Source organism: Streptopelia decaocto, assembly GCF_964273445.1.
Source record: "Streptopelia decaocto genome assembly, chromosome: 5".
NCBI lineage: Eukaryota > Metazoa > Chordata > Aves > Columbiformes > Columbidae > Streptopelia > Streptopelia decaocto.
In genome coordinates, this window is record NC_138659.1 from 23,778,570 (window position 1) to 23,985,059 (window position 206,490).

Here is a 206,490-nt window from a genome sequence, read left to right on the forward strand (position 1 = left end):
GTTGCCTTCCCCTCTGCTCATCACTCCTGAAACCAAGTCAGCGTGGTGGGCTTTGGAGGCAGAGCAGCGCAGCAGACACAAGCTGCTGATCTCACACTGCTTTTATTTCTTCTTTAAAGGAACGGCTGCTCTCCCAGCTGGAGGCACTGGGAAAGAACGCAGGTGGCGTGTTTGGTAAAAGCCTGACACAGGCTACTGCTAGGTCATGCATGTCTTAGATGCTGAATCTTTAAAAAGTTTTTTTTTTCTTTGATTTAAAACTTACAGTGCAAATCAGAAATTTACATTTTTATCTAACATTGGCTACTTTAAGATAGTAGGGCAGGGAAAAGCAATAAAATTATTTTAATAAACATTTTCTATAACAGACTGTGATACCCCCCTCAACCTTGTATAGATCAGAGCAGATCGTGTTCATATTGTCCCTGTAGTACATTCACTATTAGTCTGGACACAGCAGAGCCTTCTCTTCCAGTCAAGCAAGGAACATGAACAACCATGGTGTACATAAGAGCTTTGGTCACTGGGGAATGTATCACAGACTTACCAGCTCTAGGAATAGATTGTACAACCCTTAATCTACATTTTCAGACTGACCTCAGGAAATTAGTTCGTGAAAGTAATTATGAGCTGGTTGTTGAATGTAGCATTTAAGACAACCATTCCCTAGGACATTAGCTTTTAATTATCATTTCATAAAAAAGAGCCTTCCATTCACTAGTAATGCTATGTGAATGAAGGACAGGTTACATATGATGAGCACACAAAGGTCATTTAACTGAAGCTTATTTAATTGTCAGTGGAGTAATGCACTGGGAGGGTTGTGTCTGTATTACGGGACAGAAAAACACAGTTCAGAAATTCTACAACAGAAGAGGCGAGCTTTCGAAGACATGTCCATCTAAAGCAAACAGAGTTGTGTTCTTGTACTAGATCTGACAGTGACGGGAGGTGAGGAACTGCTGCTGCTGGTGCTGGTGAGGCACAAGCAGGCGCATGTGGGGTATTGGGAGCAGCTCCCTGGCTCTCGGTCATACTCAGATATTCCTGCTCTTCTGCTGGCCCATGGTGAGACCAGGTAACCAATAAACCCCTGGGTGTCCCAGGAGGAGGGTGAGGACCTAGAGAAGCAAGCGTCAAGTCCTTCTGGTTGCTGGCAGCACACTTTGAAACTAGATCTTTCTGAAACTTGGATTTAACTTGGTTTTAATCCACTGTACTTCCCTGTAACATAATGACGGTCTCATGATCAGCACTGTTGGAATCAATAGGAAGTACTTTGAGGCAAAGGTCACCTTGCAGAAAGCAGCTTCATAACAAACAGGATTTTACATGAGAATGTAGGCAAACCAGTAGCTTTCACTGTAAGAGCTCTGGACAGCGTTTTTCATCTGCTGTTTCATGCTGCCGTGGTAATGGAGAAAGAGCAGAAAGTAACGCATGATACAAGATCAGTCTGTGTTGACATACTTGTTGAAAATCAGGTGACTGTTCTGTACCGTGTAAAATTTCTCCTTTAGTATTTCTTGCATCTTTTTTACCTCCTTGCCCCCCAAAAATGTAACATTTCTTATAATCCAGTTAATGGGTCAGACAGAAATATGCATGCAACAGAAATAAGCTATTTCACATTTAGCTGTGCCAGCGATAGTCTTTAACCATGCATGTATCTATAAAAAGATGTATTTGCTGACTGATAACATCAGGTTTACACATACTTTGTGTTATCTTTGCTCATACCTGAGGAACAAAGCTAAACAAGATATTTGACGTGTTTGTTATTCTCTGACCAGAGGGAGAGTAGGGGCGATAGCAGTAGTTAACAGACAAAGATGGGGAAAGTGAGAGGGTCTCTGCAAGGAATGTTTCATGTTTCAAACAAGTTATAACACTTTATCAGTTAAGATGTTGTGCATAGTAAACAGGTCTATTGTGAATCAATGCTTCATTAATGGTAGCACAGACACTAGTCCAGTATTACCAGATTGTTGTCACTGTTCCACACAGAATGTTTCATGCAGAGTTTGGAGGGCTTTTTTCAGGTATTCGTGACTTTGCAATGAGATGACCTTCCGGACAGTACTGGGTTTAGACAGGCGCTCAAAGAGATTCTGTATGAATTTCAGAAAGAGAGAGAAAGAATATTCATAGATGAAGTCCTTGCACTATGCAGCAGATAATTTTTAAAAGGGTCCATATTACAAACTTACAGTATTTTTTTTTTTTACTATTGAGATTTAAGAAGTATTTTAAACCAAGCAGTAAAGCTGCACAAAATGCTGCCTCTTCTATGCATTGGTGCACAGTAAGTTCTTAAAATCAAAACCCTGCTATTTGGTTTAAGAAAGAGTGGATATTTGTACTGTTATATCAACAGTCAGATCTGCTCCGTTAGCATTACTGTAAATTCTACTTTCGGCTGCCAGTAGCTTGGCAATTAGTGTTTCCTGCTTTATTGTTATACAGTGCAATTGAACTCTGCTGCTTTTCATTTATGATCCAGCTTGGGATGTCAGCTGACAGTGAAATGAATGTCCTAACCTCCAATTCAGTGGCTTAAAGGATATCTCCCCAACATTCACTGCCAAGATGAAGCCCAGAAATTATTATTCAGCAGCAGTAAGCAGGACCTGTTTTTGCAGGCAACCATTTGTAAAAAAGCAAGCATGACAGCTGGGAATCGCAGTTAATGTTCTTTTTATATCTACACTGAAAAGCAGAATATTAAAAGTAATGCTGCAGAATTTGTAAAGAAGCACTTAAGTGATATCTTAACAGCTCTACATTAATATTTGTAATAATTCCTTAAAAATAATATGGCTGCCAAAGGGTACACTAAGTCAGATTTTGCAGTGTAGTTAGATACAAAATAGACACACTCAAAAATTATTGCTATAGGGATCTCTGCTCTTCTGTCACATACAGACAGAAGTTGGCCACTGACAAGCAAAGGTAGTATTCTCGGAGCACAGTCACAATTCTAAGCATATTTTTAACCTAACTCCAGACTAGAGATAAATACTGAAAATCCTCTTCTAACTTTCTCATTGAATAACAAGAATGAGGATAGAATAGGAAGGCTGAGGAAATACAGAGAGACCTACTTCCGTGTAAAGTACTGCTTTAGGAAAGATTGAACAGGTAGTTCTGAGAAGAAAGAATTGCTGCTGCTTTGTCCCCTTCCCCCTCAGTTCTTTCACGTTTATGGAAGATTAAGAATATATGAGACAATGCAGTTAAGGGTTTATACTGTGAAGACTGAATTTACTACTGGTCTGTAATGCTAAACTGTGCTGACTGCAATGTAATTAATATTTCCAGAATATCATTCGCATTTGCCAAGCTTCTCCTCTGAAGAAAGTTTATTATACAATGCAGATACAAAATAAAGTTCTCTGTTTACTTGCAGTTTTTAACTTCCATAACTAGAGTCTTCCTTCGTGTTTACACGCAAATATTACCAGGAGATTCTACCTGCACGCAGCCCTTGCTCCACCACACACAGTCCCCTTTGGAGATCAGTCAACAGACAAAATACATGTGAGAACTGCAGGTACAGAACAGTACTGTCCTCAGTACTGCATTTACTACTGAGTAAGCACACCCAGCACACACAAAATACATCATTTTAATATCACTGTGTTTTAAACAATAGGTAATACTTGCATTAAGACTAAGCAAATAACTACTTTAGATGTTAAATCTTTGTTTCAGTTTTGGAGAAAAAAAAGGGGGGGGAGGGAACCTTCTCTACAGCACACACACACACACACACACACACAAAAAAAAAAGAGCAAAAAAACCCACCAAAAACCAAACCCCACACTCAACATCTTTTGGAAATTCTGAAGTTTTGTGGGATGCAATACAAGCATAAAATGGACAAGATTAATGATCTGGGATAAAGTGGCTATAAACCTCAGGATTCTATATTCTGGTGCAGTCTCAGTTATCTGAGCGTCAGCTATTCCTGAGTCCCTTCTCTCCCCCTGAGTCTGAATCACATCCTCTGACATGGGCTGAAGTGCATTAACAGTGACACGGATTATTTGAAACCTCTCTTATCCAAACAGATTGGGGATCCTCACTGCTGTGCTAACGGAGTCTCCAGCCGCGGCCGCCCGCCTCTGGCTAAACGCCACCGTGGCTCAGCCACTCACTCATCATGTGCCGCGCTCGGCAGCCTTTTCTCCTCTGCACCGTTTCAGTCCCAAATAGCCTGTAAAGCACTCGGAATGTCACTTGCTGTGTATTGTTTTGCTCTTGAAATTATGAATACCTTAACTTCTAAGTAAAGCTTTACCCTGGAGGTTCAAAGAAGGATAATGAACTAAAGTTAACAAAAAGGCAGAAAACAACGCATTTTCTCAAGCTTGTAAGAGGAATTAGTCTCCTGTAGCAAATACTGCCTAGATAATCAAAATTGGAAGAAGTCACAGAATTAGGCAGCAAGGAGGTTTTTGTTCCTTTTTTTTCTATATTCAGATTTTGACTATTAAAAAAAGAGTATTACTGGATAATTAAACAGCCTTTTAAAACATCACCATCACTCAAGCATAGTCTTGTTTCAGTAAACGTGTGGAGATTTTAACGACCAGAAAACTCACCTACGCATAGGCCAATACATTTTAAATATTTTGCATAGGGTACCCGAATATATAAGTTAGAATAATGCAACATGAACTTCCATAAAAAGTTACCACATAGTATTTCAAATCAATTATCTTCTGAAGTTGTTATTGGGGAACACAATGGAGGATGAAGAGAAAAATGAGTTGAACACACCATTCCTTGAAAGATGTGAATTTGTCCAGACCCTGTTAAGAGTTGCGCTCAAGCAGAAGTATGAGGAACATGCTCAAGTGGCATAAAAATCAAGTTTGGGGATTTGTGGAGGGAGAGAAAGTGTTCAAACCAATCTCAGATCATGCTGAGGAGGCATCAGCCAAATGGTAAAAGTAATTGCCTCTGTCCACATCCTGGAGAGCCAGAAATTGCCTCTCCAAAATATATATGTGAAAAGTTGTATTTATATGTAAATATAGAAAGTTAAAATGGTAACTAAAATCCAAGAATTATGGAAGTGCAAAATATCTCTAATTCCCCAGTAGGGCCATCCTCTCCAAAATAGAGTGGAAAACTGACTCACGAAGCTTAACAGAAAAATAAGGAAAGTTTCAGGCTTCAAAGTCATTCTGCCTTGGAATTAACTGGTTACATCATTCATTTTTGCATCTGCTCAGAGTTTAAGAAGAGTGGGACGCTTACTTAACATCAATTAGCTAATCAAACATCAAACAGCCAATTAGGGTGTTAGGCCAGCAGCCCCTTCTCACGGTGCTCTGAGCACTGCCGCAGCACCCGCAGCAGCACCAGCCCAGGCTGACACCATCACCACCGCATAGTGCCAGGGACACTTGGTATTTGTCACTGCATTATTACGGCTAAATACAGCTTGTCTGTCAGCAGTAGGTGTGTGTACAGGTGTCCTCCGCTCCCTGCCGCTGGCAGGACAAATTCAGGTGTACGCTGGTCCAGGCCTCGGCCCTCTGACGTCCAGGCCTGCCAAGGAACCGGCCCCGTGAGCTTCAGGACCAACAGTGCAACTGATGGGAAGTTTTAAGAAGAGACATCAGAAACAAAATAATTAAGAAGGAAAAAGCCACCATTTTTAAGGGGTATAGTGTTCTCCTTAACAGGAGCATGAAGATACAGCACCGAGTTATTTGCCAACCAAAGTCTGCCTTAAGTAGAGATATGAAAACTGAGTTATGACTGATGAAGCAGAGCACACAAGTCTCATCTCTGTCACAAGGAACAGTTCTGGTAACACACACTGTCCCTGCAGGCGTGTATTTTGCTTGGTGTGTTTTGCTATATTGTTCTTGTAGGTAAACATCACTGTGAAATAAAACTGATGGCTGTTAATATTTAGCTTGTTGACAAATGTAATCAAACACTTGAATACATGTATGCTGGTGACACAGACTGTCTGCAAATGGTTTAGATCCTACTGAGGGAGCAGTGAAGCCTACCAAACAGGGAGGAAAAGTGACTCCCTGACATACCTGCTGCAAGCCAACAAACTTGCTGTTACGATGCTTGAGGAAGAAAATTGTGAAATATGTCAGGCATTTTGATTGCACAGCAAGCAATCTGAAGTCCTTTGTTGCTTTCTGCTTGTGTACTGGTTTTAGCAAGATAAAAAACAACATTAGCAGCAAGCTCGTCAGGGGGACAGGGAGCAGATGGAGGCGGGGAACACGATGACACCAAACCCCTGACGCTAGTCAGATTGCTTAAAAGTTATGTTTTTAGTCTTTTATATTAGCTCTATCCAGGAACATACTTTGGCACTATCCTCTAGCTATGGCCACACTGATAAGAATGCAAATATCACATTTTAAGGGAAGGTCAAGAATCTCAAATAAAAAATAAAAAAAAGCACAAAAGTCTGCCTTAAGTTTGTTTATCAAAGGCTATCACCGCCAGATAACAAAACCCCCCTCTGTTTTCATAAGAGGATAGAAGACAGAAGAACACATGCTAGAATCAATTAAAAAGTGGTGGATTAAGAAGCAAGCATTGAGGTATTTTAATATTCTGAAAATAGTTTTGTTTTAAATAAAGATTAATCTCTACAAATACAAACATGTAGATAAGTCTTCCACTTCAGCAATTTATTGTATCATGAATGTGAGCAACACTTATGTCCTTAAAAATTAGACACAAACGGGAGTCTTTCCCAAAAATAAGACTAGGACTCCCAGTCTTACAACTTCCAGAACTGATGCTTAAAACCCCTTCCTAAACCAGGGATTTCCACCACCACCCCCTTTCAAGAAAAGTCTGGGTTTATATTTCTTTTTTTTTTTTTCTACTGCAGTATTTTAGGTCTGGACCTATGTAATTCTCTGAGCATTTTGGCATCATGTGCATCTCTGAAGACATCTCCATATAAGGGAATTTACTCAAGCGATGTAGGGAAAACACAGATATCACATAATAATTCCATGAAGGCTGAATTTGGCCCCATGGTTCAAGTTTGTGGTATTTGTAAGATGTCTGTGTGCTTAGTTTTTCCAGATGTTGACTTTAAGACACTTGTAAGCCAGCCTTTTAGGTAGAATTAATGACTGCCAAGAAAACGTTGTCTTCTGTAGTCTGGTAGAGAGGAAAGAAGAGTGGGCTCCAAACACCTCATAGCTCCTGTAATTGTTCTACAAGGCAAGAGGATCTCATATGGGATGAGAATAGACTCTGTTAAAGTAGGCAAGAAGCAATACAGGACACATACAGCATGATGTGTTTAATTGAAGCACCAAGGGCAGTGCTGCATACCCTCAGAGTCTTCCAAAATAATTAGAGGTATGAGCAAAGCAGTGTTTTAAGTAGTTGAAGTAAAACATGAACAGATGTTATACAAGCTTACCTAGGACACTGATTATTTTCAAACGGAATCCTAAGAAATGAAAGATCAAGGACAGTTTTGGGTACTGCTAAGGCTCACCACTCGCTCTTCTGTAGAGCCTTATTTTGTGATTTCTTCAATGTTGCTGCATGGTGTACTAATGATTGTTCTTAAGAGGCATCAATCAGCAGGAAGATGCAAGTCTTACTAGAGTCATCCTACAGCTGCTTTAATAACTTCAGTCACGTAAGTTAGTTACGCTAAAACAGTTCTGTGTGTTAGTGTCAGTAGCAGCCTGGGACAGGCCATTTCACACCACCAGGACTAGTTAACACACTGACACAGGGTGGCCTGGGACAGACTCCCCCAAGTTCAAGGGAATTGCAGAAGGGCTTAGTTAGCTTCTTGCCTCTTAGCTGAAGCTCATCAAAGGGGAAGCCAGTGGGACAGTTTTCTCCTTTCCTCACCGGGTCAGTACTCACTCACTAGTATTTTTTCCCCTTGATCCTTAGAACTGTAACTCAGAAAGCTTGGAACATCCTTCCCTTCCTTAAAGCACCAGGCTATTGGAAAGCACTTTCTTTAGCCAGTCCCCCACGTGTTACCTGCAGGCCAGTGAGCTCCATCGATGGCAGCACCACACAGGACCCACTTGTCACCACAGTGACCTCCTGCCCACACCAAGCTACACAACTCCCTGCTCCATGTCCCTCCTGTGCTCCTGTATTTGGAGCACTGGAGCTCCCACCCAGAAACCTACTCCTCTGCTCTGGGCAAAATCACACCCACACCTGCAACCACAAACACACACCCAGTAGTGTGTTCTCTTCATCTCCTGCCCAGCCCCAGGGCTGGTACCACCACCCTCCCCAGTTTGGAGCCCTGTTCCCTCCCTCAGAGCAGCCACACCACTCAGCAAAACCTTCCTCCTCTCCTTGTGTATCACCCTTGGAGCTACTCCTGGCAAATTACCTTCCTATACACAGTTTAGCTCTTACAAACTATCCCTCTCTATCCTTCAGGGAAATCATCCTGCTCCTCCTCAGCTGAGGCAGTTGATTAAATCAAGGCCCTTTATCAGGATCAGATGGGTGGGAAGGAGACGTGGCTAAGCCCAACTCCACGTGTAGGACTCGCCAGTCACCCCCTTACACGTCTTCAATCATCGCTGCTCAGTATGGCCCTGACACACAGCGGAACACAGAAATCACAATGCGTATTTGATAGTTTTCCATTGAGCCACATTAATTCTATAGATTACAGTGGAATTACACAAGGGATAATTTAGGCTCAGGGAGTTTAATAGGACTACACATATGCTTACAATAATTCATGAGCAAGAATGTTTGTAAGATTATGGTCCATGTTTCCAAGAAAACAGACTTTGTCTCTTCAGAGCTCTTTTTCCTGAGTTTCCAACTGAAGTCATCAGTGCATGTTTATGATATTACATGTGGTTGCTGAAGAAGTTATTATAATGTCACAAAGAGGATTATGATTTCAGGTGGGGAATAATTCTCATACAAATCCTCTTTCCATACAAACAGCCTTAGTAATAAGGAATGTAGAAAAATAGGGCAAAGATAAGAGTTTTACACATAATGAGCCAGATTGCCCAGTATGCTCCAGCTGCTTTGTACTGCATTGATGGGCTTAAATTTGCTTTGTGTTTTCAAAATGGTGCAAAACATAATGTGTTTTTAACTATTCTTACACAACATTTTCCCGTGGGATGTGAACATATCACAGAATAAATAGCAGCAGTTACCCCAAAAGATTGGTAGCTTTCTTATCAGATGTTCAGTATTAGCATAAGGACACTGAATGGTATGTGTGCCCTGCTTAGATACGGTAAAAAATAAAAATGCTAAATGATTTATTAGCGGATAATTTAAACCTGATTGTTCAGCAAGAAAATACTATGCCATATTTTAGTCTGCTACTAATCAGGACCATTTTATTTAAAAATTGATGCAATATATAATTTATGGAGCTGAAAAATGTGTACCAATTGTAAATGTCTCAAACTTCCCAAGCCACTGTGTATTGCAGCAAAAATGATTGAGAGCATTAACAAATAACATCCTGATCCAACTTTACTTAAGTCAATGGAAACATTTCCAAGGATTTCAGAGGATATTGAATCTAGCCCTAAATCATGTGTTCTCTGAGGTCATGAAAGATGAGTTTATCCCAACATGAATGTCTGAAAACTAATGAACTTTCATTATGTTTATGTGAGCCGCCATGTCCCTCACCCCATTCTTCAGTTTCCTGCTTCTCTTGCACAGTTTCCTTTTCCCAATGGGTAGTTCAGGCAGTTCTGCTTCCTTTAATTAGGAACAGCCCCGGCTGTTTTTGTTAGAGGCTGTGCAGCAGTGGAGCACTTTAAGCTGAGCTGATCCACAGCATCACAGTATAAAACCACCTCCTGGCTGCCCTGAGATTCCCTCAGGACTGTTACAGCCTGACAGGGCTCACACCGCACGTCTTTTGAAAGAGCCCCACTAGTTTCAACTGGAGATAGACCAGCCACTTAGCCCTGAACTTTTGCTGCGAAATGGGAGCACAGACCAGTTACTTCTGGGGGATACCACGTAGGCGGCTGGGCGGGCCACAGCTCCAGCAGCCAGTCTTACAGGCTGCTGCTCACTTCTTACGCAGCTGGTCCTATTGGTGGATTGTCTTCTGATTATTTTTCTTTCAAATTTGTTGAAGTTTAACTGTATTTAAAAGGTTACTTTGTATGCCCAGGGTTACAGTAACACTGAAGAAAACGCAGTCCTGGTTTTCCAAGGAAGCACTTCTCTCAATGAGCCAAATGTTGAATCTGTGCTCTCTTTCAAGAGTGGCTTCATTGCTGAGGACAGTGGTGACCCACAGCCCGCTGCCGGTCACGGACGCTCCCTGAGCTGGACCAGTGTGATCCCACTGGTATGCCCAGCACGCAAACCTCACGGATGCCCTGTGTTTTCCAAGGTGGGACAGGGCTCCGGGTGCAGAGTGGCCTGGCTGCCTGTCCCAGTGGTGGCCAGCGCAGCCCTGCCTTGGTTCATCAGCGTGGTGGGAAAGGAGCAACCCTCACCCAAAACCGGAGGTGTCGCTCTCGCAGGGATTCATGCCCACAACATGGTCCAGAAGAACGATGAGCTCCAGATGAGCCCATTGTCCTGCTCCACCTTCATCTCACTGCAATGACTTGTGCGCTTTTTTTCTGCCCCCTTTTCCCTGTCTCCCGGCGTTTTTCGAAGTTTCCTGTGATTTTGTAACCTTTTAAAGGAATTTCAAAAGTAGTTCAAGACATCACGCACTGCAAGAAGGCTGTTTGTGTGAGCGGCCGAGGCCTTTTCCAGCAGCCAGCCCCTCCCGGGACCGGTCACTGCTCAGGCCGGGGGCTCCGAGCACTCCCCTCCGCCTGCGGGCGGGAGCCCCCAGTCTCGCACCGTGCGGGACCGGCCTGGGAGAGCCATTGCCGTCCTCCCCGACTGCCCCGCCAGCACTGTCACCCGGCCCGGCGGGGGCACTTCGCTAGCTGGGGCGGGGAGGCGGGGAGCGGCGGTGTAGCGCCGCGCCGGGGCCGCCGGTCCCTCACCAAGACCCCCTCCTCCCGTCCCCCCGCGGAGGCGCCGCATGCGGTAGGAATCCGCGGCGGCGGCGCATTCCGCGGCAGCTCCCGGCGGCGCTTCCCCGCGGCGGCCCTGGGTGGCAGCGGATTCTTTCCCGCTGACGTTCCCCCGCTCCGCTCCCGCCCCGGCCGGACCCGCGGGCGGTTCCCTGCGGCGGGAGGGGCGGGGCCAGGCGGGGCGGGCGCCCCTCCCCCGCGGCCGCGCGCCCCCTCCCCACGCGGGCCGGGAGGGGCCGTCGCAGCCCCGCGCCCCGATTGGCGCGCGGGCGGCCCCAACGGCCGCGGGGCCGGGCCGGGAGGGAGGGACTAGAACTTTCCGCGGCCGCGGGCGGACTCTCGCCTCAGCCCGGAGCCGCCAGCGCCTGCGATCAGCGCCCCCAGGCAGCGGGGACACCGCCGACATGACCCACTTCAACAAGGGGCCCTCCTATGGGCTGTCCGCCGAGGTCAAGAACAAGGTACGGGCGGCGGCGCGGGGGTCGACCGGGCTTTGTCTGCGCCGGACCGACGGGGGCGGGACGGGACGCGGGGCTTCGCTGCCTCCAGGTTCCGGCGGGCGGGGCGAGAAGGATGCTCTCGCCGCCGGCCCCGGGACAGCGCCGTCCTGCGCGGCGCCACTCGCGAAACTTGCTGCCGCGGCGGGACCGCAGAGCTGTCAGCACCGGGCGGGCCCGTGCGCGGCGCCGCGTCCCGCGCTGCACCTGCTCGCGCCGGCAGCCCCGGCACGGGGCGTCCCGCTCTTCCCCGCGGGCGCTGTCCCCGCTCCTCTGGCCGGGACCCCGCGGGGCGGGGCGCTGTGGCCCGCGGCCGTCCCGAGCCCGTGTGGCGGCCGGCGGAGCGGGGGCGGTGCGGGGGCAGTGCCGGGGCAGGGCGCAGCCGGCCCGAGCGGAGCAGATGAACCGCGCGGCGCGTCCCGGCCCCCCGCGCGGCGCATTCCAGCCGCATGACATCATGGGCACGGGCGGCGCGCGGCCAATCGGCGCGGGCCCCGCACAGGCCGCGCATTGTCTGCCCCGCGCGGCCCCGCCCCGCCCCGCCCGGCGCGGGCACACAAAGGCGCGCGGGGGCGCCGGGACGCGCGCTGCCGGGGGAGGGGGCCGCGGGGGTCCCAGGACCGCTCATCGGTGCCCGGGGCGCTGCGGCAGGGACAGCCGGCCGGCCTGCGCTGTGACAGGGGCTTGTCACCGCGCACGGTGCTTCGGGTGGAACAGCACAAGAGTCGCCGCTGACAGTCGGTGGGCCCGCGGTGCGCCCCGTGTGCGCTGCTTTGCTGGGCTGCTCTGACCTCTTCTGGGTTTTTCCTCACGATCTGTGGAACAAAAATGTGCTCATGCCAGTGTCCTGTTACACAGTTAGTTAATTTGCAGTGAACCTGGCAAGAGGAGGAACCTTTGCAAAAAAAAAAAAAAATTACACCGGTGAATAACTAGGGATAAGTTGGTGCTCTGTGTCTTTATTCACAGGCTTAAATTCTGAATGTGGTATTTAATAACTGGTTATTTCACACACGTCTGGTTTCAGACTTCAGCACATCCCCAAATCCTGTTTTACTTGTGGTTGAGTAGAAAGGGGAGGAGGGAGGAAAGTATTTTGCCTTAAACATTGTAATTTATGTAGAAAGTCTAAGTTAATATGTTGGAAACAGTACAAAAGATACTTTTCTGTTTTTTTTCTTTATTTGCTTTCTCAGGATGATTGTGGGGTTCTGCTCCAAAATTTGATGACATCATGTAACCAAATGTCTTCCAGAGTGATTGCTCCCAACATCTAAACTCAGTGGTTTATCTATTACAGTGGCTTATCTATTACAGTCTGAAAAAAGACAATAAAACATATGCTGTGTATTATTGCATGGGAATTAGGAAGAAAGTAAATGCCCTTCTACTATAAAAAAATATTGACAGAATCGTATAGGCTTAACAGTGATCCCTTATGGGAACAAGATGGGAAGAAGTTCTTTGTTCTTTCTTTCAGTTTCTTATTGTCATCAGCTTCCTTAGGGCCTCCTGACAGGAACTCTTCCAAGCCTGTGTATTAACAGAGCTTGGAACGGGTGTATTTTATGCCTTTATGCAAAGAGCCTTCTACTTTATCTTCCTGTGTCTGTTATTTCACTCATGTTCTCTGCTTTCTTCAATGCGAATATATTGCAGAGGGATGGATATTCTGTGCCAGCTTCAGTTTGTGTGCAGGCTTCTGCTGTAGCCCTCGGAAATGTCAGTACAGCAGTGTCATAAAAAAATTATTAAAATGCAAAGACAAATGAACTCACCTTCCTTAAAAAATAGGCAAACATAAAAAACAGCTAACAACAAAAACTCCGGCAAAAGATATAGCTTTGAACTTTGAGAATGCTGCTTATACTGTACGAGGTCAAATTTCAAAGCAATGATGTTATAAACACTTATGTTGTTTACCTCCTGTAGAGTTGTTTTACATGAGTCTGTGCATTAGGTATATGTCTGTTTCTCTGTATAATTCTAGAGGATCAGAGAATAATGTTTCTGTAAAGACTGGCAATTCCTTTTTCCAGATCCTTCTGTCTCATAAAGATTTGAAGAACAACATTTAGTTTCTAGCTCTTGGTGGACAACTTTTTGATACTGATCTCAATCACACATTCCAAATCATGGACCTTTGTGCAAACTATTGTGTTATGTTAGGTTTTTTTTTTTTTAATGTGTTGGTTTGATGCTTGTAAGTAGCTGTGGTACCTCCCTGCCTGAATGATGGTCAAAGTTAGATGCTCGTTTGACTTTTTCAGTGCTAAGCCTCAAGCAGTGTTTTCCTGCAGAAAACATGTGTGTTGATAGCTATGCTGCCTGAGGGCCCAGCTGTGCTGGATAAAAAGTCTCTTGGTTTTGGTTTTTGTTCTTTATTTTCTCATTTAGCATGGAATTAGTGTTCAGAGAAACCTTTTGTTTGCTATGGTATTTGCATAGATGAATATAACATCCTGATGCTTTATCAGAATTTTGTTTAATTGATGTTCAAGATTCCATCTCTAAGCTTAACTTTGTTTAGTTTGGTTTTTAGGAATATTTTTTTTTTTGTCCTTTAGAGGCTCCACCTTTCTCTTGTTTTGCTCTTTACCCTAGGTTACACCAGTAAGGTGTTTGGTCTCTGTTATGGATCTCTTTTCCTCATTCCTACAAAGAGGATGGAGTTTGTGTACTGGTTCCCAGCTGTAAGGAAATTTGTCTGCATGAGAAATGTGCAGGTAGTCAAACCAGTGTAATCCCTTTGAAGCTGATTCCCTGTTTACTTGAGATCACAGAAGATACTGATCCAAAACAAATATTCAGTGAGGAGCCCTTTAAGCTGATTGAAATGGGAGTTTCTTCTGCAGGCAATAAATAATTTTCTTAAGCAATGGGAGAGATTCTGCGGTATGAGGTTAGCATAGCTTGAGATGATGGTGCAGTTAGATAAAGCTACAAACCAATGTTATATTTGTCTCTAATTTACAGCTGAGGTAGGTAAGAAATTAGCAGCAGCTTTTGCTCCATTGTGTCGCTGCATAAGGTGTGCAGCAAACAGGAACGCTGGGCAGGAGAGGTTCCAGTTCACTCGGCTGCTTCCTAGTGACGCTGCCCCGCCCATGGAAATGATATTTGTATCAGCCAGGCATTTATCTTTTCCACCTCTTATGTTTGATAGACTGCCAGTTTCATCTCCATGTGAAAGGAAGGATGGGCAGAAATACATCTTTATGAGGATTTAAACTTTGCATAGCGTTTGGTTATCCCGTGTCTTGACTCTGCTATCATCTTCCTTCCAATCCATCCTTCCATCACAAGCTGGCACTGGCCAGGACCATTTTCCAAAGTTTTTGAAGACAGCAAAATAACTGAAGTGAGTTAGTCTGTCCCTGCAGCTGCCACCCTGAGATGCCAAGTGCTAGAGATACGGAAAAGGGGGGGAAACAAACTTTATAAACTACAGGCTGGTAGACAAATGAAGCCTGTAAACAAAATATCTCCTATTTTGCAAGTGTGCAGGAGGACAGTTGTGCTTCCTGCTTTCCTTCTTCAGGGCAAATATGGATTAATGAAAAAGCAATGAAGTCTGTGGTAAATAATGCTAACCAGTCCCAGGTATGATTATTATGTTCCTTCTGAACGTGCTGAGGAGAAGACTTCTGTAGTATGTTTCACTTGCTCAGGGCAAATAAATTTATTTGTCCAAAAATTACCTTTTTGTGAACATTTTTAACTGGAAACCAGACTCTTATCATTATCTTTCAGATTTTTTTTTTTTTTAGCTAGTGATTTAATAAGCTACATAAAGTTTTAGCTGCCTGTAGTTGGACTGTTATGCCCTCCCCTTCCTCTTTCTCACCCCTTTTTTCATAACTGTAATAATACCCTTTTCCTTCTTAAAGTGTAACTGTTCCTACTATATACTTGTTTTACCCTTCCACATTTCCATAGACTATTTTCCTTTAGCAAACCTTTGCTCGCTCAGTTTTATGTAGGAGTGTTTACTGGTGATAAAGTATTTCTATTGATGTTTTCTAAAAGGATGTAATAAAAATGAAGACTGCATTGGAATAAGGCAATGAGAACTTAGGCTTTGAGTGCACAGGTGGGTGTCTTCTGTGCTGATAACTGACAGTGTAGGATTTCTGCATTACCAGTTGTCTTAAACATAGAAGTCTGTGTAGCTTTTGAGGTAGTAATATCTTCAATTTACAAGTTTGGAATTAAATTCAGGTATTTAGTTTAAAATAAAATCAGCTTGTGTGACCTTTCCATAATAAAAATCTTAAGTTTGTTGCAGGGAGAATAAATTAAAAATCCAGTATTTTGATTATGTCAGAAATATTATAATAGAAATATATACATTGAGATTTTAGAAAGGAAATTTCAGAGGAAGCAGCAGAAGGGTTTTACAGGATCAAGCACTGAACTTCAGTTTGCTACAATTAATTAATGGTTTCTAATAGTTTATCACATCACATTTACTAGCTAAAAAATCAGCTTCATCGTGCGTAGCACTGAAACTTCTCTCTTTGTGTCCAATTTCTGTATTTTTTCCAAAGAACTGTGAAATTTTTCCAGTTGGATCCAGGCTTTAGTAACAAATCTGCAGTTCAAATGAACAAGTTCATAACTTCGTCTTTTATATTTGTCTTCCAGAAATCTCTCAGTGTGTTAACCTTCAAGCATCCTATTTTTTTAATAGCAGCTCCCAAACCCCCTTTATAATTTTAATACAGAGATGAACAAAGTGCTGAATGAAAATTTCCTCTATAGATTTAGTTAATAAAACTGTCAACTAAAAGCACAGAATGCATTCAACATAATAGTACTTAATGGTACAATTTTGATGACTCAGTCAACAGCAAAACTGTCCACAAAACATGAATATGACAATGGAATAATTCCAAAGCTAAACTTAGTGTTTGGCACAGTAACTACATGTATCACTTAAAACACATTAGTGATTTAAACAATGACAACTTGTATTTTGTCAGTCCTAAGATGCTCTCTTTTTAATGCATTAGCAAACAGATGATGAATATTTTCCAACTGATTTCCATTATCACTGCTGGTTACTTCTTTCTGATGCTTACTTTTATCTTGACTGACAATACTGAATTTCAGTAACTTAGGTTCAACAACACTTCCTATCAAATGGTCCTGCTGGATGCTTCATTTGCAAATCACATGGTGTTCTTTTTCTGAGCAGAAGCATCTTATTCTTCTGAGAACATGTTTGCCACTTCAATTGCTGAACCGTGAGTTTAGCCTTTTGCTGGAAATTTTGCAGAGGATTTTTTTTAAAGAAGCCCAGTAAAATGTCAGAATTATTAAGCAGTAGTAACTTATTAATTTGTATTCTAGTGTAAGATCTCGTGTGTGAAGGGTTCTCATATTGATTGAGAAGAAGTATTAATGTAGCAGCCCTAATCAATAGCTACATATTTTGGTTAGATTATTTTTTTTAAAGGAGGAAGGTATCCCAGCAGTGGAGAATCTTAACTACAGTGTCTCCATTCATCTTCATCCTTCACTGTCTACCTCAGAGTGTCTGCCCTGCCTGTCCAGTTTTCCTCTCTCACTGTTACTGTCTCAGGACAGGTCTGGTCTCTTGAGTACATATCAGGTATAGGTTTCTAATTCTGTGTCTACTCCAATAGAATTATCAATACTACAGCAGTAATAAGTAGACCTACTAGCTGGTACAAACTAATAGTGATACAACCTATGTAGCACTGAGTTGACATTCATATCTACGATACATCTCTTTCTGTGATAAGCAGAAGCAAGTAATTTGCCGTGCAAACGCTTCCCTTGCCAGCACTTTGGACATTAGCACCCCTGCCATATGGTCAAAGCCTCCTGTGTTTGTCAGCCAAGCATTGCCTGTTCTGCACATTTGCCCAAGCCCACAAACAAGTGGACTTGCCCTGGGGAGCCCCTGCACAGCCCCACTGGGCAGGCATACCCCATCTCCAGTGTCACTGTTCGGTGGCCTGCAAGTAGGTGAGATGAAACAAACCTGTGAAAGCAGCCACCTGAGTGACATCTGGCAGTTGTTGCCGTAAACAGCTGACAGGGGAGTTAATTTCTTTTTCTCAATGGTTTAAATCCCTAGTAAGCCTTGACCTGTCATTGCCACAGTGACAGTTGTCTTTTGGAATCCTCCTGTGTCTCAAAACTGCCACTTGGAAGAGTGCACAGCCGTTCTTGAACTGTGAGATATGTATTGCTGCCCTGTGGTAAGCCCTGTGTGATGGATGTAATTTCCAGTTCTGTCTCTTGGCTCACACCATTTTTTCTAGGAGGAAGGCAATAAATGGTATCCATAGCCAGGATTAGCTCCCGCTACCTCCTGAACATCAAAGCAGAGGTAGAGCAGGCACAGGACGGCACAGACAAAACTGCCAGTGCTGCCGCCCGCAAAGCGCGGTGCCAGGGGAAATCAGGAGTGAGGATGTTTGCTGTGAAGTTTGTCTGTGTTTAACCTCAGGAACAACACTGTCTGCACTTAAAATTCAAAGCACTTTCTGTGAATTTATAAAATGTATTATAGTGACCTTGTTTCTGGTGGAATAATAAACTTTTACTAAGCTTTTACTGGCCATAGAAAGACATAAAACTTGCTGATATTAACATTAAAGAGTGTGGGATAAGTATCAAGTCTTGCATCCTTTACGTGTAACCTGACAGTGTAAGTCCTATGGCCAGAACACCTCCGAAGAAAATAAATTGAGTTTGACAGTCATGATGATTAAATGGGATTAGTAGTCTCAGAAAATAAGACATCTAATTTGCATTACAGTATTGTTTAAAATGTACAGATGACAGCTTTTTGTGTGGTTTCAGAGTCAGACTTAGTTTAAAATTTAGAGAAAAATACCTATTATATTCCTGTTGCTGAGTCAGTGCCCTTAAAAGATGGATGGATGCACACATTGTTTTGAGATAATGCCACATCAGTTGGGTTTTGTGTTGTTTGTTTTTTGGTTTGGGGTTTTTTTTTTTTCCCTTATCTCAGCTTATTTTGTAAGAAAATTAATTTGGAGGCTTTTTCTTGCCTCCAACTGATTTACAATTTGCCTTGAAGACTAAAGGATAGAACCTTCACTGTACTCAGAATTGTTAGCTTCTGTAGCTACGTAACACCATATACACTCTGCATCTGACACATCCTTTTAAGGCAAACTTTGTAGAGATTCCCATCCCCTATGGAACTGTACAGGAAAGGCCTTCAGTAAAAATGGGCTTGAGGCCAGGACACGTAGGGCAATTTGAAACAGATTTTTTCTAAGTGAGATCATGTGAAAATCCTTCTTTTTTTAAGAGGGACTCTTTTGCTTAAAAATGCTGTTTCTATGTATCTGATTCTGAAGTACTGTTAACTTGTATAGCTATATTCAGCAGCAAATGCTGTCTTTTGAGTATTTTTGATTTTGCAGTAATACCTCAGAGTAACTTACGTTGTTTCTCTTTAGTGGGATTGAACTACAGTGTTTTTCTCAAAAACAGTTTAGACTTTCTGCAAGTGGTTCTATGTTTGGGGCCTTTTTTCTTTAAAAATAAACAAACCCCTCAAACTTCCCTCTCCCTTATTTCCTCCTTTTTTTTTTCCTTCCTCCTCCTCAAACAAGTGCAGAGTGTAGTAGATATTAGGAGCAGAGACATAACTAAAGTTCTTTTTCCTTATATATGCCATCTCCTAGGTGAAGCAGCTATGATTCTGAATGTGTAAGTTACAGAGCTGGGAAGGCGTTAGCGAGAGCGGAGGATCTGGCAGTCAGAGCCGACCCTGGCAGTGCGGTGCCACGCAGTGCTGCTCTCACAGGGCCATGGCAGCGAGGCACCACTGAATATTTAACTATTTCTGCACTGTGTTGCCTTAGTTTCCTTGCTGTTCTGAAATGCTTCCATGAAAATAGGATCTGATCTACTGTATCAGATCCTAGCTGGTTGACTTATAGATGGATTCTAAACAGATCTTCCTACCTTGCTTTGCATGTTTGGACCATGGCTGTTCACTGAGTAAAAATCGATATTACTACTATAAAAAAACCCTTTCTTTTCTTTCCTGCCAAGAGAGCTGTCCTGTTATATTGCTGTCCTGTTGACTTTTCCACTGCTAAAGTCTCTTATTTATAAATAGAGAATATCATCTTAGTATTTCTGGTTTTGCTTGAATAACAGTAATTTAATTGAAAAGTGTTTTTCTGTTGTCCCTAATGAACTGACAAAGTGCCAGAAGCCTTGCCAGCAGAAGATCAGGGATAGCAGACACCTGCACTTGGGAAGGGATTTGGTTATATGCAAATGTTTGTGGTGAAAGGCAGCTCTGACCTCGCTGCTAACAGGGCCCCTGCAGAACAGGTCCCTTCTGAGCTGAGCATGGACGGAGCAGAACGCGGAGCTCAGGCCAGCATGCACCAGGCTGAAGGATGTGCTGGAGCAGGACCTGTTCTGTGGCTCCTGTTGAGATTCCCACCACATGACCAGCTTGAGCTGCCACTGCTTTGATTAACTTTATAACTGTGTGGGATCAGTTTGAAGTTACATTATATATGATATGTGAACGTCACTACAGTGTTAATTAAGCATATGTAGTGCAGACACATCTGGTGTTCTAAAACTCAATGTTCTTTGCTTATTTTTGTAAGAAGATGTCCCCTTACCTTGCTGACATCATTGTATTAGTCATGCACCGATAAAAGTTAAAAGTACAGCAACTTTCTAAGAAAATGAAGACTATTGTCTTTTTACTATGGTCTGTCTTGATAGTATCCTTTATCATTGATAAATATTGGTGTGAAAACGTTCGTGATCTGGAAAGGTACTTCTATTTGAAAAAAAATCTAGCAGCTTTTAATAAAGAGTTAACAAAAAAGCTGTGAGATTAAACAGGGCTAAATAATTGGTCTTTGAATGGATGGAAAAGAATGGGAACAAAACATAACTAACAAAGTTAGAGTTCAGTCAGAGCACCCAAGCATTCTGTTCTACGGAAGAATAATGGAACCTTAAATGATTGAGGATTGAGACCTGTCTCACACTCCATTTGCAGTACAGTGTTGCCCACAGGTACTGCTGCTGGTGCATGTCAAACCTGCAGTGAATTCAGGTGCACAGCGTAGCGAGACTACAGCTGACCTTGTGGTACCCAGAATTCTGGATGCAGTGTGTATGTGCATCCCCCGCCCGCCCCAGCAGCGCTGCCTGTTCTTCCTGCGCCTGCTCAATTGCTGGATGTTGGTTTAAAAGTTACTACAGGGTGTTTAACCAGAACCTCTTACTTAGCAGTTTGACTGTCTTTCGTGCTTTAACAATAGCACTTTCTTTTGTACTAGTTATAAACTTCAGTATAGTGAGCTTATAGCTTCATTTTTCCGTACCTTAAACTACATTTTCATTAAATAAGAAGTTGAGCTAGAAGTCCTTCTAATAATAAACTTAAAAAAAAATACTTGTCCAGCTGTCTGCTATACAGAGTTTATGATTTATATACAACTGCCAACAGGAGCTATGTAAATTTCAAGTTAATTTCATCTTTCTTTTCTTAGACTTCCTTCAGTAATCTTCTAAATGTCAATTGTAGACCTTTAAAGATGGATATTATTAGATGGATATTATTACAAAATTAAGTAAACATTTTCTAATGTGTTTATGGTCATAGCTTTTTTTTTTTTAATATCACATTAATTGTAGATTATATTCTTCTTATAACTCTTTTCATATGTTTAAAGCACAACTTGCCTGGGTGGCCATACCCAAAGTATTTTTGGTGTTTAACATTGGTTAACATTGTATATCACCTACTGAACTTTAATTGATCAGAGATACACCCAGGAAGGGGGTGGGGGTTGGAGGGCAGGGGCAGCAGAAGCTGATTTTTATGTTTTATTCTTTATGCTGAATTTATTATTACCTTTTTTACCTGTTCAGCTAATGGGAGTTTCATGGATTTAAATCAGAGGCGGCTGACAGGTGACCAAATATGATCAGGGCACTGGGTGGGAAACACTGAGCACTAGCTGGGAAATGCCTCTTGCCGTGGGACCTGCCACATCATCGGGTCCATTTCTCAGTCAAGCCCAAGCCTGGGATCTCGAGTGGCAGCAAACAGTCAAGTGTCTGAGCTTGCTGGGCAGGGGCAAAGGAGGTGCCAAAGCAGCAGTCTTGAGGTTTACTTTTGAAAGGGTGCTGAGAAAATGCAGCACAGGCTGTGCCTTTACTGAAGAGGCAATATGCATTTTGAGTAACATTTAGCAAAGCTTGCATCAACAGACTTCACTTTCCTTTAACTAACTTTTTTGAGAGGTGTGTTTGAGTTTCTAATTAGCTGCATGCTGCTGTAAAACACAATCCTGCTGTTGTTGGTAAGTGAAGGGGGTTTGAAGAGACAAAAAAAGGTCTGGAGAGATACTCAGACTAAAATAATCAGATTTTGTGGTCCTATTTGGAAGGTGAAGTGGGAAGGCTTATCAACACAGTTGGGCCTTGGAAAAGGGCTACAGAGTCACAATATTTTGCTTGTAATGTGACATATTTTAAAAGCTGTTGTATTGGGGGAGAAAAATAAGTAAACTTGAAAGAATATATGATTGCTGTAGTAGCAATAGATCAGAAAAGTACTCTCAGAAAGACATAATGATCATTGATCTTACTTTTTCTGTTGCAGGCTCCTTCTAGCTTTTGAGAGCTTATGAACCAGAGGAACTTCCTGGTTTACTGCTAGGAAAACTAGGTTATTTTCAGATTTTCTTTTTTTTTTTTTTTTTTTTTTTGTCCTGCTTATGCACCAGATTGTTTTGTTAGATTATTTCCTGCCCACCCCCAAAACAAGAGCAACTAGCTATCACTGCAGTCTGTCCGGACAGCAGGTTACCAGTATTTCCAGTGCCATGCTCAGTACTTTGTTTCAGAAGACCTCCCAGCTAGTGGTGTTGGATCCTGCCCAGGTTTGCTGTGTTGTATCACAGCTCAAGCCAGTTGTACTGGATGTGGGTTTCAAAGCCAAGAGAATCTGTTCTCCTCAGGGAATAACAGGCTTTTGTGATGCAGGCTGGATCAACACACTCTTAGCTGAGAAGAAACTTCATATCCCAGTGCTTTTTAACATGAAAATAGCAACAATTCCAAAGAATAGGTAGTGAAGATTACTAAAACTATATACTGCAAAGAAATATAAACTGTTCAGCAATATACAGACTAAAGATACAGTGCAATATCAAGAAGTATGATGTATGGTGGCAGGACCAGAAGGTGCTACAATTGGAAGTGGAAACTGATGACTAAGGAGAATTACAGTTGTAAGCCAGAAAACTGTGACTCTGACAAGCAGCGATAAGAACAAGAACTGTGAGAAAAAGTGTGAGAAAGTTTAGAATGGGGGAGGAGCGCTGTAGTAGTACAGCTGCAGAGAGTGAGAGAGAACCACAGTTTGGGCCAAGGCAAGCACACACCTGAGCTGTTAGCACACTTGAAGGGGAGGGATGGTGGGGGTTGCTCCATGAGTAGTTTGCAAGCTGCCAAAACCCCACATTGGACAGCCAGGGAGTAGAACACCTAGTTCTTCCAGCCTGCTGATCTGGCAACAAACGCCATGCATGACTGTGGGTATCCTACTTGTAGGATGACTTGGAAACTTTGAGGCATGACTTGTTCTTACTCCACAGAGTTTAAACTGGTGCCTATGGGAAGAGTGCCAGGAATTTTGAATTAATATTTATCCGCATTTAAAGATTGTAGCCTAAATTTTGATTTACAGAGAAAAGAGTGAGGTGTTGGCAAGTTACCAATTATGCTACAAATAACAAAAAAGTACTGTTGAATATTAAGCAAAATGGATGCAGCTGTAAATTTTGTGTGCTAGGTAGCGTAGTGGGATATAGTGAGATCTTTCAGTATTAGCATTAACACAGTACAACAGTCCATAATGACAGAAAAAAATACATGTTCAAATACCAGGGCATATTTAATGGTGGCTTTCTGTTTTTTAAGTATTTCTCCCTTTGGTTTTCATCTGGATTTTTACATTCCCTTTACTTTTGGGTTTCTCAGGCACAAATATGCCTCTTCTGGCATTTGCTGTTGATGCTGTCCTGGTCAACATACATGAAATTAGCAGGGAATTTGAATTTGTCCTTATGAAGAAAGGCCATTAGGTTGGTAACTCAGATAGCAAGAAGTTCCACTTGACAATAACCTTGGTATCCTGTCACTCCCTCTTCTAACCCACTTTCAGTAAAAATCAAAACCTTGCATTTTCCCATTGTCTTAGGTTCTCCATCTCAACTTAAAAGGTATGCCATTTATTTACTCCAGAAAACTAAAACTGTAGAGCAGAAAAATACTGTTTATGTCCTTCTCACTCTCACTCACCATTAAAGCTGCAAATTAGGTATGTACAGTAATCTATTGACACCATAGAATTTTAATGCAGAAGTTTTAACTCAGTTGTATAATTAAAAAAAAAAAAATGCTGGAAAACCATTCTTCCTGGTTATAAGAGTAACACTTACTTTTCTGTGCCATTTTCTTAGTAATATGCATAGTCAGCAAGCTGCTAACACTTTTTTGTCCCGGATGTTTTGCTGTGTAAATTTTAGACATGAGATTCAGAACTGTGTCGTGTAACAGCAGGTGATGAACAGAATGGGGCAGCTCAGGTGCCGGTAGCTTCAATTCCAGGGGATAATTTGGGACTGGCTGTATAACCTGCCTCACTCCCACTTCTGAGGAGTAAGGGCTTCTAAGAGCTTCTGCCTTGATAAGAGGAGATAATTATGCTTTCATCTTCCCCCTTACCATCATAAAGCCTTAAAAAGGGAAGGAGAAAGATCTAATTGGAAACTAGTGCCAAGCAAACAATAAAGAAGTATCATTGTGGGTATCTTTGGCCTCTGCAAGACAAATCACTCCTGAGCGTAGTACTTATTTCAATGCAAAGAATGTTTTTAGGCACCACTGAAAGCATTAAAAAAAAAGTCAGTTTACTTAGTTACAAATTAATAAAACTTGAAAAGTTGGTATAGGAACAAACTGCTGCTTAAAACGTAAAATTTAGGTCTTAAAAGCTGGAGTTTTCCCGTAGTTATCTTTATTTGCTTTCAGTAGTTTATGACTTAAATGTGTAAAAGTAAAATTAATATTAAAGCCTAAACCTGGATTAAATTCAGTATGAGATGAATATGCTTCCATACTTTTAAGAAATCTGGTAAGCTTTCTCTACTCAGTCTTTTTTTGACTAAAAAACTATTAATTTTGTGTCACTTCAAGCAAGGATATGGACCACACCAAATTTCACCCTATGAAGAATATTAACACCTAAAACTGAGGGCTTTATTTATTTTTCTATTCATTTTTGTGAAAAAGTATGTGTGTAACCTCTTCATATACTATCTTGGAGTTTTCTCTTGCTGTATGTGGCCCTGTACTTTATTTACCTTGGAAAACAGCAACATACAACCTATTCTGCTGCACTTTTATATGTATATAAATTTTAGGGTTTGCTGGCAAACACCATTCCTGTGATAGAGATGTTCACTCACTTTGACAAGCAGGTGCTTTTGTTGTTAAAACTTTAGATCAAAGAGCAGATTCTTCAAACGCTTACTAGTACTTCGAATTTAACGTGCTGCACGTTAAACATTTGATCCCTGTTGTGGGGGCATAAAGCCTGAAGCTTTAGTCAAAAATTTCATCAGAACTAAGAAGTGCAACTGTTATCACATGACGTGTAACTTTGAAAGTTTTATCTTTCATAACCTGCTTTTTAAGTCTCAGTGACTTTTAAAAAACTACGCAGCGTGCTTAAACTCTTTTTCGAGATAATGTTACAGTTTTTTTCCAGAGTAATAGCAATATAGACAGCTGAACTCTTAAACTGGAGATTTGGCATATACACAGCCCTTAGTGTACAGTGTGTACTGTGTGATTTGGAAAAGATTAGTATAAAAGGACAATTGAAAGTCCATATGATATCACTTATGGTGTGAAATACTGGTTAACATCATCACTCAAACTGCACATGCTGCAGGCACATTGAGTAACTTTAATGATCTCTCTGTGTCCCTTGAAGTTGGCCAACATAACTTCATTTGTTTCCAGGACTCCATACACTTGATAAAAACAGTGGTGATTGCCATTCTTGTGCTACAGATGGAGGGAGGGGTTTCACACTGTGAGAGGTCCCAAACAGGAAAGTCCTACCTGAACAGAACAAGAGGCAAGAATTGGGTGTGAAGTTGCCAGAGGAATACAGTTTAACCCAAGGATTCTAGCCTTAGGCATACATGGGCATAGATGTGTGTATATCACATCACCTGCTAGTTATTAGCTGCATCTGACATTCAAAGACGAATCTTGGCATGTAAAACAGGAATGACCTAATAAGAGGAAGAAGTGACTTCTTGGATCCCCAAGTTCTAGTCCTTCTACTCAACAACAACTGCAGCCGTATAATTGAAGTGCATCAGTTTTTGGTAACAGAGAAGAAGTGTTTAATTTATCTGTAATAGAAGATTACTATACAAAAAAAAAAAAAGAAGATGATTTTTAGCTGAAATACTGGTATTAGTATAAGTGGGGTTTGCTGCTTCTGCATCATTAACAAGACAGTCTTTAATGCTGGCTCTACATGACAGTCACTGTTTAGCAAGATAAGCATGTGAGACATTTTAGTTCCTGATAAACTTAAATTTGTGTCCATTGGTATTATGTTAAAATCGCATGAATGTGTGTGAAGCTCAGGAAAAAGCCAAATCTAATGTGATCTTAACTGGTATTGAAGAACCTCACACTCAAAATGTTCTCTTACTGCATGGAGAAGTCTTCTAGATTTCTGCCTCCTTCCTCACAAATTCTGATACAACATGGAGTGTTTTGCAGAGTTGTAACTAACTAAAGTTGGGATTTTATACAGCTATAGTTGAAAATGAGTAAGTGAATTATTTTTTTTAAATCAAATTAGAAAGTTCAAAAGGACAGCAATACATGAACCCAATTTTTCTGCAACTGCTTTTTACTTGTGGCTTTCAGTAGCAAGGTGATATGTACTGTCAGTCTTCTAAAGACTACTTGTAGTAGAACTATTAAATTGCTACTTATTATGCAAAAGATTACCTTTCAATTAATCATCAAATTTTGTGTAGCTTTTTCTAAACTGAATACAAAGACAACTCCTCCATATTATGAACTTTATTAGCAGTCAAGAACTGGTAATAAGCAAGTAACACCTACAGTTTTCCTCCCACCAGCTTAGATCACCCATCATTTTCACCACTTGTATTAACTTTTTTCCTTTCAAAAGTATTTCTAACTATAAATCTGAAGCATCAAAAAAAAGAATAACATTTACAACTGTATATGTCTTTGAAGATTTGTCATAACAAAATAAACAATTGGCTTCCTGCTATCTGATTTTAAACTTCTGTAAAATCTTTATATCCATTCCTACAATTGAAGCTTTTCTACATTGTTCTGAAACTAGCTTTTTTCATGGCACTGATGACAAATACTTTGAATGAAGCTGCTTTAGTAGACGATATTTTCTTTTGCTATGGACTTGTAAGATTTAAGTATCTTCCATGGAAGTTCAGTACTTTAAATGGATCAAATTTTGGCATGTTGATTAGTAGTAATGGAAAAACCCATCATTTTTTTTCAATTTATATCAATGCTTCCAACTTCCCCTCATAGATAGCAATCAGAGGAAAACTGGAGCGACGCTGATAGGCATGTGGAAAATATGAAGTATTCACTGACTTAGTGTTACATAACCCCGGGTTTTGCCATCGGATTGAGGACGCTAAGGATTCAGAGCAAAGCATAACCTGGCTCCTGGTAGTGCCTGACCTGTCACTCTCCCTGCTTAACCCCTTCCTGTCATATGTTTAAAACCAGACTCCTAAGTTTCCATGTCTTTAGCTTTTCAGATAGATTAATCTTTGAAGAAACCATCAACACGCTTCACTCTTCATAACATAGTTTCCCACCCTTTCAAAATCAAAACACAAGCTTTGCCCAAATTTAAGTAAAACTGTACAGTAGCAAAGAAAATTCAGAAAATTAGCAGATTTAATAGCAATGCTTTTAGTGGCAGTAAGACAAGTTCTCTCACGTGTATAAGCATTTTTTATTTCCTATCTCTAGATAAGCACTGTAATGATACCGCATGACACTTTAAAACCTCTTGAAACACTCAAGATTTGAACCCATGTGAAAGTACTCCAACATAAAGTAAACGTTTTCCAGGAGAAGTGATAAAATTCCATCCGATTACTTCTAAGTTCCCCAAAAAATGGGGCAGCAATTTAATGTTCAGCTCAGTTGTAATCTCAGATATGGAATGCACTTAGTATTACGTGATGAAAATTTTTGCTGTTTTTTTTCTTTTATATGCTTGCCAAGAAAGATTCAAATAGCCACACTTGCAGAAGTCTTCAGGGTTCTCACTCTTATTGGTTTCCATATTTACTTTTTCTTTTTTATTATGAGGACAGAGGAGATAGAGTCAGATCTTTAAAACGTGTCTCTTGATGGCATGATCACAGACTTAATTTCCTCTTAAAAAAAAAAAAGCTATTCCTAGTGTTTAAAAATAAATGAAGTTGTAGAAAGACAATTCCAGTTGTATACCAGACTATTCCAGCTGCAGGATGGCTAAACTATGACTTCTAGCATTTCCTTTAAGCTGCACTGAAACAGAAACTGCCTGAATTTTCAGAAAGCAAAATATCTGTTACATTTCTAACTAAAGAATTGTGGAAGAGACTAGCTTAAGCCCTTCTCTGTACCCATGTGAATGTTAGAACGGTGAATTTCACATAGCATGAACTGTCAACATACAAATGAACAGCTCAAATTGTCCGCTCTCTTCTAACTGGCATATCAGAACATACCAGGTTCTGGTCTTTCTACAAATCCTGTTTTTTCTTTTGAACTGCTGCACAGAAATGTAATATCTGCTGTATGTCTCATCTCTACATGTAGCTTAGGATTTTGTGGGTGAGATCACTTTTGTAAGATCTTTTTATGTTCTACTGTGTGGTAAGGGTAGGATGGTATGTTTCACTCTTCTGGGGATGTTTTGGGATCAGTCTCCTTTGCACAAATATTTATTTTCACACAAAATAACTGACCTCATGTCCAAGACTGCTGCTCTTCTGCAAGTTTGAACAAGCTAGTTTGAGTTCTACCAAATGTTCTGGGGGAGACAAACTAAGATGACATAAGCCTTGTTTCCATGGGAAATAAAAATAGCCATGAAAAGTAGTTTGTAAGGTATTCAGCAGGTTAGGAAGGAGAAAAATGATAACAGCTTCCTCATATACTGTTTTCAAATGTTAACCATTCTGGTAGCCCCTCAGAAAAGGGGCTGCCCACCCCCTGCTATTACCCCATCGCTATAAACAATGTGGTTGTGCTGCTTCACAGCAGCTCCCCCTATGCAGCTGTGAACTCCAGCTCGCTTTTCTAGTCCATTTCTCATCTTAGCTGCCTAATATCCAAAAGATGTGAATAAAAATTAAAATGAAAAAAAATCATGACACTTTCCTCACACTATTACCTCAGCTTTCTTCCTTTTTTTCTTCAATGAGAAAAAGAACGTCTTGATTATTTTAGATCAGCTTTGGTCTAAGCACTGAAGTACTTGTTATCTTGTACAGAATATTGCACAAAATTTTACATCTCAATCAAGATCTGAATGAGACAATGGGCTAGTCCATTATCCTGATCTGTAACTAAGGCACCATAGCACCACTACTACAAATAGTCTAAGGAAAATAAGTATTACTCAGAGAAGTTTTTGAAGTAAAGCCAGAGATACAGGAATTTTCCATTCCCCTTAGAAGAAAAATAGAGAACAGAACACTGTAATTTTTAGTTTGGTCAGTTTGGAGTTTGGGATTACTAACGCTAGCCAAAATGTAGAAATCGCCTCTATCCAAGTAATTCAGATTGGTTGGAACTATAATCTCCTGCAGTATAAATAGCTGCTAATATCTGGCCTTTCTCAGCTGAAGTCTAAGACTATATGTAAAAAGTCTAAACTTTACAGTTTGATCTGAATGTGAAAAGCTTTACATGAGTTTCTTGTTAGGAATTTGTAAGTAGCTGGTAGTAGCTGAGCTCATTTTCCATCAGTCAGAAATAACACGAGTACATTCTGTGCCGGCCTGTCAGGTTTCTCGCAGTGGCTCCCTCATTCCCCGTCTTGCTCAGTGACCCATATGGGACAACATCTAACGAACGTTCAAGTGTGTTGCCAACCTCTGCACTAGTGGAGTTTATTTATGCCTTAAAATCTTGTAATAGATAAATTGTTTTGTTTGCAGGAAAAGTAGGAATGCTTCCAGTGACAGAATCCCTTTTCTCCAACTCACCAATATTGAAAAGTATTGCAAAAGTAAGAGGTTTAGGCTGAAGGAAGGTTGAGCTGCTTTTAGTCTCTTCAGGGGAGAGGAACGAAGGGCAGAGTGTGGTGTGTGGGCCTGTTAGCTGTTTGCATCACTGAAGTTTCAGGTTTTCTCTTTGTAAAGTAATGGTGCATTAACTATGCAATTAAGACGTGAGATCAAAGTCTTCCAGCAAGGCCAAAGAAAAGAGAAATAGCAGGCACACTAAAGCTTAAATTTAAAAGAGCCACACACACAACCCCCAAAATCTCCAGAAAGATAACTCGATGTTGTAGCACAAGGGCAAAACTTACTGGTTTATCTCTGTTAATCATAACCTCGAGAAAAAGAGCAAACCCACCCTAATAATCTTTGGCAGAATAACTTATAAGGTATTAAATAAGAGTTCCCATGTAGAAATCTGCACTTGAGCAGTACTACTGATGACACGGTAATTCAGAATTCTTGTGTTCATAACACACTATTTCACTTTTGTAGTTCCTGCTAAAGCCGAACTTGGGTAGAATATTCTTTTTGAAAAAGTCATCATTCCTCTAAAGCTGTCAAAAGCCTATTCACGAGCTCCAGCAATTCTTACAGTAGGAAGAACTGTTAAGTGTTTCAAAGCGCTATTTTCAAATAAAGATTTAATAAAGCCACAAACATTATCGTAAAAGAGATAAAGACTTACATGTGTACCCTGATATGTAAAATACAGTACTGGCCAAACACTGTGGCATACTCTTTGAAACAGATTTGGGGAGAAACAGTTGCAGTTTTCTCTCATGAAGTAACTTTGTAACTACTTGTGTTACAGATTGCCCTGAAATATGACCCTCAGATAGAAGAAGATCTGCGTAACTGGATAGAAGAGGTTACAGGGCTGAGCATTGGTGCAAACTTCCAACTGGGATTAAAAGATGGCATAATCTTATGCGAGTAAGCATTTATTTATTAAGTAACCTTATTTTTAGCAGTTTTCCACTTTTGAGGAAATAAGGAGGGACTTTCTGAAGACTCCCCCTTTAAACACATCAACAGTAACAGTCAAAGTTAGCTGACCGTAGGGTGGGAGACAGCTTCATTGAAATTGTGGAGAAGAATGAAAACTTAAATCTCCTTTATATTTCAGCAAAGATTTCTAAATTTAATGGTGAAGCTCTTTTCTATAATAATCAAATGGCACGCAAAAATTCTTACGGTTTGTTAGACTTGTTGGACATGAGATCTGAGCTAGGCACTCTGTATAAACCAAAACATTAACCATTTTGATGAAACTAATGCAACTAATAAAGCGTGAATGAAAATATATAATGCCTGCACAGATGGTATAAGGTTGAGATTTATTGTTTAAGCATTTCCCTTTTTTTCACCTCCCCAGGCTTATAAATAAGCTGCAGCCAGGATCAGTGAAGAAAATTAATCAATCAAAACTAAATTGGCACCAGGTAAAACAAAAAAAACCCCAAAACTCCACCTCTAACCCCTCCAACTCTCAGACAGTTCTTTTGTTCTGTATTAACAAATTTGCTGTGGATATGGTACACCTTAAATCTGAATAGCACCAAGTTTTGTTTATGATACATACACAACAATTGAGGATACTGCATACATGAACAGCACTTGACGGAAAGCAACTATATCTGAGCTTGGGCATAAATGGTAGCTGAGTATACATATTTAATAGCAATGCTTTAACTGTTAGATGAAATTTCAGATGGAAGAAAAACATAGGGACATATAGTAAGGCCTTTTTCCAAGTTAAAAAAAAGCTGTTAACTCTCTATTAAATCACAACTAGAGCTTTCCATCCAGGCAGTGCTGCAGGGTCAACAGTTTGCCTGTACTTGCACATTCGAGGTCACTTTATGAAGTGTGCTCCTGAGAAAGCAGCTGGAGAGGATGGGGAGGGAAAGGACTTCAACAGTCTCAGAATAAATGGTTGTGTAACAGAATTCAGAAAACAATATGGTGCAAACCAGATTTGATTTCCTGTGAGTGTTCTAGGGAGCACTTTCCCCACAAGGGGCTATCAAAGGCAACATGCATTTAGAACAAGCATTGGCAGGGTTGCTGGTTAGAGTTGACTGCCTTTACTGTTGCTGGGTCTAGCTTAGTGCCACTATATCGGCCTCTTGTTTTTATAGGCATTGCATACTTTAAATATGGTGGAGATTTTTTATTTAAAAAAAAATTGAATACCTCTAAAGACTTCAGAAGGAAAAATGAAATTCAGTCCTTACTCCTTATATTCCATATTGCTTTCCAATTTCTACAGTGCACAGTGCTAAAAAGTGCTAACAAACCCCAAAAGCTTAGTTTAATTTGTCCCAGGAGTTGTGCAAGATAATACCTTCAAACCAAGTTAAATGTTATTACTATCCACATAGTTTGTATTTTACTCAAAATTATCAATGGCTGAAGTCAAACAGCATGGACACTATGGTGAATTTTCCAATTTGAAGCAAATTTTAGATCAGGATTTCTTTTAGAAGGGCACAGTTGAGGCAGTTTTGTCAAAGACCCCTCTAACAAAGTATATGAGTCTCATTGATGGAGAGATGCTGGGCTAGATAAAACCTTAGGTTGATTTCTAAGTCAATATTAAAACTAATGAAAAATAATATCAAACTTCCTACCAGTCACTCTTAACCACATCAACCGTTTTATCCAGTTTGCACAAGGCAATGAACTTACATTAAACAAGCAAAACTAAACAAACCAACCAACACCAGAAAGCCTTAAAATTACTTAGTTTCTAAATTGAAACACTGAGTAGAAAACTGGCTTTTTTGTTTCTGTTTAGCTGGAGAACATTGGGAATTTTATCAAAGCCATCCAAGTCTACGGCATGAAGCCACATGATATTTTTGAAGCAAATGATCTTTTTGAAAATGGAAATATGACTCAAGTACAGACTACCTTAGTGGCCCTAGCAGGTCTGGTAAGTATTTGTATCCCTGGAACTGGCACAAATCTACACGGCCGTCCAAATGCACCCTTTCCACTCATAGATACAGAAAACAGCATACAGGCTGTTGGGGGGATAGACGGATAGTGTTGCGAGTCCGAGATCCTGCAGAGGTGGCACTTGAGGGCTGTGTCCTACCGCATCCTTCCAGGGAAGGCTGGGAGTTCAGAACCATGATTCCTGACTGCACATGGCCTTGCTCGGGAGCTGTGTCTCCATACACAGAACCGGGGAGGCTCACAGAACGCTAATCCCTGCAGAATATCCTGCTGACAAGATACTTGGGTCACTTTGGGCTGTCACCTGCAAATGGCCTGGGGAACCGTTACCTCCTCTCACCCCCAGCACAGAGTTCCTCATAAGAGATGAACCTGTTTGTGGTATTACTTGAGAGCCCAGGGTCAGGAAAACCAGTGTTCCAGTAGCAGAAAACATACTTCATACACTAAATACTATATTTTCCCTCCCCCTAAATAGGCAAAAACCAAAGGTTTTCACACTACAATTGATATTGGTGTCAAATATGCAGAGAAACAAGCACGAAGTTTTGATGCAGGAAAACTAAAAGCTGGTCAAAGTGTAATTGGCCTGCAGGTAAGTGTGAAATTCAAGTTTGCAGTTAATCTGTTATAATTGAGAAGGACTTTCCTGTTTTGATTAACTGACATTGTTTATGCAAAAACAATTGCAGAATTATAAAATATTCTTATCACAGAAGGAGGTATGAGATTTTACTTCTTGTAAGCAGTTAATTTCCTTTATAAACTCAAGTGAGTGACTGGAAAATTCTTCTGTTTGTTTTAAATCTGCAATAAGAGTGATAAGGAGGGAAAGAACAGCTAATCTTAGCAGTATCACCTCTGTCCCATACAGTGGTTTTAAAGTAGGTGTCTTTGGATGGCTAAGGCTCCTTATATGGTAGTAACCTTTTTTCTCTCCACTTTCCTTAATAGTCATAAAAAACCCACAGTAACTGATACAAAAATCTTAAAATTCCTGTGATAGAGAAGTTGTGGTGATGCAATTAAATCATTACTGTCCAGAATAAAAGTGAATTATTACATTCTGATGCATACAGCCATTCTAATTGTACATGCGGTTGGGCAAATGCCAGTCACTGAAATCCCTTAAGTTGACGGTTGTGTTTATTTTTCCTTTTGAACCTCAGTACGGAGAAAGGGTAATTTACAGGTAGTGGTCAAGGAAAGCCTGCACCATAATTACTTTTGCCGCCAGCCATCAGAATTACCAATCATATTTGTTTCCTTAGACCATGCTTGCTGTACAAATAAAACCCACTTTTTCTGTCCACCTCTTCTTTCCCCTGATAAAGATGGGCACCAACAAGTGTGCCAGTCAGGCAGGCATGACTGCTTATGGAACGAGAAGACACCTCTATGATCCAAAAATGCAAACTGACAAGCCGTTTGACCAGACCACAATTAGCCTACAGATGGGCACTAACAAAGGAGCCAGTCAGGTAAGCAGGACTGCGTGTGACCCCGGTACCATGGAGACTCGGTGGGGTAGGAGAGTCCCTGAGTGGCGTGCAGTAGCAAAGTCTAACTGGCAGCAGCAAGAGGGTAAAGCTCAGCTGTACTTTTACGTGGTAAAACGAAAGAACTGAAGTTTCTTATCACTAACCAGCATGTTCTGTGCTGAATATATTAAGGCATAAAAATGAGCTGCTGCCTCTAGAATTCCCAGTTGGTTCTGTGTTATACTAGAAGAAAACCGTAACTTCATTTCCAGTATTAACCAGACAGAGGCAAAAAATAAATTGTTTCCTGGGCACTACCTCAGTCTGAACACTTGGTACATTCTCTCCAAAGAGGGAAATAAACTGGACATTTCTGCAAGGACTTTATTCTGCGACTTACCTACAAGCTGTAGTTAAACACAGCTGCTGCGCTGTGTTTTGCTCTACTTTAATTGCTACTTTCTAGCACTTCCAGTAAGGTGTACTCATTGTAATCATAAATGTAGTAATCACAGGTCTTGACCTGCTTACTGAACCTCTACAATCCTGTTTTATTAGGCAGGTATGCTGGCACCAGGTACCAGGAGAGACATCTACGATCAAAAGCACATATTGCAACCTGTGGATAACTCAACTATTTCATTACAAATGGGTACCAACAAAGTAGCTTCACAGAAGGGAATGAGTGTGTATGGGCTTGGACGACAAGTGTATGACCCCAAGTACTGTGCTGCACCAACAGAACCTGTCATTCATAACGGCAGCCAAGGGACAGGAACTAACGGGTCAGAAATCAGCGATAGCGATTATCAGGCAGAATACCCTGATGACTATCATGGAGAGTACCAAGATGACTATCAAAGAGATTACCATGGTCAGTACAGTGACCAGGGCATTGATTATTAGCTTTGCCTCAAGAGTTCAGTATTAGTCCATTATTTTATTCAGTAAGAACGAAACTAGCCTTGTGGAATTGTTACCTGTCTTTCCCACACTACGCTTAACGTACCTAAAGAAATATTGCCTTACATACATTCCTTTTCCTTTCTCTGCCCCTTCCCTGTCTAGTTGCCTTTAGTGCTGTAACAATTGTAGTGTACAGCATAAACAATAACTGCATATGAAGTAAAAGGAATACTGTGAAAGGGGGAGTGCTCTTGTACAGCCAGGTTGTCTAATAAGGAGCTATGCATTTTCACAATCTCTACTTAAGTAGGTATTTACATACCACATTAAGCCTTCATTTTACATATTTACAGCTTTTCTGTTTTCCAGATGAGGTAAAAGAATTTCATGCTTAAAGTTAATTGTGGTCTACACCAATTAAATCTAAGACATCATGTTAGTGATTTAAATATCATTCCTATGTTTCTAAGGTAATGTTTGCTAATGGTAAGTCTTGCATTAGACGTAAGTGTGCATATGTGATTGTGTATTCATTCCATTATCAACACTGACCAAACTTAGAAATAGTTATCTTACTAAAAAGGGAGCTTGTACAAAGTCTTGAGCCAACAGAAGTCCCATGATTGATGGTGCATTTACCTTTTATTGTGCCATAATATATCCATGTAGAAATGCTTTTTCTTCCTTGAACTGTATTTATTGCCACACTTCTCAAACTGATCCCAGTGTATTTTTATAAATAAATATTTTTTCTTAAAGGTACGTAGAAGGTCCTGTCTCATTTGTTGTGCCACTGTTCTTAAAGATTAGATGCCACAAAAATTATTCCCAAACCAGCATTGCCTTTGCCTGTGTTAAGGGTAATGTAGAACTGCTTGCTGTCTGTTGCAGTTTGGGTTCTTTCTTTTCCATGGGATTTAAACTAATAACCTTGTAAAAGTCTCTTGGGAGTGAGTGACAGTGACTTCACAGGAAAGGAATGTAGCTCCTTCACAGCAGAGTTCACTTCCCCGCTACATGACTGTAAGGCTGTGACCAGAAATACTGTTCACTAAATCCCTGCCCTTTCTCAAGGCAAATGAGGAACTGCACATTTAACACTGTGTCTGCTTCAGCCTGTAGCCTTCGCACCATCACTCTGAGAACTCACAATGCCCTTGCTTTAGAGCAGGTAAAGAGACATCCCAATCTTTGCGCCTGCTGGCCTGCAATCTGAGTCCTTTAGTTACTGATAGCAGAGCTTTACTCCTAAGTAGAAAATGCTTCCTTCTCACCATGGAGTGTGGCTCTATTAATTTACCAGGACTGGTTTTAACAGAGGAAAAAAAAGAGTATGCTATCAATGGGGGCTACCATTGCTGATCCTAACCCTTGTAAAAAAAATTAAAGGTATTTTAAACATATGTACTGCAGATTAAACTTACTTGCAAGTTCTGTACTTGTGAAGGATTCTTCCCTTGAGACTAAAATTGTTTGTGCTTTGCTCCATTAGTTTCTATTCTCTTTGGGTCTGATGTGGTGATCTTTCAGTTAATCTATTTATTAAGTCTTAAGCTTACGTATTTCACAAAACTTAAATTTGAAAGGACCGCTGGAGGTCACTGATCAAGGCCCTGCATCTGAGGCAAAAGAATTACAACCAAGATGTCTGTTAAGACCTGCTCTTCTTGAACTCTACCCTTTTCCCCCCTTCAAAATACTAGTATTTAACAACTTAGAACTATTGTATTGAATGCTGAAAGGCAGCGCTATGATCAGCAACAAAATGTGTTGTTTTCACAGTTTGGGTGAAAGCAGGGTCTCTTTTTGAAAGCCTGAACCACACCCTCCTGCTCTTTCTGAATCCAGTTTAAACTGCTGGCACACATTTATTATGTATGTACTTGAACAGAGGAAACAACAAACTGCTCTCAGTATGGCTCTGCTCTTTCATCCACAGAGGTATTCAGTGGAATCATAACTGAATTAAGTGAGAGTTTGACGTAGACACCAAGCAAGACCAAAAGCTAAACACTTAGTCATTTCTTGGTATACAGACACCAGTAGTCCCCATCTCCTATTTTTAAGGATATAGTTATAAAAGTACCTTTCATTCCTCTGAATCCAATCTTCACAGCGGCAGGAAAGGAGTCCACACAGTACTGGGCTGCTTTGTGGGGCAGATGGTGAAATACCACAAGTGACTTGGACATGCATCAGTACCTGAACTGGTACCAATACCCAAGCCCACCACCTCTTTCCAGCCCGCTCTGTAGGAGCCTGCGAGCAGCACCCTGCAGGGGAAGGCAGCACTGAGAAACGAGCACTAAGCAGCATCAGCTTCTCTAGGGGTGCTTTATCCTTCTGCCTCAGGTGAGGACTCTGCTACAGAGGAATGCTACAGTTGGAGGTTGTTGACACAATTGCTGGTGCAATGTCTCTAAGATTGGGAGGTCCTGTGTTGCACCTGAAAGCTATAAAGTTTATAAAGCTATGTTTTGTGAACAAAATTTAATTAAAACGTATACATTCAGAACTCTTCTGTAAAACTATTAATATAAGTGACTCTCAAAACATGTTATCACAGTTGTAATTTTTGATTGGGGCAGTACAGCATTGCTTAAATCAAACACACTCAAATACAGCTTAACTGGGATTTTTCAGTACCTTCCTCTTTATAAAGCAAACCAAACATTGTAGTAAGTGTCTAAAAGTACCTCTCCACCCAGGAACTACAGGAAAGGCCATAACACTGCATCACAATTGCAATGAAGAGAATTGCTGAGATTGGAAGGGACCTCTGGACGTCATCTAGGGATTGTCTGAAAATAAGGACATTCTTATATAAAAACTTCCCTCCCTTTCTTCCACCAGGAAGTTCCTGAGTCAAAGGCCAAAACATGTAGTGTGAATATCAAATACAAATGGCAAAATATAGCGTAATAAGAACAGTTTGGTTTTTTTGTTGTTGCTGGGTTTTGTTTGGTTGGTTGGTTTTTTTGTTTTTACTTCCAAGTAAACCTACTGTGGCTTGTAAATTGGTAAACGTAATTTTTACATTGTGGAGACACTACTACTTGGCAGTAATCTTACCAGGAGCTGTGGCAGAGGAAATGTTTTGCCCCTCTGTAAGTACCATATCAACACACTTTCTCCTGGTGACAGAGCTATTGCTTGTTCTGCGTCATTTTCAGTTCCCACAGCATCCACAAGCCGGGCACCAGAAGTGCCCAAGCGTACAGTTTTAAATAATGAGAGGTAGTGAGTCACAGCGAGTCACAGGTAGTGAGATCATCAGCTTCACCTGCCAGGCAGAAAGCAATTAATCTGTTCTTTCTCCTTTTCATCATCTATCCAATATTCCTCAACTTCTTGAAGCAGCTCATATTTAACGAAAGTTAGTTAAATGAAGAATAAAAAGCAAGTGTATAATAGCATTCCCTAGCAGAGAATTAGTCTCCTTTCAACAGCAAGAGATCAGATACGGTATTTAGCTGAAACATTTGTCACTTGGGCCATCAATAAGCTTTTCTGTCTGTCACTTACATGCTGTGACTAATCAAAGATTTATCAATCTTCATTACGGCAGCTTATGAGTCACTTACCTGCAGTAATGTCTCACTTCCTATACTGATATGTACTTTACTGAAATCATCTTCCCATTCTTCCCATACTGAAGTCATCTTCCCATTCAAACCTCTCCTCAAACGAAATGTGAGAGAAGCTTTTGAACAAAGAAAATAAAATCACATGCCATCAAGTAAAATCTAAAACCACCCCACACTCAGAATGAGGTAGAGCCCACGAACATGCATCATAACAAGGGTCCAGATACAAAGTTCAGTCAAACCGCAGAACTGCACACAAGAAAATGCTGACAGACTTACCAAGGTTTGTTCTTTTTTTAGTGTCTACACTTATCATGTTCCTCTTCTGACTAAAGCCCTGACAGTCTCTTCACTACATTCCTCCATGATACTTTATGTTTCACATCCATGTTACAGCTAACATTTCTATAAAGTATTATTTATAACATCCTTTTATTTTTGTCCAGCCACTGCTCAGCTGCTACTTTTTTGTCAAGCTTTAAATCCAGATACAAAATTTTTCTGCTTGCTTTGTCTTTTCAGTTGCAAAGGGAAAGCAGTTGTTTGTTTATGAAAAAGGGACTATTCCTCTTCTGCCCTTTGGAGAGGAGCCAGTGCATAGTTAATGATACTAACTTATAAAAACACTCCCCAAAGAGTATGATTAAAAGAAAGACACCTACGTCATAAACATTAATTATCATGACTAGAGAGAATTTCTACCAAGGGTAATTTCCATCAGTGAGCTCAGCACTGTTCCTTAATTTGTTGCACTGGCTGTTTAGATATACAGAATAAATCAGGAAACAGTTATCTCAGAGTGCCTCCTCTACAGATGTTTCTGTGTTTACTGATCCAGAGGTGACTGGGCCAGTGTTCCCAGAGAAGCATGGAAAAACCCCGTTAGCTGACACAGAAAAAATTAAAAAGACAGCTCCATGACCTTGTCAACTTCGTATTTTTAGTCAGACAACATAGAAATTCACAAGAAGTTTGTTTATTAACAACTTTCAGACCATGATAACAAGCATATTAATAAAAATCAGATGTGCTGACACACAAAATACATTATTCATACAAACATTGTGTGTCATTTTACCAGAGCAGAAGGTACATCAGAGCCTTAGAGAACGAATACTTTGTCCTGGGGTATTGGTAGCCTTTACTTTTTTTTTTCTGTGACTTTTTGCTATTGCTGGTCTGACTTCATCCTTCCTGGTGCACTTCACATTCAAGTCTACAAAGAGAGAAAAAAGAAGTCAAATAATGCACAGCACTAGTCCTGTTACTGCATTTAAATGCCAAAAGAGTAAACTGGGAAAATAATTAAGGTTCTTTTGTGTCTCAAATCCACAGTCCTCTCGCAGGGAATACCCCACCCCGGTTTCTGTGCTTGGCAAAAACATTACTGAAGAATGCAATAACAGACCCAAACAACGAAAAAATGAAATACAACTATCCCTCCCTGTAGCAATAAACTGAAGCAGTGCTCTGTAGCCCAAATGCCTATAGCAGAATGCCCACAAAATTGTGTGCGAGTTTGCTAGAGCCTGGTACCTCTTGAAAGGAGATAAAAAAAACCCACCAAGATCTGTCACAGTTGTGTCAGAAGAAGCCAGCAGGGCACAAGACAGAAGTAGTAGCGTCCAGCAGGTACAGGTGCTGGAGCGCTTGGTAGGTACTGGTGCTTGGCCCCCCTGTGCTGGGGAAAATCAGTCCAGATTTTGAACTTGCTGGGCCAGCCTCTCAGGTTGGGCAATTGCAATATTTTTTCAGATGTCAGTTAGTGAGCGTTGACTCTCAGAACTTTCCCAAGCCTGGGTGTGGGGGAACAATCCCTTCTGGCACTTCAGCTTTTTTACCCCAGCATAAAAGAGAGTAAGTAAATATATATACGGATGGAAAAGAAAGAAAGAAGCAGGGTGGGGATGGAGAGGGAAGACTCTCTTCTTACAGCTCTGGAGCTTCAGCAGTTCCAACGTGAAATGCAGCAGCCCACCACTCTTCTGACTTCGCTACAGCAGATATGTGAAGGACTATCTAAACAGGATTTCTCTCCCACCCCCTTGCCATTGTCTGATCTTTCTCTGCTGGGCACACTGGGGAATGGGAAGAAGGATGAGAACAAATATTTGATCCATCCATTTTGCACAGAGAGTTTCCTGAGGAGGGAAAGCAATAGAAGGAAAAACAGGATACTGCATGTTGCTTGCTGTGAGACATCATGAGATACATGAGAGTCTACATCCATTCTTCTAGGGACATAAAGCCAAACACATTAGCTGGCAGATAAATACATATCCCACACTCCTGTCTCACCATAGGTTGGAGCTCTGTCCCATCTTCATTGTCCTGGAAAGGTCTTGTGCTTCTGTGTCTTTGCCCTTCTGTTAACTTGTTACTCTGACTCACAAAAGTCTACAAGCAAAAACCAGGGTGAGATCATTTGGGAATGTAAACCATTATGTAAATAAAAAATACCTGGTAAAGGAAGATAATTAGCCCAAGGCTAAGAAACTGTAGCTGGTTCCTAACTGGAAGACACTGCGTGACACCAGGAGGGACTCAGGAGAGACAGCAAGGGTGAGGAATGCAACTGGGAAGGAGGAATCAAGAATGTCTGTTGCATCTGCTGCCACAGGAATGAGGACACTGGGTGTCTGAAATCCCTCACCCAGCCCTCCACCCACTGCCACAAATTGTCCTGAGGGCCACAGAGCCTCCCTTCCACCCCCAGATGTTTGTAACCCAACTGTAACACAGACGCCTCAAGTCAAATGCCTTTATGTCTTGGGAAACTCCAAGTTCTCGGCTACGTAACCTTACTCTTGATCATGCAATGGGGAGGAGTTTGGACGTGCTGCCCCCAGTTTTCCCATACAAGGTTATACAGCCTGTCCTGCTTGGAAGACTCCTTACCCCTGTGGGTAAGTCCTCTCTTCACCCAAGGCCCTAGGGCATAGCTAATTACAAGGAATTAAGACCAGACTTAAAGAGAAACTACCACAAAGTTTGGAAATGGAGAAGGAAAAGCTTCTGTTTCATGAAGTAGAATTGGCTTAAGAACTATTTTAACATTTGGCAAAACACAGGGAGAAGAACAGAGGTCAAGGTTTTAGAGTTTTCCATTCGGTAACATATTCCTATTCAGGACACGTGCTTAAGTACTGTTCTGAATCAAGGCCAAATAATATCTATCTGCTTTCTTCTGTACAAGGGGTTAAGCCTATCTTTAGCCTACCTTTTTGTTGGTTTTTGTTTTCAACAAAATTCTATGAAAATTACAGGGAATCTAACAGCAGCATTAAAAACAAAACAAAACAAAACTCAGTTCTTCTGACACTGTCCTGAAGAAATCCATCCAGAAGATTCATATCATATGAGCTATTCTGGCTGCTGAGTTTGTTTTTCATGAATTACTAAGATTTTCTTTGTCGCATGGTTTATGAAGGAAAAGACAGAACTGGCAAAAACAGCATGAAAGGAAAAAAACATCTGCATCTTCAAATATTCTCTTAACATGAAAGCGATAGTATATATGCATTCAAATGCTTCAGATACAGCTATTAATTAAAGCTCTCTATCACTATTAGCAATGCAATGATTCTCCACGGAAATGCTTGTAATACAATACAGCAATTATGAGGGTAAAGACACAGAACAAACAGTCCAGAGGCAGAAGAATTTAATCAAGAGACAAGACAGTATTTTGCCAAAAGAATCTGTATAGGGATGAAGCAGAGCAACTTGAGTTTGCACTAAGCTTTTTCAGAACTACAGCATACATAGGATGTGGATGGCTACCTGATCTGCTGCTGGCAGCAAGAAGCTCCTTGTTGTTTACTTTTGCTTGTCACTGTACAGTAAGTCACAACAAATATAAACATCTAACCTTACAGCACCCTATGGGTCTCTGCAGCTAGCTTATCTATTTACTTATATTTGTCATTACCAAAAATATATTAAACATACATCTAGTAAGGACTACAAAGTCAGTCGTTACTTAGAATCACCAAAACATTCTGATTGTAAGAGACCCTCAGGATCGTCAAGTCCAACCATAACCTAATTCTAGCACCAAACCATGTCCCTGAGAACCTCATCTAACTGCCTTTTAAACACCTCCAGAGATGGTGACTCCACCGCTGCCCTGGGCAGCCTGTTCCACTGCTTCACAACCCTTTCTGTGAAGAAATTTTTCCTAATATCCAATCTAAATTTTTTCCTAAATCGAATCTGCTCATAGGGTATGATCTAAAAGAAGGCAGCAGATCACAGCTAGCACATAGGAGCCAGAGGGTGCCATCTCCTTCAGTTTATAAATTCATATATTATTTGTGTCCTTGAGCCCATCTTGTTCTAAGGTGTTGGAAAGGTAACAGCATGGCTTGTGAGTTCAAAATACTACATCTTGGGGAAAGAAAAAGCCCCAAAAGCTCAGAATGGCTCACAAATCTTTGCTGTTATCACTGAGGTTTACCAGCAGTTCCTGATCCACAAAGTATGGCTTCTCTGCAGATCCATCATTTGTTTCCATATCAATAGCAAAGCAAAGGAACATGGCATCTGCTGTCACTTCAAACACAGAGAGAAAGCTGTGGGACATCAGGTAGGCAAAAAATCCAATCAGCAACAAAGGAACTACCCAAGCTTGCAACTCGCGATGGTAGTTGAATGCCATCAATCCTCCAAAAACAGTAAAACACACAACAAACACCTGTAAAGGGTAGCAAGAGAGAAATGCAGCCTCATTAATCACGGAGAAATGTTTCTTAAAAAAACCCTCCACCAACCCCTAAGGCAAACACATTACAACCAATATTTTAACAGCACATCTCATCTAGGAGAAAGGTATGCAGTTTCTGGCATCACATAATTGTCACACTTTGTGTCCTACTCAGTGTGTAAATTCTGTAGGGCAGAGGCAATCTTTTACTACATATTTATCAAAGATTCATTGCAATGGGAACTGTAAAAGGGACGCCAAGGACACTGCTGAAAAGCAACCAAATAACTCTGTAAAGACTATGAGAAGGATTAAATTCCTCAAACATCTCTTATGAACTCATTTTACAGCATTAACGACACTGGGTTTAACAAAGATAAACCTTATTTACTTTGGGTGCGAGAAAAGAGAATCAAACCCTGATTTTTCACTTCATTCTTACAGAACAGTATTCTTACCTTTCCTAAAAATAGCATAAAATCTCCAAAACAGCTAATGGATGCAAGTTTAGCAGAACTCTTCGCGAAAATAGAGACAGCATCCTTTGCTGACATACAAAAACTTGTCCCATTTATGGCTGTAGTTGTGTATGCATGCTGAAATAAGAGAAGATAATAATGCAGTAAAAAAGGACTCTTACAATCTAGATTTTACTTCGGCAAAATACAAAGCCTTAAACTCTATTTGAAAATACTGATTTTATGAATATAAAGAGTTATTTTGCATAATATGGCCATTTTATTTCAGTGACTATAATAACTATGCTTCTATTTTCAAATCGTTTTTCTACATAATTTCCACCATTAGCAATTGCTAGAATAGTGACTAAATAAATTTCTGAACACGCCCCTATCCAATTTATTTCAGAACACTGAAGTTCTCTACCCTAATTTTTGTTAATGAATATGACACAACTACTACAAAGCACTTACTTACCTGGAGTCACACTATCCAAAATTACTTGCCTATCTTCTATGAATCTATCGCCAATACTGCTGGTAAACTACGTAAGTGGAACAAATCAATTTATGTAGTTACCAAGTCATTTAAAAGTTGATGATAAAAAAGCTTTTATACACGGCCCTTTCAAACTATTCATACACTACTGAAATTCAAGCTCATAGCTATTAGCCATAAAATAAACCTTTCCATGCAAGATGAAACCAACTGTGAAAATGACTGGAAAGGAACAGCTAAAGGATCCTGGACTAGACCAGTGGGTGTTATGTCACAAAAAAACCCCAGAATTTCAACAGGCTGTAGGGTCACCCACAGTTTTTTTAGGTCTTGAGAATTTTACAAAATTTCTCTTTGTGGAGACTTGCCAAGACAGATGGGGAGGACAGAATATTTACCTTCATGAAGTGGATTATTTTAGCACTGGTTGTACATATCTTGACACATATGTCCCATTTATGGAACTCAACAAAGATTTGAAACTGTGTCCAAAATATCAGCTTAGAAAAACAGCACTCAAGATACCTGAAAAATATATGCTGAACTTTACCAGCAAGTCTTATGAGTAGTTTCCCTTTAGTCAAAATATTAGAAGGTTGATTGTGCCACAAAATACTAGTTACATCTGGTACAGTCAGTAAGAATCACAGTGTGCAAGGGATTACTGTTCTGAAAGAATTTATACACCCCAACATGTACTTGGTGCTTAAATTACTTTCTGTTTCACCTGGAAGCGAAAAAAATAACTGGTTTGCTGAAAGTAAATTATACTGGCCTACTGCAAAACAGTTCCTGTTCAAAAATCTGGTGTTTTCTTACAAATCAAAATATAATATAGCTTCAGATATCTGAAGGCAGAGAACATTTATTTCTGCAGAGTCCAGTTTTACCCTATAGCAATTTTTGTAATGTACTGTAGTGTAGCAAAACTATATTGACATTATCTTAAAACATTACAAAGAAAGAAATTATATGCAAAGATCTTTTGTCCCTTTATTGTGGATATTATTTATTTTATATAGGACAAGTGATTTTTTTTCCTCTGACTGTAAGCAAAAAAGAGTAGAAGGAAACAGTGACATCCTGTAAATACTGTACATGCATAGTAGCAAATACATCCATAAATGGAAAAAGTACAAATAAAGACCATGGATTTATTGCCCACTCTAAGAAAAATCAAAGACTCCACTGAACTCTACAGAAACACGCAGAGTATCTGCATAAAAATCTGTTTAAACAAGCAAGCTCACTTCATTCCAAAATAGGAAACAATGCTTTCTGTGCTAACTTTCGTTTATGCTGACACTGTTCCTGTCGCCTGGGAGGGCTGTAACAGCACCGGCAGACAGGTGTGCGCGTTGGCTCCACCAGGCACTGGTGGTGTCCACCGGGCAGTGGCTGCACCACCACTGCCTTCCCGGTTGCCTGTCCCTCTGAAAGGGCAGCAGCCCTGTCCCCTGCCTCGCTCAGCCGCAGCTCTGTCCGCAGCCCCCGCCGCCCCCACGGAACCCACTGCCCGCCAGCCCGCCCGCAGCAGCCTGGGCCCAGGACACGCAGCGGAGAGCAGGTGGTTCGGCAGGGCCCGCGCCAGCCTCGCTGGGTGCCCCTTCTTTGGGACAGGCACAGGGCAGATGAGCTCCAGTCAGGCTCCCTCTGCCTTCCGTCTGTAGCTGTCACTGAGTATTTCAAACACGGGTAGACTTATCTTTATAACATGCTGTGAGCTAAGTCTGTTCCATCGTTCCCATTAATAGACAGAAAACTGAGACACAACGTGGAAAAGGGTTTTCTAAGTTTATTTCTGTCCCTTAAGAACTAAATCCACAGACCAGATCCTGATCTGGTGAGGTCAGTATAAATTTTGCCAATAAATTAATCAGAGATTCTGTATTCTTTATAAATAGCAAAAAAATGTCCTGTTTTAAAAATTAAAAAGAATGCTGAAAATCCATGTGCACTTGTACAAACACTGTTTCCAAACTTAAAATAAATAACCATTTGTTTGCACACTAGAATTACCCACATTGGTATCTGAGGAATGTGCAATGAAAAGAATTTCTGATATTTATTAACTAGAACAGGTATCTTGGAAAGACTGAAAATACTGCTGGAGACTGACTACCTGCATAGGGATTTGTCATGTTACAAACCAGTTGATAAAAAATGGCATTTATGACAATCACAACTTCAACAAATCAAGTAAGTATCAACTAGTCATAACATTTAAGCAAGAAAGGCAGTCAGGTAATAACCCAAACTTGCAGACGGAATATGATAATGACAGAAATGAGAGAACTGCTGAAGGCTACAAAACTAGTAATTGTCACACATGAAGCAAGAATGTTACTAGTACAAGCTGAAGGCCTTTTGGCAAAAATACATTTCTGGGAAAAAAAAAAAAAATTGGAGGGTTTCTTGTTCAGCCTAGACTGTGGATCCACACACTTTCCTCACAATTCCTAAGTTTCCCATAAAAACCCCATACCCTCATCCCATCCAGCCACATAGAAATCTACACATATTCACTAACAATATTTGCCTAACATTTAAGCAAATGTATGTTTCCATGAAACTCAGAGTTGCACAGAAATAAGCTCAAATGACTTCTCATCCTTACCCACCAAAGAACACCTAACACATGCAAGCTATTACCAATATTTGCAAATCATTTTGTAGTTTGGACTAAGATGCTTAGATATCCCATTAATTTTCCAGTTGCAGAATATGTGCAACAACCCAACCCCTTTTAAATAACAGACAGCTGCGAAGGCTAAGATGGTAGAGGACCATCAGTTAAGAACCTGCTATCGTTTAGAAGCAGGTTATTTAAATGTTTGGGGTTTGGTTCTTTGTTAAGGAACATCTTATCTTTTCCCATGCACAAAAGCTCTAGTGGACTTGGAAATGTTTGAGGGAAGGGCAGAAGGAATGATCCAAAAGGTATGGAATGTATTCTGTCTGGGGAACAACTGAGTACACCAGGCTCTTCTGTCTGGAAAAGAGATGACTGAAGGAGGATGTGGTAAAAGGGCTAAAAAATCAGGAGAAATGCAGAGAGGGCAGGTAGGGTTAGATGGCTCATTGTTTCTTCCAGAACAAAGACTAGGCAGAAGAAGCACCATATGAAGCAGTAGGGGCCAACTTTGAAAACAGATGGTATTTCTCTTCACTGTAAGTCTGTAAGCTGTGAACTGCTGGACAAAGGATGCTCTAGCTGCTAAAAGTTCACATGAGCTCAAGCAAGACTGGGAAAATTCAGGGAAAAGTAATCCACTGAGAGTTATTAAACACACAGAAAACAAACCCAGCTCAAGAAGTCTCTAGGCTGAAAATGGATTCAGAAACAGCCACTGGGGACGGGGAAATACACACTCACTCTACCTTAGCATTCACTCACAGCCGCTCTTGGAGATGGGATACTGAGCTAGACAGAGATTCAGTCTGGCCCAACACAGGGCCAATATTATGGGTTATATCTTTGCTTAATGAACTCATGTTTTACAATGGTAGTCTCTGCTTTGGTGACAAGCACGTAATAGTGGCATTGACAGCATGCCACTGACCAGAAAGCGTGGGAGACAGTGGGTCAGGAAAAGTCTTTTTCCTTGTACCAGCAAGTTGGTACCATATCACCACCTTTGTGAAGAACACAAGCCTCCTCTGGCTTGGAGCCTGAGAACTAGACACTAGTTTCTCAGTGTTAGGATGAATAAATAAGGAATGTGAATGTTTACATATTTCCAAATACCACAGTACGGAAAAAAAAAAAAAAAGCATTTAAAGAATACATCCTTCTGTGCTTCGCAACACAGAATGTCAAGGGTCTTGGAAAAATTGACCTGCTAGTTTCATGAGAAAGGCGCTGTGGCTCAGATCCAGGCCATAAGTTCCCCAATTGTTGTGAATAATTGCTACTTTGTGTAACAGCTGAATTCAGTCCACCATTCTAGGACTTGCTTTAATAAAATGAGCTTGGGGAAGAGGATTGCCATAGCAACAGAATCTTCTTAAAAAAGGAGCAGGAGACATGCTGGTCTCACATCCTACTTTGGCTTTTTCTGCTCTGCTGGTATTTTCAGCCTGAGCTGATCTTGCTGCTGCCAACTCTCTTGGGGGCCGCCCTGGCTGGCTACACCCACTGCACTGCTGTGCAGCTCAGGCAGGACTTTTAAATGTCCAAGCTTGCAAGTGTCACAGTGGAATCCCCTCAGAAAACAAAATCCAGTAGCAAGAGGCAATGACATTTCTGTGGCTGCTGTACAGCAGTTAGTGACCTAGCGAGACAGATGCATCGCATCTCACAGATAGCGGTGGGAAATTAGAGCAACATGGGCCTGTGAGGCCCACAAAGTGCTGAGGAAATGCAAGACTGGAAGGGACTTTCAGCCACTCCGGTCCCTGGCTATTTCAGATTAGCACATTATATGATTTCTTTCCTTAAGTGGAGAGCTCCCTCTTTAAACTACTCAGGGCTTTTTTCTCTCTCAACTCTTACATTTGGAGCTATTCCAGACCACTGTCCCTCTGGTCCTTAGGAACCTTCTTCCAACTTCCAGACAACATTTACTCACGAACAGCTTACATCTACTCACTCTTCTGCTCATCTTGCCTTGGCTCTTATACCCTCTCTACTGTTTCTCTTCTTGATATACTCATAGATGGCTAATGGCCTTGCTCTTACCATTCGCTTGTCACAGTAGACACACACCAGGCTATTCCAGTTCCCCCCTGTGCGAGAAGCCAGATCACCTAACCAGCAACTGGTACAATGACATTTATCCCCCTCTGTCTGGTACAAGTATTTAATCTCATACCTTCCAGACTGAACCTGCCCTTTCTGCAGCCTTGTTAAGTAAAGGCTATAGTCATGTGGCTTACAAACACACAGAGAATATTCTTCTCCCCCACTTCTAACAAATAATCAGACACCTAATATACAAACAGTTATTTTTTACTCTTAGGCTAATTTTCATCTATAAGAAACCCTGCAATAGACTCCCCAGTTTTCGCAAGCAGTCTGAGAAGCACAACCTTCTTTTATTTCTATTACAACTTATATTTGCAGGCTGGACCTACTGGAGAAGATCTTGTCTTTCAACTTTCCTACTTCTTTGTGTCATCTACTCCCTCCATGGGTCTCATCCAGTGGGCAGGACCAACACAACTGTCTCCTGGGGGGGCAGCTGGCTGTCCTCTCCTGCAGCATCTCACTGCTACACCTGGGATTTCAAGCACAGGGGGTCAACCACAAGGATCCTGCTTTAAGTGCCCATTGTATCATGATTACATCATTACTGGAGTTGCTTACAGTGGCTTCTGCTGTTAGTGCGACAGTGTTCTCATTTGGGATTTCTGAAATACCAGCAAACTGAACATTTCCAGAGAGTTGTTCATAAATTGCTTAAAAGCACTGAATCATTGGTCAGTCACTTCATCGCCTTTTATTTTCTTTCCCTCTCTCTCTCTTTTTTTTTTTAATGGGACAGTGGAGAGGAGAAAGGTTATCAAAGCAAGAATTAGTCTTGTTCATCCCTATTCCCTACATGATTCACCCTACAGAGAAAGTAAAGACCTAAGGAATTTTATATCCTGTTTATTGCATACATAAAGGTTCTAGAGGCAAAATAACGTATTTAAAATACAAGTTAACTGAAGAGGAACATTTTAGCCAACCATATTTTCAAGATAATCAAAAATTTAGCTTAACATCTAGAAGTAATTTTGCCAGTAACATTAAACTGCAATATTGTTTTTGGGAGGAAAAAGAAGTATTTGATGGGATGAGGCACAATGTGTTTGGCAGTGCAGAGAAGAACTATACTTACATTAGCATGCATGAATTTTGGTTTTATCTAGGTCACTTCTCCACAAGGCATTTAACCACAGCCTCCTGATAGGCTTCCATCCAAAGTTTAAGAGACAATGAACTGCCATGGCTATATGACCACAAGACAGACTTGCTTCTGTTTTTTCACAGTAGACAGTTGCTGGCTTTCAGGATCAGTGAAGGGTCTCGAGACCAGCAACTGCAGGCTCACAGCCCACCGACCTCAGCAATGGCCACCACAGGGCCCCGAACGCCACACTGCAAGGAACTGTGCTGACCAAAACAGGGAAACCACATACTGCTCAGCTGCTCCTTCAGAAATCTACGTGCTGCACTTTGCAGCGGTTGCTTGCCAAATGGCTGCAGATGAACCCAAAGCAGGAACAGAAAACCAAAACTATACTGAAATAGATATATTGTTTAAAAAAAAAAAAAAAGTCACTGCAACAAGGCTGTAAAGAAAAAAAAAAAAAAGGCGAGCGCTTTGATGTATCAAAAGTTAAGACTGCCACTACAATTTAAGAAAGCAGGAGACAGACAGACCTTGTAGCTCCCAAACCACATTAAAAAAACAGTATATTCTTTTTACGGAAGAGAAATTTCAGTCTCCCAGATTTTACTTGCGATGATTGGATATGTTTATCTGGAACATACTGAAACCATCAGAGCCAGAAGATGAAAAATCTGTGGTAATTCTGACAAGTGTTGGCAAACAGAACTGTCAAGTAAGGATAATGACTTTATATTCACAAAGCACTTTTCATCCAGATAGAACCCAGAGTGCTTTACAATTGTTACTAATGGATTATACACACACATGAATCACTTTGCCCATGACTGAAATGGAACAGCTTAAGGAGTGAACTGTTTAACAGCACATAGCAACACTACACCACAGTTTAGCACAGGATCCAGTTGCAAATTCAAGAGAAATTTAGGAAGGCAGAATGTAATTATCCACATTGCAATCTGCACAGGATGCTGGGTTTACATTACCCCTCCTCCAACAACCGCCACTGGAAATATGGCAACCATCAGCATCTAGCACAGCACTCTGCCATGATGGGAAGATGACAGGGTACCTTTGTTGGCCACATTTCCGTTAAGCTCCAGGAGATCTGAAGAAAACTTAGCTGAGCCTGCAGAGAACAAGTCACTTCAGGGATGCATTCAACTATCAAATTCAGTGTTAAATCCCACCTGAAAGATGGCACCTCAGCCCAAAAAGTACTCTTTATAATAGAACACTTGGTCTGTACTGCATGGAAGGAAAGAAGCTCGCAGTCTATCCACCAGCGTTACTTCCTCCAGCACCTGCTTCTCATCTGCAGGTTTCCCAGAGGGAAAACAAGAGGCTATGTTTAATCTCAATAAAACTTCTGAACGAAGGAGCAGAAATAATCTAAATCATTTAAACAATATAACAACAGGTTGAAGAAAATAACGCAGAAGTGATTTTTTTTTAGAGTTTCAAGTAATTATATGCTTATTAATATAGTGGAAGTAATACTAGAATAAAAGGCAAAAAATATAGTAAGGAATGTTAACACACACAATGAGCTTTGGACCAACTGTTATAACAGCTGTTCCACATTTCAGTAATTTCAACTCACACAAAAATGAAAACCTGAACTAAAAAATACTTTAAAAATGTTAGAAACATAGGTACAACCAATTTTTAACCCCTCCCAAGTCCTACTCTCAAACCCATGTGAAATTTTAAGGCTGTACCCAGCAGCTTTCATGGATGTCAGTAAAAGCCCCTAAGAGTTCAGTACCTCTCTTAATCAAACCATATGATAAGATGTTTAAACCAGCAGAGTTCTCTCTTTTTCAGCCCTGTTTTTTTGGGGGGTTTTTTGGTGGTTGTTGTGGGTTTTTTTGTTGTTTTTGTTTTGGTATGTTGTTGTTGTTTACATTTGAATGCAAATTTTGCAAAACTGAAGATAAAGGTTTTCAATCTGAGTCAAAATATATTTTTTAAAGAAATAGGCTTTATAGGGAAAATATTCTTTATAGGGAAAAAAAAAATAGACACATGAATTACTCTACAAAATGCAATGACCTGAGACCAATGTTGCCCCTTCATACGGATAAAATTTCAACTAAAATCTTCCAGCGTGTTCTTGCTTTTCTTCTCTAATCCTTGCCCAAATTGCCCTGGATTTGGAGCACGTGGAACACCATCATCTTTGCCAAAAAGATATTCAAACAAACAATTCTCTAAGAGCAAACACAGTATTATGATCATTAGGTTGAAAACCACAACTCATATAAAAACAGAAATCTGCCTACAATAGATTAGGAAACAGGAAATCTTTTAAGGGAACAAGAGCTACAATACAGCCTTCTGAAACAAAAGGAAGAACATCACAGTAATTAATTCTTCTTCTAACAAACACATAGCATAAAACGGTTGGAGAAAGTAAACACTAGGATGCTGGATATCTCTTTGAAAGGCAGGAAGCCAAGGGGAAAGGGTCCTACAAATAGAAAGCCTGGAGTCAAAACGAACTGAGATTCCTCACCAAGGCTGCGGCCATAAGATCTGCTTAAAAAACTAAGTCTGGAAAACTCATTGTCTACAACAAGATTTCACTGCACAAATATTTAATCTAGGCTGAACTAAGTGAACAACTTTTTCTTCGTAGTTGTCCAAGATTAAGCTTAATTTATGCACCTAATTTAGAGGAGAAATCAGACCCTTTATCGGAATTGCCTTGTTTACTTCACTACTGCCCACAGCAATGAGAACAAAGAATGCAACAGTCAGAGAGTTAGGAATCAGCGTGAACATCTGATTCCATTTCACATTAAGAATACCACAGTCACCAGTGATAACAAAACGGGACTGACAAAGAGAAAAATTAACTATTTACAATGATGTATATAGAGCTGGAAAACATTTGGAGAAAAGGATCAGGAAGTAAAAACTAGGAGTTCAAGTATATGAAAAACTGCTGTATGTCAGAAATCATACATTTCCAATAAAAATAAATTTGAAACAAAACTTCTAACAGAATAAGGATGTCTTTCAAAGAAAGATACTATTTTATCATCTGGCTTTTTTATCATGGATCATATTCCCAGATATATTGATAATGGAAATCAGCCAGGAGTTCAACTCTCTTTACTCAGGATTTTCAGGTGGAAAATACTGTATCCAATTTAATGACAAGCTCCAGGTGGGTTTCTTACTTCTTCATTGCTTCTTTGCACCTGGGCCCTCTGCATTTCAGTAGTCTGTCTGGCACAACTCAAGAAGATGGTAAGTCTTCTTACATTCAGGAATCATGAGTGGCCCCCTAAAAAGGCCACCTCAAGCTCTAGTAAGTTTTCTAAAATCTCGCACCTTGCACGTTTGTCAATTCTCTGTTTCTTTGCAATAATTCCCACCTACACTTGAAGGCTTTTTTGTTTGTTTAGTTTAGTTGGCCAGCAGGTGACTTTGCCGTGCATGCACTGGGTGTTACTTTAATCGTACGAAGCAGAGCTAGCATGCACACATGGTTCCTAGCCTACGTATGCAGACGGTTCAGTGACAGAGAGATGACAGAGCGTACCTGGTTAAAGTATCTTAAGCAACTTTCCTGGCTCCAAAACCAGCAGAAACAACACTTGAACAGGCACTTTGCACATGCACTCTCCTGCAATAAAATGAAATGTTTGGTGACTGGACACAGCATTAGACTCAAACAAACCCGCCATTTTAGAAGAAACTTGCTTTACAGGTGACTGACTCTTCCAATAAAGCATTCACTTAGGCAGCAGATCATTCCTTTTGGATTACAGGAACTGTTTTTAATTCAGACTCTTTCCTTCAGTATTAATGACTGATGAGCTATTTTTTTTGTCTTCCTGTGGATGGAAGACTCTTCTCTGGGAAAAGAAAATAAGTGCTGCAAGCAGCTTTGTGAGCTAACAGCTGCTGGGAGAACAAAACAGACAGGCAAGTCAGTAACCCTTACAGCACTTAGCAGTAGTCAGGGAGTACACCAACAGACTTCGAAACCTTCACAGTTTTGAAATGACTGGTATCTTAATGAACAAAAACAAAAGAATGAGCAGAAGGGCATATATCCACGTGCATTTATTTATTTAGAACATACATTCATTTTCCAGGACAAGAGGAAAAAGCATGCACTAGAACAGACCCTTCATAGACCACTGATTTGTATTAATTTCATATCATAAACAGAGCAGAAAACTCAATGTTTGTTCCACCCCTCCAACCCCCATCACATCACAAGCTCAGAACTGTTCGTCATATAAAGATTTTACCAAGCAAGTGAGGAAAAAGACATCTTGGTAGCCATGGTAGCCTTCTAAATTTAACTGATTGTTTTTCAAGGAAATTCAGTTCAGTGATACTTGAGCCTTTTTTAACCTTCTTTTTCCATAGGTCAGACTGATTTTGTTTTGTTTTGGAAAGCAGAGGTGTCCCAGTCAGTATATGAAAACCTCAGGTCCCCACAACTACCATTGTTCATGCAGAAACCACAAATCTCCCAACTTTCTTCCAAAGAAGTTCTTGAAATTATTCCAGTAATAATTACTTTAACATGGTGACTGTACATGCAAACTCCTGACAGCAGAGAAATACTTTAATCCCGCCCTGCATTGCTGGAGAGATGATCTTAGTAAAACTGTATTAATCTCAGTAAGTACTATTTACTAAAACCTAGAGCAAGGGATTTCAACTGCAGTCTCCTCTCTGATTCTGCTTGAAGACTGCTGCATAGAAATCATCTGCAAATTTACCTGCAAGCTTGCAGACCCCTGACTTTTCCTCCTTTTCACAGAAAACAGCAGCATTTTTTAAAAGAATGGCAAAGACTGGGTGAGCTCTACAGGAATGCAGCATCACTTCCCCATCCTTTAGTATCACTACTCCAGCTCCCTATGGAAAGATCTTTGAAGGAAAGGGGCCATAGCCTGTCCTTTCTCTCATGGGAAGAAGCAGGATTACGTTGTGGAGGGATCCTTCTGTGGACTGGGGACACAAGCTGGCCTTTAAACAGCACTTCTAGGCTCTTTAGGAGCAGTTACAGCTATGGGTCATGTCACATCCTCAGCTGGATGCTTGGCAACTGGACCAAAAGGAGCTTGTAGCGCACTGCTATAGATGGAAATAATCTTTCTTTGCTACTTAAATCTTCTACAGCTATTCAGATTACAAAACTGTATACGAAACAAGTCCACTTAGTTATTCTGCTTCCTCTACAAGCAGAAACTATCTTCTTTCTAGCACAACTCTTCCCACTTATTATCTTTAAATAACATTCTCAGTTGAGCCAGCTCACCAGGTTCTATAACCAAGGCTTTCATATGAAAGTCACATAAACCCAGACACACATTTTTCAAGTGTCTTATTACAAGGGACTTTTATTTAAGCGTTCACACACCATACTCCGCACACATGCCTCATAGGTACCAGGGGTGGTCAATGTAAATACTCTGTCATAACTACCCATAACATGCTTCAAGGCCAAGGTAAACTCTAGAGGAAAAGACCTACATTTAAAAACTTTGCCTAAATCCTTCTCTGAAGTCAGAGCTTTGTAGTCACGACACTCCTCTCTCCTTGCCAAAGAGCCAGAACTAACTGCAATGGTATGTTTCTAGCAGAAGAGATGTACAGACGCATGAAAGATAGAAGGCAAGCAACAATCAAAACAGCCCAGCTATATTTTTTATATATCTTAAAAGATATGGTTTGGATCCTACACAAATCTCTGGAATAGTTCTTATTTCATACATTCTTTCTATAAACTCATGTTATGAGGCAGATGAAATATTTTCTAAGAGATATTTTATATGCCATAATTATGTTCTTCCTTACCTTTGCTTTTTAAAAATGTATTATGCAAAGATTTTAGAGAGCATTCTGCCAAATTTTCCCTTTATCCTTCAAAAAAACCTTGATATATAAACCCTAAATAAAGGTGTGTTTTGATGTTGTTTTCTGCTCTTAAAAATATCTGAGTTGAGAGAAAAAAAAAAAAGGAAACACATGGAAAAAGCTTTCTTCCTGAAAAAAATAGGATAAAATATAAAATCCACTTTATATTAGCCATTTTTAAGCAAGAATATTTTTTCATGAATCCTACCTTTTAGCTATCATTTTTACAGTGTTCCAGAAGTAAATACATACCTTTTGTTCTAGGATATTATAAAGGTACAAGAGAACAATCCTTGGTATTCTCAGTATCGTGATTAAAAGTGAGCCTTTTACAGCAGTTCCTAGATGATGGCAAAAAAGAACTGATATGGAAGACAGGACCGGGTGAGGTGGTGGGATATTTTTATTTCTAGAAAGAAAAACAAACAATTTATAAATGTTTCAGGAAGTTATTTAAGAAGATATACATTGTGCCTTTTCAGTATTTGGAAATTTAAATAATTAAGCTGCATCTCTTTTCCTACTTGAACAACCCCAGTTTTTCTACCAGCTTTATCTGAATGTTCACCCTAGTCCAAAGGAAAGCTGCCAAGTTTATAACTTTTATTGGATTAGTTTAATTCTTAAGCAATGACTGTTTTGATATATTCAGTAATGGAAAAATATCTAGAAAAAAACTACAATGGAAAACACCAGAAGTGAACAACAGCTAAAAACATTTCCTTGAACACCTCTCTCCAGTTTCTGTCACTTCTCTTTTTCTCCACAATCTTTTATTTGACTGTTGTTTCTGTAAGGTTTTAGTCTGAAGGAGTGAATCTGGTATTTCTATTTTAGTGATAAAATTCAAACTAGAAAAATCACAAGCTCTCACATGTAAAATTGAGGTCTATCTACTTCCATTGTTGCAATTTGCTTGAATTTTGTTTTACATTTGTTCAGATAATTAATGCCTTTTTCCCTCCACTGAATTAGATTTACTTTAAAACGGAATACACAAAAGAGGAATAGCATACTACATGTTAAGCATTATAATTTGGCCTAAAAAGTTTGTAATTCTACTGCACTCTAATCTGTATTGTTTTGTAGAAATAGTGCTTCCCAAAATTAAAAAGCAAAGACAAAAATTGGCCTAAATACAAGTTTTATTTTCTTGGTTCCCTTATAAAGGTCAGTTTAATGTCAATCATTTACAGAGAGTAGTATGACACAGCTCTCAAGAATTTATATGAAAACCAGAAAATGAACTTGAAGCCACTCCCCACCCCTCTTCAAATGCTGAAAAAGCCAAAATCCACAGGATACACACTATAAATACCTTAGGAAATGTTTCAGAATATTTAAAAAGATTAAAACAAACAAACTGATCAATAGTCATAAATAGCCCTTCTATAAAGCAATTCTTAAGCAACTGACCCAACCCTGAAAAACTTACTTCAGCAACAGAACCAGAAGCAGTTTGACTAAGTAACTAAAGATCAGACCTCATATCACAAATAAGATGTCCCATTTTCATAAGTGATTCCTTCAAAATCTCTGTTATCTTGAAAAATTAATAGTTTGCACAAGAAACTAAAAAATAAAAAGACAGTGATAAGACAATGACTGGTTGGGGCTATAAAGCTCTATAAATATATTTTTATTAAATCCTCACTTCAGCAAGGATTTAAATCATACACACTACATCAAGATAGGCATCACAGTTCTGCAAGAATCCTGAAGGTATCATTGCAGTCAATTCAAAACACTAAATACTTTGCAGCTGAGAAGCTGTATTTAAATATGTGAATATACCACATTATTTTAAATAGGAAATTCCAGCACAGCCATTGCTGCATTTATTATTTTTGGTCTTACAACCAGGGGATCAGCTTGGGGGATAGCAGAATTTAATACTGAATAAGGCAGGGTTTTTTTTAAGTCATCGGGTTTCTGTGTTAGAAACATACATATCGCAATATACATGCTTTATTCTATCCATACAGTACCATTGTTTGTTTTTCCCCTCATGCACTACCTTACATGTGACAGTCTCAGTTAGATCTTGGAATATAAAAGATTAAGTTTCTGCAAGTTATATGTTTACCAAGGGTGAGAAATGCAGAAAGGACAAAGTTTAGTCTTGTGTTAATAATTGACTTGCTACTGAAGAGAGAATTGAAGAAGGGTTTTGATATTTTTAACAGGTTGGTTAATGAGCAGGAATGTCAAAATCTAAAGTTTAGTTTAGATAAATTTCTACACATTTGGATGCTTTTCCACACTTTCATTTCCTAGCAAAGGAACTCTCACAAGAACAGGGTCTGACAAGGTTTCTTGCTTTGCTTCCAAACAGATTAGAAAAAAAGAACAAAGATCTTCCTTGTAATTCTGGCTCAGAGTAGAAAACATCGAAAAACAGTTAGCTAAACATAAGAGATGATGCTTGTGACTCTAAGGAAGGTCCAGATTGGCTCCACCATCCACCTACTTCCACTTACCTTTAAGGATGACGCTTCACCCAGCTCTATATATTATATGACTGCAATCCTGAAATGACTTCTGCACAAGCATACGGTCAGCCACATAGATAAGGTTTTGTAGGCAGTTCACACTGTGCACTGAACTCTGTGCATGTAGACTCTACTGCATGCACACAAGGTATCAGGGAAAAACAGGAATCTGCCTGACAGAACTGGTTACAACACTGAGTAGGGCCACAGCTTGCTTTTCCTCTTTCGTATTCCTATTTTATATTACCACGGGACTGTTTGATTTACACAGAACACTTCTGTTCCAAAATTCTGTGAAGCTGTACTCAATACCACATAATCTTCTAATAGTTTTCTTTCTTCAGTGCTGCCAACTGTATTTTCTTGTGAGCCTGTGACACTCAATATCTTTCTTAACAGTGCCTTGAATCAAATGATCACACATGCATCTCAGCTTTCATTTAGAAATAACTTTTTTGTGTGAAGAAAAAATGAAATCTTGACACACTCAAAAGACATACACGTTTGAAAGGAAAAAAAAAAGAAAAATAGGATTTCTTTAAAAGTCTGTCCTTCCGTTTGGAACTGTGCTTATAGTTTTCTTCAATCCTGCCTCATCCATTTCAAAGACTGTCTAAAAAGACACTTCTTGTAAAATACTTTCGAAATGCTAAGGAATGTACCATATATTCCTCAGGGAAATACGAACCCCAGTTTTTAAGCAAATACAATAAATGACAGGACTTGTAATAGAAGAGACATTATCAGACTAACGGAGAACCCATAGAGTGTACTTCCAATTGCCCTTTTACCTGCTCTCAAAACCCCCAGGGACGGGTCTAACTACATACATGCTCATGGCTCTTTTACGTGGGTTAGGTCAAGTATGTAAGTAGGGCAAAGGATGCTCATAATATTGCAGATGTATTTGATAAGGGAGGAGCAATCCTTTAAAAATTTGGTCCTAGTTCATCTCTCAATTACTTTAGTGCAAATGTATAAACCTGGATTTTTGACTTACTGGGAGATGTATGTATTTTACCTCTCACTGAACCTATCAGAATTTGTGGTGCTGAACACCTTAGAGTCGAGTGGAAAACCCCAATCCTGCAAATGCTTATATACTTCCTTAATTTCAACCCTGTGCAGTGACATACATGCTGTTGCTGAACGAGCTCAAACATGGACAGGACAGTGATGCCTGTGACCTGGGTCAAGTTACTATACCACCTTCCTTTAATTCCAGAGAGGGGAAAAGCCTCACCTTGCTGAAAAGGTCAATATACACATAACGCCTAAGCACACTAAGATGAAAATAAACTCTAATGTAAAACAGCAATAGTAACAAAGAAGCCTTTTTGAAAGACTGAGCCCTTTTCAGAAGTCATAAAAAGTAACCATTAAGCAAAAAAGTTCTACTTATTAAATTAATAAAATCTTCCATGTATTCATGTTTCAGCTGAAATAAAAGGAGGCAAAATCCATTTTCAGTGGTGGTACTACAGGTCAAATATATGCCACCTGTAAAGCTAATCCAGCTAAATTGAGCCCCTGCCCTCCCCATTTGAAACTCCAGTGTGGTTGTTGGCTGCGCAGCACATTTCTGCGTGTGCTGTGGAAGGAGATTTCCGCAGGGAAAGGCCGTGCCATTTCCTCAGAGCACTTACAAGCCAAGAAGAAAGCCTCTCTGTGAGGTATCATAAACAAACTCCTGTGACATGCCTTTATGATGCTGCCCCAGGGAATACATTAAAAACACACAGCAGACAAACTCAGAATTGCTGGAACAGCTTGAGATAACCCTTGCCCCCGATGGTGCGACTGCTCTTGCAGCAGCCCCTCCTCCCCCCGTTCCTGCAGCGCTCTGCAGCTTCACAGATCTATGCTGACAGCCTAAATGCCAGGAAGAGGCATCACCATCACAGAAAAATTGCATTTCCTTTTCCAAGCGCAACTATCTCAACACAGTACATGTCACCTGGCATGCAAGAGGAGTGCTTAAAAGTAGAGGTACAAAATGATTTCAATACAATTGGGTGCAGGAACCTTCTGTGCTCTGCAGCTAGTTCCTGCAACAGCAAAAAATAGCTGGAAAGCGGAAGACCCTAACAGAGCAGTAAATGTCATCACAGCAGGTGCTTCCCTGCTCTGTGTGAAGAAGATATGGACAGTGTCTTTGCCCGGGGGATTTAGATCATGTTTTGTATCAAAATGCACTGCAGCACACAACCTAGTAAGTCAGTAAAACTGTTGTTCTTTCCTGTGTTTTCTCAAGCAAGCCTATTTAAATGGAAACTTACTGCCTCAGCATTCAGCTGCTAAAGCTGAACCAATAGCTAAACCTTGAGGAACACAATTTTGCTTTGAAGAGCAGCACATTACCCACAGAACCACAGCCACGGTATTTACTTGTGATCACAGCTTTCATAGGAAAAAAGGAGAGTACATAAGAAATGAGAGTTGCTTTCTTTACAGATCCTATCATGGCATGTAAAATAGTAGTTTGAGATGGTGTCACTCTACAGATCTCAACCTTTGAAAAATCAGCATTTGAGGTTTTGTCTGCTCTTTTACTAACACCAGTTCAGCGGCATGGCTGTTTGCCATGTAGAAAATCCTAGCAGAGACAGGCTCCCGGAACATGTTAAACACTGCCCTGCCTTGGCTTTTTGGATGGGATGACAAAACATCTCTTAAAACAACGGTGGGCACTGGCTGTTAGCAGGTCTTGCAGTTGTGCAGCTCTGTCTGGGGCAGAGCCGCTGCCGGCTGCAAGCAGGGACTGCGCTGTTGTCTCTGCTGGGCGGTGGGGGGAGCTGACCGTTTGGAAACCTTTCAGCAGGAGGTCTTCCTATCAGCAACTGAGACATCCGGGGATAGATTCTAGAGACCATTAACAGAAACCTGCTACCTAGGTTCTGGGGAAGCCCAAAGCTTCCTTCCTGAGCTGCCTGAGCCCCATGGTTGCAGGCAGCTGAGCCCAGTGCTCCAGGGTCCCCAGGACCTCTCCTGCCAGGCTGCCCGACTCCCTCCCAGGTCACCTTCCTCAAGGGCTACTTTTCCAACAAACTGAGATTATCACCATATTCCTCCAATACAAAATGAAGAAATGCCTTAAAATGCCAGAGTTTTTCACAGATGGTAAATCTAATAATTGGGTATGCAGGAACAGAGCAATGAGGGTGAGAGAGCTTATGAAATACTTGAAAGAAAAAAGTTTTCAGGCTAATACTTATTTCACTGTCAAAAAATTCAACAATGTATTGTGAGATTTAGACCTTCTCCCACAATGACAGAATAGCACCGCTCCGGTGCATAAAACCAACTTAATTTCATTTTACAATGTTGCAAGTCTAGAAAACAGTATAGATCATGACAAGTGGGGATTTTTCTTAATTTCCTCCACATTTACATTTCAGGACAATATAAAATTCAAGAAAATTCGTTTACACAGACTAGGTATTTATGCGGTCAGGACAAATGGAACCTCAAAGCAGCGATGAACACTTAGGAGGAGGTCAAACTGCTTACAAATACATGAAATTACTAAGGAGCTATATATTGCATCTCCATTTGGAGGTAATGCACCCTCCTGGAAAACGGTCAAATGCAGCCTGTGCCTTATGAATGGTAATTTCAGCAGAGTCAGCTGAGCTCTATGGGCTTGTATCAAGGCTCAGTTTGGCCCAGTAACTCCAGCAGTACGGGTGAGTCACATCGATATCATACACAGTGTAAAATCTTAGTCAAGGTCTTGCAACAAACAACATTATTTTATATTAATTAGTATTCCAAGATACTGACATCAATTGCAGTCTATTTGAGACTATTTTGCCTAGGAAGATTGAAAATAAATGGTTGAAAATCCCCCCAACTATACGGGGGCTATTCCGCACTCACCTGTTGAAGTAACAAGTAACCACTGCCCCAGCAATCGTCATTTGCTGACAGGCAAGAATGAATTCACTAGTCCAGATCAGGCCAACGAAATGGTACCATGCCATGTAGGAAATTCCAGACAGAGCTCTGTATTCTACCTGTCCTCCTGGAGTTGTCTGTGCAGTACCTAGAGTTGGGATTACACCACTGGATTATCATAATGCACCAGACAAGGAAAAAGAAAGTACATATAAGTATTTCTTTTTCTTAACTTTTCTTCAGTAAAGTTAGCGATAAATAAATTCAAGTGCTAGTTAATTCTACTTATTCTAACAGAGAGCCAAAATTTTGTAATTCAAGTGGAATTTTGAAAAATAAAATCTTACAAAAAGCAAAAGCTTGGGTTTAAATTGGGATTGAGACACAGCTGCCAATAAGGTCAAGAGGAGAGCCACAAATTAGTAGAGACTTCTGAGAAAATACTACTCAAGGTCTGAGTAATCAAATGCTTCAGATGTAAATGAAATCTTCATTTTCTTCATTCAAATTTCAAATAAATTCATATGAAATGCTTTAGATTTTTTTTTTTATAAGAAGCAAAAGAGAAAGACTGCAAAAAATATTAAGGACGCACAACTTACCACTGCAACAAAACCAAATTATTATTTTTATTACTATTTAGAACATGGCAACTAGTTTTCTACTCTCCATGCTTTGCAATCTTTGTGTAAAATGCAGGCACATAAAGGCAACCTCTCAGAACAAGAAAATAAAAAAGCAGACATCTATATGTTAGTATATGCTCCAGTGTTACTATTGTATTCAGGAACATTGAGAAATTCACTTATTCAACCTAAAAAAATTGTCTCCACTTCTGTTAATAGCAAATAATTTATTCCATATTCAAGAGATGGTTTTTCACAAAAGGTCGAGGTAACTTAGAAAACTTAGCAACCAGACCTTTGTTTATGCAATCCTATTTATGCCACTTGACTCAGAAGCCTAGCCAGGGGATAATGGCACCAGGATATTTCTCCTAGTGAAAGGTCTCTAGGTCCATAACCTGCCATTTTTTTAATCTTACCAAGCCTTAAGTCTATTAACCTTAAAGATAAACACATCCACAGAACAGAATGATTTCTGGTGGTGAACAGTTTCTAACTCTAACTCCATGATAGAAATAACAAAGGGAGACACAGAATTGTCTATTACTGCTAGAACAGCATTATAACTTAAGCTTTAATACTTCATGTTCTCCCACCAGGCAGCATACCACCTTCAAGTTCAACACTACCACAGATACAAAGCTAACTATGAAATGGTTCACTTATTTCTGACCTATTTTTCTATAGCCACAGACTTAATACTCAAGAATAGGTACAAGTAGAAACAATGAAGATTTGTTTTCAGCAATACCATCAGGTTTAGACTAGCTTTATAACTTTTCAGAACCACGGTCTGTTTGTCTGTAAATTATGAAAATTATTCATCTACTCCATAGTAGCACTGCAAAATTAGATGCTCAGAGAAGAGCTATTGGTTATTCAAAGGCAAGAAGGAAAGAGTCAGTCTATGAATAAATTTATAGCCTACAAACTAAGCATTCATCTCGGAGCTGAGTCAGTCTTATTCTCAGCACTCATCATCAAGCCTTGCATCCATCAGCACAGTACAGCTGGCCTCAGGGAGGAGTTTGTAGGTCCTATGTCAGGCTTGTTCATGAAGGCAGCCTTTGCTGAGGTGCAGACACAGATGCGTGTCCTAGCTATTTTATTTTCTGAAAGGTTATCAATTTTAGCTAAACAAGCAAGCTCTTTCGAGTGCTGCATAGTTGATTGTTCACAGAAATATTGTTGCTTCCGTTATATTCAAGTGTATTTTAAGCAAGATACTTGATGGTGTGAAAAAGCTACTACTCATATCTCAGATCTCATCTCACAAACTGTCAGCCATTCCTCCCCATCCCCTGCCTCCCTGGTTTTAAGTTTGGATGCAAAAGATGTTGTTCCTATTTTTTTTTCTTTTTTTTTTTAAAGGGAATGTTTGAGGATAGATTCATTTACCTCGGTACATTAAAACAGGCTATGTGCTATACCATTCCTTCTCGTTCTGATGCAAATGATAGGTCAATGAAATGCAAGGTGGTCTCCTACTTCCCCATTTTTATGCAAAGACGTTATGCCATTTGGTAGCAGAATCAAGCACATTTTCCACCATACAATCCACCTGAGCATTTCTTTTCCAAAGAAAAGCGCATTTCAGGTTTTGCTTCTGTAGTTCTGCCATGAAGACTGACAAGTGTATGCATGATAAACTAATTCCACTTTTTTTTTTTTTTTTTACCAGTCTACTGAAATAATCACCTGCTGTAACAACAGTTACAGCTTTGTCTTTCCTGGCCAGCTTTACACATATGCATGTGCACAGCACGGTGCTCTGCTGCATAGGAATCAGGCACATCCACCTGTGAGTTTACCATTGATCGCTTTGCTGTCTAGATATGGTAAACTGGTTTTGTTATTTCACAGGAATCTGTTTACCAACATAAACATCTGTGTCTGACTGATACCCTGTCTTCTGGGTCTGCCATGCATGCATAATTTTGTCAACAGAATTGCATGCAATGCTATTTTTCATACGGCAATCTTAGCAACACAGATAAACTCTACAGTTATTCTAGATACCCTGCTGAGAAAAGTATATGCCATTTTCCTCATCACCCCACTGCGATCTACCCATGCATACAAGCCAAACTTTCTCAACAAAGCCTGGAAACATGGTTTCATTTGTCAACTACATAATCATGAATCTTTCTGATGTATTATACTATACACTCTTAGTGGTAACATTAAGAAGTCAGTAAAGAATTCAAGTCGCTACAGCTGAATCACCAAATCTGAAAACCTCTGATCAGCACAAATGTTGATCTACTGCAAACAACTCAACGCAAACAGACACAAGTGTTTGTAGCAGAATTCAGAGGAGTTTCTCCATCTGACCCTGCAGCCCAGTGCTGTGCCACTATGGCAGTCAGCACAGCAAGGCAATGACACAAAAGTCTGTGTGCACACGCAGTATCATTAGCTACATTTTGGCACTTCCAGACTTATGTCAGATGCTCCTATTTGGCAACTGCTGCTGCAAGGTTTTGCTGATGCCTGAAGCAACAGGCTGTTGTAATGGATGAAAATTCCTGGAAAGTCTAGTTCAGCAACGTGCTTATCAGAAACAAAGAATCACTGACCAGAAAATGCTAAAAGCTCCTGTTAACATGAAAATATGATGAGCCCTTCTCATTGCTAAGTAAGGAAAGGCTCTGGCATCATACACTGAATTTTCATGCTTCCTGCAACAGAATTTATTGTTATTTTATTTAGCTTTTTCCCATGTAGTGGTATTTAGAGCTAAGCTAGCTGACTGTAATTGGAATGTCAAGGGCCCTGCAGGAAATACATTTTTATTGCTGGGTTTGCTACTGCACAGCCCTATGTGGCAGTTTTATTGCTTACTTGCCTGTAGGATGCACCTTCATTAGACAACAATTTAACACCGTGTTCTCATCCTACATTACATGCTCAGTATTTATGCCATGTGGACTTCACAGTTTCCACATGCTGGGAAGTTGAAAGACATGCTTTGCTGTGCCACAAGCCACTTCAGTTCTGCAGTGAAATGCCACATAAATTAGCAAACAATAAGACTCAATGACCCTAAGACATATCAGCTTTTCCAAAGCACAGCTGAATTCCATTCCTAGCCAGCTAATGGTTCTAACTGGTGCCACTGTTTGTGCTGTCTCAAGTCTCATGGAGTCTGGCATTTCTCCTGGTTTTCTAGGTCTGGAATTCACTCAGTCTTTGCTGCTGTTACAGATTTTGAATTACCAAGGTACTTAAGCAGGTGCCTGTCTTAAAATGCATAAGTAGTCCCACTGATTTTAATACGATTATCCATGTGTTTCACGTTAGTCATATGCATAAGTACCTTTCCAAGTGTGGGCTATAGTTCCCTATAGCTCCCAAGAAGACAGTCTTTCCTCAGAGTAACACTAACTTCTGGAGAGGAGGTAAATACGTTGCCTGTGTGGTCGCATAACGATCAGGTGCACCATAGCTGAAGTGAGTATCAAGTGCTCCAGAGCTTTAAGATCCAGAGATGCTATAAATATGATATAACTAGAGAAGATTCAGGGAAAATGTTAAGAACAGGTGCACCATAGCAGCAAGCCAATTTCACTTGCCCATCTCTTTGTATTAGACTAAAGACTAGTGTCTTTGTAAACATTTCCATTTTTTCAGCTTTCTTGGTATATTTACATTTAAAATATAGTTTGCATAGCCCTAGAAAATGTATTTGTGAGAGAAAAAAAGTCAAACTGTCAAAAACAAGAAAACCACCACCTGTATTTTACAAACTGAATTCTGGATAGGCAACTATTTGTCAGTGGAGAAAATAGGTACTCAAAGAGAGCATATCTTGGGAGATCTTCAGAGAAGTACTCTCAGCTGTTACAAAAAGTCCCCAAAACTGAAAACCAAATGAAATGTCTTCCATTTACAAGGCAATTGTAGAAAACTAGTAGAAAATACAAAGGTGTTCTGCCAATGCATTGTTATCCATAAAGTACTATATTTATTTATTTTTACGGGATGTGTAGGTACTAGTCATCCTAGAACATTAAAACCACTCGCAACAAGCTATCTTCCTGTGAGCTGCTTTAACAGGCAGCGTTTCAGAGGACGCATATTTGGGTTGAAAATTTGAAACAGAATCTAAAGGAATATTCTCAATATCAAATCTATTCCACTGCTCATTTTCCAAGTTCTGAAGTACAAACCAAATCTGAGGTATAGTATGAGACTGGAAATCCAAACAACTGTCATACTTTTAGCCAATACCAACCTCCTGCATCACCTCAACCTGAAAGCTGGATAAAACATTCCTTCACTACCCCCCCAGATCGTTAAAAGGATAAAATTGCCTCTGTTGTCTTCCAGCTCCTCTCAGGAGGAGTTACTCGGTAACCAGAGCAGCTGTATACAAGCAAGCAGATTCAGAAGCGACTTCCCCACACTCCTCGATCGGCGCCTAGCGGGCACTGCGGCTGCTGCAGGTCAGTTACATGCTATTTACATCAACACCTCAACCCCTACACCTTGCTAGCAACTCCCTTTACACGCGCTGAGTAACAACAGCCACCATTTAACATGGACACCTTAACAAAAAGAGTAATTACAAAAACAAACAATAAAATTAATAGAATTTAATTTTAACCAGAAAAATGATCAAATACATAGAGTGGCATTTTTCCATCTGCACTCATGCTTAGGCTGTAACTTAGAATTGGCTTATTTATCAAATGCACATTTTCTTCTAAATATTAACACATTTGCTGTTAACAGAAGAATCTTACAAGGATTGACATCTACACTAAAAATATCCTGGCAGAAGATCGCAGTCAAAAAGCATATTTTACTAAATTCCTCATATAAGCAATATATGGACAGTTAAATGCCTGGAAATGGCCTTCTCTTCTTATGCTAAATCTTCAAAAAGTCAATTCTTTCAAAAGTGAGAGCATCCTAGAAACTTTAACATTACTGTGCAGCAAGATTATGCTGCCCTCTGTACTGTACTGTTTGTATCATTCGCTGGAAACATCAGCATTCCTATTATGCTAGGGAGAAGACAAAAGATAAAATACCTTTGAGCCAAGAGATGTGTGCTGCACTATGAATATAACAGCAGGTCACAAAGTGTTTGAATCCTACTCTCCAAGGAGGCAGGGGAATAAAAACGAAAAGTAGAATGGAGGTGTCTTGCAGGAAACAGAGAATATAACCAATGAAGCAAAATGGCACAACGTGGAAAATGCATAAAAGTCCTCTCCAGGGCCGTTGTCACTGAGTTTTATTTCCTTGTGAATACATGTGGAATTTGCTTTGGGGTATAATGTGCAACTAACTACTTTCCTGCAAAGTCTGTAAAAGCATCCAGGAAATACCTGACTAGTTCCCCATCCTGCACTTACCATCAAGCTGTTTCTGTCATACGATGTAAAATACTTCTACTCTTCTATTGATTGTGGTGCTTTTGGATACAACAGACTCAGCTGGCATCTTCAAAATTCAGATTTAACAAGGGCAAGCTTCACACCCTTATGTGTGCATTTTAAGAGAACCAGTGAGTGGTAATGAGCCAGCCCAGCTTAATATCAAGGATGTAATTATTTATTCTAATAATTATTGTTAATTATATATTTAGCAAATCTGTGTGTTACCATTCATTTTCTTTACCTGCTACTACATTACTATGGTTAATGTTTATTTTAAATTGCATCTGATCCAAGCAGGTGCATGAAATGAACAGGTGGCTGGTGGCTCAGGAGATGCTCCTTTCTATGAAGGACTGGTCTGAACCAGTGATAAAGTACCCCACAAGGCCAGTTTGAAAACTACTGCTGCCTGCCTGATATGTGCATAAATGGGATGAAGATTTTGCAGACAAGCTAACAACCACACAAAGTTGTGTCTCATATGTAATGCTGCCTCGGTAAATGGAACATTCAACTCAGAGGAGCATGAAAAAGGAATATCCATGACACCTAAAGCAAAGTGAATCTGCTTGACTATTTAGTCCACCAGGAGCAACTCACAAAGAGACTGCAGGCTGGACATTTGGCCTTGCTTGGTCTGACCCTTTTGCAGCAGAAGTAGATTATCAGCCAGACAAGTATTTCAAGCAGCCATTTCTGACAGACATGAACTACTGAGGGAAAGGCAGCAGAAACAGAGACACCCTCGCAAACCTGCGTGACTCTCCAAAGAAAGCTGGAGGAAAACGGCTCCTAGTCTAGCTTAAGCAATAGGTGAGGGATGTGCGATGCCAGGATGGACTCAGACGGACGGACTCTCATGTTACAAGTGAAGTGGGTCTTGTACAGAGCCAGAATTAACAGCTTGAGATGGAAGCAGTTGTGATGGAAGAGGAGTGAAGTACTGGACCCATGGAGATGGGAAATACTGCCAGTTTTGCCAAATGGGCTCAGCTACAGAGAGCTTAGAGTCTTTTCTGGACTAACAGGGATCTGTAAGCCTGCACAGAGGAGTTACTGCAGTCACTGTCTCAAGGGATGGTAGAAACATGAGATAAAATGCTAACACATAAGCATTTGAAGAGCTAGGCTATGTTTGGTTTTCCACACAGAAACCACTGCCAGAATTCAGAAAACAGAAAACCCATGAATAAACACAGGAATGACAAACTGTCTCTATCTGCATCAATTCTGCATCAGCTGCAGCCCAAAGGACAACAACTGACTCCTAGCAGTGGCCCTAGAAATTTAAAAATAAAACAAACAAAAAAAAAACCCCAAACCTCAAATCATAATGCTTCCTATGTACAAAGGCTGATGTCTGCATTAGGAGTTACCCCAGAGCTATGCAGAGTTTAGCTTCCCTTCTTTAGGTGATGCTGTATGGAAGAACAACCTCCCTCTCCCTGGGATAGTGCGATGCTGGGCCAAGGAACAGCATCCAAATTACCCTGGTTCAAACAGTGACAGATGTCATAGTGGTATGTCCCCCAGTAATACCACCTTCATACTCAAAATCTGTTATTGCAGATCTTTCATAGAGATTGACTATTTCTACAGAGTACCTCCCCTACAACTGCAAGAATCTCTGGATTAATCTGAATACAGTTGTACCAGTCTAAATAATGATAGCAGTTGTCACTGAACCACTGCTCAGAAAACAACGTTCTGCCTCCATGACAATTGTTTATAGTCAGAGGACATGAACATACTCATTTCATAATAACCCCACTAAAAGCTGTCTCCTCCCCCGTTACTTTATTTAAATATATCAAACATATACTGTACCTACCACAATCTAATAATAAATTAAATAATTGAGAAAGAACAAAACATATAGGAGCAAAAATCTAGGTTTAACCTAGGAAACAGATAATATTCATCCAAAAATATGAAAAAGCATATACTTACCTGCAGTTCCTAAGCTAAGTAGCACAGCAACCCAAAATACCCAGAACACAATGAGTATCAGAAAGGTCCAGAGTGGTTGGAACAAGAGGAAAGGAATTCTGCCAATGATTTTACCAACAATTCGAAAGAGCTGTACAGTGAACTGAAGCCTCTTTCTTAGTACAAATATAAGGGAAATCAGAATAACCTGTTACAGGAAATAAAAAGACAAATTGTTTGGTGTTTTTTTTTTTTCCTCCTTAAGAAAACTAGCAGTGTTGTCAAATGTGGGATCAGGGGGTACAGATTTCACAAAAACATGACAGCAGGGCAATTTACACAAACTTACTGTGCACTGGAAAAGCTTTCTGAGACATCAAAGGTCTCATGAAATACAAATTGTCTGTGCACTCATATTGAGCAATGACTTCTTTAACATTGCAACATCAAGTGAAAAAAATCACTTTAAAGTTGCAAGCCACAGTCAGATTTTCATTTGGAAAACAAGTTCAATGAGGAAAAAGCAGAATTTAACCCAATAACTTAAGGCCTAGACACTGCTCCCTGTGCTTCACTACCCTGCTCATTGTCTGCAAGAGCTACCACTCCTTTCTCCTACTGACATGGTAGGCTGAATCCACAGATCTCACATTCATACCGAGCCAGTGCCCGTATGTTCACTCAACATGATTCTCCAGTTAGCTGATGCAGAGAAGAGTAGGGATGGAACACAATTCTTGCATTTCTACACCATCAATGCTAACAGTGTTTGGACAGGGTTGAAGTGTGGCAGAGCCCTGTGCTAACAAACAAATTTCACAATGAAGATATAAAACTATTTAAATGAGTGTAAGCAGATCTTATAATTGATTCTCATTTTCAAACCTGAAAGGAATGAGGAATTACTTTTACCGTTGCAGAACCACAGTAGTTCAAGTTTCAATTTACAGCCTCTGCCATTGCCTAGGGTAAAATGCTACTTACAGTAACTATTGTTGAGAAGATAGCATATCCAAGTAGAAATTTTACATTTTCCTTTTCTGTTTCCAATTCAGTGCTGGGATCATTCTTGTAGTCATAATAGAGCCACCAGAGAACACCTGAGACAACTGAGCAAACAAGAGCAGGATGAAGGCGGGCAGCACGCCCCAGGCTGCGGCACACTGCTCTTGGCAGGCTGCTGTCTGCCCAGTCTCCCTCGAGAATCCCTCGCCCTTCTGCCTAAGCCAAGCTCAGCTCAGGAAGACTGTCACGTAGCAGAGAGGCACAGTGTCAATGACCACAGAGAAAATTCACATAATGTTCTGTTAGTCTGAGGTAAAGCCACAGCAGAATGTTTGGTTTTCTTGCGGTTATTCTAAAGCTCAGGCACATAATTCCATTGAGGAGATACAAAGCTAACTTTTATGGAATGACAAGCTTTAGGTGGAGACATTCCTATAGCTCTCCCTTTCTAAAGCAGGCAATGTAGAACTTCACTGAACTTTCTTTGAAATAGCAGCATTTTAATAACTGCAGTGATCTGCCAAAAGAAATGTTGTTTCCAGGCATCTACAAAAAAAATAAAACTCATCATCATCCCACACTCAACAGCTGGAACAGCACAGCCAGATCTTGGCACCCAAAGGCAGGCAGGGCTCAGCTTGGAAGTGGATGCGGTAAGCTTAAGGTCACTGAGGATGGCCATAGAGAAAAAGGAAGGATAGCTGTTTGTTCAGCTGCCTCTCCTTCAGTTCAGTGAGATGATCCATTTAACTAAGCATATGCTAAAAGATAAATATACTTACATAACAGCCCAAATACAACCAGTGCAATCAAAGTATGGACCAGAAGTGTCCGAATGAATCTGAAGGCTAAAACCAGTATAAAAGAGAAGGCTGAAAAATATACAAAATCAGTTTATTATGAATGTCACAACACATTTAACTTAACTCTTTATGCTTTAAAAACAAATGTAAGGTTCTTGCAGAATTTGGGCTTTCATTTATAAACAGTAGTCTCAAAAGCAACACCATTTAGCAAAGCTAGCAAACTTTTTAACATTTAAAACACACAGTTACCTATAACTTACTAATAATGAACTTATAACAGAAATATTTCATCTTGGGAATTATTAGCTCTTCAATAATATTTTGTATAAAATTTAAGTTAAAATGGCTGATGCCATTTTTTTCATAAACAATTTCTTACAGTCCCCTGAAATGAGGTATATTATCATATCAAGGAACACAGAATCTGATATTTCATAGACTTGTATTTCATCAGCCTACTAAATGCTTCCTTATAAAACACAATCACTCTTTCTTAAAAACAACTCTGCCCAGAAAATATGGAAAAGATCACTGCTACACTAAAAACATAAAGTTAATAAAAACATTTGAAACTTCATATTTTAATTTAATATCATTATTTATATCTAATTCGTAACCTTACCTAGTGCAAGGACACTCAGTCCTATCACAGTATCTCTTCCTGCCAATATTCCACTTAGAATTCGATGAAAAACATCCATTTCATTAACCATACGTATTAAGACAGATGCATATTTGGAATAGCATTCAGGATTTTGTGGAACACATCGATTAAATAATGGAAAAGATTTGCTGGAAGGTTAAAACCAAAGATGGTTAAAAAAAATTAATTACTGGACAGTTTCAAATCCAGGGAGATCCATTCCACCGTGCTCTTTCAAGCCCCCTGCAGCTGCCCACCGGCATCCTCAACAGTTTTGCAGCCACAGTCAGCCAGTCTGATCTGTAACGGGGCAGGCAACCTCCCCGCCCAGGAGACCCTCCTCATGGAGCCTGACACAACAGGGCACTGCGCATGGGAGTGGGCTGTTACAAATGGTACTTTTATGTTTCATCTGCAAAATATCAACTCCTAGCAGCATCATGCCTGTGTCACTGTTCCAGGACATCCATTCAAGATCAACCAACTACTATGTCAATCACCATCAGTGTGTAGCTCCTATTCCCGTTCCAGTCTGGCTTCAACTGCTTTGCTCCTATGTGTTTATGTAAAAGCTAAACTCACGCTAACATAGATGTAAGCTACGTTGTAGACAATTCTAGGCCACAAACATTTTGTACTGTTTTTATGATATTTAAGCATTCTGAAAGCCACAACAAAACAATGTTTGTAAGGTACAATTAACACCACCAAATATTTACATATGAAATTATTTGTCACTCCCAATCAAGATTCTTGAATATATTTAATGTCCCACTTCAGCAACGCTGTACTACAACAGTCAAAGGCATATTCATACTTAAAAAGGAGAGGTTTGCTCATCAACAGTTAAAAATTCTGACCAGCTTTGCTTCTACTATGAAATATTACTGTGCAAGATGAATAACTTTCCAAAGTTCCTTGCCAAAAAGAAAAGACCCTAAGAAGTCAAAGTAAAATATCACATATTTTTTCATCAATTTACATGCTCTCCTTTGATCCACTGCATGTAATGTCTTTATGTGTCTTCTCTTCTGTTTGCTTTTTTCCTCTATTTAATTTTGTTCAGAGCATATGACGGCTCTGCCAATATGCGGACTCCAATTCTTTGCTGTATTTTCATGACGCAGTGGAATTTAAAATCACGGGTTTAAGGATTTTGACTCACAAATGCCAAATGCTGAAGAGAGTGCCATCCACAGACCTGTGCTTCAAGCCAGCTGGCTATGAAATAATGGATAGAAATTTCTGGGTTCAGGATAGTAAGCAAGGCCCAAGACCACAGCTCCTCTTCCTTGGCATTGAGGGAGAGAGCGAAAGTCTGTGCAGGAGATAAGCTGTTCCTCATATGGAGAGTTTTTCCCCTGATTTGGAGAGAAAAAATCTCTAAACAGTAGAGGAATGAAGGGAATGTAGTCCTTGTTCATTCTGTGGGAGAGGAGACTCACGTGTTCACAGGCATACATGAGAACTCATAAGGACATGTACAGAAAAAATAAACAAAGCAAAACCATTCTGACTGTGAAGCATCAAGTCAAATACAAAACACGAGGACGTTAACAATCCTTAAGAAGCTGTTCGGACTCAAGGGTGTTGTAAAGTACACAGTTATTCTTACCTTGGTGGAACTGGCAGTGCGGGACACAGTTCAGCTGCCTTTGGATTTAGTGTGTAACTGGAAATGTTCAGGTTGTAAATGCAAAGACAAGAACCTATAAAAAAAAATAGAAAAGGTAACTTAATATTTGTTAAAGTTTCAGAGAAAAACACATTATCAATTAAGTTTTGTTTACACTTCTGCCCTGATCACTTAGCAAGCCATATTAATCGCTGATATTCCAGTGGGTATGTAAATAACAAATTAGTTAATTGGGTAAACATAAAGGAATCTCTGTGGAATCTTTTTCCTTCTAGACTTAACCTTGATTACCATTTACTGATCTTCCTGGAGGGCAAACACACTATTTCTTCCACAGTGCAGTACTTTAAGCTCCTACTCATTAACATAACAGAAAAACCTAAACTGACAAAAACTACAATAGAACTAGACCCCTCATGATTTAGAACAGAATATATATCTATCCAGAAACTTAACATTTTCTGGACTTAGGCTAAATACTACCAGGTACTCTGCTCATAATGCTCTGTTCCATTTTATAATGCTTCTGGGAAAGAAAAGCTGGATACATTTAAGCCATTCAAAATGCAGTGCAGCCCTCTCCCTTAAGATAAACATGCAAGCAGTTTTAGCATGTAGATGGAATTTCATGCAATTATATTAAGTTACACTGAATGTACTTATATCACAGGTGTTTACAGCTTTCTGTACATACCAAATGATGTTACTATACCCCCAAATGAAATTAAAACAGATGCTGTCAATTAAAATAGCAATCCTTCCCAATCAAAACAACAAACAAAAAAGAATGGAATTCCGACCTCCAATAAAAATAGCCATTAATATTCATACGGTCTGCAGTTTATGCATACCCTATGGAATAAGGGTTAGGCTACAGGTTATTGTATTTACATGTTGGACATGAACGAACTGGAACCGCCTCTTGTACAACAGCTACTTCCAATGTCATATTCATCTTGAATACCAGAATAAAATTTTAAAAAATTACAAGTGGAAGAGAAAACTTTGGGATCTGATGTCTAAAGAGACAACATGTGTGTACCTCTGGAATTAATAATTCTGCCATAGTTTTAATTAAATTGAAAATAAACAGTTGGACTAGTTTCTCAAACAGCACATGAGCTCTGTCCACCTACTGGCAGCCCCACCAAACTGCATTAGTTCATTCTCAGCAGCCAAATTTCTGGGGATAATCTCAGCAAGTGCAGGAATTAATCAACATCTTTTGAATTTGCAAAAGAGAGCTGTAGCACTTCTAAAAACTATGGCTTTGAAATAAAGCAAAGCCATTTTATTTTCTGTTGCCATGGACTGCCCAGGAAATTAACGGTAAGAAATTACTCCCTAGTGTACCAAATATTAAGAATAACAAAGTGGAAGCTGCTCAACTGTTCTACAGATACATCAAGATATTCATATTCCCTGTTGCACACCATTGTTCCTTGCAAAACTCTGGAGGTCTTCCAAAGAGTTGAGTTGCTCTTGTGGACAACTAGACACGCACAAGGAAACTGAACTGATTTTGAGGTTTGGCATTTCCAGGCTGCATGAATTCAGAAAGAACACATACCTAGAAAGAAAAAAACATCCTCTTTTGAACAAACAAGATTTCTGCTTTTTATAGATTTAAATTCTGAGCCTTCTTTCCACCTTTTTGAAGCTCTACAAAGCAAATGAAACTTTTTTTCCACATATAATGGAAAAAATAGAGTTTGAAGTCAGAATTTAAGAAGCAATTTGAAAATATATTATAGTTGTACAGTTGATTTTATGATGCTAAATGGGATGAGAAGCTGCCAAGGTGGGTGCCATTCTACAAGGACAAGTTCATGAGAGTCAACAGAATGAGTGGAAACTTCAACATGCAACTTTGTCAAGTACAAAGATTTGCCACAAAGAATGACTGCTGGTTTGGCCAAAGTCCTATTTAAGATTCTATTTAAGAAGAAGCCAGCATAAAGCATAACAATGTAGCACATTTCAAACTCTGTCTTAACTTTCTAGTTTCACCATTTTGTACCATTCTCAACACCTTTTTTGACTTTCAATATAAACATGTATATATACATGTATATAACTGACATCTAGAAGATGTATATCTTATTAAGTTCTCAAACATTTGATTTATTTAGACATTCTCTGATGTACTTACTTTTTATTAGTCATGTCTTGTCCAGAGAGGGGTGCCCCTTTTACAGGAGTGTTCTTCCTACCACATATGTTTCCGAAGCTGTCATATCCAAGCACAAGTCTTTCTGCTGCACCAGCCATCACAGCATAGCCAGTTATAAACATCTGTTAAAATATATTTAACGTGAAATCATGCTACAATATCTTTTCATTCCCATTCAATAAACACTCTTCTAAGCCCATGCATTTTTGTCTTGCAGATGCAAACAATTAAATCTAAAATTCACTCCTCTGCCCAAGGCCGGAGCAAGTAATATGGACAAGTTTAGCCCTATTGCCTCCTTAAAGCTTTCCCTCATCTATTGCTGAAAGTATATAAATCAAGCAGAGTATCACAGGAGAAGAAAGATGGGGTTCTTGATTAAAATAATATGAAAGTAGTAGTAAGGTACAAAAACTGCCTCTACTGAAGTTTGTGTCACTAAGCAAGGTCACTCAAATGGTCATTTTTCATATGTGCTCACTGCTTCTAATTTTCTAGGGTGCCCTTCAAGACACACCTGGGCAATATATGTTGAGCCCTTGCAGCTGTTAGTGAATTTATTTATCATTAAAATGCAAGTTACCTGAAATTTCAGAAAGATGCGTTCTTTGACACACGTGAAAAACCTGGAGAGCCACACTGTGGAGTTAGGTGACACTGCACTGATCTTTCAGACGCCCTGCTGTTAGACCACAGCCCCAGCAGATCAGTTCCCTGTTACCCAGCAGCAGCTAAGCACCTCCGTTGGCCAAGTAGCAGCGACTCTTAGTCAATATAAGACACTCTGCCTAGGAATAGAGCTTAAACCCTGCCCATGTACCCCATGAGGGCAAAAACACCCCTTGAAAAGATCCTTTCTGACTGCCAAGAAGTAGTAATTCTTCTTCTGGGAAGCTGGTGAAACCCTGGGCATGACTTTACCCAGAGGGTTATTTACAGCACTCCAACTATTAAAGAACTCAGCGATACAATCATCTCCTCTGTCCCATGGGTTATAAACCACATTTCACACACACCAAGGACAATATACTAAGCTCTATGGCTACATGCCAACTGCTGGCAGCAGCAGCTCTTCTCAGTCCCACATTAACCACAAAGACTTTGCTGAATATCAGCTATGCTGGAGACAGATTGCACATATCAGATCCAGCACAACTAATTTCTTGGAGGGTTTAAAGCCTTTATTTGTTTGGGGTTTGTTTTGGTTTTTTATCTTCTTTTGTTTGGTTGGTTCTGTTTTTTTATTTTTAACAGTTGTGACTAAAGATGGGATCTGGGCAAAAACTGAGTCTCATACTCAAACACATAAGTATGTGCTTCCTTAGTCCAAACTGTAGTCTCATTTTTGCTTATATGTTAGCAGTCTAACTACTTAAGTAATATTTTTATATTGAGTGCATGTTAATGCCATCTTAATATGGAGATCTTTGTAGAGACTCCATAATTAAAGCTGACATACTACTTGTATATATGATACTGGTTACAATAACAAAATATTTTCAAATCCAGTTTATTTACATCACACATATTTGTTTTTAATTGTTCTCGGAAGAAGAAAAGAGCTGGCATTGTAACTCAAACTGAAATATGCTTTCAGAAAAATTCTGGCATTCCTTCTGAAGATGGACATTACAGGTCTATTGCCACCACTATAGGGAATACTGTGTGTACGCGACTTTTTTTCTTTCAGTGCAGAATGCTGGATACAAGCCACAAATACTGTTAAGTAATGTGTGACTGTATGACTGCTGGAGGGGTGTGTCTATACGTGCCAGTGACAGGCATTTCCACAGAATTAACAACATGGTTTCAATTTTTTTCACTATGTGAACAAATCTGTGATGGTAATTTCAGTTTAGATTTAGTGCAGAACACCATTAACTTTGGACCTGATTTTTCTTTCAGAAAATAAAGCACGCTCACCAAACCAGCCCAGAAAAGAAAAAAAAGGAGCAACCAGAGGGTGTCTGTGCACTTTCTGTAAATGACTGGTCTCCATTCCCTTAGTTCAGAAACACTATCTCCAGAATCCTAGAAAAAAAAAGAAAGACAAACTTCCTGTGAAATTAAAATGAAGTTTCAAACACCCGAGATTTCTGAAAAAGCATAACCTTGCACTTAAAATGGCAAACAACTGGTAGTCCTCTACCTGCAACAGCTGCGCAGCTCGTCTATAGCGAGGGGCACTGCCACCCCCTTCCCACCGCCCGCAGCCCCGCACGGTCCGGGGCAGGTCCGGCCCCGCCGCCGGCCCAACGTTTTCTCTCCACCATCCCCGCCATCTTCCCACCCCCGCTGCCCCGGGCACCGTTCCGGCCGGGCGCTCACCTGCTGCCGGCCCCCGCGCCGCTCCATGCTCCCGCCTGCCGGGCCGGGCCGGACCGCGCCGCCGGGCTGCGAGGAGGCGGCCGGCGGGCCTGGGGCGCAGCGGGATCGGCGACCGTGGCGGGGCGGCGCTCGCTGGGGACAGCACTAGCGACCGCCGTGCGCGCCGCGGGGCCGTGCGGCTCCGGGAGAAGCTGCGGCCGGGCGGTGGCACCGCCGGCAGCTCCTCCTGCCGCTGTGGCCGGGCACTGCCAGCCCCGTCCCGGCCGCTCCTCCCGGAGCCGCATGGCGGGCGGGCCGCTGTCCCGCTGGGCAGCTGCGTTTCCAGGAGTAAACGGCATTTCTCTCGCCGCCGGGCCAGGGGACGGCGGCCGCTCTGCGGGTGCGCGGCGGAGCTCGCTTGCCCTACACCGGTACAATTAATCTCCCCGGAGAGCCGGGCGGGTGGCTTCGGCTGGGACACGCAGCGCTCGGGCACAGCTGCCCCCAGCAGCGCGGCTGGCGGCCCTGGGGCACGGGGGACGCCGCGGGGCTGCTCAGCGGGCGGGGCCCTTCCTTTCCGGGGGGGCTCAGCAGAGAGAGGGAGTAGGTAACCCTGCCCCTCGTCCACAGCCCCAACTTCACAAATGTGCGCCAGCCACGGTGGGAGGTTTCTTTTTTCACCGTTAATTAGTTTAGTTATGGCAACATCTGTAGATTTGTTATTGCGAATACAAAAAGTGGGCTGTTGCATTGTGTGAAGCCAACTGATGCTGATACCTGTTTATCTATTCTGGCTGCATGATCAATATACATTCAGTCATAGCTCCTTTTAGGCTTTTGTTTGTTTGTTGTTTGCATGGTTACTTTACACTGATGTGATGTTAAACCATAATTACCTCTCATCAATATCTGTATGAATTTTGCATGTACAGGAATAACTGTACTGAATTGGATCAGTGTATATCTTGACTGACCAATCAATTCAGAAATTATTAGCCATTTTAATAACCTGTTTTCTCACTGTTGTCCCTGTTGTCTTTTTATATGTTCACCAGGTTCAGCTCAATAACCTAGAGAAAATTAATATTACAAACTGAAAAGATATTAAAAGTATGTCTTTGTTCCCTTCCTGACAGTCAATGGGAAAAATGCCCTTGTTAAGAAGTGATACACCACCTGCAACTGACATAAAATTGAATTTAATTGAAGCTGTTTCGGAAAGCTGTTTAAGAGTTGGTCCATCTTGTACAGAAGACAGAGCATTAGGCTGGTTTTCCTTGGAAAAAAATAACTTATTCCAGCTTTGAAGTGAAAATGCAGAATGAAACTCTGGTGACAAACTAACATAGATGGAAGTAAATTGCTAACATCAAAAACTGAGGTTACAACAACAACAACAACAAAATCTCTGCTCCAGAGCTCAAGCTGGGAGGAGTGGCTGACACGCCGGAGGGCTGTGCTGCCATCCAGCGGGACCTGGACAGGCTGGAGAGTTGGGCGGGGAATAATCTAATGAAATTTAACAAGGGCAAGTGTAGAGTCCTGCATCTGGGCAGGAACAACCCCAGGTTCCAGTATAGGTTGGGAGATTACATATTAGAGAGCAGTGTAGGGGAAAGGGACCTGGGGGTCCTGGTGGACAACAGGATGACCATGAGCCAGCACTGTGCCCTTGTGGCCAGGAAGGCCAATGGCATCCTGGGGTGTATTAGAAGGGGGGTGGTTAGTAGATCGAGAGAGGTCCTCCTTCCCCTCTACTCCACCCTGGTGAGACCACACCTGGAATATTGTGTCCAGTTCTGGGCCCCTCAGTTCAAGAAGGACAGGGAACTGCTGGAGAGGGTCCAGCATAGGGCAACAAAGATGATTAAGGGAGTGGAGCACCTCCCTTATGAAGAAAGGCTGAGGGAGCTGGGTCTCTTTAGTTTGGAGAAGAGGAGACTAAGGGGGGACCTTATTAATGTTTATAAATATATAAAGGGTGAGTGCCATGGGGATGGAGCCAGGCTCTTCTCGGTGGCAAACAATGATAGGACAAGGGGTAATGGGATCAAGCTGGAACACAAGAGGTTCCACTTAAATTTGAGAAGAAACTTCTTCTCAGTGAGGGTGACAGAGCACTGGAACAGGCTGCCCAGGGAAGTTGTGGAGTCTCCTTCTCTGGAGACATTCAAAACCCACCTGGACATGTTCCTGTGCGACCTCACCTAGGTGTTCCTGCTCCAGCAGGGGGATTGGACTAGATGATCTTTTGAGGTCCCTTCCAATCCCAAACATACTGTGATACTGTGATACTGTGAGCATTTCAGAGTGCTTCTAAACTAACTGGAAATAAATATATTTTTCAAAAAAGTTAACTAGTGCTATGTTTCTGAAATTGACCTTTAAACTGATTTAACAGGGATTGATACATTTCTGATTTAAATTTACACCACCACCACCACCACCCCCCTCCAAGAAGTGGTTCTGAGAAACCATTTAGTTTCCAGCCAACTCACAGTTCCTGTGTTTATCAGCATTGTGCCCTTTAATGCTCATTATTCATCCATTTGTAGAGAGTTTTCATCATTTGTGTGCAAATCAGAATAAAATTCTAAAATTTAATACATGCTGCAAAAGTAATTTTCTGTCTATAGAACCTAAATAGAAAAAATAACTCTTCCTTCACTTTGCACTATTGCACTTTAAAAATATGTGAAAAAGTCACTTTTCCCTTTAAATATGAATGTGAAATTTCATGTTAAACATTTTTATAAGAGAAGTTCTTCAGTATTTTGATTATATCAAGAAAAATAATCAAAATTATTAATAACTTTGAACCTAGACACAAAAAAGAACCTCATTTTCTTACCAAGAAAAATCATTCTAAAATAACAATGTCATTGATGAAGGCTATTAGAATTTGTTGTCTTGCTGTCATCACGTCTAATATTAGCTTTCCTCGCTGATCTGGCCCTTTTTACATTATTCGCCTTTGTGTTACGTTCTTACTGTGACTATAGGAAAACATCAAGAAGAATAAATATTTTTAATTAAATTCGGATTCCAAGCAATTGAAGGTTATGGAAAAACACTGGAATCGGCAGAAAGGCCTGCTTTTACTCAGCAATATCAATCATAATTCACATAGCCTAAGAAAAGCTTCCTTATACTTGATAGCAAATAACTCAGGATTAAAATGGTATTTTTTTAAATGTAAATAAAATATTTTAATTGTAAGTTTTTTTCCTGAATTTCAGACATGACCAAATAAAACATTTATTTAGTGACAGATTAGTAATTTTATCGTTCGTCACTAGGTGGTGCTCTGCTCCTTGTTTAGAGTTACACCACCATTGCTGGTTGGTGAGAAGAGGCTTATAGGTTACCCAGTATTCACGCATGAGGACTTCCACGTTACAGCTGAAGAAAACACCAGCAACCAAGCCTCGGATCAGATACGAGATTTAAACATCCACATCCAAAATGTAACGTGCAAACTCTTGCTTGTTATTTGTCCAGTTCTGCAAGTGCCCAAATTGCCAAGATTGATTTTAAACTTTATCTTAGCACCTTCCTGGGAAGGAGCCTGGTTCTGCAGCTGAGTAGTTCAAGCACTCAGTGAGAAGCTGGGAGTTTTAGAATACGATACTTTGTAGGGTTGATCCAGCTTAACCTAAAATAGGAATGAGATTAAAAAAATAGTTCCAGAAAAAGAGTACTGGATCACAGAACTGTTTGTTTTTTTGAGAGCTCTAATGACTTAGCCAGAGACATATACACTGGCTTCTGCCCTGTCTCTCTGGTGAGGAGCCTTTGGTTGCAATCCCCTGATCTACATGCTGACTTTCTAATATGCTTCATCTAAGTCTTCTATCCAACTACAGCCACTATTCTGTGAGATTAGTTTCATGAGGGTCCATATTTCCTTTTGAGTCTTCACTGCTCTCTCAAGTATGTAATATTTCTTATAAAGGCCAAAAAATATTTAAAACCCTGGAGTACCCAGGAACTCACAGTGACTTAATTGTGAATTAAGACAGTAAACATTCAACCTGCTTGGTGTGTTGTGGTGGGGAAACCACAGGAAGGAAGATTAACACTGACATTTTCAAGACTACTTGTAGTATTTAAGAGCTTTTTTCACATGTTGCCCGTCTTCAGACATGTTTATCAACATCAGTAACAGAAATACTGCAACAGTGAAAACTCATGGACATTTTTCTCTGGTTTCTTTGTTTTTCACAATGTGACCCAGAATATACAGAAGAAAATCAGATGTAAACTCAAGCTTCCTGACTCCAAGCCTCTGCTTTAATCACAGGGTTCTTCTTGTTTCTTATATGTTGTTTATTCAGAGAGTGAATCCTGGTGCTGCCATGGTCGACTTTCTCACCTGGTTAAAACTGGGCCAGGAATGTGGGTTGGGAGCCGAAAGTCTTAAATGAAAGCGTGAGAGTTCCTTGCTAGACTGGTTAAGCAAGATGACTATCCCTATCTGTATCCCCTTCTGATTCAGAAAAGGAACAGAGACCAATTACTTTAATAGCAGGACACAGCAACTGAGAAAGTCAACCTAAAAGCAAGCAGTTTCTGTCTAATTCTGTCTAATTACTCTTAAATGATCTTGCTGGCGTACAGTAGCTTAGCAAGTATGTGCTATTCTCCATATGTAGCTATGTTACTTGGAATATCCTGAAACACCCAGAGACGGAACATGATGCCACTTATTATGTTCAAGCTGCTAGTCAGGTTCTTTGACAATTTCTACTGTAAAACCTGGTGTTTATGACCTTGCCTTGGTTGAAGCATTCAGTCTGAAATTTCTCATGACAGCATTGAAGATTTTTGGACATCTTCAGCACAAGTTATTCAGTCATTTCGAAGAATGAAATTAGAGAAGCAGACATTACGGTATCCTTTTTGGGGTAGTAGTAAAGAAATTCTTATACATTATTTGGATCAGAGATTTTTAATGGACAAGGAGAAAGAAGTGATTTCTGCCTTTTGTCGTATCTGAGAAACTTCATCCACATTTGCCAACATCACTTTGATAGATCACAGTGTATGCTCAATCAACTTGATGAGCTTCATAGCTAAGGAATCTGAAGACTGTGTCAGAATGGTGTACTCCTGAGCTGCCTGGACTACCCTGAAACATGCTTCTGGCCTGCCACAGACTTTCACTGTTTTGCCTGTGCCTCAGGGATTGTCCTGATGGTGGCCAGGGACAATGGACAAAGAAGGAACCTGAAAGCTAAGGGAGGTTAAGATTGGTATAGGGAGGTATGTAACTGGCCAGGGAAGAAGAAAGTAGATCAGGGAAGCATGAAAGCTATGTGCAGATTAAACAAACAATAGTGCAAGTCCTGCAGGTACAAAAAGATTAAGACTATGGGGAATGAGCAAAGGAATCTGGGTCTGCTACCACTCCCTTTCACAGGTCGAGTATCACCTTTCCCCTGCTGTCAGCAAACATCCACAATGCTGACTTGAAAGTGCCGTGTCACACTCAGGCCTGACTAAGAATTGAAATCACCTTACCGAGTTTCTGATCAACCTGCCAATACTGTTAGTTACTCTACTGGATCAGCTGGCAGAGGTCTGTCCTATGTACCTAGGGAATCCAGTCCTTCTGATGACTTGAGTTAGTGTCTTTATAACACTCCATCTTAGCTTTTCTGTTCACTCTTCTAGAAAATCCCACCTGATAATACATCTACAGCTAGAAAGTTATCTACTCTGTTAGCCACATAAGAGTGAAAATGCACAAAAGATAAAATAAACAATATTTTTCCTAGTAATCTGATGATTTTTGAGATGTTCCACATCTCAGTGTTAAAAGTCACTTGAATTTAACAAGTTAACAAACAATTAATAAGCCACTTTTCCTGCTTTCAATGAACATTGGTCCCACCATTTTCTAGGTATCACCAATGCATTGAGGAGCTCTGCTTTTATTTCAAAATATTGATTATTGAGTAGATTATCCAGGGATCTAGAAGAACAGAGTATATACATCTTATAGCCCAGCTATGTAGCTTTAGATTACTACTGCTAGTGACCACCCCTCCTGTGAGTTACCAACTATATGAATAATTCAAGGAGTATAATGCCACAAAGTTAATTTCCTCTACTTTTCACACAAACAAGCAGAGATCTGCACAAAGAGCCCTTTCATCCCTGTCGATATGCAAGCTAGAGTACAATCTGACCCTAGAAAATTTGTTTTCAGTGTGTTTGCCAAGCTGAATCTGATAATAAACTTTAGAGCTGACTCATTTCAAGGTTTTAGAACAGAGCAAGAGGATCAGTGTTTCAGGATTATGTGGTATTTCATATACCAACCCAGACAAGAAATAGCACTAGAGCTGCAGCTTTGTGGAATCTCAGAATGACAATGTACTTAACTCAGTGTTCTGACTGGTAAATGGTATGAGTAGCAAGACTAAGGAGCTTGAATTGGAACTACTTGTGTTGTTCAGACCTGTCAATGTCCCTCTCCAGTCCCAAGAGTAGACATGCCAATACATCTGAATGCATCAATGCAGAGAACAAAGAAGGAATTGTATTGCTCTTCAAAACAAACAAAGAAACACAAAAAACCCAAAACCAAACCAACAAACAAACACCAAAAACACCCCACCAAAAAAAAAAAACAAAAACCCAAACAAAACCACACCAGGGAAGGGAATTGCTTGAGTTTCAGAGAAACTGAAAAGTGAAGGAAATGGATTTGTAAGGTTGGAGAAGGGTGTCTTGTTCTGTAAATTATGTGAATGGAAAGAAGGATGGAAGGCATTCTTGATGGCAGCAAAGGAAACTGAATAACCTAGGATAGGCCCAAATCATACAGGCAGCTAGCACACTGTGTCAGACTGAACCACATGGAGTCTATAGAAATCTGTGACCTATGCAGTCAGGTCTAGTTCTGAATGAAAAGGATGAGAGGTTTCATTAACTGAGTGGAGACTAGGGCAGTGTGGTTTTTACCAACACTGAGATAAGCAGCAAATTCATTACAAGGGGTAGAGGGAAGTCATCTGTGCCAGCACAAGATCTTTCATTGATAGTTTAGTTCTTGTAAGTACAATTTGTATTAATGGATTCAGGTACTGAATGTTTACCAACAAAAACTCATCATGTCGAGTCCAGACAGACAGCTTGGACTGCAGGCTTGATGTGAGGCCCTTCTAGAAGTGCCGCGTCTGCACCCGGAGCTGCCGCTGCCGCAGATTCCCCACACGATGTCACTCTCAGGCAGTTTTGTCAGTCCTGATGTTTGCCGAGAGCAGAAGGGTTAGGAGCTCCATATAGCAAGCCCATAGATAGAGCATCACTTTGTTTACAGTATCTTCTCAGGGGCTGAACTGCTTTTCAGTGATTCCTCTAGCAAATACTTGAGACTAATTTCATAGATCTATTGTGTCTAGATTTTTATTGTACAGAGGTTTAAAAGCATGTACAATTCTATCTGTATTTTATAGCTGTCTTTTTAAAACAAAACCTGTTACCGTACAGTGAGGCTTAGATGGCAGCATATATCTTCCTTTTTTCTTTTTTTTTCTTCTTACAAATAACACAGTTTTTATATAGAGAAGGCATTACACCACCTCGTCTATTCAAACCTAATGCTCCCAACCACACCACAAGTTGTCAGCAAAGACTCTATGCAAGCTGTTAGGTTAGTTGTAAACTTTGTTGTATTCACTGCACAATGACGCCTATTACCGCTATTCCTGTAAATAAGAATAATCATTACTTTAGTCTGGAGTTCCAGGATAAGGTTTTTCATGCACAATAAAGCTCCACTGCAGTGCACATTAAAAAGACTAAAAGACATGGCATCTTCATTGCTTGAAAAGAGAATATTGGGCATCCTGCTTTTGTCAGCCTGTTAATGGTGGGAGGAAAGGTGACTATCTATTTCCTTACTGCCAATAGGCTCCCCTGCCAAAGAATCAAGAATCTGCTCTATCAACACTGATGTTTGAACAGCAAGTTTAAAAAATCTGTATGTGGTTAGTCATGTTGAGTCAGATAATGGCCTTCAAGATGTCTGTTATTCATCCGGCCTATTCTTTATACTACCTTTGGTTTACCTTCATGTTTTCACAGAGACTTCTCATAAATTACCTGCTCAATTAAAGCTTCACCTTAATTACTCACGAGAAGAAAATAAACAGTGAATAGAATGCAGCAGTCAGTGGCAGCATTACAGAATATGTGATGGTATGAGTTATGTATACAGCTTATTCATCTTCATTAAAGTTATACTGATTCAGCACCAAGGCCACATATGAGAAACTCTCTCAGATGAGTAGCTTTAACTCATAGGACTTCTGTAGTCATCCTTATAGGCACAGCTATTTACAGGACAAGGGTCAACAGCTGAAATATTTGCTAAGAACACTGGTCCAGTTCTGCAAACCCTAATTAAGTGTTGAATAGCTAGAGAAATAATTCCAACTCTATTAAGAATTCCTGGGATTCAACATGATATACTACCATTTCAGAGAGAGGAGTCCTGAAATCTGAAGTCTATTCCCCGACATTTTAATTTTCCCTGTTATCCAAAGTGATCTAGAATATTGTTACACGTTATATATCAAACTCTCTCATAAGAACTTATCCTGCACATAGGCATGAAATTCAGCTAGTCAGAGCAGCTGGATTCTAAAACCAGAAGCCTCACAGCTCCATGTCATAGGCCAGCACTACTCTGTTTCGGGGCTCCATCAATTTGCCTCCCAGTACTTCAGGTATCAATATATAGTTTCATAAATTTTTTAATTGCTTCACTTTAATGTTTCCATTGATAATTTAAAGAAGAAACAGTTTTCCTACAACAGCAGTAAGATCAACATTCACTGACTTTGTAGTACTGTCACTAAAGGTAATTTTGTTCCTTTTCTAAGATTAAACAACTGCATTCTTCTGAGATTTCTTTTCAAGAAATAACAGTGCTTCTTTAATAACAACTCATCATTCTGCTCGTAACACTTATTGCAGAATTCTAATGCAGCTTATAAGCAATGTTACTTTGTAAATGTTTTTGTGGTAGTGGTAAAATTAGATATCATACTACTTTTGCAGTAGACATTGAGATCTATGTAAAGAAAAATGTACATCAATGCCTAGATAGTGTTGCAGTGTTGGTTTATTTTAATCATTGCACATAAACCAAGGAGTGTTACTCATCTGTTGTGATTAAAAACCAAAACAACTATTCCTAGTCTGTCACTTTATCAGTAACATTATGGGATATCTACTGTACTTTGATAATATTCATGCAATAATAAAGAATTATGATTCTACCAGATGTTTCTACAAAAGCTACATTTTTCCCAGTGGAGTAAACTATTAGGTAATGTATGATTCAAAAACACTTGATGGAAGGTAAAAATATCTTATTTGAGCAGCTATTTGGGGAAACAACATTTTGCAGCAATCATTGCATGTTTAACAATGGAAAGATACTTTGAAAAGAGGATGTTAACCCTCTTTCTAGTGACTAAAATTTGAACTAGCCTGACCAATGGCAATATAATAGTTTCCTGTTCACGTAACGTGTTTGCACAACATGATGTTGCTGATAACACTAACTAGTAGAGTGTATAACACTCAAAGGTTGTACATATGTCTGGGAATTCCCATGGTCCTTCCTGTCTACCAGTAAAGTGTATTCATAGGAATAAGACAAAACTAACATTTATGGGCTAATTGTGCAAACTCTTATTCATACGGTTTACTACGCTTCACCCTGTTGACCTGTGAACTTTACTCTACAAATTTCTGTATTTAAATAGTCAATTATGTAGCTAGTAGTAATCCAGCTTTCTGTCAACACTTGGCTCAGAAAATAAACAACATGCTGTAACAAAAAGATTTTAAATTTGATTCTGTTTTGTGTATGTAACTGCTATAGGAGAGTCAGAGGCAAGAGGTGACTCTACCCTGTTTCTGGCTTTTCTTTGAACCCACAGAAACCCGTAGGTCAGGTAGTGGTCTAGGTGCTATTGCTGCAAGCAGAGTGTTTTGAAGCACACCAGGACGTACCAGCAACTTGCACTGATAATGTTCCCCCATACAATTGTTTGTAGTAATCTGCTTGCTCATTCTTATAGGGAAAATTTGCATATGATTTGGGTTATGTGTAGGGATCTGTCCTTTAGAAGCCTTTTCCCTTCTTCTGTGTCTCACTCGCTGTTAAGGAAGTATTTTCACCTCTTCATTACTCAGACCTGCCTCTTCCTTGGTACACTGGGAGCAGCTGTGTTCATCTGCTGTCATAAAGCACCCTCAGATCTATTTATAAAAAGCTGACTATCTTTGCCATGAACAGCATTCTTCATTACATTAATCTGATTATGGTCTGCTATAGAGCGTACTTGATGTAAGGAGAAAAATATGTATATTGCATATAAGTTATAACTTCGATACTATTCACATAAAAAGATTGCTGAAGTTCTAAAAACAGTGGGCAGTATACATCAGTTTTCCTATTTCCAGCTGATTTGTTAAAAAAAAATTCAAATATGCAATTTTGTACTAGAAAAATAGGTATCAAATCCAAATATATTTATTTTAGATAATGTAATCTAAATAAAAACATTAAACTGCAATATGTTTCCCCTGGGAATCAGCTATCTGCAAGAAGCTTCAACATTCATATCACTAGCAGTCACAGCTGGAGCCTAATTTCCTTGGATTTTTTTGAAAATCCTTAATAAAACCAATAGTTTTGTATGCCATCTCTCCACAGAACAAGACAATTTCTGCTCTCACTAAGACACAGTCCCAGAGAAGTATATATTGTATGTGTATCTTATGCTTTGAACCAGAGAATTTTAGTATGTGTGATCTGCGTTACTTACCACTTTTCTTCTAAGAGGTTTATGAAACAAATGCTGGGATCCAAAGTAAACAGAATTTCAGCTATTATTTAACAATGCATGTCATGGATCTATCCTGTTAGATGGCACCTTAGCAGAGCTGTGGCAAGTAGCTGTGAGGTTATTTATGCATCTTAACAAGCTATGCTTCATGTTTCAGTTCCTGTTACTGTGGAATGTCCTAAAGTCTCTGTTTAAAATTAAAAGCATGAAGACAGTTATTTTCCAAATATGGTAAACTGCCAGTGTGGACAAGGCAGTGTGTTTCTTTGTGCCTTATTTTTAAGGGTCTTCTGTTAATATTTTTTAAATCAAGCCACTAGTCATGTCTTAATGTTGTAGCTTGCCTTGCAGGCTTTTCCATAAGAAAACAATGCCAGTACTTTAGTACTTTAGATCACTTCCGATTTCTGGAAGTATCTGTAATTTTGATAACTGGAAGGAAGCTCCTTATTGCTCATACTCATGTTTGTTGCAAGTTTTTACAGTTTAGAAATCTTCGTGTGCAAATCTCACTTCCTTCCCTCTAGTAATTGGTGAAGTAGCTTTTTAATACTGACTGAAGTTTTATTTTTCATGCAGTTGTCTATTCTTCTTTAGATTCAATTAATATATTGCATGTGGCAAACAATGCCAGGTGTAATACAGAAAATTTGGTGGGATATAGAAAACAAAACTGATGTCTCAAAAGCTCCAAGGTCAGAAGCAAAAGTTTCTGCAACAGAAAAGTTAAGGAGAGGGAGAGAGAGAGGAGTGATGTGCCTTAGGACAAGGATACTAAGCACTTGGGTCATCAGGGAGGAAATAGGCATTCTGAGCATAGACAGCAACCTTTCTTAGACAATCTTTTGCTATTTTGTCTTTGTTCTTATAATACAAACAGAACAAATTCCAAAATCTCGTGAGTCTCACTTCTAGTCATTATTTCAATGGCAAAATACAGAAATAGACCAAATCCTGTCTGTCTACTCAGAAACATTCTGAAAGATTGTAAATATTAAACAAAAGAACAGTAAGGTTTGGGGACAAAACCAAAAGCAGGCATTCAATATGATTGTCATCTGTTATTGCTCCCCTTTAGGAGGAAAGTAGGATGTGGAAGAAGATACACTGGTTACCAGTCTTTGCTGTCCTTCCCGATGTCTCAGTGAATTTATGCTGTAGTTGTCAAATCTCATGCCTGAACCTCTTCAGGTATGGAAACACCTTTGTCAGACTGTCCCAGTATTCTGGGGTTTGTGCATATTGATTCAGGGACTTTGTGTTAGGTATACTATTGTTTACCAATGTTGTCCAGTCTTTGGTGCTCTCAGAGTACAGGCCATATAATAATAGCTTCTGAGATACTATCTGTAGCAGTAGTTACTGTATAGAAATTCTCCTGCTGAAATGAAGCTGATTGAACAATTATTTGACTGATTAAGCCTTTTCTTAAGCCAGTGACAATTTTTTTTTATGTTGTTTTATTCAATCATTTTTTTTTTCCTTTTTTTACTTTGTTACGATCAGTTCTAAACATGTTGTCTGTTTGACTGTGGCTGGCTGAACAAAAGTGTGTGTTACTGTTTGTTTCTGATGATAAGAGTCTGAAAACTTTTACGGAATAAATACTGAACAGGCAGTTTCATAATACACGTTCCACACTGGTAAATTTAAACGTTCAAGTGTTCTTGCATGTAAAACACACGGAACCATGAACAAGGTAAATTGATTAATTTATATAGTCAACTTGCTGATAATAAAAAGCATAGATATTATTTGCCCCATGCTTTTAAAAAATATGATTGATATATGGGTAGCAACACCGATTAGTGTATAATTGTCAATATATTGCATATTGTTAGTAAAACTGAGGAGGTAATTGTCTGAATTATCTGTGTTGAAACAGTGATGACAGAGTAATATCAGAGCCTGAAAAATAAAACTGTACTAATAGTTAAAAACTATAGTTAAATAACTGATAGCTAAAACTATATTAAAACTAATCATTGATACGTAACCTGTTTTGACTCAGGCCTACCCGCTTGCTGGCGTCTTTTCCAGAGGTATATATGCCTGTTTACAAGCATGCTGTGACCATACATTTAACCTGAAAGTAATGATAGTGTGAGGATACAGGTGGCCAGATACTTATAGTTTCAGGGCATTCCTGAATCCCAATGTAGCGAACCAGTTGGTAACCAGAGGTACACACTACATGGCCATGTTCACCTTGCATTGTATTCCAAACTGAAAAGTAAATTGTTAGGTCACAATCTTGTATACCTTCAGTATGAATATGAACAGCCGAAACATATATTGATATATAAGCCGACAGTGAGCAGACAATGCAAAACTACCTGTCTGTGCATTGATTCATAGAAACTAGTGGGTCAGGCACAATGAGAGATGGGCAAATTCACTACTTTGATTCATTCTTCTGAAAGGGAGCCATATAAGGAAGACAGAAGACAGAATATGTACTGGTTTGTCTGTTGCTAATATACTCCTTTTGTGTTTTACTTCGTATTTTTTAGCCTGTTACACCTAGTTTGGGAGAGAGAAAACAAATGAAAAGTGGATAAAGGAAAAACGAGTGATAGAGACTGACTCATCCATAATCACAGCCCCATCAGACATTGCTTGCACGATGCAGGTGGTCTAAATTGGGGTAGCCCTGTTGTTACAGCCTGTTGGAAAGACAGAAAATGTCTCTAGAACTGTCCAGCTGGAATTTTTACAAGAGTTACAACTGACTGAAAACAGCTGTAATAAGAGATGACGCGGACACATACACTCAGTAAAGTCTAATAAAAATAAACCTTGTGTGTATGCCTATACTTCAGGTCAAACTCTCGGCTGGCAGTAATCATCCTGTTACTCAGGAACACTGCAGGTCAGCAGGACATCAGAAGGTAGTATGCAAAATAACTGCAAAAATATTATTTCTCCATCCACTGCACATACGCACAGCAGTGCACACAGCTAGCAGAGTTGTATCAGTGTTTCCTAGCAAACATAGTCTGCCCACAACTCACACAGGCCCAAAAGTCACATTATGTCTATACCCTCTGTATTTTTCATTAGTATGTGTAGGACAGTTGCTGCAAAGCAATAACATTGTGCTTTCCCAAACAATAAGTACTTTACTTTTAAATCTTGCCTTGAAATACCAAATAATGGTGGATTATGTAATGGCTTTTCCTCAATGAAGTCAAGCAGCCACCATACCAGAAAAGGCTGCAAACAACAATTTAGACTAAATTCTACACTCATCCATGCAATGATGAGGCACAGTACAAAGATGAATATTTTCCCTGCTGCAAGGGTCCTTCAGAGACAGAGAAGGGAGCCAAGAATATATTCCAGGGCTTGACTTTGCCCCTCTGGAAGGGAGCAGATAACTATTCCTCATGTTCCATCTCTCCCAAGCCATAGTGCTTTGAAAACGTAGGGTCTAGTCTGAAGTCTGGTAATCTTAGATACTCTAACTGAAGATACATTGCATGAACTGTGTAAAGCAAATTTGCCATGCTGCTTTTTCTGCTCTAAGGCTTTAAGAGGATGCCAAAATGAACAGGTAGGAGCAAACCCTGTATTGTGAAGACAGACATATATAGGGTCCACATCTGGTATCAGTGATGTCATAGAAATCACAGAAGCAAAAATTTTAATTGTTGAAATAGTCCCTTCCTTCTTCACCAGAAAGCCAGCACTTTCTCTAAAGTTGAGCCTGGACCTGTTTTGACTGAAGTGATCTGATCAGGCACTTTCCCAGGGTATCTCTTCAATAGTCAAAATATCATTCTGTCATTAACCTGCAGATTATTTCTGGTCCCCAGAATTACCCTAGTAATCTTTTTCTTTCCCATTTTACTACTCATTGATATGATGTTATTCCATTCCCAGAATTGTCAGTAATCATCTTACTCCCTCTGCCAGTTAGTTGTTGGCTGATTTCCGAAACAGTATAAAAATGTCTAAAGTGAATTGGGCTGAAAGACTGTAAAAAATGCAGTAAGGAGCTATACAGTATCCTCAAAGTGTTTAAACACAACAACAATATTTACCTAACAATCATCTCTGAAGTATATTCTTTAGGAAACAGCTGCTCCAAACAGTTTTCCCAGTCCATGACTAGAAATTAAAACAAAACTAAGTAAAACCATAAAACTGGAAACCAGAGATGTCATTAACTCTCCTTCGTTTACACTATACAGGGTGCAGCCTTGTTCAGTTTAATGGAAGTGTTTATTCCTCTGGAAAAATCATAACTTGATGGATGATGATTAGCAGTAAATACAAAATGTTTATATTAGGTTATGCATGTAGTCCTTAAGAAGTCATAATAAAATTGAGTCATTGCCTAGATTAACTTAATGAGACACAGAAGATGTCTCAGATGGGAAGTGAAGCTTGAGGAATCTTATGTAAGTAATGCTGGCCTCTGAAAAGTTGTATTTCTCCAGCAAGGGCAAAAACATCTTTCCAAACTAACAAGACATTTTTGTAAGTCAGTCCTGATGTTACTTGGTTCACTGCAGATGCTGCAGAAGACACAATGCCAAATTCAGCCCTGGTGGCAGAGCCAGGGCTACTGCCTGCAGGCTGCAACTGGTCAACCTTGCAAATTATGATCCTCTTTGACATACTTGTGTGATGCATTTTTAAGAAATACATTTTTACTAGGTAATGCAAAGAAAGGGGATGTGAAACTCCTTGAACTCCATCACCCTGAAGACACTGAAGGGAACACTGTTTCAGTCTGAATCAACTTGAAATGTAAGCAAATGGATATTAAATGTTTTGATTCATGAATATTTCAACGTGCTTTTTACTGACTGAAGATATATAAATAATACAGTATTTTGGCATTCTGGCACTTATTTTTTTCAGAACTCTGAAGAATGTCAAGATTTCACTTGTGACGGAAACATAATATGTGTTTTAATGATGGCATTCCCCATTCTGATTGTTGCATTACTGGGCGAGTTGACATGTCTGTGCTTTCTTTTAATACAACTGCAGAGAATGTATGTTAGGAGTTAAACATTCATAAAATGCTTCTGTTAATATAAAAATCTTGTCAATGCATTAATGAAATACTGTAAGTAAAATCGAAGTTTTCACTTTGGACATATTTCCGTAAAATAAAAATGCTGTTTACTCTCTCTCAAAGTGTGTGCAGTCCGAAACTTAACTGAAATTCCTCTATACCAAATGAGTCTCAGAGATTGAAGAAACTGTGGATTTTCATTTAAGACTTTAACTGTTTATTAGGAAGGATCCAGACACTACTGGAACTGCATTTCAGACCGTAATAATTGATTTGTCAGCCTTCAATAGTGATTTAAAGTAACACAGAGACATGTCACAACAAGATGAAAAGATATTGTGTTTGGGTTTATGGTGTATGTCAAGGACAGGGACTCTATTGCCAAAAATAAAGACATTTTTGTTTTCTTCTGAAATAGAAATGATCCAAAAATGTATGTGCTTAGATACTATTCAAGAACTCTCTTGGTTATGATGTCAAATCTGAAACTATAAAGGACTTCACACTTCCATTTACTTAAGCAGACAGAAAAAAAAAAAAAGATAGAAAACAAGGTTGAAATATGTGAAATTTACTTAATGCCATAGTGACAAGAAAAAATCCAGAGAGACAATTTTCTTGTAGCTTAAGAGTACTTGTGGTTTAGGAGTAATGATAACCACAGCTATCAGTGGACTCAGTCGAGCCATAAAGAGTACAATATAGAAAATACTTAATCATGTGAAATCAGCCACAGAATGTAAACAGTGAGTCACAACAGGTCAGTGCAGAGAGCTACCCTACTGGGAGCCATCTGCGAGTCGTGTTACTTGAAATCTTGTCCTGTAGTCACTTCATGTCTATCTGGCAGATCAACATTTAGATTACTTCACCTAGTAAAGCATAAGCACAGTGTTCATCTGAAAAGACTAAACCACAAATTAGTGAGGTGTGGGCAGTGTCTGCTTTCAATTTGATATATGCCACCAAGCAGTCATGACAAAGGACAGCGAGAATGAGCTCAAAGTTTGTGGAAAGGGAAAAGACAGGAGACGTAGAGTCTGGAGTGCTGGGACGAGGTGTGGTGCCAGCCAGGATGAAGCACAGAGCTTCAGGGCCCTGAGCTGAGAGAGGTGGTAGGACAGGCAGGGCAGCACTGAGGAACTGTTGCCCCAGTGCTGTTTTGGAGACAGAGCAGACATGGTGGATTACAGCTTAGAGGCTGGGAGGATGATGAGAACCAGGTGTGGTGAGAAGGCAGATAGCAGGGCAGGGTTCCAGAGGCAAGGCAGGCACGAAGGAGTGAGACCTAGGGCAAGGGAGGACCATGAGAATGAACTCTGAGCATAATGAGGAGGTGCAGCTCATGGCATCTCTTCAGATGTGGGGCAGGCACATAGCTATGGGGCTTGGGGCTGAAGAGGGCCACTAGGATGGGCCAGAAATATAGCAAATCCCTGGCAGGGCTTCAGAGAAGATAGACCCTGGCAGGGCTTCTGGAGCATGGGCAAATGCTGGTGCTCAGGGTATCAGGGGAGGGCTGCCATGCCCAGCAGATGCTGATGAGCTCGGTCAGAACAGGCACAGGTTTGGGGACCAGGCTGCAGTGAGAACAAAGAGCAGCACAGCCGAGAGGATATGAAATGTTAAAATGGCTTGGTGCCCAGACAGTGATAAAGAGGAAGGAGAAAGAAAGAAATGACATAGAGCAAGTGGCAACATGCTCTGTCCCATGATAACACCTAGAAACGCTTGGCAGAAAATGGGTGGATGTCTTAAATCACAGAATCGATTTATATCAAAAAGCAACAACATTTCTGAGAGGCCAAAAACTGTCTTGAGTGCACCACTGTACAAGGCAAGAGACTATAGCCTGATACTGTATTTTTCTCTGTGGCAAAGCTGATTGAACAGTTTGCCATTCTTTCCTTTTCCCCTTCTCCAGCAGAAGGGCTACCTTTAATATCTGCTCTGCCATGGAACAAATCACATTTCTAAATTATTTTAAACTTAAGAAGTGCAATAGTTCATAGTATCATTATTGTTGCTGTTATTGTTATTTTGCCTTTTTTTTTTCCAAAATCTGTCCTTTTCCCAGTTTAAAAAAGCAACATGAAGATACACTCCCTGTAGACAGCTAAAACTGCACATCTAAAATCCCCAAAGAACTCCTATGTATGAAACTTGCTGAGTAATGCTACCTCTTAAAAAAATCTGCTCTAACTCTTGCAATCGTTTTGCTATTCCTTCAGACCACATCCTTTAGAAACAGAAGATCTTACTACTCCATGTTACATAATGTCTGTGGCAGTCGTGCTTTTTATCATCTTTATTAGCACTTAAGTATACAAATATTTTCCAGTCATTTTGCTTGTTATGTCTCTGTATGGTTATACTAAACGCTGTGTCAGAAATTGTTATGAATAGGACACTGTTACATTCCTTAGCACTGAGCAGTACTCTTGCTTTAGAAAGAGGAAGTATAATTTGAAACTGAGCTTTTTTTTCCTGTGTGGTGCTAACTATGCATGTACATATGTATTTACACACATGCATATGTATGTTGCATGCCTATGTATACGTATGTATATAGCAATACATATACATACTGCTGTATACCTGACAAAATACTGTATTTCTGAATGCTATTGTTCACATGTCCTATAATCAAAACATAATATCTTAAGCATAAAAAATTGTACAACCAACCTGCACTACAGATACATTTTAGAGTTTAATGCCTACTGGTAACAAGTCAGAAATAAGCACCAGAATAATTAATTTTGTGTCATAGAAAAGAAAACCCAACACGGAAAAATAACAGTGAAAGCAAAAGGAAGGAACTGTTTTCTATCTACCTTACTAAAAGCTTACCGTGTCTTAATTCTGCATTCTTTGTGAGCCCTAAATTCCTATCAAAGTTGATAGAGCACAGTGAAGTGAAAGCTGGGGTTTTAAACACCTATTTACACAGGTTTGTTGTTGACATGACTACAACAGTTATCTTTAGGACACTAGAACAGAGAGATGAGAGTTTGTTTACCTCAGAAACAGATCTTAGTGTAACAATAAGAATCTATACACCCAGGTTATCATCCAGGTCTTATTTCTTTTGCTGGTTAAACATTTCCATGATTGAAGATGTCAGGAAAGATGAGATGTGGAACCTATGATAGCATGTTATTGAGTACTTAGCCTCTAAACACCTTAGAGGTGGGCATATAAAAATATGAAATTAATTCTCTAACATTTATCAGAAACTGCAGTGAAATCTGTTACAATAAGAGAATACACTTTTCTATTTTAATTGAGTATCTTTTGAAGTCATATAACCTTTAGCAACTGTCTCTTACACACATGGAATATATTTGAGAGAAACTTCATCTAATCTCTACATCAGCTTATATTTGTTGATTTCAATCCCATTGCCGAAGGCTTTTCTCCATTGACCTAGAAACTTCGCTTATTATGTACATTACTTTATGCCTCTTCCTTTGATGTGTCACTACAGTCAAATATTATTATTATTTCATGGGACATTCATTGTACAAACTGTGAGAAAATACCATGGCCCTCACAACTACATTTGAGCAGAGCAAATATTGAAAAAAATATGTCCTATCCTCGCAGCAAATATAAAGATATATATCTTTCTAAATATAAATAAATGCTCCATAGCTGTCAGCAGAACTGACAGGTAGAGTTTGCGGGTGGCTTTGGCCAAGGCAGTTAAATCTCCGTGACCGAGTTTCCTCATCAGAGAATGAAAAACAGTATCAACTAGACCTCCACCTTCCACTTATAGTGCTTCTTAGATTAAAAAAAAACCAAACCACACAACAAAACCAAACACAAAGAAAAACACAAAAAACCCAAACAAACACACACCCCCCCCCCCCGCCCGTGTATACATATATATATACACACACACATATATATATATACACACACATATATCTGTTAGTATCCTTTACTTTGGTTTGCTTTCTCCAAATTACCTTGAAATATAAGAACAAACAAACAGATGTTCCTTGTTAGTGAGTCTGGTAGAATGGAAAGAATACTAAATACTGTTATGTCTCATAGTTGCCCACTATACACTACCACAACAAATTAGTACTTTATAGAATAAGATCAGTAATCATAACAGTTCTGAACTACTTGAAGATAATTAGTTTGGGCTCAGAGCTCAAAAATGAAAACTTGGGTTTAGTTTTAAAGGCACAGTAGGCATTTAACTGCATCTTTGAACTCTTTGAACCTACCAAGATTACCCTCCCCAAAGCATTTCTGACTATCATATTTGCTTTTATTTGTGATGGAAATAACATCAGCACAGTATTTCTTAAGGAATTTCAATGCTTTTGACGTTGATGCTGGTCAGAAGTCATAAGTCTCTCGTTTAGAAGACTGTTTAATCCCATCTTGTAGCATATGCAAATTTGGTATGAGATCATACAACTAAAACCATATTGTGATGAACAAGCTTTTCGTCTTTGGGAACTTGATCAAAATCTGGTTTGGATCACTCACACAAGTGATTTTAAGCTTAACACGGGAAGAATATTTGTGATTAGCAAATAATATAATGCATAACTATTCAGTGCTCAGAATATGCAAAGAATAAGACACAAAACGCTAAATGAGAGAGCAGCTACCATGCATTCAGTTTGGCCAATAACACTAGAAATACAGACAGACATTTTGCACAGTCATGACCTCTTAATATTGAGATTGCAATTTTACCATGCACTTTTTTCTAAGTTACTAAATAATGTTTAAGATATGTGGTTTAGTCATGATAGCATAAGATGTTTGTCTGTTTGCCTGATGATGCAAACCATAAAGAATACCTGACATTTATTGTTTTTGTTCATTTCTGAGCATTATTTAAGGTACTGTTTGAGGCTGTCTATATGCTAGACATTCTGGAGCCTGACTGCTTACAGGATGTCTGTCTTTATGCAGTACTGTGACATGCAGAATCAGACAGCACTTTTTTGCTAATGCAAATGTTATAGATTCAGAGAACCCTCAACTGGGAAATTCATTCTGAGGAATCTTAATCCTGTTGACTTTGAAGGCATGAATCTGTTTTCATCAGCATTTTGTATAGGCTTTATTGGTAGGAATTATATTGACTTCTCCTAAAGTGACATCTGGTAGGTATGAACATTTATGCACATGTTCAGCCTACACTTTGATAGCTCTGCTTATACAGTGTTTTAAACATAAGTGTCTGTTTATAATAAAACTGTGTATGCAGATGCTCTGAAAACAAGTCTGTGCTCACATATGGGTTCTGGGTGATTTTGCTGGTGTTGGAAATAGACCACTTGTGTGCCTTCTACACTGTTAGACAGCCCTATTAGTAGCGTGGGTAAGCTAGACATGGACATAGTTATGCATGCTCAGCCCAAGTCTGCCACAGTACATCCCATAATACTTTGCAGCAATATCCGATGACAACCAGGCTGCTATACTGTTCCATTAATTTATGTTTCACATAGAATGGCCTTACCAGAAATACAGGTTACAAAACCTGTCCTAAACAATGCAGGTATCTGGAAGAACAGAGACTCTTAGTTTGCTTGGTCTTGGGACTCATATTTCATTTAGCAGCATAAAGGTAGACTACATACAAAAAGAGTATCAAAGGTTGCTTCATACATGTTTCCAAATTAATACATAGAAAGAGGAGATCTTTCTTTATAAAAACTTTGCAACATTTTCAATAGATTTTGTTTCCAAATTTATTATTTCCAAATAATCTGGAAGAACCAGAAATTCAATATTTAATGTCTTCCTGTAAAGTCTTGGAACACTGCTGGAGTGGGAGGCCTCTGGCAGAGTTCTGGGTATACAGGAACAGACATTAAGAGCAAAGTTCCTTTGAGTCTGGAAAGATTTCAGCCATGCATTTGACTTGAGAAACCATCTGTCTCTGTTCATTTCCAGCTGAGACAGATGATTGTCATTAGCCTGTTGGTGGGGTTTGGCTTCCTGAGGCAGTGTCATGCTCTCCACTGCTAGCTATTGCTTTTTCAGTTTCTCGATGAAGAACTTTAAGAGTTCCTCCACTACCATACAAATGGTGTTTCTTACTTTACTTCTGCACATGATCATAAAACATCACTGCTCTGCAGCCATGAAATTGCAGTCTTGATTAATTTTCATTCATTTAACGTACATGTGTAAATCCTTTGGTATTATTCAAAAAGTGCTGAAATAAATTTCAAAGTAGTAACAAATCAAGTGACAAAAAAAAAAAAAAATCAAGAAATATCAAGACTCAGTAGCTTATAAACACAGGAAAGACTCTACATCCAGTATACATAGCTGCCTGTCTTCTCATATTCTTATTACAGTACAGTGTTTCCAAAACACTCTGAGAAACCAATTTTTGTTTGTTTGTTTTTCTCAGCAGTAACCACTGTGGTAGGTCAGAAGTAGACAGGACAAGAGAAAGAAGTTGTGCTGATGCAAAACTCAGATGCTAAGAAAAAGCTTATTGTAGACTACATGGATGGAAAAATATTGGTAAAAGTTAATGAAGGCTCATCAGAACAGACACAAGCATAACAGGTCAGAAGTCAGCCCATTTTTTTTTTTATCAGTCCACCTACTTATTTCCAAGTCTGTATTTGGATGACATACTTTAAGTTGAAAAAAAACCCACTATAATTGGATGCCAAAACCCTCATTTTTCAAAATAGTTTCTACTAGTGCACTATCTCCTCATTACTTATCTGGTTTCTGTTTGCAATAAAGCTGCAATCAATCAGCACATTCCTGGTATTGACTGGGTCTACCTACTCACAATTGTGGTTAACAATGGTTAAGAAAACTCAGTGAAGCTGGGTTTCTAAGAAAATAAGCTGAAGTGCTGGCCCTAGAGCTAGTAGAAGGAAGAATCAAATGGCTTTGCTCAGCTTTCTTTTAACCAGACACTTACTGCACATATTAGTGGAAACACATTCTACTATAATAATTTGTCTGTCATTAAGTTTTTCCTTTTACCAGTGTGGGAAAAGAAACACATTCAGCTGGCTTCACTGCTGGCCCCTCGCGTCTGTCTGTTTGATGCGAGGCAATCATTAGAGTTACTTTTTTGTGGCTTTTTAGACTGGAATTTTGTGTGTTAGGGAATAGAAAAATTAATTAAATGTCTCATCTGTGGCTTAAAAATCTATGCCAAGAAGATGACTGGAAAGTTTCTTAAATTAAAAGTAATCTTTTACAGAAAGAAAATCCCTTGGTATAAAAAAAAAAATACCTGGTGTTTGCTTTTTGGTAGTTGCAAACTTTCAATTCACAGAATAGCCAGTTTGTTTTCAAAGATTAAAATAGTATTAGTTTTTAAATTCAGTATCTTTCACCCCATCACTTGGCTCTCAAGTGCTTTATATTTCTCAGCTCCATGAATCTGGAAAAGATTTATATCAAAGTGGGAGGCTGTGGAAAAGGAAGAACATCTGACTCATGCAATTAGAAATCTTGGCCAAACCACTCTGCAAGGAGGAGGTAGAATGTCCTGGGAAAGCTGAAAACTAGATATTGGAAACAAGAAATGCCAACTGTGTTCAATAGGTCTGTGTGAATCTGTGCGTTTGGTATGTTACTCTAAATATGTATTCAGCTACACACATTGAAAATTAATGTGACAAAAATTCACACAAGTAACAACTGAATTAACAAAACCAATTAAAATAACTGCAACCTTACTAGGGCCTCCCTGTGTTTGAAAGAATAGTTTGGATATTTTATATTAAAATTATGTTGACATCTGTAAATAGGAAGTAAACCAGAAGTTTGCTTTTGTCTAAAAATCTATTTTTATGCTCAAAAGTGATGCAATCCATTGTTTAATTAAGAGTTTGTACTCAAAGACAACTCAGTTTTAGAAAAGAATAAACCCCTTTTTATTTCTGGAACTGTTACAGTGGGCTGCTGTTATCCATGTGACTTTAGTCAGCTATCATCTTTTTCTGATTACTAGATAGCTAGGGTTTATTGCTTATTTGCCTTTATTGTATGTATGGGAGCTCTGTTTTTAACAAGCAGAAGGTTGTACGGTGATGACCTCTATGAAATCTATCAACAACCGAGATTTCAAAATATTTCCTCTGCACATGAAAAATTAAGTAATAGGGGCGCCATAACTGTGCGGGGATTGCAGCAGGGTATATGGGACCTCTCCAAATGCAATCAAATGGAGAGGCCTGATGGGACAGGAGCAGCACACAGACACCACCAAGCACTGACTCAGGTCCCAGCCCTCCGTGATGGCCACCTTCACCTGTAGTGGGAGCAGTGTAAGAGGAGCTGGATATAGGGGCAGGAACTGGGACTTGCTCCCTCCTTCTTAGACCTCAGACTGACCAAAGGGCATAGATGCTTAAGATTTTTTTTTTCCATGCAGTGGGCTGAATCACTCCAATCTTTTTGATTTGACTAGCAATAAGACAGAAACATTCTCTGCTGGAGCCATGACAAATATTAATTGGGCTGGGTTACCTGTCTGTAATGGCAAACATGAACAATATAGCCATGGGAAAACGTAGATCGAGAAGATGTGGTAAAGGGGAAGGAGCAGCGAAAACAACTCTATTAGCATATACTGGTGAAGCAACAACTGCAAGCCTTAATAACAATCCTGTGAATAATTAAACCCCACTAATAACTAGCAGTGAATCCAACAGAAACTACAGGAAAACCAGCCCTGTTAGCAATAATAGCAATGCCTTGCATAGCATTGCAGTTGTAACAGCAGCAATTCGAGGGAGAGAACTAACAGTAATCTCTGCTCATCTGTGAAACCACAAGTCCCTGCTGTGGCACTGGGAGATGCTACAGAAAATACGGAAGTTCTCTTAAAAATGGAGTATAGTTAACTGAGAAGCCACTGCAAAAAACTTTTGAGATCAACTTTACTTACAAAGGATGAAAGAGCCACACAGATAGATTACTGTCTCACTGGGAAATGCCACACAGTGAGCATGAGGAACAGGGCAGTGAAACACTACAGATTTCTCTATGCAGCCAGTCTAGATAACATTGGCCCAAGTAAGAAAACTTAGTGGTGGTGAGTTTGGCAGAAAATGCCCCAGAAATCCAGCCTTGAGCAGTAGCCTGAGAGTTCAGAGGTTTGTATGTATGTGGAGACTGAAAACAGAGGCATATTGCAAAGGTGATATAGAGCAAGGCAAATTAAAACAACTGCTGTACCTTTGAGACAGGCATTGGTCCAACTAGTGGTTTGTATTTCAGCTACAAGAGGCAATATGCCTGATGAAAAATTACTTGCAAATGGAAGTGGGGTGCCAGCTGAGAGAGGGATGAATCTTGAAAGTGGCAAACCCAAGCATTGAGACTTTGTTGGCACTGTTGGGCTCAGGTTATCCTGTATGTTGTCAAGTAATATGAAGATTTAGCAGTTGCAAGAGGCATACGGATGAAGAAAACAAGGTCTTTTTTCATCTTGTGATCAGGAGATGACAAGAACAGAGGTTGCCCCTTTGTGTAGCATCTCATTCTGTGTTTCAGATACTAGAGAAGATCAACCAGACAATGTTTTTTGTCATGTCTGTGTATGCATGTGGGCTGCCTCTGTGACAATGTACGTTTCTAGACTATGCACAGGAAGACAGGTAAGATATTAATGGTGGCACTGAGTAATATAGACCTAAGACTGAGATGCATGGGCCTGTCTCCTGAAAACAGTCTTGGAACATTTAACGGGAAAATATTGTCCTCCTCCTGACCCTCACTGTTGATCATTAGCCAGTATTCTGCTGAAAACAGTGCTGAAACAGCAGGGAGATGCCTGTAGCCCAAAGGAACTTGAGAAAAACCCTTTGGAGTGCATTGTAGTACAGAAGCTCTGGGGAAATATCTTAGGAAGCAGACTGCTCCCACAAGCCCTCTGCAACTGGCTAGCATTCTCTGGTATCAAGACAGACTTTGTCCAAGGTCAGAGAACCTTCTGTTTTGTACATGCTGTTCAGCAGATGGTTGATCAGTTTCCTTTATGCTGAGATTTCCTGGGGATGATAATCCCCAACACAGTGGCAGTACAGGGGACTGAAACCATCTGAAAAGAGACAATATGTTCTTTGGGCTTTTCACCATTTGAATGACCCGTATGGATGCACTTGGGAGGCAGCCCAGCAAAAAACAGAGTTTTTCCGGGAATATGATCAGAGGGTGTATTCTGTCTCCTGTCCTTGGTAGTAAGTGAAGCATCCAAATCTAATATTTATTCATTTTATTGGATTAAAGAAACGTTAGAAGGCCCCAGGAAAGCATATTATGCAACCACAGCTGATACAACACAGGCACACAGTATGGGTCCCAGGCTTCAGAGCACCTCACTGCATGTTCTGGGCCCTGACAGGTTCAGAGTCTCCTGTTTATGCTACACAGAATCCCAACGATGTTTTAGAAACTGCTCTGATTTCCAGATAGGTGATACACATTGGTGATCTCTGCTAACCACTTCATGGGCAGAACTCTTGCCGAATGTGCAAACTGCCCAGGAGTCTCTGCATCGACTTGGCTAAATGTCAAGTCAGGCATGAATAGACAAAGCATTTGAGGTATTAAAACATGAATAGACAAAGCCTGAGGAATTAAACCCTCTTTCATCAAGACTTAAGACAAGCCCTCTTTAGGTAAGGTAAGATTTCCACTGGAATCTCCTGCTCTATTAAGCATCAAAAGACATTTTTGGGATCGTTTCAATGATCACAAAACCATTAGCTGATTTGCTAGGAACAGGAAAGGAGAGCGTACGCTACTGTGTTAGAAAAGACCCGTACGGATGCACTTGGCAAGATACAAAACCAAATACATAGCATTCTAGATTTTATTCTGTAGATGGATGCTTCTGAATGGTGTTATTACTCCTGTGGGATTTTGGTTGCTACTCAGTGGCTGACATAATTAATTACTACTTTACTATGTGTGTAATATAAGTTCACTGAAAAAAACCCTTATACATAGCTCTTTCAAGATATGCATGTAATTTCTTTGCTGCAGGTAAAAGTTACTTAATTTCTTCTATTTTTCTTATTATTCTATTTTTTTTTTTTCAATTTATTAAAGTTGTTGAACAGGCTGCAGAGTTCAGTGCTACACTGTGAACTTATTCCTTGTTCCAATGAATACATAGCAGAATTGGGTTCTCTGTATTTTGCTTGAAATAGCACTCTCAGGCCAGAAACAACATTGATATGAAGCCTTGGCATACTTCAGCTAAGGGCTGTGCACTTTTGTTCAGTATATTGCTTGCAAACTGCTGGATGATGATGATGATGAGAGTCATAACTTCTCCACCATTTCATGTGATAATATCTGTGTTATATAAGTCCACATACAGGTGATTTTTCACTTCATTTAACAGCGTTGTCTATCTAATAGAACTGCTTAAAGACTCCACAGGGCTCAGGGCAAAAAATTGTGGACTTTCCATTGCAAAATGGATTACATAAAGTGGAAGCCCTTTTCAACCCTTCAAAGGAAGAAACAGAAAAACTGTCTCATTTCTGCCTCCTCCTTTAAAACACATAATTACACCCAAGCTAAAATACAAACTCCATCCTGTGGTTCTGATCTGTTTCACTACGAAAAATACAGGAATTTTACTATAATACCTGCTTACATCTCATTATTTAACATCTGATTAGTGGCTATTTTAGTAAGATACCATGTAAATGAACTTCAATTATTAATAGAGAGAGATAGCTACAGGAGTATTGAAAAAGTATGGGAAAGATGTTTGCTTTTTAATGAAGTCTGCCTAGCAGCATGGCTAGTCTTAAACAATGATTCAGTTCTGAACTGAGAATTTAGTTTTGCAGATAATGAACTGAATGTGTTAATAAATTATTTGCTATATGCTGATAGTGTGTAGATAACTCCAGATTGCCCAACTATTTCCAAAGCAGCTGAAGCTGTTCTGCATCTTCTGCTTCTTTCCTGTAGTTACACAAGGAATTTTGCATAAACTCTGAGTGTGGCTCATCTGTTTTGATGTGTGGCAATTTCTGGAATTTCCATATGTGCTCAGAGCCGCTCATCATATAATGCATGATGGTATGGGAAAAAAAAGCAGAGCTTGGAAAAAGATATTTTGAAATCAAGTATAGTCACCATGCTTGTGGCTATAGATTCATATCAACAGCAGCTCTATCACGAGGCACAAGAATCCTTCATTATCTCTTCTTTCCCTTTATTATTATTATGTTTTGAATGAAGAGCTAAAAATTTAAAACAGAAACTCACTACTAAATATCTTATGTCCAATAGTCATTGGAGGCACTTTTTTTTCTGAAGTAGACTGAATTTGTGTAAGATACAAGCTTTGAAGAAAACACATCCTATATTTTTAATAGGACTAGAGTTTTAGTATGACATTGATATATCTGTGAATTTCTCTCACTATAGTTCTAAAAACCTGAACAGAGAAGGCACACTCCAAATTAATTTGTAGCTGCTTGGATAAGCAGAGTCATATCTGGCATGACATGTTAACCAGAGTAAATAAAGAAAAGCATTGAAAACAGGGAAATGCAGTCTGAGTAAAAATAAACACAATTTCAAGTAACTAAGACAATTGATAGAAAAAAAATGTATTAAAAACTAGGAAAACAAAGAAAGTAGCACTACAGTAAGCTGATTAGAGCACAAAGGTTTTTTAAAAAATAAAACACCAGAAAAATGTAATTTCTATTTAAACTGACTTTGATCCATTTTGAGCTACCGCATATAACCCCAAGGAATTTAACATTTATTTAATCAAATGAAAGCATAGAACTTCACTTAACAGTGATTTTTCACTCAATAGTGACATTTTGATTACTAGTAGTGATTTTGTGTGTTTTTCACATACCAAATATATAGAACAAAAGGTATGGAATGTTATATGCCCTCTTAAGAATTATTCTGAGGGATTAAGAACTCTAATCTCCAACTAATTTAGAGTCAAGATGTGGGAAAACTGCCCAGATATGACCAATGTGTACATATACAAATATACATATTTATGCTCCACAGACTGTCTGTTTAAATGGAACTATTTAAAATGAGTAGAATAAAAGCACATTTTTTGCCCACAAGTATTACTTATGAGATACATTTTCGTCTAGCTATAAGTAGGATTTGAACTCCATCTACACTGTCTAGAATTACAGAATTAGGAAAAAAAAAGGAAGTGGAAAGATAAGTATCTTTCCTTCCTAATTTTGAGAGGGCTAAGCACTGCCAGTTGATGGCCATTTCTATTGCATAACTAAAAGAACCAGAGAAAAACAGAATACCCGGAAGATGTACCACAGGGTGCATGCTGCTTTTGCAATGGAGTAAGCTAGAGTGCAGGGTTAGTTGTGGTCTTTCACTCCTATGTAAGTGTGACAAACTGAGAAGTTTTGAGTACCAGAGACCAGGACATCCTCAGAAACACATCTGGAGGAGGAAGTTCATGCTTAGGAACTAAAACCATTAAGATGTTTCTTGGCAGATTAGCAGCCTTCAACCCTGAAACAGGTTATGTTGCAGTTGTTTCCCTGAAAGCCAGGGCTCCAGAACAGCAAATTAAATGAGCTGGAAAGGAAGCGGACAAGTCTCCATAACAAGGTACTGCATGGTGTCAGAAGACCTTTAAAATATATATATTCTCTGCCAATTATTCATCTAAACAAATCACAGTTTTCTAGTGAAAACCAGTTTAACAGAAAATTGGTGACCATTCCTACTTATCAACTTTTTATAAGACCCCCATTCACAAATGAGAGAAACAGTCTATTTCTTACATAATTTGTTCCACTGAGCTATTCAAAATAAGATCTGCAGATCCAACTAAAATTGAAAAGCTAAACCAATAAAAACCTAGTCAGCGGAAGGGAAAGGGATCTCACATTCTGTGTCCTCCTCCAATGTTATGAAACCAAAATAATCAATTTTTTAGACTCTATTAATCTTTAATAGCTCATCTTTAACAGACAGACATTAAGAGCTGCAACTTCTATTGACTTTAAAGAAATTATGCAAGGAATAAAACTCTAACATCGTTTTGTGCTCTGTTTTATAAACATAGGAAATTCTCTCAGTTCTAAACCTTTTTTCAACATACTAAGTCCTATATTTAAACTCTGTGCTACCAGATCGACAAAACATCCTACATGGATAGCATTCTAATAACATAACTTTGGTGTCAGAAAACAAGCAGTATGCAATTATTGTAAAAGCAGCTTTTTCTGGAAATGATATGCCTGATCTGATAGCCTCCAGATGTGCACTGAAAACTGCCTCTGGTCTCCTTCTTAGAGTACCAGATGGTCTCACATCATGAGATTCCTCTTATGTTTGAGTACTGCAGTTTATATGCTTAGTCACTAGAGCTACAAATAGTACAATTCCTACTAAACTTATTTACCAACAGCATTCATCAGCCTCTTTCACAGGAAATTCTCTCTTAATGGAATAGTAACAGCTTGAACACATGGCTCATTGAAATTGTATTTGTTAACATTTACAAAAATGTAAGTATATTAGGTAGTTTCCTAACAAAACAAAAAAATTGGTGCCCTGAGCTCCCACAATTAAGTTTGGCTTTTAGTGGTTGGAGTGGGAAGAGGTGGTAGGAAGGAGCTGGTAACAATTACTAGTTGAAGTTTCAGCCCTTTGTGTAGTCTGTCTTCTGAGACTTGCCACATGAATACTTTATTTCAAAAATCTGTTAGCAATGATTACTCAGTTCTGCAGAAAGCACTCTGGCAGAAATGTCAGCTTCCCAAAGTTTCTGGTGGGAATGGTTCTTAAATCAGCAGAAATTAGCCTCTTTTAACCCTGTGCTTACTTCATTCTTCTCAGCATGTCATCAATGAAATAATGCTTCTGTTACATTGTGCTTTTACCAGAAAACCATAAAGCAACTCAAAAGACTATAAACCGGTCTGGTATAAAACTCATTGAAAAAATAATTGGAAAAAGACTAGTTAACATCAAAGGATTTCAATTTCAAAAGACTCTTTTCATCCTGAACTTCATGACTCTTTTTTCTCTTTCCTGAAGAATAGTGAATTTGAAAGGAACCCAAACTTAAATTCCAGTCCCAAATTCTCTACATATTTTGAGGAAGTACTCACTGAGCTCTCATTTGTGTAGCTGACCCCACACTAATGGCTGAATCAAGCTCTCAGTTACAGGCACCTTAAGGGCATAAATGGTTTGTAACTTTTTAAAAAATTAACGTATTTGTTCCCATGTATGTAATGGCCTTCCGCGCCCCCCCCACCCCCAACCCACATGCAGCATGGCAGGGGATGAAGAGGTGGGGTGGGGGGACAGGGGACGGGAGTTCACCCATAAACTATGAAGTTTAACCAATGGTTTGCCTGCAATTAAAAGCAGAAAATCCAAGTCAGTCATATTGCAGTTTTGGTTATCTAAACCAAAAGTTTTCATTACAGAGCTAAGCATTATTGAGTTTCAGTTCGTTTAAGTGAAATATTCTGTTTTAGGCAAATTAATACATCTCTTTTTTTTTTTTGCTTTTTTAAATAAGAAAAAAAATTCCTGAGCAGGTAGTATAATAAAATATCTGAATACATTTCGGTAATGCTAAACATTCATTTGTATTTTCTGTGTTTTGATATTTTTGGCTACAAATAAAATAATATGAGATACCAGTTAAACAATTTTTACAGTGACAGATAAATAATTCAGTTTTGAGAAGACAGTTTCTCTCAAATCCATTTTAATTTCATATGGATTTCAAGAAGTAACTTCTCTCCCCAGGCATCGCAGACTTGACTCACATACTATGATGATCAGTGGAAAGCACTCTGTGTACTCACAGATGTTTTCTGTGACACATGTTGAAACTAGTATGAAATGCCTTATAAGGTATTGCCCTGGTTTGGCCTTCAGCATATTACTCTGAGATTTTTTTTGCATGATTTGTAAGAAATAAAAAGTAATCCAAAACCTGCAGATGTACAGTGAGGAAAAGCCTTGCATGTATTAAGTGATGTGGGGTTTAAAAGAGATATACTCACAATAATAGCTAGCAGTAGTCTCTGGTGGCATGGCTTAGTCTGCTTCACTATGAGAGATTTCTGAGTCTTTACCTTTTCAATTAATTAAAATAAAGATTTGAGAGAATAAACAGAGTGAGGACTCAGTCACAGGTTCCTAAGAAGGATAAAGCTTCCTTCCACTTCCCACTTTATGTTCTAATAAAGGGTAAAACTGCATGATGTGAGTAAAGAGGGACTTCAAACTGAGGGAACAACCCCTGTTCAAAGCAGCACAGATGCATCACTTATAGATCTTATCTGTGTGTGCTAGTAACTAGGGATACAATACAGAAATTAAAATAACTATTTCACAGAGCCTGTATCTGCTAACGTATTCCATACCAACCATGTTGCTTCAGGATACTTTCGTTACACCCCTATATATGTTTCAGTCATTCTAATGTGCTGCTTCATCCAGGTCTAAGGTGTGAAATATATAGTAATATTTCATTGGAAATATTTCAATGATAACTGGTGGATAGCTAAAAATGTCTTCGTACTATCTACAATCATAAATTCATCTGTTCCTATACTATCCCTCTATATATAAATTCTACATTATTATTTGCTTTATCATAGTGTCTAGATACCCCTGTGAACACTAGGACCTCAGCGTGGTGCCTTCATACTAGTAGTAAGACACCTCGATTGCAAAAAGGTGAATAGATGAGAATGTGGAGAAAGGAGATAAGGAGATACTGTTCCCCCAGCAGTATATAGGAAATGAGATGCAAGAAGATGGCGGCCTTGACTTTTGGACTTGAGTAGAGCTTGTATGGAACACAGAAGCATGCCACAGTCCACAAATTCCCTGCAATAATTAATCACTTCTCACAGTTTGCACTCTGAATACTCTTGCCAGTCTGCGGATTAGGGCTGTTATGTTGAATTCCCATTTGTCTTCTCTCCTCTAGTCTTTGTGTCTTAGAATCATTCCCTCTGCTCTCCAATCTCTCTTCTCCATTCCACCCAGTGTTTCTTCTTCTCCCTTACTCTCTCACCTTTTGGGTAGATTCCCCTTCTAGTGGAATTTCATCCCTGCTCCTAAGCATTCATGAGCTGCCTTGCTGTTACCACTCCTGTATGCTTTATTTGTATCCTCTGTCCAAGCTCTCTCTAGCTTGCCTGCTCAGACAGTAAGTTGTTCTTATTCTCTCAGCCTGTCTTCATAGGAGAGGTGCTCCAGCCCTCTGACCATCTTTGCAGCCCTCCTCTGGACTCACTTCAACAGGTCCATGTCCCTCTTACGTTAGGGGCCACAGAGGTGCACATAAGACTCCAGGTGGGCCCTTGACCTGCTGGCTGTGCTTCTTTTGATGCAACCCAGGATGCAGATGGCTTTCTGGGCTGCAAGCACACATTGCCAGGATGGCTTGTGAGGTCCCCTTCTCAGTGGTTTCTGCAACATATTTACTTAATTTACTTGTTCTTGACCAAAGAGTTGATAATCAAGAGTGCTACAGATCAAATTAGATAACCAGCTACTTCTGTTAATTCTGTTATTTAGGTTATACTGACACAGATGTTAGCAACTGGAACTAGTAAAGCACGTTTCTGGTAAGGCACAAGACAACAGTATCCACATCCTGCTTTTAGACATTTGTGGGGGAAACGAAGCAACAACAACCACCACTCCCCACAACATCAAAACAACAACAAAAACTAAACACACAGCAACCAGTAAAATGTACTTCTGACAGAGAGCAGAAAAATCAAAAAGTCATGCCTATAAAAGAACCCAACCAACAAAAACAAGAAAAAAGGAAATGAAGGAAACATGCCTAGTTTCTACTTAATAAAAAGAACCAAATATTTAATATTAATTAATATTAAAAATACTTTCTTTAACAAAACCTTGTAACACAGACTTGACAAATGCATAATGAGTTGTCTTAAAATTCTGAAAATTTAAACAACATGTATTTTATTTTTCTGACCCTTCTATCATAATATTACACTGCAGATGTGCAGCTTCATTGCCAGACTCCTGCGTTTAATGCTTACTTTGTGCTGCTATTTAATAATCTCAACAGATACGGAAAAAGCTTGCTGATAATATACTGATAGGTTTGGCTTTGGGGGTTGGTTTGTTTGGGGTTTCTTACTTTTTTTATTGTACCGTAGGTACAATAAATTAATTAGAGCTGTTTCTGCTTACTCTAACAAAGCTCACTTCATCTTAACAGAGATATACCAGCACGAATAACAGTTAAAGCCAGAACAAATATTTTGGCAGAGATTAGGCCATTGAAATAGTTCATTGTGAACAGGGAATGTTTCAAAAGTGAAGTTACACAAAGAATTAATTTAAATGAAACTTGACCATGCCAAGAAGAATGGCATTTACTATGTCAATATATACATCAGTCATCAGTATAGGAACCTGATAGAGCAAACAACTTCAAATGCCACTGGACTGTATAATTCCCTGAAAAATAAACTGGTATGAGCTCACCTGTATGGGTAAACTAAACCCATTAGAGGTCAAGGAGTGTTTCAAAAGAAGCAGTTATGCAAAAGGAACAAACTGTACCCACCTATGAGCAGGCATGGAAGCACAGCCTGTCTGGGACATTTTCCAAAGCGCAGAGGAAATGTGAGTAGGGGGAAGGTAGCAAAGCATAACTAGGCCTTAACATCTCTCTCTGGGTTGGGTGAATGAAAAGATTTCTGATAACTTGTCCTTCCTTTTTGGTTAGTGGGCTGCAGGCTGTCCGAGACTGAACAAATCACTGCCATTTAGAAAAGGGTGACAGTAAACTATGAGGAAAAAGGTATTAATAAAGCCTAGGCCAACACCATGTTTTCCACAGTAGACAACTGGAATGCTGTAAAACTCTAGTTCACTAACCTGTTGAGCTTTATTACCTCAGGACTAAGATTTTTGTGCTTAGTACTGCTGAGTAAAATAGACTACTAAATTAATATTTCCAGATTTTCAGTATTTATCATGGAGCTTTCTACAACAAGTTGTTTTACAATCTGCTCTTCTACAACATTGACTGATTTGTGCATAAATTGTGAAGCCTCATTCATATATAGCATCTTTGCCCAAATGACACAGGTTTTTTTAGATGCATTAATAGGATGCAAAGATGCATTGCCAAGAATTTTTTCTTTCCTCTGAGATAAATTTAAGAGGTGCTACCAAATTTCAGTTAAGTAGTAGGTCAGAATTCCACCCATTTTACTCATTATTGTTCTGCAGGGGAAACAGCCCAAACCAGTGCTAGAGGTTTTAAACTTGCAGCTTTAAGAAGTATCTGAGCAATAGTGTCTACCTCATAAAGACATTTTGTCTTTGTGGATAATCTCAAGCATCATAAAACCTATCATAACATTTACATATAATGTTCTGCATTGCAGTGACTGTTGAAAATTTGCATCTTATTACTGATAGCTTCAATTTCTAAGCACTGGCTGGCATTAAGAGTATCTCTGTGGACTTAAGAGAATCACCTCTTCTGCAGACAGTTTCTTTTAGGACAGCAGGAGTTGCTTGTTGGTCTTTAATTCAACAAGTTTACTAGCTGAAGCAATTTATTTTTCAACTAAGGAAGACATGTTTTTCTACTCTAAAAGTATTCTGTTATTACACTAAAAATGAACAGTTAAACTCTCCATTTGTTGGATATTGTTTCTCAAAGCAACACTGGATAGTGAATAAAAACAAATGGGATAGTTGAGTAATTAGAGAAACTGAAACAACTGGAAAACGTTATCATTTTTCTGAGCCTGTGAGTCAAATCAGTTGATTGTCTAGCCAGAAAAGAAACTGAAGGTATTACAAAATATATTGCTTTATTCTTTTTCCTTTCACTTTCCAGTTGTAAGGAAGGACTACAATTATTTATCTTGTAATCATTAGCATCAGTTGTGCCTCTAGTGCTGTACCCAACAGTTTAAATGTAAGCTGGTGCTACCATGGTCTGTTCTGTGCTGAGTCAACTCTGGGAGCTAAGCTAATAGAAAACTATTATTTAATACAATCAATTTTCTGGCCATTTAGCTGTCAAAACTGTTCCCTCAAAGGGTTCAATAAATGTCTGTGCCAAAACATTGACGAAATGTGATTGTGGCAGAACTAAATTACATTGGCTGAAGTTGTTCTGGAGCTACACCTTCACTATAGGATTAGCATTGATCTGGTTCTCACACCTGCAAATAAAAGCATCTCTTATGAATCTATTTACTCTGTGCAACAAGAATGCCCTTGCAGTGGACAGTAATTTATGTTCAAATTTCTAGGTTTTTTTTCCAGCAAGACATAAAGCCAGCAACCAGCTGGAGATGCGTGAGCTAACTCTAACCTAGCTTCTTGGTGTACTCAGATCAGTGATGTGATAGAAACTAAAATGACTTTTATGGCCTCAAGGATGAAAGGCAACATTCAACTTAGCTATGGCAGCAAAGAAGATTCCAAGAATGAATCAGTGAGGGACCAAGTAAAGTTCGAACAGTCTTGGTGCAGTAAATGTGGTTTTTGGGGCATGCTGGGAGTTGTCAGGGGAGTGATATAGGTAGTTTCACAAGGTTGGAGGTAGACATACTGTCCTAGACTCAAAATGAACTATGTAACTGTGATGGAGAGGCTTGTGGTCTTTGACTAAATAGGAGCTCTCTGATTCCCATGTCTACCTTGCTGCCTCCCAATATCATCTTCTTCCCTCGCTTCAGCCTGCAGTACAAGACTCTTACCAGCCCAGCCCTTTACACCTTTTCTCACCACACCTCATCCCCCTGCCTGTAGCACTCCAGCTGTTGGTAGAGCACATCTGGCCCAGCTCTGCTGCCTGTTTCCTCCTCTGGCTCTTGCCACCACTAACAATGTGTGAGACACAAGGGGAAGCAAGGATCTCTTCCTGAAGCTCTAAAGCTTGCACTTATATTTAAAATGACTGTTTAACACTTGGTCAGGCAGTTCTATGCAAGGTATAGTACAGCCTATTCAGAGAGGGGTAATGCAGCATTAATGGGAGAAGAGGAGATAGAGCACAGGTCTCTGGGGTCCCACTTGAGCATGCTTCCCCAAAGCCCCTCGGGAGGCTTTCCCACATGCTTTCAAAGGCCTGTGCAACATGTCAACAGCTGCTTAGCCTTGTGAAAGACCCAGGGACAGAACACAGAACAGTGACAATTGGTTTTGGTGCTGTTGCATTTAAATAATTCTGTTCTAGTTTGTAAAAGTTGTGGGTGCCTGAGCCAGGGGAATTCTTATAGCCCAAAACAGCCCTTCCAAGCTTTACATAGAAATGGGTAAAACAAAACGAGACTTTGCTACCATCGGCTTTTTACTGACCCGGTTTGGGTTTCTGCCCAAACTACTTGCTAAAGAAAACACCGTAGAAAGTTTCTGTGCAGCATTTGTGTATCATGTCAGTCTGGGCTTCAATCCAAACTATCCACTAAACAAAATACATCCTGCACAGCATTTGTACAATCCTATGTGCCTTACTCAGAAATGTTTATGGAACAGATCTTCTGTGTAGTGGAAGGCTAAAAGTCCTTAACACAATTAGCTTTCAACCCTCCATTTAATATCTATCTGCTCACTCACACATAAATAGACTTTCTTATTTTACTGAAATGCTTAGTGCTTTTGGATTTAAGCATTTATCAGTATTTTCCTTATATTCTTACCTTCTCTATTAGCACCACTGATTACAAGTGTTTGAAATAGCTGAGTCTGGAAAGGGCTAAGAGAAAGAATGGCCAAAAAGTGAACGGTTTAATAACGAGAACTTCAATGGCCTACACAGCTACCGAGCAATTTTAAAATTTTAGAGCCATTTTAAATTTAACGTATTGTATTACATTTTCAGCTCATGTAAAGTTGTGTAACTGCTGAAGATAATGGAATTTACAATCATTTGTTCATCTGAGGATCAACATGACAGTTTTACAGGAAAATAACCATCCATGGCTTTAGATTGTATGCTGTTTTTTTAATCTCATGATGTTCTGAAACTGAGATTTTTCACGTTTCAATATGTTTTTTATGTATTGCTTTAATATGACATAACACTGCCACTAGAAGAATGATATTTAAATGAAACCATACTTGCACATTTCTGAGGAAATTTCTGAGGAAATTGTGCAAATTTCCCCATTTAGAAAGCTGTGCGTCAGATTGACAGTTCCATTCAGAGATGTGACTCCACTGACCCGGCCATCCCTGTGATACCATTTTCTGGAATGACCATTCCAGGAAAGTAAATTGCTCTTCTCAGTGTGCTCTTGGAAAGCTAACCACAGAGCAAGATTCCTCAGCGCTCACAGGCAATATTGTTATTGCCTTGGTATTTATGTATGCAGTTGCACCATGTAGACTACGTGCAAGATTTTATTTTCCAGTTCCAAAGAAAAGAATCTGAGGACTAGCTTATCACTTCAGCAATATTACTATTTTCATTTAGAAAATAATGAAGTTTCTGTATGTATCCACTTACATATCCTTAAAAACAATTCAGAAAACAACTTCTAAGACTTCAGATTTTTTCAATAGAGGAAAAATTCATGAGCATTACAGGCATACTAACCTCAGTAGAGAGTTTTAAAAAAATCTTTGTATTAGCAGTTTAAATATTTGAACAGTTCTCTTTCTTTATCACATTTGGTCACTAAAATAACATTGTCCATTGTGAGATGCAGGGTCACATTTCAGCAGCTGAGTAGTCTTTTGTGTAATTGCTAAGTCCTCCAGTTTTGTCTCCTTTACCCTGTGCCCACTGTGCTCATTAAAGAGTGGCTGCACATGACCTACACACTATTAGAAACACCACACACATAGTCACGTCCAAAGCCTCATTTCTACTTCACTTTTTACAACTGTCTCCCCTTTCTTACTATATTCCAAGACTAAGGTGTCAGTGAAATTTTGTGTCTTCTCTGCATCTTACCATTAGGCAACAAAGCATACCAGTTACAGTATAGTCTTTCATGTGTGACAAGTGTCCTTGTAGCAGACTGCTTCTTGCAGCGAATAGTCCACCTACACCACTTGCAAAATAATTTCAATTAGTACTTCCACAGTGCTTTTCATAGTAGTAACTAAAGCCAGTTGACAGTATTAGTAAAGAAATCATCTTCAGCATGTATTCCTCACCATGCAAATTGAAAAGACTTCAGAGTTAAACAAATTCCTCTGCAAAAACAGCAAGCTCCAGTGTCACCTCATCATAAACAGGGCAAGAGATGTTCTGCCTGCATTCTGCAAGCTTCCCAAAACCTCTTGCAGTTGTCTTCTCTCCCTCATTTCTGAAGTGATGCAATTTTCATACTGATGGAAGGTTGAAGCTGCAAATAAGACTGAAGAACCAATCCATTTTAGTTTCAAATGTTTTCAAGTCATGTTCTGTTTGCTCACCAGGTAATTCCTATGGACTTCCTAGGAGAAGATAAGGATGGAACTTCTCTAACACATGTGTAACTCTAAGAAAGTATCAGGAAGTAATGAAGACTGGTCTCGTAGTGATAGCATCTTTTTGTCTTCTGTGAAAAAGCCTCTTGGCTGTAGATGTGATTCAGCTATTTCATAAAGGACGCATGTATTTGAATTTTGACACTGAAAGCTTCAGACCAAACTTTTGAGTTCTTAGTATATTCTTTTTTACATGCCTCACAGGTCTAGCTGAGTTTGTGGAACTGCACAAAAAGAATAGAAATCATATCTCACTCTGTTTTGCCTTGAATTACATTATAACTAAAGTTAATATCATACTACAAACAAGTGGATTGAACGAATGTGTGTTTATTTAGATTAATCAGCATTCAGCTTTAGCCAGAACTGGTGATTTGAGTTTAGGTAGTGTGTGGCAATCAACTTTAAAAAAAAATTGTATGACAAAGTGATCTAATATATCACACTTTTTTTTTTTTTAAATAGTGCTAGCAAATCTACTGAGTCAATAGTCTCACTATATCTACATAAAATGGTGAATTCAAACTGGCCGTTAAGTCCTACCTTAATATTTTGTAAGGTTTTAGAGTAGACAGAAGGAAAAAACATAAACCCCAGAGGTTTAATTAACCATGCACCACCAAACCCCACAAAACTTCCAAAAGACTGTCAGAATCCCCACAGCTCTATGTTCCAACTTTTTTGGTATACATCCCAGTATAACAGCATATTCATTGCTAGCTTAGAGTCATAGCAAGTATACTTACTGTTGCCTTTTTGTCAAAGCTTTTAGGGAAAGTATACATGGTATTAAAATTAAATTCAAGATCAAGGGAAAAAGTAATATAATAACAAAATCTTATTTGTTAGACTTCTTCAATATGTGTATTTAAAGTATTGCTATCAGTAAACTTTGGCACCTATGATCACAGACTACATTGAATAGTCTTGTGACAGGAAGATAATTGAACACAAAAGGTAATTCACTAGGTACAGCAGACAAAGTCAACAGCATACATTAAGAATTGAATCAACAGCAGGATTACATTAAATCCTTTTTTTGTTACAATTAGTCTGGTTAAGTTTAGGATTGCTGCTGCAGAAGTCTATTTCAGGACAAGTTCTGATTACCCCTTTTGACCATCCTTTTTTTGTAATTCCAATGATTCAGCAGTCAACTGATTCACTGGTTTTCTCTTCCACAGCAACAGGCTCCCTCAGGTACTTTAGGGAGAGGTGAGACACTCAGATACTCCATTTTCTACTTGCTGCATGACTAATGTGAAAGTTATACTACACAAAAAAAACCCAACTTATTAAATCTCCCATTACTATAAAAGGCTGAGGACCATGTGAGTATTTGGTATATAAGCAGGTATGAAAGCTTATATTTACATACCACTATCAAAATAGCTAAACAGTTATCTTCTCTAGTTAATCTGAATTACCAATACAGCAGAAGATGTATAAGAAAACTAAACAGAAGATAGGCTTTTAGAGTCATATATGCCCTTATCTTCCTCCCATGAAAAAAAACCAAACAAACCAAAACAACATTCTGAGGAAGGTCACACATGACCAGCTATAACAATTGCAAAACTTAAGAGAAAAAAGTAACAACACAGAGTAAATCAGACCACTAACTACAGAGATCACTGCCAAAGCAAAGTACAAAACACACAGTTCTGAAGAAAGAGAAAAAGAAATGGAGGGAGAACTGCCAACCATCAGGAAATAAAACTTAAAGTGAATCTAAGTCAGCAAACTGCAGCCAGACATTTTGGGCTAGACTGTACAATTGACATAGAGGTCTGTGTTGAAGGTGTGACTCAGCTGCATTTATTTTATCAAGCAATTGTCACTACACCATCGATTATAGTTGCATAGTCTTTTTGCTGCTGTGAAGCTAGTCCTTATTTCTCACCCTGCTCCCCAAGATTAAGAGAGCTGGGGTACATGGATTTGCCAAGCCCTAGTCCAGGGGTGTCAAACTCATTTTCACTGGGGGTCACATCAACCTTGCGGTTGCCTTCAAAGGGTGAAATGTAATTCTAGGACTCTATAAATGTAGGTGTGGCTCTAGAATACATTACTATCAGCTCACTGGAAGAAAAAGAAGGTGTTCTTAAGTTCCTGCATGACGCTTTGCGACATGTCCTTGTGTGAGTCATTAAACAAGACTGGAAAGAAACTCCGTGTGCACCCACCCTTACTTATCTCTAAAATGATCTGTTGCAATATGCACTGAAGGGGAAGGTAGTATCCATGAGCAGATGCAGCACACATAAACAAGTGTCATTAAGTAATAAATCCTATCTGGACTATTTTCTTTATTAATGTCAAGAGCTTTTCATCTCTTGAGTGGAATGTGTGTATTTATTATAACAGTACACACCCAGAAGTGTCTCACTGAGGTTATGAATCCCAATCAGCATTACATTAAGTAAATAAAACTTATCTTACTAAGGTGGAACATTTCCTATTGGTCTATTTGTCTTGTGACAGCAGTGAGGTTTCAGCTCATTCTTTTGTTTTACTGCCTTAGTATTCCAGGTGATCAGCAATTCCATGGGTCAACTGGCTGCAGTTTACTGACTACAAATACATATTTTTTTGTCATAGTGATAAAAATTCTGGTTTTCAATTTTATCAGCATGCCAAGATCAGAATTGCAAATGTCACTCAGGCTGCAAGTTAGCCTAGATAACATTTAGATTTACCAGAGGTTATCAAAAGCTCTATAAATGCAGGATTGGGTGAAGTTATTTCCTATTATGGTTTAAAGTATGAAGTTATCATTTAAATTAAGTTTGTGGCATTTTACTCGGCAAAGCAAGAAAACTTGTACTGACACCACCGAGCCCTAACCTTTACAATGTAAACTGAAGGTGTGGAGACCACTAGTGGGCATCCAAAGGAAGGATATAGGGTAGGTGTTGCATATTAAGAAAAAAGTGAAAAGCTGTGCAGATTTGGAGCTCAGAAATGTTACCACTGACATGCAGCACTGCAGTATGCCACAGCAGTAGGAACGGTCAGCTGGCAGTGTGTACTACCTAGGAACAATATGGTTAGGTTCCTTACTCTGCAGCTTAGTCACAAATGCCCCCAGAACACTGCATTTGTCAAATAAAAGGCTTTCAGGAACTACAAGAGATGCCCTTGAGGAGAAGTACAACTGACATCAGAGTTGAAATTTAGCACTATGTGATGACTAGAGAAAAACAAAGTAATAGAGACACTTAGAAAATAATAAATCCCTAAAATGGCAATGGGATTACTCAGAAAACACTAAGGAAGTACTAGCAGAAATGAAGGAGAGAAATTTAAGAAAATGATTACTGGGTAAACACCATATTTTCATTTAAAGTAGAAGCCTAAGGAAATCCTACAGCCAGAAGCAATTATGTTTTTACAGACATATAGACAACAATATCTGAAATACACAAAAGCTAGAGAAAAACCTATTACTTCCTACAGCTATTGTAGAACAAGCACAGGAGAAATTATTCTGGCCTACTAACAGGCTAGACTGTTGCCTATTGGTGGGGAGAACTGAGAAAGGATTTTGTAGATAGCTGAAAATAAAACATTAAAGTAACAAAACAGCATCTTTTCCTTTCTGTTTCACATGGTTCTGATACAAAGGTTGTTTATGACTGAAATCTTTAGATATTACTGTTATTCTGTTATAGCAGACCTGTACTGAGAAGAATGGTTCTTTAAAATCATTGTTTTGCAAAAGCAAAATGGTAAGCACAAATTAAAGGTTACTATACAAGTGCAGTAATTCTGGTCTGTGTCAAAACCAGTATTTTTCTGTTACATTACATCTCTAGGACAGATGTCATGCTTTAACCCGAGCCAGCAACTAGGACCATGCAGCCACTCACTCATCCCCCACCCACACGGGATGGGGGAGAAAATCAGGAAGGGAAAACCGAAGCAAAACAAAACTCGCATGTTGCGATAAAACAGTTTAGTAGGACAGCAAAGAGAAAATAATAATAATAAAATATACAGGACAAGTGGTGCACAATGCCTTTGCTCACTGTTCACATCATCAATAGCCTGTTCATTCCTGAGCAGTGGTATTTGCACACTAGTTAACTCCAGTTTACACAGTGAGCCTGACATCATGTGGTGAGGAACACCCCTTTGGCCAGCTTGGGTCAGCTGTTCTGCCTTCGCTCCCTCCCGGCTTCTTGTGCACCTGGTAGAGCAGGGGAAGCCAAAAAAAGTCCTTGACTACCCAGAAACAAACAAAACACTGTGTTATCAACTTTCTTCTCAGACTAAATCCAAACCACAGCTACCAGAAAGAAAATGAACTCTATTCCAGCCAAAACCAGTACAACAGATTAAAATGGTTTGTTATTTAGACATCTAGAATTTTGCTATATCTCATACTTCAGCACATCCAGTGCTTCTATAAATTAGCCATAGGATATAATTCCTATTATTTCTTAAGCAAAATACATTTCAGATCCTACAGAGATCAGAATCCCTCCTGTCCCTTTCCATAGTAAGCCAAAATAAGTACAAAACAACAGTACAACTGATCATAGAGTCCCCCTAACTGGCCTGGTTTGCCATTAATTATAAAGTCTAAACAGTTAAGGTCCATTTTAAGTAACACTACTTCCTTCTGAGTATTCTCAGCCAAGCTCTTACAAAACATGGAATAATTCTTAAGACTGACAAGAACAGCTTCTGTCTGCTTTTCTACCAAATAAGCCCAAACAAACCCAAATTTTCCTACTCACCCCTTAGAATGCTTTATGTGGCTCACAGGACAGCCATTTTCACTGCTGATACATCAAGGATACTACCTCTACTGACACTTCTATTTATCTTCTGTTGCAACAGCTGAATTTATCAAGCTTCTCCTCTAAGAAGCATTAGTAGAAACAGCTGGTCTTGACAACTCTTGGGGCAGCACCTGACATGAAAGGTTCTTTTCCTACAACGCTATCTTTCCTCCAGCTTGAAAGAACTTCCTCCTATGTTTGGCCAGGGTGCGGTTTGCTGTTCCATGCCAGTGCCTGTAGATTGATTGGCTCAAAACTGTGTAAATCTGAGCAACAAGATTTTACAAATAACCTGGTCTCCATTGCCTCATGAGACCCAACTTTTACCAGTAATATCCTTTGTGTATTGACGACTAACAATATTGCTTGAGAACTTTGTCTGTCTGGTAACATTGCAGTCTCTGCTAAAGATGGATTACCTATTTAAGAAGTATTAAGTTTGACAAATATTTAATTAATATATCTAGTATACAGCAAATAATTCTTTAACAAATATTGGGACTAACTGTAACCTAGTGCACATTGATGCACAACTTCTAAGCTATTTAAAAGAAACAAGCAACAACAAAACCCCACAACACTCTGAAATACTCATTATATATCTGTCTAGAGTTCCTGCTTTAGGTAAATAAAATAATTATTTTTCAATGGTCATATTAGGCATGTACCTCACTCTACAACAGAAAACCGAGATAAGAGGGGGAATTCTATGATATAAGCTTATGTTCTATAATTGCAAACATACAATGTATCTTCAACTGCCATACTGGTCATCTGCTTTCAGTTAGTCAATAACAGAAAATTCCTTAAAAAGCTGATCCTTTAAAACAGCAACAGTAAGCCTTACTGTAAAAGCTGGTGCTGGAGGAAACTTTATTTCTTCAGAAAGAACAGCCTTTGCATGAAAGCATCTCTTGTTCCAGTTCCCCAGGAAGCCTCATTAACTGTTTTTTATGTTAAGACTTCTTAAAATCCTTTCCTATTCTGGATAGTTTTCTTGGCAGAAGACCAAATCATACTGGTCTAACTATTGTTCTGCTAATCTGAACATATTTACAGTATGGCAAGGATTTGGCTTAAATGTCCTGAGGATTTTTAGGATGCAGTCAAGAATGCTGTATGATCACTATGCACATTCTGCAATGACAGAAAACTATATGGGAGTTATGGGCTATGCCTTTATTTTCATATTGTAGGTAATCTTGGCAATATAGATTTTTTTTATGGTACAGATAAAGTGTGAACAGTTTTGTAAATGCAATTAAAATATTTTTGTAGATCTGGAGGAAATAAATCTCAAGCTTCGACTGCACTAAAAATTACTTGATGGATGACAGTGGTTTAGTAAAATTAATCTCATGTCTTGTCTGCAGGGAGTATGCTCACTTCTAGTTTATATTCTAAATAAATGTAAGACACTAGATAAGGACTTCAGGAAAACACAGTCCCGAAAATGAACAACAGGTGGGTCAGATTCACCATTCTATTTGCAAACATGATGCTCCCTTAACTGCTTGTTCAGTTTGAATGTCATTCCTTAAAAAAATTCCTAGAAAATCTATGGAGGCAAATGCTCAACAGCAAGGGAAAACATTATGTTCATTTTAACAGGAGTCTTGCTTCTTACCAAGGCTTGCTATAACAGAAAAACAGTGTCCTTGCTGTAGTCACATAATGTTATTAAAATCAGTTAATATTAAAAACTTGTAAAGAATTATTCAAGCTGGTTATATTCTTAAATTACTTGAATGTTTCTCAGCTTAATGTTTTATTTTTACAAGGAGAGGGGTGAATTCCCTAGTGGAAATGCCACGTGATAGTATTAGCTGTTTTCTCTTTTGTGTATTAAGTCAGTTTGTTCTTCAAAACTGTATGCTATAATAACGGGAGAATTAATTGGCTGAGTTTTGCACATTGCATTACATAAAGATTTTCAAACCCTTAAAAACCAGTAGACTTGGCCTAGTGATTTAAAAACAAAATATGTCTCAAAAATAAGAATTCGTAGCAAAAAAACTTCTGAATTACACCCGTTTTCCCTGTGTCGCTTGTATTTTATGTACAGAACTACTCAGTCATGAGGTCAGTGTCCAAGTTTTGAAGGTACTTTACCAATGACGCTCTTGATAGAGAATAAGTCTGAAGAAAAGTGAAGGACTAAAAGCAGTGAGATAAATACACTGACATAAACCACATCTCTAAAACCATTCTTTTGGGGTTTTTTTTATAAAATCAGAAGCCAAGCAATTGGGGGAAGCTCTTAATTTAATACACAGTGCTGCAAAAAGGAGAATGAGTAGTTAATTCTTTATAGTTTTCAGCTAAAAAATATTGATTTCACATGTGGATTATGTCACTGCTGGAGATATTCCTGTGAAAGCATGCCTTCAAATTCAGTTTATTTTTGTATCTGGAAATACTCATATAAATCATTATGTAATTCATGGTGGGGTTGTCCTTTTTTTGGTTTTACAAACTGCCTTTTTAAGAAAAGAGATCAAGGATGTGCCTAGTAGTTGTAAACAGAAGTAAAAATAAGGAAGGAATAAAATCATGCAAACAAACAACTGCAAAAATTACAATAAATATAATAAAATTCCAATGATTTCATGGCCTGCTTCAGTTCCTCCTCACACAAGAGCAAAAAATAAAATAATCTAAACTGAATTAACCCGATTAACTTTTTAACTAATTTACACATGATGCACTAATAAAACCAGGTCCATTCCTTCTGTGCTTCACATCTTGTATAGCCATCTGCACAATACAAGGTGGATCTATGACACTATAGAATTTTGTATTCAAAACTTAGTAACAGAGAGTTTGCATAATGACTAGTGTGAGAGCATGCTGATTAGAAAAGGGAATAGTAACAGGCATTAACATGGATCAGGTAAAATTAGGATCCAGTATTGCATTAGGATATGATAAAGAGTGGCCTAATGTGCTGAAAAGCTCCAGTCTCCAAACTTCCATCTTTCTGATGTCATGTTCTCTGCTTCCTCAGAAATCCTTTATCTGTCTTTCCCATAGACATTTCACCTGTTGCTGCACATAAAAGAACATATCAAGTAACATTTCTACTCCAAATGAAACAAAAAATGTAAAAGTTCAGTTGGTCTCAAATAAAGAGACCAGATAGAAGTAAAAACATCAGTTTTGAAAAAAAACCACCAATCTAGCACACAATTCTGGTGCTGATTACTAGTGTTGGCTAGAGTCTGAGAACAACAAAGCGAGACCATTTGATTTTTCAAGTACATTAAAATATGTGCTGTAGAATTTCAGAGTGTCAGTATCAGAACTTTTGAAATGCATGTTTTGCACAAAGCTCATCTGTCAAGCTGAATAATGGCATTTGGGAGTATCTCACTGCTATCTTTGATAATATAGGCACCCACCTGTGAAATGGAAAAAAACAGGTTCTACCACAGAGTAAATGCAGACTCATAACTAAGCCCATATTAAATGACACCTAAACAGTCCTCACTTTTACTATTATAGTAGCAGTGCATCATTACTGCTGGTGCCAAAAATGAAAATGCACAGGTAGATAAATGCATTTTTATCACATCGTAGAGATCCTAGGTAACACAGGGCTTTGAAAGTCTGCAACACAGAGTCTGTGCTGTATGGTTGTACTTCATCACCTCAAAATGATTAACAGTTGGCAATTATCACGCTCTAAGAATTTAACTGTGGATATAAGTAAGAAATTTTGTTTGCAGTTTTAAATCTGAATTGCTGTGGTATCCTCTGTGCTGGCTGGCAGAAGATATCTTTAGCGGATGATTCCTTTGCAGACAGGTACTGGTCTTAAGGAGAAAAAAAAAATCCATGTACGTATCTATTAAGCCTGCTAATGAGGCAGATATTATTGCTGACAGATGCTGGTCTCACACACGTGTCTAAATCTCGTATACCTTGAACCTGATTTTCTTCTCCTTCCCATCATCAAATTAATTCCATAAATCTAAAGCTGTCATATAGCCAGTGTAAACAAGATTAGAATATGCGACCTTTTAACAGAGTTGCACAACTACCTAAAGGTGTAAATAAGTGCAATTTAATTCAAAGCAGGTGATTTAAAACTCAATTCCAAGTTCCTCAGGTTCAAACTTGTTATGAACCACATACCTTCAAATTATAGATCTGGGTTGTAATCGAAAAATCGTACAACAACCTCTCTCAGATCTAGAGAGAATTTATGTTTCTTTAGGAATGGAAAGTAACTTTCAATGTGTCTCAGGAGTACACACTTGAGCATTCAGACAGCAGTGTAGAAGAAAATCTCTGAACCTGAAGTAGGACAGAAGTATTTGACTTTCATTTGCTTTCTTTCTTCTGAAAGCACTGATGAAGGGAAATTAGTAAAGGATTGGGGTCACTCATCTTCAATTCAAAGACACTTGAAAGAAGCAGAAAAAATTTTAAAAGCCATTGTACTTTTGGTAATAATTCCAAGACCAATGACAAAAATACTTATAAAGCTGGAGTTGAGTCTCTGGGTATATCTAACTCAACTGTGGCTTTGCAATTAAAAATTGTTATAAAGAGAAAATGACATCTCAGGACAGATAAATATTTTTACTGTGAAGCTCGATTTATGCCAAAAATTTTTGCTAATATAGTTAGACCTGTGTAACTTGCCTGGCCAAAGGCTTTCTGTATAGCTGCCTGCACATTCCAGCCTTGCTGTTATAGGTCAGTTCACTTATGTGGCACAAGTAAACTACACAGGAGGAAAAAAAAACCAACAAAACAACACAAAAACTAAAACCAAATGTAATTAATATATATTTGGCATATTTTTACTTACATTAATTACCCCTGTGCAAATTATTATAGAAAGTATCACCTGGAACTACTGTTCTGAATGATAAATAAAGTTAAGGATACAAAAATAATCTAATGTTAATTCTGTCTCCATTGTACTTAACAGTGTCTGTTACTTTCCACTTCTATACTAACAGAGGGAGAATGGGAGAGCTGGTGGAACTGACCTGAAAGGAGCTGGGGAACCCAGCTGGGTGAAAGCAATTAAAACCACAACTAATAGGGCAATTAGTTGCTGAGCAACATCTATGGAAATATGTGGAACACAAGCCATATTTGCCAACTGATCAAGGCAAAATGCAGAGCTATTATGAACACTAACTAGAGTATCAGTTGAATTTAATGGCATTTTCATCTGCAACATTCCTTTTTAAAGAAAAGACTTTTCTTTCAGAGTTAAATTAGAGGAAATTATGAATGTAAGTTACAGATGTCAGAGAAAGGAAAGATAGCAAAAGAGACTAATAAAAGCTGGTCCCCTGCCTCCCTTTCTCATCTGGAAGTCTACACGGTTGATCACTGGCAAAATAACCAAAGCGGCAGGACAAAATTTGCCTGTTTCTTTCCCGGCAGCAAGAAAATGTGTCTGCCTGTGTACTTCTGTTAGTTTCTTTCAACTTCTAATTCCTTTTATGCCACCAGGTCTTAGACCAAGAAAGTGTCCGACTACATAGTTTCTTTCAAGTAGCACATAAAAGCTTTTGTGAGCCTAGTATTTTTTCTTTGTCTGATTCCCGGTTCAAATGAATCAGTGAGCAATGCATTAGTCAATCCATGGGCAAAACAGCCCATATTTATATTCAGAAAGCGTTTGTGTTCTAGTTCCTAGTGCTACCTCCTTTCTTCCCTAGAAAATGGAAGTATCATGATCTTTATCATATGAAGGTTTAGGAATTAGCACAAGCAATGAAAGAGGAAATTCTCAGTAAATGCTTAATCTAAAAACCTCATTTTGCACACTACTACATGTGTCTTCCCAACTAATTCAGTCAGTCTTTTCAACAAAGTAACAAAGAACAAGCACTCTCTGAACTTTGAATGAGTTTCAGTTTTGGACAAGAATCTACAAAGTATTCAGAAATACTTAAGAGAGAAGAAGAGTTGGAGACAATCTTTCAGATTCTGGAGACATAGTTTTGGACTTGACACAAGATAGTACACCTGGATGTAAGCAGAGTTGTGCAGTAAGATTTCAAAGACTATATCAAAAGAGTTTGGGAGCTGAAATCCAGCCAGTTCCGGCCTCTCTTACTGGAAATCCACCTCCCCCATTGCATGACTGTCTCTGCCTGGCAGTGCTATGTGTTTGAAAAGCTAACACCTCAGGTTCAAATACCTCCTGAGATTTTAAAATTCCAAGGCGATACAATCTGAGCTCAAGCCTCTGCTGTATGTCAAGAGGTACCTATGCCAAACATGCTTCTCAGAACAAGAGGAGAGAGGGAGGAAAGGATCCTGTGAAGCATTTGAAAAATGCAGTTCAAGATTTTGTTTGCCTAGGCAGATTTTATGTTTTAATTTCAAGACTTCAAAGGCCTTAAAACTCCAACCAAGTTAATAACAAAAAAAGAGTAATATTTAAAATTGGAGGAGTCAGATGATCTAAAACTATATGCTTCTTTTTTTCTTTTCAGGAAAATTTATTGGGGCTGATCATGAGGAAAAAAAAAACAAACCAAAACACTATCAAGGTCTGCAACAGCAGGTCCACAGTCTACTTTACTCTTCAAGGGACTGCTAATTGACCAGCACACTGTCATCTACTTTCAGTGTCTTGCAATATTGCACAATGTTGTATTGGATAAAGGAGAAAATCAGCATAGATGCTACAGATTATTCACAAGGAAAGGCAAAGCTACACATATCTAGCTAAATCTTTCAAATTCTTTCCATATCTGTCAAAAACTAATGTGCTGCTAGTGCAGGAAGTTGTTTTTGAGTCAATACTCAATGTACACCCTGACTTTTACCGGCACAAATGTGTCCATGCAGAAACTATGCAAGTTGTAGAGTCTGGGTTTTTTTCCCTGAATATAGGACTTGCACTAGAAAATGGGACCTCCAACAAGTTTAACTGCTGAGCATACATGTATGTGACCCAGTGTGACATTGTACCGTGCTATCTATCTATCTATCTATCTATCTATCTATCTATCTACCTACCTACCTACCTACCTGCATGGATGTAAGTACGCTTATGCATCATTATCAGATACATCCTTTTTCTATTTGCTTCCCTCTTCTTTTGCCCTCTCCCCAAAAGCCAAAGTGAAAAACAAGTAACAATTGCACTGAATAGCAGGCGAAGACGATACTTGCTTCAGATACACTTTGAACATTAGGCTTATTGCGTACATGAGAAGTTGGAAGAGGAGACTTACAAGCAGCCCTGTTTCCAACCCTCTTCTCAAACAGTGCACCCTGTATCTGCTGAAGCGCTGCTGTTTCTTTAATGAACTGGGCTTCATTACATAAGTATGAAATCCCATTTTATTTTCATGAACACCACTCAAGGACTTATGAATTCATAAACTAATTTCTGAAGTCAATAAGCATCACATTTCTGAAATTCTTATGTCTCTGTCATGCGTTTGAACTCAACTGCAACTTTGTTACATGAAAAGCACGTTAAATGCCATTCAAGTCAAATGTGATAATAGAAAACGCTGAGCTTATTTTTATTTTTTTTTAACAAGATCTAGCAAATAACTTGCTCTACATAGTGATTTGGAAGCTATTTTGGAAACGAAGAAGTACTGCATAGTAACATCAATTGAAACTTAGAGGCCTTAGGAGAATACTACAGTTTGTTCTACTCACTCTAACATCTGGGTTGTGGTGATGATTAGACCTTTCTTTTGAAGGGATGTCTACTGTGCATCATGTTCAGGAGAATTTGGTTATCAATGAACACTTTGTTCAATTGTGTACCTATAGGTAATACTCTAATTCTTCTAGAACGTTGAATCCTAGATGTAGAAACTGGCTAAGGGCTGTTTATTCATAGGGAGAACCTGGAAAATCTGTGCTTTTCCCCTCCTGCATGCTCTTGTTCTACACCACGGTATTAATTATCAAAGTATGTAAGCTGACTGATGCAGGTGTACTTTGAATGTGAAGTAAGAGTGGTTCTGTGGAAAGCTAGACCTCTGACCAGCACTACCTACACCTACCTACATCTCAGCTAATTTCACTGGTGTTTTCTATCATTCACCAGTGTCCAAGATGGACAACTGCTTACAAGGATTCTATAGATAACATTCCCCTGAGGTTATCACATTCTGCAGAATAAAAGTAACTTTACTTCACAACTTTGTCCCTAACATCTTAATGGGAATTTTAGGTGTATTGGTGCCAATAATAGAATAAGTCCTAAGACCTTGCTTTATAAGCTTGGAAAAGTCTGAAAGCCTGTTGCGAAGTCTTTGGGAATTATTAGGTGACAATTCACATCATTTGATTGTGATAGTTACCTGGTTAAGAACTGATAAGACTTTGGTTCAAATGGTCCACAGGGAAAGCTAAGCAAATGTATATAAACTAATGATTAACCACAACATTCAGGGCTTGTAGCATGTGAGATAATTTTAGAATTCTTACAAGGGAATCTTTATTGCAGAGTTGCAATCTGTTTTAATGGTGCAATAGATGCTATCTTGTTCATAGTTTATGTTATGTTCTGCTAAAAAAAAAAAGGGAGAGAGAGAGAGAAAGGAGTCAGAGGCACAGCAAGGAGGAACCTGCAGAGAACGGCAGACTACTGAGATCAGGGAACAAACATACAGTCTACTCTCCAAACTGAGTTTAAAAAAAACCCTTTTTCTAGGGACCTAAAGGGACTCTGTCAAATCTATTGCAACCCAGGAAAGATTGTGGGGAAAAGTGCAAACCCAGAGAACAGGACTGTGTTTTACAGGAAAGAATGAGTGGGTAACTTGAATTTAACGTGCACTTTCATTTGTCTTCTGTCTTATTCTACATTATCCTACTTAAAGAGTGCATAGTTCTGATTTTCTTCTAAATGCAAGTTAGTTTTGAGTTTAAAGAGCAAAAGTATCCAGCATTTGCAAAAGACCTAGGCGATGGTAATTCCAAGTTTCCACTAACATGAAGACCTGCCACCAGCAGACATAGTTCTTACTACTAGTTCAGCAAAGCACTGAGGAGCATAAGTTTGTAACTGGAAGCTTACAAGGAGATGGTTTTCACCATCCACATGTCTTCGCCAAGGAGTATTTTCTCTTTATAGGAAAGGTACTTTTTCTCATATACTAACAATTGTTGTATCAATCAGATACAAACCACACTGTTTAAAAAAAAAAAAAAAGAACCAAACTAGGAGGTAGGGGAAGAAATACATGATCCAAGATGTTCCTGCTTGTATCAGCAGGAGTCAATATGGCCCAGTGTGGTTTAGATGATGGAGATTGATAGCAGGAAACAAAAACTGTTCTGATGTTATTTTGACATTAAATATAATGGGGAAAGAACCACCATGACTAGACTCAAAACAGTATTTTCCAAACTTAAAAATGTGGACTATTTCTAGCTAGTAATAGGATAATCTGAAAATACAAATCCTTAATGAGCAAAAGCATTTGAAATTCAGACTGATACACATGATTCATTTTTAGTTTTTCATTGTTCTAAGGAAAATATTCAACCTGAGAACATATTTCCTCTGTGTACTTCAAATACACTCACAAAGTTCCAACTACAGCTAATCAAACAGCTACATGTCAAAGTTAACAGTTTGGAATGCCAGCATTTAGGATTTACAAGAGAAGCTAACTTGACTCCTACTGCAAAATATAATTACACACTTGTTTTATAATCCTCGAGAGTTTCAGGTTTCAACATTCAACACTTTGCTACAAACCACACATCTTTTCTAGCTAAAAACTGGTTATTGGAAGTTGCCCTTCAGACCTGCTTTACTAACTCCTAAATCAATTCACACAGTAGAAGTGCACTCTGTTACCCCCCTGATATGGTGAAAGAATGCATTTGGGCGCTGGCTGCCACAGGAGGATTGCTCCACACACAGGAATGTAAAGACTTAGTTCGTACCAGTTTATGCTGCAATCATCTTGTCCTTAAACTGGCTGAGTTAAAATTGTTTATGGTGTTCAAATATAGAGAATAAGTATGTCTGTAAAGACCAGTGTACAAAGATATTCAAGAAAATAACCTCAGACCTTCTCTTTAGATCAGATGTAAGATGCTTCTATACTGCACAGCTAAGAAGCTGATTAGCAACAGCAATGTTCCTCTCTTTGCATAGCTTTTTTTGACAGGGCTAAAATTTTAAGATTTTACACTGACCTCTATGATTTGAGCTGACAAATAATGTGAAGCAGCAGAGAACATCTTAGAAATTATATGGTCTCTGCCAGTATTTTGTTAATACTAACTGACATCAGAGAACAGCAAGACTCAAATCCTTCTTTCACTTGCAGCATCTGGAGAGTAAAATTCACTCTCTTTCTTGTCATGGTGATGAACTCTGAGCTTGAGCAAATAGTGCTGCATTGGCCATTTAAACCTTTTAATTGGCCATTTAAGCCTCCGTTCCTTTAAAATAAATTTTCAATTCTGACACTAGGGGCACAAATGCACTTAATTCAGTAAATATTTTGTCTGATTTACATTAGTGTATTTTTTAATAACGTCACTTTTCAGTGATATTTAATTATTCAGTAAATTGTGCACAACTATGTCAAGCTAAATAGAGAGTACATGTAGCATTTGGATACTGTTCTTTCCATTATGATTTTATTAAAGAATAAGATACGACTTTAGTTGTATTTGCTGAACAATATACTATTGTTTATTTTCAAAATCTCTAACAAAAACTTTTTTTAATCACATAGAGTAACTAATATTTTATGAAGTACAATTCTAGCTACCATCAGCATGTTTCATTTTCTGATGAAAACAGAAACACAAGGAAATTAAGTTTCAGTTATTAGGATTGTGTATGTGTTCACTAAATCAATTTTAATACAAACTTTAAAAGTTCAAAACAAAGACTGAACTGTAACTGATACACGATAAGTCAGCTGTACAGAAAACTTTCAGAATTTGGAAGGCTGCCTCCAATCAAGGATGTCTCAGTGCTGAGTCTTGTAGTAAGCTATAGTAACATACAAACTGTAGCGTGCAACACTACTTAACGTTTTTCAGGAAGGAGAAACACACAGTTCTGCAATGGAATAGAAAGATGACTGAAAGAACACAGCAATCTACTGTCTGAAGCTGGAGAAGTAAAGTCACTATTGGTGCACAGACTGTAATTCAAAGTACATGATGATGAAAATTTCTTTACATACTCCAGTACTAAATGGGAAATTGTGATATATTTTTAAAAATCAAACCTATGTTTGATAAGCTCATTGACTCTCTTGGGGTGTGATGCACATAAACAGATTTGGGAAGTAGAGAAATTATTTCAGAATGAAGTCTCCTGGGCTGTACAACAGATGAGCTACACTGGCATTGCAGGTTAATTCTGTTTGATTACCAAATCCAGAATTGTTCTCCTACAGCTAAACTGATCCATTTGCCAATTTTCTTTAACCTACTCCCCCTCAAGTCAGCAATAAAGGCAGCATCAGCAAAGCAATGTAATGCCAAAGAACAGAGATGCAGGATATTAAAGAAACACTCCATTTTGTTGGTTAGCTTTAGTACAGAATGGTTTTTTGGTGTATCAAATGACTCTAAAATAGAAAGCTGTATTACAAGAGGACTAAACATTATAATAGAGAGTGGTTTACCTTTCCTCTCTCACAGTTCCTAAGAATGGGTCTAATGAAGCTCTGTTTATTTTACTGATTTAATCTCCTAACTTTCAAGACATGCTCACATCAAGTGTTTTTAAAGAAATTACTACCTCTACCACTTAACACCAAAACAATATCGACAAGGCTCAAAGTCTCCCTCCCTGAGATGCCTCCCAAATGGGCATCATTTCCACACATTCCACAACTTTTTTTCTTTTCTAGTATCTGTTCTTTGAAGTATCTGTATGATAAGAGAAGGAATGTGCATATGACCAATGTGGTAATAAAACAAATTTTGAAAGCAGAGTATCAGAAAATCATGCAAAAATCTGCTTCAGCATTTCTAGTATAAATGAGAAATTAATATTGTACATGTGATTCCCCTGTAAGAAATACCTTTTTCTAATTTCAATTTTTATATCAATTTTACCTTATTTTTTTTAACAAGTGACAGAAGTCCCATTAATGTCAGACTTGGATTTAAATTTTAAACTAGTTTTATTCCAGTGCAACTTTGTTGTTTTCAGTTAAGCTACATGTGATTTTATAAAATCACGAGGTAGTTTTAGAATCATAGAACAATTTACAGTAGTTTAGGTAATAAGAAAATCAGAGATGCACATTATCCCTTGTCCATCATTGGTTGTCACCCAGAAGAGCCTGGCTCTATCCTCATGACACTCATCCTTTATACGTTTGTAAACATGAATGAGGTCACCTTTCAGTCTCCTCTTCTCCAAGCTAAAGAGCCCCAGCTCCCTCAGCCTTTCCTCACACGGGAGATGCTCCACTCCTTTATAATCATCTTCGTTGCCCTGCGCTGGACTCTCTCCAGCAGTTCCCTGTCCTTCTGGAACTGAGGGGCCCAGAACTGGACACAATATTCCAGGTGTGGTCTCACCAGGGCAGAGTAGAGGGGAAGGAGGACCTCTCTCGACCTACTAGCCACCCCCCTTCTAATCTCTTTACTGTTTCTGACTTGATGCTTATGACTTGATGTAATCATCACCTACAATTCACACTACAGCTAGGGAAGATAGAGCTGTTTAGCAGCTATAAAAATAGGCCAGAAATAACCAGAGTGCCCTGCAGAATTGCTCAGTGACCAGAGTAACTTTTGACCAGTGCGTGCATCTAATGAATTCTCACACTAGTTCTCATATACATCTGCTATACTTTGGTGCAGAAAATTACTACAAATGAGTTACTCAGCTTTTAAAGATTTATGAAGTATCTACATAATTAATTTAAGTTTCTGTATTTTTCCCTTATCATCACTAGGGGCTTACCATATTCAGACATTCTTCTTTGCTCTTAAAAAAAAAAACAAAAAACAAACATAATCCTATGATTATGACAGAAGAACAGAAATTAGTATAAAATCAAGACATTCTACATTCCTGACTTCACCATAGACTTTCACCGTATCTATAGAAGAGGTGGTTGAATAGAGTTTCCTCTCTATGTACAAAATATGTGCAATACAACCCACAGGATGTGTATAATCTAAATTCATTTACTATTTTAAGGCATTTATATGCAGAGGTAGAAAGTGTTGATGTAAACTTGCTCTAATTTCAAGACTTTTCTTCATTTTCCACATTCTTCCTTTTCCTCATTTCAAGGACCCTTTCCTTTTAGAAAATTGTTTGGAACTGAAAAAGATTGGAAGAACAAAGACCTATGCCAGGTACATACAGTGTATGTTATTTAATTTCACACCCTATTTACTAGCACTACATACAGATATATTATACATACAAGACTGTTTCACTTACCAAATGTATTATAGAGCTGCTAAAGCAATGTTTAAAAGGCAGTGGTATTTGTGAGTCTGTGTATGCATTTATAACACAGTATTTGATACAGCAGCTCTGCAAGATAAATGCTAATGTATTTATAGAAGCAGGTACCAAGACGGAGGTTGCTCCCTAAACTTCTGTTCTATCTAATTAGATATAATTAATTGTATAAGTAAATTAATTATCCAGTCATATGGGACACTGCAATGAATTCAACAAAGATCTGAAAAAACAGGTGAAAGGAGAAATATCAGGACCAATTTCATTTTGGAAAAAGCTCCCAGGGATTTCAAATCTTCAACGAGTAAATTTACATTATTTGGTTTGAAAATATTTCTGACTTCCATGTTGTCATGGGACCATGAATATTTTTAAAACACTACAAAATTTCAAAACGTCAATAATTATTACAAAAGTTTACTTACAATCTTGCAAAACTATCTGCTTAAGGAAGCTGATCTGTTACTAAGGTCACCTGAGGCACTCCACTTCGATGTCAACAATTATATATGATAGTACATAAAACACAATGTTGAAATTGCTCTGCTAAGCAATAAATGATTTTGTAGCTCTCTCTCAGCTAACCAGTTTAGAGATCTAGCAGATCATATAATAAAAATAAATACATGCATCTCTTTCAAAAAACCTGAAGTTTCACAAATTTAGTTTCTCTTTTCTCCTCACTTTACCCATCATTAGTGTGTGGATTGGCATCATGGTACACAGAATAGAAATCTCAATAATCTTCTTGTCATCTGGGAAACCTTCCCAATAGTGAATAACCTGGATTCCACTAAGTTCACCAGAGCAAAGAAGTCACAGAGCTGAAGAGGTCATCTCCTAACCCAAAGCATACAGCCAGACTTGTGCCCCTGCATGACTTCCACATATTCTAAAAAATCACAGTAAGATCCTGGGCTCCATCAACAGAAATGGCTCATCTATTTCAGTATTTAAATAGATTAATCTGTCTTGTTTTAGATACCTATACTAGGAAAATGTGGATTTCACCTTAGGAATGAAATTTTTCTCTGCTGACTGTAAAATGAGCAGAAGATGACTACATTGGTTAGAGACATGTACAGAGCTGATGCTTACATTTTGACATTCCATGGTGGGAGCCAAATTCTAAACTTCTAGACAAATTACCAGAGCTCTAAGTCAGCATAATGCTTGCCTGCACATAGCAATATATATTTGAAATAAGGGGGAAATTTCCTGTCTTAAATGAGCTGTTGAAATACCACTGCACTGGGCAGGACATGTGACCAGAATGTCACAGTTAAGTCACTAGCTGCTGAGCAGACTCAGAGACATCAGCCCGTGCCAGGCAGCACAGGGTTCCTCTCCTCTCCCACACTCATTAGTGCCTGGAGTCAGGCCGGGCTGAGCAATTCTCATTCCTCAGTCAAATCTGCACCAAGACTTGGTGAAAGAGGAGAAAGAAGAGCAGAAGCAGCAGCAGCAGCAGTAGTTCTTCACATCGCTGCTTCTCTCTGTCCATCGTGCCCTTCTCCTGCCAACGCGACTGAGCTACAGTGTCCCCTGAACACGGTCTCTTTCCCCCCAGCTTTCAAATTTTCCCTTTAACTTCCTTCCATCAGAATGGCTAGCTTAGTAAAGTTACCCTATTTCCTCTAACCGCACAATGTTTGATCGATTGATCCGTGCACTTCCTCTTGCTCCAGCTCTGCTTCCCAACACTCTGGTAAACTGATGGTCGCTTTCCCCCCAGGATGGAGTGGGGCATCTAAAAGCCTAGCCCCAGTGAACTCTGGAATACCTTGCTGGAAATTGGAATGAGGTAACACTGGTCAAGGCGGTTAGTCTGGACAGGATCTGGAGGGTTCCCCACCTATCTCAAGTATGGGAAGTCATGACAGAAGTAGTGGGAGTGAAAAGGATGGGCAGGAACAGGGGATCCTGAGATCGTCTCCATAAAAACATAAAAACCATTGACCCACTTTCCATCTTTCATGACTGCATTACAAGGAAATTAACTGGATTTAGAGCCTAAATGTGAGTTAAAGTTTTACATAAGCACTTCTTTTCTTTAAACAAGTAAGTATTGTTTCTCTTTGTAAAGTCCTCTGGAAAGCAACTGTGACCTTACAAGGTCACAATCTTGAAAATCAAGTCACACAAGATCTGTATTCTACACAAAGTTAAAAGCATACAAGCTTTTTGGCTGATGTAATACTGACATACACTGCATAGAGACAGCATTGAAGTTTGATCAAAAACAAGGCAGGAAAATTAGAAAGGTTGTAGCTGGATTTTAATGAAGGTTTGCTGATAATTTGGAAATCCAGGGTTTGGGTGCATCTCGGAACATACTATATGAATTCTGATGGAGACTCTGGTTGAAACAGATATTGTAGTTTGGTCTGTATGCATTTATTCTGCATTATGAGACAGAACTGATTGCTTGCATCAAAGTATGTGTCAATTATGAAAATTAAAGGCAATTAAATATTAAAATTCCCTGTTAGGCGTCTCATGGTATTTTCCAGGAATTAAACATTGTACAATACACCATCAAAACGAAGAGCCAGCTTAACACTGTAAAACGCATCTATCCCCTTCATTGCATAATAGGTTATATTTACGCAATATAGTCTGTTTCTCACTTTTCTCGCAGAAGATTCAGGAGCTAGGTGCGAACACAGCTCCCTCTAGAGCTTGAGTATTAGGCGAAAACACAGCACACCACTCCTGGCTTTGAAAGCTTGGTTTAAGTGCTTAGAAAAGCAGCACCATGAGACAGAGCAATACATACACCAGAGAGGCCAGGGAGCCTGTCACAAAGACTCCAGGCTGAGATTCAAAAAACCTTCTGACAGAGACAGATTCCCTGTTACCTGTGCAAATGGTATACCTTTCCAAAGTAATCTTGTAGGAAAAGAGTTAACATGTCCCTGGTTTATGGGAGAGGTGAGGCACAAACCCCTGAACACTCAAAACTTATTTGCTGTCTAGTAAGACAGGTAAGCTTTTTCAGGGTTCACATATGTATGTGCATGGAGTGAGGGAATAGAAGATGTAAGCTAGCTGAACAGTTGTGTGAAACATTTTGTGTGGTGAGGCAAGAACTGACATATTTAGCTCTTCAGAATTTCCAGGATCTACGTTAATTAACCCAACATCACTTCCATGGGATCAGCTGCCCTCCAGAGACGTCACTTCTGAGTCAGGGTGGTGCTAGCACCCCTTGCCCTTGACAGCCAGCAGTGGATGAAGCTGTTTGTCAAGTGTTGGTCAGTTTCACCAATATTCCATCCGATGCCCAACAGACGGGAAGGGAAGGGTGGTACAAGTGTATGGGGACACGGAGAAGGCAGGGAGACACAGACTGCGGGCATGTCCGGGTGTGCAGGCATGTCCGGGTGTGCAGGCATGTCCAGGTGTGCAGGCACATCCAGGTGTGCTTGCACATCCAGGTGGGCCTGCAACTGGGGACACGGTGCCACGGCTGGAGTGGCTCGGAGGACATGCCACCACTTCTCACAGTGCCCCTCTCCTTACAGTAATGCCCGTTTCCTTGAAGATCCCCTGCTCTGCTTGCTCAACCCCGGGAAGCCTGAGCGCTTCCGCCAGCCCCGCTCCCGTTCCCCACGACCTCGTGGGGGCCGGTCATCCAGTCTCCGCCGCTCCCACTTCCCGCCTTTCCCACGGATATAAGCCAGCGCCTCCCGCCCCGTCGGCAGCTCACCGCGTTCAGCCCCGTCGGCACCCCGTCGGCCTGCTCCCCCGAGGATGCTGCGCGCCGTGGCCGGAGGACGTGCCGTGCTGCTGAGCGCCCTGCTGTGCCGCCTGGCCGCCGCCGGTGGGTAACGGCGGGGGGCGGGCCGGGGGCCGCCGGCCGGGACGGACGGGACAGACAGCGGGGTCTGTCCCTCTGACAGGAGAGCCGCCCCGCGGCAGCGGCTGTGGCGGGGGCAGCGGCTGTCGCGCGCGGGGCCGCTGGGGAGGGGGCAGCGCTGTGGCGCGGGCTGCGGCGGCCCCGGCTCCCGCCCGACTCCGCTCCAGCACTGGCCGCGGGGCGCGCGGGGCGCCGGGGGCCGCTTTCTTCCCTTGGGAATCCTTAATGTCCACGGCCCCGTCGGTGCTGGGGTGCAGGGGGACCTCAGGGGTCGGTGGTTGCACGCAGCTGCTGAGCTACAGTAACAAGGAGCGATCTGCTGGATGTCTTTCCCTTTTCCTCTGTTGCGAGCTTGTCGGAAAGGCAGAGAAGGTGGTATTCAGAAAATAATGAGGATGTCGCCCAGTGCAACTCTGGATTGCCAGAGGTTACAGGGGTTGTGCGGGGTTTCCCGCTCCAGCTTCCTCCCGGGCAGTTCCCCGAAGCAGCTGCGGAGCCAGCTGGGCAGTGGGCTGCAGGTCACCGGGGTGGTGGTCACTGGGCTGCTGGTCACTGGGCTGGTGGTCACTGCGGCCTCTCTCCCCTCCTGCTGCTGCGCCGGCCTCGAGTTCATCCTGGGGTAGCCCCTCTCACATGCTCGCATGTGGGGCAACCACTAATTTTTAAATATTTTATGTTCCCAAGATAAATAAAAGGGGAAAATAGGAGCTAATGCCTTCTGCAGCAGATACAGCTAGGAATGATTTTGAACTACACCGCATTTATTTGGTGCTTGGACATTCTCATGAGTATCTTTAAGCTTTTGTAGCTGCTTCGGAGGCCTTGGAGTTCTCTTCCAACCGAAATGATTCTATGATTCTATGAAAAAAAAGAGCAATCAGACAGAACTCCAAATAAGTTACCTCAGCAACCTCAGAGTTATAAATGGGAAAATAATTTTCTCCTTGTATTTCTCACTTCTGCCAGGTCGCATTCCTTTAGTAAGACAAGCATAAGCCCAGAGGGCAGGACTGAGAGAGCATTCTCCCCCACAAGACCTTTTCCAAGTAGCAATGGAGCAACCGCTCCATTTAATTAAACTGACTGCAGGGAACCAGGAATTACACATAATATGGCTGATGGCACTCTTCTCTTTTCTATATTTAAAGGCAATCCAGAACTACCAACAGCAGTTAATATAACCTGGTCTTCAATCAATTTTAAAACCATACTACAATGGCAACCAAAACCATCGGGTTACTTCTATACAGTAGAAATACTCGGGTAAGTAGATAACACGAAGGTGTACTCATTAATGGCAATTGAAAGAGGTGCAAATACAGCATATTCAAATATTTCTGAGACTGAATGTAACAGGCAAAGAGAGATGCTTTCTCATCTATGTACATTTACAGAATATGTCTGTTTGATCACAAAGATCAAATCTCTGTCCCTTTTCAAGACGTCTCCATAAGAAATCTGGTGAAGTGAGAAGGGAATTCAGGCAACTTGTAAATAAAACTTGACCTACTTGGAGGAAAACTCGTTTGTCAAATTCCAAACGGTCAGCACTCTTGCTCTTTCAGCTGAGATCACACAGGTTTTTTTCCTTAGTTCGCCAGCAAAAACAGCGAAAAGAATTGAAGCAATAATATCTAATCTTCTTTTTCCTTACTAGGAAGTAAAATGAGGAATTAACATTTTTTCCCCAGGTTTCGTTATTGCTCAAGTAAATGGACCTGCTTTCCAGCATTTAAAAATCAAGAGAAATGCATGGGTCATGGGTTTTGCCAATATTTTTTAATTGTAATTCTACAATGAAAATTGCTACTACTGGCTGGATCTTAGTGTCATTTGCACTTGCACAAGTGCAAAAAAAAGTTGTATATATGAGGAGACATTGTTGTCACATTAAACGATTAATATTGGTGTCAACAGAGCTTGCTAGGACAGGTGATATTTCTTAAGGCAAGAGTTTTCAGATGCATCAGGGATAACACTTTCAAAGTGATTCACGCATCTTACTTTTTTAAACAAGTCTACTACAGAAAAATCCAAAATCAGAACTACTTGTTGTTTATATTCAGTTCATATAAAAGACTGAATTTTTAATTCATATATGTATCCAGTAACATATTTCTGTGTAATATGGGTCATATTTGATTTACTTGATTCTACTCTGAATTGTGAAATACAGTTGTACAGGATAGTGGTCTTTAAAAGTTTTTTCTCTCCTTTTCAGCATAGTAGACTTGCAAAATTGTTCCACTGGATGAGGGAAACCTATACAGTTTGAGGGGGAAAAGTGTTTTTGACATATCTAAATATGTAAAAGTCTGGTTGGAAAGTGTTGACGCTTCTTTCTTGTTCTTTTCAGAAAGACATCTGACACCAAAAAAAAATGCATACGGACAGAAGAAACAGAGTGTGATGTTACTGATGTGCTCAAGAATGTAAAAGAGACCTATACAGCACACATACTCTCTGTAACGTCCTCAAGGATGGACAACTTTGAAGAACCACCTTATGCAGTCTCTGAAGAATTCACACCTTATAATCAGAGTAAGTAAGATTGCCAATTAAATCTTACAATAAACTTAATTTCAAGACTCTTTCCATTCACTTAAATAAGGTTTAGATTGGGCCTAAGATTTTTCCAATAGATTCTTATCATACTGATATCTGAGAAGATGACATTCAGGCATAAACCTTTTCTGTTGTAGGGGAGTGTGTAAGATTTTAGCTACTGTTTGTTTCTCAATGCAATGAGCAGATTATTTTATTAACATTGAGTACTGGATGAAGATATTTGTTAATAGTCCAGGATTTCATTGTATTACTTTGGTTCTCTAATCATGTAATAGATTTGAGGAGGGGAGTGAAGGGAGGAAGAAAAAAGAACATGTTGTGTAGAAAAGATGATGTCAGCTTTTTAATTCTAAAAATGCTTGTTTAGCTGTCCTCGGAAAACCAGAGATACAGAATTACACACAAAAAGGTTCGAAACTGAATGTGGTGTTCCAAGATCCACTTACACCGTATACATTTCCTAACGGAAGCTTTCAAAGTATTCGAGATATTTTCCAACATGACCTGGAATACAAACTCTATTACTGGAAAGATCAAAGTTCTGGAAAGGTAAGGTCTAACTCAACTTTTTACATATTCTGTAGCTGTATTATAACTACACAATTTCTATTAAGAGCTGAACTTCTGCAGAGAACACTTTCTTGAAATATTTTTTTTTCCTTTACAGAAAGATGCAACAACAAAAAGCCATACATTTGAACTAAGCGTTGACAGCTCAAAGAACTATTGCTTCTATATACAGGGAATCATTCCCTCCCGCAGAGAAAACCGTAATGGTCAAGAAAGCGCGGTGCTTTGTACCAGCGTAGGAAGAAATATCTCAGATGGTAGGTATCTGGCGAAGTTTGTCATGTAGTCTTTAGCATTCAAACAAAAAAGACACTTCAGGTCTGATTGTATTTTTATACCTCTTTAAATTGTGATGCCTGTTACAGAATAAACTATTTACTGTGTAAGTGAGAGGACAGTCTGAACATGGAAACTCATGGGAAGAACTCACATTAAGTGAGAGTCCACCATCTCTAGCTAGTTGGAATTGGTTTTAGGATTTTGCTAAATGTTTTTGATTAGTTTTAAATTCTCTGAGTTGATGACTGGTCACTGAGAATTCAGATCTCATCGCTAGCCTTCACCTTCATTTTTTTTGTTTTCTAATTGTTTTCCTCAGATCCTTTGAGCAACAGGTCCTACAGTAAGTTCTTGAAGGACTAGGTCTAAAACACAGGAGTGCTGGAAACCTACAGATCCATTGACATGTAGTTTGAACTGAAGTTTAGTTATTATCTCAAAAACAGATTATGAGACTAAGCCTCTCTTCACTGTTACATTACAAGGTCAGAGGCTGGCAGATTGACTTCTTTATTGGTAAATAAGTTAGTGAGCAGTCAGTGAATCAACCCATCGAATTCCAGACAAACAACCTGGATAACATTTTCTTCAATATAAAGTCATCAATATTTATTAAACAATATCACATTGCTGTACCGTCTTTTTCTTCTCCACCAGATAAGAATATTTGCACTCTAGAAAAGTTCTTCTAAAATTAGCAGATTAACTCTCTCAAATTAGCTTTCTTATCCAGATATATATTTTTATTTATCACAATAGTAGAATTCTAGTAAATTACAACTTGAATACAAATATCTTCTCTTGGTGTTTTCAGCTTCTAACATAGAATACATTTCCACTTTGTTTTACAAAGTGGAATACAGTGGTAGGGGAGAGGTTTGACTTATTCTTGTACCATGGTATTTTAGTCCACTAACTAAACTAAATTAAAACCTAGTGTGAAGCAAGTGAAATAAAGCTTTACTTCAGCTCAACAAAATCGCATTAAAATTAATTCAGTTCACACTGGGGTGGTCACTCCAGTTCTGTGATACTGTAAAATACAGAAAGCATTTAGTTCAGTGGAGTGAGTTCTAGGAGTTCGTAGCACTGTGACATTATGGCTTCAGATAACTGAATCTTGGATTTTTTTCTTTTTCCTCCCCTACAGAATATGGAGCAGAAGTCTTTATCATCATAGCAGTGATAGCAATTGTGGTCATCACTCTTGCCATTGTCCTGCCAGTGATCCTGTGTAAACGCAAGAAAGCAAAAGCTGCAAGAGAAAAGGAACCACTGAATGGTGTCTAAGGAAAAAATATTGTGGACACTATGAAAAAAGAAAAAGACAAAAATCAGAAATTGGATGATTGGGTGGAGCCTTTTAGCCTCTCCGATACAGGAGTTTTGAAGCCCAAACGTTACATGGCTTCAACAATCTGTTAGTTACAGATGAAAAACCCAGATATCAAGAAGTCCCTGTGTCACTAGTGGCCAGAAGCTGGAAGAGCATTCTGGTGATCTGTTTACAGTAGCCTAACCCTGCTCATATACTCTTCCCAAGCTCCTTCTTTATCCTGTCTGAAACAGGATTCTGAACTAGATGGACCTTTGACTTGACCCGGTACAGCCACTCTGAACATACGGCCTTACTGAGCCAGACTTATGGTACTTGTGAGGGGAAAAAACACTACTTTTGAAAAACATGTGTCCTTTACCTAACTAAAAGGTACACCTGTCTGTTTCTATGAAACAAAACCTGTATTTATCTGAGTTTTAACATTATTAACTGGTGAAATGATCTGTTAGTTCAGATGTGAGGAAGACACTACTATTATTTCTGCACTTCTTGGATAAAATTAGCTTGGTCCATTTATCTTTGGATATAGGTGAACAAACTGAAACTACTGTACTGGCGACTTTTAAGGAAATCTCTTGAAGTAGGTAGCTGCTATCCATTTGGAAAGCATATCCAGAATACACTACACCTAGAGTTATACAGACAGAGTAGCCTGATGGTTCCAAGTAAGTGTTAGAAAAAATACTTTGCAGTTTTTGAGTCAATAGTAACTCACTTCATGCAAGCACTGAGTAGGTAGCAGTATTCACTGCATTTTGAACATTAATTTTAATTAAACAGTTGGTGAATGAGTATTTTATGTGGTATAGATTCAAATTGTCTTGGTGATGGGACTTGGAGGTACTTGTTGCTTTGGCTATTTTAATATTTATTTTATAAATGAGAATCTAATTTTTATACTGGTGATATCTGTATTTATAATGGTAATTTATACTTTTCTAGTGAAATAAAGGTGACTGGGAAAATAAGACTTTCTTTTCCTTTTTTTTTTTTTTTTTAAATGAAGTACAGTATTCATTCCAGAACTAAATTAAAAATACATGTAGGAAATTTATCTTGCAACAGCAATGTGGGCAAACTGCCAGAAGTCTGACCAGCACTCTGCAAAATAGACTATCAGGACACCTATGCCTGTAAGGATAAAGATATGATACGCCACAGTTCATCAATGGATGAAAGGTTTTGGAGAGTCCCAAGTCACTTTTCAGCTGTCCGCATATGTGAGCGATTATTCAGTGTTTGCCTTCACAGCGTCTCATTCTAATGGAAAGTATTACTGGTGTCTCTTGGATGTGTCACGCAGGGATCCCCACAGTGGTGCCCGTACCGCTTGTGGTACTAATGTTCATTCAAGGCGTTATGGGGCCTGGCCCAGAGATGGGAACTGCTGCAACTAAAGTTGGTATCTACTGCTGCTGCTAACAATGGTGGTAGGCACAAAAAACCAAAAAACAACCCATTGAGAGAACAGAAAAAAAAGCATCTTGCATTTGGCACTAATTGGTTGCATCTCTAAACTTTATACAGGTCTTAAGATACTCATCGCATTTATAGGAAAGAATAACATTATATAAAATCAATATCCAAATCTACCAATTTTTACACAACTGTATTTTATGTTTTTCATTCCTACTGTGTTATAGATACCTTCCTTGTATGGATTAAGGTTCCTGTGAACATGTGAATCCGGTTTATGGGGGCTTTCTTTGTTCTTTAACTCTCCTTTTTACAGAGGGAAGAAAACAAACACCATCACCCTCTCAAAAAGACCCCTGTTTACTTAATATTGTGCAATAAATGCTTAATGCATTTTCTGCTGATGCATAAGCCTTATATGGAAGAGAAATCTTAAAACAGCAATCAAAAATACAAGAGCTTGTGGGAGTAAACTTTAAAACATTCCAAGGTTGTCATCATCACTTCTCTTCCCTGTGGTGTTCTGCTTCCTCAGCTTCATTCAGTGCCAAGCTGAGAAAAGGGAAGAGCTCACAGGAGAAGAAAAGCCTGTAGGTTACAGCAAAGCTTTTATTAAACTAGACCATACAGCTGATTGTCATGAGCTACACAGAATGATATTATAAATCATGCTTCATTACTTAAGAGATTTTTGGTTTGTGCTGAATATGAATGTTGTTTTTATTAAAATAAATAAATAAAGAATGCCCATAGAAATGCAAACAAGTGTCTTAAACAACATAAGAATGATCCTCTACTGCACAAGTTCTGGAAACCTGAAGTGCTTCTGTTCCCTAGCTGCAGGATGTTACTGTCCAACAATGCTGAGTAACTGGAGTCACGGGGCTTGCAGATCCTATTTCAAAGAGGTTTTTTTGCTGTTTGTGGAGACAGTTGAGAGACAGGCTTTTTATTGCAAACTTCCGGAAGCATTATCCTTTGAGCCAGTGTACTGAGCCCACGCAAAATATTTTATGCAGGGATTTAGTTTTCTCAGAGTATCAGGGTGGGCAAAAGGAGTTTTTGAATAAAGGGTATTGTCCCTAGGAAGAAAGACTAGATCCTATCTACAACATGTGGCCACTTCAGTACTGTACTGATTCAAGACAGAGCCAGCCACCCAGGGAATCGATGTGAGAGAGGGAAGGCTTTTCCTACGCACCTAAGCTCCCCAGCTTACCTTCTAAGCAGGTTTCTGTAAGCAAGCGTGTTCCTACTGATGCTCCCGATTCCATGTTCTACTTTGCTTCTTGTCATCTCTTGCAGAAGAAGGTATCCGGCTATTTCATGTGGATAAAACCACTTGTGCAGTTCCCTGATGCAGTACTTGTGTTCTCTCCTTATACAAATGAATAGGTAACACTGCCTACTGTAATAAGGCACTTTTGTTTTATAGTACTGCTTTAAAACCGCATTCTTCTTCATGTGAGTGAATAAAGGCTGGTATTGTTCTGTTACTATTCTGCCAGCCCTAAAAGCATTACAGACAGGAAAATTACTACCATTACTCAAAAAGAACAACTGTACAGGACTTCACAAGTGCATATATGATAGATACGGCAGCAAGCAGCTTAGCTAATTTATTTCTAGCAGACTCAGCTTTCCACTGTGAGAATGCTGCTGCTGAGAGGCATGTAATGATAAGAATGTGATTATAAGCTTAACTTGGATCACTGGTTATGTGGCAACTCAGGACAAAGAGTTTCTGCATTAAGTAAGTGAAAATAACAGCTGTGACAGATCACCTTCTTGGTTCAGTTTTGTAATGCTGATGATTTTGCAGGTTAGTAGTGATTGCTACACAGTTTCAGAACCTTGTAACACACAGGAGTGGGCTTTTGACAGCACCAGACCCAAGAGTCAACAGAGTAGTCTTCTAATTACACAGTATTGATCCACGTGGGAATAGCCAAACGTCCCATAGCCTGTGTGTCACTGGGGAACAGAGAACACTTGGTGTTAATGTTTGAGGAAGACAAAAAAAACAAAAAAGAACACCTGCTAGACAGGCCAGAAGCAGGAACCAGCCAGCTGAAAATCTTTCCACAAACATTAGGTGTGGCATTATCCACCACGACCAGTGCTCTCTCACACAGTCCGCCCATTCCCTTGACAAAGAGAAGCTGTCACAGAAAGCCGCCCTTTCCTTGTTTGCTGGTGTGTCTCCTCCAGCGCTCTATAGCAGGACATTTACAAAAGTTCTGGCCTAATTACCAGGACAGATGTGCTGTGAAACTCCTCTTCCTTCCGCCTTACAATGAGAAGTCTTCCCGCTAGTGAGATCCTTCTGCTGCTTCTGGCGGCATTCGGCCCATACAGCCCACTTCTGTACCTCCCACAAGGTCCCTGCAGGAACCTCTTTTCTTGTAATTCGTCAGTTTCTAACTGTAGCTCAGTTAGGCAAGTTCATACAAAGATGTGCCTTGGGGACTATTTCTTGCAGTAAAACCTGCCAGCACCTGGGAATAATGACACAGCCGTGTTCACTGTCTCCAGGGCTCTCACAGCCAGTTCCTGTCTCACATATCCAATTCCAGGAATTGTGCCTGTTTCTCATCTTGTCAAAGTTTGTGCCGTGTTAGGGACATGCTTCAGTGATTTGCTCCTGCAAGAAGCTCACAACGTTCTGCTCCTTCCTTTTTTTACTGTCTACAGCTTCCCTAGGTCACTGTAACTGGATCAATAACTCCCAGAGCATTTGCTAGCACGGCTCTGAGTGCCTTTCTCTGTGCACTTAATTACCTTTAAATATTAATGTTTTAGTGGCTTCTTTAATTAGCCATGAAGTTACTAATCTGAACTCAAAGAATATTCACAGTTCCAGATCTCAGCTATCCTCACTGATGTGTTTTCTTCTATTTTTATTTTCAAATTTTCTACCTTATTAGTTCAAGAAATATTTAAATAGCAAAGTACTCAGACATGGATATATTCACAAAACTATTTCATTAAAAGAGGTTAAATTAAAAACCTCCTTCCTCTGAATAGATATTTTCCCAATGAGATCACATGATAGTTTTTTAATTAGTTCTTCAGTAATCACATAACTCAATTAAAAATCTAGCGTAGTGAAGGAGCTGGAATGACAAGTTAGATTTTAAAAATACTCATTATTCCAGGGGAAAAAATGGTGTTTGTGTGGGTGTGGGGTTTTTTTGGTTTATTTTTTAAAGAGTACATCCCAGGTTTTCCCTCTGCTGCCTTCATACTTTACCAACTGTTTACACCAAATACATACATCTCCACAGAGATGACAACCGCATTTCCCATCTTTCCACTTCATTCATAACATGATGATGTGCTTCCAGAAAGCACAAAGGGTGCAAACATACCATGGCCTGTCGCTGCTGCAGCTATTGTTGGAGTAGTGGAACCATGACCAGACCTGTTCCTCCTTTGCTGTTGGCGCTGCCATTCAGAGCGGGAGCGCTGCAGACACAACCTGCACTCGGTGAGCCGCCTCTCCATCAATTCTGCAGCTGCGCACCTGGCGTTAGGTCTCTTGCGGCTACAAAAGGTGACCCCAAGCGGCAAAGCAAGGCATAAGCAGTATGTTAACAATTCAAATTTTCCTAAATGGCTAGTACACAGATATGCAGTTTGAATCCTCATTTCACTACAATTTGAAAGAAAAGTGCATGTGAAATTTGTTAGGTCTTCTCTTTCCTAATAATGAAGAGAAACAGCCAGTTTGAACAGCTCATCAAGATCAGACAGGAAGGGGCAGGGGCAGCTCTCCCCCCTGAACACACTCCCTGTCTTCCACTCAGTCTGTTTCCCTCTGCCAGGCTCTCTGGGGACCTTGGGTTATAACAAACCTTGTCTTGTCCTGTTTTAAAGCACCACTGGAAACAAGGCACAGTTAACAATCCAGCTGGCAGCAACAAGTACTTCTTTACCTATTGTTTGCATTATGGTATTAAAGCCCACACAAAACCATATTTCCTTCTCCTGACAAAGTTCTCTTTTAGTCTCAGAAAACTCAGGAGTAGCTCAGAATTAGGAGATTTTCACATTGAATGTTAAGCTTCTTAGCAGATTTTCTTTCCTCGGTATGCTTCAAACAGAAAACAGATTCTTCTTGCTGCCCTTTTAACTCTTAGAAAACAGCCTGAGAACCTCAGAGAAGGGACTGAAGCCTTCTAGGAGCACTAGAAAATGTGTTACTACTGCACACAGCATAAACTGAGCTGTAAAAAGCCACGTTATGTTGAAGTACAAGCTATGTTTGGAACTGTGATAACTTGCTGTCAGCAGCAGGGAAAAGAAAGGCACGGGTAGGAATAGCTGGAATGCAGCTGTGTTTGTAACGGGTTATTTTGGGCTTTACGTGCTTTGAGTTCTGAGCCTGTCTCAAAAAAGCAACCCAAAAAAAAGGCATTTGAGGGAATGACCTTCCACTCTAGAGGCACAGACACAGGAATTTGAAACAGGTCGCAGGTGAGGGTCCCATGACTCTCAGGCAGGTCACTATACTACACAACAACATCAGGGACAATAAAACACATGAGATATGCAGGAACTACTACCATCTGTCAGCCCCGCCTATTCGAGTCCCTTCTATCCCACTGGCACAATGCACCCCAGTGCCTCAGGGGAAGTTTATCAAGGTAACACACGAAGAATGATTTTCCTCAATATTGAAGCACTAATCTCATGCAGCCTTTTCAAAATTCTCTACTTAGTACTACTATAGTACTAAGTAAATTAGAATATATAGTACTAACCATAATATAGTATTAACTAAATTAGAATAGTACATCTATTCTAATTTAAAACAACAACAAGAAAAAAACTACTTTAAATTGTTTGTTATCTAGTTATTATTTGTGGGTTAACAAAAGACAACAATGTCAATGTGTAGATGTAGATTTGACCTTGCCCTTAGTTCCTTACTAAGTTCCAAAAAAATTTGCTAATGGTTCCTGGCTTTCCAGACAAGTTCTGTTGCAATACCTCAGATTGCACCCGAGTTTTAAGAAGCCTCCAGCACACACTTTCTTTTTAACCATTATTTTCCCAAATACATTAGCTTGTCAGGCCTTCTATAGTACTTCCATTATATCTCAGCCTTCTACTAAGTCTGTCACATCAGCAGCTTCTGACACAGCTGTTTGTAGCTGTTGCTTTTGTGTCAATACATTTCCACGCTAGAATACCACAATAAAGTAAATAAAGGCTACTTTATTTTAGTGAGCATCTTCACACTACCTACCTTGCTATGATTCACAACAATTAAAATCAGTCGAATGGGTTTTAGTACCTGCTTGCACCAAACCATTCAGCCTAAGGAAATGAAGGGTATATTTGGCTACACAGAAGAATGTCTCTTCAATTATATACGTGGAGTATATTTTCCAGAGCAGTATTCTCCATATTTTCTATAATCAAGTTTAAGAAATTAGCTGTGATATGTGCTGAACTCTGAGGTTATTTTAATGCAAAAAATTTGCTCAGTCATGTAGGTGGAGTTCCCTATTTCTGCCCAAGTAAACCAATCTGAGCACTCTTAGTTTTGTCCAGACAGCATTGACCCCATTTTTCCAGTTGTGTTCTATTTTGGTGCAGCATCATCTGTGGATGCCACTTGTTTCCCAGAATGAGAGATGGGTGGGGAATAAGGATGGTGGTTTGTGGACAAGCAAAGCGGTGAACAGGGCTGGGCACTATAGCACAAGCGCTCCCTTTGCCAGTAAAAGCCATTGTATTGAATCTTTATGGTTTAGACTTCCCAAAAGTCACCAAGAGTGAGGTTTCTAAACAGTGTGAGAGAGATTGTGATTGTTAAGCCTGGTTTGTGGAAGATAACACTCCACAGAAGTGGAGTGTCCAAGTTCCTTTCTCTATTTTAAAATGCCAGTTGGATGATTATTCTTGCACTGTTGCATTCCCCGCAGGATCACTGGCAAAATGTCTCGAGTTTCCAAAGTCAATCCCCACAGAATTTCACCAGATGTTCAGGCATATTATTTCTATTTAAACCCTGTATGTCATATTTTTCAAATTATTCCCTTAAGACAGCTTCTGTCTGTGAAGTTCCAGCCTGCCTGTCATCTGGCTCCGCTTTTGCATATAAGGAAATAGAACGATGCAGCAGTTCAAAGGTGGCTGAGCAACTTCGAAGATAACATGTTTCAAAAGTTTTTATGTTAAAAGACAAATTGCTTTCTGGCTAATCAAGCTTAGCTATATTCTGTTTCAAGATTAAACCAGTTTCATGTTACGTTTGAATGCGCATGGCAGGATAAGTTTCATCAGAACATACAAACAAACATATTACAGGAATCTGTAATGTGTCCTGCAATTCTAAACTTCAGGTCAAGTTTAAGGCATTGTTAATAAAAATCAGACTGTATCCAGCACAATAGCAAGAGCCTGGAACCACAACATGTGGAGGGGAAAAAACACCCAACCTCCTCCCAAAACAGTTGCACATCACTGATTCATAAAACCAAGAAATCTCATTCTATGCTCATGAAAAGGACAGCAGCTTTATAAGCAGAAATTGGCACTTGCACACTGTTGATCTTCTTCTTGACAGGCAAAAGTTGTGGTTTATTTTTTTCTATAAAACCAAGGTAACTTTGTCTCCCTACTATTTTTCACAGTTGGATTTCAGGAAATCATTATCACGGACATTTCTACATCATCTCAAAGTATGTATGACAATTTTATAGACATTTTAATAATGGATTTTTAAATCCTATGTTGATGGTAGGACATCTTGATGGTTTTTCACATTTCTAGACCACTTCAGAAGATTAGGTGACGCACTGGTACATGCTGAGTCTGCAAAGAGCTGAATCCTGCGGAAGGATCACTGAATTAGTTCTTTCTCTCCAGTCCTAATCCATGGGATACTTCTTCTTTATAGATTTAAGAAACATGAAGACTGAATTCCCTATTTTGCAGAAGCGCAATAAGTCATTTATGTTGTCAATACTAGATGTGATTTACTTTAAAAGCCTGTCAAATAAGTGTCATGGTAGCACTGTATGCTGCTTTGTTTCTCACTAGTCATCTTCTCCAGTACACAGCACAGAGCTAACAAAGTGGCAGTACATCCAGAATTTTCTTACAGCACAAGTCACTTTCAAATGGTGCTAAAGTAATCTTCTATTTGGGCTGTCCAGCTGCTCATGTCTACTGTGGATAGATTGGAGTAGTGGCTCCACTTCGTTCGGGCAAGATCCCCCCGCAACACATGTACTGCCCAGGATGTAGCTTAAGATGCCAATTTTTCCCAGAAGAATTACAAGGCTTAGAGGCAGGTTGGATTTTTGTAAGCGTCTCCTGCTGTGTTTTTTTGATAAGAACAATACAGCCACTATGCAGTGAAGCATGTTTTGCACTGGGGATGGAAGGTGACAAGGTTCAGAGTGATGTTCTGTTCCCCTTGCACCTTATCCCAGACCCATGCCAGTGCTGTAGAAAGCACCATCACCTCCCCCCAAAAAATAGTCATCATATCAAGATGATTTAATTTTTTCTGAGAGGGGGCAGCTGTCTGGAGCTTCATTAAACGTTCAGAAATACTAGGCCAAGGCTACCGGACATCCTCAGAAGATGATGGATTGATCCTTGAAAAGGAGTTTGAATCTGCTGCTCCATGGTTTTAGTTCTGCTCTTTCAGGAACTTATGTTTTTTCCTCTACATAAGCAAGGACTGAAGTGTTGAGGCACACAAACCAAGCACTTGGAATGAAATGGGCAGCTGAGAGCCCAGAGCTGAACAAGTAACAGACTTCACACCACTCTAAATATTAAACATCACATCCACACAGAACTTCATTTCTTTTTCTCTCTAGCTCACCAGCTAAGAAGAATGACAACTATATTTTTAGCCTGCATCCATGGTTGAGGAACTTCCTTTCAAAGGGAGCTCTACCCTTTAAGAATGCTACACAACACACATGTTGCACAACTCATCTGAGATAAGAGAAGGAAAAATTAGTACTAATTAGCACTAGAAAACCCTGATCACAAGAGAAGACCCTTGAAATCAGTTCATTTAAGCATAACCTAACCACATTAAAAACAGAAATACAATAAAGGTGGAGAGTGATTATCCCATTTTCCTCAAGGCACAAAGATTAAGGAGCACTCAAAATAATTTCCACATTTAGTACTGATATTGTGCTAACCTTATTCAGGTCCGCACCCTTCTAAAATCAATAACCTTGAAGGTAAAAGAGGTGGCCAGCGGACAAAGGAGAGAGAGGAGAGGTCGGAATCAGCACAGGCTTAGAACAGATTAATGCACGTACAATCCAATTGCTCTAAGTACATACCTTCAAGCATTCAGCCCATGTTTTCTGTTAAGCCTACAACTGGATGGCATCATCTGGCTGATTCCAGGGTGAATTTCAGACAGTATTAAGGGCTATATAAGCTGAACACAAGCCAATTGGCTCATTAAGTAACTTGAGATTTGTTGAGTACATTCACTGTGTTGTTACAAAATTCCTAGTCACATCATCAAGAAACATAAAAAGCCTACATACATTTTATCTTTAGATTTATTATTATTTCAGAGGCACTTAATGTCTTACATTTATTTAGCGCCATTTCCCCCTCCAAAACACTTTACAGTATTTGCATACAGGAATGTTTCCCACCACTGTTGAAATGCAGTCATCTGACTATTACCAGTACCATCTTCAAAGCACCAACAGTTTGAGACTGAAAATATTCATCAGTACTTTGTCTTACTAAGATAGTTCAGAATTCCAATTTGCAAATTTCCAGCTTATGGTATTAAGAAGAACTAACAGCTAAAATACAGTATCACAGTGCAATTCTGCAACAGACCTGAGACTTGGATCATTTTCATCAGATTGTTTACAATCTTTCATTGGACCAAGTCTATCTCAAAATACTTTAATGTAAGGCCTTTTAAGAATAAAATTCTAAGCCATCATTCTTTTTAATGCTTTCTTTATAAGCTTCTCTTACAAGCACAGAAGAATATTTTTCTTTCCTTCCAGTCTATTTAGAAACACTAAGTCCTGGCCCCAAGGTAATACTAGCATCCTCAGTTTCAAAGAACTTCATGGCATCTAAAGGCAAAGCTATTCCTCCTTGGTTATGCAGTTGGACTTTTTTGTTTTGTTTTAGTTTTTAAAATAAATCTGAGATTACACAAAAATCTGTTATTAACCAAGTCAATTGTGAAGTACCTTGGGACTGGCTGCCGGGTTGCTATGTAAGTGTCAGCCTGTTTTGTTTGTTAGTGTTAAAAATACATTAAAGTATCCCAAGTTCACTATCCCACTGCAAAGCCTGCCCTAGTCACAAGGATAACAGCAACTTTCTCATTTTAGAGATATTTTTTTTTTGTCTTTCTATAAGGCTACTAAAACATCCCTTCCAAGAGAAGAAGTTGCCTTTGTGCTGAGAACTTTCACAAAAGAAAAGAAATAGCTATCTGGTGTACCTATTTTCACGGTTACAATTAAAAAAAGACGACCACCTCACATACAGCATGCTGCTACATGCTATGTTATGGCTGATGTGAGAATCAGTGAACAGAAAAACAATTAGTGAGATGAGATGAGATATCTATTTGCCTTCTTGTGGACCAAGCACGAAAACTTATTCTGGTACTTTATTCTCTTGAATACGGATCACTTCAGAGAGGCTTTTTTGATTTTCACTGCTGCATTATACTGTGAATCTCCTGTGGTCACAAGATTCTTACACCAGGAGAGCTGTTTGCATTTGAGTACTACGAAAAAACAGTAGTACTGACAGGTATGGGCAAGAACTATGATTAAAGGAAAAATAATAACAGGTAGCAATTTCAATGTGAACGATGATAACTAATCAAATTGGGTAAAAATTAACAGACAGTGGTGCATTTAAGTACCTATCCATTTTAGAAAAAGTTGGCTCTGTATTTAATCTAAACCTTTAATAAAGATGCACAGAGAACAGATTTATTGCATATTTTATGCATGCCTTCATGTAGTGCATTCCTACATTATATTTTAAATGGAATACTAAAAATCTACTAGACCTTCACTGTATAACAGGTATTGTAAATTTTTGTTTTAAAGCCTAAACAGTGATTGTTTAATACTTTTCTATTCTCTGATCACAAAAATCACCTTGCTGCATTTATGTCAAATTCATATGGCAATCACAGTAATCATGTGTATGAAAAAAATGGCTACAGTAAATGATTTTAAAAGCTTGGTTTCTTCAAAGGGATTTGGCAGCTGGAACAAGAAAATGAACAGGGCCCAGAGATCCTTAGACAACAACAAGAATCACTGGTGAATAATTTGTATCAGAAATCAAGAAACCTCATAACAAACAAGAGAATAAATGTGAACAATGAAAGCATAATTTCAGGCTTCGCAGCCCAGAAATCCAAGCAGGAATTACCATTATCACTTACTTTTAAGCTCAGATCTGAAGGGCAGCTAAAACCACAAGGAGATCTCAGTTTTTGAAGAGGGAGAAAAGGAAGAACTTGGAAAAAGCAACTGCTGTATTACAGGACTGAACACACAGGGGACAGGCAACAGTCTGCTGTTTCACAGATTAACACTTTTGAGTTCATTCTAACCCCTCCTGCTTTCCAGAGAACAACTGGACCCATATTCTTTTCTCTGTTTCTACTGTGGGAGCCATTTGTTTCCTCAGAGCTGAAAACACACACAGACTGTTTGACACATGGAACAAAACTTTGTTTTTTCTCCAGTCCTTTCCTCCCTCAGCCTCCTCTGGACTCTTCATTACCAAAGTATTTCTCTGACAGAAAAAGGACAGCTGGAGTGGGGGGATGGATGAAGCTCTTGCTAAATTGGTAGAGAATAGGATTGCTGAGCAGAAGAGAGAATTGTATGGATGGACAGATGTTAAAAATAATCTGAAACCCAGCAAAGACCAAGCTTAATTTTACTTCTGTCTTTTAGGTTCAGTCCATCCTTTATCAGCAAGTGCGTATTGGCTAAATGACAAGGGTTGGTCAAGGAAAAGGCTCTTTCATTTAACAGGGCACAGATCTGAAGGTGGGGGAATGTCCTGCACCGTGTGAGATAACTCAGAAATATGCATAGAACAGAGCAAAAATCCAAGACTGCTTTGCAGGAAGAAGAGAGGTAGCAACCCTAATTTTAACAGGGCTTTTCACTGAAGGGAAAGAAGGTCTACAAAAGTCAAATCAACTGATTTCAAATGGTTTGCATCCCAGGATGAATCGGGTTACACTGATTTAAGCCCAATTTAATTTAGGCAGGTTTTTAAACCACAAGAATAAGGACATTCTTAGTACATATCAATAATTAAACCAACATATACACAATTATCAATATCCTACATAAAAGTAAATGCTTAACAGTTTGTTTTGGGTTATCCTAGTTAATTTGTTTAAAAAACAAGCTGAGTAGTTTTATTGTACAATGTCTGTCATTCTACGCATTTCGTGTAATCACCAGTATCTGTGGCAGTTCATCTCTGTAGCAGTTCAGTTCATGAGTTAAGATCCAAATTCAACTGTGTCTTCCGTTATTTTCTTGAACTCGTAGTTCCCTCTGCCGTCCATATGCAAGTAAAACTGAAATAAAAGAAGATACATTATCAGCCACCTTAAAATTACCAAGTCTATACATTCCTAAATAAGTTATATTCTGAAGTAGTTCTTATGCAAAATCTTAAGCTCAGCTAGCTGGGGGGTAAGCTTCCCCCACATCATGTTTCATTAAATTCAACTGCCTCTGGAAAAAAAAGGTAAACTCTTTTTGTTCATATCATCCATCAGTCTGCTAATGGGCACACCTTGATTTAACACTCCTGTCTTGGGTTTTGTGACAATATACGTAAGGCACACGTTCATCCCTGTGTATTATTCAGTATTTTTCCCACACATACAGTCTGCCTGCATAAAAAGTAATTACAATAGTAAAAACTTAGTTCGGAAAAAAAGAAGTCCATATACTCAAGATGAACTTTTTTAATGCATAGATATATTAGGCACCTTGAAAGCAAAAAGTCCATGCTGTTTACCAGATTCTAGTTAAAGGGATTTTTTTGACACAAAAAAAAAGACTTAAGCATCTAGCGAGCCTTTCATATTTTTGAGGCTACTTTTACATTTTTACATTTAAGGATTTTTGGTTACTTTTCCCTTCATAACTAGAAGTCTAAGAATATTTCAAATAGTGCAACTGGATTATGAAAGTAAAACTTTTTAACATAAAAAACCAGAACACAGGTATGAGAACACCTCAAATTGTAAAGTCAATTTAATAGAAAGGCAAACACCAAAACCCCTTCTACCTACAGATATCCTTAGCAAAAGCAGAGACTACATACATCATGATGTTTCCAGAGTGACTTTCTGTGGGAGACAGTGAAGAGAGTGATGCCAACCTACATGAAAAAAATGCACACAATAAAGCAGTTAATTTTTCTCATAGGTTAGGCATTACAAGAGGGATTTATATTTTTAATTGTTTTCACTTTTCTTTTACTCCTAATGATTTGGCAAAATGTAGAATGAACTGGGCAAAGGAGGTAAAGTAGGAGACAGGCAAAACAACAAAACCTGGTGATTAAGAAAAGTCTACTTTAACAGCAAAAAGAGTCAAACCCACAAATGCTATTAGTTAATTATAAACGTAAAGTGACACTCTGAAGGTGAATAATCTTCCTCTGTTTCCATGCAACTTGGTTAATTATGATCCTGAGGTCCCTACCAACCTAGTAGTCTATGATTCTATGAAAATGGCTCTGACAACAAAAGAGGGTAAGTTTTTTTCTTTCTGCAAGGACAGCTTAACTGGGAGTTCTGTTTTTCAAGAACATGCATTAGTCACTTGGCAACAGTAACTCCAAAACAAAAGTACAAATGAACATTCAAGTTAACAGAATAACAAGTATATGTGAAACAGAAAATTGTCAGAATACTAGTATGAATGTGGCAACATTAGTTCAAGAAAAAATGACCATTCTTCTGCAGAGTCCTCATCTAGTGTCAATTTACTACCACTGAAGGCTCCCTAAGTTCCCACTTCAAGTTTCAAGTACGTATTTCAATGGATGCACAGCTTTGCTCCATTACCATTCTGAGAACACTGCTACTCAATAATTAATGTTATTTCAAGTCCATTCCTTCCCAGGCTAGGGGTGTGAAATTAAATCTTACTGATATTTCACACTGCAGTGTGTGGAATCTAAAAAGGTGAGTATAAAAAGGAAAGCAAAAAGAAAACCATATTTAATATCATGTTTTCCTATAGTGCTTGGCTTTTCATATCTTAAAATAGATGGAAATGTTTATTTCCAGCCTTTCATTTCTGTTGCCCAAGCAAAAGAAGCATCTCAAACAACAAAAACATGTAAAATTTTAGATTAATTGATCTTCGCTTGACATTCTAAGAGTTTATCTTGAAAAACAAGGTTACCAGTTAGTAAGAGGCTACATGTACGTCTAAATTGCCTGGAGACTACAAAACAATTATTGAATTCTAGTGTGCATAAAGGGTGCGTGCATGCCCTTCTAAGTTGTTTTTATTGTTTGTTTGGTTTGTGATCTGCAGTAGGCATAAGGAAGAGCGTGCCTTGTATCATTTTAAGTTTCCTGTTAATGCACAGAGGTATAATTCTAGAAACAGAAAGCTTACCTTTCGGCAGTGGCTGTAAATGTAGCCTTCTACATCAACGCTAACAGCACTGGTGCACTCATCCAGAATTGCAAACTGAGGCTTATGATAAAATAATCTTGCCATCTGGAATGCAAACAAAAAAGCTACTGTGGATACAGAACTACAACCAATAATGCAGTGTTAAAAGTTAAACTAAGAATTAGTGTCCAAAGATTTACTGTGGGAAGGGAATTTCTTCTAAGTTGGCACCCACTGAAGCCTGAAAATCCAATAGCTGTTAACTATCTATCCTTTTTTTCTTTTTCTTAAAAAACAATTGGTTTAGAACTTCTGTTTATATAATTAAAGTGTAAGGTGTAGTAAAAGGTCAACATTTCCAATTAAATTTTGAGTACAACAGGCACTGGTTTAGGTTGTTTTCTCAGTATGCAGATATTACACATTTTAGGGGGTTCTTCTTTAAGTAAAATATTAATTTTTAGTTAAAACCAACAGTCGCTTACAATTTAGATTACATTTTCAACCTGTGTTCTGTATTTGTTAAGTATTTAAGCTTTTGAGACATACTGCCATTCTCTGTTTTTCTCCCCCGCTGAGGACATCCATCCAATCCTGAACACTATCCCAGCCCCCTTCACGTTCCAAGATTGGACCCAGCTGGACGTTATCCAAGTACTCCTTCAGCACCTTCGATTGAAAGAGGAACAACAAATAGAGCTTATGTGAATTTAATAAAGAAATTATTGAAAAAGACTATAAAGGGTTACACTATTACGCTGGTGTACTATCAACCCTGATAAATATTAGAAACAAACTAAATGCAGTGTTTTTACTAGCAATTTCAGTATTTTTACATCTGAAGCATCACTCATCTTAAGCAAGACAAAGGGTTAATTAACTACTTATCATTACCTGGTCAGAAATCCCTTTCTTTCTCTGATCTTCTAAAGTATCTGGATATATAACTTGATCTCTGAGAGTTCCAAGAGTCATATAAGGTCTCTGAGATAGAGTTGGAAACAAAAAGGTATGTCAAATATTTCTAAACATAGTCAAAGGAGGAAGAAAGAGAACACTATTGTCAATTAATGTACTTGGGCTCACCTGGGGAACATAGAACAACTTCCCTCTTACAGGTTTTGTTAAACGCCCACCAAACAAAGGCCACAACTGCAACATGAAAAAGGTTTAAAGTTGACCAAAAAAGTCCAATTACAACAGTGCTTTGGATTCCCCCCCATTTATTCAGAAAAGTTCCCTTACCTCACCAAGAACACGAAAAAGTGAGCTCTTGCCACACCCATTAGGCCCACAAATCAGAACATTTGCACCAGATTGAACCTAAAAATGCAAAACCAACACTAGAGAAGTGTAGTGAGGAAGTACTGTTGAAAGCTTCCACAAACAATAAGTCATAGGCTTGTACATAGTACTTTCTGACATTACAATGGGTAATTTCCACCAATATTTTTTTCTAACTAGTTTAGCACCAACTGCAGCTGGAAGAAAACACTCGTAACAAAAACATTTTTGGAAAAATAGCTTATTACCTTTTTTTTTTAATTAATACGACGATTATTTTTTTTCTAATTTAAGCATATCATATAAACACCTCTCCATTTATGTTTACTCATTTTTTTATAAATCAGATTACCTCCAAAACTATCATCATCACTTTAAAAATTGTGTATGAATACAGTTTTCTGTTATATTAAAAAACTTACCTCAAAGTTAAGGTCTTGAATCAAAACATCTCCATTAGGTGTCACCAATGGAACATGATCAAACCTATTTGCATTGCAAGACAAAAACAAAGCCCAGTTGCCTAAAAGCAGCCAACACAGCGTGCCTACTCAGACATTTAAGGAATAGGGCAAGACTCCAGCAGTACTTCACTCAGCACACTATCCCGCTTTCCAACCATTAACAGCTAAGGCACTTCTTGAACCAAAAGTGGTTTCATAATGTTCAACAAATACCTAGATTTTTTTTTTCTTCATATTTTTCCGAATCCTTCTAAGACTTTGGTCTCCAAGACATCCTGTGGGTATAAACCTAGCGCTTCATTTTAAACCTGCTAGCAGATGTGCATTCCATCAGTTGTAAGATACACAATGAATTACTTCTCTGCTCACCTTGCCCATTTTTTTTTTAAATAATAAAAATACCTCTACCATTTTTTTCCTCTTCCCTCTCCCCTTTCCCCTCTGCTCCACTATCTGCTTTCCACATTTATCTGATCAAGGCTATTTAATCTCTTAACTGGCTTTACTTTATGCTTTTAAGTAGTACTACAACGTCAATGTTCCTCACACTGAAAAGAACTGATGAATTGACTGCTACTTGAGTACATCACTGAACTGTCCAAGCATAGCGAAATACAAGCTAATATTTTGAAACTGCATACAGACTTGCCCCCAGTTTTTACAGCTGCATTGCATCATGGAATAAAATCTACAGCCAACATATTTCTAAGAAGAAATTTGAAAAAATGTTAACAAAATGGTCTGGGAAGTCATATTCCAAAGGACAGCAAGAAATGTTACCAAAAGGGCAAAGTCTGGAGAGCAAATTATGTCTCCTGCTAACAGGAGAGGACAAGGATCCACTTTCAGAATAGAAATGCTGAGTGGGAGTGAGGTGGAATTATTTGTAAATAAACTATAGCACAAGAGAAATTGCATATTGTAATAATGGGCATTAAAACTACTATTACTAGTGACAGAAGGAAAGACTTAAAAGCCAGACTACATTAAAAATATTGAAGCTGTGGAAAATTTTTAAACATACTTTATAAGGTTATCAGTGTTGATAATTTCTCCAGATCCGGGTATCAAAGGCAAAGCTTGATTTCTATCTGCATCTTAAATGAAGAAAAAAGTATTAGACACTGAAGCACTACATAGAGATGCACGTTTCATATGATGTCACATCTACCTTTTTCTTGTGATACCATCGTACGCTGATATTTGCCACTATTCAAGTCCTTCAGAACCTGCATTAATTCTGTAATTCGAGCTGTGAAACTAAAAAAAAAAAAAAAATTCCTATAAGCAATTAATCTTTAGAAGTTTTAGTAATCCATAGAAGCTCTACTGAATACTCTGTTAAATTGCTAAAATGACAAAGTTACCCAACCCAGCATAGAAACAGAATGTTTACACTTCAGAGTTGCACTGAGGTTGTCCAACATTTACAATATTTAGAACGTTTTCCTGTTATAGCCAAATATTTGATAATGCAATGAACAAAGCACACAAGCTCAATTTGTTTTAATTCTACAGTCAGTTTCTCAAAATGAGATGAGAAACAGCAACAACATAACTTTAAGAAAGACATTTTACACAACCGCTATTACACTTACCCAGCCAATCTGGTCATTTCACGGCCTGCTAGGACTATTCTGCCCAAAGCCTGAGACATTCTCAGTAACATTCTTCCACTTTGGTAGTAATCCTAGAGCAGAAGAAAGTTTATTTGTGTAGACTAACAAAATTTAAATTCAGGAAACGGTTTTAATTCTGTTCTATTTACCTCCAAAAGTTCTGCATGAGTACTGTTCAGATGACGAGGATCAGACAGGTTCAAAAATGGACGACTAACAACCAGGTACCCAACCACAGTGGCAAGGTCTGCAGTTTAAGAGGAAATATTAAGCTACACATTAATTGAAGCAATAAGAAAGAGTTCTCATGCAAGAAGTTTAGCACTTTGTTATTTGTAACAGTCCGTTAGCACTGGACAACCACTTACATTTGGCAATAATGGTATCAATGAAACCCATAGAGAACCGGAACAGGATGAAATTATGCAAATGCTCCACCTGGTAAGTTACAGAAGACAAAAGGTCAAACTATATCAGTACCTGTTTTACTATTATTTTACAGAGACAAAGACCATTCTACCAGAAACTTCTGTTCTGCTTATAGCCCGCTAACTTATTTTTAAATCTGATGACTGTAGCAGCATAAACACCAAGGCACTATAATTCAATTTCTATTCATATATGTCAAGAATCACCATGATAAAATTAATTGAAGTTTTGCTTGAAATGTTTTAAAAGATAAAAAGTCTTACCAGTTTACGGAAGGTTTTGTGAATAGTCTGTTTTTCTCTCAAGTTTCCATTATAAAAAGCTATTTCTTCACTAAAAGCAAACAAACAAAAAACAACCACAAATAATGCAACTTCATTTTGTTAAAGACAGTCTTTGAAAAAGTCAGTCATAAAACACAATATAGTTCTTTCAGTTACCTTATGAAATAAGAGTTTGTACTTTCTCACAACAGTGAAGCTTATTTTACCCCAGCTAGTTTGTCTTTTGGATTAGCAATATAATGCATGTATGAATCAATTAATAATCATCTGCATAAACATGCGAACACTTTGCTCAGAACTGATAGCGTCACACTTTCTGAATGTATTTTAACATACAGCTTCCATTTACACCACAGTATTACTTTGTCACTTATACCTTGCTATCCAAGTAAATCTATACCTGTTTGTAATAAGCCGTGAGTTGACATATCTGTACTCCCCTTCATATTTTTGTTCTACAATAGTCATCTTGCCAATTGGTCTCCTTAAACGTGTAAGGAAAAACCCCGAAACAATCAAGTATGCCATCATGCTAGCTGGACCCTGTGAATATCAAAAAAGAACAAAAGCTTACCACCTAGATGGTCTCAAATTGCAACATCTCTACCCAAAATACCAGAAAAGCATGAATTCCTTGATTTTCACCTCCCATGTGTTTGTTACCGATTCAATTATTTTTGCAGCTCTCAGCACGTTCCTTTCTTTTGTGCTGTAGATACTGTTTCACTATTCTTACTAATTCTCTGTCCCCAGATGACCTTCCCATCCTCACCTTCTAATTAAGTTTTTATCATCACCCAGTGCGATCTCCACGCTCCACTGCCCTAGCTTATTTCTTTAATAGTTTTCTGGTTCTTGCTGATTTCCTCTCCTTCATTTCTATCTACTTCTTTTTCTCTGTATTTGCTACATTGTTGTCAGAGCAGTCAAATTTCAATCCCATTTCCTTCTTTGACCCATTCATCTCCAACACATTTCCTGCTGCTCTCACGCAGTCCTAGTAGGGATTTTATTCTTCTGGATCTTAAGCTGCAATGGATGAGGGCTCCCAAACAGTTTAAGTATTCCTGAAGAGTGGCACGGCATAAAACCAAGGCATAAACTGAATTTGGCACAAACTGCCAATAATAACTATTAATCAGTCTTACAGAGAGCAATGCGACCACATCTGAGCCTGGAAAAGTTACCCAGGCTCAGCTAAGCCTAGAAAAAAGAGGCTGCAAAGAAACAGAAAACTTATTGTCTCCCTTAAACGGAAGTCACACCAGATAAAAGCAGCCAGAAGGGTACTGTACTAAACGGGATTCCCGAGAAAATGCTAGAAGAAAACAAAGGACTTTCTTTTTTTCTTAAAATAGTTGATCAAATGCCTGTGAATTCTGTTTTTTATTTTGCTTGCCTCAAGACAGAGAGCACTGAATCATACAATACATTAAGTGTAAAAGCATATTTTCAGTATACCCCTTCAAATAATGGAAGAATCTATAATTAATACCTCAAGTCTTCCTCATACTCCAAAGAGGTACAAGTCTATAACCAAAGAAAGGAAAATTTGTTTATATTGCCAAAAACACCACTTAATTTACCTGAGCTCCTATTGCACTTGTTAGCTTGAAGATATACAAAACTATATCCAGGAAGGGCTGTAAGAAAAGCATAGAAAAAAAGCATTAGAATACCAGCATAACACAAATACAAAATAGTCCAGAAACCACCAACCACCCCAAGACCAGTTACAGCTCTGCATTAAAAACACAACACTGGTTCACCTATTTTACAAGCCAAATGCTAAACCAAAAGGAATCTCAGACACATTTTCCTAAAAATATTCACTCAATTGAACGGAACATAAAACTGTCATCATCTTCAGATAAAGTACATACCACATAAAAAAGTGATTCACCATTTTAGGTCTGTAACAACACTCACTAAGCAAAGTTGGATTACATCCAAAGATTAATTCCTGACTGAAATAATTGTGAGAAACACCGAGCAGAATAATGCCTTATATTGGCTATGTACCTGACAGAAGCAATATTCCGATTGGAAAGCATCCTGTTCCACACATCCTCTCAAAGCCAGAGCAGCTGAACTCCACATTTTTTAGCCAGAAGTTTTTGAATAATTCAACTTGTATTTTGCTTTATACTTCTGTTTGTGTGAACAACATAGCATAAAAAACAACTAGTCTAAAATTTCAACAGTATTCTGCTCCATTAACTAAAACACCTAAAATTTGCACCAGAAACAGAGGGAAATGCTTACTCAATTACACTTCCCTACCCAAAATAATATTTATATATAAATAAAAGCTAGCCATTAGGTTTTTTTTCTGAAATCTAACTAGCTGAGAAACCATAATTATCACTGCTCATCTGAAAAATAATGTGCTAATTTCTTTAACAGAAAATTTAATTCAAATTATAACAATCCACAACAGTGCTTTTGCAGAGGTCATGGAAACCACAGACTGTGAAACAATACCATAAACATTTGTTTTAGCACCATACTCCAAGCAATACACATATAAATGCAAGCAATTATTTTGAGCCCTAAACATCCACAGCTGTTACTCCAAGATCTCTCTGAAAAGCCTTACCTTGCTAAGGTTCGAGTACAGGTCCACGACACTGTTACAGAATTTTTCCACATCCTGTGTAAGCAGTTGATCTGGATTAGCTATTCTGTTGTCCAGATTTCCCATTTTGTAGTACGTATAACCTCTGAAACAAAACAATAGCTAAGTAGCAGGGAAAAATTCATTGCCTAGGGTCTCAAATAACTGCAGCCCTCTGCTTCATACAACTGAGATGGAAAGTAATGCAAATATTAAATGACTGTATGGAGTGTACATAGCTAGTGCTTCTGCCTGATCAGATCCACATTAAACCCTTCAGAGCAGTTTAGGCTCCAGGATGTCTTGCTGAAGCTCAGGCCCATGCTGCTCTATGTACTGCTGCTGCACCCTCACAAACTCTGCATCAACACACCTGAGAACCAAAATTGAGCACAGAAGGATATAAGCAGCTTCTCAAGCTCATGCACCCTATTCAGTCTGCAGGATTATTAGCCCTACATGAAAGCAACTGAAGAACTGGGACCTGACCCAGTAATGGAAGCAGTACAGTGCATTATTGTTTTTCCTAACTGAGCCAACTTTGCTATCTTTGTATCTGTGCCATGTACAACCTGGATAAGCCACTCATCCTAAACAGCAAGTTAATTGCAATCAAAAGTCTTTTCTACACAGTACACCTTGCTACCTTCTTACTATGCACTTAGAGCGATTTTGTTTGATTTTAATCAATTTCTTTTTTAAAACCCTTAGACATTAAAAATGTGTTACTTACTTAAGATATTCCTCGTAGAGGTATTTGGTAAGCCTTACTCGGAAGCAAAGTTTCAATTCATTTAGACCATACTTCAGAAAGTTATTCACTAAAGAAATCTAAAATAAGAGACAGTATTTCAATATTTAGCTAACGAGATTTACTATACTTAGATCAGTTTGCAGTATAGATTGTGCAAACACTTTAGAACAGGTGAATTCTCCCCCTAAAGTCAATAATACTCTTAACACACCTAAACCAAACCATTTAGTGTTTGCAGGACCACAGATTAAGTTTCCGTCTACATTTTTGAAAACACCAGTTCCCAGTGGATCGAAAGATTTCATATAAAACTTGCATATCTTCAACTCTTCTGATAAGCTCCAGAAAAGAGCCCCCATTTGACAATCACTACCTTAATTGCTTAATTGGCTTTTAAATCTATTGTAAAGCAGGTACATTAGGTAGTAATAGATAATGTACTATTTATCACCTCTGGTGCAAGTCAGAGATGTTGACAAGCTGAAGGAAAGTTAAAAGGTGGGGAAAAAAAACATAACACATCTCAGAAGTAGCTGTAAGAAATATAAAAACTAAAGACTAAGAAGAAATTTTCATCTTCAATGGTGCCAAAAGAATCCCACACCTAGCATGTTGAAACATCATCCAGTCCATAAGATGATGTTATGCAGTACTACAGATGGCATATTAAGCTATAAGTCAAAATCGCCATCAACAAAACCAATCTGAAGACCTAAACATGTCAGAAAAATAGTTGCAATCAATAGGGAAACATGCTGATGAAGTCTCCCACACGCTGATGGCAGAAAATGAAATGTGTCTTAATACACACCTGCATGTAAAACAACTAATTTTAATGGGGTTTAAGACACTCATTTGAGGTCTCTTCCTGAAATTATTAATTTACATTTGAAATACTTACTACTAGTTGGCTGGCACAAGAAAAGCACTTACAGCAGGCATTGCAGCGATGAAGTTGAACAAGTATTTCTTGAAATCTTTTCTGCTGCGGCCAATGATTGCACTGTAAGTGACCATCAGCTAAGAGTTAGTTACAAGAAAAATGAAGTATAAACTAGCATGTCTTAAGTGGACCACACAGAGGAAAAAAAAAATCATTGTGGAAATCTGTAGTATCAGCTGTAGGATCAAGTGTCACAGATTTCTGTAAGTTAAGAGGTGACAGACAAAACATTTATCTGCCTTCTGCTCCTGCAGTAACTGTCTGTGTTAAGGGCTCAGAATTTCATGGTCACAGAATAGCAGTTCCTTCTTTGCTTTCACAGATTCTCACAAGAGAGAAATAAAGCAGTCCTTCCATTCTATAAAGCACTGAAGGTCTCTCTTGAAATACATATCATTTTGAACCACACTTTGAGAAATTCTGACCTGTTTCAATCAGCAACAAGAGCAACAAAAATAATCAGAGGTCTAGGAAACACTTTCTAAAGTATTAAGACTGAAAGCATTGTGTTTATCAATCTAAGGAGCAAACAGCTCAGTAGCAAGAAGTAACAGCCTTAATATCCAAACAAAATGTCTGAGTCTATGCCACAGAACCACTATGCCACTGAAGTGCTCTCTTAGATGTTTAGATCAACCTAAGATTTAGAGTCTTCAAAATGTGTACAAAATGTGACCAAAATAACCAAAAAACATTTAATAAGTAAACTTTGGTTAAAAAATAAAGTTGTATCCAACAGCAGAAGAAGACTTGATTAAAAATTAGTATTTTTCCTTTCAGAAAAATATAGGGATCCCCTTCCCCCAAAATTGCAACTATACCAGTTTTCCAACTGTTTCATATAAATAAGCAAGCTGTAAATGATCTGAATATGTGTTCTGACAGATTACTTTCCCTGTTAAACACAAGAAAGAATGTTTAAAAATAATAAGGTTATAGATACCTTTCAATGACTGTTCCATTTTGAATCATCCAGATATCACAATACGTGCGGACTACCAGCATCACAGCAATAAGCAGCAAATAACCTGTCTAGTACAAAACCAGAAGAGCAACAGTTAAAACATGGATAAAAATTCACCACTTTTTCTAGAAAGTGGTCCGACTGTATCTAGCAGAAAGGTATTACCCTGCTACCCCAGCTAATGTAATATTCTATTACTTAGCAGGAAATGCAACAGCAACCAATATTTTTAATAGAATACTGATTACATTTTTATGAAGAATGTTTGTCTTTTAAAAAGGTGTAGTTGGTTGATACACCAGACACATAAGATGGAGGGTTACTGGGGTAAAGAAGTTACTGCTGTTCTGAGACACTTTTCTGCCACAGGGTCATAGAGGCCGCAAGGGACCTTGCAGGTCACCTGCTCTAACTCCCCACTCAGAACAGGGCTACAGCAACCAGGCACCAGTCAGACCTTGTACCATTCATCAAAAAACTTTAAGCCCAACAGTGCAGCCAGTTTTCCATCCACGTCACTTATTCAGTCATCAGTTTGGCTGTCAGGATACTAGGGGAGACCTCAGGCTCAAGGTCGCTCTAAAATACAAGTATTCAACATCCTCTGTTCTTCCCTTAGGCACACAGCCAGTCATCTCATCACTGAAGGCAATCGGGTTAGTAACGCATAATCTGCCGTTCATAAATCCCGGCTGGTTGTTTGCAATCACCTTTTTGTCCTCCATGTGGCTGGAGTTGGCTTGCAGGAGGGTTTGCTCACAGCCTTACCAGGAATATCGTGAGGCTGACCAGCCTATAGCTTCCAGTATGCTTGTTTTTGAAGATGGAAGGGATGTTTGGGTTTTGGGGAGGATTATCAGTAACCTTTCAGATGGCCATGACCTTTTGAAGATGACAGAGGCCAGCTCTGCCAGCTCCCAGAGGCATTCCCACATTCCCACCCGTGCTTCCACCTTCCCTCAACTTTGTTTTTGTGAACAAGCTGCCAAAGGTCCCTGCTCTTCCAGGCCAGCTGGTGCCGACTTAAGTGTTCTGGAAAGCATGAGAAAGATGCTGAGGCAAACACTTTTATCTTGCTAAATGCTAGCCTGCATAGCTTTCCTAAAATGATGCTAACAGACTTTTCGACAAATTCACTTTCTAATGAGGGCTGGCCTAGATATAAGTTAAAAAAGCAAAATTATGGATGAACAGCATGCGATTTAAAGAGAGGAAGGATTTGCACAGAAAAGTATACTACCTTGCATCAAACAAAACCTGGATGCCATTTTAAAAGATATACTACAGTAGTAGTTATTAGTTGACAGTAAACGGCTTATTCTTGTAAGTGAAAGCAGAATGCAACTTTTTAGTGATCTAACAACTGAACATACACGTAGATATTTATAGTAATATGTTCCTATTCTAAAACATATAGTACAATTTAGTCCTATTTGAGTAAGGTATATGCTTTTGTTTAAATTCTGATGCAATTATGAAAGAAAACTTGATTACAAAAATGCTCATTTTTACGTGTTGCTGCAGGCAACACTTACCTCTTTACAAAGTGTTCTAGGGACCATTATTTTCAGGATTCGACATATTCTTGCAATAAACACTCTGTCCACCATTGCTCGCTCCTTCTTTCCCTCCTTCTGCTTCACACAGAACAAGAAAAACAAGAAAAGCAAGATTCTTTTTTTGGTAATGTGTTATTTAAATGTTGATGCGATATTTTCCCTACTCAAGTTATTAACAGCTACCTTCCTTCTGCAGTGTTTGCAGTTATTTCTTTCCAATTTAAGACCTGATCACACGAGTTAAATGAAATGTAAAAATCAGGAGTGTATGACCTCACAGCTCTCAGAAATCCTAAGTAAGAGAACTAAGCTATCAAAATAAATTGCAATAGGAAGTAGCTGCCATGATACAAAATACTATTTATTTCAAATCCATGTTAAGTGATACACAAACAATGCAGCCCACAGCATTAAAACATTCCATTACAAGTTATAATGCAATCTGCCATCTCCTCACATTGCGTGTCTCCAGAAGACACCATCAGCCAGTTTTTTTTTAAAGATGCCTTTCATCATTTGTCTAGACCATCAACAGTTTAAACTCCGTCACTGTACAGACCAAACTTGCTTCAAGTGAAACCAGAATTTTTTATTCCTTTACTTCTAAAAAACAGTGAAATGCAATCCTAATAAGCTAAATCTACTGGACATAAACCCCATCCTATACCCAAACACCTTTAATTTGGGTCAGGTGCATTTGCGTACTCCATATAACACAGTCTCCTGTCTTGACTAGCCTGAATAGTTTTTAACAAGCTAGTGTTCCTTTTATTTCCTTTGTTTTCATTCTTTCTTTTGACAGTTGTGGCACAAGGATTCAGTCCTGAAAACAGACTGAAAGGGTATACATGCATACTTAAAACAAGTCCTGTTTTATCGACTTAATCCTGCTATCTTCGCTAGCCAAGACTCATGTAAAAGCAGAACTTGTCCATGCCTATAGTAACACAACAACATAATCAGACAGGAAACCTGAAAGAAAAAAAAACAGCAAAAATTCAAGCATTCCAAACAACTAAAGACTACTGTCCAAGCCTAATGAAGCACGACCCTACACATGTTACTGCTTTTCTGTAACAGAAATGGCAAACACAACACCTGACATGCAAAATTGCTGGGAGCACCTGACAATATATTTCATGTCTGACCTGAACCTATTCTTCCTTTCTATTAATCTCTTACCCATTTCTACTTTCATGTTGCACTTACATTAATTCCAATATCTTCTTTCCCAGAGGATTTTTTCCTTACACTGTTAATTCCTCAATTCAGTATCATTATAACCAAGATGAGTAGGAAGGCTAGTTAAAACTTTTACAAACAGGTAGAGCTGTGAAAAATACAAGTATTTATGGCAGACAGTCCAGTCAAGGTCTGACTAGAAGTTGACATGATGCTTGTACACACCTTTATATTTATCTAGAGGAAGCCTTTTCTTGGGTTTTCAGCAAAACAGAAGCACATGGAATAGTTATCTATTCATACCATCATATGACCCAATATATCTAATCACAGGCTCTGCCCTCTGGGCTAACTAATGTATTTTATTTGAACATGAAACAAAAAACTTGATTTAAAGGGATGTAATATATCCTTTTCAAATAAATGAATTAACAGACACACAAAAGAGCAGGGAAATGCCAAACTTCCTACCAGAAGTTTGAAGTACTTTTTAGAAGTGGTCAGACTCTACACCTTGTTCCATACTTCTTTCTTTTAAATAAAAAGCAAAGTCATTCCAAATCTACAAGAAGCTGTTTGGTGCTATGTATACAGCTAAACTTCCAACACTAGTCCTTAAACTTTCATAAGGCACAGAGAGATGAAAAAGCACTCAGTACACATCAAGCACATATCATTATGCAGTCGAGCTTCAGCCAGATGCCATTAACCTGATTCTTCCATTTGTTTCACCAGTGCAAGTCTAAAAATATCATTCAAACCACATCTGCACTACAGCCATCATTCTGTCCAAAATAAAACTACGATTATGGGACTTAAAGCTAACAAAACTGTCAGTATTATTTCAAACTATTAAAAATACAATACACGAAGAAAATATTACCTCATTGTTCTGCAACGCTTGTTTTCCACTTCTTTTACTGTAGAGGGAGAAAAAAAAGTATTTTACTTAACACACTTTTCTTTATCTTGATCTCTACACAGAAGAAACAAGGAGGAAAGCTTGGGATTATACCCCTATTTCTTTCAAAGCAGTACAGTGTCTTCACAAGAAGGCCACCTTTTATGTCCAACTTATGTGCTGTTTTTATACTATTTCAATGCAACTTTACTCCTTCCAGCATTCGGTTTCATGTAGGCAAACTAAGTCTCCTTCTCCACCTCTGAGTTTCACTTTACCTTGGTTTCTGTACCAGGAGCTCCCAGTGTTTGTTCCTAACATACACCTTGCAAGCATGGCTATATGGTTGCACTGACCACAAATGAAAACTACATGAATGCAGATTCAGCAATCCAAGCAACCTGACTTTGATGTTTAGCACTATCTACATAAGCCAGAGAGATTCATTTTGCGATATACTTAACTTCCAAATACCACATTTTACTATATAGAGAGATTATTTGTTCACAAACATCACTGCAGGGGGGGGAAAAAAGATGTCAGATCCTGTGAAACCAAGCTCCTGCTAAGGTGTGCATTAGAACAGGAGCTGGTGTTTATTCTGTCCTTCTTCCTTCCCCTGTATTTTACACAACACTTTGAGGAAAAATATTTACCAACTAGTACTAAACAAACATTCAAAAGTACAATGCTATTCTTCCTCTTTTTTTTAGAAAGGCAAGCTGACATGTAAGGCAGTTATAGTTTGTCTGTTTTTCTGAACATTGAAGCATCAGATAAGCAGATGAAGCTGTTGGAAGAGCTTATGCATTTGTGTAGTTTAAAAGTGACAGCTACCCATATGAAATTGTAACCTACCATTCTTCAACCACCATATTACAACACTGTGAGCAGGCTGCCTTAAAATGACAACACTCATGCACTTTCAAGACAGTACTCGAGATGACAGGGGAGCCAACACTGTGAAAGGCATCGCACCTTGTGCCTGCAACACCACAGCTGCAGCAGCTGCAGCACCAGCTGCCCCGCAGCTTCGTTCCACGCTTGTGCTTTAAAGTTCTGCAAGGAAAATATCTAGGGGGAAACCATAACTATTTTAACATTCGATGATCAGAAAGATTTATGAATGGCACTGACTAATGAAGAGAAATAATTATTGTGAAAGGAGGAGGCAAGGGAGCAGAAGAATATGAGAAAAGAAGGGAAGGAGAAGAGCATGCAAGTGGGAAGGGAGAGATGCCAGTTTAACAAGAACTTAATTAAAGGTAATGGTGAGACGGAAGCCCGAGAGGAGAAGATAAAAATCTTGTAAGACTACTTGTGCAAAAGACAGAACAAAGAACATGAAGGGTGGCAGAGAGCTGATGGGTGAGAAATAACTTAATAAAAGTTCAGAAGAGATGTAACATGTGTAACACACTACACCCTGAATCGGGTATGTCTGCAGCAGCAGTAACTGTGCAGAACCTAAGACACTCTAGTCAGAGAACACATCCTGGTGGCATAGGAGCAATGTATTGCTGGCACAAGGAACTTCTCAACACATCTTGTAATTTTTCAAAGTACAAAACATTGCCTATTTTTTAAAAAGTATCCTTGAGTATCAGTCCAATCACATCTGGTTTGGGACTAGGAGAAAAGTGTTATTCTTAGGAGCGAATAAGCTGTGATCACACCATGTGGGTATTTCCCTGGATGATTCATGACTTGCAATAATGCAAAATAAAGCACACTGCTGTTCCAGATATGCTATAATAATGCCTAATTTTGCTGCTTCAAGGCCTGCCAATGTTTGAAGTCACAACACTCATAATACACAACTATTTCAGCTTTAAAAGGATCAGAAGTGAATACATTTAAATAGTACTATATTAAGAAGTTGAGGCCCAGAATTACCCTGCCAGTTGAATATCTTTGATGTACTTATTCAGACATTTTTCTTACAGTAGCTGTTGCGAGAAATTCAACAGCTGAAACTACTGAACCAAGCTGAAACTGATTATCCATTAAAGAGAAAAAAACTGTTCAGAAACAATGATCTCATATTTAGTTGTGAACTCACATTTAATTATAAACTATATATATAAGGTTTGACATTTAAAGTATTTGTAAATTCAAAACCTGACAAAAAAGGAGTTTTAACAGTGTTCTCTTTTTCTAAAAAATTCATGCAAGCTCAAAACAAGACTAATACTTCAATAACAAATGAAATTATCTTATGTACGAAGTATGGATTATCTAGAAGCAGAAATATAAATGTGGCTACGTAGCTCCAAAAACGTTGCTCTTGCTATTAAATCTTGCTATCCATTGTTATTTTAACAAGTAAAATCATTTTACTTGCCACAAAAGACAGTGCCATAGTGCTGCATAGAATAAAACTGCCACAGGCCGATTCCTGCAGAACTTCTTCCCAAGAGTCTCATTTTTTCAGTCCAACACCTCCTGGCACTACTCCAGACTCCACTATACAATTGCAGAACTTTTTTTTTTTGTGAGAATTGTGGTTTCATTCTCATTGAATTTAAAGACTAAATAACACCCTCAATTAGTCAGCAGGAATACAACAAGACTATCCAGTTACAGCAGAGAGCTCTAACTTTTGGAATAGATTCAAACTCTCTGTTATTCCAGATCTCTCCTTACTTAATGCTGGAGCATCACAAGCCCTATTGGTGAAGGAGGGTTAAGCGCTACACACTGTTCAAATTCTCTACTGCAAATACCTCCTGTGGCACAGGGGCCATCGCTGAGCAGCACGGCGTAAGGACTGCGCAGAACACAAACATGAGGCTGCCTTTACCTGCAACGCCAGTGATGACCCCATCCACATGAACTGCCCTCCAGCCTGGGTTACACTGTGCTTTTTGTTGTCACAGGAGTGCCCTGAAGCTCAAGTGCTGCTGATGCTTGACTTGGGGATGTGGTGGGGTAACAGCTACAATACAGCTGGGGTTAGCACAATTCATCACATGCCTATTCCATCGATATCACTACAATTCAGGCAGCTGCTATCAAATTGCAGAAGAGCTCTACTTTTGATCTTCGGCGTAGCTACACCCACAATGAAACCCTTCCCTGAGTGTACAGATTGAGGCTGAGGCTGGACTGCCTGGGACAGTGGAAGATCCCGAAGTAAACACAACTTCCAAACAGTCTGAAGGGGAGTAGCACTGGATTCAGCAGTGGTGGTGAAACGTGTCCCACAGGAAACACATTTCTGTTCCTCTCTGCCTCGAACTCAGAACTGTGCAGTGACTGCTCACCCTTCTCCTCCTACTACAGAAAATCTTGAGATTTTTCTCCCTCCCTTCCCTGGATTTGGATTGCTTTTTTACCTCCAGCCATCAGCTCGCCTGAGAAATTAGATTTTATCAAAAATAATGGAAAAGTTACATTACAGATACTAAGAGAATACAGGACCATGCTTTAGGTTATCCCCCTCCCCCCTCCCCCCCCCCCAAAAAAAAAAAATACAGTGACGAAATAAGACTACAAGAACAAATACACAAAAGATGGCTTCGGGGCAAGGGAAAAAAAAAGTATGCCATGCACCATAAAACAACCTCATCCAGGAAAATAAATTATCACACTTTTAAACTTATGAATGTCTAACTTTACAGCTTTAAAAGTAATAACATTATTTTAAACTGAACCACAATAGTTTATATAAGGAGAAAATATTTTGAAAGCATGAGTGAAGCACAAACTAACATACTTAACATTTGCTCAAAACTAACCAAAAACTTACATATGAAAAAAGACCTGCCAATACAGTAATGAAATAACAGACTTCATTAAGTAGTAAGCAGATAGCGGACAGACTTTTGAGCTTCCTTAAATGCCTTCACCGACAAGGAGGGGTGGTGATGGTGAGGTTTTTGAAAAGCGTTTCCCAGGCCATATACAGAAAAAACATAGAAATATTTTAGAACTGTAGTTTTACTTAACACTGAGCCAAATCTATTGATTTGCATAGAAATAATTTCTGATAAGGATATGAACTTAGAATATTCCAAAATGAAACAACCCTTAAAAAGTGTTTCTGCATAGTTTCTTTACAATTTTCTATGGAAGCATTAAAAGTCTTAATTATATACATCTCTCTTCCTGTATTCAGCAGGTACTGCTGCTACACTAATCAAGTCTTTCCCCAAACTTCCACAGGCTCAGGCTTGAGAAACTGGAAAATGCCTTTGAGAGGTCATTCAGTCTAGGTACTGAAAGGTATCAGGAACACTAGTACTGTGGTATTTATTAACAAACAGGAAAAAGTTAAAGGATTACTGCCTCTAGAATTACTGGTCTCCTTCCAAAACAAAGTTCAGTGGAAGCAATCTACTCTGAGCAAAGCATTACAGCAGGAAACTGCAGGTGAAGGGGGAGATAAGCCAGTCTTCCAGGTTAATGACAGGTGAAGAGGAAAAAGGGTTTGAAAATGTTATGTTGTGCTTAACTGTTGTGTTGTGCTTAACTGCAAAAAAAAAAGAACCCTACAAATTTGAGGTCATGCTACCTTCCTTCTGCAGAGTAGGATGAAACGCTCCTGCCCAACAAAGTGCAAAGGAAGAATATCTGGTTTAAGGACAAGCAGAGCTTTTCGAAAGGTTGTTAACCCTAAGTAACCTTTGTATTTTGCAGCCCTTACATTCTAGAATGGCACCATGCAATTTTCAGAACTTAAAAAATAAAAAAAACATGCAAGAGAAATGACTTTGTAATAGTTCAAGATTATTTGTGCCGTTTCAGGTCATTTTTGCAGTCAAGATACTACTGTGACATTGTAAAGACAGACTACGATTCAAATGACTGAAGACGGAATGCAACTGCATACTTCGTTACAGTGTGAAGAAGTAACACCTACAATGAGAAAAGTATAGTGCTGCTCACAGCTCACTCATGGGTAGACACAGCTTCACAGTGCGTATCCCACACAGGGAAATCCAGAGCAACAGTAAAGCCATTTCAAGTCAAGGGCAGGCAACCTCACTCAGACGCCTGGGCACAGTCTAAAGGCACGGTCATGTACACAGGACACCCTGAGCGCACACACAAACCAAGAGCACAGTTTTCTTGGCACTAGGTTGGTGACTAGTTGTAGCATAACCAAAAATAACGTGAGGGGAATGCACTCAGGCAACCAGGAAGGGGACTCTGAGAAGGTCACTGACAGCTGTGTCACTGCAGGCAAGGGCTCCCAGTTGCTCTGCTGTGCTAAAGCTCAAAAAGTTTCCACAAACATTTTGTAAGAAGGCAACAAAACAGAAATGTTTTAGAGGTAATTTTAAGTTTCAGTAGAAGTCTGCATCTCAATAATGAAGTAACATGCAAAGGAAAAAGCCTCATAGCTGTTCTTTTTTTCCGTAAGCTTGTGCTCTGGCCTAAGCTGTGGCTGTAGCTCTCCCTCACAGACAGCAGTGGAAAAAGACTTCTAGCTAGTTCCCTGCAAAGTGAAAAAGAACACAGCTTCACAATGTTACACAGACTAGATCTTGGCTCAGACAGCAACCATTTCAAGCAACTTAATATGAGAGAAACCACTAATTAACTACCCAGGCCCAAAACAAAGTCAGTCTGAATGCAAGGAGCAGGACTGAGTCATCTGGTTTCTCCTGTCCCTGTACCCTCCAGCTGAACAGAGGTTTTCTGAGCCCCAGGCTGGTTTTTAGATGCATTCTCTAGTAATCCTATCTGTATTTTTTTTAATGCTAGTTTATATACAGCAAGTAGTGGACTCAACAGTCACATCCTGGATAACCCTACTTTAATGTAGTTGTGTAGAGATTTTTTTTTTTTGACACCTGCCTTCTTTTCACCAAGCAGCACAGGTTCCCTTTCAACGGTTCTACATACATTGAAGCAGTCTATTGATTCACAGCAATGTAATTTCATGTTTCTTGTCAAGCAGTCTTGGGCATTCAACTTTTTTCTTCATTTTAACTGACAGGGCAAAGTACAAAGAATAATGATCTGACTTGTGCTGATTTTCCTTCATTTTTCCGCTCTGCAAATCTTTCTCCAATACTCAATAGTGGAAAAAATAGAACCACTGGTCTTCAAAACATGAGTCATTTCCCTAAATGCGAGCAACATTTGCAACTGTCAAGACACTGATCAGAGCTGGAGTCACTTCTGTTTGCAGAAACAGCTCATGATGGATTGAAATCATGATTGGTTTCTCTTGTATCATATACCCCCGATAATGCAGTCTCTCAAACAAGACAATTTCTCATGATTCCAAAAACCCCCAATACTATAACTGAAGTAATAACTGCATTTATATATAACAATTTCTTCTTGAGAGAGGGGAAGTTAAGATTTTCCACGGAAACAGACTTTTGAGGAGAACAACTCGAATAGAGAAATAAGTGCATTTTTCTTTCCACACTTTACTGCAAGGAAGCAATGTGGAATACTCACAAGTTACAATAGGCAAACAGTTCTATGCTGTTCTGTTTTGGAGGATTTTAGAAAGTTGTACTTAAAACACATTTTAAACTGCAAGTGATACTACCTGTCAATTCTGCAAAACTGATGAGCAATGTAATAGGTCTTACAGAACAACATCTGTGACTAATCCACCCAGTACTAAGTGATCTTTGACCTACTTAGGTTAGCATAACATATACAGCTTAATTATTCATAGATTACCACTTGATATGACTTGTCCTGAACCTTGCCCCTATTGTCTGACAATAGAAAAGTAGGTGAAAGTTGCCTCTTCTTTCCTTCCTTCTATTGCTTCTGTAACTGATTCTTCTATATAAAAATTAACACACAGAATGAGAAATCTGTTTACTGTAACTTTTTTTGTTACATATTCAAACACATGTAATTTGCTAAAAGAATTTTTTTTTTAATTTGTATGTTATTTTACTTTTCAACTTTAGTCAGCATTGACACTGAACTACTGCTGACACTCCAGCAAAACTTAAAAAAAGCACACAAAATAAAACAGCTATTCCAGGAAACATGATATAATAGCATATCTTATTCTGAATATAAAGTACATATAAGCATAAATATTTAAGTGTGTATTCTTAAATAAGCTATGTGAGGAAGAAAGAAGTTTTGCAGGTTAAGTTTACAGTTGCACTAGAACACTTCCCTGGTTCACTGAATCTTTTGGCAAGTGTTTCGCTGTTTATGTTAAAGTCTGCAACACTCACCTTTGCCCTTAGGAAGCTCAAAACTACAATCCCACCTTCCAGAATTCAAGAGGCTGAAATTTATCTCACACTGACACAACATTTTCAGGTATTATATACCAAGGTGAACATAGGAATTCACACACATAAAACTAAATCACCACTGTTCCTCCCACAGTTTATTCAGTCAACCTAAAGCAGCAGATATTCTACCAGTCCTCTTCCAGACTAGATTGCAAGTGAAATTCTTCTCTATAGGAGAAATAAATTTATGACAGCCATACTATCCCAACTTCTCCCTCTTCTCAAAGAGGCAGAATGAAATACAACACAAAAATTAGAGGGTACACTAGGCCCTGAAGATTTTTATCACTACTGCACAAAGGTTTATCACTTGTTATTATATATCTGCATCATATACCACCACAACCTTGCTGGAATATGCAAAGATTTGGCACAAGGACAATCCATTCCAAAAGTATAATTTACAATGGCAACAAAGGATTAAGAAATGAAACAATACATGAACTAATGAGACTAAAGGAGGATGAGGCAATGGTAATAACCGGATGCTTTTGTCTGGGCTGCTGGTATAGACAACATAGCTGACCTACTGGCTAGTCTTGATAGGTGGCATTCTGTACAGGCCCCTGGCAAGGCTGGCCTCGCAGGGAAACACAGAGACAAAAGCCAAGACCAGTGGGCAAAAACCATCCTCAAAAATAGCATTCAAGCAGCAGCACAGCTAGTATGAAAGAACTGACTGTTGGATGTTAGAGTTTGGAATCTGTGGCCACAATACAGTACCAATAGTAAATAAGATCTAAGCTGTGGAGGCTCAAATGCCTACAGCAACACAACAAGTGTAACAATCAAGTTTGCAAGCATGGTACTTATTTTAGCAACTGCACTTCTAATAGATTTAAGAATGCAAAACAGCTTGAGAGAAGAAGATTACAGCAGCAAAGGACCAGGTATCAGAAAGACTGCAGTACAGATAGAGGAAAAAGGGAGGGATCAAGTCAGGCCATCTTAACTCCATTCAACTGCTGAATTACCTGGATCATAATTCATAAATTATCTCCACTTTCCAATTCTCACTAATCTTGTAACAGTGTTTGGTCCACCTAATACTTATGAGTGCCTCACATTTTTAACACTGTGTCAAACAAAACCAAAGACCCATACACCAAGGTTGCATTCCAAACAGTCTCAAGTATTAAGGCCAACGCTCACTTTCAGTATATTGACCCTCACGCTAACAGATACAATGCCACTATGTCCCACAGAGCGGCATCAGAAGATGTACAAGCAAAACAATTCACAGGGACAAGCCAGGACCCACATTATGTTTATTTCAGGGATAAGGAGATTACTCCAATTTCTAGCCTATTCCTCTCAAATGAATGCTACTAGTACGGGGAATATACTAAACGCACTTCAAAACTACACCAGGCTTGCATCTGCATTTGAAGATGTGCTCCAATCTGAACGTAACCTAGTTTGTGTGCTCCAAGATGACTCCTCAATAAAGGCAGAGCAAGGTAAGCATGGACAACTGGGAGATTCGTTATAAAAGAATGTCCTTAATCTGAATTGAAATGTAGATGCTCACAGAACATCAGTATGGCCTTGTGTTTCTTACAAGCACCATTATAACACACTAAGTGTGGAAATCTTGCACTACGATGTCAGTAACTCTCCCAACTCACTATTGTTATGCTTTTCTACACAGCTTTTCTCCTTTTTTACAATGGTATTTCACTAAATTAAGCAGATATACCTGATAAATATCATCCCTCCCTACAAGTTTGACAGAAGAGTAACTCCCAGCAATAGTTTGGGATCCTGCTTCTACTCTCATGAAAACAATGTAAGGTAGCAAATGCAGGAATTGTAAGCAGCACATACATTTCTGACATGATATATGACAAAGTTACCTAACTTCATGAAGCTTTTAAAGATATCATGTGTATGAAAGGAATTAGGTAAAATAAAACTGGATTATTGCTTAATCAGTATCTTATCACTTAGGTCTGTTGATCAAGTCCATTCCACTGTTAAGATCTAGCACCAGGATAAATTTGTAGCAACTACACAACACCTAACTGTCCCATGTAACATACCAGGTCTTTAGCATATGGTCAATAATCTACATCCACAAATACGCTAAAATCATGCAAGGACTGAGTCTGAGGTACATTCTTCACCTACCACACTTTATGGTACCCAAGCGCTCTACAGGAGCTGAACAAACACACACTCTACAAGCCCTCAGCAGAGCGGCACCGTCCCCAGACACTGACTCTCTCAAGTGTCACCGCGTCCCTCGCTGCCACATGGCAGCACTGAAACCACAGCTGGGGTCCATTATTTGCCCAGGCAGACAGCGCGTCCTTGGGCATCCCTAGAAGTCAACTGTTCGCTAATATCAGTTCAGAGTCGGGAAAATGGAGAAAACGAATGTAACTTGAGTAACAAGGTGGCGGTGGTTGGATACTCGCGGGAGCGGCATCGACAGCACCCGGCGGAGGCGGGAGCAGCCTGACCCCGCTCCACAGGAGCCACCCCCCGGCAGGATGGCGCCGGCAGCAGCCGGGACCCGGCCTGCCCCTCCGGCAGGCCCGGGGCAATGAGGGCGGGCGGCCACAGCTCCGCCCGCCTAGCCCCCCCAGCGTCCGCACCGCGGCTCGTCCCCGGCGCCGGTCCCGCCCGCGCAGCCCGGGCCTGGCCCCGGCCCTCCCGCTCACCCGTGCTGCGCTGCCGCCCGCCGCTTGTTGAGCAGGCAGAGGAGCGCGCAGGCCGCGGCGGTAGCCCCGGCGATGGCGGAGTGGCGCACGGTCAGGTACTTGCTGTAGGCGGCCATGCTGCGAGTGCAGCCGCAAAGCCCAGCCGAGCCGAGCCGAACCGTGCCCAGCCGAGCAGGCGCAGGGAATGCCGGGAGAGGGCGGGGCCCGCCCGGCCTCGCCTCAGCCGGCGGGAGGGCCGGCAGCAAGCGGCTGTGCCCGGGGAGCGGTGGCGGGCCGGTTGTGCAACCGGGACCGCCGTGATCAGTGCTGCCTCCCCATCCCCCGCGGCGGGAGCGGGTGAACGGGAAGGGGCGTTTCCTCCTGTGCCGGCGGGGCCGAGCCCGCAGGTCGGGCTGAGGCGCCTGGCGGCCCGCCCTGCCCCGCGCTCGGCCTCAGCTTGTGCGTTAATTGTCTCCGGCGCCCTCGGCTCGGCAGCTCCTGCTGTTCGGGCCCCGGGCATACGCTTCCACGGGGGGTCTTTGTGCGGCTTTACGGTGCGATTTCTGAGTGTGAATGCCATTAAAGTAAGGAGACAGTGCAAAATGAACCATTTAGAGAGACTTTTATTAAGTTTTGCCGCACTCGTTTCGTTGGGGTTTGTTTTAGGACCGTGAGAGGTGCAGCCAAGATTGACTTTCAACCGGAGGATGGAATGAGTTGTCACCTGTGTAAGTCCAGGAAAACAGCGCATGTCACGGGCAGAGACCCAGCGGGGACACCCACCAGCCTTCTACAAAACCAGTTGTACTTGCACAGGTGCTTTTGCCAGCAGTTAATAACAGTTTGCCAAGCCGAGCTATACCAGAAAAAACACCCCCTGTTTACACTGGATCTTCCTTGTGGTCATATTCCTCAGAAAGACATTTGATACTGTATGTGAAGCAGCTGTACTTTCTGCAGAAACTGGGCAGTCATGTATCTAAAGCCTGAAATGGTGCAATGGTTAACATTGACATTACAAAACTATTTACCCAGTCAAACAAATGCAGATCAAAATGTGGTTAGAATCAATGTATCTATTTTTAGTCTAAAAAAGGTTTTCATTCATTTGCCTACATTTAATTTGAATACATTTGAATGTTGTGCTTTTGTTGTTGTAGTATAAGAGTGTGCACTTAAGTCAGCCCACTTATCAAGTATTTCCATTTTTTTTTCAGATATGTCTGCTTGGTGTGGCAGAGCTGAAGCTGCAGTTTGAAGGGAAGTAATCTCTGTTTCTTCATTGTGAACCACCACATACACTTTTCTTTCTTGCTTCCTCACCCCATCCTTGGTATTATCAGGCATTTTGGGGCAAGTTTATGTTTTGCTGTAAAAGACAGTTTCAAAACATAAATTGTTCACATTTTCTAGAGCACTAGAGTCAGGACTATTGAATCCAGTTCTCTAGCACCTGTTCTGAGACCTTGGACAAACCAGTGGTCTCCCTGCTTTAAAATATCTGCCGTACACAGGTGTTTTGGGAAAAATACCATAAACTATTTGAAGTATTTCTGATCCTCAGGAAAATATACAGCAGAACTACACAGCATTAATATCTTATAAACCAAGATTAGTTTAAATGTTTGCAAAAAATCTCCTTTTTTAAAAATCTTAGGTACTTTGGCAGTAGGTAAATATGAGAACCTAGAAAGAGGTAGTTTCTTCATCAAAGTAAACTTACTGTATTCAAATCATTACAAAAATGAAAATTTCTACAAGTTTTCAAGTTTACTGAATCTTTAAAGTACAGTTTTGCTGCTACTTTCAGTATCTGTGCAGAGGTCAAAACCACTGTGATATTGCTGTGCATTTCTTTACAAGTCCTCATCCCTCCCCATCCCTCCCAAGCTTTGGTTGATTGTACCCACCCCCCCACCCCAAACTGGCTATCTGATGTAGCCTGGCCTTCTTTAAGTACAATGTCCATCTGTTTGGGCCATGCTGACCTTTATTGTTTGCATGACTGCATGACTTGTGTTCTGCTGTGTTTGCCTTCTGCAGTGTCCTTATCCCACGTTTTGAGGCTAGCCACTACTTCTAACCTGTCTTTAAATAGTTTCACACCTATCATCTTCTGAAAAACTTGTCTCATATATCCAGTCCTCCACTGTTTCTTCTGCTGCCTCCACTCTTGAATATTGCTTTTTTTTCAGAATAACTTCGTTAGTATGATTGATAAATAGGCACTTAGTACTTCGCAACATGAGATTTCTATTGATCCTTTATTTCATCAGTTTCCAACAACAGTCATGGCTAAGCATATCCTTGATAAAATCACCCACACTGATCAAATGCTTTTGTGACAAAAGCTCCTTCTTTGTTTTGCAATTTGAGATCTGTATTTCAATACTTTATATATTGCAGCTGTTTTATTTTCTTGGTATTCTTGAGGCTATGGGAGTTTTCCAGGGTAGCAAATGACAGCAATATTAATTCAAACGTATCTCAAATGTAAAAGCTAGAGGTGGACAGGTAGCTTGGAAGAAAACAAGGCAAAGAGTACCACGCCTGTCACCTGTGTTAATAATAGTGCGTGTAGTTTCTCTGAAGCAGCAAGCTCAAATTGACAGTTGTGTTTTTAATATGGTCCAAGGTATGGTTCAAACTTCTTACCAGCTATATAGGAACATCCATACAAAGCAAGCTAATTAAACTAGGAAGTGCACTCTGGAAGACTGAAGCCTATAGGGAGGAAAATGCCTAGTTACTATTAAAGCCTTAAAACCCTATAATAAACATCGGGAGACCTCATAACAGCAAGTGTTAGGCTATGGTCCCATGTCTGAAGTGTTAAGCAGCAGTATCTGCCTAAGCAGTTCTTCAATTTCACAATTAATTAAAACAAAAAACAGTCTGCTTAATAAAAAGCAGTAGTAAAATTGCTAAACAGTTCAGATTCTCAAGTCACATCCTCAGTCAATCTTGATCTTAGCCAGTTGAGTTTTAAGGAGTGAGTGAAAAGTTGGGAAGATATGAAAAAGTTATGGAGTGAATATTTTGTCCGACTAATAGTTAACATGAATACTTTTTTTTTTAATGGAGTCTGGGTTAACAAATAAGATGATGCTCTGATTTGGTTTCTGTCAGAACAAGAAGAACCTGTATTATTTGCTGTTGGCACTTGGCATACAACACCCAACTATATTCTGAGAACAACATATCATCTAATAATTAAATGAAAAATCATGTTGTTTGTTGTCGGTCCAATGTAACATATGTTAACATCAGGGAGAGCAACTTACAAATGTTGTGAAAGGTGGCAAGAGCATGATATTAAGTTAGATCAATTGAGGCAAGCTGCAAGACGCAAACTGTGCCATGTATGTTAGTTAGGTTTGAAGGTAATTTGTATAGTGCTGGTCTCCATTCTGTAGACTTGCACTTGCTTGGTTTTTAAGTCCATATAAATTCAGTAAGATTGTTCACTTGTTTAATGTTAAGTATTACGATATCTGAAAACTTCATAACTGGTGGAGCAAGAAGGACGGTTCCAAGGATTGATGTGGTTTCTCTTGTGAAATCTATGTTATCTCTTAGGTATATCTCTTAGTTGTAGAATTTGGCATGGTTTGCAGGGAAATTAATGAACTGCTCTATTAATGCAGTCATCAGTGTTAAGTGATAAGTTTTTATCATTCTACAGAAGTGCTAGACCAGAGTATTAGTTTGTTGCTTGATTTTTAACAGACAGAAATTATACATCTGAAGTTGAGCTACATTTAATTATGTGTCAGTTCATGTATGTGTATATGTCCATATACGAATAATCATACGAACTGTTCCCAATGACAGCCTCATCAATACAGCTAATATCAACCAAATGAAATAATATTTTTAGTCACATCATAGAACTTGAAACTCCAGTGTGGGTGAAGTGATGTGGATATAATATCAGCCACTCAAACCCCATAAGCCTCCACCTCCAAGAAACATGCTGATTATAACACAGGTTTGATCTTTGGAGCGGGGCCTACAGGGTGAAACGGACATAAACTTTCTTTGATCTGCAGAACAGAGAGAAGACGTGCTTCCATTTCTTTGTACCTCCTGTTTTCTCTTCTTGCCCTTTTCTTATCCACCTCCTGCATGCCCTGTAGATGACTGGGTTGTTACGGGAACTTAAGATGTGGGAAGATAGTCTTTCTGAGCAGAAAGTAAAATTTCGGAATAACGTGGGGAGAAGATAAGAGGTATATAGAAAAAAAATGCTTGGAGAGCTTAGGGTGTACAGATCATTGACTTTTAAATATATTGATGCTTGCAAACTTTCTGTGCTATTACTGCCTTACTTCCCCACTGTATGGGGACAGGAGTACTTGTCCTAATCTTTATTAATTGACACCATAACCCACAAGAGCTTAACTGCTACACACGTCTCCTTTCTGCATGTCCTTGATTTCTGACCATACTTTTTGCTCTGTACACCTGATTTTTTAATGTGACTCTGATCTATCCTCTGTAAAAACACTCCTTTACTTAATACCTCATACCTTTCCAAAATACAAAACAACAGATCATTTCTTATAAGCACAGCTCATAAATTCAAAATTCCAGGTGAAAGTGTGGAAGTACATAGGAATTACCATTATTAGAGCAGACTCAAATTATCTGGTCTTCTGTCTGTACATAGTATCAGATACTCTAAAAGACAGTATAGATTCCACACCCTTGCTTTCATAGTGGATCTTACTCTAATTTCAAACATTTATGCACTAAGTTGTAAAGTACAGTGTTTGACATCTATTTTTTGTTGTCCTTAAGTATTATAATCACTCATACTCTGTTGGTCCCAAAAACCCTCCTAATATTTCAGATGAGAGCAAACCACTGATTGGTTTTAAGAATTCCATTTATTTTACTTACTGTTTTCATTTGCTTCTCCTGTTTGTTGGTTTCTGGTTTTGACTGGTTTACAGAAAGATGTCTTCACTGAGCTGTCCATATTGATCCTTAGAATGCTGAATTCCTTTTGTGAGTCAATACTGTTGGACAATCTGTGTGAGATAAATACAGAATTCAATTTTTCTTCCAAAATGCAGTACACTACATTTCTTAACAGTCAGTTGACATTTTATGCTTCACTTGCCTACCTTGTTTGGACTGAGTGGGTAGAAAAATGGTAACTGAAGCTACGTGTTCCTGTTTAGCTTGTTCATTTTTTTCCTGAAGCGAATCACAGCTCAGTTTGATCTTGGCACCTTTTGGTGATCTGAAAGCCAAGGTATTTCACTGCTCAACATTTATTTCTAGCTTATCTCAAATATTGATTTATGTTTTATAGATACATAAAATAGAAGACAAGAATTCATTAATGTTAACTTCCTATCATAATTAGAACAATACTTGGTTAAAAAAAACTGTTCCCTTTTTCATCAAAAAGTGAGAAAATTGAAGGGAGTCTTTGAGGAACATTTTACTAAAAAGGCATTCATGAACAGTATAATGGATCTTTGCAAAGTTAAAGTGTCAAGTTTGATATCTGAATTCAGTAACTTTGACAAAGGCATTTAAAATAGGTTTACAACTAATTTCTGTTTCCTAGGTAGAGCTCTAATTCTTTTATTGAGATTGCCTCACAATTCACTTATAAGTAGTACTTTTCAGCAGTTTATATCTTCACTGTTTATATCTTGGTTGATTTATAATGATGCAAACTGAAAGCTGGCAGTTTTCTGCCTCAGCTTGCATATTAATTTTTTTAATAAAAGGTATCATGCCTGTGTGGTCCAATTATTTCTGAGAATGAAACAGTGGGAAAATAAATTACTTTCAATTATTAAGAATATGTGACAAGCTTTTAAGTCATTGTGCTTTATTGCCGTGCTTTGCAATACAGGTTTGAATTTGGCAGAGACTGGCTTATATGAAAGAAATATAACTTGAAAAACTCTGTCATCATCACTGTTTATCCTGTGCTTCCTTCTTATTCCAGGTGATGAAGCTTGATTTTAATTGTTATAACCACTCAAAAAGGAATCATATCACTCTCTCATGCTTGGTCAAGAGGTACCAGACATTAGGTTTAACCCATAACAACTTCATCAGACCCATCTGTCTGATTTCCAGGAGCTATGGCCACAAATATATGTTATGATGATGTGTTCTTTAAACAAACTATAATTTGTTTTTAACATTGGTAATGTAGAAAGGATGCTAATATAACAAAACAAGGATTTTAATATATTCTGTGTGCAGATCTACTTGCTTAGTTAATCACCATGGAAGATCAGTAGTGAGGGTCCAATTTTTAGACTGCAAAACTCTTCTCCTTGTTGGCACTTTCCTGGAAATTACTGTCTTGTACTTCCTCTCACGACAGGGACTTTTAAACTATTTATTCAGTTTTACACATTAAACTTGTACTCTTAGCAGGTACAGTATTGCTTAATCATTGTTTTGCCAATACAGTTCAGATCATTTTTTTAGAATTAAAGTAGAATTTTAATGTCTCCTCTGTATGCAATACTTTGCATCTGTTAGCACTCAGACTCAATTACCATTTTGCTACACACTCACCAGTTAAGGAATGACAGAAGGTGGTAACTCGAAGCGGGTTCCCAAAATTGAAATCCTCTCTCCACCCATTGTTTCACAAGTTGTTGATTAATATAGCAGCCATTCTGATTAACCATGTCAGAGACACTGAACATTCTAGGAGGCCTAATGGTCTGTTCTTACACACTAATAACAGGTCACATATGATATCCAAATAGCATTATTGAATAAGTTTTTCACTTGTTCCTTCACACTGCCAACTTACTGACTTTTGAAGAATAGATTTGCATGCTTTCTGTCACAGCTCTTGGCTTTGGGCTGCCAGTAGGGCTGGAGATTCCATCACTTGGTATGTTGAGGTCCCTCACAGCTCCTGCTTCTAAGCAAACTGTATCATCCTGTAAAACAACCACACACCATCAGATTCCTTACATATCATGTTACCAAGTGTCTGCTACCTTCCTCCGTCCAGATGAAGCAGTTGGCTGTTGATCAAATACTGTGCAAGCTCAAAGACTTTTCATGTTTTGTACTAAAATGCAGCTAGACATGGGAACTGAGCATAGGTAACAGTTTTTGGCTTTAAGAATGACCCCACTGATCTGAATGTAGAGGGATAAAACCAGATAAGGGATGAAAGGAATGCATTAAGATGAGGCAAGACTGAGAGTGGAATGGCTTGACAAGAAATCAGTGAAGAAAAGCTACAGAAACTGTAGTGGCTTAGCAAGACAGTATTTAGGAGACTGAGACACCTTGGGTGAGGAAGCCAGTGGAAGGAGCACCTGGAGACCAGTTGTGCAAGGAGATTAGATGGGCTGAGCAATGATTCTGGTATTGGCAGGGAATGAGAAGATTAAACAAGAAAAGCAGATTGGATGTGTTGCAAAACAGAAGGGTAACACTCGGAGCTACTGAGGAAAAGAGAAAGGAGAGCTTTAGAGCTAATTGACTTGACAAGAAAAAGGTTGAAAGAACACAACTTAAATCTAATGAGAAGGTGTGGGATGGAACTGGCTGGACCAGGAGCCTATGGTACCTGAACTAGCAACATCTGGTGGAGGAGATGGCGGAAATGTGGTAGGAGAACCATTTGACAGGGAGTTCAGGTATAACGCTTGCACGAACCCGCACTGGATTAGGATTGTATAGATAAATTAGCTGTCGCCTACAGGTCTGCTCTGTCATATATTACAAAAAATTAAAGACACAGAGTATGCGGCAGTTGATCATGGGAAGAAAAATGACAGTTCTATGGCTAATGTGGGTAAATGCTGATATGATTGTCTGAACTACCACTTTAACTCTGCCACAGAATCACTTTTGGAATGCACCCCAGGATAAGTTATCTAACACATTCAGAGTTGGCCTATAATTGCCTTTTCCCCTATTTTCACAATATTTGTCATGAGATATATCAAAGAGGTATTTGCGGAAGTGTCCTGTGTTAAGTGGCTACGGTGTGGTGGAGCTTTCTTTAAACACAGTATTTTTAAAAATACTTAGCATTTAATAATATATTTTTGAATTTTGTATCGTATTTTGATGATTATTATTAAAATCTAGTGCTAGGTACTGATTACAAATTAACTTAATATTACAAATTTATACTAAATAACTGTCTACTCAATGAGGCAGAAATACTGTGATAAAAACATATGATGGCATATAACTAAAGGTTGCCTCCTGATACAGCCTTAATTCAAGTTTCTTGGGCAGCTTTAGACCACTTGTGTGGTCTGTGGCAGTCTTATTTGGGATTGTTCTAGAAGACACACATTCAGAATGCAGGTGACGTACTTCACAACATTTTCTACAAAAATAGGACCTAGTCGCCTTATTCCTCTCTCAGAGCATTTGAATTGACTCCAGGTTTTGAAAGGAAATGCACCGGTAACAATCTCTCTTTCATAGGAAAAAATAAATTGTGGTGTTTTATCCCATTCTAGCAGAAGGAAAAAACACATATTACCCTTCAGCCTTAAGGCATCAAGTTGGATGTCTCTAACCAACGTGAGAAAATTCCCTGTTCCTTCCTACACAGCACCACACCCAGAGCCCCGGCTGAAAGCTCCTCCTGTCTGCCAAGGCAGTTTGTAAGGTAGGGAAGGATCCTGTGCTCCAGCTCAGAAAGGCTGAACCCACACATTCCATCTTAATGCAGAATATATAAATAGAAGATATGCAGTTTAACTATTAAGTAAATAATTGTCTACATTACATCATTCCAAGTCAAATGTCAACTGCCAATTGCCTTGTTATCTGAAATAAGAGGAGAGTGAGTTTTTACCACAAGTGAAGACATGTTTCCATGTTATTATCACAGCTTAGTTAATGCCCTGGATGTTCACACGCTTGTTTATCTCACACTAGCCTGATGGGAACAGCATAAACAGGCAGCAGAAGTAACCAAATACTAAGTACGGACCAAACATTTAATAGTTGCGCATGGTAACAAAGCAAAAAGAAACATAAACTTAATCTTCCTAATTCTTTTCCTAAACTTAGTTGTGTCATACATTTGACATTATGAAGCACCTGTGCCCTAATCTTTAAGCTTATTATATACTTCTCTTTGTAATCTGAAACTGTAAATCATAGGGTTTCACTCATATGACTACCATGGTAAAGGAGCAGCAGACCCGTTATGTTGTCCGGCTTGTGTTGTTGAAATAGCTTTCAGTTCAAGAACCCCTATAGCCCTGCAGAAGAGGAGGATGAATAAAATTGCTCACAGCAGGCAAGAGATCAAGGTACATAAGTACTTAGTAATTCTTGCAGGCACATTTTGCAGAGTTTACTTCAGGCACCATTGAAATTGCTGTTTCTCGGATGGATGTTCAACAGGTTCATCTTCTGCACCCTCTCACAGCTTAAAGCAATTGTTACAATTACAGAGGGACCTTCACATCTTAACAAACAGATGTTTCTACTTTTTCCAGGATCTTCTCCATAAGGCAAGTCTGAAGCTTTCGTTTATAACAGAAATAAGGCTTGTGTAGCAATGTAACGCAACCATAGCCTGTTCTCTCTCTGCTGCTGGGATGAGAATCTGTGAGGAGAAGATTACATGCCTGAATAACATACAATCTTAGGGAAAGCAGAGCACTGACTCCCGCCTTGGATGAAGGAGGGAAGCAAAGTAGTAATTGAAATCTAAGAGGAAAACATTAAAATAAGCAGGAAAAGTCTAGCGAAGGAGGAAAGAGAAAAGGTGGGAGATTTCCACAAATGTAATTCAGTGTTAATTCCTCAGAAGTCCTAGGGTGGCTCACGGGTCCTCCCATTCACAGTAGCAAGGCTTACACTCCAAGTTCATTCAGTTCAGTTGTGATCACATAAGCAGTACCTCGCTGGTTCAGTAAAATTTAACTCATCTTCCAAAGTTTGGGAAAATTATCCAAGCCAATAAGATTCTTCTCCAAAATTTCTATATTCATCATTTTCCTTTTCAATGCAAAATGCAATCCCACAGGGAACATAGTGCTAACAGTGTGAGGTTATTTTCACTTGTGCTCTTGGAATTTGCTGTGTTCAGAATTCCACCACTGAACTAAAACAAAATAGCAACAAATTGCAAAAGAACTAACAGAAAGTGGAGCAAACATGACAATAAGATTAAAATGCCCTAAGGTTTGCTTTAAAGCTACATTGTCTACTCCAACAGCAAGAAACACTTTGATTAACACCCAACCAAAACACTCTAGCTCTAGTTTTTCTCCCATATACTAATTAATAAAAACGATGTTCTGAAAAAGGAACCCAAAATGACTGTATACACAAGTAGTGAATTATTGGTTTGGAAAGCCAAAGTAGCTCTTTACATACTCAGTTTGGTTGTGGGTTTTGTTTGTTTGTTTGCTTTTCCAAAGCAATATCAATGCAAACAATAACCTAGCAGTAGCACAAAACTCTCAATCAACCTATACCATAAAATCTGAAATTCCACTGTGCTTGTGACCATTCACTATATAGCCATTCCAGTATAGACATTTATTACACTGGTACCTTTTGAAGGTAGTATTCAGCTTCTTCATAGCTGGCTCTAATAAATTAACACATCCAACAAGTCTTTAGTGGATAGGATCACCTGGGAAACATCTGATCCACCACAGGTAGGGCTGGGCTGACAGCTTATGGAAGGCTCAACATTTCCTGAAGGGCAGTTTGTTCAAGATTAACACTGGAGGGAGTGGCTCTATGCATGATATCATGCTGTATAGGTCTGGGTTTCTCCCCAGAAGTTTTTTAGTCAACTGGAAGCTAAAACACAAATACTATGAAGCTAATAAATTCACATTCTAGGGTCATATTTGCAAAAAGAGACAATTAATAAATCTTCAGAATAACAGTATAAGAATATAAACCTGGAAGACACATGGATCAAGTCCAGTTCTTCTTATTGGAGGCACTGTATCACCTCATTTTGTTTGTTTAGATTCACCATTAAAGATTTTGTTCCCATGTTCCAATTAGAATTCTGTTCTAGAAACTTACTCCTCTAGGTTAGGATTTTTCTCCTAAATGCTAATCTTAATTTATAAATTGACTATTCATGCTGGTTTATTCTTCATCATCATTGCCCTTTTGCCATAGCAGATCTCCCTCCTCAGTGTTTACCTGGTTAATGTATTTCTATGCAACAGTCACAACTAATCTCACTCAGCCTTTGTCTTTCTTCCCTTGGCCACCTTTGCACATATGCCGGTGATGTGTGTCTTTTTTGGGTTTTGTGTACTGATTTCCTTGATATTCGTACTGATATTCCGTTTTAAACTCTTACCAGTGTTACTCCTATTTCTGCAGAAAATACCTCAGGTGGTAAGTAAATCCTGACCTTTTTACAACTGTATCACACTTGTCTTCGCCTTGTATAAACTAGATCAACCTCTTTTGCTATTTCAAAATATTTTATTCTCCTTGTAGCACATTCTTTGTCATTATTCTTCAGAAGTATGATGTTATAGTTTGTATTGTAGAATTTCATTCTGTTTCTTGCCTCCATTTCTTGGGATCAATGTTTTTTTTCCTGCATAATATTAATAAGACAATTTTTTGGCAATGGAGGACTGGTAACATTTATATCAGGTCACTAATAACTATATTAAAATCTAATCACTTTCTTCTAGCTGGATTCACCAATCAAAAATCATTCAGTACCTTACCACTTTTAGCCAGTTCCTTGCCTGATAAAAATAATCAATTTTATCAGCTTAATTAATAAATCTCTAAGTGGCACGATGTGTTTTATTAATATTCACTTGAATAAAGTGTGTGACATTACCTAAAAAATCAAGTTACTATAAAAAAAACCCCAACTGAATCCAATACAATCTTGTCTACTTTTACATCTGATTATTCACCACTTTGCTAGTTGCTTTAAACACTTGCAGACAACTCAATTCAAATGCAGGGACCTTTCAGAGGTGAATCACTTCTGTCCTCTCCCACCTTTGTACAGTCGCTGTATTGCCTGTTCTCCAATCATATAACACCCTGACTTTATATATTTATTTGAAATATTTCCCACAGAACCAATCCCACAGTCTCCTTATTCTAGCTTGTTTCAGGATTTGGGGATGAAGATTTCCAGCCCATCCAGTTTCAGTTTTTCTTCTTCAAACACCTACCTACCAATTCTGTGTTTTGTTTGTATTAACCGCACTAGCCAGGGGTTGAGGGGTATATTTGAATGGACTTGGGGGCGGCAGGGAAAGCTCCCGTCCCTTCCCTTCCCGTCCCAGCGCTGGGCCGCGATGAGGCCGCGCTCTGGTGGCCGCTGTGCGCCGGGCGCCACGCGATTCCCGAACCCGCCACCGGAGGGCGCCCTGACGCCGGGATTGGGAACCACTCACCTGCCGCTTCACATTATAAGAAAAGCGAGTGCTAAGGAAAGTAATCCACACAAATGTTGTACTCTTGGTGACGTGCAATCTATGTATTTGCTGTAGTCTTGAGAACTGATTTAAATCCTACAGTTAGTTTTCTTTTATAATATTTTCTTGATCTGTGTTCATCTCATCTTCATTCCCAAATCTCATGTACATATTAGAGGTGACTCTGTCTGTGGACTCACCACAGTCAAAGTGAACATTGCACAGTAGGGGCTTATCACTGGTGAAACAGCATCACCCTCTTTGCTTTCATAACTTTGATTTTATAGAATATCTGTAAAACACATTGTGCAGAAATAATATTAGTAGTGCAACTACAGAGCTGATAATCCACAGCTCTCTTATTTTTTGTTTAATTTACCAAAGGTGTATTTAATGAGCATATTCCTTCTGCTGTCACAGCAGTTAAACCAGCCTAAGTCCCTGTTGGTCTGCTTTGGGTAATGTTTCAGTAGTTGCAGGAGCAATGAACAAGCATTTTTGTACAAGACACCTGAGAAACAGGTATTCCATTCCTTTCCTATGGTATGTTAAGGTTCTTCACATAAAGAAAAAGGTTCCTAAGAATGCCTGTATAACTGAAATAGTTGATTTGAGTATCCAGAGAGCAATCTGTAAAATAAGATTAAAGTGAACAACATTGTCAGATGCTTTTTGTTTTTTGCCACGGAACTTAATCTTTTGAGTTTAAGAAGAAAACGATACCATGAATTTCACTCTAGTAGGAGCCCTGTACATGTGTAAGACCCCTCTGTCTCTTGGGTTTATTTTGAAATTAATCACAAGCAGCTACAGAACTGGAAGATATAGCTTGCAGTACCTCTGAACAGAACCCAAAATATAGACTTGTTGGTACAGGGTATATACAAGAGTATACAACGTACAATAACTATATGCATTTTTCCCAAAGCCGTATTTGTTTCTTTATCCATGGGAATTCAAAGCTCTAGTTTATATAAGCTTTCAGTCTAGTTTAGATTAGATTAACACTGAGGGGTATATCAGGATAGCACTGGTAAAACAGATGCCTTGTCTTATTCAGACTTTTTTTGTCATTCCACTCTGTACTTGTCTCCCACTTACATAATTCTCTCATTTTGTTGTCAGAAGTCTTACATTAAATCACTATTCCGCTCAATAAAATTTATAAATCAGTAAACATGGCTAAAAGTAGAATTGTTAATGTTCTCATGCTGTTGCTTATCATCCTGGTTGCAGTCTTGGACTTTTTTTACTTCTTTTAGAGTCATATTTACCATGTTTTTCAAGCCTTGGAGGCCTTCTGATCATGCCATGTTTTCATTTCTGCAGTGAACATATAAAGAACCATCACTGGCCTGTGTTGAAATTTATTCTGGCTGTCTATGCAATATTGTAATAAGATGCTGCCTACTGGAACTCCCTAATGCCTCATGGAACCAGCAAAATGTTTTCTAGGAAACAACTGTTTTCAGTGCTGTTCCAGAGTCTATCTGTAACAACATCAACATTTTGCTTCACTTGGAATACAATCAGCAACACAAGTGAGATTTTAAAGCTTATTACAAAACACCTCATAAATAGTAGGAATGCAACAAATATATAACAATAACAAATTACTTTGAGTCTGCATGCTTAAATATTTTTATTTTGCTAGTCTAATTGCTTAGCTACTTGTTTGGGAAAAGGCATAAACTTGCTGGTTTACTACTGATTTGAGATTTGAATCTTGGGACTCCTTTTGACGTTCCTCATGAATGGTACCTGTAACTACAGACACGGGGAATGACAATCCAGAGTACTGGTTGATAACATTCTGTGGCTAGAATTATTGTCTGAATAGCTTTGCACAATTTCATCTGCCTTATGGAATAAGGCCTGATCACAAAGTGTTACGGAAATTGCCCTGCTTCACCACCAGCGAAAGCAAACCAGCAGCATTCCCTTCTCTGTACAGACCTTTCATTGTAAAGGAAGCAATTAAAAATTTCACTCATAACCACAACTTATTACAATAAACAGTCCTTCATCTTTCACATATCTGAGTCTTTAGGGAGAAATTACGTTTGATGACACTTATAGTCTCCAACTTCTACAGGCACAGTTACACCCAGGAAACCCATAAATCTTCATATGCAAATGAACCTATGAAACTGCTCATGACCATGGGACTGGGTGCATAACCCACTTTCATCAGAAAGAAATCGCGATGCCTCACTCCATAGGTGTTCTACTAACTGCCAGGAATTCAGGCAGTGGCCTCCAGGTGAAGACAATTAAGCTATCCTACCAGATCTGGAATGTGTTGGGAGCAATTCAGTGACTAGTTATAAGGGAAGGAAGGAAGGAAGGAATGTGTCCTGCTTTTCCTTGTTAGGGCTTGCTACCACCCTAGGGACAAGGGAACTGTTTATTTTCCTCCTGAAGAGGGGGGTGGGAGGGAGAAGTTGCATCTGAAGCAGGTGATCTCAACAGCTTAACCCTTCTTACTGCATCTGATATATTCAACAGCATTCCTTTTCACAGCTCTCAGAAAATTCTGACCTACTGTACCATGTGTCTGTAAGCAGCTCTGTCCACACTGGGGGCTACAGGGAATCAGTGCTTGCCATCAGAATTTATAAAAGAAAAAAAGAATCCATTTCTGTTATGCATCCCCAATGCACAGGCAGTGATACAAGTCCTGAGTGGTAGCAGCTTCCTCTGTATTTGGTAACACTGCTGAAATGCTGAAAATTGAAAACAGAACTCCACAAAAAAACCCAAGAAAAATTAACAATGGAATTTTAACTACAGCCCTGTGCATTCTGGCACCATGGTAAACCACACAGAGCACACAAGAGTGTGCTATAATGCATTTTGAAAATGTCCCCATATGGTCATTTTGATGCTGCTGCTGCTATTTCCTTCTCCTTTCTGATTTGTTTCACTCATTGCACAATGGCACTGATGGAGGGCCCGTTCCTGCAGCTTGTGTCAATAGAGCCTGTTGTGACACAACAGGTTTCATAGCAGGAGCCACATTCAGAAACCCAGTCTGAACCTCTGTGCAGCAGCTGTGACTCTCAGATGTCAAAACTGGGGGTGGGGTGTTTGTGGAAAATAAGGAGTAATTCTTTGCAGTGTCTGTGTGTAAAGCTGGCAACTCCCTGCTGTGGGATGCTGGGTTTACTTAAAGTTTTGTTTCAGGAGAAGACTACAAAAGTTAATGGGAGAAGTCACTGAGAATTACTAGATATAAAGAAATCATATTTGGCTTAGGACGTTTAGCTGCTGCAAACAGCTGGAAGCTCAGGGAAAGCATTATATATTCCTATCCATTGTTTCATATCTTCCTTAAGCATCCATTTATGGCTATGATGCGAAGCAGGATACCGGTCTTACCAAGTTCTTGGTCTTACCCAGCTGGGTCATTCTTATTTCGAAGCATTACCTATTTCCAGTTCCAAAGTTCCTTCTATATAAATTTTACATTCTCCTGTTTAGGTTTTGATTGCTGAAGAATCCTTACTTAAGAGATAAAGTACTGGAGATTATAAAAAGCCTTATACTATTGAGATTAATCCACAGCTTAGTAAGTTTCCTACATTAATGCCTTCACTTTGGAGTATTTTACATCCCGCATTTGGATTCTGGCAGGTTATATGAAGGACCTCATCTTTAATGATGGTGTCTTTCAGTATTACATACTTACTACACTGTGATAAACCATGTTAATAAAAAAAAATTGTACAGCACATTCAGATGTGCAAGTAAAAAGAAAAACATGGATATCAACCCAAGTCTCCTTTTGAGGCATTAGCTGTGTATATTTCTATTCCAAGCCTGCTGATATACACACCCTGAAGACAAGATAGCAGTTGCTTACACAGTACATGTACACATGACCATAAAAAGCAGTACATATTTCTCCCTTTTGTTTCCTAACTTCTACTCAAGTCAGAAAGTTTCTGATTTTGACCAGTGTTATTGATTTTCTACATATCTCCTACCTTTGAAGTCCTTTAATATTATCTCTGAGGATTTTCTTTTAGATTTCCAGCCCTTGCAACAGCATTCCCTGACATACCTTTTGATGTTTGTTTTTTTTAAGTCACTGACATGCAGCTTTTACCTGCCAACAGACTTCAAAGCCTGTAATACTTGGCAGCCAAGCCTGTCAGAGATTTTTCTATTGGTTGAAAGAAGTTACTGAAATTAGATGGCAAATGCTCCATCAGCACTGGAGTCGCATTCCTACACTAAAGATCGCCAGTGCTGCTTTCTTGATTATATGCTGCTTCGTGGCTAAATCTTGAGTTGGAGGCTGTCTGTCTGAAGAGGACGGTCTCCAAAGCTGCTCCGCAAAATGGTATCAGGGTGGCAAGGAAGGAAACAGCCAGGTTTGTGGCCTGCCCTTGGTAAAGACCTCTGCTTCTAGGAGAATGGGATTTGCCTCTCCATAGGCTTGTACCTACTCAGAGCAGCTACCAGCAGCGTCTGCCAAGGCAAAACAACTACCTCTGCAGTCATCTTGACCTGACGTGTGCTCTGACTCTCCTCACAGAGGCATCCCATCACATGTGGGGACCACCATCTTTCTGAATCATGGGGCAGGCTGTGGTACTCACGGGGAATCCCCATGTGTTCCTACCAAGACAAGTTAATTCACAGGAGGAAGCTGAGGAGTGGCACCAGTCCAAGTGTGTTCTGCTCAGGTGACATCCATCAGTGGCCTTCCCATTCACTAGATTTGCAAACCTCCCAACTTTGATTTCTTATTCATGCAGTTATCACAGTTACATACAGCTAAGGTGCCAATGAACTTCAACATAAACAAGTAGGGGTTGGGTTTTTACTTTTATTTAACACTGCAGTTTTCTATTTATATATAATTTGGGTATCTTGTTAGGGCTACAACATATAAAATAATATTTGCTGAAACTAAACTCCTTTTTGATAGCTCTCAGTAAGTGCAAGCCACTTAGGGCTTTTGTCAGAATAAAACTGGTAAAATATTATGGGTTTCGGTGTAGTGAATTGTACCCTGTATTCTTATGCCATATACATAACCAGAAGTAACAGAGTTTTACACACTTCTTTTGTTGACCTTTAACCATAAGTATCATGTTGGATTATTTTACCAAGGTGAGATGACAGAAACAGATCAGTTCTATCAGCTTATCACTTAACCCTTCTGTGATCAGTATCATGTTTCAAAATATATGCTGGTCTTTTAGATACAGCAATTTTCTTAGACTTATACATAAGCATAAAATAATAATGGCCCTGATTTTGTACATATTATTCTATAAGGAGTTTCTCAAAGAGCAGAAAACTGCTTGCATTGCACAGGAAAACATTAAACAATAAATAACATATGTCATTTAAACCAAGACCAGAGTCTGTTCTCATGTCTGCTATTCGAATCTTATATTACAATAGCATCTGCTGTCTTGCAGCTAATCAGATTCATCATTACTATTTAAAGCAAGAACAGGAAAGAAAACAGAGCAGACGAACCACTGTTGGTGTTGGATTAGCAGCTTTTGGCCCAAGCCCAGTGAAAGACTGATGGGCCACAACACTTGGTGTCCCAGCCCATGGCCTGCAGGGAATTCTGCATTAGGCACCTACACTCCCTGTATTGTCAATAGGAAGATTTAGGAGCCTCATTATAGGACAACTGAACAACTTGTGCCCTGAGCAAAGAGCCATTAAGGTCAGTAGGAAATCCCCTTTCAGGAATTTAGGTGCTGCACGTAGGCTGCGGGAAGGTTCACAGCTGAGGTCAGCCCAGGAGTTGTCCCTTGGGATCAGGCATCTACAACTGCTTCATCAGAAATGGAACAGAGTTGACTACTTTTACTGAAGCTTTTGTACAGCAGTTCAGTTCAAAGATATTTAAGAGGTGTTTGGTAACTTTATCACCCTTAAAGGGCCCATACCTATATCTTTTCTACTTGCATTTATTTATGCCATCCATATCTGTTCACATGAATGACTATCACAACTGTGTGACACATCTCTTTCCCCTGTGATTACATCAACCATCTTTATTCTTTAACTACATCAGTTAAATAAAGTTCACTTACACTGTTATGTGGATACCTGTACTGAGAATAACGTATCTTGCTGTGAGTGCACTACAAGGCAGATTTTTTTGTCTGTATAATTTCGAGCAGATAGGAATAGGTTAGATTTAACCCTTCTTCCCCCCCCGCCCCCCCCGCCCCAAGGTGGAGGAAACTTACATCATTGTATCTGAAACAGATATATTGGCATAAAAACTGAATATGAAACAGTTTCTTCCTGCACAAACTGTACAACAGCTGAGATATCAATGGTGCTGATCTTTAGTCGAGTCTCTTATTTGTCTGGGCCCCAACATAAAAATATGATTCCTGGCAACAAAACTGCATATGAGAGCCAAATAGAGTCTGTGAGACTAGCACAGAAAACCCTAAGGCACAATGAGAAAAATCATTCCAGCTTCACCTGAAGCAGATTGTGAGGTTGCAGCTCCCTACCCCATCACAAACTCCTACACATAGCTGTGCCAGCATCAAGGGCAGCTGCACTTGCTTTCTTGGCAAAATGATCCCAGTGAGCTGCAAGACCTTTAACTGTAGGGTTTCTGTTAACCTGTATGATTTTGTCAGGACTGGATTTGGACAATCACACCACAACAGCACAGGCAGGAGAAGGAAGGAAGAGGCAAAAGCATAGATCTGGAAGTGGCAACCACTTAATCAAATGTAGTGCATTTGATTGCTACTTAAGGACCTTGCCTGCTATCCCAACCTGAAATAACACTGTTCTCTCTGGCAAGTAAATATTTTGAACTTACACTCCACTTTCCTCTAACAATAGTTATGAAATTATGGACAATTAGGGGGTTTATTCGCTACCCTTGAATTGACTTACCATTGTGTTAATTATTATGCAAATAAGGGGGAAAGAAAAATTTCTAGCCACACTTTTTTTGTTTGTTTTTTATCTGATTTATCAAACAAGCTACTAAAAACTGTCAAGAACACATAAAGGAATTTTTGCCTTACAGCCAAGAGCAGCAATGGTCAGTGCTTTCAAAGGGATTTGGGAGGCTTGAGGGCAATGAGCAGCAGCCCAGCAGGAGCCTCCCCCAGCACCCCACAAGCCTGGCATCCTGAGGGCTCTCAAAAACTGGGTAGCATTGTGTCTTCTCATCTACTTCCAACCCTTAATTCAAAACACAAAGCCAACTGAAGCTACATCACAAGCCCCTTCTCCTGCAAGGCAAACCCAGCACCGACAGCTTTGCTCACCACCTCTCCTCTGCTGGCAGCAACTCCACTACCCAGAGCTCGGCAGCCTTTGGCAGGATCCCACCTACAAGCAGTTCCCAGCCAAACCTCCTGTTACCTGTAGAAGCAGCCTGTTTCACTGCTAACCCTTAATTGTTGGGCTTTCTCTCCCTTAAATCCAGTCCATACCGGTACAACAGGTGGGGCTCATTGAACCAGGGCGTTTAGCTTCAGGCCTCCTGGCTCCCAAGGCAGTAGGTCTCTGTGCCATAATTACTGTTGGTTTAATAGTGTGTTTGGCAAGATGTGAAGGTTCTGAAAGTTGTTTCTTTCGTGCAGTCTTTCCTCTCATTCCTCACCACCCACTGTCCTCCTTGGCAATTGCTTGTTAAGGTGGAAGTTTTTTAAGAAAGTGCCTGTTAAAAGTTAGGAAATGGGGTGCTGCCCATGCCTGTGGCGATCCTTTTCCCATTAGTAAATGGAGTTGTTCTGTGTCCAGTTGCATTTTTCACATCACGCTTCCAGCCTTGCATCATTTTTGCAGAATAGTTTATGACAGTGTGTAGCTCATCCTGAGCAGGGTAGGATATTGCATAAAAACAGGGAAAGATTTTTAAATTACATTGGTTGATATAACTGAAGAGAAAAATCCAAGAAGTTTTGGGGCATCGGGTTTGAGAAAAACTGAGAATAACTGCTCTGTATTAGGCTAAATATCAGCTAGATCATCTGAGAGAAAAAACAGTAACTTTGAAATAGAGGAAAGATCAGGACTATTAGCAGAGGGAGAGGTGATTATGTGATTATCTCCTATAGAAAAGAGAGAGGTCTCCTTTCATTATGTTAAGAAGCATGGAGAGATTATATTGGGACTGAGTTGTATGGAGCCATTAAACAAAAAATAAGTTTTTTAATACCTGCTAAAGCTATGAATTTCATTTCCCTTGCTCACCTTTTCAAGTGTTTTGTGGTCTGCCTTGAAGATCAGGACTGAGAAGAGGGAGGCTGCTGATCCCTGGTGAGCAGCGTGTCTGCAGGAGATGGGGTGTTTCTGTTCTCTGTCGGTTGGCTCTGCAGGTTCATTCCAGTGCACAGTGGCTGCTGCAGTTTCACCCACGGAGCTCCCTCAGGGCATCTGGTGCACTGGCTGAAATGCAGGATGTTCTAGGAAGTGCTTATGAATCGGGGTATCTTGATGGGTTCTCAGGTAGGTGGGTGGCATTCATTACAGCCAAAACAGAGATCTCACAAGACAAAAAATAATTTAGTTTATAAAGCAGAAGTAGATGCAATGCGACTGGGGGAACAATTTTCAGAGTTTTCTCAGCCTTAATGCAAATAATTTTCATGTTTGAATTCCAGATGTTCTTCATTGCCTGTTCACTAAAACTTAAAATGTAGCTGTGAGCAAGTTTTTGTTTCACCATAAATGTCACATTATTTCCTTTAACAGGAGCTGAGTCTTGAACTGTTTTCTGATGTACAAATGATGTTGGCCTTTTGCAGGACCCTGTACATAAAATTCTTGGAAAGAAATGGGTTATTGAAATGCTTCTTGAGAGCAGAATTCTGCTCACTAGAATGTAAGCAGAAGGTGGAAACTTCTACTAAGTTACCTCTCAAGTATTTTGTTTACTTTTCCTTAATAGTGATGCTCAGTGTGTGGCTAGAATTGAGTTCCCTTCTCAGCTGTTGCTTCACTTGCTGACATGGCAGTTAACAATAGTAACAAATATTCAGCTCTGTATTGAACTCTTATTGCTCTCCATAAGTTATATACTCATAATTTATGTCTTCCATCTAGTCTAGAATATTTGGCACTTCTGTGGACTCACAGAACAGACGTGGTATTTTGAAACTGATTTTTTAACAAATGTCATTTTCCCAGTTCTAGTTGCATTAATGCTGCTACCTAGAAATGTTCCTTCTCTTAGTGCTGATTGGAAGCTGCATTGTAGAGCGGCTTTCAACAGGCAGGCTTTTCCCTGGGTTTCATAGGGACTTTTGTGTGAGTACTGTTCAACACTGAGAAGGGAGAAGCAGGCACTTGGAGTTCACTGCATAGATAGGTGTGGGTTGTGGGGTTTTTTGTTTGTTTGGTGGTTGTTTTTGTTTGGTTGGGCTTTTGTTTGTTTTGGTTTTGTTTGTTTTGGGTTTGTTTTTTTGTTGTTGTTGGTTGAGGTTTTTGTTTTGTTTTTTAAAGTCATGTTACAGCTTTTATTTCACTGTGTACACATGCTCTATGAGGAAAAAAATGTTAAAAGAATCACACAAGTGACTGTTAATGAGTTAGATGTTTCGGTGGGTGCTCACGGGCAAATTCAGCATTTTTAATGAAACAAATTCAGTTTTGATGTCTCTTCTTAGAGAATACATTGTTGAGACACTGTACTTTCTATTGCCCTTATCTTCACTGTTTGGCTAATAACTGATTGTTCATTCCAAGCAAGCTATGACAGTTGGATGAAGTGCAGAAAAAAGGTAACTTTAAACAGCCTTTCACCTGTTCCACTTCTGTTCATTCCCTGAAGCCTGCACTAGTGGTTATAGTAGGTTATACAGGGCTGAAAAGGGGCATTAGGCCAGTAGAGGAGCAGAGGCTGTCCAAAATGCAGCACCTGTCAGACCCTTATCTACTGCAGCAAAAGTTGCGAGCAGTGATGGACACTTATGTAATGGTTTCAATGAATTTTCCCACAATAAACTTTTAATGCTTTTTCTGGTGATGTGATTGTTGATTGAACTATTTAACTCACATTCCCTACCGTAGTTCCTTGCTTTCACGTTAAATTAGTTTACAATTGTTTACGCTGGCCTGATTTTGACAACTGCTGGATCAATTACCTGGATGATCAAAATCTTTTTGAAGCTCAGGGCATTGTTTTCTTTGTTTGCTTTTCTCCATACTTAGAAGGCATCAAGAATTTATAACTATTTACTGGATTTCTAATAAACATTTACTGGATTTCTAAATTCACATCACATTTTATTTAGGATTTTTTTAAGATAAAGAAAAGTTATTGACCAGTGCTTAACATTGACATTCCAGGTAAGTGTTTCAGGTTGGTTGCTTAGTTTCAGGTTTTATAAATTGCCGAAGAAATTGAATAAAATTCTTCCAGTAGAAGAAATTACGGCATATATGGAAGGAAACAATGGATCAAGGAGGAAGTTGGTGCTCTGATGCAAAATCCTGAACGGGTGGTGTGCTGCAGTGGCTGGGGAAGGAGACTGGAGCAAGGATGGGGAATTTCAAGATGTAAAGCCTGAAACTGCCAGGGACAAGGGACTGGGCCAAGAATTAGATGATGACAGCTTTGATACGTTATCAAAAGTATGCCCATTCCAGAGCTTGGGCATTGGATCTAAGATCTGAATTTAAATGGTCTTTTGTTAGTGAGAAATAAAGTGTGGGTTTGTAGTCCCTGCCTCTTGAAGATGGAAAAACTGCTGCTGCCACCAGTCACTGTGAGCTGACCTAA

At 39.2% G+C, this 206,490-nt stretch overlaps 4 protein-coding genes across 7 annotated transcripts; 2 read left to right on the forward strand and 2 right to left on the reverse strand.

Moving 5' to 3' along the window:
• The first annotated feature begins 11,334 nt into the window (after positions 1 to 11,334).
• CNN3 (calponin 3) lies at positions 11,335 to 36,032 on the forward strand. Its single transcript, XM_082054062.1, has 7 exons — positions 11,335 to 11,494; positions 30,731 to 30,852; positions 31,295 to 31,361; positions 32,720 to 32,857; positions 33,362 to 33,478; positions 34,218 to 34,364; positions 34,923 to 36,032. The coding sequence occupies exons 1-7, from the start codon at positions 11,438 to 11,440 to the stop codon at positions 35,268 to 35,270; spliced, it is 996 nt and encodes a 331-aa protein (XP_081910188.1). The 5' UTR covers positions 11,335 to 11,437; the 3' UTR covers positions 35,271 to 36,032.
• A 3,785-nt stretch (positions 36,033 to 39,817) lies between these two features.
• On the reverse strand, positions 39,818 to 79,416 carry SLC44A3 (solute carrier family 44 member 3). 3 transcript variants are annotated; one of them, XM_082053562.1, is made up of 16 exons: positions 79,174 to 79,416; positions 78,803 to 78,876; positions 76,825 to 76,967; positions 76,106 to 76,242; positions 74,652 to 74,745; positions 73,016 to 73,185; positions 72,370 to 72,459; positions 71,567 to 71,691; positions 70,604 to 70,790; positions 62,620 to 62,785; positions 56,501 to 56,657; positions 53,910 to 53,993; positions 44,021 to 44,158; positions 43,317 to 43,553; positions 41,156 to 41,254; positions 39,818 to 40,073 (listed from the first exon to the last, which is right to left on the reverse strand). In XM_082053562.1, exons 2-16 carry the CDS (start codon positions 78,842 to 78,844, stop codon positions 40,068 to 40,070), a joined length of 1,875 nt encoding a protein of 624 aa, XP_081909688.1. In that variant the 5' UTR covers positions 78,845 to 78,876; positions 79,174 to 79,416; the 3' UTR covers positions 39,818 to 40,067. The 3 variants fall into 3 exon arrangements, with proteins under 3 accessions (XP_081909688.1, XP_081909687.1, XP_081909689.1); XM_082053561.1 differs by having other exon boundaries at positions 78,769 to 78,876; XM_082053563.1 differs by lacking the exons at positions 78,803 to 78,876; positions 79,174 to 79,416 and adding an exon at positions 77,429 to 77,639.
• Positions 79,417 to 91,106: 11,690 nt separating this feature from the next.
• F3 (coagulation factor III, tissue factor) lies at positions 91,107 to 153,298 on the forward strand. The gene is made up of 8 exons (XM_082054067.1): positions 91,107 to 91,220; positions 94,695 to 94,787; positions 140,280 to 140,578; positions 141,763 to 141,877; positions 142,971 to 143,155; positions 143,550 to 143,731; positions 143,850 to 144,009; positions 145,182 to 153,298. The coding sequence occupies exons 3-8, from the start codon at positions 140,509 to 140,511 to the stop codon at positions 145,319 to 145,321; spliced, it is 852 nt and encodes a 283-aa protein (XP_081910193.1). The 5' UTR covers positions 91,107 to 91,220; positions 94,695 to 94,787; positions 140,280 to 140,508; the 3' UTR covers positions 145,322 to 153,298.
• A 4,733-nt stretch (positions 153,299 to 158,031) lies between these two features.
• Positions 158,032 to 183,554, reverse strand: ABCD3 (ATP binding cassette subfamily D member 3). 2 transcript variants are annotated; one of them, XM_082054066.1, is made up of 23 exons: positions 183,355 to 183,554; positions 173,439 to 173,475; positions 171,350 to 171,448; positions 169,794 to 169,882; positions 168,841 to 168,910; positions 167,887 to 167,984; positions 167,136 to 167,259; positions 166,123 to 166,179; positions 164,937 to 165,079; positions 164,516 to 164,585; positions 164,192 to 164,261; positions 163,973 to 164,070; positions 163,803 to 163,894; positions 163,376 to 163,464; positions 163,229 to 163,301; positions 162,163 to 162,226; positions 161,702 to 161,779; positions 161,543 to 161,608; positions 161,351 to 161,440; positions 161,006 to 161,125; positions 160,457 to 160,561; positions 159,147 to 159,203; positions 158,032 to 158,388 (listed from the first exon to the last, which is right to left on the reverse strand). In XM_082054066.1, the coding sequence occupies exons 1-23, from the start codon at positions 183,468 to 183,470 to the stop codon at positions 158,311 to 158,313; spliced, it is 1,983 nt and encodes a 660-aa protein (XP_081910192.1). In that variant the 5' UTR covers positions 183,471 to 183,554; the 3' UTR covers positions 158,032 to 158,310. The 2 variants fall into 2 exon arrangements, with proteins under 2 accessions (XP_081910192.1, XP_081910191.1); XM_082054065.1 differs by having other exon boundaries at positions 171,350 to 171,451.
• Between the last annotated feature and the right edge of the window lie 22,936 nt (positions 183,555 to 206,490).

What these genes read in the sequence shown, in the direction of transcription:
- CNN3 (XM_082054062.1), top strand. Translation starts at nt 11,438, where the DNA reads ATGACCCACTTCAACAAGGGGCCCTCCTATGGGCTGTCCGCCGAGGTC. An exon ending in GATGGCATAATCTTATGCGA is followed by an intron (nt 30,853 to 31,294) that starts GTAAGCATTTAT and finishes TCACCTCCCCAG; the next exon opens with GCTTATAAATAAGCTGCAGC. An exon ending in TAGTGGCCCTAGCAGGTCTG is followed by an intron (nt 32,858 to 33,361) that starts GTAAGTATTTGT and finishes CCCCCTAAATAG; the next exon opens with GCAAAAACCAAAGGTTTTCA.
- ABCD3 (XM_082054065.1), bottom strand. Translation starts at nt 183,470, where the DNA reads ATGGCCGCCTACAGCAAGTACCTGACCGTGCGCCACTCCGCCATCGCC. An exon ending in CTAGAACACTTTGTAAAGAG is followed by an intron (nt 169,883 to 171,349) that starts GTAAGTGTTGCC and finishes GTTTTGTACTAG; the next exon opens with ACAGGTTATTTGCTGCTTAT. An exon ending in AATGGAACAGTCATTGAAAG is followed by an intron (nt 168,911 to 169,793) that starts GTATCTATAACC and finishes GGTCACTTACAG; the next exon opens with TGCAATCATTGGCCGCAGCA.
- SLC44A3 (XM_082053561.1), bottom strand. Translation starts at nt 79,200, where the DNA reads ATGGAGCGGCGCGGGGGCCGGCAGCAG. An exon ending in TTCTTTTCTGGGCTGGTTTG is followed by an intron (nt 76,968 to 78,768) that starts GTGAGCGTGCTT and finishes ATATTTTAACAG; the next exon opens with ATGTTTATAACTGGCTATGC. An exon ending in TTATGCTATTTTTAGGAAAG is followed by an intron (nt 43,554 to 44,020) that starts GTAAGAATACTG and finishes TACCCTTTACAG; the next exon opens with GTGTTTGTTGTGTGTTTTAC.
- F3 (XM_082054067.1), top strand. Translation starts at nt 140,509, where the DNA reads ATGCTGCGCGCCGTGGCCGGAGGACGTGCCGTGCTGCTGAGCGCCCTG. An exon ending in ATTCACACCTTATAATCAGA is followed by an intron (nt 143,156 to 143,549) that starts GTAAGTAAGATT and finishes ATGCTTGTTTAG; the next exon opens with CTGTCCTCGGAAAACCAGAG. An exon ending in AGGAAGAAATATCTCAGATG is followed by an intron (nt 144,010 to 145,181) that starts GTAGGTATCTGG and finishes CCTCCCCTACAG; the next exon opens with AATATGGAGCAGAAGTCTTT.